The sequence below is a fragment of the Schistocerca cancellata genome, chromosome 6 (assembly GCF_023864275.1).
Source record: "Schistocerca cancellata isolate TAMUIC-IGC-003103 chromosome 6, iqSchCanc2.1, whole genome shotgun sequence".
In the NCBI taxonomy this organism is placed as follows: domain Eukaryota; kingdom Metazoa; phylum Arthropoda; class Insecta; order Orthoptera; family Acrididae; genus Schistocerca; species Schistocerca cancellata.
Genome location: NC_064631.1, coordinates 504,206,901 through 504,495,258, shown reverse-complemented (window position 1 = coordinate 504,495,258; position 288,358 = coordinate 504,206,901). Strand labels below are relative to the sequence as shown.

The following is a 288,358-nucleotide window of genomic DNA, read 5'->3' as shown; positions in this document are numbered from 1 at the left end:
GTATAGTCATGAACATAAATAATGTTAGCAAAAAATTATTTTCACTATGTGACAAGAATTAGGATAGGAAAGGGAAGGATTGCATCATGGTTGTAGCACTTTAGATTGCACACAGCTGTTCTGAAAGTCCATATCTTTCCACAGAAGTACAACACCAAGTGACACAATTTGCAGTACTTTTCCCATCAGAATTCATCAGTGTAGCCAAGACACTGAACTCTCGTAGTGATATTTCATGTTCTCATTTTGGCAGTACATTAGGTACACCAAACAGTGGGACCATAATAACGTCTTCATCGCTCATGGTGGTGGACAGCATGTCGTGTCAACACCACACTTTACAAGGCACACCAACGTAGAAGTAGTGCAAACCCAAAGGTAGTGCTCCATGATCACTAGGATGGATAGGACAAATGGACATTGCAGTAATTCAGGGTAGTTAGCTCATGAGGTGAAGGACATTAAGTCACATAATATTGATAATTACAGTTTGCATTTGGGGCATTCATGGCCCCGTGTTGAACATTTCTGTACCATGAACGTAGTATTACAGAAACTGTTCACAAAATTAAATTATTGGCATCATGGGTAATCGTATTACAATATTTAGTATGACAGAATTGAATATTACAGAACATTACACTCATTCTTGGCACTCAGTGGCCAGCAAGTACTGAATAGTAAAAATATTACACTAATTGTTGGCACTTGGCATAATATATTGAGTTATACAAATTATTGGCACTCATTGGCCAGTGACCAAAACATGAAAAGTCATAATTGAAAACAGAAGCTAATTAATGGCATAATTAATAACCTAATTCATTGATTGACATAAATTATTGGCACTCAGTGGCCATCAAGTATCGAATAGTATAAAACATTGTTAATCATTCAGTATTATTCAGATCATTAAGAAGTAATAACAATTCATTGAATGACATTCAGATCATTACAAAGTCATTATTAAAAATCAGCTAATTATAGTCATAGCATTAATAACCCTGGGCATTATAAGTAGTCTCATTACAATAAACAGTGGCAGTTATTAGCCAGTTACAAGGCATTATTGGGGACTGGTAATATATATTTTGTTTGTTCTTGTGCTAGCAACGCATTGCTTTAGGTAATTACAAGAGAAAGCAAGAAGAGAAAAAAGAGAAAAAAAATGGTACTGGGTTGTTCCTGTGTAACGTCATTCGTCATGAGTCAGCTGTAGCAAGGTTATGTAACAAGGCAGTATATGTGATCACATTTATAAATGATAAACACAAATGGGTTAAAAAAAATGCAAGTACTAGAACAGGTATAATAAGTAACAGGTTTAGTAAGTATCATGAAAAACTTCTCCTGGAAAAAATACAAAATGGATTATTGACCTGAAAGAAGAAACGCACACTATGCTGAAAAGTAGTGAACTTCGAATTAACAAGTAGTGAAATGTGTATAAAATGTGTTCCATAGCTGTCCTTTCCAAAACTTTCCGTCATCCTACTATGCAATATAACACCTGCTGTCAAAACAAACTGCAACAAATACTTAAATAACTACGTAGCATAAATACATAACTTCAACATTATCCTCATCTGTAAAGAAAAAACTTCATTATCCATCACTTCATTATTCATACCTCCATCATTATCATCACCTGTAAAGAAAAACTTCATTATTCATAGTATCACACTCTTCATTATTATTCATCATCACTCATTATCATCTGCAAAAAATATCACTTCATTATTCATTATACAATTATTCCTTATCTCTATCATATTTCATCACTAAAACTAAGACGTGTAGTTCTGTCTGACAGCCTGCATCAATCACCTTGTATTCTGAAAGAAAAAATTAGTTAAGACTGCTATTCTACGATAAGTATAGTATATTCTTGTTAATGCTTGTTAATCCTGATCCATTTACTCTTCCTCATAAGGTTATTGCATCTTCTATCGTTTATTCCGTAGGTGAAATTCCCATTTCTGTTTAATTTATTTTCTTTACACGTTATTTCTTTCTGAAAATGATGAACAAAGATTAATGTCTTGCATTTACATCATATACCCATTAGATAAAAACTGGTTTATGGTAACACAATTAAGCATACAGCATAACATGACAGAAAACGTAACATGTGAAAAACATAGATAGTGTTCAGAGGCAAAAATGTACACAGAATATCATAATGCAGCAGCAAAAAAATGTAAAAGTCACGATGTTGAGATGTCATAAGGCCAAAAAAAAAAAAAAGTCAATGTCGACTGGTGTGTGTTATATCTTAACTATTTCACAGTGCATATAGACAAAACTGGAAAACAATCATACACACAAAAAATGGAAAATGTGCACGGTCTGACGTGTAACGACAAGAAAAGCGACCTGCTAACCTTACCTTGCCGGGCACTTGCCAAGAAAAATACGACACTCATCAGTAGGTAATCATATAATTGCATAAGTGAATGGCATCATAGCATGTTACATCATAAAGTGATTTCATTCAATGAACGGTTTAATGTTTGAGATATGGTGATTGCCTTTCGATTTTCTGGTTCTCAAAGTTTCGACGTGTACAACATTGGGGTGAGGGATGCTGCGAATCCGATATGGACCTGCGTATAGAAGTTCAAATTTACTGCACTTACCTTTTAATTTACTGGATAAGTAGTGTGTACGTACTAATATTTTCTGTCCAACGTGAAAGTCTCGGCGTGTACAAACCTGTTTTTGCTGTCTTCTCCGGCGCTCTGCGGCACGTTTGATGTTGTTCAGTGCAATGTCGATTATTTCGTGGTGTCGTAAGCGACGAGATGTAGGAAAATTTACAAATTCCTTAATTTTGTTTGGTGGTTCAACGTTTTTCAGTATTACAGACGGAGATAGCATAGTGGATTCATTTGGAATTGAATTAATTACATCTTGGAATGAGAGTATGTGTGTGTCCCAATCAATATGTCTTTTGTGGCAGTATATTCTACACAGTTTACCAATTTCTTTCATTAATCGTTCACAAGGGTTCGAAGAAGCATGGTACTTGGATATATAGATCGGAGAAATGTTTCTAGCTCGTAACATGCGTGTCCATACGCTACTACGAAATTGAGATCCATTGTCAGAAATTACTCTCATCACATGCCCTACATGAAATAGAAAATGTTTTACAAATGCTTTCGAAACAGTTTTAGCAGTAGCTTTGCGTAACGGAGTGAAAGTAACAAATTTTGAAGTGAGCTCAACAGCGACAAAGATGTAGCAAAAACCTCTGTTAGTTCTCGGAATCGGACCAAAAATATCTACTGCGGCCATATGTCTTAATTTAACAGGTACAATGGGATATAAAGGAGGAATATGTGAAGTGGTGTCTGATTTAGCTTTCTGGCAAATTTTACAAGACGCTAAAACTCGTCGTATACGTTTCTCCATGTTGTTAAAATAACAGTTCTGTCTCAGTATAAGAAAACATTTTCGTGCTCCGTAATGTGCGTAGCTTAAATGAGTATACCAGATTAGTTTGTTAACCAGTTCGTCGGGAATGCATAATAACCAATTGTTGCTGTCTGGATGAGAACGGCGAAACAGAATGTCATTGCGTACAGTGTAGTGGTTCCTAATCGTAACATTATTCTTATCTTGCCAAAGCTGTTTAATTTCTTTCCACACATTGTCTTTATTTTGTTCTTGTGCTATGTCCTGTAATGACGATGAAATAAAATTTTCAAATGCTACTTGTTGAATGTACATGACACTGAAATTTGTTTTGCAGAAGTTGGTTGCGATGTCTTGCTGATTGTTGCAAAGAGAACGGGATAATGCGTCTGCTACAACATTTTGTGTACCGGGAATGTGAACTATTGTAAAATTAAATTCCTGTAAATATAATTTCCATCTGCTTAATCTGTCGTGCGTGAATTTAGCCGAAAGTAAAAATTGTATAGCTCTATGGTCTGTGTAAACGGTTGTATGTCTGCCATAAAGAAAGTGCCTAAATCTCGTGAAAGCCCATACAACACATAATGTTTCCAGTTCTGTAACGGAATAATTTCGTTCAGCAGGTGACAAAATGCGGCTTGCAAATGCGATGTTTTTAATTATTATTGAACCATCTTCTTCAATTTCCTGGAAAATGTGTACGCCTAAAGCGGTGTTAGAACTGTCGGTGGCAATGGAAAAATTTCTGGTAAGATCTGGGTGCGATAAAAGTGGAGCATTCAACAAGGCTTCTCTCAGGTTCACAAATTCAGAATGTGCTTGCTTATCCCAAGACCAAATAGTGTTTTTACCTGTTAGTTGGCATAGTCTAGGTGTGTCTAAAGCAGAGTGATGAATAAATTTACGAAAAAAGTTAATTAAGCCCAAAAAACTGCGTAGTTGCTTTTTTGTCGTAGGAACAGTAATGTCACGTAGAGCTTGAAGTTTTTCCGGATCAGGTGCAATGCCTTCTGCTGAAATTACGTGTCCAAGAAATTTTATAGAAGTTTTGCCAAAATGCGATTTACTAAGATTAACTGTGAGTCCTTGTGCATGGAAAGTTTGTAACAGTTGTTCAAGAATCATATTGTGTTCCGACCAGTTAGCTTCTGCGATAAGAATGTCGTCTACATATGTCGTAATTCTGTCCTTAAGTTCTGTCGGAAGTATTGTGTTCAAACCGCGAATAAAAGCTGCAGAAGAAATAGTTAAGCCGAATGGTAATTTACAAAATTGATAACAGTCGCCGAAACAAAGAAAAGCTGTATATTTTCTGCAATTTGGATGAAGTTGAATTTGCCAAAATCCCGATTTCAAATCTAATGTGGAATAAATGGCAGTACCGTGAAATTTCTGTAGAAGTTCCTCTAGTGTCTGTGGTCGATCTGTTTCATTAATAATAATGTCATTAATGTGACGTGAATCAAGTACAAGGCGAAGCGAGCCATCTTTTTTCTTAACAATATGTAGCGGGTTTATGTACGGACTAACTGCTGGTTCTATAATTCCTTGGTCAAGCATATCCTGCAATTCTTTCTTAACTTGTTCTCTGTGGATATATGGAATAGGATAATGCTTTGCTTTAAATGTATCGTGCTGTTTGACTTGAAATTCATACATAAATCCGGACATAGTACCAGGAATGTTCTCAAAAACTGGAGCTTGCTGTAAAAGAATTTTGTGTAGTTGCATTCGTTCGTCGTCTGTAGTTGCACTGCTTTGTCTAACTTTATCTGAAATCATTTGCATTACGTCGTAGTCAGCTTCGTCTGGAGTATTATCGTTGTGTACGTACGTATTCGTGAACAATGTGGGATTACAGTCTATGTTACGTGTTGCGGAAATGACCTCTGTGCGGTTAATTGTTTGTTCTTCCGCAGATAAAGAGTGCTGAAATTCTAAAGCAAGTTGTACATTTTCATCCTTTAGCATTAAATAAGAATTTTGAAAATCGATAACTGCGTCGTGTTGTACCAGAAAATTCGTACCTAAAATTACGTCTGTTGTCAATAAAGGAACAATCCAAAAATTAGAGTGGAAAGTATGACCTCCAATACAAAATGATAAATGTGTCTGCAATTTAACGTCTACTCCTTTACTCGATACTGCTCCTTTCACTTTTGTTTTGCCTAAAGGTAATGTCGGATAAGTATTCTCTTTGTTGCACTCGTTAAAAGTCTCCTCATTTATTACTGATATAGGTGATCCGGAATCGATTACTGCTGAGAATTTTGATGAACCAATTTTAATTTCGATCACAGGATGTGAAATAGTTTTCTGAACAAATGGTCTTTCCTGCAAGAGTGTGTCTCTGATATCGTCAAAAGTAATTACATTTTCGTGAACAACATTTTGCGTGTCAAACGTAGTGCTTGTGTTATTGGAAGATGCGTCCTGTACAGTATCTAGTCAGATTCTATCTGACGTGTTATTATTATTAGGAGGATTCTGTGGCATTTCTACTATTTGAACCGTTCTATTACTTCTTCCAGACGTATTACGCTCTGGATGGTACCTACTGTCGGGTTCATTCATGAGAATATGTTCTTGTTGATTACTTTGTTGCTGGTAAGACCGACTGTTATTATATGTACGCTGATAATTGTGTTCATCGTTTTTACGTCTGTCGTGATAGTCATTCCTATACGGTACATTGCGATAGGAATTGAAATATTGTCTTCTTTGTACGTAGTTGTTTCCTTGCTGTCGTACGTTACTATTTGTTGTATCAGGGACTAAACGTGCTCGCGGCGGAACATTAAAGCCTGGTTGACCTTGTGCATTCCATTGTTGGTTTGGTATGCTAACCGGCTGGTTTTGATGTTGTTGTTGTGAAATACCTCTATTGTTACTAAAGTGTGGTTCCTGTTGCTGAAAATTTTGACAATATTGATAATTTGAATTTTGTCTGTTACCAAAGTTCTGGTAGTTGTCGTTCCTAAAGCGTCTGTTACTTTTCCTATTGAAGTTACGTCCCTGATCATAATTACTGTAAGTTTGTTGACCTTGGTTATTATACGAAAAGTTTTTGTTTACAAATGAATAATCAGATTGCTGTACTTCTAAAAGCTGCAACAGATCCCTAAATGCTGAAATGTTTTCTTTTTGCTGACCAGTTAAAAGTGACACTCGTAATGACCGTGGTAATTTAGAAATGCATAATTGAATGAGTGCAGATTCACTATAGGGTTCACTTAAGTACTGGTTTTGTTGCACCATATGCTCGAAAAATTGCGTGACGCTGGGAAAATTTGTGTTCTCATAATTTGGTAAGCTAATTAACTGATCTTTAATTCCGCGCTGTGTCGTCTTCGACCAGTACGCTGACAGAAAAGCATTCTGGAATTCTTCTATCGAGTAACATTGCCTCGCGATCGGTCTCATACGAGTTGCCGGCTCGCCTTCCAAAAAACTACAAATAAATTCAAGTTTGTGCGTTACAGGCCAAGTCGGTGGAAGAGCAAAGCTAAATTGTTGAATCCAATCCAGTGGGTGAATCTGCGTTCTATCATTTTTAAAAACTTTAAACTTTCTCACTGACAGAAAATGTTTGTAATCGAAATTATCATCTCTGTGTGATGCAACAGGTTCAGGATCGTAAGAGTATCTATTGAACTGTGGTTGTTCGGAATCTAAGTCCCGCACTCTCTGTAGATTACTCAAATTATATGCGCTGCGTGAGTCTGGCAAATGTTCATAAAGTGGCGTCTGTTGTGGTATGTTATTAACTGAAATGTTTTTAATCTCTGTTACTTCTTGTTGTAAATTTGACAACTTCCTACGTAACGTGTTGTTAGATGAATCGATCTCATTAATTGTCTGCTGTAAATTCTGAAATTCTGGTGTTTGGTTAAAGGAAACCGGCGCAGTATCGTCTGATTTATTCTCATTAGCACTTTCGATAGCATCAATACGACTGGCCAATTCATCATATTTTTCAGTCAGTATTTTTGCCTGATCATCGGTTTTAGAATCGGACGCATTAATCTGTTTTTGCAACTTACGCGTAGTTTCGCTCAGTTTTCTAACATCAGCTTTGATAACATCGCAATCCTGCGTTAGTTCTAATTGTTCGAATCTGTCTGTCACTGTTTGAATATCTACTGTGTGTGTATCTGTTTTTGATTTAAGATCAGAAATTTCATTCCGTAATTCCGCGTTCAACTGTTCTATGGTATTAATTTTGTCGGACACTGTAGTAATATTATTGTCTACATACGTCTTCGCTTTCGCGAACATTTTACGTTTGTCTTCTTGTCTTTGTGCAGTGATTGTTTCCATGACCTGACGTTTGACTTTATTTTGATCCTGAATAAATTTGCGGAAACGCGTATTACTGTTTTCTATGTGCTGATTAAAGCGCTCGTTAATCTGAGTGTTCTGCTGTTCGAATTTCGCGTCTATCTTTTCATCCATTGTGCGCGAAAGTTCTGCTGTCATTGCTTTAAACTCGTCGCGTAATTGTGTAGCTTTTTCAGAGCATTGTTTAGCGACTCCGCTAATTTCGTCTCTGAGTGTTTCTGTTGCGGCTGTTTGCATTTCCCTTAATTCTTGCGCAACAGACTTAATCTCTTCGCTATTTTTACGTGAACAAGCCTCAATTTCCACGCGCAACTGTTCCTTAGTGTCATGACACTGCGCGGCAACGGCTCTAATTTGTTCACTAAGCTGTCTGGAATTGTCGTCTAATTTTTCATTTAGCTGTTCGTTCTGTTCCCTAAGTTGTTTAAAATCTTCGCTTTGTTTGTCTAATTTTTCATTCTGTTGTTTGAAATTCTCTTTAAATTGTTTGTTATCTTCGCTATTTTTGTCTAATTTTTCATTAAACTGCTTAGTCATTTGTAGCAACAATGCCATAATTGGATTCGACCCAAAGTCAGCATTTCTATTCTCTCCACTGTTTAGTGGTGTACCTGCAATTGTCTCGTTTTGCGTGACCATTTGGTCATTCTGTAATTTACAAAAAGGATTATCATTCGGATGTACACTGTCAGACACTATTTCGGAATTAAATAAATCCGTCGTACTTTCACTACACTGACCATTTTCATTAGACAAATTTGTCTGTACGTTACTTGAATTTTCCAAATCGGGTGCGTTAAGCTGGGCAGCGCTCATTACTATAGACCGCTCCGCGTCATCAATTGTCGTCAAATTCACAGAGGAGACAATTGAGTTGGCTTGTTCATCATTAAGAAAAAAGTCATCATTAATGGTTGGAGTGCACTGATTGTTAGTGAACGCAGGATTGTCATCATTACACTGCGTGTCACAATTACTTTCGGTTAAGTTGTTTGAGTCAGTAATTTCGTTCACAATACCTCGCGATACACTATTCAGTCTTTCGCGGCATTTTTACAATAGTCACAAATATTCACAAAACAAATAAGAACAAATGCAAAAACAACACACAAATACAACAGAGCAACGAATTGCCGTTGACCTGTAGAAAGAAAGTCACAAGATTAGTAAAAGCGTAGCGCCAAATCCTAATTATATCTAAGCAAATAAGAGCAGATATCTGACTGTTTTTCGGAAGACTCCCAACGAAATACGATCCTGGACTGGGTGTCGCCAAGTGTAACCTCCCCACAAAAATTTTTTAAAAGAAAATGACAATATTTAATACAAATTGGAGCCAAGTGTAACCTCCCGTAATGAAATTTACTGACAATGACAATTAAACAAAAATTAGCAATCTGACTCACAAATAAAAAATGAAAAACAATTCAGTGGTAATGAAAATCAGTGGCAGTGAAAATTCAATTAAACCGAAATATCGGTCTTTGGCCCTGTGCATAAATCAGAATTAAACTCTTACCTCATTGTAACTGCTAGTCACATTTCTGCTCTTATTGTTCCGCACTGCTTGGAGGAACTGCATTGCAAATAATAATATTCCTTTTTTTTTTTTTTTGTAATTTAACTGAAATTTGTCTTTAAGGGAAGTGGAATGAATTTTTTTTTTGTAAAATGCTTTGAAATCAAAATTATTATTGGGGCGCTTGTTGGAAATTAATTACAATAAATAAACTTTACATTATCTGATGATTACCTTAATTAGCAATGTACCTCATTCAGCATCTTGACCAGTGTTGCCGACAGACCACATCACACAACCGCACTGGGCTGCTACTACTGACCGACTGCTCTGCATGACGACTACTCCATAACTGCTCTCAACGACAACTAACTGAGTACAGCTCTCAACTAGACAGAGCTACAGACTCGCAACGACTTACTGACAGACTGAGAACCGCTCGCAACACTCGCGCGGTCAAGCGCATACTCTCTGGTCACAGATGCTACAATGCCTCGCCATCGCTGCTATGTTACATACGTGTTTCAATAGATATATCGGCATAATCGATGTATCGGCAGAAAATATATCGACGTGCCGACTTACAAAATGTCGGCTGAACATCGTAAACGTACTGCCGGTTTTAGAGCTGTATATTTAAGTATTGATTTATTATTAGATATTCTGTACGTCAACAAAGTAACGGCCTCCCTATCCTTTTTAGAACAAGAATGGAAAGGAAAAACATGCACGTTTACCCTTGGCGATAACCACTTTGCTAATGACAGTCACTGCATGTAAGTGACACAATGAAAGGTGTCAGGTGGGTCCGTCGTTCGGTTTCGTAACATACCGGATTTGCCCGGAACACTTCTTTTCGACTACACTGTTTCATCATTTTTGCCAGCGCTAGCGACGTAGCAATTAGTGTCAAAATAGGGAGGTGAAGTTGACTTTTCTGTTGGTAGAGCAGAGCGCCGATTGCGTCTGCATTTCTCCTCACACGACTCCGCCTACCGTAAAGAGCCATTTACATTGTCGTTCATCATTTTCAGCAGCTGTTTAAGAATGGCGATGTTAAGAAATAGCACCCTAGTTACGTTAAAAAAAATTTTTTAATGCAGCTTGTGTGCTATTTCTTAACACCAGAAATCTTGTTACTGCATTCACACTGCCATCCCTCAATGCAATTCCACTACTTCTTTGTGCCATCTACACTTGCTTCACACAGTCAAAGATAAAGACTGGACGTCATGAAAGCTCAAAAAGCAATAAGATCTCTGCACACAGTGTAGGTAAAATTGTTCTACAATTTCAAAAGAAAAATATTTACCGAAAATTACGAGAAAATATATAAAAATGTCGCCACTCATAATTGCTTTTCGATATCAGTGTATCGATATGGCGGGGGAAAATGTCTCCTACGTGTATAGACATTTTTTAGCCCTACCTACTTCGTAAAGACCGATATTGACTGTCTACAGCTGAAATGCACGCTGATACTTATTTCTACCCTGCGTCGTCATAAAAGTTGGGCCATTTGGTAACCAAGTCTACTAACACTACCAACAACGAAACTCTTCAGTGCACAGTCCCAACATCATTCCTGTGAAAGTTCGGTTTCCTTCCAGTGACGAGTTTTCCATGTATACTGGCTCAAGTAGCGTAAGTTTAATTATAATCATCCTGCATTTAGTTCACAAGAAGCTCTGTTGCTCCTGCCATAGCACTCCACACATTTAAGTCAGCAACTTTGTTGTTTCTACTAGCTGCTTATAATTGGTTTATAGCATTTTTTTTCTCTGCGCATCTTAGTGGCGAAAACAGCGATCGCTGGCAGCATTTAATGTCTAGATTCACTGCAGAAGTTCAAAGTAAGGAATTTCTGTGAAACTGTTCTATACCTGACTGTGCAAAAAAAAAAATTTTTTTTGGCACGTTTGACATGTTGTGGTAAAGGCGAACGGAAGACTGTGTTTTATTAGCAGAACACTAAGATGATGCCACAGATATACTGAAGAGACTGCCTACACTACGCATGTCCGCCGTCTTCTGGAGTACTGCTGACGTTGAGAGATCTATACCAGATAGGATTAATGGAATACATGGAGAAAGTTCAAAGAAGCGTTTCCCGAAATTTCAATCAACAACTTTCTCCTCCAGATACGAAAATATTTCGTTGGCGCCGTCCTACATAGGATGATATGATCATTATAAAATAAGGGAGATCAGAGCCCGTACGGAAAGATACGTGTGTTCGTTTTTCCGAGCACTTTCCCAGAGTGGACTAGTAGCGAATTATTGTGAAGGTGGTTCATGAACCTTCTGCCATGCAATTAAGTCTGACTTGTAGGTTATCCTTGTAGATACATTAATCTTCACCATTCATCTTAAAGATTTTCACTGCGTAAAAATGTATAACTTGCAAATTTTACTACAGTGCTTTCCAGACTAATTGACGATGTAAGTTAAAAATAAATTGAAAGTACTGACGTTAGCTTTCGAGAAAGCTGCAAGTGTACTCCGCTAAATTAATAAGAGTAATTTATGCTGCACTCGATCTGCTACTTGTAGCCGAGACTGATTTTATATCTTTAAAACCATCCCACTCCAACAGATCGAAGTCCTCCCCGTCTCGAGTGCTGCGACAGTAGCCATACATCGCTTTGCGATACTCACCAAATTTCGTAGCTGTATTTTTCTGATTTTGCTGGAGGGAAATGCACAGATCGTGGCTTCTGGAGTGATATTCTTAAATTTCTTCACCGAGGCAGGGCGGATGTAACGCGAAAAGCTCGGGTGTTCTTGGCGCTTTGAATACGAGATGGTTTACATCCTTCTTGTTAGGCTGTGGCTTTGCAGAACTGCTCTGCCGAAAGCTGGCCTCGTCCCATTGTTCGTGCGTCGGCATTAAAATTGGAGCATAGCGACCATAGGTCCCTTGAGAATTGGAGTGACGAATATGCACAACCTGCAGGCTAATGTAAACTCACGAAACTGCCATTTTGCCGTCTTCGATGTGGGAAAATCTCTGAATCTTAAACTCCGGATGTTGTCGATCAATCAGATGAGTCATCAGATCGGCGCTGTGATAAGAATATCAGGGCCGGTGAGTGGCATCACAGTAAATGGTGCGTAACAACTTTAGGTAATCGACATACGCTTAAGGGATGGAAGAGAAGTTTTAGACAGTTTCCCCCAATGTCTTGGTGGTATTAGGGAAATTGTTGACATTGACAGTACGTATGTTGTGAATGCTCCCCTCAAAGTCGTAGATTTTTGGGACTGGGGATTTTAACTGCTCAGTGTGAATACATTTACCAGTCAGTTGTGCAGCTAAAAAATAACATTGGTAGTTACTGCACAAACAGCTCCATGACCATGGAACAAGAGCTAGACTCAACTTACATTTACAGAGAAAAATTAACATAGATCTCAAAACAGCATTTCCTACAAAGGAATGAAACTGTACAATAAATTACCAAAAGAAATTAAAGAAATTGGAAAAAATATTTAAAAAGGCAGCTAAAAAGTACGTGCTACGCAATACATTTTATACATTGAAGCATTACTTAGACAAAACAGAGTAGGAGTTTGGCAAATAGGTGTTACACAAATAAATAATGATAATGTTTATAAAACATCCGACAACCCACATAATACCTTCACACTGTTTTTACTTTCTTCCTTTTCTAGAAAAACATACCTCCGAGCTATGCATAGCACAATACTAACATCTCATTATAGAAGGATGCTGACTCAGGTTTTGAGGATAGCAAATGGGGTGTCGCGGTACAGAAAATGTGTGTGTGTGTGTGTGGGGGGGGGGGGGGGGGTGAGTAACTGTTATGAAACAGTGTGTGCAGTGACTGATAGTGAGATATGAGTGAACAGTATGGCATTACATTGTTTACTAAGTTAGTTGTAAAAGAAGTATTGCATACCAGGAGTAAATCTAATGATTGTCTCCAACTAGAAGTCCGTAAGTATGTGTTTACGAATTAGCTTATTTTAAATCGGTCGAAACTTGCAAATACTTGACAACAAATACGGCAAGAAAAGCAATAATGAGAATCTCTTCTGGTGCAATAGGCAAAGACAGTATCGGTATAACCATGATTAAGAATGTTGCCGATATTTTAGTACCTGTCTTAACTGACATATTTAATTTTTCCCTCGTGAACGGAGTATACCCCACTGCATGGAAAAGAAGCGTAGTTCGACCCATCCCTAAGATCGAAAACCCGCAACTGCCCAGTGATTACCGACCAATTAGCATACTGCCTGCTGGTTCCAAAGCACTTGAATGTATTGTTCATGACCAAATCACTGAACACTTGCATGAAATCAGCCTATATGACAAATTTCAATCCGGTTTCCGTAAACATCACAGCACAAACACTGCTCTAATTAAAGTAACAGATGATCTGAAATATGCCATCGACAATCGAAAGGCAACAATATTGACGCTACTGGACTTCAGCAAAGCTTTTGACACTGTTAACTTTGACATATTGCTCAGAAAAATGCAACAGATTAATTTCTCTGATAGTGCAATGAGATGGTTTGAAAGCTACTTAAAAGACAGACAGCAATGTGTTGTCTGCGTAAATGAAAAATCTTCCTGGAAACATGTTTCCTTGGGAGTGCCACAAGGATCAGTCTTAGGACCACTTTTGTTTTCTTTATATGTCAACGATATTTCGTCGGTTCTGTCGTGTAAATATCATTTCTATGCCGACGACCTCCAGCTCTGGCCGGCCGGAGTGGCCGTGCGGTTCTAGGCGCTACAGTCTGGAGCCGAGCGACCGCTACGATCGCAGGTTCGAATCCTGCCTCGGGCATGGATGTGTGTGATGTCCTTAGGTTAGTTAGGTTTAATTAGTTCTAAGTTCTAGGCGACTGATGACCACAGAAGTTAAGACGCTTAGTGCTCAGAGCCATTTGAACCATTTGAACCTTCAGCTCTACCTAAGCGTCAGGCCTGAAGATGTAAACACTGCAATCGCTCAGATGAATGATGATCTGTCTTCAGTAGTGACATGGGCGAAAAACCTGGGGCTTAAACTAAATGCAAAAAAGATGCAAGTAATCTTAATAGCCCATCAGAAATTAATAAGTTCAGATTTCCGCGAACGGCTGCCTCCTATTCTGCTCGACAGTACACCAATACCATATCAGAAAACAGTGAAGAACTTGGGTGTAACTTTGGATGAGCATCTCAACTGAGCGGAGAATACAGTCGCAGTGTGCCGAAAGATGTCTGCCTATCCTCTGCTCTCAAAAAGTTTCGGAACATATTTCCACAGGACTTAAAACGCCAGCTCGTGCAAGCACTCGTTCTACCGAACCTCCACTATTGTAATGTGATTCAACAAGGTTATGAGTAGTGAAAACAAAAGACGGCTAGAGCTAACCATGAATGCCTGTGTGCGTTACACCTGCAACATTCGCCGATATGATCATGTTAGTGCTTCATACTCCGAGCTAGGGTAGCTGCGGCCGGACAAATTGCGTGACTACCACACTCTGTCTACTTCACCGACTCCTCGTCGCGCAAGCACCCCAGTACCTTGCTTCAGAGATTAAAAACCTGTCATGCCATCATAATCGAAACACGAGGTCACTCTTATTTGGTATCCTAACTGTGCCCACTCACAAAACAAAAACTTTTGCAAACTCCTTCTCAGTTGCCGCTGTCCGCCTCTGGAACAAACTGCCCCTTACCTTGCGCAAAATTCAATCTCCTGCTGCTTTTAAGAAGTTGAAGCATTTCCTACTATCATCCTCATAAAGTTCTCCACAAAATTAATGTACAAGGCCAATCCTCTCATCTGTCAAATAGCAAAGCTAGCGTCTCCTATCTTGCTCCTGAGATGCCTTCCTCTTCATCTATCTCTATTAGCCACGCAGTCTTCTTTTCCTTTATATTTCCTTAATTATGTTTCATCATGTCTCTCTATTCTTCTCCCCCCTTCACCATGAGTCTCCCTCATACTCCCTGCTGCCAGCACTCGCATCTAAAATCTGTCTCTTCAATAATGTCTAATTATAACAGTACTAATGATCTACGAATATAAACTCTATCTGTATGTATTTTTCCAGGTATAACTTTCTAATTGTTCATTTCACTTTTTGTACTGAATGTAGTTTAACATGCCTACAAAAACATATGAATGTAAAATAAGTAGAATGCCTGGTTAGATGTAAGAGAGGGCCTGATGGCCCTAATCTTGCCAGGTTAAATAAGTAAATAAATGTCCTAAATCATTGTAAAAAGATATCTACGGATGAATATTTCTACTACTGGAGAGGAAGTAGAGAAGACGGTTAGACAGCTTGGCCGTGACGTCGTATCGAGGGAGACGCCCAGTTGCAGCCTGGCTCAGTTTACTGAGGTCTTAAGTGGAGTTTTTAGCCTTTTTGCTGTCTTTGCACTGTGCAGCTCACAATTTGCGAGGTTTATTCCGCGACTTGTGTTGCGTCTTCAGTGACTTCACTTACGTGGATCATCGATCCGTTGTTTAACTTGGGTTTGTGTGCTGTGCGGATTTGGTAAGCTAATCACGGTTCCGTTGCAATCTTCCACATAGTTGGAAGTACTCACTAGATATTAATAGAACATTCTGTAGCAATGAAGCTTCACTCAAGCATTACTTGTATTTTTCTATACAATATTTATTCGTTAGTAGGATCGTATTTGTTACACTAATTTCGGGATACATAATTTTTTTTTACCTTTAAGTAAGCAGTATCTTTGTCATAATCAAGTGAATTGATATTCACATTTTGATTCAAATAAGTAATTGTAAATCATTTGTGAGAGTTAACTTCAGGAAATAGTAATATGTTGAATGCTTAAGACAGTATTGTTTTTGTCCTACACCCCCTGCGGGTTCGGGGTTAAGAATAGGCCCGCGGTATTCCTGCCTGTCGTAAGAGGCGACTAAAAGGAGTCTCAAACGTTCGGCCCCTATGTGATGGTCCCCTCTTGGGTTTGACCACCATATTTCAAAATTATTCTGTAGAGCGAGCCAATTGGCGAATAGCGCCTATTTGGTGCATTGTGTCCATCGTGCAGTGAGACCTTTAAGCAGCTTATTCGTCGTTGCATTGCAGTCCCACTCGCTCTCCATCTCTTGGCGAGGATAGATTCCTGGGTGCGATTTTCGCCATGCACTCTGCAGTGTCGCTTTCTGCGCTGACGACGACCATGGACCACTTGCCACCTAATATCCAGCACGGTAGCCAGTCCGTTGTGGTGGGGCCATCAAGTACCCTGTTGATTGTAGGCCCCTGACAACACAGGGATCGCTCTACTGATGGCTGCGCCGTTAACTCTCCACGTATGCCAAGGATTGGATGGCTATATCCCTGGGGCATCGAGACTCCCAGCAATGGCCATCCTGTCAGGTGGCCTATGTTTTGGCTGGGTGGCATCAGGGTGGATGACACGCAATGAAGCGTGGCACATCTTCTCTTGCTGGTTGCCAGCCACCAGCAGTCTCTAAGCGTTCGAGGGCTCTCTTTAATGCAAACATGTATGACCCCAAATCGTTCCCCTCCCTGGCCACACCATGGGAGGAACGAAAGGCTATGAATGCCATGGGAGGAACGAAAGGCTATGAATGGCAGCGAGACGTCTTTGCCCTGGTATCTAGTCTGTATGAGAACTGATGGGTAATCCTTCGTGTCCATGAAGCCTCAGTTCTTCGTAGAGCATTTAGAGGACAATTTACGGGAGGTGGAGGGCTTGTCAAAAATGCGGTCGAGGTCAGTCTTGATGAAAACAGCATCCTCTGCCCAGTCACAGGCATTACTCGCTTGTAAGAAGCTGGGGATGTTTCTGTTTCTATCACGCCTCATAAAAGCTTAAATATATGTCCAGGGCATTATCTTCCACGGGGACCTTCTTTTACGGTCTGATGACGAGCTGCACGCCAATTTAGAGCGACGAAGTGTCAATTTCGTCCGGCGCGTCCACAGGGGGCCGAGGGATAATCAGGTTGCCACCAGTGCCTTCATCTTGGCCTTCAAGGGTGACACATTACTAGAGAAGGTAAAGGTGATGGTCTATGCCTGTGATGTCAAGCCATATAACCCTCGCCCGATGCAGTGCTTCAAGTGGAATTTCGGCGATGTCTTCCCGCTGTGCCTCCAGCCTCATATGTCGTGATTGTGGTCGTCGATCCCAACCCGATACTCCATATGCCCTGCCTTCCATCTATATCAACTGTGAGAGCACCATCCCCCTTGCTCGCCGGGCTGTAAGATTCTACAGAAGGAACGGAAAATAATGGAATAAAAGACCCTGGAGCGACTGACCTACACTGAGGCTAAATGGAAATTTGAATGGCTTCATCCCATGTGCATGGCATCTTATGCTGCCACTGTCACTCCTGTTACAGCTCCATCCGTTGCACCACATACAGTCAGCTCTCAGAGCCGAAGGAACACACCTGCCCCCTTGATGTTGGGGAGCACGTCCCTCCCTGTTGCTCCTGCACCACCTAGCTTGGGAGCAATCCCCCTCCCCCCGCCCCCCAACCATCGGGGGCACCAGTCCCAACGTCTAAGCCGGAGAAGCGTAAGTCTTCTTTGGCTTCTCTCGCTAGGAAGAGATCCCTTGGGTCACTCCTTTCCCACGTTCCTACCAGTGACAAACCAGACACCTGCCAGGGGCTGAAGAATCACCAGGTAGCTGGTCATAGGGCTTCGTGGTTCTCTTCAGTCCCGGAGACTGAATCAAAGAAGCCCTCCCAGCAAGGGCAACCAAAGAAACAGCGTGAGAAATCGAAATCGAAGACCCCCTAAGACCAAGGAAATTGCGGTGGCACCCACTCCACCACCACTACCTACAAGCTCTGCATCTGAGGAGGCGGTGGAGATTCTGGCGTCCGCTGAGGACCTAGATCTCGCCGGTCCCTCAGACATGATGGATGTCACTCCCGTCGGTACTCAATCGCTGGCAGCAGGTGACCCAGTGGCGTAATCTTGTCCTCAGTCTCTTCACGCCTTTCTCGGCCATGGACAGTGTCGTCCTCCAGTGGAACTGCAGCGGTTTTTCCACCATCTTGCTGAGCTCCAACAACTTCTCAGCCTTCACCCTTTCCTCTGCATTGCGCTTCAGGAAACTTGGGCTTCCGGCGATGCGAATCCCTGCCCTCCATGGCTATTGGGGTTATTATAAGAACTGGGCAGCTTATGAGAGGGTATCTGGTGGCGTCTGCATCTACGTTCTTCACTGTCTTTACAGTGAGTTTGTCTCTCTACAAACACCTTTAGAGGCTGTCGCTGTTTGGGTGTGGATGCCTCAGGCTGTTATTCTCTGTCGTCTCTATCTTCCACCAGATGGTGATGCCCTGCACCATGCCCTGGCTGCGCTGATAGCCCAGTTGCCACCAACTTTTCTGTTACTAGGCTACTTCAACACCCATAACCCTCTAGGGGTGGATCAGTGGCAACAGGCCGTGGCATCATCATTGAGCAAGTATTGGCACAGCTCGACCTTTCTCTTTGAAATACTATTGCCTTCACACATTTCAGTGTGCCGCATTGCACATTCTCAGCCATCAACCTTTCAATCTACAGCCCTAGCCTATTATCATCTGTCCAGTGGAGTGTGCATGACGACTTGTGTGGTAGTGACCACTTTCTGATCTTTCTGTCACTGCCACAGTGTCACTCTTCTGCGTGCCCCTGCAGATGGGCTATGAGTAATGCTGACTGGGACTTGTTCACCTCCATGGCCATTATTGAGCCTCTTTCCAATGATGCCATTGATGCGGTGGTTCTACTTGGTCACCACCGACATCGTTACTGCCGCAGAATCTGCCATTCCCTGTTCTTCTGGGTCCCCTTGGCGGAGGACAGTGCCTTGGTGGTCGCCCGAGATCGCTAAGGGGATTAAAGGTTGCAGGTGGGCACTCCAGTGTCACAAGTGGCATCCCTCATTGGCACACCTCATCGCCATTAAACGGCTCCGTGCGCGAGCCAACGCGCCTAATTCGCCAATGCAAGCAGTAGTGCTGGGAAAGGTATGTCTCCACCATTGCCCTCTGTACCTCTCCATCGTAGGTTTGGACCAAGATTAGGCGACTCTATGGCTGTCGGACCCCCGTCAGCGTACCTGCACTTTCACTGTATGGAGCAGTCTGTAATGACTCAGACACAAATGCAAACCGCTTAGCGGAGCATTTTGCTCTGAGTTCCGCTTCTGCGAATTACCCACTGGCGTTCCGCTCCCTGAAAGAGCGGTTGGAACGTCGAAGCCTTTCATTTCATATGTGCCACTCTGAATCGTACAATGATCCGTTCAATGAGTGGGAATTCCAAAGTGATCTAGCCGCTTGCCCTGATACGGCTCCCAGGCCAGATCGCATCCACTGTCAGATGCTCAAACACCTCTCGGTGGACTGATAGCGGCGCCTCCTAGACCTTTTCCACCTTATCTGGGTTGAGGGCAAGTTCCTGTCGCAATGGCGGGAAAGCATCGTAATCTCCGTGTTGAAACCTGGCAAGAACCCACTGGAGGTGTACAGCTACCGCCCCATTAGCCTCACCAACGTTCTTTGCAAGTTGCTCGAAAACGCATGGTGAGCCGGAGGTTGAGTTGGTTACTTGAGACTCGGGGCCTTCTGGCTCCGTCTCAGGGTGGGTTCCGTAAGGGCCGTTGTGCCGCCGATAATCTGGTGTGCCTGGATTCTGCCATCCATACGGCCTTTGCCCGCCATCGGCATCTGGTCGCTGTCTATTTTTTACATGCGGAAGGCATACGATACGACATGGCGACATCACATCCCCTCTACGCTTCATGGTTGTGGCCTTCGGGGTCCACTCCCGATTTTAATACAAAATTTTCTGTCGCTTCGTTCCTTCCGCATGCAAGTTGCGGCCTCCCATAGTGCCTCCCAAGTTCAGGAGAATGGGGTACCGCAAGGGTGTCTACCTCTCTTTAATTGCAATTAATGGGCTCGCTGTGGCGGTGGGAACGTCTATCTCAGCTTCCTTGTATGCTGACGACTTCTGCCTATACTTTAGCTCCACTGGCATTGCAGCTGATGAACGGCAGCTGCAGGGCACTATCCGCAAGGCGCAGTCTTGGGCTGTAGCGAATGGCTTATATTTTTCGGCTGCCATGATCTGCGTTATGCATTTCTGCTGGCAACGCACTGTTCACCCTGAGCCATGGCCTTATCTTGATGGCGGACCTCTTGCTGTGGTGGAGACGCATCTGTTTTTGGGATTGGTTTTTGATACCCGTTTGACTTGGCACCCTCATATTCGGCAGCTTAAACAGATGTGCTGGCGGCATCTTAACGCTCTTTGTTGCTTGAGTCACACCAGCTGGGGTGCCGATCGGTCTGCCCTTCTACGGCTGTACGAGGCGTTGTTAATTCAGTCCCGTCTAGATTATGGGAGCCTGGCTTACGGTTCAGCATCACCTTCAGCATTTCTGTTGCTTGACCCCATCCTTCACAGCGAGGTCCGACTCGCCACTGGAGCTTTCCGGAGCCTGTCAACAGCATACTTGTGGAGGCAGGTGTTCCTCCATTGCGGTTCCGGCGCCAACGATTACTGGCCGCTTATGCTACACACGTATGTAGCTTGCCCGGGCATCCCATTTATCGTCTCCTGTTCCCTCAGTCGGTCGCCCATATTCCGGAATGTGTAACGCCGGAAATGCATATCCTTCTACTTCCATCTATTGTACTATAATTTTTTTTCCTTGTTTTGTTACCCCAAGATATGACATTTCTATCTCTTTATATATTGTAATTGTTTTACTGTTTGTATATATATATATATATATATATATATATATATATATATATATATATATGCATTTATGTCGATGTATAATTGGTTGTTTTGTAAATATTATTTGTATTTTTATGCTGGGTCTTGCCTAGGGAAAACTATGCTATCGAACGAATACGTCGATAGGTCGTGTGGAGAACGAAAGTGTTTATGATCTTTGGTAGTGTTAACTCTGCCGCGGGGAGCGCGGGCTGAGCAGAGGGAATCTGGCTGGGGGTGGTGCAGTGGAGCAGGTGTGTTGTGTGAAGCTCGCGCGAGTTGCCGCGCTTTCGGGGTTTGGCAGCATGTAATTGCGCTCGACTTGCGATGATAGTTTCTGACATGGCGTCGCGGACGGGAAGCATTAGCTGGCGCACATCAAGAGCCCGTTTCGTCTGGTGACCGTGTCGAGGAGGAGGCGCGCCAACATCCAGCTTCAGCAACAGCGACGGCCGACAATGAGTGACTGTCGCCACCTCCTCGATCGACGGCTTCAAACCTTCAATCAGCCAACAAGGAAGACTGGAAGCACGTAAAGTTTTAGAACTGTATGGCAGACCTCAGCTTTTCAAACTTTTAAAATTGTTGCACCACAAAATTACAGCAACTTAGCATAAACGTTTGTTGCTCATTGTCCCAATTGCATTACCAAGCAGGGTCCCTTCCTTTTCCGGAATGAACCCGAGTGTCGTTGAAATTCAGACGCCAGCATTAAAGTAACATCATTTCACTGCTTTAATTTCAAGGTTCAGTTAAGGTATTCATAGCTGGCTACAGTATTCAGATTACACAAGCACAAATTAAGAGTGTGAGTTTTGTTACCGTATATTAGCCTACCTGTGACTGCAGCTCAGCTTGGTACGTACTAAATTTTACTACTGTTAATTGTTCAGAATCATTTAATTAAAGTTCAAAGTTAAATCCCTTATTTCTAAATTGCGTAGATTCAAGTAGCTTTTGAAATGATTGTTGAGGTAGTCCAAGACTAACCGTATTTTACTGAATTTCGATGTGCTTCAGAAAGAAAGCTCACTATTAACTTCAGTCACTAAATTAACTTTCGATTTTCCTGTTTTACTAATTATTTTGCTAAATTAAGTCAGAGTGTAGCGAAATTTATTACTTCTGACAAACTTTCAGTTTTCACACTGCACGTGTCAACCTTCAGTTACCACGCTTCTAGTGCTAATTATATGTGTAATAACCTTTCTTTTTCAGTTACTATAGTAATTGTCCTTAGGACTGGCGACTGTAATTTCCCCCAGATCTCAAATATCTAATTAGCGCCAGTTAATTGTTAACGTAACGGCTGCACATTTACTTTCTTTATTAACTTTACCCCTTTTCAAAATTAATTTCCACCTGTTTCCTTAGCATTTTTCCTTTCATTTAGATGTAACCCTTTCCTCCCTCTTTACCGACAGATTAACTTCGGTGACGATTGCTTTTCCCAAAGTTCCATTAGGTACACGTGGTTTAATTTTTCACTGTCATTAAGGTCGATAAGTGAGGGGGAGGTTACAAATGGCGGCTCCGATCAGGGTGTAGAATTGCGGTTCGCGTCAGAGATATTCTCTCTGGGCTTGAGGTTTTCCACTCTTCTTCCTCTTTTTCCGGGCCCCTCTGCGTATACCCCCGTGGTGTGTGCCCACCAATGCCTTTGGCTCGATTTGTCACAGGGTCCGAAGGACTCAGTCCCTCCTGAGGCTCTCCACCGCCACTTTCTTTCAATCCTTTCCGCGTTTCAAGGCTCTGACGTTGTCTATACTGACGGTTCGATGGTTGCTGGTCTTGTCGGTCATGCTCTTACTCTAGGGGATCATTATGAACAACATTCATTGCTGGCTGGCTGTTGTGTTTTCACTGCCGAGCTGGTCGACATCTCTCGTCGCGCCCTAGAATATATCTGCTCCTGCTCACGTGAGTCCTTCATTATCTGTAATGACTCCCTGAGCGGTTTACGAGCCAGTGTTTTCCTCGCTCCCATCTGGTGCTGGCTATCCAGGAGTCCCTCCATACTCCTGCCCGTTGCGGCCGCCCTGTGGTCTTTGTGTGGACTCTGGGTCATGTCGGCATCCCGGGAAATGAATGTGTTGACACGCTGGCCAAACAGGCTGTCGGTGCACCAGCCTTGGAGAACGGCCTTTCGGAGAGTGACCTCAGGTCAGTTTTGTGGCAGAAGGTACTTAGCAGTTGGGGTGAAGAACGGCGCACGCTGCCCTCACCCAACAAACTTCAGGCCGTCAAGGAGACTACTGGTGTGTGGCGCTCCTCCTTGCGAACCTTCCGCAAGGAGTCTGGTGTCCTCTGCCGGCTGCGCATTGGCCACAACTGGATAACACACAGCTATTACGCCGCGAGGACCCACCTTTGTCGCTGCGGGTCAGCTTTGACGGTGGTCCAAAATTTGTTGCACTGCTCACTTTTAACTCCGCTCAGGCAGACGTTTGCACTGCCTGATACGCTTCCTGCACTTTTATCAGATAACGTTGCGATGGGAGATTTAGTTTTGAGTTTTATTCGTGCAGGGGGTTTTTATCGCTTGATCTAAGTGTTTGTCCTTTTTTGTGTTGAGTCTGGCCTTTGGCCTACGATTTTAGACTGGTGTTTTTAGCGCGTTTCTTGGTGGTTGGCTTTTACTTTTTTGTTTCTATGATCGGCCAACCACTGTCACACTTGGTGTGATTTTAATTCCTTTTTTTCTGGTCTCTGTGTCTTTCTTGTCCTGTGTTGTCTCTTGTCATCTCCATTGTTTGTTATTTGTTCTTATTCTTTGTGCGTGTTTCAAGTTCGTGGGAAAAGGGACCGATGGCCCTAGTAGTTTGGTCCCTTCGATCCCAAAACCAACCATCCTTTTTGTCCTGAAACAGTCGAAGTCAGGTGACACTAATTAAAAAATAACTGATTTCTTTTGCATAAATGAATAGTGTTCATTCTAGCTGCGTTTAATTGTAGAACAGGCACCCTAACTTCGAATATTTAATGTGCACTGTAGGGAATTCACTTCATTTTCCTCACAATTGATTTATAAGAATTGCTGCCGTTTGTATTGAACACAGTGGTGAAATCATAGTGTAACTAGCAGTTCGTCGGTTTATGGTTGCACAAGCGAACACTAGCTTGTGTAAATGTGGCAGGCACTTTGTCGATCCCCAGCAGGTCACAACCCCTCTCGAACAACAAGCCTAAACAGTTCATTGCACGCAAGATTTTGAAGCACCACGCAACATTTTATAAGGTCTTTCGGAAATTGTGTGTTGTAAAAAGATATAATTTTGCAGGTATATGTACCTCTTGTATGCAAAATATGTTGCAAATAATATCACAAGTAATAAATTAAAACTCCATAACTGATGCTGCAGTTTTACTGCATGTACAGCGAAAATGTGAGCGATAGGCGTGGATATCAGCGAGAAAGAGTTTCGTGAAGATTTGAAATACAGTGTACAGTTTGTGGGAAATAGCTAAGTGCTCTCCTACTCAAATATGGGATGAATAGTGTCTGGATTCTTGTATTCCTTCCACGACTTCAAAAGCTGCGTCAAACCAACCATATACCCCCAGTTTCAAACTGACTTTTTGTGTTAAACATGCGATTTCACTTTGTAATAATTAGGTCACACAGTATTTGAAATTTTTAAGCCCGTGCACCAGCTGTGTGAAATACTGAAAGTCAAATTTTTGTTGGACCCAGAAGCCTGTTGATAGGCACCCTGCAACTGGAACTTTGCTCAAAGTCAGCCGTTGAGTAATGTACGTACCTTACGAGGCCCTTTGTGTACTGCGAATAATTAGGATACACCTAGCTTTGGAAGGACGAAAGAATGCTACGTTCGGACGTTGAGTCGAAATATATTGACATACTGACTGAACATGTCAAGGGGATTTTCAAAATCCCTAACAAAATAATTAATATTATTAGGCACGTCTAAAATTCATAAAGTTTTTTCCATAGCGGCTGACTTTCTCTCACTTTGTCCAACGTGTTTCATTCCTCTCACCTCATTTTTTTAAATTCAGTGCAAAAGCTTTGTTTCTGCTTTAGTGCTCTGAATTTCAAAAACGGTAAAATATCTACTTTGGGTACCGTTTCTATCAAGCTAACACTGGTATCTTGTATCAGAAATACTGTAATAATAGCCTTAGATGGTTGCAGTCTTCTGTAAGTGCTGTCGGTTTTAAGTGGTTTGCCACGCAAGTATGGATGCTTAAAATAAGTGCAGTATAACGTCTACATGTTACTATCTTGTTACTGCGCTATTAGGAAACTTTTTGTTCTCATTGAAATATGCAGTGTATCTATAGTGATAATTTTTTGTGCGGTATTGACATTTTAACAAGTTTGTATTATAATTATTATTAACGTTAACTTCGATAACACCGATTACATGTAATGATGCTCAAAAACAAAATAAAACATTTGTATTTACATTTGTCGTATTGGGAAAAATAAGAACCTCTGCATGCCAGTTTTAGTGGCTCTTAATCTGCAGCAGACATACTAACCCAGGCGGGTGACAGCGTACATACAATTATTACTACGCGGCGATTTAAGTCACAGTTTGGTGGGAAAAAAAGCAGCTTTATGCTTACCATACATTTAGACATCTGTGTGGAAGTTTATTAATGTTACTTTTACGCTGGCATCAAGCTTGGACTTCAGAGTCTTCACATGCATAAACCATGACGGCGGAACGGGAGACGATCAAAATGTAACGCATTACCCGTTAAAGGGGAAAGAAACAGAATACTTCACATCATATTTAACATAGCTGACAGTCGTATCTTCGTGTACAAGCCGTTTACTCGTAATCACGGCTCGTTGGTCTAGGGGTATGATTCTCGCTTCGGGTGCGAGAGGTCCCGGGTTCAAATCCCGGACGAGCCCTGAAAATTTTTATCTTTTAAGATTCCGTTTTTAATTGACATATTTATTACGTATATACACTTCTTTCGTCTTATGATTAGTTTCTAAATTAGTCCACAGGAAACTAACGAAATTATAGTTGTTGATAAAATGTATATCTGATGTGTGCAAGTTTTAACAGTGTGAATAAAATAAGACAGCGTCATAATTTCACCGGATTAATGATTCAAGCTAAATATAGACATATGACCACATAACGCTTCCCGCTACCACATATTTATCTTGTGGAGGGCACATTATTTTTAAAAGAAGATTCAAAAATACATGCCTAAATCGCGGTCGTTTACCTGTTCTTTGTAAACTTCAGCCGGGAACATTGGTGATGTTTTACGACATAGCACTGAAGAGTTGCACCGGCTCGATAGCGACATTGATGTAGTAATATTACTTTAGTGTAAATTCATATGTACGTAGAAGTGCGTGTCCCATAAATAATTCTTATTCAACTAGTTACCTATGGTCGGAGTTAAACATAAAGAAAATAAAGAAGCCACTCATTCATTTGTTAAGAATGGGACGTGGAATAAGGTTTCCAGCTATAATTCCATAGTAAAAGCGGCCTGTAAACCCAGCAGTTGTTTTTTGAAAGTCCGTAATTAAGTTGTTGCATAACTACTAATAATTCATTTTAGAGAAGACAGTTTATTGACATCTATTTTGCAATGATATCCACATGGCGTGCAAATTATCACGAAACACTACAAAATGTGTGGATTGCATTAAGAGCAATAGCAACTATCATAATATTCCAAAATGTTTTTGCTATGTATTCATTGCACATTTCCACTTAATTATTTCGATACTGCCACAGGATGGCTCACTTAATGATAGGGCATTTCCTAGATCGATTTGAAGCATAGTTCGGAATTCAGTCTATTAGATGCGCATATTGAAAAACATGGCATTTCAGTACAATTTTTCTCTTATCTTCTGAGTCTGTGCATATGTAAGTTATTGCAGCATTTAATTTGCTCTGTTTTTTGCACAGCCGTTTGTTTGTTGGAACAGGCCTTTCTTGTATGACACAGTACGTTTTTAATATCCGCGTATGGTCTCTTAAGAAAGTCGTCCAACTACACATTTTTCATTCGGTTCACATAACTTGTTGACTCCTTACGTAATGTTTACTCAATTCTGTACGTAAGGTAATTTCTCAGGTTTCTGCCAAACGACACTGAAAGATTTCACTTTGTATCTTTGACATCGTTCAGTAAGAAAGTGAATTAAGAAACATTAAGAGTAAAAGATCCTCTTTTTTTTTTTCAGTCAGTTTTCCTAATACAGCCACATTTTACTTTTATGACATTAACGCTCTATGCTCGTTTTATCCGCCCATAGTTAGACAGTTGTTCGAACTGGCTACATTTATTCTAAAACACAACATGAGAGAGCTCTTGATCTCTAGAGACTCGCTCTCCCCCGAGACGAGCCTTTACTTCCATGTGGGTAGTGATCGCAAGCGATTCCTCTCCGTGTAACAAAAAAATTGTAATCCATGTACTGGAGCGTTGATTTCATAAAAGAATCAACTATCGGGACTTATAAATTTGATAGATAGCATGAAGTGATTATATAACTTGAGTCAAGGGCTGTTGCGTGCACCACTTCGCAACTATTTATATCTGAATAGAACACCATGCATTTCATTGCGGCGGAGAAAACAAAAATTTCTTAACAAAAGAGTACCTTCACGGTAAAGAAAACAATTACCACGTTCTTGTTGGCAGATCGAGGTGTTCGGTATGCGACAGCTGTTTTGACGTCATTGGACTATTGTAGGCATTATTTTTTAGCGTGGAACATTGCTAATACATAGCAACATGAGCGTCGTTGGTTTTATGAATACTTCTTTGCTTTAGATGCATAGTGTATCCATAAAGGACAAGATTCCGTCACCCGAATTTCATCTTACAGGGCGCATTTTGTTAAAGGTATAGACGGGACCAAGTAGTAGTCTATTGGCTTGTACGACATCTTCGCTGGTTCCCATAAGCTGGGAACTTGTTCCCAATGAAAAATGACGGAAGTCGATCTGAGTGGGAAGGGTCAGGGAGGCTGAATCGTTTCTCCTGAAACGTCTAAACCAAGTGCTTAAGATAGCACAATGTGGAATGTTTACGCAAAATACTAAAACATTCCCTTGTGCCGGATAGACAAGTATAACTTTCGAATACTGCTCGCTGCTTTTGAGGTTTCTCTCGCGATGTCTGATAAAACAGTGCTGCAAAACTTACCATAGAAAATCATACTATTGACCCTAGCATATGTATATAAAATGCATAGATGTTGCAGCTTTCACGCCTTTAATCTGAAGAGTTACTCTATTTAATGGCCTGAAAGATGGGCAACGAATCATTACTTCTTGCACCTCAAATTTACATCCGACTGCCTAATCTCTTGCCATTTTTTGTAATGACACAAGTTGCGCCTCCCTAGGAGAACATAAATTTCAAAGAACATTTCTCTCACCATATAACCAAAGAGAAAAAAAACGTACCTCACACTTGAATGAATTGTAAAATTAACAGTAATCTAATACTTCGAAAATTGTTTCCAGCCAATCAATTAAATACTCCCACCACTTAAAAAGAATTCTTGAAGACTAAAGTTTAAAGTACATTCTGAAACAGTAAACACACTGTGCGCGTCGTAGTATATATCTTTTCATGTAAAACTGTTTAGTTCCATGTCAGTGTTAATTAATCTGACTTGGCGCAATAAGATATTAACATGTGTTTCAAAAGAATAAAGGAAATGAATGATGCATTACAATATAATTCATGTCCTCATTATTCTTGTCGACAGCTTCTGGAAGTTCCCTAGTGGTCAATTGATTATTGCGTTGTCGACATTGCTTACGCCTCCTCTGACCAGGTATTCCATCCGCTGGCGGCTCGCTACATAACAGAAAACACCATCAACAGTTAATAAAATGATTTTCTCCAACTTTCATCTGTAATGCCATCACTTATCAATATTTTTAAGGCATCGTCAGCAACGTCGCAGCTACTATATGCTCGTCCTACAGAACTAACGTCCACCCATCTTTCGATGATTTCTTCTGCAGTCCGACCCACACGCCTTCCCTGTTAAGAACTTAACGGTGTTCCTCTACTGTAAAAGCTACAGTGAAATTAGTGGCATTATACGAATCCAACAGGTGCAACAAATGTTTCTCAGGTTAACAGAGCGATTAATTGAAAAGTAATTTGCTAGTGGAAACATAGCTGTATTGGCACTCGTTTGATACAAAAACAAAGCTAAACCCATGCTAATCTTAAATTCTAGTTGCAGCAGTTACTCACAGTCATAGTTACACGTAATAGCCAACTAGTCAGGGCGCTAATGACCATTGAAGTTGTGCGCCCTAAAACCACAAAAAAAAGTAATAGCCAACATATGGTAACCAACCGAACTCGTTACCAAAAAGATTACCAAACGGTTTCTGTGACAGAATGCTCGCTCAAATATTACACAGTTTCGATCACTATAAATGTTCAGTTTGTGGTCACGGCTTGTATAAGATGCCACGCGGACTTCGGTTACTCAAGTCAGTTCTTTCACTTTCGCATTCACTTTTCTGCACTCCGTGTTTAGATTTTAATCACTATTCTGCAAAATTCACACCTAATCAGAGCTCCTTAACACCTGCATCCGAAGGTGGTGATCGTTGAGCGCCGAACTCACTCTAGTCTTCACAAAGCAATGCTTTAGTCCACAAAATTCGTGCGTACGTACTGCCCTCTGTTTCGCTGATACACATCATGGCTAATCCGATATTAGTATTAAACGGCGCAATGCTACGTCGGTTGCATTTAACCAATCACAACCTAATAGCTTTATGAAGAATTTACTAAATGAAAAAATTTAGAGACTTCACGAATATCAAAACAACCCCCTCTTTATCGTAAAGTTTTAGTTTTCCCAGTCCCATAACTGGCTAGTTAAGTTACAAAATTCCCCCGATATTATTATTCACTTTCTCTGTACAATCAAAATTCTCACGTTAACGTTTAATCATTTAACAGATATTACAATATTCATATGCTATATTACTTTCCATTCACACAGTCATTAACATTAATAAATAAATTAGCAGTAGTTCACGACAGTCGTAATAGTTACAACAACTACTACTACTACTACTATAGTTTAGTATGCAAAATGTGTTCTAACTCTTTGATAATTTCGTAGTCCTTAATCAGCTGACACCTTTCGGCCACAGTTGTAACTACTTGCAGTTAGCCACTTAACACCGGCGCGATACGAAGTGCTACGCCTCAGGGTCTAGGAATACTACTGTAAAGGGGGAAACAAGAAAGAGCATTTATGGTTGGTATAATCGCACTATTACTTGCCCTACATTGCAGAAGCTCTCCGCGTGTACTTGATAGTAGTAGCGTGAAGTCGAAGGCCATGTGTTCGTTACCCTAGAGTAAGGCAGCGGTATAGGGTGAAGTTGCAAACAGCAGATAGTTTAGAATTCTATCCAAATTATATTTGTGTACTAAGATTGCTGAATCTACTATTACATTAATTATTAACACAGTAACGTGTGAATTAAGCTGAAACTTATTTGTATTAGAAACTGATTTAAAACTGTAAAATGAATCGTGCAAGAACCCGCCACTGGTCACCTCATTTTAACACAACTGCATGTTGTGTGTCGTTCTACTCATTACTAGGCCCTGCGCGCAATACATCATCGTCACAATGAAATAATGAACTCTGACTACGCCTGCTTATGTCTGATAAATGAGGATCGCCTAACCATGGAAGAAGTTGTAGCAAAAACGGTTCACAAATGTAAGTAGATTTAATTGTTACCAAACTTTTATTCGGTTTTAAAAAAGCAACGTACCTTCTGAAGCGTCACTCTTAAAAACAAGCAGAAAACTAACATGAAAAAGTGAAACAAATTTTGTTGGACTTTGATTGAAATCCTTACGAAGCAAAGGAAAAATACTCTTCACGTGGTCAGCTTGCATTTTCAAATTAACAAGAGAAATAAAACGCTGAACTCGCCATTCTACATGTACTGATGAACTACATAAATGCGAACTGCTGACAATACGGACTGTTACTGCAAAAGTGATACTTAAAATCTTCAAACTTCGGTCAGCATGGGACAAGTCAGGAAGCGAACGCCTTAAAATTCCCTGTTCGCCGTTCAAAGGTGAACACCTCGCTCAAACTCCCTTCAAGGGGCAACGGCACGCTTGTTGCAAATGTGATGAAACGTGGATCTGTATTTAAGCTTAAAATTGAGGAGAACGCTGATGAAATTTGTCATTGTGTACAAATATACGCCGCGCAAAGTGGCTGCGCTGTTTGAGGCTCCATGTCACGAGGTTAGAGTCCTCCTTCGGGCATGGTTGAATGTGTTGTTCTTAGCATAGGTTAGTTTAAATAGTGGGTAAGTCTAGGGACCGATGACCTCAGCAGTTTGGTCCCTTAGGAATTCACACGCATACAAATACATTAGTGCTATCGAGGGGGCGGGGGTACAGCACCTGAACAGTCTTAAAATCTCAAATTTATGTGTGTACAACTATTAAAACAGCATATTTCCTGTTTCAGAGAAAGAGGACGAAAACCCACTGATGCTGATACTTGAGCAAAACAGGCCTGGGAAATAAAAATTGTTTTGCTCTAGGCGGACCCTCTGCAAAAACAAATCCGAACGGTCTTTTTATATTACTGGGCACAGATCACACTGGCTAGTGGAAGGGGCATGACACTGAATTCGGCGGACATAAATTTTGTGGAGATAGTAAGAATTTTCTCTCGTTGCAAAGAAAAACGAAAAGTGGGTGTTCTTGTTGGCACCCGTGCTGAATCCCCCCTGTGGGTCCGGGGTAAGAATAGGCCCGAGGTATTCCTGCCTGTCGTAAGAGGCGACTAAAAGGAGTTTCAACCGTTTCGGCATTCCATGTGATGGTCCCCCTTGGGGTTTGACCCCCTTTTTTCAAAATTCTACAGAAGTAAGAGCCTTTTGGGGAAGGACGCCTTACGTGGTGTATCACTGGTCCTCAGTGCACTAAGACCTTGGCACTCAGCATTGTAACGGCGTTGTAACCACACCCACTATTCCTCCAATTGGGCCTAAACGCCTGATGGGTTGTACAAGTTACGCCCATAGTGCGTCCACATCTGCACCTACGATCATGATGGACTTTCCATGGCACGCGAAATCCAGCACGGTAGCCAGCCCGTTGTGGTGGGGTCGTCATGCACCCTCTAGGTTGTAGCCCCCTGACAACACAGGGATCGTACTGCCGATACAACACAGGGATCGTACTGCCGATACCTGAGCTGCACCCTCCCCATGTCGGCCAAGGAGTAGATGCCCGTCTCCTTGGGGCATCGGGACTCCCGGCAATGGTCATCCTGCCAGGTGGCCCTTGCTGAGGCTGGGTGGCGCCCGTGGGGAGAGCCCCTGGTCGGAGTGGGTGGTATCGGCGCGGACGTTTCGCAGATGAAACGTCAACACGTATCAGGTCGCTCTGCGGCCGAGTCTTTTAAAAAGAAAGGTACTGTCTCTGGTTCTGGTTCTCCTGCCCTTTCCCCCTTGGCCACTCCCTGGGAGGAAGGACAGGCCCGCCGGCTTGGGGCGAAGTACTTCCCCCGCTATTTAGTCTGTTCTCGGACCGATGGGGGGGGACGTTCGCCACCTCCAAGCACATCGAGGACATCTACGGGGAAATCGAGGCTCTCAGTAAAATGCGTTCGGGGTCCGTTCTTATAAAGACCGCCTCCACCACACAGTCGGCGGCGCTCCTGGCGTGCGGCCGACAAGGGGACGTCCCAGTGTCCATTGTCCCGCATCTGGCACTGAATAGGACACAGGGGGTTATTTTTCATTGGGACCTCCTGCTGCAATCTGATGAGGAGCTCAGGGCCAACCTGGAGTGCCGAGGCGTGCATTTCGTCCGGCGAGTTCAGCGCGGCCCCAAAGACCGTCGCATCGACACCGGAGCCTTTATCCTCGCCTTCGAGAGGGACGTTCTCCCGGAGAAGGTAAAGGTGATGTGCTACCGGTGCGACGTGCGACCTTACGTCCCGCCTCCTATGCGCTGCTTTCGGTGTTTGCGCTTTGGGCACATGTCACGGTGTGAGGCTGAGCCCCTTTGTGGCGATTGCAGATGTCCTCTTCGTGAGGAACATACATGCACCCCACCACCTCGGTGCGTCAGTTGTCCTGGCATCCACTCGCCTAGATCTTTAGACTGCCCCGCGTATCAGAAGGAGAAGAAGATTCAAGAATTAAAAACTTTGGATCGTCTCTGTTATTCTGAGGCCAGGAAGAAGTATGACGGCCTCCATCCCATGACGTTGACAACTTCGTTTGCCTCAGTCGTGTCCACTCCTTCCACAGTATCCTCACCCCTATCCTGTCCCCCCTCCACCTCCTCACCCCATCCGGGGTCTATGCCTCCGCCTCCCAAATCCCTCCCTTCCAAATCCTCCTCCCTCGCGGTCCCTGCCCCCTCTGCCCCAGGGGCCACCCTTCCTCCTCCTCCCCCTCCGCCGCCTGAGAAGCGATCCTATTCTCAGGCGTCCATCGGGGAAACGTTCCGGACCCCAGCTTCCGAGGTCCGGCGTTCTAAAAAGGACCCCGCGCGTGAGGACCTTCTTCGGGTCCAGCCCACCATCCCCGTGCCTCATCGGACTTCCAAGAAGGCCACTAAGAAGAAATCTTTATCCCCCTCTCCACCCCGGCGCGTTTTGTCTGACGTTCCATCCGTGAGTCGCTGCTCCCGGTCGTCCTCAGTTTCGCCGGGACGCTCTGCTGCCAGGCGCTCAGCTGGCCTCTTGTCGGCGAATGATGCTGCCCCTCCTACGCAACCCGGGAAAGTGGCCGCAGTTGGCGACGACTCGATGGAACAGGATCCGCCTCCCGCCGGTTGTAGCGTTGTTCCCTCGAAACCTGACCCTCCGCGGCCATCGAGGTGACCAACTCTTCACCCGTTTCGTTCCCCCTCTTTTCTGACTAGCGATGGCTTTGTTACATTGGAACATAAGAGGTATTCGATCTAATCGGGAGGAATTACAACTGCTCCTTCGCCTGCACTGTCCGCTCGTCCTTGGTCTCCAGGAAACCAAGTTGCGCCCAACTGACCGCATTGCTTTTACCCACTATACCTCGGAGCGCTCTGACCTCTCCCCTGTGGACGGTATTCCATCTCATGGTGGGGTCATGTTGCTCGTTCAGGACGATGTCTATCACCATCCCATCCCATTGACCACCCCACTCCAAGCAATAGCTGTCCATATTACTCTTTCTGCCTTTACTTTTTCTGTTTGTACCGTCTACACTCCATCGTCATCTCCAGTTAGTTGGGCTGACATGATGCACCTGATTGTTCAGCTTCCTCCGCCGATTTTATTGTTTGGCGACTTCAATGCCCATCATCCCCTTTGGGGCTCTCCTGCATCCTGTCAGAGAGGCTCCCTCTTGGCGGATGTCTTCAACCATCACAATCTTGTCTGCCTCAATACTGGCGCCCCGACTTTCCTCTCGGACTCTACTCATACCTACTCCCACTTGGACCTCTCGATCTGTTCTACTACTCTTGCCCGTCGGTTCGAGTGGTATGTCCTTTCTGACACCTATTCGAGCGACCACTTCCCCTGTGTCGGTCGTCTCCTGCACCACACCCCATCCCCACGTCCTTCGAGCTGGAACATACCGAAAGCTGACTGGGGACTTTACTCCTCCCTGGCGGCCTTTCCGGACCACGATTTTCTCAGTTGTGACAGTCAGGTCGAATACCTCACGGCTGTTATCATCAATGCTGCCGAATGTTCCATTCCTCGTACTGCCTCTTCTTCACGTCGCGTTTCCGTCCCCTGGTGGAATGAGGCTTGTCGAGACGCTATCCGCGCACGACGACGTGCTTTACGCACCTTTCGCCGCCATCCTACGCTGGCGAATTGTATTGGATACAAACGACTCCGAGCGCAATGCCGTAGAGTCATCAAAGACAGCAAAAAAGCTTGTTAGACCTCTTTCACCAGCTCCTTTAACAGTTTTACTCCCTCTTCTGTCGTCTGGGGTGGTCTGCGCCGGCTGTCGTGCATTAAGGCCCACTCCTCGGTACCTGGCCTGACTTCAGGTAATGAGGTCCTTGTTGATCGTGTGGATATCTCCAACGCCTTCGGCCGCTTTTTCGCGGAGGTTTCAAGCTCCGCCCATTACCACCCTGCCTTCCTTCCCAGGAAAGAGGCAGAAGAGGCTCGGCGACCTTCCTTCCACTCACTGAACCTGGAAAATTATAATGCCCCCTTTACTATGCGGGAACTCGAACGTGCACTTGCACTGTCCCGGTCCTCTGCTCCGGGGCCAGATGCCATTCACGTTCAGATGCTGGCACACCTTTCTCCGGCAGGCAAAAGCTTCCTTCTTTGTACCTACAATCGCGTCTGGACCGAAGGTCAAGTCCCCATGCGTTGGCGTGACGCCGTCATAGTTCCTTTACCCAAACCCGGGAAGGATAGACACCTTCCTTCTAGTTACCGCCCCATTTCTCTTACAAGCTGTGTCTGTAAGGTGATGGAGCGCATGGTTAACGCTCAGTTAGTTTGGATTCTTGAATCTCGACGGCTACTTACCAATGTTCAATGCGGCTTTCGTCGCCGCCGCTCCGCTGTTGACCACCTTGTGACCTTGTCGACATTCATCATGAACAACATTTTGCGAAAGCGCCAAACGGTCGCCGTGTTCTTCGATTTGGAGAAGGCTTATGATACCTGTTGGAGAGGAGGTATCCTCCGCACTATGCACAGGTGGGGTCTACGCGGTCGCCTGCCCCTTTTTATTGATTCCTTTTTAACAGATCGAAAGTTTAGGGTACGTGTGGGTTCCGTATTGTCCGACGTCTTCCTCCAGGAGAACGGAGTGCCTCAGAGCTCCATCTTGAGCGTAGCCCTTTTTGCCATAGCGATCAATCCAATTATGGATTGCATTCCACCTAATGTCTCAGGCTCTCTTTTTGTCGATGACTTCGTGATCTACTGCAGTGCCCAGCGAACATGCCTCCTGGAGCGCTGCCTTCAGCGTTGTCTAGACAGCCTATACTCAGGAGTGGGGCAAATGGCTTCCGGTTCTCTGAAGAGAAGACGGTTTGCATCAACTTTTGGCGATATAAAGCGTTCCTTCCGCCCTCCTTACATCTCGGTCCCGTTGTTCTGCCTTTCGCGGAAACAACTAAGTTTCTAGGGCTCACACTGGACTTTGTTGGTCTTCGAACATCTCTTATTTGGCTGCCCGTTGTACACATTCCCTTAATGTCCTCGGAGTTCTTAGTGGTTCATCTTGTGGAGCGGATCGCACTGTCCTGCTTCGCTTGTATCGGTCCATAGTCCGATCAAAGCTGGATTATGGGAGCCTCGTCTACTCGTCTGCTCGGCCATCCCTCTTACGCCGTTTCAACTCCATCCACCATAGGGGGTTACGTCTTGCGACCAGAGCTTTCTACACTAGTCCCGTCGAGAGTCTTTATGCTGAAGCTGCCGAATTACCATTGACCTACCGGCGCGACGTACTGCTTTGTCGGTATGCCTGCCGGCTGTTGTCAATGCCCGACCACCCCTCTTATCAGTCCTTCTTCGCCGATTCTCTCGACCGTCAGTATGGGTGGTATGTGTCTGCCCTGCTGCCCCTTGAGTCCACTTTCGTCGCCTGCTTCGACAATTGGATTTTGCCCTCCCTACCACCTTCAGAGAGGGTGAGAGCCCGACACCACCTTGGCTCCAGGCTCCGGTTCATGTTTATCTCGACCTCAGCTCGCTCCCGAAGGAGGGTACTCCGGCTGCAGTGTATTGCTCACGGTTTGTCGAACTTCGTGCGCGACTTGCCAGTCACACCTTTATTTACACTGATGGCTCCAAAACTGACGATGGTGTCGGCTGTGCCTTTGTCGTCGGGGCCGTCACCTTTAAATACCGGCTCCTCGACCAATGTTCCAGCTTTACGGCCGAGCTTTTTGCTCTCCATCAGGCCGTTCAGTTTGCCCGCCGCCACCGCCATTCATCGTATGTACTCTGCTCTGATTCACTCAGTGCTCTTCAGAGCCTTCGAGCTCCATATGCGGTCCATCCCTTGGTGCAACGGATCCAGCAGTCCCTCCATTCCTTTGCTGAGGGTGGCTCTCCTGTCAGCTTTCTGTGGGTTCCCGGCCATGTAGGAGTGCCTGGGAATGAGGCTGCTGATGCTGCAGCCAAGGCTGCAGTCCTCCTGCCTCGGCCAGCCTCCCATTGTGTCCTGTCATCTGACGTTAGTGGGGTTGTTTGTAAGAGGCTTGTGTCCTTGTGGTGGGATACTTGGTCCTCACTTCAAGGAAACAAGCTCTGGGCAGTAAAACCGTTCCCAACTGCTTGGACAACCTCCTCCCGACCATCTCGGCGAGAAGATGTCCTTCTGACCAGGTTGCGGATTGGGCATTGCCAGTTTAGCCACCGCTACCTGCTCTCCGGTGACCCAGCCCCGCAGTGCACTTGTGGTCATGCATTAACAGTGCGCCATGTTTTATTGTCGTGTCCCCGTTTTAGTCAATCTCGTGTTGTCCTGTCTCTGCCATCTACTTTACAGGATATTTTAGCGGATGACGCTCGAGCAGCTGCTCGTGTTCTTCGTTTCATTACTTTGACTGGATTGTCCCAAGACATCTAACTCTTTCACTTATTTTATCTGTATCTTTGTAAGAAATTTCTGGTGTCCCCCCCCTTGAGTTTTACTAGATTCTATGTGCTCTAACAATTGTGACTGGGCGCTAATGACCTCAGTAGTTGAGCGCCCTTAAACCCCAAACAAACTAACAATTGTGACTGGGCGCTAATGATCTCAGTAGTTGAGCGCCCTTAAACACCAAACAAAAAAACCCGTGCTGAATAGGTACTTTCCACAACTCAGGTGGGCACTTGAGGGCTTAGGAACTCCTATAGCCGTGCATATTGATTGTACCAGGTAACCGCCAATTCGAGAGCAGTTTACGACGACTTTCCCTGGGAGCCTCCCAAGTCTTGAGAAAAGCGTACCTGTCTCAACTGTACAGTAAATACGGATTGTGCAGGAAGTCGCTTCCTTGCGTGATAATATTCAATGTCACCCGAAAAGTTTGTACTGCATGCTTTTGTCTGTGGAACTAACATAATTCAGTTTATACAGAATCTCGAAGTAGTATGTATCAGTCATTTACAGAACAAAGGGATCAACTACACCTTCTGCAGGAATGTAAGTAGAGGAAATTGTACTATTTTATTTCCATAAAATGTCGTACTTTGTATGATGGTAGACTAATTTGTTGCTCCTTGCCAATCCAGTTAGAGTAACGAGTTAAGCCGTCATCTACCCAACGGTTAATTTGAACACCACAGTGCATTAGTAGGCATGGTCCCGTTGGGTGTCCAACGCGATCCGTCATGTGACACCTGCCCATACATGGTGCGAGTGCTCCTAGCCGCCTCGGCTACCCCACAAGGAAAACACGCTACCAATTTTAGACCTTCCCCACCCGACCCTGCAACACTCAAATAACATTCCCAATATGCAAAATTCAATAAAATTGCGCAAGTACAACACTAGCAGTTGAAAAAAAAAAGACAAATGGTAAACATACTGTGACGACTTTATTCTATTTCGGTATAACCTTTGCCATCGTGTCCAATGATAAAGGTTTAATTTTTACTGGAACTGGAGCCTGTGGGGGGGGGGGGGGGGGGTCGCAGATGGATCTTAACGCATCGGAACGAAACGCCAAGTTCTGTAAATTGTATTTTCCTCGTGTCTGGACCCAACGTAGTTGTCCTAGCACAGTGAAGGGCGAGGCGTCGGGTCTTGGTTAGGTGCTGTTGGCTGAAATATACGTGACCTGGGGCTAAGGCACACTGTTCAGGGAAGTAGTTGAAATTTAAACATTTACTCTTATTTTATTTACGACTTTAGCAATGGTTAAAATAACAGAGCCACGGTGATAAAATTGTGATCTCACCTAAGTAGGCGATCTACAGTCCACATGCAAAATAATCCACTCAAATGAACAATAGATAAAAGTTCCCTAATATTTAACTGACTGGAAATACAGACTGGTTGCAAGCACTACATCATTTTATCGGATCCCTGCAAGATTTTTACTCTAACTCCCGGCCTCTTGCCAGCACACAGCTTCTCAAGACTGGAACTCTTAACCACAACCGGTGTGGATCACTCTCGTGGTGCATCGTTCGTGGAAATACGACAACACACGAAGATACGGGCTGTTCATAACTTGATTGTTTCAAACGTTTTTGTCAGACCATTAAACCCACTACCCTTCAAAGAATTGAACTCGTGTATAAAATAGCTACGAATATCTGATTACTTTATAAAAAGAGTTTGTGTTAAATACAGTGGAGTCCAGAAAATGTAGATACTCTTTGTTAGTTCATATCTTTGGAACAAAATGACATTTCGTGGCAAATTTGCGCGGTAGCGTATTCCGTTGTTTTATAAACAATCACGGCGCGCGATTTCCAGCAGACGACAGTACACCAAGGAATTAAGCAAGATCGTCGTTTGAGTAACGCAAGGCCATATTGAAGTGTTACTGAAAGTACGAAAACCTGGAGGTACCACGGCAATGGCGTGATGTTTACGGAACTCAGCCACCAACACGTATGATTTACCATATTCGGGATAAATTAGAAGCCAACGGTTCTGTTCAGGATGTGCGTAAGGAAATGTCTGGACGACCAAAAACATCATTTACTCCAGCTTCCAGCACTGCTGTGTTGCAACAGTTCACTGTCACCTCAGAAATCAGTGTAACACGATGCACCTGAAGCTGGGTAAGCCGATCAAGCATACGACGAATTCGGAAGGCTGCGAAGTGGAAAGTGTACATTCAAAGATTGCTGCACGCTGTAAACGATGAAACCCTAATGGAAGAATGGAGGATTGCGAGTAATTTGCTTCGCGAGGATGAACGGTTTTTCGGGGATGGTTATCGATTCTGACGAGGCGCAATTCAAACTGAAGAGTACTTTAAGCCGCGACAGCTGTGTGTTCTGGAATCTTGAAAGTTCCTGCGTTAAAGTGGACAAACATGTTAATCTACTGGGTGTTAATTTGTGGTGAGGTCTGCCATCGCGCGGTTTGATTGGCCCATTCTTTGAAGGTATCGTAACTGGTGAGGTGTATCTTCATATGCTGCAAACACACCTTTGGACCTCCCATCCGAAAGCTATTTGCAAATCAAGGATTTTACCTACGAGAAGGCGCTCCGCCTCACTGCAATAGAGATGGCCCAGGGCCTATTTGGATGAAAGTCTACCTGGACTATGGATAGGTCGAAGAGCAGCTGTTGGGTACCCACCACCGTCTCCAGACGTTACGCCTCGTGACTTCTATCTATGGGGGACGTGAAAAATGAAGTTAAGCAACACTGGACGAGCTAAGAGAAACAATCGAGGCGCCCGTTGCGGCCATTACACGGACACCAGTGACAGCCGTTGTTCGTTCAACATTTCAGCGGCATCGGCGGTGTTTGGCTGCTAATGGAGCTCACTTTGAATGCACAAAATTATCTTCGCCCCGTGCAAGAATTGTAAAGGTATGACATGTTATTCCATTAATTCGGGCTGTCAGTGTGTTTCCATTTTTCTGGACTACTCCTGTTTTTTACTTTAAGAATGTCAGCGAGAAAAAGATTAGAAATTATTATTTAGAGTTTTTTGAAGTCGCTAACAGGGGTAAGGCCCAAGAGACAGACTTTACTAATCCAATTCATTTCAGAAATGTATTTGCCTACGTCGTTATTATTCATTCTTGATTCACTTACCTTACCAACCCTTCTGTTCCTACTAATTTCGATATGGAAAAAACATAAATGGGAAAAAAGTCTACCGAATACATGAGGCAATTGAACATAAGTTCTCTGCGGCCGCCCCCCCCCCCCCCCCAGCCAGATGCTGTGGACGCAACGGTTTCTAGGAAAATATGCGGACATCTTAGATGATGGGCATGGGCATGGACATGGATGCTCAGTTTTCAGTTAGCTATCGAACCTATCAATTTGTAGTCTATAAAGTGTCATGTACTTCAGTTGCTTTTCGCAAAAATGGGTAGGCATTGAGTCAAAATCTTGGAATTAGTCTTCCGTTTTAGGTTCTAAATGAGAGTTGCCAAATATGGGACTAATAGGTTGGCTGCGTGAGGCCTTTCCCTCGTTATGAAACGCTGGATATGTACAGTCTGGGTAATTTCCGCTCAGTTTTAAGCAAAAGCTAGTTTTTTCGCACATATAAACATTTATGACGTCATACCTCCTGAACTCTGTTTCGCGAGGAACACCGTCGGATTTAGGTTCGAGATAAGGTTCCAAAATTGATCCACCGGTATTAGATCTGAGATATTGTTTGGGGTGAATCCACCTGCGTTACGTCTGGGAAGGGGGGGGGGGTCTGGGACCTCCGTGAGAAACTGACACGCAGGTTTGTTTACAAAATGAAAAATTTTGTTGCCTGAACATTACTTTTCGATGTGTTACATGATGATGAGCTTCAGACTACAGGAAACTGTGATACCTGTAGTTTGACTGTATTGTTTCATTAACACATACAGCACAAAACGACGGTCATCGTTGTTAAGAGTCATGGAATGATCTTTTCTGAGTTGACATTTCGAAGGCATATAAGTGATCTTACAGACACTCTAGATTCTCTCCAGTATGGTGGAGGGGCCCAAAATAATTGTTTCATGCTACAGATACATGGCAGTGTAAACAGTAAGAACATAAATATTCTTTAATATATACGCATAAAATATGAGTAAAAGTTTGGGAAAATACGTAAAATATGGAGAAAATATGAAAAACCCGGATATGAAAATAGGAATACACGATAACTGAATTTATACAGAGGGCGTAATCGAAATTTGTGGAAATCAACAACCACCCTACGGACACCAAAAAATACTGTTAATTAGAGGGAGGAATCGGAATTTACCGTAAAACTGTAGAACTTCACCGTGTCCACAAGATGTACGCATGGGATGACACCAACTATATGTGCTTTAATAGTGGAAAATTACCGAACAATCAGTTTAATAAACCACAGCTGCAAAATACTAACACGAATTCTTTACAGACGAATGGAAAAACTAGTAGAAGCCGACCTCGGGGAAGATCAGTTTGGATTCCGTAGAAACACTGGAACACGTGAGGCAATACTGACCTTACGACTTATCTTAGAAGAAAGGTTAAGGAAAGGCAAACCTACGTTTCTAGCATTTGTAGACTTAGAGAAAGCTTTTGACAATGTTGACTGCAATACTCTCTTTCAAAATCTGAAGGTGGCAGGGGTAAAATACAGGGAGCAAAAGGCTATTTACAATTTGTACAGAAAGCAGATGGCAGTTATAAGAGTCGAGGGACATGAAAGGGAAGAAGTGGTTGGGAAGGGAGTGAGACAGGGTTGTAGCCTCTCCCCGATGTTATTCAATCTGTGTATTGAGCAAGCAGTAAAGGAAACGAAAGAAATATTTGGAGTAGGTATTAAAATCCATGGAGAAGAAATAAAAACTTTGAGGTTCGCCGATGACATTGTAATTCTGTCAGAGACAGCATAGGACTTGGAAGAGCAGTTGAATGGAATGGACAGTGTCTTGAAAGAAGGATATAAGATGAACATCAACAAAAGCAAAAGAGGATAATGGAATGTAGTCGAATTAAGTCGGGTGATGCTGAGGGAATTAGATTAGGAAATGAGACACTTAAAGTAGTAAAGGAGTTTTGCTATTTGGGGAGCAAAATAACTGATGATGGTCGAAGTAGAGAGGATATAAAATGTAGACCGGCAATGGCAAGGAAAGCGTTTCTGAAGAAGAGAAATTTGTTAACATCGAGTATAGATTTAAGTGTCAGGAAGTCATTTCTGAAAGTATTTGTATGGAGTGTAGCCATGTATGGAAGTGAAACATGGACGGTAAATAGTTTGGACAAGAAGAGAATAGAAGCTTTCGAAATGTGGTGCTACAGAAGAATGCTGAAGATTAGATGGGTAGATCACATAACTAATGAGGAAGTATTGAATAGGATTGGGGAGAAGAGAAGTTTGTGGCACAACTTGACGAGAAGAAGGGATCGGTTGGTAGGACATGTTCTGAGGCATCAAGGGATCACCAATTTAGTATTGGAGGGCAGCGTGGAGGGTAAAAATCGTAGGGGGAGACCAAGAGATGAATACACTAAGCAGATTCAGAAGGATGTAGGGTGCAGTAGGTACTGGGAGATGAAGAAGCTTGCACAGGATAGATTAGCATGGAGAGCTGCATCAAACCAGTCTCAGGACTGAAGACCACAACAACAACAACCGCATCAGCAATAGGCATATCAGAAAAAATTTGCTGATCTACTGTACATTGTATTACAGACACACATTGACAGATTCTGAAGTCATGTGCTCTCAGTGACTGTCGTATCTCACTGGTAACGGCTGCTGTTCAGTCGTAATGCTTTGCGGTACCGTAGGGCGCCAGTGTTGCATCGTCAGATCCATTCCTATCTGAGGCGATTAACTCCAGCTAGCGCCTGTCGGTGTCCGATACATTTACCATCATAATCATCTTCAAAATAAACATACATTCTCTTATTGCGAAGTGGAATTGCTGGACTTTAAAATGAATTTTCTGATGGAATCTTGTAACACATTCTTGTAGACAATACGTGTGTAATCCGTAAGCGCTATAGTATTTAAAGCTGGTGAAACACATTTTAAGCTTTGTCTACACCACACCATGGTTCATAAAGCAATTACTGCATGTGACTACGTTGCATTTGATTCATATGGATCTAATGCTTTTTCTTTTTGTTAGTTTTTACGAGGGTTTAAGGAACTCATGTACATTCGAGCACCTAACAAGGCTTTCATACAAAAAATAAGCTGAACAGTTAACGATTCTTTCGTGGTCGCCAGGGTGGTGTATCACAGAGATCGAAAATTCAGTAGAAAGAATGAGGAGAATTAATGTTGATACATACGTGCTGACTTTGACTTGTGTAAAGCATTCCAGATATGAGTACCAAGAATAGATAAAAATTATCTGCCTATAGTTTCTAATTGTTTAACGCGGAAATCGATTACACAAACTACCAAACAGCGATACTAACAGCCAAAAACGATCTCTTGGTTGATTTCTGTGTTAAGCATCTGATTTTGTTGCTCTCCTGGAGGACTGGCTATTCGTCGTGAGCAAAAGTGTGGAGTGAATGTAGTGGAAAACGGCTGCTTTTAAAAAAAAAAAAACATTTGTTAATGGTGGGAGGCAATATTACGCGCAGAAATACTAGCTGGATAAACATATTTTTCTCTATCCAGAGCATTCTTCTCCTCCGTAATTTTGTCAAATTTATATCAAAGGTTTGCGTGGAGAACGACTTTAGGTAGTTACCAATTCCTGATTCACGTTATAATGTGGACCCATTGGTGGATAATTATGCCGCAGTGTTTTATATATGAAAGTACAAGATATAGACAGTGAGAGAGTGGTTCCCGTTCGTATGGATAATTTCGGAGCTCATGAAGGAAGGGTTTGTTAGTTGCTAAATTAGCTGTGCCAGACAGCCAGCTATGGATCGCAGCCAGAAGCAAATCGTCTATACCAGGTGTCTCCAAACTACGGCCCGCGTTAGCTGGCCGGACATCCCCGGTATCCGGCCCGCCAAATATTTGAGGTGGTACCTATACTGTCATCAATTGAGTTTCGAGGACTATCGCGACCAATACACCGCGAAATTGTCGGAGCTTTATCTTTACAAAGCGGAAGGTCGTGGTTAAACTTGCGGCTATCCACAATGGACAGACCATTCTCCGTGCGATAGTGAAAAAAAAAAGAACGGTTAACAGAGTAGTTTGGCCGAAACATTTTAAGTAAAAAAATTCTTTGCATTTTATTCTACTCAAGAGGCTGGTGCAAGTCTTTCAAATGGACGCCACTTCGGCGACTAGCCTTAGTAATGAATCGTTATGGAAGATGCTTCTTAAGCGATGTCTCACTTCCTTTTGATGACGTTGTAAAATACACATAGCAAGTAAATCGTATAAAATATTTTGATTTAACGGCAATACAATACCTGGTGTACCTAATGATATTGGCTATTTTAGTTGTAACCGATGTATAAAAATAACTGTAATTAATTTATATCTTGAAAACTCACAGTATTCACGAGAGAAATTTAACATCTTAGTGATAATTAGTGACTTTTATGTACCTGTAACTTTCCTTTCATAATTACCTCCAGTTGTGGATCAAGTTTACTGGTAGATATAATCATCAGCGACTTCAAATGCTCATCACTTAATTTTGATTTGTGAATACTTTTTGCATGTTTCATTTTGGAGAGTTTTTTCACACAAATAAGTTGTGCCAAAAGTGGAAAAAAAGCCACGGGCAAATTTATGTAAATTTGGAAACTGTGTGGATGGAAGACATTTATAGAATTCCAGTAATGTTGACTTTGAATGTTTTTCTTTAAAAAAAGGTCGATACATTGCAAATCAATAATTTGAAACTGAAGTTCTGCGGGTAACGCTTCTATATCGACGTTAAAGGGATTTTGAAATATCTTGATATCGTTTGAATTTGTATCGATATCTGAAAAACGTGATTCAAAATTAATTTTTAAAGCGCCCAAAGCTTCAATTGCGAAAGTTATAGTAAACGGAATCTCAGTTTGCTGACTGAATGTTCGACATGTATTAAAATGCGTGAAGCATACTTGGTTCAACTGAGATCAAAACAAAGCAGTCTTTTGTCGAAAGGACTTAACATGCGTGTATAAATCAGGCAGAAGCTGGTTTTCACCTTGCAATTTTAAATTAAGGTCATTCATATATTTAGTTAAGCCTGTACAAAATGCTAGCTTCCACAACCACTCACCGTTCCGTAACTCAGCCAGAGGGCGATTCCTTTCGTTCATAAAAAATTCAGTTACTGTTCGGAGTTCAATAAAACGGGTCTGAACTCTACCGCAGCTAAGCCAGCGCCCTGCAGTATAATATGGCAAGTTGCTTTCCTCAATATTTTCAAGAAACTCGCGAACTGGTGATGACTGAGTGCATTGGATCTGATATAATTGACAACTGAAATAACTGACTTTAAAACTTCTGACATATCTAAATGTTTTCCACACAAAGACTGTTGGTGAATAATACAATGCACTACTAATGGTTTTTAGCCACCGTCATTTTCTATGGCCTTAGAAAGGAGAGCAACAACACCTTTATTTTTCCCACACATGTTTTTGCCACCATTAGTTGTAAAACATTTTAATTTCTTCCTCTGAAGATTTGTTTTTCTGAACTGCCCTTTCAACTCCTTTAAAAATACCTTCGCCAGTGGTCGTCCCGTGAATACTGTAAACATCAAGGAGCTCTTCATACACTCCATAATTTTTGTCAATCCCTCGAATAAAAAGTAGTACTTGAGCAGTATCTGGTACATCTGTTGACTCATCCATGACCAAAGAGAACCAGTCTGTCTTGGTTTTTGTCACGCAGTTGTGCTGATATATTTTATGCAATGTCATCTATTCTTCGAGCCACAGTATTTGCCGACAGACTTATGTTTTTAAATAAATTAACTTTTTCTGGGCACATTTCTTCTGTTGTTGCAATAATGCAGTTATTAATTAATTCTCCGTCGGTAAATGGCTTACACTGTTTCGCTACTAAATGAGCCACACGAAAAGTAGCACGAGTTGCTGCATGTTGTTCAGCATTTACTTTCTTAAACAGCGACTGCTGGGTTTTTAGCTGGCGTTTCTGAGACTCATACATTTCTAATCGTTCGCATCCTGTAAACTTGGAGTAATTCTGAGATGCTTAGTCTCATAATGACGTTTTATATTGTATTCTTTGAAAACTGAAATTGCTTCATTGCAGATAATACACATTAGTTTGTTGCTTGACTCTACCACGAAATATTGACATCCCCACTGCTCCTTAAAAATTCGGCATTCACTGTCAACCTTTGGTTTTTTTCCATATTTGTACAGAACTTCACAAAAGATTGTAACCTGAAAATAAAGTTGTGCCATTTAATACTAATAAAACTAGGGAGTAGTCTGCTTAAACAAAATGCAATGAATTTTTTTAAGGTACATTAACTACTAAATTACTCACAATTACAATGTAGTTCCATTAAAAAATACAGTGAAAAAATACTCAAGTCGTGCTATACGTATTTCGATTTTTCAGATTTTCCTTGCCTCTTCGAATTCAAACTTTGAATTGTCTGGCACATCATCGTCTCACCTACTAGTACAGCATATAAAACACAAAAAACTCGTGAGACACTCGCAACATAGACACAATCACGCAACAGAACTATCAAATACATGCTCTGGCTCTGCTACTCACTACAAGACTACATAACTAAACTTATTGTTGCGCCGCTTGAAATAACAATGCGTTGATATCTGTACCTCTGTTACGTCTTGCGGTAATAGTGTCGCTAACAATGGTTTTGAGATTTCGTTAACTTTGCAGGACGCTTTCGTGAAGAATGTGCAGTGAAATACTTCTTTGTCGGTGAAATTTGCCAGAATAAAAAACGCCAAAATTTCGGTCAGAAACGTCCACCAATCAAAATTATGTAATTAAATAAAAAATCGTAGTTCGTTTCAGTGCTAGCTATTCCCACAACCTAATATTTTTGGGATTTCATCTTTCCTTTAGCCGTACATCCCACTAGGTTAGGGTGACCAAACGTCCCGGAAAACCGGGATGGTCCCGATTTTCATCCCTGTGTGCCGGTATCCCGAAAATTTGTTTCGGGACGCTCAAAAGTCCCGGAATTCAGTTTTTAAACACATTTCGTGAAACTTTCTCAAATTTTTGGGGTTTCGCCATATTAAAGGAAATACAACACAATAAATTAATATATTTTAGCTTATTTGTCTAAAACCTCCATTGTCCCATACTAGTAATCACAATATCAGTATTGATACACTCAGGCAATAATTTACTTTGAGCGGTACTTTGGCCAACAAGTAGTAAGTTGTATTATTGTAACAGAGCTATGAAACCGTCCGAATGTCGCGCCACTTACTCACACACTCATTTTCACAACATTGTAGTAGTTGATGTTTTGTCAGACAAACTGCAATAGTTTTTTTCTCATATTAGTGGTATTATTGCTGCAGTACTGTGAAACGCAATGCCGAAACGTGTCTGCAAGTTCAGTAACATTCCAAGGAATGGAATTTCAGTAAGAATTGTTTTAATTACGAAGCAGTGTGTTCCGTATGTAACTGTTTTATTAGTATAAGTCAAGGTGGACGTTCCGACACATTAACAGAAAAGTGCTCCGAGCTGCAGTAAAACTCTACAAAATTATTTTGTGAAACATCAGTCAAGTGAAGAGACGAAAGTTCGAGCAGCCGAGCTCACAGTAGCCTACCACACGGTAAAACATTACCAAACGCCGGCCTGTGTGGCCTTGCGGTTCTAGGCGCGTCAGTCTGGAACCGCGTGACCGCTACGGTCGCAGGTTCGAATCCTGCCTCGGGCATGGGTGTGTGTGATGTCCTTAGGTTAGTTAGGTTTAAGTAGTTCTAAGTTCTAGGGGACTGATGACCACAGATGTTGAGTCCCATAGTGCTCAGAGCCATTTGAACCATTACCAAACTTATAGATCTAGTGATTGTACTGATAAGCTTAACAGCATTATGTTTGATGATTCTTCCATTGCAAAAAAGTTTAGTTCAACAATAACTAAAGTGTCAGCCTTAGTGAAAGGAGTTATTGCTCCCCAGAGTGTAAAGGAAAGCCTTGAATATATCAAAAAGTCTTCTTTCTACGGGATATCCACTGATGCCAGCAATCACAAGGGCACTAAAATATTTCCGTTTGTTGTTAAGTTTTTCGATATTAATCACGGAATTCAGACCAAACTTTTGAAGGTGAGTTCCCTACCTAATGAAACATCTGACGAAATTTCAAGATTTTGTATGAATACTATCGAAATGTTTGATCTTGAGAAAAATAAATGTGTGGCATTTCGTGGAGACAACACCAACACAAACTTTGGTGGTTTAAAAAGACAAAGCAAATGCAACGTATTTACCAAATTAAAGGCAACATTGCAAGGAAACATTGAAGGCATAGGGCCCTGCACACGTTTTACACAATAGCGTGCAGACATCTGCTGACAGTTTAAGCTGTGATGTTGAAACTATCGTCATCAAGGTATACTCACACTTTTACATATATACTATTACAACAGAGAGGCTTAAGGAGTTCTGTGATTATGTGGGAACTGAATGTATGAATGTTATGTCACTCGAAAACTCGCTGGTTATCACTGTTTCCAGCAGTTGAAAGAGTAATCCGCCTGGTTGGGTACATGTGGAGTGAGGAGTCCAGTGGCACCCGGGTGAATGTGTCCCGGTTTTCACCGAAAATAATTTGGTCACCCTACACTAGGTAAATCTTCGCCCTTATGACTTCGTGGAGGAGTCAATGTGGCCCGCGGACTAAAAAAAGTTTGGAGACCCCTGGTCTATACAGCTTCAACATATTACTTCCCCTCACAAATGTCTCGGATCGGGAAAATCTGGGAAATTATTGCTAATATGTAGGTTTGCTGACAATCACTTCTTAGGTCCGTTGCCGATTTTCATTTAAACCTATGGAATAATTGTTTAACGAGCATTTGTTTTGTAGAGTGGTAAACTACGTAGAAATAGACTTCAACATTTTTTTTTTCCCAGACAGACGGCTTACTGGGGTCCGGTCCTTAGTAAATTACAAATTGAACCTTAGCTGTGTCTAGCATGTGTGTTTTTTTTTTTTTTTTATTTGCTGCGATGCACTAGCAGCAGCTCCGTCTTCCAGAGGGTTTTGGTACTGGTACGAACAATCATTGACATCCAAAACCGTTTGCTTATGGTCGGCGCTGTGAATAATACATTCCAAGCGTGGGAAAATGAACAGTCTGTAACGCTCTTTAAGAAAGTTTGTTTTTGTTTGTTTGCCAATGAATATGCAATGCGCAATGTTTGCCTTATGCAAATTTACTGTGTGGCGTGCTTAATCAGTTTTACTGTAATCCAGAAAAATTGAACAACTTAATCTGGAAAACCAATACGCAATGAAATGAAATAGATACCTCTAAAATTTACTCAGTCTCGTGAGCACCGAGTTATAAAAATGGTTCAAATGGCTCTGAGCACTGTGGGACCTAACATCTGAGGTCATCAGTCCCCTAGAACTTAGAACTACTTAAACCTAACTAACCTAAGGACATCACACACATCCATGCCCGAAGCAGGATTCGAACCTGCGACCGTAGCGGTCGCTCGGCTCCAGACTGTAGCGCCTAGAACCGCACGGCCACTCCGGCCGGCACCGAGTTGTATGGCCCTTGATAAAATTCCCTTGCAAATAAACAATGAAATATATTTTCCTTAGTTCTAGAGTCGCAACGGATGTAATCTTGGTATTCTTTTCCCTCCACTGGATGCGTAGAAAATATTCAGTCTTTGCACAGCGAAGTGCAATGCCGGCCGTAAAATAGCTTCATTTAAATATCAATACATTGGCTGATAAACGAAAAATTGTTCAGTGAAAATACTGGATATTGGCTCCGTGCTGTGCAATGCTGCCCGCATTGAAACTGTTAAAAACATTAATACTTTTGAGTCCGGAACATTAATATTTTTCTAAGTGATTGAAAAAAGAGAATGGATTTAAATGAACACGACAAGGAAGAGGATGAGGCACTGATAAGGGGATATGTTAAGACAGAATGCTTGTTTGAAAATTGTATTCAAAGTGAAGTTTCTCCTTCACAAAATTAGATTCGAAACATTTTACATTAATTTTGAAATCAGTGAACTTCACTGTTCGACAATTCTCACATACTGTCGTAGTTAAAAACACTTGAATTGTTACATGACAAGAAATCTGACGTCGTTTGACAAAATAGATTCCAGAATTTAACTTCTCTGTATCGGGATTACAAAACATAAGGTGGCGCACGAAAAACCGGCCTCGAGTACAGACTGCTCACCAATTATGCACGATTTGTTGACCGCTACGAGCAGAATAGATAAACACGTAATAATTAGGCAGTGAAGAAATAACAAACTAATGCAAACGACTTCGAAACCATAGATGACGATTGGTAAGCGACAATGAGATGACAAGTACACGGGGCCGATTTTTCGGAGCCACCCTGTACCACTGAAATAATATTGTAGGAGTTGTTATATTCTCTTTACAAAACGTGACGCCATACACTGTTACGAAGCGCGACCTTCATTCGGTTGTTAAGTCGGCCTGCCTTCCATAACAATGAACATGCTCTTTTTACCTTGGATAATAAAAGACGGAAAATGGCCACTCGTGTGGGTCGTGCCGACGTCCTTTGCATGTGTAATAACAAAGAATCTAGCCCTTTTACAAATATTTCTTCAGCTGTTTATCGAAATAGTGAAGTAAGCTGATACGCCGTTCTGTTGTCTGAAAAGATGTATGTATTACATATCACGTAATTTTTGTGTAATTTACGTAATTATAAAATGCATTTTAGTTACCGGTCTTGACGCTGAAGAGAATACGAAAAGAACCAGAAGTTGAGTTCAGAAAAGGTTTGAAACAGATCTAGAATGGCCGTGCGAAGCGAACGAAACGAACAACTCGATACTGAACTATCTATGAGCAGTCGGCAGTGGGACTGCGACGAGTGGCCACGCGAAGGACTACGAGTCCGGCCGAGCGAGACCGATGCTTGAACGAGACCGGCCGACGTGCCATTCGGGAACGAGACCGACCATATCCCGTTCCCGGGAACTAAAAGTAGAAAGCCGCGATGGAAGTGAAATGTGGAAGACCGTTCCTTTGAGTTCGTTCCTCGCTCATTCAGTTTATCTTGATGAACCGTTCCTTCGTACCCGTTACTTCGTGAACGACCCATCTCTAAAGCGGGCCACTCGCAGCGACTATGGTTTTCTGCCGGCTCCGTATTGGCCATACGTGGCTAAAATATGGCTACTTACTCTGTCTGCGAGGACCCACCTCGGTGTCACTGTGGCTCACATATGACTGTCGTCAACATCTTGCTGGACTGCCCACTTTTAGCACGCGGCGGACTTTTAACCTTCCCAGCACCCTACCTTCGGTGTTGGGCGGCAGTGCCTCAACAGCAGATGTAGTTTCACGTTTTATTCGTGAGGGAGGGTTTTTATCGTACCATCTAAGTGTGAGCATTTAGCCTTCTCTCAGAGGCCGCCACCCTCCCTCCATTTCAACTGTCTCACTTTCTTTGCATTTGTTTGTCTTGGTCGTCTTCCTTACATGTGTTCATCTTGTCTTTTTGGGGTGGGCATTTTAATGTGTTGTAGAGTGGCTGGCTCTTCCTCTTTTATTATTGTGATCAGCCATCCCGGACCATCTGCTCTATGCTTTTAATACCTTCTTCTACTTTTCGTTGTGATGTATGTTTTCCCCGTTTGTTGTTCTTTCCATCCGTGTTGTTTTTTACATGTGGTTCCCCATACCTTTTCGCCCTTTTACTTTCTTAAACGTACTTGATTGCGTCAGGGAAACGGACTGATGACGCTGTAGTTTGGTCCCTTATACCCCAGACCAACCAATCAACAGTCCAAAGTTAGTGTTAACGAGCCCAGGCGAGGCATAAAGCACTTCGTCATACAGTCTAGGATACACGAGTGGGCCTTCGGCTCTGAAAGCCCAGAACGATGATTTTTTGTTGAATGGTTCGCACGCTGACATTTGTTGATGTCCCAGCATTGAAATATGCAGCAATTTGCGGAAGGGTTGCACGTACGTCACGTTGAACAACTCTCTTCAGTCGTCGTTGGTCTCGTTCTTCCAGGATCTTTTCGCGGCCGCAGCGATGTCAGAGATTTCATATTTGGCGGATTCCTGATCTTCACGCCACACTCTTGAAATAGTCGTATGGGAAAATCCCCACTCCATCGCTACCTCCGGTATGCTGTGTCCCATCGCTCGTGCGCCGACTGTAACACCACGTACAAACTCATTTAAATCTTGATAACCTGCCATTGTAGCAGCAGTAACCGATGTAACAACTGCGCCAGACACTTGCTTTGCCGATCGCATTGATATTTGCAAGGTTTAAATCTCTCTGTATTTCAATGTACATGCCTATACCAGTTTCTTTGGCGCTTCAGTGTGTCACTTACGTTGAAAAGAGGCTGTCAGAATTTTCCACTTTAAATTTCGTAATGAATTTCAGGTGTGCTGTTTATCAGTGATACGAAATATTAAGTCTTTCAGTAATGCAGTTACAAGAATTCCTTGAAGTACAATTGGCAGTATGACTATCTGGTATAAATAGTTTTTAATTGTAGAATAATGCTGAATTCCTCTTGGACTGGCACAGGACCGCACCAACGGCAACCACCCCACTACACTTGCATGTGCACATTGGAGCCTACAAGAAACTGGATCCTTTCGCCTTAGAGTGGAAGATGGTGGCTGTGCGAGGTGTGGTAGAACACCCCATAGGGAAGAGAAAGTGTTCGAAGCTATTGGTGACAGCCCTTTCTCTAGTAGTCAGTGCGTTCCACGAGCTCTGAACTCGAGCCAGTTAACTGTTTTGAGAGCCTCATATGACCAATTGCACCCGTTATCATCCACAGAAGGTACAATCATTGCAACAGCCGTCTTCCCGAGTTGCTTATGCAACATAATCCTACAGCAGTGTATAAAACATCCGAATTGGTTCTGCTTCCGTGTTTACAGACAAGACCGTGTTAAAAAGTAGGCATGTAAGAGTTGAGATGATGATAAATACCTGCTCAATGATGGAAATGGAAACGCCGTGTGGCTGGGGCCTCCCGTCGGGTAGACCGTTCGCGTGGTGCAAGTCGTTAGAGTTGACGCCACTTCGGCGACTTACGTGTCGATGGGGATGAAATAACAACACCCAGTCCGTGAGCGGAGAAACACGGCAGGGAATCGAACCCAGGCCGTTAGGTATGACATTCCGTCGCGCTGACCACTCGGTTACCAGAGGCGGACGTTCACTGATCCATCGATCCTATCAGCGAACCTATGCTGTGAACGTATGGGCTGGTATTGTCAACGATTTTGTGATCGGACGTTAACTATTTTCGGTAATAATGATCGGAGTCGTCTACAAAAGTCCCCTCAGCGTATCCTCCCACTGTTCATAGATGTGCAGTTGAAAATTCGTCAGTTCATGTGGTTTCAACGTGTCCACGGCCAGCTCGGTCACCAGATATGACACCGATGGAGTTGTACTGAGGGAGGGGGGGGGGGGGAGGGGCGGCGGCACGTGAAGAGCCTAGTTTACGAGACTGATCGATACTCGCACGGACCTGCTTGCTGGGATTATCACAGCCGTGGAAGTAGTACACCAGTGTCCCGGAATTTTCGACCATGTAAGACAGTCGATAGGACGTCTCTGTATACGCTACCTCCATCACCATGGTGGTCGAAATTATGAACAACTGCAAGGGAACAATACTGCATTTATCATCTGCTGCACTATGCCCTGGCAGAACAGATTCAACTCACTGTGATTAAAATAAAAGTGTTTCGTCGAAGGCTTGTTGCGTTACTTCCGTTGTGTTAGTTATTGCATATTATAGGCTTCTTAAAGATATTTACACAGAAGCAGATTGCGGCAACAAACTGAATAAGCCATAATTACATTGTTTCCTCTAGCAAGAGCAGGACACTGTGCCTTGCAAAACAAGTGGACGCTACGAAGAGGATACGTTGAGATTGTTTTTCTCGGCGCTGTGTCGCCTTGCTGCGTTTTTAGGTCGCGCAAGTCAATAGTGACGAAGGTGCTAAGCACCTGGCGTTTCACTGGCCCCGCGTGGCGATAGCTGCGTGTCCTAGTTGGCTGCGTGCTGCGTGCGTTACGCAGCAGTCTGGGTGCGGCCCCTCGGCAGTGACTGCCGACCCTTCGCACACCACCGCCTTGTGACGATATCGACTCTTCAAGTATCGAGCCGCACGCGTTCTGTGAGCCGAGTCTCTCGCACGTGCGGTGTTTGAACAAGTCAAAGAGTACGCGGAGAGATTTCGAGTGAGAAGGCGATACAACCAACACCGGAGAAGTTGGAAAATTCTGATTTTCTCTCTCCTCTCCTTTTGCTATCAGAACTCATTAACATTACCACACGATAATGGACCACGTAGCTTTGGTGCCAATAATGAAACTGCAAAACTGTCCTTTCTGTTGGTTTGTTTGAATACGCTAATCTTCAAAACTAAAAGACGAATTTTCATGAGGTTTTTACGGTTAACTTATGAGTAGCTTCGTGCAACCTATAGGATATATTTCATCAAAATCGGGTCACGGAAAAAAAGATCCCGTAATTTAAAGTTTTAGGACTCTGCTGAGCTTAGTACAGTAGTTCGATGTTCACTATAGTGATAGTACAGTACACCAAAGAACCAATAAATGGCACTATTACTTTATTTACCTCAGTGACACAAGTATTTTGTGGAGAATTAAGTGACGCAGTTTTATCTTCACGAATACAAACACAGAATTTACGTGGCTAGGATATACCGTTTTACTGATTTCACATTGTGTATTAAAAACTTCACGAAATTGCTTTGCTTCTTTCGATGTTTAATGTATATTTGACTTCTTGTTTATGACAAACGAATTTCTCGACAGAGTGATACTAAGAGTTGCGTCTTTGCAGAATGATGTACTTAACCCTAAAAAGCGACGGCACGCGTAGGTCCTCCTTTAATCTTCGCTGCAAAGCACGGGCGCATAGCTATGTAGTACTGAATAAGTCAGTAGAGTAATAGGAAGCGTAATTGCGAATGATTAATATTGAAACTGATTTATATTAACTGATTCAAATCACTGTTGTAAAATTTGCGAGCAGTATTAACCCACCTGGTTTAACATATTTGTATGGTAGGTATCATTACGCTCCTTATTTGGCCACTGCGCACAGTGGAAACAAGCACATTTCAAACATCAGGTCAGAGTACATTTCGTTAAATTTGTTAAATAAGGATCGCGTAAGCTTGGGAGAAATTGTGGGAAATAAGGTCCACAAATGGAAGTCGATTTCACAATTGCCAAACTTCTATTCAATTTAAAAAATCAGCATGGAGTCATGAAATATTACAGCAGTTTCTCAGAAAACAAAGGCGCAGAAAAGCAAGTTATTTGGGAATTTCATTGAAACTGTTACGAAGACTGAAAAGAGGAGGAAAGTGTTCCACAAACGCTTCAAGCCATCTGCGTTTTAGAAAATGCCTAAAAAATTGTGTTCACGCATTCGTAGCGGCACATTTAGCCTAGACTACGTTGGAGGGGCGACAACATGCTTCTTGCCGATGTGGCAAAACGGGAATGTACCTTATCGAGGCTAAAATTTGTTATGGCGTGCGAATACATATATTATTTTGTCAGTTTGATACCGAGTTTGGCCTGTCCTTTCCTGTTGATGGACATAGCCCATACATGTTGACTGTGAGGGACAATACGCTAGGTTGGACGGACAGAAATGTAGAGATGGTAGGAATTCTCTTACGTTGCAAGGGAAACGAAAAGGCGGTGTTATTGTTAGCATCCTTGCTGAATAGGTACTTAATAGCATATCAAGTGGACACTTGAGGCCTTATCCACATCTCTCTCCACGCTTAGGGCTTTCTTCCACTTCAGAATTTAGTCCCACTGATTCCTTGGAAGCTCCAAAGTGTCTTGCAACCATGACTCCAGGCAGTGTGAAACATTTTATGCTGCAAGTGGACAGTAAACGCGGGTTCTGTTGGAATTCACTTGGGTACATGAGAACCTGCAACCTCCTCCCAAAAGTATGTATTGCCCGATTTTATTTATAAAATACAAGGGTTGTGCAAGAATATAGAAACAGCGAGAAATCGATGCTTGAACATAAATGCAGATGCTAGCCAAGCTTGCAGGTAGCGCCGTTGTATTTTACCACGAACGTCGCCTGTGCGATTTCCTCAATTCGTTCCAAGTGACAGCCGTGATCAGAACATTGTTGTGTGTAAAGGCGACTGTGTTATCTCGGAGTTGAATCAATCTGAACAGGTGCCAATTGCTGATGCTCGTACTGTGGGTGCTTCCATGAGCAAAGGTGCCGAAGAGTTTCGTGTTTGAAGAGGTGCCATATCGAAGGTTTATATCGTTTACTTCCATAAATTACGTCCCGCTCCCCAGCTTCCAGCGTATCTAAAACTCCAGGTGGAGGGGCTTACTCTCAGCCACTGCCATACGGCCGAAGAATGTCACGAAATTTTAGGAAAATGGGGGAAAATGCAGCAAGCTTCCCCTCTTTGCATACGCGACACACATTTTTCCGTCACGAGGTTGGCACTTCTGGACTGAAGCACAGTTCTTTTGACTCGTCGGCCCTTCCGACCTGTGCTATGCGGCACGACGCGATCACATTCGGTGAACAAAATTTTTGGACCGAAAACACTCTACCGCACTACCCGACTAGAGGCACGGTATCAGGACACACAAGTGAGCATAGATAAACCAAATTTTCATACTCGAGTTATTTGCAGTGAATGGCAAGGTAGACGCGGAGTCTGCCACCCAAGGTGACAATGGCACCCTGATTTGTTAGTCAGGTGACACCCAATGAGTAATCCACGTTCGAAGTCACTGAGGTCCGTTCACCGACCCAGCTCCTCCACTGACCAAGCAACACTCCTGCCTCCTTTTATACTGGCGTGTATGCCTCTCGTTACATCTAATGGTCGATACCACATTAGACAAGGTTCTGAGGATGATGCTGATAGGATTGTGTACGTATGGACAGCGGGTGAGCAGGTACCTCTAAACGTTACATCAGGAACTGCGGCAGGAGTACGACCTCATGTCAGTTAAGGTAACAGTCTGTAATACCAGTTCACCTTAAGACAGATACATACCTACCACGAGATGGTTGAATTCGTGGTACAGCTGCTTCCAGCCAGTCTACCTACTGGGGAGTTTCCAAGCTCACAATCCTCTTTGGGGCATCAAGTACACGTCTAGCTGGGACCAAGTAACAGAGCAATTAATTTCAGAAATGTACGTATGTCTACTGCTTAACGCTGGAGCAGTAACGTTTCAGGACATGAGAACCTGCAACCTACTCCGAAAAGTTTGTGTTGCCCACTTATATTCATGAAACACAGCGGTTGCACAAAAATATGGAAACACAGATGCTAGCCAAGCCTGCAGGTTCCGCTATGGTATTTGACCAGCAACGGTGTCTGTGCAATGTCGCTAATACGCTATGGAAACAGGGTACGATGATTTGTCGGAGGTTGTTGGCACAAGTAGGTAGGCTAGGAGAGAACGAGCGAACGGGCGTCAAGGTATGTCACTGATGACGTTGCTGGACGTCACCGGCGATTCGACTCCCTACCCTCCCCCATCTGAAAAGAGCTAAGCGCCCTATGTACAAAATGGTGGGGAATTCAATAATCTAAGATGATGCATTATCATGCTGGATGGCCCGAAATATGCACTGGCTCTGTGACCTTAATCCAAGATGGCTGAGCTGGAATGCAAGATGGCGATTGAACATGGCGACCAGGGCATACTGGTACAGGTTGTGCGTCATCAGATTCAAAGTTATTGAGTATTGTCTGTATGACGTCAGAAACAAAGGATGTTTGTGCATTTCCAGGCTTCGCTAATGACCTCATTGACCTATTTTTTTCTAGCTACTACTCACTCAGTGGTGTATGGTTACAGTGTACTGCTTCTTGTAACTCCTAAGTTTGGATCTCTCTGCTCGTGTCTAAGTAAACAAGGGCTGAGATGGGCAGGGCCTTCCAGGCATGCTCCCATGCCGCTGCGCCAACTAAGTTAAAAGTCCAAACTTTGAGCTGTGTAGTAGGAACACTTGCGTCATTATGTAAAAAAATCTTTTTTTCAGAGAGAGCTTCGTCTCTGTGGTCGAGAGATCTGCCACCACTTGTCCATGGTAGCCTCTAAGAGCCAAGTCACAGCACACCACCACTGCTCCCGGGAGGTTGGGCAGGGCTGTCAGCTGGTCGGATTGCCTTTTCACGTAAGACATGACGACTCCAGCTGCCGGTAATCAGCCCAGCTCCATCCACACACACACACACACACACACACACACACACACACACACACACACACACACACACACTCACTCACTCACTTCCATTCAATAACGTAATGTGAAATGGGGTACGGGGACACTGCAACCACTCTCCGCATGGCCTGAGATAAAATGACAGCAAACATGAAAAGTGCAGGAAGTATGAAAATAACCCATAACCCAAATTTTTAAAAATAGAGATGCACATTAGTTCTTTGTATTGCCATAAATGCACTAGATACATGGACGTCACATGGTTCAGTGCGTAGGCAGTTGGTTGCCAGCATTGCTGTTGACAGCTCTCACCCAACAGCCCAGCAGGCTGGAGTAGCATCTCCTATGCTATCTCCTTTACAGTATACAACAGTTCCTCACTTCACATAAGACAGGAAGACACGGTAGCCAACCTAAAACCACCAGAAATACTACTGAAATCAAGGAACTTTTGTATGAAACTGCCTCTCCAGGTGTGCTGCTGTGCTTCTAAAATTAATAGTGTACTGACAGCACTGAATTCTGCCATGTAGGACCAAGTCCTTCTTCACAAAATACAGCATTGGGATTCTGTGCTACAGGCACTGGACTGGCTCTTGACAGGTTGAATGGGATGGAGTACATGTTGTTGTTCTGTCTCCATAAAGGCCATAAGACAGTCTTCCAAACATGAACATCTTACTAGCATTAGCAATATACACTGATTTGCCAGAACATTATGGCCACCAAACTATTATTGACATAAATCCGTCCAGTCAATAGCAGTGTCATCTGGCAAGGATGGACTCCTAGTCAGACGCACGTACAGTGCATGTAGTATCGGTGAGCACGCTGTCCGTGTGTAGAATGGAGAAGGCGCACGATCTGAGTTAGACCGACGTTAGATTGTGGTGATCCAGAGGTTCGGAACATGCATTTCGGGTGTTCGAGGAGTGGTGTGGTGTCTTCAGCATGTGGCGAAACTATTCGGAAGTTGTAGGCTGGGCAGACTGGTAAAACAGGATAGGCAGCGAACGGTGATAGAACTAACATCAGACTATAATGCTGGGTAAAGTACCGAACATTCCGACATCGGCAGCTATAACTGAAATGGGAACATGACCATCGACAGTGGACGTTGCGCAATGGCAGAGCGTTGCATGGTATGAGGAATCCCGACAACTATATCACCGTGCTGATGGGAGGGCGAGAATTCGTCGTCTTCTAGGCGAACAGCTCTTTGACTCCTGTACTGCAGTACGGAGACAAGCTGGAGGCGGCTCATTTATGCTCTGGGCAACATTCACGTCGGCAGTCTTGGGTCCAGTGCAGTTCGTGCAAGGCAGCTTGACGGCCAAGGAGTATCGTATAATGGTTGTGGACCACGTACACCCCTTCATGACGACTATGTTTCCTGACGGCAGTGGCATTCTTCAGCATGACAATACGCCATGCACAAGGCCAGAAGTGTGATGGAGTTGTTCGAGGAACAGTGTGTCGAGGTCTAATTGATGTGCTGCCCCCCCCCCCCCAACTCGACAGATGTGAACCCAGAACCCAATCGAACACATCTGCGATCTCATTAGGATCACGTAGTGTCAGAGCTCATCAGGGATTATGTGGAGACCTGCCAAGGCCTCACTGCTTCCACGCGACGACGCAACACTGCTGTTATCCGTGCCAAAGATGGACATACCGGCTATTAGGTAGGTGGTCATAATGTTCTGGCTGATCAACCTTGGGTTGTGTGAATCAACTTGATGATACGTAGACACTACATTTATAATTCCTAACTTGTAGAATAAGTGCTGTTCTGACATATATACATTGCATTATCACGTTGCGTTGATCAGATTTGTCCCACAAACCCAAAACCACCACAGCATGGAAGCTGGACGTCCCATACACATTTCTGATGGCAGAGTTCAAGTCGCAGAGGTTCACTACATTTTAACACTTAGAGCTACTTAATAGAGGCACAGATTCGTTCTCCCACTGCTTGATATAGAAGTGGAACAGCAAAAGGAGGTGACTAGCAGTAATAAGTTTCTGCTGACATATTGCCTGACGGTAGTGACACTTTCCACAAAACCACACAGCTTGGGTGAGAAGTGTTCACCCCCAAAGTATGCAGATAACCTGCATCACACTTGAAGATTGAAACGATGATCATTACATCAAAACATTTGGGGAATAGCGGCTTACCAATTTCATGTCACATTCACTGTCGAAAACTTACGGTAAACACAGACAGAAGTTTTCTACATAAAGTGCACAAAAATTCGCCGTGCCTTCTCAAGTGGATTAGAAGCTTGACTTACTTGAGTTTATTTCTTTGGCCGATTTGGGGTCATAGAGCTTCAGGTTCAGGAGAACTCGCCATCTATCTTTCGTCAGCCATTTCTTTCAATTTCGATCAGGACTTGCAAATTGTCCTTGCTTCCCCTTCCACCATCCTCTGTGTACCTCTGGGCATGCCTCTCTTCTATCTTTCCCGTGGATTCAATTGCAGTGCCTTCTTTTCGGTTGCCTAGTGTGGCTTTCTCAGTGTGTACCCCGGCCTTCTCTTTCTGTCACATATCTAAACTGCTGTACTTATCTGGTGTGTTTCCCTCAAGAGCTTCTCATTACTTGTTTATTCTTCCATCAGATGCTCACGACGCACCGGAGACACCTATAAGGGGGCGATCAAAAAGTTTCCCTTCGAAGGCTGTGTAATCAAAAATCGGTATGCCAATGATACAAAATCCGCATGAGCATTGAGGCAATCATCCTACCGATGCACCATGTTGGAGAAACTCGGTTGGTAAAACAAATGACGTAGTTCACGAAGAAGACCGTAACTGCCTGCTGTACATCCTTTGACAGGAATCGTCGACCCTTCATGGCGTGTTAAGGTATCAAAGGCTTGATAATCGCATGGGAAAAATCGGAAATGTAGGCGCTCGAATGTCTCTCGCATCTGCTGGCCTCCCAAATCGACAGGCGTCTTGTGTGGAATGGCGACGAGCACGCGATTTGCGCACCGTTCAACAACCGTGGTTTTCGACAGGCAAGCTGCCTCCCATACACATTCTTCATTCTCGGTGGGTGTCTGTTTCTGTCCTTCGGCAGCCAAGAAAAGAACAGCAAGTTGGTCCTGTTTGGACGCATTTGGTGATAAGGTCCACATAGTTGACGTTACTAAATTTACCCACACACGTCCTAAAGACACGAATGCCACAGTAATCCCTTGCCTACGTGTCGGTGCTTGTATACCCGCATCTGCGTCGCGCTACGTTGCTTGTACGTTCACCAGAACCCTCAAAACGGAAAAGTTTTGATCCCCCCCCCCCTTCTTGTATTTATGAAGATCTGTAGCTGGTGTGTACTCGGGTGTCTACTTCACTGGCGTATAGGGCGGCCTTCGCACTCGTATTGAAAATAGGAAGTATGGTTTTGCTGGTGATACTGGTTTCTCTACACTGGATACAGTTGTATGAAGGCTGCCTGTATCTTCTTTTTGCAACTCTTCAGGTGTTGTCCAGTTTCATCGTTTGTCACATTACCCAGCTACAAGTGTGTCCGCCACTGACGAGTGCTCTTAGATGTTCCCGAACTTACTTTCATATCCTTCGTTTATCTTGAGGCTCCTTCTTTGAGGACGTTTAATTTAGGTTTCATATGTCAGCCTCTAAGGTTATACAACAGTCGTCTGCGAAATCCAAATCCTCCAGACGTTAATAGATTCGCCATTGGATTCCTCCTCCTGCCTGTTGCGACTTTCCTCATAACTGAGCCAAGAATGAGTAGGCAAAATTGTTGATGGAAAAACACGTCCTGCTGGACTCAGGTTGTTAACCATATTGGCTCACAAATTTGTAGCTTCGATGTTGTTAAGAATTGTGTGTGTTACGCCATACTTCCGCGACAGAAGTCACAGCACGTAATATTAGAGTCGTACTTCCTTTCAAGACCAATGAATGCCAGGAGTAATGTTGTTTTGAATTCTTTACTTTGGGCTAAGGTCATCCGAAGAATATTGATTAAGACCAAGACAACTGCGTTGTAACAGAAAACCGGTCTGTTCTTCACACAGTCTAGCTTTAAGTGAATCTTTATTCGAATTTAAGACAGTTCTGATGAGAAAATTACCAGGCACCAGCTATTACAGTGAGACTGACTTTGCTTGATGAGTATCAATTTCCTTTTGCCTCGCCTTGTCTATTTTCACGCTTTTGCCCGCCTCTGTATTTATGCGCTTCGATTCCTACGCTTTCGTATTTCAAAGGATTGACTTTTGTTTTGTTCTTTCTTTTGGTTAATTTCATTCGACAAGACATACAAGATAAGTTCTTTCTTTTGATGTGTCTTAAATCCTAAGATATCCCAACATCTAGATAACACTCTAGCTTTTTTCCGAGGTGCTTCAATTCCTAGCTGCAGAGAGGACCTAAAATGTGCTTTGTAGTTTAAGAGGAGATCTTCCTGTAAACTTCTGGTGTTTCATCGTTCCTATATCAATTTTTCTGTTTCTGTGATTGAACTTGGTTCCATTTTGCCACTCTCATTGTTCCTCACACTTAACAAAGATTGGTCTGTTTGATTTATGCTAACATGATGTGGCAAGAGACAAGCAATCTTACGGCAGTTTAAGATTTGGAAACAGTATACCTCCAACGACCAGGTCACGTTCAGCGTACACATCTATCAGCAGTTACCTATTTACGTTTCTGTTCGCATTACCGTGGGCGCCCATAATGTATTCAACGCGTTCATTTCCACTTTGGTCTTCAGTCTCCCATTACAAATTTTTACGTTCCCTAGTGTTCCTAAGGACGCCACTTAGCTTTATGCAAAACCCATCTTTAACTCTCTCTCAGCCACTTCAGTAGGTGCGTAGTACAGCGGGTCAACGTGCACATGCTATTTCTTCACAGTGTCCGTCAATCGACCTGACAGTGTAATTCATTAATAAAAATACATTTCCAACGATATTAGCAGCTCTTATAATATATGATCGGTTCGGTCTTTCAAGGCTCTTAAAAGCATGTAATAGCCTTTCAAAACTGATCTTGAAAGTTAATACTGGCTCCAAATCCGAAAGTCACTTCATCGAAAATCAGTCTCGAAAATAGTCCATTTCCCTTTTCTCAACCACACTCAGTGATTCGACTTACGTTCAATAACATGATGTGGGTAAGATTTAACACTAACATTCTTGGTATAAATTTCAAAAAATGGTTCAAATGGCTCTGAGCACTATGCGACTTAACTTCTGAGGTCATCAGTCGCCTAGAACTTAGAACTAATTAAACCTAACGAACCTAAGGACATCACACACATCCATGCCCGAGGCAGGATTCGAACCTGCGACCGTAGCGGTCGCTCGGCTCCAGACTGTAGCGCCTAGAACCGCACGGCCACTACGGCCGGCAAATAACTTTTCAACAGAGGTTTTAAATTTCTGTTAATAATATCTGTTCAGCTTTTATTCAGGCAACGACAGATAATAATTAAGATCATACAAAGTACATCTTTTTTCCTTTCTCAAATAAAATATATTTTTAAATAATAATCTAAGGCCGTTCTTTCAGCTTGGCATGGCCGTCGGCGTCGCGCCTATGGTGACCAGCATTCAACGGCGCCGTACCTTTTTGCAGCAAGTCCACGTTGCTCCAGCCTCCTCGTAGCCAGGTAACAGAAGGAGACAACGCACAGTAAACACTGTTTCTAAGGTAAAAGTGTATTTATGACAGAAAACACATTTTTTGACAGTATGACCCGGTACAGCGTAACTAAGATTCCTTTTATATTAATGTCACGTACTTTGTCAATCCAGAGTTCGTACAACAAACCATGGATCGATCCGCGTCACTAAAGAAAGGTAGTGCTGGCCAAGGATGTGCTATATTCTCATCAATATCAGCACAATAGGACTGTATTACAGTGATATTCACCTTTCTACGGCTGGTTTCCACACCAGTAATCTCCTTTTGCAGTTCTGGGATAATAGGAGCCCTACATCATTCATCTTCACCTGTCTGCCCTACTTACAGCAGCAGGCCACCATTTTGTATTTAAAGTTCTCTTGGATTAGGGCCATCTTGTTTCACTCAGTCCCGTGTATCCATGCGATAGTTCTATACCTCTTTCTCGACTTTTCGTAATCTTCCCGCCTTTTCACTGTTCTTAGATTTCAAAATCCAGTACTAGTTTTCGTTTTCAGGCCAAAGGTAAGACCCTTAGGATCCATCCAGTTCTCTCTCCTTCTAGTTTCTGAGAGACTAATTTTATGGTTGCGTGCTATCAGCCGACAGCCCCGAGTGCCCTGGTGAACCTGCTACGTCTTTGTCTGGCACTGCCAAGGGCGATACACCTTAAATATCTTATTTCTGCTTGACTACAGAATGCTGTCCAACCCTTCACATTAAGAGCCTATGTGCTTCACCGATGTCCTGGTTGCGAAAGATCTTCCGCTTCCACGTTACGGGACACACTGCTGCCACACAAGCGTAGAGAAAATAGAGAAGAGGATAACAAGACAGGTATCGTGGGACGCTTCGTCTGAATCCCCTGTAGAGTCCTGCAGGGTTTGGGAAACCCTGCCAATTGTTACCCTGTCGTTTGTATAGCACACACCAGTTAATTGGATCCCACGAACCTCTTCTTCCATACAGACTGTTCAGTTAAGGTCGCTTCTCCCGTCGGTCGTGAGGGGGGGGGGGGGGGGGGGGGGGAGGAGAAGAGGAGGAGGAATAAGAATATGTGGCCGGTTCTTTAAACAGGTGCTCGCTGTCCATAACAATATAAGCACTTCATGTCTGTGAATGTTCACAAATACGTGTTGGTATAGCAGTTTTTCAGCAGTATCTCTGAAAGACATACACAGTTTCTTAGGAAATGTGTGCACCACTAACATTTACCAGTGGCTGAAGACACTGAAAACAGATTTTTTAACGAACCGTAACACAGATACCAAATTTCTTCTGACATGCTTGTGGCCACAACTTTTTTCTGGCGAAATGAGGAACTATTTTTTTAATTGATAGACTATTTATAATATTTAAAGCAATTAGACTTTGAACAGAGTAGAATGACGTGATGATAAGTTTTGCAATGAAACTTCCCAAAAGAGGAGGCAGATGAGTTGGATAAGAACCCCAAGCTGACCAGCTAAGTCCTTGCCCATTGATTTCGTGGTAGCGCAAGGGAAACTGCCTGAAGTTGGTCTTGGCCCCTTTGGTCTTGGCCCCTTAGCGGAGCCCTCTCCTCTTTTGCAATCCGTAACAAAAAAAAAGTATGCTCCTCGCGGGCTTTAGATTGTCATTAAAATAGTCGGCTGGAGAAATTATCTTGCAATTGGAAAACTTGTAGTAATATTTCCTTCACGATACGGTGATTCTTCAGTTCAGTGTAACACAGCGCTTTCCAACAGATTGACACTGCAACCAACTTAATAAATTCTGGTGCAGAATGGGTCGCCGAAAGAAGAAATTTCTAATGTAACAAAAGCAATGGACACTTAAAACAAAATTACTCGAAGTATTATTTGTTTGTGTCAAATTGTTTACACCTTACTTTTGTTGAAATTCATTGAGTGCATATTTATATAAAAATTTACACGAAAACTGAAGATGGTTTTGTAAGACCAACTCCCCTCGATTAAGGAAAACGCTTCTCTGAAGATGCGTCGACTGACTGGTATGTGCTGCAGTGTAATGTTCGCAAAAACACTCTTTCGCGAACACAGAATTGTACATTTTAAAACTGTAAGACGAACTGAAAGATATATTACTGCTGCACGCAAGACCTCTGAAGGAAGATAAATTACACTATAGTGGCCTGTCGATGACACGGTTACTAGATATAGACAGGCCACAGAAGACTTAACTGGAGTGGAGTTCAGGCTCAAATGGTAAAGCCTTCCCCGAAGAAAGAGAAAAGGTAACATTTCGCTAACAGTCCCACGGTGACAGTGCGCTATTCCTCAGCATTGGTAAACACTTTTTTACTTCAGACACCCACTTTATAACCCCCCTCCCTACGAAATAGATGTCTCCGCTTACCCATTACTTTGCTGTAGAGTTCGTGACTGTCTACTCAAAACATATTCAGAAATTTACAACCAGCCACTTGTGTAAATTACTCGTTTATTCCATTAAATTGTTTAAAAACTTTTTCCGACTCTTCATATAGTGCACAAGGAAGTTGAATGTTAATTTCCAAAACGTGATGCTGGTGCTTCCTATGTGACATGAAGATAGGTAATGACTTTGTATTGTGTTGCCATGAGCAATGTTTATGTTGCGAGCTGCCCAAAAATAATTACTTACTGCAGTATTACTCAAGACCATATATCAGTCTGTTTACTTGTCACACAGCCAGAACCCACCATCGTTCAGTGCACTTCCATGTGCACCACCTGAATATGAACCTGAAAAAGTTCGAAAACTAGTTAGTGCAATAAACTAATATTTAAAAAAATTGAAGTTGCAGTTTCCTGTATTTATACAAGACTTTTCCGTTTTTTCTGTTCACAAAGGTAGCAAGAAATATAGAATTTTATAATTATCACCTGTGCAATTAACTTGGTTTCGAAAACCCGGGTAAAAACGTAAACAAGAGCTTCAAAATTCCTTTTCCACCAACTATCCGTATAAGGAAAGATCTTTCAAGCCTGCAGTTCGTTTTTAAACCAATTTTTTTATTTTAGGTCGGTACACCGTGGATAAAAAAAGTAGGGCTCGTCCGGGATTTGAACCCGGGACCTCTCGCACCCTAAGCGAGAATCATACCCCTAGACCAACGAGCCGACATGTTACTGCATTGCAAAGTGAAACTGATTGTGTGTGTGTGTGTGTGTGTGTGTGTGTGTGTGTATGTATGCACAACTAGGGATAAAACTATATATAGGTACACTTCCCGGAATACAAGGGAATAATTTTGATCAACTCTAATAGGCGGTAACATAGCAGTGATCATAGTCATGAAAACATTTGGTTCGCAGTGTTTATCAGATTTAAATAGAATTTTGTTAATCAGTTTGATTCATCCATAGAAAATATACACTGCATGGATGTCGTCAAATGTTTGTACAATATTTCTTACAAAATAAACGTGTCTCTTTACAGTATATACATCTCCTATACTTTGACTTTTCCAATCACGTCAAGTTAAATTTGGTACACAGTACAGTGTTAATGAACATTATTCTATAGTTATTTTAAAAATTTATCTGCTGTGTAATAGCTATTATCTAGTAAATATTTTTTAAACCTTTGACTAAAGGTGTGGGATGATTTACATCTTTTATTTCTAGTGGTAATCTGTTGTACAATTTAATACAGTGATATAATACACCGTTTTGAGTTTTGGCTTGTTTCTTCTGTTTAGATGTAAACAGTGACTGGATTTGGTTCCATGGTCGTGAATTGTGCTGTTTGTGGTATACAGATTGTTTTCCCTTATATACACTATGTTCTGATAAGTATATTCACACGGAACTGCCAGAATTTGTAACTTTTTGAACAGCCCTTTACAGTGTGTCCTGGTACTGCTATTTGTTACTATTCGAAAAGCTCTTTTCTGTATCTTGAAAATAGTTTGTATGTTTCCACCACTTACCAACCAAAACATAATCCCATAGCTGAGGACTGAATGCATATACCCGAAGTAGGCTACTTTGAGGGACGAAATATTGCACACTGGTGCAAGGATTCGCAGGGCGGATTTGAATAAATTGATACTTAGTATGCTTTCCAGCGCATACATTATTACGAAGATCATAATTATACAGGTCATACTATGATGTATACGTTATGATACTGGTTATCAAAATTGTAATTTCGTGCTGTGAAGACGCATAAGAAGTTTTCATTGTTCTAATTTGTTAAATTCCTTCTGGAATCCCATAATATTTTTTATTTTATCAGCTTGTTACATTGTTCGAAGAATATCACAGCTGCTGCAAATAAGAGCATTGACGTTCATACAATTTAAATTAAACAAGTGTATAAACAGGCAGACTGTCCTGAGATAGTCACAGACGTTGTTGGTATGATGATAATCCGAATCTAATAGTTGAGTTGCCTAAAATACAATCAAATTGTTTTATTATTCGTATAAGCTAAAACGAGAACCTTGTCGCCTTTACCACGTTTCCCATACTGCTCTATGCTTGGAATGTTGGCAACTGGCATGTCAACAGAAAACCAGTTTCCAAAATCTAAATCTTAATGTACAATCGAGGAGAAATTAATAGCATAAGAATCAAGCTTTAGTTGTACTTTACCATCTGTTTCCGTGGTGTAGTGGTTATCACATCCGCCTAACACGCGGAAGGTCCCCGGTTCGATCCCGGGCGGAAACAGAATTTTTTGTCTTCATTTAGAATTATTGGTAGTGGTGTACAGTCATCGAAGAAAATTGTTAGTCGACTTTGCACGTCTAACTGCGGAAAATTTTCTGTTCCCAAGTAGTAAACTCCACGCTCGGTCGTGGAGACGCTGTTGTCGATAGCATTGTCTCTTGTTAATAATTATAGGTGATTCTAAAAGGGTTTCACAACTTGACCCACACATATTTTATTGTATTCAGGAGACTTATACAGGTAGTACACGTCATCTTGTAGTGAAATACTGCAAGTTTCATTCCATAGATTTTTCACTTTTGCTGAATGTGACTGCCATTGATCATAAAAAATATCGCATATGACATAAGTTTGTCATGCTTTATTCAGCATACCCTGTGAAGTCTGCAGTTTTGATTTTCAACTTTGTATCGTCCCTAGTAGCGGAATTCGGTAGTGAAACTTTGGCTACAAGATGGCACGCTAACAACGTGTCTAAGTTGGCTCAGTAAATTTCTGCGTGTAAGCGACGGAAAGTCTTTTTAGAATCGCCAAACTCAAAATTGTTAAAACCTGAAAGTGACCTTACTACTGAAGAACAAATTGTTTAGCAAAATCTATTTAATGTGACACTTTCAGAACCGTGCTGAGAAACGAAATGCTATTGAGAGAAAAAATCGCGGTATGATTATTTTTCTGATGAATAAGAAAGGCGAAATAGAATATTTTCTGCAGCATTTGCTGCTGTTTCTGGGAACTAAAGATTTTGGCGGTTCCCTATTCATGTATATTTTGCTTTCGTCATTCAACATCTTGCTACAAGCGATAAGGAAAACGCCTATCCGTACTTTCAATAAAATCTTTGAACCAATAAACATTTGTTTGTACATCTCGTACAGAGCGGTTGTCGACTTAATTTACTAGTATCTACTAGGAGATAAGCACTATCTGCTTTACATATGGATCATTCGTAGAGAGATGATGCAATTTAATAGAGTTGCTCCGAGAAGTATTAGTATAATAAACAGGGTGGGGAAAATGGAAACTGGCGTGGAAAATATTTACAAGAAGCCTGAAGGGAAATTGAACCTTCTTAGTTAACATTGCAGATGCTGGAAATGGCCAGCGTTGTCGTTAATCCAACGCTGTGCTCGATTTTTCAAACTGAGACACACGCGTAGCAGCACTGCTTGTGGCATAAGCAGCAGTAGTATTTTCAGTGTTGTGCTGCAGCTCTTCCAATGTGTGAAATTTGAGTTTACCTTGAAGATAAAAATCACAGGCGATTACGGTGGCCATGAGATCACTGCCTCTTCTGTGTGTCCTCTCCTCGCCGAACACCTTTCGCGCTCGTGACAAACTTGGGTGTACTGTTGGTCCACCATGCATGAAAAATCCATGCAGGTTCATCTTCTGTGAGCTGGTCTACATATGGATTAAATACTTTCTGGTCGTACTAGTTAGCATAACAATTTGTTTAAAGCATCGTGTTACTCTTCAAAGTACTGGTGGGGATTTTCTGAAACATAATGACGCATGTTCTGTGATGCCACATACCCTGACAGATGGAACCAGGCCCCATGTGAAGAAATGAAAAGCTGGATCCAGAAGTTGAGTCAACTTCACGCAGAAGCCACCTGCAGTAGTCCACACGAGAAAGTTTATGCGGACGCTTTAGCACAATAGTAAATTTGTAGGGATGTAGGTAATCATTCGACAAGATAAATTACCAGTTGCACAGATAAAAGGCATCGAGATTTCATCGAACTTTCTTCTAGGTTTTCCTTCAGTTGAGCAATGTTTTCTGGTTTTCAAAGTCGCCGCCTCACAACCCAGGAATCGCACTGCTGATGCTTGATCCGCAGTGCAGTGGATAGAAATACCCCTACGTTGGCCGTGCCAACACGACGTCTCAGCAGATAGAAAGCGAGGTTTCAATGCAGAGACTTAAAACCATGCCGTTTCCATCTTCGGTCACGCCATGGAATGAAAGTGGGCGAGAAGAAATGGAGGCAGGCAGGTAGCCCAGTTCCTGGTATGCCCCAGAACCGAAGAATCTTTCGTAACAAAGAAACCACTGTTTTTTAAATTGAAAATACTGAGGATAGTTTTGGAGAAGTTGCTGCAGTTGGTAAAATGAGATGGTTCTGCGGTCATCAAACCTTTGCCTGCTAACCACTTACAGGCACTTCAGACCTCTGACAATCTTAGGGATATACAAATTAAGAGTACCATCACTCCTCATAACAAACTCAAATGCGTTCAAGGTCGTATCTTCCATTTAAACCTAACTCCACGAAAGTATCTTCCATTTAAACCTAACTCTACGAAAAGACGAACTGCGTGCTAACTTCGAGCCATCCGAAGTACATTTTGTTCATTGCATTGAGGGATAATTACGTTGGATACTGGAGGTTTCATCCTAGCCCTAGATGGAAATATTTTATCAAAGAAATTTCAGTTCACGGTTAATACGTGCGATTTCAGACCCTATTTTCCTCCTCTTCTGAGACGTCTTAGGTCTGCACGTGTGTCCTCCCACTGTACTAATAAAGTCACTTCTGGGGGTGAGCGGAAGCGCAACGCGAGGACAGACCTAGTGAACAATCCTTTACATGTGTAAACTGCTCAAAACATCACCATCCTCGTTCACTGAAATGTTCCCTTTTCAAAAGGGAGAAAAATATCGAGAAATAAGATACCTGAATTGCTGTCACATCAGTATGTTACGGGAAAGTTTGAATGACTCCACCCAGTCGACATGTCAGACTTTACAGACATTGCAATGAAATCCACAGCTAGAAGGATGACGACAGGGTCTCGGACACGCACTCCTAGCTTCAGCCATATCACCAAAGCCTGTTTTTCAGTCCCAGGACCCCCCAGAGGGTCCACAACTCTTTTGTGGATACGTGCGTAGCGAGCACGGGACCCCGAGCTAATGTGGCCCTCCTTCCTTTCTGGGCTGCATACCTTCCTTTCCCGCATCCTTCCCCATCCCCAATCTTCCCCCCCCCCCTCACCGACGCCCCTTCCCTTCCCTTTCTCCCCTTCTGGGAGTATGTCTAGTGCCTACGTCCGGAGACGGATGCTCGAAACTGTGAATCGGTCTCTCTTCTATGCTTTCTCTGCTGGCAAGTCTTTGTCCTTCCTTTTTCCTTACGTCTTCTCTTTACCCTTTTCTTCGCTGCGGCGTTTGAGACCTCCTTTCCTTTTCTTTGCTCCTCCCTCTCTCTTTTTTCCTCTCTGTGCGTGGCCAGGCCCAGGGAGGGGTGATTATCAGAGCTGATACCTTCCAAAAGTGCCGATTGGTTCCTTCGTGCGTTTGTCGGGAGGTGTGACCTGAGGTGTGAACAATCACCTAAGGCGGGAGCGCCCTCAGAGAGGGCCCCCACAAGGGAGGAGCGCGCCATCGCCGGTAATCATGGGGGATTCTTCCGCAATGGTTTCCTCATCTTCCACTATCTCTGCTCACAAGCGTAACTTCACTGAGTCTCAGCCACAGACAGTTCTTCCATCGTTGCCACAGTTCCTTGCTGTTTCTCGATCTGACAAAGGTCACGACTTCTCCACGGTCAACCCTTTCATTATTCAGAAAGCTGTCGACGCAATTACAGGTCCTGTAAAGTCTTGTTCCAGATTACGGTATGGCACCTTGTTGTTAGAAACAGTCAGTGCCCTCCAGGCACAAAAACTGCTGTGTACTTCACTGCTACACACATTCCCTGTCTGGGTTGAAGCGCACCGTACTTTAAATTCCTCACGTGGAGTCGTTTATACACGCTCCCTCGACGGATTGTCTGACGAAGAAATTCAGCCCTACCTGTCTGACCAGGGCGTAACGGCTGTTCATAGTTACGAACAGGGTTGACACAAACATCGTTGCAACCCGTACTGTCTTCTTGACATTTGATAGAGTTCAACTCCCATCGAAAACAAAAGCGGGCTATGAGATAATTTCCGTTCGCCCCTACGTTCCAAACCCTACGCGTTGCTATCGGTGCCAGCGGTTCAATCACACCAGCGAGTCCTGTTCCAACCTGGCCAAATGTGTTACGTATGGCAAGGATGCCCATGAGGGTGCTTGTCCACCTCCATCCCTCGTTGCATCAACTGTATGGTTGACCACGCTGCTTCCTCTCGAGATTGACCCATTTTTAAAGACGAAAAGCTCATTCAGAAAATCAGAGTGAAGGAAAAGGTGTCGACCTTTGCTGCTCGAAAATTATTCGCAAGTCGAAAGCCCACTGTGCCTCACGTAGGTAAATACAGCGCTGTCCTTGCCTCTTCTCGGCCAACAAAGGAGGCGGCCACGCAGACTTCTGATCTCACCTTTAGTGCCACGGTCGTCAGATCGGCCAGCGCAAAGATCGCCCATTCAACCTCCCCACTTTCGCCTGCTCAATCTATGGCTCACCCTTCATCGGTTTCTGCTAAATCTCGATCCCAAAAGTCAGACACCCGGACTTCCAAAAAAGAGCATACTCGTGAAGATTTTTTACGTACCCCAACTTCATAACCATCAGTTCCTCCTTCATCTAAACATCATGTTTCCAAGAAAGCTAATAAGAAACCCAGTTCCTCTCCTTCTCCGCCACGGCGTGTCTCGTCTACAGCACCACCTGGCGGTAACCGCCCTCGGCCGTCTTCTGTGTCGCCGAGGCGCACTGCTGGCGGCCGATCAACCGGCCGATCGCTGGTGGCAGGAGCTGCTCCTGAACAACCTATGGATCAGGATCTTCTGCCTTCAGCTGAGCGCCGTTCCACGCTGTCGGTCGCAAGCTCTGAGCAGTCGTTGACGGCAACCTTGGTCACATTCTTCCATTTTCTGTCCACCCTACGCCCATTATCCATTGGAATATCCGCGGCAATCGAGCCAATCGGGATGAATTGACGATCCTCTTACGATCCTACTCGCCGGTCATCTTCTGTCTTCAGGAAACAAAGCTGTGTCCCCACGACCGCTTTGTTTTCCCCCATTTTCAGTCAGTCCGCTTTGATATCCCCTGTGTTGCAGGCACTCCAGCACATGGAACACTCATGATTCTTCTCCATGATACTCTCCATTATCGCCCAATCCCCTTAAACACTTCCTTCCAAGCAGTCGCTGTCCGTCTTTCCCTTTCTGGATACACCTTCTCTCTTTGTACTGTACATAAGCCATCATCCACACCAATGGTAAGAGCTGATCTCCTTCATCTTCTTGGTCAGCTTCTGCCCCCTCTATTTGCTGGTTGGGGACTTCAATGCCCACCACCCGCTTTGGGGATCTCCACATCCATGTCCGTGTGGCTCACTATTGCTAAACGTCTTCCACCAAGCGGATCTTGTTTGCCTCAACACTGGGGACCCTATATTTTTGTTGGCCTCCACGACGAATTTCTCTCAATGGACCTTTCGGTCGGTACTGTTCCGCTAGCTCGGCGCTACGAATGGTTCGCCCTTGCTGATACACACTCGAGTGACCACTTTCCACGTGTCCTTCGATTGCAGCCACAACTGCCATATATGAGCCCGAGACGCTGGAAGTTTGCCCAAGCCGATTGGACACTTTTTTCGTCTCTGGCGACATTCGATGACCGTCACTTTCCTAGCGTCGACGATGAGGTCACGCATATTACAGAAGTTACTCTTACAGCTGCGGAACGCTCCATACCACGCACCTCCGAATTGCCCCGGCGCCCCCCGTTCCTTGGTGGAACGAGGCATGCCGTGACGCAATACGTGAGCGGCGACGTGCTCTTCGCGTTTTCCGCCACCATCCTACTTTGGCCAACTGTATCCGCTATAAGCAGTCCTGTGCGCGATGCCGTCGCGTCATCCGCGATAGCAAGAAGGCAAGCTGGAAATCCTTCACTAGCTAATTTAACACCTTCACTCCCTCCTCGGAAGTTTGGAGTCGGATTCGACGGTTATCTGGCGCGCCTAGTTGCTCCCCGGTCTCTGGGCTCACTGTCGCGCATAATACGTTAGTTTACCCCGTCGCAATTTCTAACTCATTGGGTCAACACTTTGCTGAGATTTCGAGCTCTTCAAATTACCCGCCAGCGTTTCTCCCGAAGAAACGTGCAGCGTAAGTGCGACCTCTTCCTTCTCCTCTCAAAATCGCGAAAGCTGTAATACTGTTTTCTCCATGCGGGAACTCCAACATGCACTCTCTTCTTCTCGCTCCTCCGCCCCAGGACCGGATGGTATCCACATCCAAATGTTGCTGCATTTATCAACCCATAGTCTTCATTACCTACTTCGCCTTTATAATCGAATTTGGACCGACAGTACTTTTCCCAGACGTTGGCGGGAAGCTATCGTCGTTCCTGTTCCGAAACCTGGAAAGAACAAACTTCTCCCCTCTAGCTATCGCCCCATTTCTCTCAAGAGTAGTGTATGTAAGGTTTTGGAGCGTATGGTGAATTGCCATTTAGCTTGGTGGCTGGAGTCCCGCAGTCTTTTAACACCTGCCCAATGCGGTTTGCGAAAGCATCGTTCTGCAGTTGCCCGTCTTGTTGTTCTCTCCACTTGTATCAGAACAATTTTCTCCGGAAACGCCAAATAGTAGCAATATTTTTTGATCTGGAGAGAGCATACGATACCTGTTGGAGGACAGGCATCCTCCCCACACTGTTCTCTAGGGGGCTTTCGAGGTCGGCTGCCCCTTTTTCTTCGTGAATTTATGGCAGAGCGCACATTTAAAGCGCAGGTGAACACTACTTTCTCCCGTACTTTCTCCCAAGAAAACGGGGTACCCCAGGGCTCCGCGCTAAGTGTTGTACTGTTTGCCATTGCCATAAATCCAATTATGGATTTCTCCTTCCTGACGTCTCAGGCTCCCTCTTTGTGGACGATTTTGCGATCTACTACAGCTCTCAACGGACCAGCGTTCTTGAACGACGTCTTCAAGGATGTCTCGATCGCCTCCACTCTTGGAGCATCGAAACCGGCTTCTACTTTTCTCCCAGTAAGACAGTTTGTGTTCATTTTTGACGTCGTACGGAGTTTCTTCCGCCTTCCCTACATCTAGGCCCTGTCAACCTTCCGTTCGCGGGCGTCGCAAAATTCTTGGGTCTTACGTTTGACAGAAAACTGTGCTGGTCCTCCCACGTTTCCTATCTTTCGGCTCGCTGTCTGCGATCCCTCAACACCCTCCGTGTCCTGAATGAATGGCACCTCCTGGGGAGCGGACCGGACCGAGTGGTTCTTCTCCGCTTCTGTTGCGCCTTAGTGCGCTCGAAATTGGACTATGGAAGCATAGTTTACTCCTCTGCTTGGCCGTCTATTCTTCGGCGTCTCGACTCTGTCCACCACCGTGGATTATGTTTAGTGCCTGGAGCTTTTTACACCAGAAACCTTTATGCTGAGACTGCTGAACCTTCACTGTCCAATCGGCGAGCTGTCCTTCTGAGCCGTTATGCTAGCCATCTGTCTTCCACGCCTGCAAATCCGGCCCATGACATTTTTTTCGACGCCTCCTTGGATTTAGGGTATGCAGGCCGCCCTTCCTCTCTACTACCACCGGGAGTCCGCTTCCATCAACTGCTACGTTCACTTTCCTTCCACCTACCTCGAACTTTCTTGACAACTTGGGCCCCGGACCTACCTGCTCCGTGACCTTTGTCAGTTTCCCAAGGATGGTACCCCTTGTCTTGTTTATCGTCGGGCATTTGCTGCTTTATGAGCACAAATGAAGGATGCCACTTTTATTTACACTTATGGCTCAAAAACATCATTTGGAGTTGGGAGTGCCTGTATTGTTGGCGACACCCCAAATCGATTTCGGCTTCCCGACCAGTGTTCGGTTTATACTGCGGAGCTTTACGTTGTTCTCCAGGCTGTCCAATACATCCGCCGCCATCAGCGGATAGAGTATATTATATGCTCAAATTCGCTCAGCTCTCTCCTCAGTCTCCAAGCTATCTACCCTGTCCACCCTCTGGCCCACTGGATTCAGGACTGGCTCCACTTGGGGGGCGTCTCTGTGGCGTTCCTCTGGATCCCAGGACATGTTGGTACCTGTGGAAATGAGGCGGCAGATATAGCGGCCCAGGCTGCAATCTCTCTTCTTCAGCCAGCTATTCGCATGATTCCCTTCGCCGATCTGCAGAGTGTTTTATGTCATCGTGTTGCTCTTTTATGGCATGCAGATTGGTCGACACTTCCCAATAATAAATTGCGGGACGTGAAAGCTCTTTCCTGTGCTTGGACCTCTTCCTCCCGAACTCGTCGTCGGGAGGAGGTAATTTTAACTGGACTCCGGATAGGGCACTGTCTTTTTAGGCATTGACATGTTTTAAGCGGCGATCCTCCCCCACTTTGTCGCCACTGCTCTCAGCTGCGGACAGTGAGACACCTTTTACTTGAGTGCCCCTATTTTATTCCATTACGCGCTCGTTTACAGCTGTCGCCTGATATATCTTCCATTCTAGCAGATGACATGCGCTCAGCTGATCGCGTTCTCGAGTTTATTAGTGTCAGTGAGATGTCAGTCATTTGAAGCTCAGTTTGGGGACAACCAACCTCCCTTCTATAGTGGGATTTAAGCTGTCCTTCTGTTTTTAGTTTCCCCACTTTTTTGAGTTTCGCTCCCATAGCTGCTGCTTTCCAATTTGGTTTTTTTACCTTTTCCTAAATCACTGACAGGGCGCTAATGACTGTAGCAGTTTTGCGACCTAAAACCAAAACAAAAAAGTAGCTCCTCAGTTTGCCTCCCAAGTACTGAGATCACCCAGAGTGCCAACAGCATTCGGCAGCCTGAATGGTCACCCATGCAACTACTAGCCCAGCCCAACAGCGCTTAACTTCGGTGTTCTGATGGGATCCTGTGTTACCACTGCAGCAAGGCTGTTGTTGGCTCTGTGGAACAACACGATAAGGCTTATTGGCCGCAAAGATAGCCTCAAACGCATTGGTATCCCACCTCATTACTTCATGTGGCTCTAAGCCCTTCAGGCAATAGATGTTGCCTGTATCCATTAAAGTAAATTTGTATCAGTGAAATGGATTTTTCGCAAAGTCATAAAGAAATCGGTGCTTGTGGAGTTTGGAAAGGTGTAATATGTTCTTAGATGGACTTAACAAACTCTGTTGCAGTCTTCACTATCTTCACAGCAACGAATATTGTATGGAAGATGGTGATCTGTTTAAAATTTGGTCTGGCAATACGTTTCCTTACACACACACACACACACACACACACACACACACACACACACACACTCCTTACCCCATAATGCCCATCCCATTTTCTTCTTAAGGAATTTCAAGGTGGTATCCCATATTTTTCCCCCTCAGGGGGCTCAGCATTTAGTTTCTGGGACGGGCTTGGCGACCCCGGGGTCCCTGAGCTGGGGACTGGGAAGTGCCACCAGTCCTCAATACCGTAAGCTCTGAGTGTGCTTCAATGTCCACCGTAAGGGGCGATGGCGGAATGTTGTATGGTACAGAGCCCGGGGATCTTGGCTTAACTGCCTGGGTCGCGAGGATGGTATAAACCTCTATAAAAAAAACCTCAATCTCAAGGTGTGCTGCGCACCGAGGAGACGCATGGCTGTTGAGGCAGAACAGTTTCTAGCGGGCGACCTCTGAGGAACCTGCCGCCCCCCACCCCCCAGTTGTATTAGGCTTACCTAGGCAAGTGGGGCTCTGTCTGGGTGGACATTCCTTCCCCTAGCTGCTCATGGGACCACCATGAAACGAAATACGAATAGTGCACAAGCACGAGTCTCTAAGAATGGAAAGGTCAATGCTTCACAGTATGACCCCCCAATCGTTCCCTTCCCTGTCCACCCCAGGGGAGGAACGGCGGTCTAAATTACCTTGTGAGACGTATTCTCCTCGATTTTTGGTTTGCAGCCGAACAGATGGGGACTCATTCCTGACCACAAAGCCTCAGTTTTTTGTGGAAAATTTAGAGGACAAGTTTGGAGAAGTTGAGGGCATGTCTAAAATGAGGTCTGGAGCAGTCCTCATACAGACAGCATCCCCAGCACAGTCACGGGCATTGCTGGCTTGTTACAAGCTTGGTGATATTGCAGTCTCCTTCACCCCTAATAACAGCCTCAGTATGCTTCAGGGACTTATTTTTCTTCGTGACCTGTTGTTGCAGTCCGACGACGAGCTCCATGCCAATCTGGAACGCCGTGGTGTCCAGTTTGTACGACGTGTCTTCAGGAGAACTAAAGATAGTAGGGTCGCCACCGGCGCCTTCATCTTGGCTTTCGAGGGAGACACCCTGCCCGAGAAGGTCAAGGTGGTGATATATCGATGCGATGTTAAGCCTTACGTCCCTGCTCCCATGCGCTGCATTAAGTGCTGGAAGTTAGGGCATATGTCATCGAGATGTGACGCCAACCCTACCTGTCGGGATTGTGGACTTGCCTCCCACCCCAACGTCCCATGTTCGCCGCCCCCCTGTTTGTGTCAACTGTGGACAGAAACATTCACCTTGCTCGTCAGACTGCACGGTTTATCAAAAAGAACGGATGATTACGGAGTATAAGACCTTGGAGAGGCTCACTTACACAGAGGCTAAATGCAAGTACGACCAACTTCACCCTGTGCGCATTTCATCAACGTTTGCTGCAGCAGCTTCGATGTCGCCATCCCTGGCGACGAGCCCCCAAGCTCAGCCGCATTTTGTGGGCTCTCCAGCGCAGCCGTCTATTCGTGCCCCCCCCCCCCCAGGTAGTTGGGGGAATGCCCTCTTCGTTGCTCCTCTGTTACCAACATCGGGACTAACAACCCCTCCTTCTTTGGGGACTTTAGTCCCCACCTCTGAGCCAGAGAAGTGCCCGCCTCCTCCGGCTCCTCGCGCGGAAGGGATCGCTTGGTGCCCTCCCTTCCACGGTTACTGCCCCTCCAGAAGTCAGCCAGTGGCTGTAAAAGCCACCACCTGAGGGCCGTAGGGCTTCCAGGTCTTCCTCGGTCCATGAGACTAGGTCAGAAAAGCTCACCCAGCCTGATAAACCGAAGGACAAACGTGATCCTACCAAGAAGAAGAAAAAGCAAAAGGACATAGAGACAGAAAAGGAGTTTACTACTGCACCTGAAGATGATGTGGAGCATCTAGCGTCACCTCAGGAGCTAGATGTTGCTCGACCTGTAGCTCCTATGGAAGTTGATCAGACTACTTCGCAATCGGTGGCGGCGAGCGCTTCTAAGGCATAACCTATCCCCCCCCCCTCCCCCAGGTTCTTTCATGTCTTCACAGTCGGATACCATTATCCTTCAGTGTAATTGCCGTGGTTTTTTCCACGACCTTGCTGAGTTGAAACAGATTTTGTGCCGCTTGCCTGCCACTTGTCTGGCCCTCCAGGAAACCTGGTATCCTGTTCAGCGGACCCCCTCCCTCTGTGGCTACCGGGGTTACTGTAAGAACCGCATAGAATAAGACAGGGTGTCTGGCAGTGTCTGTGTTCATGGTCTTGCCACTGTTCCTAGTGCCCCAGTGCCACTTCACACAGCTCTCGAGGCTGTGGCTGTTAGAATCCGGGTAGGAATGAAGCTTACCATCTGTTCCCTCTTCCTTCCCCTGGATGATATTGCCCCTCTTGCCGACGTAGCTGCTTTGTTCACCCAGCTCCCCCTGCCATTCCTCCTTTTGGGGGACTTTAATGCCCACCACCCTTTATGAGGTGGGGCCCAGATCTCAGGCCAGGGTAGGAACATTGAGGCTCTCTTGGCACAGCAGGACATTTGCCTCCTTAACACTGGTGCTCCCACATATTTTAGCTTGACTCATAGCACATACTCGGCCATTGACCTCTCTTAGTAGCCCAAGTCTTCTTCCATACCTCAGTTGGAGGGTCCACGATGACCTCTGTGGTAGCAACCACTTTCCTATCCTGGTTTCTCTTCTTCAATCCCAACCCCTGACCAGCTGCCATGATGGTCTCTTCGTGGAGCTGATTGGGCAGCCTACACCTCGGCTACTATGGCCATTGCCCCGCTTCCTGGTGACAATGATTTGGCAGTGGGCTAGGTCACGATGGCCATTGTTTGGCTGCCGAGGCAACTGTCCCCTGCTCTTAAAGTACCCTAAGGCGTAAGTCAGTCCCTTGGTGGACACCAGAGATTGCCGAAGCTATCCGGGACCGCCAGCGAGCCCTGCAACGTCACTGGCGTCATCCTTCCATAGAGAATCTGGTTGCCTTTAAATGGCTGCGGGCCCGGGCTCGGCGGTTAATCCGACAGAGCAAACAGGACTGCTGGGAAGGATACGTTGCCACCATAGTTTCTCACACCTCCTCATCTCAGATGTGGTCGCGGGTTTGGCGCATTTTTGGCTTTCTCCCTCATGCGTCTGTCCCTTGCCTTTCTCTTCAGGGTGCACTTTGTACTCACCCAATCTTCATTGCCGAACATCTGGCAGAGTGCTTCGCTCTTATTTCTGCGACAGCAGGCTACAGCGCAGAATTCCGCGCCATTAAAGAGCAGGCTGAGCGTATGCAGTTGTCGTTTCGCATGCACCGTTGGTAACAATACAATGCCCCGTTTAGAGAATGGGAGTTCCAAAGTGCCCCTACAGATTGCCCCAATACCTCTCCAGGTACAGACCGAATTCACAACCAGTTTCTTCGCCATCTCTCGGCGCACTGTCAGGGTGCATTAACCGCCCTGTTTAACCCCATCTGGATGGAGGCCGTTTTCCCAACTCGTTGGCAGGATAGCTTTCCCATCCCGGAGCTGAAACCTGGTGCAAATCCGCTGGTGGTCGATAGGTATCGCCCTATCAGCCTTACCAACGTTATGTGCAAACTCTGGAATGTATGGTGAGTCGGCGGCTCACGTGGATCCTCGAAGCTAGGGGCCTCCGAGCCCAGCAACAGGGGGGGGCTTCCGTCAGGGCCACTCAGCGATCGACAATTTAGTCTCGCTAGAGTCGGCTATTTATACAACTTTTACTTAGTGAGAACATCTAGTTGCTGCTTTCTTTGATCTTCAGAAGCCGTACGATACCACCTGGCGCCATCATATCCTTGCTACGCTGCACGAATGGGGCTTACGGGGTCCACTTCCGGTTTTTCTACGGAATTTACTCTCCAATCGCTCCTTTCGGGTTAGAGTTGGCACATATTTTAGCTCTGCTCATATTCAGGAGAATGGTGTCCCCCAGGGCTCGGTTCTCAGTGTTCCCCTCTTTTTGGTGGCGATTAATGGTCTTCTGGCTGCGGTGGGCTCATTGGTCTGTTCCTCTCTATATGCCGATGACTTTTGTCTTTATTACAGTTCCCCAAGCATCAGTGTCGGTGAACGACGGCTGCAGGGAGCTATCCGTAAGGCACATTTTTGGGCATCCAACCATGGTTTTCAGTTCTCAGCCTCTAAGAGCCGAGTGATGCATTTCTGTCGTTGTCGAACGGTCCACCTCCATCCAGAGCTCTACCTTGCCAATGAACTCCTTCATATTGAGGAATGCTTCGCTTCCTTGGCATGCTGTTTTGTGCTCAGTTCACTTGAACACCTTATCTTTGCGAGCTTAAACAATGGTGCTGGTGGCACCCCAACATCCTTAGCTGGCTCAGCCACACCGTTTGGGGGGCTGCACGAACAATCCTCTTACAGCTTTATAAGGCTTTAGTCCAGTCCCGTCTCGACTATAGGAGCGTGGTGTAAGACTCAGCAGCACCTTAAACATTGCAGATCCTCAACCCGATTCTCCATTGTGGCGTCAGACTGGCGACAGGTGCCTTATGGACTAGTCCGGTGACTAGCCTTCTTGGAAGCTGGAATCCCTTCCCTCTGATTCCACTGACAACAGTTGCTTTCGTCATACATTGCCTGTGTCCATGCCTCGCCCGACCACCCAAACTGCAGGCTCCTTTTTCCTTCTTCTGCACTCCCCTCCCCCCGACGGTGGCCTACGTCTCCCGGTCCACGTTCGTTCCCTTCTCTCATCACTTGAGTCCTTTCCCCTTCCTCCATCCTTCTGACCCTCTTCTTCTACCCCTCCTTGGTCCCTCCCTCGCTTGTGGCTTTGCTTGGATTTGTCCTGCAACTCCAAGTCCTCCATTCCACCTGCCAACAATTCATGGCTCTTCTTGCCTCGTTTCGCGATGCAGATGTCGTCTACACCGATGGTTCTGTGGTCGATGGACGCATTGGGTTTGCTTTCATCCACAGCGACTAAGTTGAGCAGCATTCTCTGCCTTGTGGGAGCAGTGGTTTCACTGCGGAGCTGGTTGCTCTTCATCGTGCACTCGCTCACCTTTCCTCCTGCCCTGTGGAGTCATTTGTCATATGCAGTGACTCCCTGAGTGGATTGCAAGCACTCGACCAGTGTTTTTCCTGGGACCCTTCGGTGCGTGGTATTAAAGATGCTGTTTTTGCTCTCGCCGAACGTGTCGATCGGTTGGCCAAGCAGGCCACCACTTCGCCACCCCTGGAGCTTGGTCTTGTGGAACGAGACCTCCGGTCAGCCCTACATCGCAAGGTCCGTGATGTCTGGAGCTCTGAATGGTCTGTCTTGAACACGCCGTGTAAGCTCCGCATGGTCAAGTCGTCTACGAACGTATTGAACTCATCCTTGAGGAGCCCACATAGGGACTCAGTAGTTCTCTGCTGTCTCCGAATTGGACATACGCGGTTGACCCACAGTTATCTCCTTCATCGTGAGAACCTGCCCAAGTGTCGCTGTGATGCTGGGCTGACAGTGGTTCATCTTATTATAGACTGCCCCTTTTTAGCCCCCTTGCGGCAGTCCTTTAATTTACGACCTGCACTTCCTTTAATTCTCGGTGATGATGCCTCTATAACTGACTCAGTCTTATGTTTTATCCGTGCAGCTGGGTTTTATCACTTGCTCTAGGGTGGGCGCTCTCGCATGATTTCTCAGGCTGCACCAACTCCTGCGACTTTTAATTGTGATGTGGATGCCAAAATAGTGTCTCTTATGATAACAAGTTGTGTTGGTACCTCTATCAACGTTTTCCAGCTGGAGTTTGTTTGTAGTAGAGTGGTTGACCTTTTACCTGATCCATCAACCACTGTAGTCGGTTTTAAGTCAACTATTTGCTCTGCTTCTTTTAAGTGTCCTCTATTTTGTGTTACTGCGGTGTTCATTTTAGCTCTGTACCCCTTGGTGTTCCTTCCCTCTGGGTGCAGAGGTTACGCTTCTACTGTATAGGCCTTTTACAACTATGTCTGTTTGCAAGTGGGGACTGATGACCTCTGTGTTTAGCCTCCATCAAACCCCAAAACCAAGCAACCAACCAACCAACCAAATTTTTCATTGTCTTGCCGAAAAATTCATTGTTCATTGAGTAAAGAAGTCCTTTTAGAGATCATTCTTTGTGGAAACCCTCATTTCAATAGTTAAATTGTTATTCTCCAACCAATGTGACTGCCTAAAGGGGAGAGTGCAGATAATTGTAACCAGCTCCATCCCTAACTGTTGAAGGTTTCTGTAATGCATGACATACCTCTGCTTTTTCCCAGCATTGTCATCAGTTTGGGGACGGAGCTTTCTCGCAGAATTAGTTGTTCTGTACGTAGCAAATTAATTGGGTTTTTGAGGCCTGCCTGCACAACATACCCACATCAGAATCAGCTGCCACACCATGAATATTTCGACGTAGTCTGGACGCATTCGTCTTCAGCCAGCCGTTGAAACTCGACTTCCGGCAGCGATTGTTGGATGGTGTGTTTGTACTAGTTAAGTCCAAGTACATAACGTATCTTGAATAGACAGATGCAGTGAACCTTTCATCCATCCATGGCTTATTTGCCTTGGTATGCCTGTGATCACATCGGCAAAGTCTGTCATGGATCCCTCGCTCAAAGAAAAAGAAGCATGTGAACATTGGTCAGTAGTTCGATGTTGACTTCAGTTTTCTTGAACATGGAGTCCCAAGACAGCTCGGGTGCTGCGTAATAAAAGGCAGGATCCAGAGGATATGTGGTCATCCATACACTCTGGAATTTCTCAAAAACGTCCACAAGCAAACATGTTTGTGTTTGTGTAAAATTTTGCGTAGTGTCGTATGGTGGAGTTGCTAAACTCCCGCCAAACACTCACAGCATATTTATACTCTGCATCCAATATGGCATCACCTGTGAGGTTACCAGTGAATGCAGTTATGTTTCATCGAGTTTTGTCATACAGTTTAGATGCTCTATGGGAAAACCCTCTTCCTGTCTAAAGTTGAGTGACAGTGGTCACGATTAGGAGTTCCTGCTTTCCAATCTAACTACTACTGCCCATAGATATGCTGGTCGCCCTCCTTTTTGTACATATCATCATTCTCCTTTGACTTGGTTGTGGGAATGTTCGTGCTGTAAAGCTTATCAACCTCCCACGGAAGGTTTTCGAGCTCAGTGAGCAGCGAAATCGCAGGATTATCCCTGGAATGTGATTTGTGGTGGCTAAGACTCGAATCATACGAACGTACAGCTTGGTACGCTGCCGCGTACATGCTTTACTGTGAAGTTGGTATGGTCACTTTCACAGCATGTCGCAGAAGCTAGGAGGCATATACTACAAAGGGGTATGACTGCTGATGGTGGGTAGTACAACACATACCAGCTACCTGGTAGAGCAATCCACAATATGCTTTGCTAATACATCAGTTGTGGAAAATGCATTGAGGCACCTAAGGCAAATATGATTATGCCCTTGTTTACTCAGTTGTGATAAATGGAGTCAGGATATATCTTTGATCCATACATAGAGATGAGTATCAGTTTTATTACTTCCACTGGAGAATAGCTTATGCTAATTGGCAAATTCAGAGAAATAAATGGGTCTGACAACTTTGTTTGTAGCTATACTATATTTATTTGGCTTGTTCTCGTTCAGGCCATAAACATGAACTGATATCTAGGTATTCTGTGCCTCAAATTTAGGAATGTCCTGGATCTTAAAAGGGAAGTCCATACCTTGAAAATTATAACACCCATGAATGTTATTACCCACACCATATCTAGATGGTCGATGGGAGGATCCTTGTAATTGTATCTTTCCTCAAAAGTAAGGATTGACAATGCAAAAAAGGATCGTATTTGCGAGGTGCCGGGGCTAGCAGTGTATTTAACACTAAATTCTTCTCGAATTTTCATATGGAAATGATGCTCTAAGCCCCCCTTTTCTAACTCCTACTTTTGCTGCTGCACATGGATTAAGAAGAAACGCGAACTGACTGTAATAGACCCTGCAAGTGGAGTAGAAAAGAGTTTGGCACCTGCAATAATTTAATTTGATAGACATTAATTAAATAAAGGAACGTTTCAGTAACATAGTGAGAAATGAAAGGGTTGCTCTACCGATTAACAGAATGAAAGTTCTGTCCAAAATAACAATTTGATTTATTATTACTAAACTCGAAATAATAAACAAAACATATGAAACATTTACAATACATCAAATTGGCTCAAATTGGATACTCAAATAAATGCTGTGAAGGTGAAGTTGTCCCTAAACTAGATTGGTACATTTATGACGGAGTGGTATGTGTAGCCAATTCCTTGCAACTCAAATCTTAAGAGAAACACACAGCCAACCCAACATTAAATGCTGCTACAGTAGTGAGAACTCAGACAATGAACATCCAAGACAGAACAAAGTTAGAAAAGACGAACAGGCGCGCTCTGCTGAGCTCTGATTATCGCCTAGCAAAAATGCCTGCTTTGCCGGTGCTGCGGATGTACATTACCAAGCTGTCTTCTTAGCAGCAAGGACACGATCTGGCTTACTGGAAGCGTTGGCTGGTTGCTTCGACGTCCCGTCGTGGTGATGATAATGTCGCGAGTATAGCCCGAAACAAATTGTCCTGGTCTGGTTGTCCCAGACTAAAGACTTCCTATCAATACAAATGCGCCTCCGAGGGAGACGAAGGCGGCTCGCCAGACAGTCACTGATGGTACAGTGATTGATTTTCACAAGCAAAGTCACACAGTAACTCCGATACAGTCAACTTTAGCCAAAACTGCCCAAGACAGACAACATAGGCCACTTGTACGCAGAATGCTCAATTGCCAACTGTACTCAGAATGTTACGTTGAGGTCGAAACTTCAGAAATTTCGTTAAACAGTTACAGTCAAATAAAAGTATATTAGACAGCCAACGGAAGGCAGGCTGTCCAGAGCAGCGAGAGCTCAGTCTTGTAACCTACTCCGACCGAAAGGCGAGAGCCGACTCCCCACAAGAGCACCCGTACAAACCGAACACAGAACATTCCCGCCCCCACGACAGTGGCCGTGGTTAACCGTTTCAATCAGCAACTCGAAAACCGGCGGAATATTCCACTCTATATCCGGAGCACTACCATTCCACCAATGGAGATTCTTGGCGCCAATTTCTGCGCTGATTTTGCTACGTCTCGGAGCTATGCCCTGAGCAAGGCAATCACAGTTACGATTTTGCAGAAAGCGCGGGAATTTGCCCGCCACAACTGCCTGGGTACACAAGTCATTCCCACGCCTCACTGGTAGCCCGCCAGAAAGTGTTTTCGCTAAGTTTCTGCGAAGTAACGGAACCTCTAGCCCAGCCGCTACTTCAGGTCCCTGCGAGCGTGTCTCCGCCGCTATTCTACAATGTCGGCGTCTGGAAAGCATTCACTCTTTTGACCTCCCTCACACCCGTCGGCTTACCCTTTCAAGATCAGCAGAGCCCGCCTGTCACCGGACCACCTGGGTGACGAGAGACGCTGCGTGGGAAGTCCGCGTGTGAAGGGATAGCAACTTTTCACCACATGCAATTAGAGAGGAAAATTGTAAGATAGAAATATGAGAGGGGGCTCATGCCACCTCTCATAGCCCCTACGCCGTTTTAGATTGTAATTGGTGAGCGGTTGGCTCACTTAGGAGCAAGGTAGTGAGTCAATCGCCCAAGAACAATCTTGCAAACTGACTCCACATGCCGCACTCTATAAAGAAAATCACTGCAACTGAAAAATGAAGCTCATAGAGGGAGGATTATTTATGATGTAGCCAACTTCACCTTCTTAATATGGAACTCTAACACTCGCATCACACATCCATACCCAGGGAGCCCCTTCCAAACACCAATTCACACAGACATTCACACTCTAAATATGGCCCGGGCATGTGAGCCAAATATGGAGCAGTTTATTTTTTACAATCAGAGTTGGAGCGCTCTGCAATTAAATGCCCAAGATGTTACAATAATTTGAATCATTAAACTAACCTGAACTCTCACACATGATACTATTTAAGTTAACAATCTCTTTGTGAGCTTTCAGAATCTAATTCAGAGAAATAAATGGGTCTGACAACTTTGTTTGTAGCTATACTATATTTATTTGGCTTGTTCTCGTTCAGGCCATAAACATGAACTGATATCCAGGTATTCTGTGCCTCAAATTTAGGAATGTCCTGGATCTTAAAAGGGAAGTCCATACCTTGAAAATTATAACACCCATGAATGTTATTACCCACACCATATCTAGATGGTCGATGGGAGGATCCTTGTAATTGTATCTTTCCTCAAAAGTCAGGATTGACAATGCAAAAAAGGATCGTATTTTATTATTTTGGACATTAATACTTGCTTGCTTTGGCGCTATATCCTTAGGAAGTTTGATTTTGGTGGACCCCATTTATTGGATCAAAGATGTGTATGGTAGTCAAGGTATAGTACTCAGCTGAGTACTTTACGTGAATCTGTAACTTCCATCTCGGAAAACGTGGCCTGTATAGCAGTGAAGGTGAAATCATGATACCACTTAGCAATTGAGGTGCTCTGTGATACCACGGCAGTTTTCTCCAAATGTAGACGATACTTGTCTCCTCAGTGCTCGAGTTCTGTTTGGGGAGATGTGAATTCACAACATAGCACAGCACTGCACGTAATGTTGGTATAACACGGATCATTAATGATTTTGATTCTTTTTTTCTGGAACAAGAAGCCACACCTTCAGAGAACCGATCGGGTTTTTGTGTCCTGATGGGTTTTCTATAGAAGGAAACGAGATGCGCTCATCAAATGCATCCTCAGTCACTTCATAGTTCAGCTGTGGCATCACATGACTAATATCGTGTCCATCTACAATAGAATGGGAGAGGGAATAGCCACAGAATCACTAAAACTGTCACTGTGACTAGACTGCGTCCAGTCCTTCGGTGACACTGGCTGTGGTGAGGAGGGAGAGTAGCCACCGGCAAGGTGCACCATTCTTAAAGTATCTTGGGTGGTGGCTATGGGATGGCACTGGATTTGGCCAGTGGAAGTTACCTGGCTGCAGGGATGGCTCTGGTGAGGAGTGTTGGCAGCTTCCGGCTCTGACCCAGTAGCCGGAGGAGTGGGGGAGCCCATGGCCGCCATAGAGATAGAGCTGGTGACGCAGCAGAGGCGGCCGGGACGGTGGCGGCTGAGGCGGCGACCCCTGCAGCCACAAGCCTGGTTCTACCGGGTGAGGTGTCTGACGGGACGACATTTTGGCGAAGCCTTCGTTGCTCCTCGCACTTGCGTCACAGCATAGCGCTGTAAAGGAGTGCCGAGAGAGAGAGAGAGAGAGAGAGAGAGAGAGAGATTAAGTGCAACTCGCCTGCTACTGCAAATAAAGAATAATACGGGTTATATCTACTACAAAGATAATAAAGATGGATGTGTAAATTACCAAAATCTCCCTGCCTCCAAGATGATATTCAGAAGCTCAGCATTGGCAACCCTATCCACCCACTCAGGCATAGCTGTCAGGTGACTGCAATCCTTACTCCATCACATCGCAATGTCATAGTTGGTATGGATCCAGTTATCAAGGTCTCACAATTGCCTACCAATACAGAAACAACAATGCAGCCGAGGGAAACATATACAAAAGGGAGAGGGAGGGGGCGAGCGGGGAAGGGAGGGGGAAATAACGCATAAAAATAAGCTGAAGGCTGCAGAAGACGACTACGACGACGCTAAACCAGTAAGTGACTATGACAATGAACATCGGCAGAAATTCTTGTGGCAAAATATACGAAATAATTAAATATTGTCTTGAGATGATGTACATCGTTAATCTATAGTAGGAATAGAAGTGGTTTCCGCTGTAGTGAATTACGGTACACTGATAGGCTAGAAATAGTCGTGCCAAAGAGGTGTGTTGTAAACGGAGAGTTACGGTTATCAGACGACAGTAAAGTCGGCCAATTGGGTACATAGAAGGAGAATGGTGAAACACTGATGTTAGGCGACAAGAAAGTCGGCCAATCATTAATGCAGAGTGAGGGAGGAAAGGCAAAAGGCGACGTGTAAATCGGCAACTAAGCAGCAGTATTTATGGGCCAACTATTTTATGAAGTAAAAGAGAGTAGACACACTGTCGACATAGAACACAACACTGATATGGAAATCTCATAAAAAGACATAAACGTAGTAAATAACGTGTAAATGAAGGCTACGTAGTATGAAGGATAGAGAGAATGACCAACGGTGGTTTCAAATATGAAGAGTGTCTGGAATAACGATGTAAGAATAGAATAATTAGCCCCTACATATAAGAGAGTCACATTATGCTCATATATGTATGTCAGAAAATACACAGTCATTACATGAACTCAGTTCCTCTAGTACTTCTTGTAGTAAGAATTGACATTCAAATGTAGAATGAATGATACCCCATACTGTAGATCGAGGCTACGATTTGTAAATGAATGTTTGTGCGTTACGTTTGAGCAAGATCCTAAAGGTTCTCTAGATGCATCTGTAAATCACAATTGTAAGCCTCCTTCGGTAAGATTTAATGAGCATAGCACGTGACGCCAGATAGCGGCGAGTCATTAGCGAAACGAGTCGGCAGTAACAGATAGCGCGAGCAAGCACAGCGCTCAGTGCGAAGTGCAAGGCCTCAGCTGCATGTAGCTGCAGCTATGATGAAAACAAAAATACAGATGAACCACCGTCGTAGTATGCTGTAAACAGTGGCATTGTTTATAAAAACCAATATCAAAGTAAAACATTACGTATTTATGTATTAATAGTGTACGAAAACGTGTCTATTTAAAACTAGTTTGGAATTCTTAGGAAGCCAGTTTACGCATTTTGTATGGTTTAATGAAATTGTACTGAAGGCGTATGCTGTGGTTGGATATAGGAGAATGTACCGACAGTTGTTGAACTCAACACCACTTTGGAAAGTATGGAGTTTCATAACCCCTGACCTTATCAAGGACAACAGAATCATCAGTATGCGTTGCTGTTGTGGGGTGCTTGCGTATGTTCTGATAAAAGGTGTTTGTGTAATGTTCTTCCGTCTCCACGTATTTGTGAAATGTATAGGTCTTGTGTATGTTATGTTTGTAACCATGTGAAGTGGCCATCTTTATGATGCGTTCAAATATAATTAAGTGCAGAACGTTACCGACATAATAGTGAGGAAAAGTGTAAAGTGTGAAGGAGGTTACATCGAATTGAAAGGACGATGATGCGCCGATGGTGGATAGCAGTTTAAAGAACGGCAGTGTGCCGAAAGTAAACAATGTAAACAATGTAAATTCTTCACGATAAATATTTTGTTGCATTTAATGGACGGCAGTGCGCCGATAACAGCTTAGCTTAAAAGCAGTATAACATTTTATGATTGAAACTTGGCTAGGAGTTAGTGGATAGCTATAGAGTATTGTAGCAAAAATGATAGATGATTTAACAAAAGACTGCCAACATATGAAAATCTGTGCTGTTAAAAAAGAATAATGTAATTAGTATTGAAAATGTAACTAAAGATGAATAATTTTGGGATTTAAGGTTATAAACGAATTTATTGAGGTTTATAGTTTTTTGTAATCACAAAATAATTGTCTGATTGTACAAGTTAATAATCTGAGAATGAAAAACTTCAAAATACTCAATTTTTGAAAAAACAGTAACAAATTGTAAGTATAATGGCATTGCTCTTCAGATGATACCTGAAAAAATTATAAAAAAATTGAATAAAAAATTGCTTATTTCCAAAATTGATTGTCGTGCAAATCACAGGAGGGGCGATCGGAATTTACAGGGGGAGGGGGGGGGGATGTTTAATATTTCTGGCAGCCATCGTATTCAGGTACAAGAAGCTGCTCTTAGAGCAGTTGAGAAGGCAGCAGTGGGAAGATAACGTAATGTGGTTAAGATATAACGGATTCACGACTTTCATGTTTGCGCAGGGGACAACTACTACAAAAGACTGCAGGTTGATGACCGTTAATTTGAACGTATGCATTCCACGAAGTCGGTGGAAGCAAATAGGCACCTTGCGTGTACTGCAGTCCTAGTACAAGTGAGATCAGTGACACATCATATGCGGTAACGCAGAGGTGGTATGAAGGAGAGAAATTTTCGAGGGAAGGGATTTATTATACGCACGTGTATATCCTTCGCTCCCTCAGCTTGCCGTAATAGTAATATAATCTTTTTCCATGTCTACTGCCTGTGACGAAGATGAAAGAGTTAAGGTTTCCATTGTTTTCTCATGATATTTCGCTCGTTTCCAGCACAGATAATGTTTATTACTTGTTTAATTACAGCTATCCTGATTTATCTTACAGCGGTTTTTACTAGAACTGAGCGTTTTTTTATTAAGCTAAATTTTTTTATAAAGAATACTTAGTCTACATTTCACTAGGAATGACTACGTGATTTGAAGACACTATCGCTTAAGTAGTGGACCGAATGACAACAGGCTTATTTGAGTGGCGAGAGAGAGTACAACAGAAATGCTGCAAATCCATAACTGGCAAATTGGAAACACGCGCCCTCTCTCTCTCCCCCCCCCTCCCCCCTCTCTCCCCCCTCTCGCCCCCTCCCCCCCTCTCCCCCCCCCTCTCCCCCCCTTTCATTACTTCACTATTACTGACTCTATTGGGCAGAAAATGTGCAGACGTCATCAACATATAGTACTGAAGGCAATTATAAAATTATTTTGCTGTGCGACACACAGTTTAGGAGATATGGCGAGATAAATATAGAGTAACGTGAAAAAACAACTTTTCCTGAAAGCGTAAATATTTCTCTTTCTGAGTGACAATAAATTTTAATGCAATGTAAATAAAGGTGTCGGAAGGTAGTTCTCGGATCATTTTATCATGTTCAGGTGCCAAATTATAAAAAACACTACTTTCATTTTTTTATTTCTGACGCACCTGCCTTGTACACCCCTCGACGGCAGCGCTGTGGTCACGCGCCTTGCCGTGTTTACAGTACGTCTCTTGTTTCGGTGAATGGAGTATAGTGTCTCCGACGTCCGCCCTCCTAGTACATTCCACCTTCTCTTTCACGTCGTTGTCTGATGCTAGGGTGCATAGCTAGCACGGTAGCCAGCCCGTGCGGTGGGGTCGCTATGTACCCTTTTGGTTGAGCCCCCTGAACACACAGGGATCACACTTCTGATATCTGAACTGTGACGTCCTCATGCATGCCTTGGAGTGGTTGCTCTTCGTCTTGGAGCATCGGAACTACCAGCAATGGCCGCCGTGCCAGACAGCCCTTGCTGTGGCTGGGTGGCGCCCGTGAAGAGAGCCCCTGATCGGAGTGGGTGGTATCAGGGCGGACGCTATGCAAATTAAATGCATACAGGTCCAGAACTCTGACCGTTCTTCTGTGGCCGTCTCTCTGCATGGAACTGATTCTTCAAGTGCTGCTTCTCTTGCCCCTTCGGTCTTCCCTTCCATGGCTACCCCCTGGGAAGAGGGTCAGGCCTGTTGGCTAGTGGCGAAACCTTTCCCCCGTTATCTAGTTTGCACCAGGACTGATGGGGATACTTTCACCAATACCAAACCTTTATTCTTTGTGGAACACATTGAAGACAAGTTTGGCGAAGTGTAGTTACTACTACACATTGATCTTGCCAAAAGCCGAGAAGCGATTCTTCTTGGTGTTTTAGCTCTCTGGGTCACTCTGGGATGCTCTCTGGGGCACTCTGGGATGTTCTCTCTCTTAGTTTCACAATAAGTGAATCTCATATAATGATCTTTTATTTAATTCTTAATAATTTCAAATTTAGTGTTCATTTCATTTCTTAATTTAAACTTGCGAAGGATCCTTATCTATGTCGTGACATTTTTTTTAAAAAAGTATATAAGTACTTCTATTTAAAAATCTTATCGTTTAGATCTATTTATTCATAATAAGATTCTGTGGGTTGCAGGGGTTCCGACCCCTGAGGAGGTGGGTGGGTGTTATAGCATGGCTGTGTGTTTTGACTACGTGTCGCTGTGTAAGTCGCATGTCTGTTTAACAGACCGTTTCTTCATATCTTAGTCATGTTTTAATTTGATGTTCAATTAAGAGCAACTACACATTGATCTTGCCAAAAGCCGAGAAGCGATTCTTCTTGGTGTTTTAGCTCTCTGGGGCACTCTGGGATGCTCTCTGGGGCACTCTGGGATGCTCTCTGGGGCACTCTGGGATGCTCTCTGGGGCACTCTGGGATGCTCTCTGGGGCACTCTGGGATGCTCTCTGGGGCACTCTGGGATGCTCTCTGGGGCACTCTGGGATGCTCTCTGGGGCACTCTGGGATGCTCTCTGGGGCACTCTGGGATGCTCTCTGGGGCACTCTGGGATGCTCTCTGGGGCACTCTGGGATGCTCTCTGGGGCACTCTGGGATGCTCTCTGGGGCACTCTGGGATGCTCTCTGGGGCACTCTGGGATGCTCTCTGGGGCACTCTGGGATGCTCTCTGGGGCACTCTGGGATGCTCTCTGGGGCACTCTGGGATGCTCTCTGGGGCACTCTGGGATGCTCTCTGGGGCACTCTGGGATGCTCTCTGGGGCACTCTGGGATGCTCTCTGGGGCACTCTGGGATGCTCTCTGGGGCACTCTGGGATGCTCTCTGGGGCACTCTGGGATGCTCTCTGGGGCACTCTGGGATGCTCTCTGGGGCACTCTGGGATGCTCTCTGGGGCACTCTGGGATGCTCTCTGGGGCACTCTGGGATGCTCTCTGGGGCACTCTGGGATGCTCTCTGGGGCACTCTGGGATGCTCTCTGGGGCACTCTGGGATGCTCTCTGGGGCACTCTGGGATGCTCTCTGGGGCACTCTGGGATGCTCTCTGGGGCACTCTGGGATGCTCTCTGGGGCACTCTGGGATGCTCTCTGGGGCACTCTGGGATGCTCTCTGGGGCACTCTGGGATGCTCTCTGGGGCACTCTGGGATGCTCTCTGGGGCACTCTGGGATGCTCTCTGGGGCACTCTGGGATGCTCTCTGGGGCACTCTGGGATCTTATCTGGGGTCACAGTGTTCTCTGTGTGAGTTATCTTATCAGTATTATTAAAAAAGCTACTTAAATAATTTAATTAAATAATACTAATGAGTTGTGGGTGGTTTATTTTGTTTAGGAGTGGGGATGGTGGGTGGGTAATGTCCTTATATACTTTTGTATTTCATGATTTAATAGTTACTACTACACATTGATCTTCCCAAAAGCCGAGAAGCGATTCTTCTTGGTGTTTTAGCTCTCTGGGGCACTCTGGGATGCTCTCTGGGTCACTCTGGGATGGGGATGCTCTCTGGGTCACTCTGGGATGCTCTCTGGGGCACTCTGGGATGTTCTCTCTCTTAGTTTCACAATAAGTGAGTCAGAATCTTACAACAAACCTTTTACTGAATGGGAATTTCTTTCTGCTCTATCTTCTTCTCATGATACTGCCCCTGGCCCAGATTCCATTCATAACCAACTGCTTCAACATCTCAGTGCTCCACAACGGCAACATCTTCTTTGGGTGTTTAACCGTATCTGGCTCCAGGGTGACTTCCCTTCTGAGTGGAGGGATAGCATTGTGGTTCCTGTCCTTAAGCCTGGTAAGATCCCCCTATCTGTTGACAGCTATCGGCCAATTAGTTTGACCAATGTTGTTTGTAAGTTACTTGAACGGATGGTAGCACGGCGGCTCAATTGGATCCTCGAATCTCGGGATATATTGTCCCCTTACCAGTGTGGCTTCCGAGAGGGACGGTCTCCAATCGATCATTTACTTCACTTGGAATCCAAAGACCTTCGCAAGGCCTATGACACGGCCTGGCGCCATCACATCTTACTTACCCTTCCTCAGTGGAGTCTTCGGGGCCCACTCCCGATTTTTATCCGCCAGTTCCTGTTCCATCGGTCATTCAGGGTTCGAGTTGGTACTGTTTTTAGTTCTCCACAGACCCAGGAGACGGGCATCCCACAGGGGTCTGTCTTGAGTGTCCTTCTTTTCCTCATTGCTATCGATGGACTTGTGGCCTCTGTCGGTCCTTTGGTCGCTCCTGCCCTATATGTGGATGATTTCTGCATTTGGGTTAGTTCCTTTTCGATGGCATCTGCAGAGCGGCAGCTCCAGGGAGCTATATGGTGTGCCTCTGCATGGACCCTCTCCCACGGGTTTCAAATCTCTCCTCTAAAATCGCGGGTGGTCCACTTCTGTCGCCGTACTACGATCCACCCTGATCCAGAGCTCTATCTAGATGAACAACGATTGCCTGTGGTCCCACAGTTTCGTTTCCTGGGTCTTCTTTTCGATAACAAGCTCACTTGGCTGCCCCATATCAGTCTTCTGAAGTAGGATGTTTCCATAAACTCAATGTCCTTCGCTTCCTTGCCCACTCCTCTTGGGGTGCGGACCGTTCCCTCCTCCTCCGTCTTTATCGTGCTCTAGTTCTGTCTCGCTTGGACTGTGGTTGTCATGTTTATGGTTCAGCTGCTCCTTCCACACTGCACGTGCTGGATCCAGTCCACCATCGTGGTATCCGTTTGGCCACTGGTGCCTTCCCTACTAGCCCTGATGATAGTCTTCTCCTGGTTGAAGCTGGGATCCCCCCCCCCCCCTTTCTGTTGGGCGGTCCCAGCTTCTGGTGTCTTATGCACTCGCTATCCGTTCCTCTTCCACTCATCCTTCCTATTCTATCATGTACTCAGACCATGGACATCGCCCACCCGATTCCCGCCTCGGGCGGATTTACCGGTTGGGCTCCTACTTGCGTCTCTTTGCCGTGATTTTCAGCTTCCTTCTTTGTCTTGTCTTCCTCGCTCCTTCCCCTCCCCCCCCCCCCCCCCTTGGTTAGTTCCTCGGCGTCGAATTCGGATGGATCTCCGCCGAGGTCCGAAAGATTCCATCCCCCCGATGGTGTTCCGTTCCTTTTTCCGCCAAATTTTATGGGAGTTTCGGGATGCTGTTGTTTTCTACACTGATGCTTCTAAATCTGCTGATCATGTGGGGTATGCCTTCACGTCCTCTGTTGGAACGGAAAATCATCTGCTGCCACCTACATATGGGGTGTTTACTGCAGAATTGATGGCTATTTCCCAGGCCCTTACCTTTAGTAAACAGTCCCACCACAACCGCGTTTTGTTATGTACGGACTCAATGAGTGGTCTTCTTGCTATTGACCGGTGTTTTTCGTGCCATCCCTTGATCTATGCCATCCATGACCATCTCGCTGATATTCACCGTGCAGCTTATTCCATTGACTTCCTTTGGGTCCCTGGCCATGTGGGTATCCCGGGTAATGAGCTCGCTGATCGTTTGGCTGGGGGAGCAGTCACTTACCCCCGTTTTCTGTAACCCCTCCTGCAGCGGATTTACGGCTTCACATCAAATCCCACTTCGCACAATCATGGGGCAACTCTTGGGAGGCTACTTCCCTGTCTAATAAACTTTGTGCCATTAAGGTGACACCAGGCCCGTGGCGTTCTTCCTTTCGCCTCTCCCGAAAGGACTCGACCACACTGTGTCGTCTCCGCATTGGCCATACCAGGCTGACCCATGGTTTTCTTTTGCATGATGAGCTACCCCCACTTTGTGGTTGTGGAGCCTTCCAGTCAGTAGCCCACATTTTGGTTGAATGCCCCCTTCTTTTGGCTCTGCGTGCTAAGTACAGACTCCCCCACACTTTACCTTTGATGTTGGCTGACGATTCCCGGATGGTCTCTCTGGTTCTCGGTTTCCTCCAGGAAAGTGGTTTTTATTCTCAGTTTTAAGTTTTTTAATCTCTCTCTCTGGTGTTGGGGCAGGGTGGTGAGTGTTTGGGTATCTCCCATTGTTAGCCGTGTTAGGAGATTCCCGACTCACCTCCCTGACCGAGATCCTCTTTTCTTCCCCTTTTACTCTGTTTTTACCCCTTTTTTAAGGATTGATTAGTCTCCTTTTCCCATACGTACTTTCTACATTCTAGCGGTTGCACCTTTTAAGTCGCAGGTGGTCTTGCCTTTGCTGCTTCAGCATAGCGTTGGCTTCGTTTTCTTGCTGACTTACCTCATTTTGTTTTTACCATTGAAACATGACTGCCCTTTTACGTTTTTAGCCTTTTCCCTTTTATTGTTCTGACTTTCCTGAGATGTCACACTAGCGGGATGGACCACATTTGAAACAAGGGACTGATGACCTTGCTGTTAGGTCCCTTAAACCCCACACAATCAACCAACCAACCATATCTCCCTCTCCCTCTCCCTCTCCCTCTCCCTCTCCCTCTCCCTCTCCCTCTCCCTCTCCCTCTCCCTCTCCCTCTCCCTCTCCCTCTCCCTCTCCCTCTCCCACATCCTTGGAAAACTCCCCAACTCATTCAGCGAAGAAACGACGACTTTTCTCTTTTATGTAAGACAAGAATTTAGGTTACTAAGCAAATACGGTTCATTAGCAGATTATTCTTCTATGCGTTTATTCAAACCTATGTACTTAATTAGATATTACGTGAAAAACAAGTTGTGAACGGCGTTTTCTCGAATTGAGTATGTGTTTGGATAGTTTCAGTGAGGACGTTGCCAAAAGGAGGGGTCATGACCGTCCTTCCTCCCCCCTCCAAACGAGTTTAAATGAAATTACACACGACCCAGCTGTCGCGTAGTGAAATTTGAAGATATTTCAACCACGAAACATACAACGAAAAAAAGGATCACGCTACCGATAGTAAACATTGCTATCGACAGATTTAAACTATTGATATGTCGATAGCACTACTGTACGTTTTTGGCTTTCCTCGCGCTCAGATGTTCTGTTAATCAGTTCAGTTCATACTTGTACGAGTAGTTTAATTTAAGGCAAGTGCTCCCGTTTGTTGTTGCGCTATGTCCTCTTCTGATAGTTTCTAATTAAGGACAAGTTTGTATCAAGAAAGAAGAGGAAAACGGATTTTGATTCGTCCACTAGCGACATGGTAACTTAAAAACTATGTATGCACTGCTATAATGTAATTATCTATTTATAGCAATCTAGTGTTAGCAAGAGAGTAGTTATTTGGAGACTGATAGAAATTTGGGGTGGGATATTTCACTGTCACACAAGGCAGCGGAACGGTAAACATATTACAGATAAGATTAATTTAAATTCAGCGGGTAGAAGTGTGTGTGGAATTGTCTGTGTCGCTCAAAAATACCGGTGATCAACAGAAATATCGCCTAAACGGTGATACGAATCCGTTATAATCCAATCATGGCTTCACAAAACATGATTTGAAAGGTTCATTTCAGTGTTTTATTTTTATTGTTTGACACAACCCATCACGTATGAAAGTAAAGTTTTTAACATGTTGTTCACCTCTCCTTCCTCATACAGTCTCTGTCATCGTCCTCATCAGTCGGCCTACCAGTTTCAGCTGATGTTACATCGATGTTCGCTATCGAAACATGACACTGCAAATTATCAACCTCTTTCCAGTTGTCCCCAAATCGTGTTTTCAACAGTTTATCGACATCCAGTTTGTTAGCGTTAGGTAATTCGGTTTATCAGTGGAATTTCTACTGCGCTTTCCTGCTTAGTCCTTTCCAGTTCATCATACAACTTGAGTCTGCGATCGTCTTCTACTTTGTTCCGTACGCTATAAACATTACTTTTTGCATTCTCCGGGTAGAATACTGGGATGCTTCCACACTTGAATCTGCCTTCTCAGCTGAAAATGAGTGAAATGTGGATCTCGGATGAAGTACCTAAAATAACTTCGTCAGGTCCTAACTATAGATAGTAAAGCGCAGTCAAAGTATAAAAACTTGCATTTATGCAATCTTCCCTGCACGAATAACACATCTGTGCACCGACATTACAAATTTAACAGAAAATCATTCGTAAAATACATAAAGTGCTGTTACTGAGTTTCTTTTCACATTGTCTTTCAGTTTTCGCGGCTCTAATTCTCATTCTCCTTCGTTATGATCAGTCTCCCACGGGTAAATATCTCTACATGTTGCTCCAAAAGTGCACTGTCATGTAATAAACACCACACTGTGAGTTGTGTGATGAAAATAGCAGAAACAGCGTGCAAAGGAGCAGGCTGGGAAACTGGCACTAAACATGATACGTTGTGAACCGTCGACTGCGATTTACATAATACGATTTGATCCGGTTCATGTTTTTGAACACCAAATTACTATGGGAAAGAATACGAAATGACTCGATCTGACAACGGCGTTTAAGGGCATACCACAATTGTGGGGGGAGGGGGGAGGCAGAGATAGATTCATCAAACTGTATTTTGTCATAGGCAACATTTAATACGTTTTGAAACGATGCTCCTCATTTCATTGGAACAGTTGCTCGAAATTTTGTCATTAGTAGCCTAAATGGTTAACTAAAGCCCAGTCTGGTCGTCCAGACAGCACTCAGTTATGAAAACGAGTCAGGACAAGGAGCGATGGGGAGGGGGAAGGGGTATGTGATGACAGTTCGTATCTTCATTTCCAAAAGATCTTTTTCTGCGGGCTGCTTAAATTCGAATTCGGCAGCACTTGCCTTAAATTCAACTGCTCGTACAAGTACGAACTGAACTGATTAACAGAACATCTGAGCGCGAGGAAAGCCAACAACATACAGCAATTCCATGCACAATTAAAGCTTTAAAATACACATGCATTTATGGACTATCAAATGACCAAATATGCACAATTAAAGGAAAACCGTACAGTATCAGAATTCCACATTTTGTTGTGATCAATTTTATTTTATTTTGAAACTGTGTACAACTAGTTTTTTTCAAAATTGGCCTCCGAACGGTGTAACTCTGCCCGCAGAGGCACTGAGCTAGAAAACCCTGTATTTGGATTTTGAGGTGAGGTGGTTCGAATCCATGCGCTTGCAATCCAGAAATAGTTTCCCGTGGTTTCCCATTTTCAGTTTAGGCAAAGACCGAGGTTGGTCCCTACCTAGGCCGCAGCCACTTCCTTCCGAATTTCTTTCTTCCTGAAAGGTACCAATTCCCATAAAGATGTTTAAATGAAGAGCTGCATCAAAGGCGAGCAAACGTCTCTTCCAAAGATGTACTGATATATCGTGTCTTCAAGTTTTATTACAACAACGATAGTCTACAGTGAAATGTCTTACTTGTAATAACCTCAATGTCCTTGAAACAGCGGGTCCAACCATCACAGCTCTAACGTATTTGTAAATAAAGTTACGCAGACAGCAGCGTATGTTGTACAGCATACAGGCCTTTATTAACATCGTATTATTGTAGACAAAGACAAACTGATTTAGGTCGCATACATTAAAAGACTGGTTGAAATCAGTGTTATATCCCATAACTGTAAATCATTCGGTTTTGTTTAATATAAAATGTGGTTACTACAGTTTAAATTTACTGTTGAAATAATAATTTAAAAAAGGCCTTGATAACGTAAGGAAATTGAAGAATGTTGATGAAGTGAAAGATACTTTAGTAAAATTTCAGACTGACTTGAGGAACCTGGGATACTATGATGTGTTGAAGGAATTACGACTTAGTTTCAGATAAACCACACATTTATGAACAAAACTATTTTTCGAGAAATATAGCTATTGTCAAGAGATTTTAGCATGTTTTCCATTGTGTGTTCTTCATTTCAGCGTTAAGATTCCTTTGCTGTGCGATAATCTATCTTACAATAAGAAGACTGAGCATTTTTTTATTATTTTATAGCCAAGAGCAATGCTGTATTTTAGGATGCTAATTCGTTCGGCAATAGAGTGAAGTTGTCATACTGCCAAGTAAAGTAATATTTGACTTTGCATTTGGGTATTTCTCAGCTGCATGTATAGTGTGTGTTACATATCTTTAGGAAAAGCGTTTCTTGCTTAAATTAGTACACCAAATACTATTTGTATGTAGGCTTCTCGAAAGGAAATGTTCCTAAAATTAAAAAGTAATAAATATTTTTAAGGCCCTCTGTAAGAAGTTGGACCCCCAATCCTGCCACTTTTATGGAACACCTAACTTATTTTGAATATAAATAAAATTTGAAAAATGAGGTACTTGCTTTATTCAGTTACCCCCTCACTTTTAAATTGTAACTAAACACAGATATAAAAATAAAATTATAAAAAATAGTTAAAATCGTCAAAATGCCGGACGAAAGACCCGCCTATATTGAGCAGTTATTCACTTCCTGTGGAGCACCGTGTTCCGCGAAACACAGTTTAGGAGATCTGCTGTAACCTAGTTACGCCCCTGCCGCTGATTTCTCTAATGAATAGAAAAGTCTGCAGAAAATGTTTACGTTTACAGCGGAGTAGAGATTTGGCCCATTCCACAATTACGGATTTTCAGATATTCTTCATTAGTGCCCTGTTGCAAACAACGAAAATTAATCACAAAAATTTTAGCGCTCTCTCTCTCTCTCTCTTTGCCACACACGTGCACACGCACTCGCTAACGTGCTTGTATAAATACGCAAGTAGAACATCAGTCAGTCGGTTGTTTCCGTGGTGTAGTGGTTATCACATCCGCCTAACACGCGGAAGGTCCCCGGTTCGATCCCGGGCGGAAACATGTTTTTTTTTTTCTTCTTGTAATCAAAATTGTAATACTGTTTAAGCATTGTTACACAGAATTACTATCTAAATTAGTCCAAATTCCTCAAAACTTTTAACACATAATTACAGCCGATTTTAGGTGTTGATAACTGCTTCGTGACTATACAATTTAATATGGTATAAATGAATTTGAATTCACAAAATCTAATATCAGATGTTGAATTGCACAGCCCCTTCCGCGTAGCAACCATTCGTGATGGAGATAGCCGCAGTTTAGTAGTCCCTCCGTTCACCGACCTCCTGTAGAGGTATGGGACAAATTGCTTTGTAGGCACTGTAAGGCAACGTTCGTCACTGTCGGTAAACCCACTAGAATGTCCTTATATGTCCATCTTTACAGAGATGGTTGCGGGACACAGGTTTTAGATACAGGATGTAAAATTAAACCTTCCAGTTTCCAAACTTATTTGGATACCAGTTTCAACGTTTTCCTACGCTATGTTCAGGCGCTTGACCTACGTGTAGGAAGATTCTATCTCAGTTCTGATCAAAACAGGGGCCAGCAGTACTGCCGACTGATGATGGTTGAAGTGATCGCTATAGCACAAATCTACTAATACCAGTACTGCTGGTTTGTCATCTTGTGGTTATAATTCTGACTTGTGTTATTGCATAGTGGAGACTAAATGACATTTCACCCTCTTCTACCCACTATACATACTCATGTTACAGATTTATTGTAACCAACTGCACCATAAATCTACGTGCTACACGAAATTGTAACAAACTGGGATAGTGATGGTTAGATTATTGGTCAGAAACTCTTCTCTGTTCACTTAAGACTGGTACAACACCTGCCAAAGTCTGGCGAAGAGGGCACAGCATATGCAGGTGTCGAAGTCTTCTAAGCATATCATATAAGAGATGTCCAGTTTTTTTTATTGCTCTTAAACAGGAACAACCAATAAGGAACTCTTGTATCACAGAATGTGTATGTAGCATCAAAGACTGAAAAACAGATGTTAACTGTAACTCCCAGACAGTATCCATAAGGTGTAATAGACAACCTCTGTATTACATTAATTATTTTGAGAAACAATGGATGTGCTAGGAAGAAGACTCCCTCTTCTGGTCACTTGCTTCTGTTTCAGATTTCATTGTGTTAGGAGGTACGTGATGTTTGCTTTGTCGCATTTATCGGATTATAATTTTTTTCCATAATTACTGTTGCCTGCAATTATTGTAGAAACCTTTGTTGCCATATTAATTTAAGTACCTCAAATGTTTCAGATGTATGAGGAAATTGTGTGATGGCAGAATGACAGACTGCTTACCGCATCCTGTCGTTAATGCATTGTATTGTATTGTATTGTATTGTATTGTTGGCTGAAACCAGACGTAAACAGTAATGAAATCCTAAACACAGATTGGAATGTATACCGCAGAGACAGGCAGGACAGTGAAGGGGGAGGCGTGTTTATAGCGGTAAGAAGTGCAATAGTATCGAAGGAAATTGACGGAGATCCGAAATGTGAAATGATTTGGGTGAAGGTCACGGTTAAAGCAGGCTCAGACATGGTAATTGGATGTCTCTATAGGCCCCCTGGCTCAGCAGCTGTTGTGGCTGAGCACCTGAAGGATAATTTGGAAAATATTTCGTGTAGATTTCCCCACCATGTTATAGTTCTGGGTGGAGACTTTAATTTGCCGGATATAGACTGGGAGACTCAAACGTTCATAACGGGTGGCAGGGACAAAGAATCCAGTGAATTTTTTTTAAGTGCTTTATCTGAAAACTACCTTGAGCAGTTAAACAGAGAACCGACTCGTGGCGATAACATATTAGACCTTCTGGTGACAGACAGACCCGAACTATTTGAAAAAGTTAACGCAGAACAGGGAATCAGCGATCATAAAGCGGTTACGGCATCGATGATTTCAGCCGTAAATAGGAATATTAAAAAGGGTAGGAAGATTTTTCTGTTTAGAAAAAGTGACAAAAAGCAGATTTCAGAGTACCTGTTGGCTCAACACAAAAGTTTTGTCTCAAGTACAGATAGTGTTGAGGATCAGTGGACAAAGTTCAAAACCATCGTACATTATGCGTTAGATGAGTATATACCAAGCAAGATCGTAAGAGATGGAAAAGCGCCACCGTGGTACAACAACCGAGTTAGAAAACTGCTGCGGAAGCAAAGAGAACTTCACAGCAAACGTAAACATAGCCAAAGCCTTGCAGACAAACAAAAATTACGCGAAGCGAAATGTAGTGTGAAGAGGGCTATGCGAGAGGCGTTCAATGAAATGTACTGACTTGGCAGAAAATCCTAAGAAATTTTGGTCTTATGTCAAAGCGGTAGGTGGATCAAAACAAAATGTCCAGACACTCTGTGACCAAAATGGTACTGAAACAGAGGATGACAGACTAAAGGCCGAAATACTAAATGTCTTTTTCCAAAGTTGTTTCACAGAGGAAGACTGCACTGTAGTTCCTTCTCTAGATTGTCGCACAGATGACAAAATGGTAGATATCGAAATAGACGACAGAGGGATAGAGAAACAATTAAAATCGCTCAAAAGAGGAAAGGCCTCTGGACCTGATGGGATACCAGTTCGATTTTACACAGAGTACGCGAAGGAACTTGCCCCCCTTCTTGCAGCGGTGTACCGTAGGTCTCTAGAAGAGCGTAGCGTTCCAAAGGATTGGAAAAGGGCACAGGTCATCCCCGTTTTCAAGAAGGGACGTCGAACAGATATGCAGAACTATAGACCTATATCTCTAACGTCGATCAGTTGTAGAATTTTGGAACACGTATTGTGTTCGAGTATAATGACTTTTCTTGAGACTAGAAATCTACTCTGTAGGAATCAGCGTGGGTTTCGAAAAAGACGGTTATGTGAAACCCAGCTCGCGCTATTCGTCCACGAGACTCAGAGGGCCATAGACACGGGTTCACAGGTAGATGCCGTGTTTCTTGACTTCCGCAAGGCGTTCGATACAGTTCCCCACAGTCGTTTAATGAACAAAGTAAGAGCATATGGACTACAGACCAATTGTGTGATTGGATTGAGGAGTTCCTAGATAACAGGACGCTGCATGTCATTCTCAATGGAGAGAAGTCTTCCGAAGTAAGAGTGATTTCAGGTGTGCCGCAGGGGAGTGTCATAGGACCGTTGCTATTCACAATATACATAAATGACCTGGTGGATGACATCGGAAGTTCACTGAGGCTTTTTGCAGATGATGCTGTGGTGTACCGAGAGGTTGTAACAATGGAAAATTGTACTGAAATGCAGGAGGATCTGGAGCGAATTGACGCATGGTGCAGGGAATGGCAATTGAATCTCAATGTAGACAAGTGTAATGTGCTGCGAATACACAGAAAGATACATCCTTTATCATTTAGCTACAAAATAGCAGGTCAGCAGCTGGAAGCAGTTAATACCATAAATTATCTGGGAGTACGCATTAGGAGTGATTTAAAATGGAATGATCATATAATGTTGATCGTCGGTAAAGCAGATGCCAGAATGAGATTCATTTGAAGAATCCTAAGGAAATGCAATCCGAAAACAAAGGAAGTAGGTTACAGTACGCTTGTTCGCCCACTGCTTGAATACTGCTCAGCAGTGTGGGATCCGTATCAGATAGGGTTGATAGAAGATATAGAGAAGATCCAATGGAGAGCAGCGCGCTTCGTTACAGGATCATTTAGTAATCGCGAAAGCGTTACGGAGATGATAGATAAACTCCAGTGGAAGACTCTGCAGGAGAGACGCTCAGTAGCTAGGTACGGGCTTTTGTTAAAGTTTCGAGAACATGCCTTCACCGAAGAGTCAAGCAGTATATTGCTCCCTCCTACGTATATCTCGCGAAGAGACCATGAGGATAAAATCAGAGAGATTAGAGCCCACACAGAGGAAAACCGACAATCCTTCTTTCCACGAACGATACGAGACTGGAATAGAAGGGAGAACCCTCCGCCACACACCGTCAGGTGGCTTGTGGAGTATGGATGTAGATGTAGATGTAGATGTATTCTTCATAAATCTAAAGCGCAGATCTTTTTTTCTGAAGTCCGAATGAATATTCATTACCACTTTTACATGGAAGTCAGTATAGTATTTTCAGTCAACGAGTCGTCAATAGCAGTCATCATCCAGTGACACCGAGGAATTCAGAGGGTAGACAGGGGATTTGATTCAGTCAGCTGGCACTGTAATAATGGAAGAAGTATCCATATTGTTATGGTAGAGACAAGCGCCATGATAAACCTTATGACTCTTAATTTTTTCTGACAAAATCGGGCCGGCCAGTGTGGCCGAGCGGTTCTAGGCGCTTCAGTCTAGAACCGCGCGACCGCTACGGTCGCAGGTTCGAATCCTGCCTCGGGCATGAATGTGTGTGATGCCCTTAGGTTAGTTAGGTTTAAGTAGTTCTAAGTTCTAGGGGACTGATGACCTCAGATGTTAAGTCCCTTAGTGCTCAGAGCAATTTGAGCCATTTGAACCATTTGATAAAATCGGTGAGACGTGATGCACGCCCATCATGCCAGTGCAGAATTGCAAGATATGGGAACTATTGGCCTGAAATAGCGTCGTGTGAAATGGGAAGCACAGATGAATGAATGTAGGTTATGGAGTGATGAAATACACATCCCTAATCGTTAAAGGCTTAACTGCAAACTGCGTAATTGGGGTAGAATTCTTTTGTGGGAGGATTTTGGCAGATGATGGTGAGGAAGTAATTGTGGATCTATTTAGAAATAAAGCACCTAATAGCAGAAACTGCAAGGCTAACAGGATAAAGATCATACAAGGCATTACTAAACGTATCAGTGACACACTGCCTCACTGTTTTGACAAGTCAGTCACGCTGTACTGACTTGGGGATGAAAGCTAATACGAACCGTATTCCGACCAAAATATCACAGTCACCGTGCATCAGTGCTGTACAGAAAGTCTAACTGGCGCATCTACTAATAAAAACATTATTACCGACAAACCTGACGTTATTAGAGGTTACCAATATAATCGCGAGGTCATGCCCCACTAAATCTACTGCTCATCTACTTACCATATCCGTGGACGAAATGTGAAGCTGTGATGGAGAAGATTAGAAAAATGCTAGATTTGAGGGTAATTGAAACATCACTTTCACCTAATAGCAGTCACTTGTTAATAGTTCACAAGCCGAATGGACGATTGTGTTGAGTTATAGACACATGGGAGATAAATAATTGTACCAGGGTAAGATTTGTCTGATTTGATAGAAGAAACAGTAGTCTATTTAGAAGAGATAGGGGCTCCAGTATTAGAATCAGAATTTAAGAGCTTTGGAGGACGTAAGGTCAAATAAGGCAAAGAGATAGATAACATTCCATCAGAATTTCTAAAATCATTGGGGGAAGTGGCAACAAAACGACTATTCACGTTGGTGTGTAGAATATATGGGTCTGGCGATATACCATCTGACTTCCGGAAAAGCATCATCCACACAATTCCGAAGACGGCAAGAGCTGACAAGTGCGAGAATCAGTGTAACAGCTCATGCATCCAAGTTGCTTACAAGCATAATACACAGGAGAGTGGAAAAGAAAATTGAGAATGCTCTAGATGACGATCAGTTTGATTTTAGGAAAGTAAAGGCACGAGAGAGGCAATCCTAACGTTGCTGTTAATAATGGAAGCAAGACAAAAGAAAAATCAAAACGCGTTCATAGGATTTGTTGACCTGGAAAAAGCGTTCGACAATGTAAAATTGTGAAAGCTGTTCGAAATTCTGAAAAAGTAGAGGTAAGCTATAGGGAGAGACGGGTCATACACATTATGTACTACAGCCAAGAGGGAATAATAAGAGTGTGGACGACCAAGAACGAAGTGCTCGTATTAAAAAGGGTGTAAGACAAGGGTATAGCCTTTCGTTCCTACTGTTCAATCTGTACATCGAGCAAGAAATGATGGAAATAAAAGAAAGATTCATGAGTGGAATTGAAATACAAGGTGAAAGGATATCAGTGATACGATTCGCCGATGACATTGCTATCCTGAATGAAAGTGAAGAAGAATTAAATGATCTGCTGAACGGAATGAACAGTCTAATGAGTACACAGTATGGTTTGAGAGTAAATCGGAGAAAGACGAAGGTAATGAGAAGTAGTAGAAATGAGAACAGCGACAAACTTAACATCAGGACTTATGGTCACGGAACAAGGACATCAAAAGCAGACTAGCTATGGCAAAAAAAAGGCATTTCTGGCCAAGAGAAGTCTACTAATATCAAATATCGGCCTTAATTTGAGGAAGAAATTTCTGAGAATGTACGTCTGGAGTACAGCATTGTATGGTAATGAAACATGGGAAAACCGGAACAGAAGAGAATCGAAGCATTTGAGATGTGGTGCTACAGGCGAATATTGAAAATTAGGTGGTCTGATAAGATAAGCAATGAGGTCGTTCTACGAAGAATAGGAGAGTAAAGGAATATGTCGAAAACAGTGATAAGGAGAAGGGACAGCATGATAGGACACACGAGGGAATGACTTCCGTGGTACTAGGGGGAGCTGTAGAGGGTAAAAACTGTAGAGGAAGACAGAGATCGGAATACATCCCACAAATAATTGAAGGCATAAGTTGCCAGTGTTACTCTGAGATGAAGAGGATAGCACAGGAGAGGAATTCGTGGGGGGCCGCATCAAATCAGTCAGTAGACTGACGACAAATGAAGGAAAAAAAAAAAAGTATGAAGAGCAGATCCAAAAATTTCAGAGTTTGATACTTAACCAGTATCGATCTCAGGGCCTCATACTAGCTGATTATACTGTCAGAAAATTCCAGAAAGTATACAGCCTTTCCTTTTTTGGAGTGTCTATATCAAATAAGGGTACTTCCTCTTGGCTTAAATGTTAGTGCTGGAGCTTTTGTTACAATATTGGGACCAGATTTGCTGGATAAGTGACACTCCATGAAAATGTTATACTAATAGCTACACTTACATGGGAGGAGCAGTTGGAGGTAACAGAAATGTACTGCATAATTTTTTGCAGTAAAGAATAACGGTTAGTGTAGAGAAATCAGAGTTTGGAAGAGACCAGCTCAAATTTTAAGGTCATATCATCAGAAGGCATTGTACTGAACCTGAATAAGATTAAAGCAATCAAGAATTTTTCTTCACTAACAACACGGAAACAGCTGAAAGCTGTTCTAGGTCTCACCTCATTCTTTAGGAGATTTGTCACAGCAACTACAGAGCAACGATAATTCACTGAAGTTATTAAGAAAGCATACTCCGTGGTTTGGGAGAGAGGAATGTAAAGCAGCATTCAATAAAATTGATGCCTTAGTCCACTCAAAAATATTTCACCATCCAGACATAGCCTCACGTTTATGTTCAGGTCTTACATCATGTAAAGACAATGGAACTCGTGAAGCACACGTAGTAGCTTTTGCCAGCTGTGTGTTAACAGAATGTGAAAGGTCATATTCATCAACAGCATGGAGTCCACGCTCTACGCTCGTTGGTAGCACACCGCGTCTTGTGCACGTCCACCGCGGCGCTCGGGGTCACAGCACCAAGTCACGACACCTGAAGATGGGCGTGTAAGAGGCCGAAACCGGTCGTGTGTTAAATAAAAGAACTTCACTACTGTAGCGGTATTTTCAACCTCTGGTGTAATGCTCAGTTGCGGGTGTTCCTCCGACAGGATTGTTTGTAGTAAAATGGTCGTTATTACAAGCGCACTATTTCGAAATTACGAAATATTGCACATAAGTGGAAGGATAACATAATAGCCGATGCTCTGACCTGGTTACCTGAAGCTGCTAAGCGTAACTGTACTGTCTAGAAATGTATCATAATATGGGGAGTAACCAGAACACTGACCACAAAATGTGCAAAATAAAACACAAGTGCAAAACGCTTTCGAAATACGGGCACAATACATCATTCACAACACTTTTTATTTCACAGAGCTAATGCTGATAGTGATCTATGATGTGTAAGTACCCCAAGATAATCACAGGAAAATTGATTATGGTATACGTAATATGTCTAAATGCATTGAAGTTTCAAAATGTGCTCACAAGATAAAGCAATACTGCTGCTTTAAGAATTTATGCAGGAGATTACAGCAAATTATATGAACGTGTATAATCTGTCCCCTCAGTAAAAGTAACAAAACAGAATTACACTTTATTCTCACAGAAAAACCACTGGAAAGTGTATCAATCGATGTTGCAGTCTCTCTGCCATAGCCCTAAACTAACCTGAGAAAATCTACTAACCACTTTTCAATAACTGTCTTTAAATGATGAATCTCGGAATATACTACCCCCCCCCCCCCTAAGTATCGTGAGGACAATATTAGAATAATTACAAACGCACATAGGCAATCATTCTTCCAGCGGCCTGTACGTCAGTGGAACAGAAAGAAACTCTTAATAATAGGTACGTACCCTCTGCCATGCATTTCGCAGTGGTTTGCAGAGTATTGATGTAGGTGTTCATAAAAATCGAAACGCGAACATCTGGTAGAAATAACTAACAAAAGCAGAAGGACGTGTGACAAAACGTAATAAAGTTTAGGACCACGATATAAACATTAAAACGGAAAAGTTACATTTTTACTATCTTCCAATATGAAAACTAAAATTAATTTTCGTCCATTTACGCACTGAGAACTTCATCTGTGTTATTTTTCACTTCGTATAAAAGTACTAGTTGTTGACACTTTGTAGTCAACAAATATTTAAACTGGAGTCTGAAGGTTCAGATTGGGGTTTTAATGCCCGTTGTCCTCAATCCTGTGCTCAGATTGGTGTACAAATAAAAATATCCATCCGGACTACAATTTAAATGATACCAGACTAACGAGGCAAGCCGTTAAATTATTAAATATTTTGCACTGAAATCATATTTTTTTATCTTGTAAAAAGGTGCAGACAATTCAAGTGACTGCACCACTTTTCCATTTAGCCAATTTTGACTGAATCCTGAAAGTGGGATGCTGTTAAACCGGCACTTCCAGGATTCACGGGGCAATGGGGCATATCATACAAAACGTTTCCTTTTTTACTATTTTTACGAAGAAACTATCAACCTGTAAGTAACTCTATCACAAAATTTATATGTAATCCCAATGCAGATTTTAATTGTAAGTTAGTATGGATAATGCAAAATAAGCAACCTCTGTATTACATTAACTTTTTCTGTTTTAGAAACAAACGACGTGTTTGGAAACAACTTCCTCGTCTGGCTGCTTACTTATGTTAGGGTCTCGTTGTATAATGAGATATGGCTGATTTATCGGACAATATTCACTTTCTCCATAATTACTGGTGTCTGCACTAATTGTAGAACCTTTTTTAATTATCATATTACTTTTACTTTAATGATCTCAAATGTTCCAGGTAGACGTATTTGGAAATCGTGCACCCACTGCTTGAAGGCAGATCGATAGATTGCTTATCGCATGGCATTGTTTAAGCATTGTATTCTCCACAAATCTAACCGCATATCTTCTTTGTGAAATCTGAATTAATAATCATTGCCACTTTCTACGTGGAAGTCAGTATACTATTTTCATGGTTAATGAACCTTCAAACAATGATGTTGATGATGATGATGATGATGATGATAATGATCAATAGCCACCATGGCCTGATACATCAAGAAAACTTTATGTGCGATGGCATCGGTATTTGAATGTTGGTGGTTGTGTAGCAGAAAATTCGATTGCATCCAGTTGTGCGTCATCCACATCTGGCTATCGCACGTGTCTTTCCCGTGGCAAATCTTTATTCGTGCCGTTGCATATTTTTGTCAAAATTTAAGAATATATCTCACCTTTATTTGCAGAATGGAAAGATACACTAAAGAGCCAAAGAAACTGGTACGCCTGCCTAATATCGTGTAGGGCCCCCGCGAGCACGCAGAAGTGTCTCAACACGACGTGGCATGGACTTGACTAACGTCTGAAGTAGTGCTGGAGGGAATTGACACCATGAATCCTGCAGGGCTGCCCATAAATCCGTAAGGGTACAAGGGGGTGGAGATCTCCTCTGAACAGCACTTTGCAAGGCATCCAAGATATGCTCAATAATGTTCATGTCTGGCGAGTTTGGTGGAAGTGTGTAAACTCACAAGTGTGTTTCTGGAGCCACTGTGTGTCGCATTGTCCCACTGGAATTGCCCAAGTCCATCGGAATGCACAGTGGACATGAATTGATGCTTACGCACGTTTCACCTGGCAGTCGTATCTAGACGTATCAGGAGTCCCACATCACTCCAATTGCACACTCCCCACGCCATAACAGAGCCTCCACCAGTTTGAATAGCCCTCTACTGATATACAGGGTCCATGGGTTATTGAGATTGTCTTCACACTCGTACACGTCCATCCGCTCCATACAATTTGAAACAAGACTCGTCCGACCGGGCAACATATTACCAGTCATCAAGAGTCCAGTGTTGGTGTTGACGGGCCCAGGCGAGGCGTAAAGCTTCGTGTAGTGCAGTCCTCAAGGGTACATGAGTGGGCCTTCGGCTCCGAAAACCTATCACTGAAATGTTCACAGTAACTCACTCTTTGCCTTATCTTGCTATTCATAACGAATGCTACTCCCATTATACTAAAAGTATGTTCTGCTACTGTTGATATTAAGAGGAGGTTGAAGAACCAGCTAACCATTTGCAAATAATTGTTTCACCATGATTTCGATATTTGTAAAAATATATTCTTCAGAAGTAGTGGCCCTGAAAATCTGTACACCAATTACAAATTTATTTTTACAAACATAGTTCATATTACTCTTCAGTAATCCGATCAGAAATCGTCGTTTTCTTTCCATCTAACTTAACTGATTTCCACTATATCTAAATTGAACCTTACCATTTCCCTTTTCAGATTTTGTAGCTTCGCTACCAAGTTCATTCGATCTTTTCTCATGGTCACTTCCCCCATGGTAGTCCCCTCTCGGAGACCCGAACGGGGCAAAAGTCCGGAGTCTTCTGCCAATGGAGAGATCATCATGATACTTTCTCAACTACTATCCACATGTCCTGTGGGTATACATTATGTGTCTTTAATGCAGTGATTGACATTACCTTCTGCATTCTCATGCCGTTGATCATTGCTGATCCTTCCACCTTTAGGGGCAGACAGTGCCCTGAACCTATATTCACATCTTTGACAAGGCCGTTGGCAGAATGAGGGTGACTTCTTATGCTGGAAGTCTTCGGCCGCCTCTGCTGATAGTTTCTATGCTAAACTTAGGCAGCGGCGAGATTCGAGTGACGTTTAATGATAATACCTTGTTAATGGGCCAGTCTGGGTGTGACTTTTAGGCAGTTTCCCACATTCGACTAGCTAAATACCGGACTGGCAACCACGTCCCACCTAAAATACACTCTAGCGAGCGGGTCAAAAACAGACGCTTACACACAGACATACTCTGTACACAGACAGATGGGGTACACAGATTCTGTCCTGGTGGAGTGCTGGTATCAGGAAGCGCATGCGACCACCAATTACCACTAACATTGCCTCGACTCATAACAGTGCCCACTCCATAGCAAAACGGGAAAACTTAAAATACTTAATAAGAGTATCTTTTTATACACCGTGTGGATACATCTGCGAAAAGTCTGACATTGCAACTACACTACTGGCCATTAAAATTGCTACACCAGGAAGAAGATGCTATGATATGCAAATGATTAGCTTTTCAGAGCATTCACACAAGGTTGGTGCCGGTGGCGACACCTACAACGTGCTGACATGAGGAAAGTTTCCAACCGATTTCTCATACACAAACAGCAGTTGACGGGCGTTGCCAGGTGAAACGTTGTTCTGATGCCTCGTGTAAGGAGGAGAAATGCGTGCCTTCACGTTTCCGACTTTGATAAAGGTCGGATTGTAGCCTATCGCGATTGCGGTTTATCGTATCGCGGCACTACTGCTCGCGTTGGTCGAGATCCAATGACTGTTAGCAGAATATGGAATCGGTGGGTTCAGGAGGGTAATACGGAACGCCGTGCTGGATCCCAACGGCCTCGTATCACTAGCAGTCGAGATTCTACATTCTACATTTATACTCCGCAAGCCACCCAACGGTGTGTGGCGGAGGGCACTTTACGTGCCACTGTCATTATCTCCCTTTCCTGTTCCAGTCGCGTATGGTTCGCGGGAAGAACGACTGTCTGAAAGCCTCTGTGCGCGCTCTAATCTCTCTAATTTTACATTCGTGATCTCCTCGGGAGGTATAAGTAGGGGGAAGCAATATATTAGATACCTCATCCAGAAACGCACCCTCTCGAAACCTGGCGAGCAAGCTACACCGCGATGCAGAGCGCCTCTCTTGCAGAGTCTGCCACTTGAGTTTGTTAAACATCTCCGTAACGCTATCACGGTTACCAAATAACCCTGTGACGAAACGCGCCGCTCTTCTTTGGATCTTCTCTATGTCCTCCGTCAACCCGATCTGGTACGGATCCCACACTGATGAGCAATACTCAAGTATAGGTCGAACGAGTGTTTTGTAAGCCACCTCCTTTGTTGATGGACTACATTTTCTAAGGACTCTCCCAATGAATCTCAACCTGGTACCCGCCTTACCAACAATTAATTTTATATGATCATTCCACTTCAAATCGTTCCGCACGCATGACAGGCATCTTATCCGCATGGCTGTAACGGATCGTGCAGCTACGTCTCGATCCCTGAGTCAACAGGTGGGGACGTTTGCAAGACAACAACCACCTGCACGAACAGTTCGACGACGTTTGCAGCAGCATGGACTATCAACTCGGAGACCATAGCTACGGTTACCCTCGACGCTGCATCAGAGACTGGAGCGCTTGCGATGGTGTACTCAACGACGACCCTGGGTGCATCATGACGGTCGAATCCGTGTCTGGCGACATTGCGGTGAACGCACATTGGAAGCGTGTATTCGTCATCGCCATACTGGCGTTTCACCCGGCGTGATGGTATGGGGTGCCATTGATTTCACGTCTCCGTCACCTCTTGTTCGCATTGACGGCACTTGTAACAGTGGACGTTACATTTCAGATGTGTTACGACCCGTGGCTCTATCCTTCATTCGATCCCTGCGAAACCCTACATTTCAGCAGGATAATGCACGACCTCATGTTGCAGGTCCTGTACGGGCCTTTCTGGATACAGAAAATGTTCGACTGCTGCCCTGGCCAGCACATTCTCCATATCTCTCACCAACTGAAAACGTCTGGTCAATGGTGGCCGAGCAACTGGCTCGTCACAATATGCCAGTCACTACTTTTGATGAACTGTGGTATCGTGTTGAAGCTGCATGGGCAGCTATACCTGTACACGCCATCCAAGCTCTGTTTGACTCTGCCCAGGCGTTCAAGGCCATTATTACGGCCAGAGGTGGTTCTTCCGGGTACTGATTTCTCAGGAGCTATGCACCCAAATTTCGCGAAAATGTAATCACATGTCAGTTCTAGTATAATATATTTGTCGAATGAATACCCGTTTATCATCTGCTTATCTTTCTAGTGTAGCAGTTTTAATGGCCAGTAGTGTAATTCTTAACGTTACATTGTTATTGTTTACATGCTCATCACTGGTTCTTTTACAATCCCCCGCGCTGCAGTTGATATTTATTCAGTATCAATAGACCACTTTCCATCCAGGATAATGTGCTGTATCCTAGTAGCCACGAATGCCGACCTGATCTGTTTTGTTCCCTTGAATTATTGATTTTGAATTTAGCTTTACAGTTTTCTCGCCCGTAAGGTCATGAGCAGTCCTTTTATATGAGTATTGTTTGAAGTCCTTGTGAGTTCCTACGAATGTGCTGAAAATAGTACATTTTGCTCCTTCATGGTGGAAGTACAACTGGTCACTATTCCAGTACCACCTCCATGTGACACAAGCCCGGGGCGGTGTACGATACGGGCAATCATTTTACAGAAAAATGCTCAAGCACGTACAGTGCAAGCTGTTACTGATTTGTTTGACTGATGGGGCTGCTAATTGCTGTACCGCCTACTGCGCTCCCATGACTTAAGCCCTCATGAGTTCAACTCGATTTCTAAACTAAAGGAATCACTTCACGGCATTCACTTCAGAGCTGCTACAAATTCGCCGCTCGAATTGTCAACACAACCCCGGCACTGCTGAGAGTATCCTACGACTTCCACATCGCTGGCAACGGGTTATTCACAATGCTGGTGATTGCTTTGAAGGTCAGTAAAACTTCGAAACACGTATCTATTTTGTACGAACTGTAAATAATTGCCACTATTAATGTTCCAACCCTCGTATATATGTGTATATACATAATGTCGCAATTAATATAATGTCCTTGTAGCTCCTAACTTTATAGGAAACATTAGTGTAGCGACTTCTGACGTATAAGGATAAAACCAATGAAAATATGAAATAAATAAAAAACAATCATCGGGTTTCGAACACGTGACGCAAAAGTGGAAGGACACGTCGCTAGTCACTATGCCAACTTTTGCGTTGAGCTGTTCTGCGCTAAAAGTCATCTACGCGCACATGTCATCGAAAACGTTTGAACGTCATTTTCTCAGAAACGGTGGAGTGTGTACGGACAAACAGAGACACAGGTTCACTTATTGAGTTTCTGGAAAATCAGGCTATGGCACTCCTCATTAGTAGGGCATTATTTTTCGGACGGCCTCTACCACTGACCATAGGCAGCCACGGATGGGAGATGAACGGGATGGAAGAAGGGCTGTTTCACAGCACTGAGCCTCACCTCTCCACAAGCAGTCTTCTGTACAGCGTTCCGCCAAGCATCCGTCAGCTGCTACTTGGCATACAGTTGTCAGTAGAGACATCGTCATCTGAAAGTCACTTCATGTTCTGTCTGCTACAAATCCCGGTCACTAAGGTCGCTAACAGGTGAGTAGCTGCAGGTGGTACTGGGAGGCAGTCGGATCCTCTGACAGCTTGTGTACTCCGCTCAAGCCGTAGCTTGTTGGGGGAGCGCTGCTTTCTCCGCTTTCTGTCACCTGCCGGACGCGTCGCAAGCTGCAGGCCTGGCGGAGCTGCTACGTCATACAGCATCACGGCAAAGGCACGTCCTTCCGCTGCAGTCAGCCGGCGTAATCGGAGATGATGGTCGTCTCTGGTGCACGTGGCAGCGCATCCGCATTCTTAATGCATGTTCACTCCTGGTGCCTGAGACAGCTGATCTCATAGTGCCATTTTTGTTGTAACTGCTATTTCTAAAACAGGTCCCTTGTCAGAAATCAGTTCTTGCTATCGTTTGCAGCCACACCTAACTGCTCGACAAAGAAAAAAATGAAACACCCAGATGGCGAGGAAAGAGACACTTCACGGTACCAGAAGGTATGTGCTGTTTCAATGAGTACAAAACTGAGTCAGATTTAAAAAGCACTCGCTGGGAGGAACTCACATGCCAGTATGACGTTGCACTTAATCCCTCTCTATAAGAAGCATGCAGTGATTCGGCTGGGAATGGTTTAATAAAGCCGTGATCTTCTCCTGGGGCAGGCTACCCACAGCTGTTGTACCTGGTCCTTGATGTCCTAGGTAGAGGCAATGGGATAGTGTTGACGTCCGAACTGGTCTCTCACACGTTCTATCGGGGATGATGCTGGGCCACCAGAGTACCGCAACGTAACGCGGAAATTTTATACAAATTGAAGGTGGAGGGGGGGGATGGGGGAAGGGACAATTCATGTCAGCTGCATGTCCGAAAGAACACTCACCACGCGTTCATACAACGCAGACAGTTGATATAGACAGGTGCTATGTGTGGACGAGCACCACGATACTGTCGCATGAGAGGTGACACATGAGAACACAAGATGTCAGTGACCTACCGTTGTGCCGTAGGTCCCTCAGTCACCTTCACCTGTGACATGAATTCACACCCGATGAGTCCCCCACACGTGACACTTGACGCAACAGCACTCTGCCTCTCCGAAACATTGGTAGAATGAGACATCTACAAAGAAAACCATCATAGTCGCAGACTGTCATTTGGGTGGTACAGAATCGCGATTCCCCGCTGAATACAAAAGCGACGTCGTTCATCAATAGTCCGTGCTTCCCGGTCTCGGCATCACTACAGATACACCCATCTGTGTTGTGGTGACAATGACAGTCTGCGCAATGGACCACAGCTCCACAGTTCGGGAGCTGCTAGTGTCGACCAGTGGCACGGGACGACACAAAATTTCGCAGAAAGTCTCTCACTTGGTCTCGGATGGCATGTGCAGATTTGAAGGGGCTACGGAGTGCCTGATGTTCAGTACGGCGATCCTTCCGTCTGGTGCCCGATGAGTCCGACCGGACTGGACTACTTTGGTGGAAGACAGCAAACAGCGAGGTCATCGGTCTCATCGGATTAGGGAAGGGTGGGAAAGGAAGTCGGCCGTGCCCGTCAAAAGGAACCACCCGAGCATTCGTCTGAAGCGATTTAGGGAAATCACGGAAAACCTAAATCAGGATGGCCGCAAGCGGAATTGAACCGTCGTCTCCCCGAATGCGAGTCAGCGTGCTAACCACTGCGCCACCTCGCTCGGTGTCCGACCGGAACTTCGACGACTAGTACGCCTGCTCTCACGGCGGTCCAACATCGGACCACTGTCACATCCGAATGCCCTGGAAATCTAGATATTGCAAATGGAGGTCCACAATGAAGCCGCTTTCAAACTCTTACTGGGCGCTGGTAACGCTGTGTCACACGATTACGCAGCGTCTCCATATCCTTCAGTGTGACGTAGTTGAAGCCCTTTACACATCCTACGAGAGTTGGTAACAACACTAACACACTCTGGTAGCCGATCTGCCTGTCACAGAGAATTCCAACTCTATAATCATTTACATACCTGCCCATGGTGTCTACGTGTACGAAGCTATATTTTAGTTCGACCATGTCATCTGCCCCCCCCCCCCCCCCCGAACCATAGACCTTGCCGTTGGTGGGGAGGCTTGCGTGCCTCAGCGATACAGATAGCCGTACCGTAGGTACAACCACAACGGGCAAGTAGGTTAGAAAATTTAAAAAGGGAAATGGATAGGTTAAAGATAGATATAGTGGGAATTAGTGAAGTTCGGTGGCAGGAGGAACAAGACTTCTGGTCAGGTGACTACAGGGTTATAAACACAAAGTCAAATAGGGGTAATGCAGGAGTAGGCTTAATAATGAATAGGAAAATAAGAATGCGGGTAAGCTACTACAAACAGCATAGTGAACGCATTATTGTGGCCAAGATAGATACGAAGCCCACACCTACTATAGTAGTACAAGTTTATATGCCAACTAGCTCTGCAGATGACGAAGAAATTGAAGAAATGTATGATGAAATAAAAGAAATTATTCAGATAGTGAAGGGAGACGAAAATTTGATAGTCATGGGTGACTGGAATTCGAGTGTAGGAAAAGGGAGAGAAGGAAACGTAGTAGGTGAATATGGATTGGGGCTAAGAAATGAAAGAGGAAGCCGCCTGGTAGAATTTTGCACAGAGCACAACTTAATCATAGCTACACTTGGTTTAAGAATCATGATAGAAGGTTGTATACATGGAAGAACCCTGGAGATACTAAAAGTATCAGATAGATTATATAATGGTAAGACAGAGACATAGGAACCAGGTTTTAAATTGTAAGACATTTCCAGGGGCAGATGTGGACTCTGACCACAATCTATTGGTTATGACCTGTAGATTAAAACTGAAGAAACTGCAAAAAGGTGGGAATTTAAGGAGATGGGACCTGGATAAACTGAAAGAACCAGAGGTTGTACAGAATTTCAGGGAGAGCATAAGGGAACAATTAACAGGAATGGGGGAAAGAAATACAGTAGAAGAAGAATGGGTAGCTTTGAGGGATGAAGTAGTGAAGGCAGCAGAGGATCAAGTAGGTAAAAAGACGAGGGCTAGTAGAAATCCTTGGGTAACAGAAGAAATATTGAATTTAATTGATGAAAGGAGAAAATATAAAAATGCAGTAAATGAAGCAGGCAAAAAGGAATACAAACGTCTCAAAAATGAGATTGACAGGAAGTGCAAAATGGCTAAGCAGGGATGGCTAGAGGACAAATGTAAGGATGTAGAGGCTTATCTCACTAGGGGTAAGATAGATACTGCCTACAGGAAAATTAAAGAAACCTTTGGAGATAAGAGAACCACTTGTATGAATATCAAGAGCTCAGATGGAAAGCCAGTTCTAAGCAAAGAAGGGAAAGCAGAAAGGTGGAAGGAGTATATAGAGGGTCTATACAAGGGCGATGTACTTGAGCACAATATTATGGAAATGGAAGAGGATGTAGATGAAGCTGAAAAGGGAGATACGATACTGCGTGAAGAGTTTGACAGAGCACTGAAAGACCTGAGCCGAAACAAGGCCCCCGGAGTAGACAACATTCCATTGGAACTACTGACGGCCTTGGGAGAGCCAGTCCTGACAAAACTCTACTATCTGGTGAGCAAGATGTATGAAACAGGTGAAATACCCTCAGACTTCAAGAAGAATATAATAATTCCAATCCCAAAGAAAGCAGATGTTGACAGATGTGAAAATTACCGAACAATCAGTTTAATAAGCCACAGCTGCAAAATACTATCATGTATTCTTTACAGACGAATGGAAAAACTAGTAGAAGCAGACCTCGGGGAAGATCAGTTTGGATTCCGTAGAAATACTGGAACACGTGAGGCAATACTGACCTTACGACTTATCTTGTTGTTGTTGTGGTCTTCAGTCCTGAGACTGGTTTGATGCAGCTCTCCATGCTACTCTATCCTGTGCAAGCTTCTTCATCTCCCAGTATCTACTGCAACCTACATCCTTCTGAATCTGCTTAGTGTATTCATCTCTTGGTCTCCCTCTACGATTTTTACCCTCCACACTGCCCTCCAATGCTAAATTTGTGATCCCTTGATGCCTCAAAACATGACCTACCAACCGATCCCTCCTTCTAGTCAAGTTGTGCCACAAACTTCTCTTCTCCCCAATCCTATTCAATACCTCCTCATTAGTTACGTGATCTACCCACTTTATCTTCAGCATTCTTCTGTAGCACCACATTTCGAAAGCTTCTATTCTCTTCTTGTCCAAACTTGTTATCGTCCATGTTTCACTTCCATACATGGCTACACTCCATACAAATACTTTCAGAAATGACTTCCTGACACTTAAATCTATACTCGATGTTAACAAATTCCTCTTCTTGAGAAACGCTTTCCTTGCCATTGCCAGTCTACATTTTATATCCTCTCTACTTCGACCATCATCGGTTATTTTACTCCCTAAATAGCAAAACTCCTTTACTACTTTAAGTGTCTCATTTCCTAATCTAATTCCCTCAGCATCACCTGACTTAATTTCACTACATTCCATTATCCTCGTTTTGCTTTTGTTGATGTTCATCTTATATCCTCCTTTCAAGACACTGTCCATTCCGTTCAACTGCTCTTCCAAGTCCTTTGCTGTCTCTGACAGAATTACAATGTCATCGGCGAATCTCAAAGTTTTTACTTCTTCTCCATGAATTTTAATACCTACTCCGAATTTTTCTTTTGTTTCCTTTACTGCTTGCTCAATATACAGATTGAATAACATCGGGGAGAGGCTACAACCCTGTCTTACTCCTTTCCCAACCACTGCTTCCCTTTCATGCCCCTCGACTCTTATAACTGCCATCTGGTTTCTGTACAAACTGTAAATAGCCTTTCGCTCCCTGTATTTTACCCCTGCCACCTTCAGAATTTGAAAGAGAGTATTCCAGTTAACATTGTCAAAAGCTTTCTCTAAGTCTACAAATGCTAGAAACGTAGGTTTCCCTTTTCTTAATCTTTCTTCTAAGATAAGTCGTAAGGTCAGTATTGACTCACGTGTTCCAACATTTCTACGGAATCCAAACTGATCTTCCCCGAGGTCGGCGTGTACCATTTTTTCCATTTGTCTGTAAAGGATTTGCATTAGTATTTTGCAGCTGTGACTTATTAAACTGATAGTTCGGTAATTTTCACATCTGTCAACACCTGCTTTCTTTGGGATTGGAATTATTATATTCTTCTTGAAGTCTGAGGGTATTTCTCCTGTCTCATACATCGTGCTCACCAGATGGTAGAGTTTTGTCATGACTGGCTCTCCCGAGGCCATCAGTAGTTCAAATGGAATGTTGTCTACTCCCGGGGCCTTGTTTCGACTCAGGTCTTTCAGTGCTCAGGTCTTTCAGTGCTCTGTCAAACTCTTCACGCAGTATCTTATCTCCCATTTCGTCTTCATCTACATCCTCTTCTATTTCCATAATATTGTCCTCAAGTACATCGCCCTTGTATAAACCCTCTATATACTCCTTCCACCTTTCTGCCTTCCCTTCTTTGCTTAGAACTGGGTTGCCATCTGAGCTCTTGATATTCCTTCAAGTGGTTCTCTTCTCTCCAAAGGTCTCTTTAATTTTCCTGTAGGCAGTATCTATCTTACCCCTAGTGAGACAAGCCTCTACATCCTTACATTTGTCCTCTAGCCATCCCTGCTTAGCCATTTTGCACTTCCTGTCGATATCATTTTTGAGACGTTTGTATTCCTTTTTGCCTGCTTCATTTACTGCATTTTTGTATTTTCTCCTTTCATCAATTAAATTCAATATTTCTTCTGTTACCCAAGGATTTCTATTAGCCCTCGTCTTTTTACCTACTTGATCCTCTGCTGCCTTCACTACTTCATCCCTCAAAGCTACCCATTCTTCTTCTACTGTATTTCTTTCCCCCATTCCTGTCAATTGTTCCCTTATGCTCTTCCTGAAACTCTCTACAACCTCTGGTTCTTTCAGTTTATCCAGGTCCCATCTCCTTAAATTCCCACCTTTTTGCAGTTTCTTCAGTTTCAATCTGCAGTTCATAACCAATAGATTGTGGTCAGAATCCACATCTGTCCCAGGAAATGTCTTACAATTTAAAACCTGGTTCCTAAATCTCTGTCTTACCATTATATAATCTATCTGATACCTACTAGTATCTCCAGGATTCTTCCAGGTATACAACCTTCTTTTATGATTCTTGAACCAAGTGTTGGCTATGATTAAGTTATGCTCTGTGCAAAATTCTACAAGGCGGCTTCCTCTTTCATTCCTTCCCCCCAATCCATATTCACCTACTATGTTTCCTTCCCTCCCTTTTCCTACTGACGAATTCCAGTCACCCATGACTATTAAATTTTCGTCTCCCTTCACTACCTGAATAATTTCTTTTATCTCGTCATACATTTCATCTATTTCTTCATCATCTGCAGAGGTAGTTGGCATATAAACTTGTACTACTGTAGTAGGCATGGGCTTTGTGTCTATCTTGGCCACAATAATGCGTTCACTATGCTGTTTGTAGTAGTTAACCCGCACTCCTATTTTTTTATTCATTATTAAACCTACTCCTGCATTACCCCTATTTGATTTTGTATTTATAACCCTGTAATCACCTGACCAAAAGTCTTGTTCTTCCTGCCACCGAACTTCACTAATTCCCACTATATCTAACTTTAACCTATCCATTTCCCTTTTTAAATTTTCTAACCTACCTGCCCGATTAAGGGATCTGACATTCCACGCTCCGATCCGTAGAACGCCAGTTTTCTTTCTCCTGATAACGACGTCCTCCTGAGTAGTCCCCGCCCGGAGATCCGAATGGGGGACTATTTTACCTCCGGAATATTTTACCCAAGAGGACGCCATCATCATTTAATCATACAGTAGAGCTGCATGTCCTCGGGAAAAATTACGGCTGTAGTTTCCCCTTGCCTTCAGCCGTTCGCAGTACCAGCACAGCAAGGCCGTTTTGGTTAATGTTACAAGGCCAGATCAGTCAATCATCCAGACTGTTGCCCCTGCAACTACTGAAAAGGCTGCTGCCCCTCTTCAGGAACCACATGTTTGTCTGGCCTCTCAACAGATACCCCTCCGTTGTGGTTGCACCTACGGTACGGCCATCTGTATCGCTGAGGCACGCAAGCCTCCCCACCAACGGCAAGGTCCATGGTTCATGGGGGGACGACTTATAGAAGAACGATTAAGGAAAGGCAAACCTGCGTTTCTGGCATTTGTAGACTTAGAGAAAGCTTTTGACAATGTTGACTGGAATACTCTCTTTCAAATTCTAAAGGTGGCAGGGGTAAAATACAGGGAGCGAAAGGCTATTTACAATTTGTACAGAAACCAGATGGCAGTTATAAGAGTCGAGGGACATGAAAGAGAAGCAGTTGTTGGGAAGGGAGTAAGACAGTGTTGTAGCCTCTCCCCGATGTTATTCAATCTGTATAGTGAGCAAGCAGTCAAAGAAAAATTCGGAGTAGGTATTAAAATCCATGGAGAAGAAATAAAAACTTTGAGATTCGCCGATGACATTGTAATTCTGTCAGAGACTGCAAAGGACTTGGAAGAGCAGTTGAATGGAATGGATAGTGTCTTGAAAGGAGGATATAAGATGAACATCAACAAAAGCAAAACGAGGATAATGGAATGTAGTCGAATTAAGTCGGGTGATGCTGAGGGAATTAGATTAGGAAATGAGACACTTAAAGTAGTAAAGGAGTTTTGTTATTTGGGGAGCAAAATAACTGATGATGGTCGAAGTAGAGAGGATATAAAATGTAGACTGGCAATGGCAAGGAAAGCGTTTCTGAAGAAGAGAAATTTGTTAACATTGAGTATAGATTTAAGTGTCAGGAAGTCATTTCTGAAAGTATTTGTATGGAGTGTAGGCATGTATGGAAGTGAAACATGGACGGTAAACAGTTTGGACAAGAAGAGAATAGAAGCTTTCGAAATGTGGTGCTACAGAAGAATGCTTAAGATTAGATGGGTAGATCACATAACTAATGAGGAAGTATTGAATAGGATTGGGGAGAAGAGAAGTTTGTGGCACAACTTGACCAGAAGAAGGGATCGGCTGGTAGGACATGTTCTGAGGCATCAAGGGATCACCAATTTAGTATTGGAGGGCAGCGTGGAGGGTAAAAATCGTAGGGGGAGACCAAGAGATGAATACACTAAGCAGATTCAGAAGGATGTAGGTTGCAGTAGGTACTGGGAGATGAAGAAGCTTGCACAGGATAGAGTAGCATGGAGAGCTGCATCAAACGAGTCTCAGGACTGAAGACCACAACAACAACAAGTCATCTGAGAGCTTCACTTTTTTGGCATACATTATATAATCTACGAATCACCTTCAACTCTTGTACCACTAATAGCCCCCCCCCCCCTTTTCCTGTTACACCGCTAATGATGCGGGAAATAACCCACTGTGTGCACTCGAATATATCTGACTTATCCCCGTATTTATAGGAGGAAGTTGTATTTTACTTGACAGTTTTGGGGCCGCAGGAGTAACCATCTCCGATAACCATAATGTCTCTTTTGCAGCATTTGCCATTGCAGCTGGATGAGTTGTCAACTTCACAAGCTCTCGTTTACTAATCGAACTTGCCATAAGCTGTTCTTGTTTTCCTTAGATTTTCTCTATTTCCTCCAATTCTGGCGGCGCGATGTTATTTTGTCTACACAAAAACTCCCATGCACTTTGCAGTGATCTTTTCTTCTGCAGCCACACCTCTCCTCTTTGAAATCGAGTAATATTTCTCCACTGGACGAGCTGCAGTAGAAGCACTCGCACTGACCGTATCTAAAGAGTGCACCAAAAAGGTTTTTTTCCAGGTTCCAGGCTTTTAACCACCTACTGTATTAAATGTAAGAAAGATTTCGTATCATGATTAATATATATTTTACTACTCAGTGATCAACGGGTCTGTCCTAATCTGAATTTAATGTTTCTTCATTCGCACGCAGTCGCAGTCACTCGAAATAGCCAGTTTATGGTGTTTGACTGAAACAGTTACCAGAAAGTTTACGAACGGATCTTCTGTGTTTTCGAATGTTCGCTCTATATCCCGCTAATCGGCCACTTCGAATGTTCAGTTCTCAGAAAACCCATAATCATCGAAATAATCCTTTCTTTACTTAACTGAATTATTTGAGGATGTTTCTTGTCTCACCAGTACCAAAACTGCCGAATTATCCATTACAGTTTTCCCCTTAATATATGATTCACTCACCCACTCACTCTGGAAAGAGACCGTTTTCCACGCTATTTCCTCAGTTAATAAACATACCAATAATCATTAATCATATCACTTCGCATTCACACATTCATTCAAACTAATTACCAAGCACACTAAATCTGTAATAATTAATAAAAGATATCATATTAGTAAAAGATAAAATTTGGTTTCCAAAATACATTGTTTTTGGCTTCTTTGCACTTCGTCTATACGATGGCAATATCGTCCGGCCACAGCCGTAACTACTTGGAACTAACAGTTCTGTAAGAAACAATACACCTGTCACGACTGACCCATGACTCATGGCTGCATGAAGCTGCTTGTTTGTTACCTTAGTACCGCTGCAGGCACCATGTAAACCACTACACCTCACAATAAAAACTGTCTTTTAATGGTACTCATGATAATTATTTAACATCAGAACTAGTCGAAAATAAAAATTTTTTAAATGTAAGTTCTTTTGGCTAATTTAAAATATACTTTCTGTGGCCGTTATCAGTCAAGTCTTCCAAACTATCTGTTCTCAAAACCCAGCTGAACGAGATGTTTATGAGCTACCTTCTTCGTGCATCCCTTTAGGATTCTTCCAATGAATCTATCTGCTATGTCTATGCTACAACTAGTTTCATATGGACGTTCAAATTCAAATCGCTCCGGACGCACATTCCGTGATACCTTACTATTATTATTGTTTCCAGTGGTTGACTGCGTCACCTCGCTCGGTGTCCGACCGGAACTTCGACGACTACTACGCCTGCTCTCACGTGCCCATGGTTGTTACGCTAGGTCGATGGTCGTCTCCACAAACGCCGTCATTGAGGTGAACGGCATGGCACGGACGCAAGCTGATGGGAGCAGTGTTATGATACGGGAGACATTCTCTTGCAGTTGCATGAGACCTGTGGTAGTAATCGAAGACACGCTGACAGATGCGAACCACCGGCATCCGTTCATGCTTGATCTATTCCCTGACGGCGGCGTCGTATTTCAGGAATGTAGTTGTCCGTGTCTCGGAGCCAGAACCGTGCTACAGTGGTAAGAGTAGCATTATAGTGAACTCACGTTGATCTCTCGGCGACCAAATTCGCATGATGTAAATCCTATGGAACCGGTCTGGGTCACTATCGGGCGCCATCACCGCGTACGCAAATCAGCGGTCCGAATTACATGACCTGTCCGTAGACGTCTAATGCCACATACCTCCACAAACAACAAACTGTCGGGTCCCTGATACGCAGAAACAAGCTATTAAGCAGGTGGTCATAATGTATTGGCCGTTCTGGCAGTGTATTTTCATAAAAAACATTGCCCTACATTCTGTTGCACATTTTGTAACCATGTTCTTGCCTGTCTTTCGGAAAGGCGAGTTCTCCTCCTGCAAAGAAGTGGTGCTTTGTAGTCAAATGTTCACATTCTAGGCCAAAATACTTCTCCATAAGAAGTTAACTTACTGATTCGCAGAAGAAAACACATTCAATGCAGTTACGATGGTTTTTAATGACGATTAAAAAAATTGCATGCATAGTTACTTCGGCTCTTCTTACGTGCTCCAGCTGCGTAAATCTCTCTCTCTCTCACTCAGACACACACACACACACACACACACACACACACACACACACACACACACACTCTATATATATATATATATATAAAACAGGGTGTTACAAAAAGGTACGGCCAAACTTTCAGTAAACATTCCTCACACACAGAGAAAGAAAGTATGTTATGTGGACATGTGTCCGGAAACGCTTACTTTCCATGTTAGAGCTCATTTTATTACTTCTCTTCAAATCACATTAATCATGGAATGCAAACACACAGCAACAGAACGTACAAGCGTGACTTCAAACACTTTGTAACAGGAAATGTTCAAAATGTCCTCTGTTAGCGAGGATACATGCATCCACCCTCCGTCGCGTGGAATCCCTGACGCGCTGATGCAGCCCTGGAGAATGGCGTATTGTATCACAGCCGTCCACAATACGAGCACGAAGAGTCTCTACATTTGGTACCGGGATTGCGTAGACAAGACCTTTCAAATGCCCCCATAAATGAAAGTCAAGAGGGTTGATGTCAGGAGCGCGTGGAGGCCACGGAATTGGTCCGCCTCTACCAATCCATCGATCACCGAATCTGTTGTTGAGAAGCGTACGAACACATCGACTGAAATGTGCAGGAGCTCCATCGTGCACGAACCAAATGTTGTGTCGTATTTGTACAGGCACATGTTCTAGCAGCACAGGTAGAGTATCCCGTACGAAATCATGGCAGTGAATCGAGGAAGTACAGTACATACTGACGAAAATAAAATGAGCTCTAACATGGAAATTAAGAGTTTCCGGACACATGTCCACATAACATCTTTTCTTTATTTGTGTGTGATGAATGTTTTCTGAAAGTTTGGCCGTACCTTTTTGTAACACCCTATATATTCAAAAATAGTTATTTTTGAAACTGGAGTTTCAGGTGGTAAGTGCTGTAGAGTCCTCCAGGACAGAATTATGGACTCCCCTGGCAGTTTGAAAGTGACGTATGTGGCACACGCCGGCGTATTGCAGCTCATTAATGACGGAGGGGTCGCGGAGCAGGCCGCAGAGGATAAAAGGAAAGGATTTGTGAGCCGCCTGTCGTGGCGTGGCACCGCTAAGACCTCGCCACCATTAATCAGCTGTCACGCTGGCTTGCATCAGATCACTTGGCGACTTTAATAACTGCCTGGAGTTGTCCCACTAGACGGACAGCCGATGCCTCCCCAAAGCGGCGATTATCTCCCTGTTGCCTGACTCGGTTTTTGCGGAGGTCAACATATAACTTTCCCCTAACTTGTTCTCAAAACACACATTGTTTAGTTAAATAAAACAAGCAAGAGTATCGTGTACCATTAAGTACATTTAAGATAAGCAGAAGATCTTTTCCGATCAGTTTCTAGTTATTAATAAATGTACGATGCGACAGTATTCAGCCACTGTTTATTTTTTTATCCGTGTTTTGTCAAATAGCATCCATGCAGGAGAGCTTGGGACGATGTATGAGGGTCACTCGAAAAGAAATGCTCACTGTTTTTGTAAAAATAGTTTACATTCTGCACGTGTGAAAGTTTTACAGTGTGTAGATACATCCTTCCCGCTTGTTTTCAAACTTAGTTCAACTTGTTCCCGTGAGTGGCGCCGTCACAGCATGTCTTCAAGATGGCTGTTACATTGGACGTTCGTCAAAAGCAACGTGCCGTCATAGAATTCATGTGCTGTGAAAACGAGACAGTGGGAAACATCCACAAGAGGTTGAAAAATGTGTATGGAGATGCTGCTGTCGATCTCAGTACTGTTAGTCGGTGGGCAAGCAGGTTACGTGATGAAAGCGGGCACGGCAATATTGAGGATTCTCCTCGCAGTGGCAGGCCTCGTACTGCACACACTCCAAACAATGTGCAGAGAGTTAACGAATTGGTGACTGCTGACAGACGCATCACAGTGAACAGAAATCCCTACGTTGGGACAGGGGAAGGAAGTGTTCGCAGAATACTGGAAGTGTTGGCGTTAAAAAAAAGGTTTGTGCCAGGTGGGTTCCCAGGATGTTGGCAGTGGCTCACAAAAAAAAAGGTATGCAGCGAACTTTGGGAACAGTGCGAGAATGGTGGAGATGATTTTCTTGGAAGAATTGTGACAGGTGATGAAACATGGCTCCATCATTTTTCACCAGAGGCGAAGAGGCAATCAATGGAGTGGCATTACCCAAGAAAAGAAATTCAAAACCGCACCTTCTGCTGGCTACGGTGTGTTTAGATTCCAAAGGACTCTTGCTTGTGGACATCATGCCAAGTGGAACCACCATAAATTCTGATGCATGTGTGACGACACTGAATAAACTGCAAGCTCGACTGAGTCGTGTTCGACCACATCGGTAAAAGCAGGATGTTTTGCTGTTGCACGAGAATGCACGTCCACATGTCAGTCAAAAAATCATGGAAGCGATCACAAAACTCGGATGGACAACACTGAAACACCCGCCTTACAGTCTTGACCTGGCTCCATGTGACTATCATCTCTTTGGGAAACTGAAAGACTCTCTTCGTGGAACAAGGTGTGAAGATGATGACTCCCTTGTGCACGCTCCCAAACAGTGGCTCAAACAGGTTGGTCCAGAATTTTACCGTGCGGGTATACAGGTGCTGGTTCCAAGATTGCGTAAGGCAGTTGAGAGGGATGGAAATTATGTGGAGAAATGAAAATATTGTTCCTAAAGGATGTATCTTCACACTGTAAAACTTTCAAACATGTAGAATAAAAGATGGATTAAAAAATAGTGTGCAGTTCTTCTGGAGTGACCCTCTTAATTGCAGAATGTTGTCCAGAGCAAGCGACAGTAGAATGTTGTTGCCTGCCATTTAAGCAATATGCCCAAACCTGAGAGACACTAAAACATCTCCCATTTTTTAGACTTACATAGAATCAACCATGGAAGACTGTAGGCAGACTTCGTAGGAGGCTTACATTCCTGGCAGTTGAGCTTTTCAGATTGGTTGATTTTTATGATAATCAGCAATGTTTACACAATTCAGGTCGTCATTATAGTATCGTAAATACACACTTTACTATCTCCCTAATACTGTACAAGTCTCATGAAAATTTCGTAATTGTACCATGGCTTAAGAGAATTTAGTATTTTTTGCGAGATGTTTGGTGTCGACTATTGCGTTAATCACCATTTTCCTCCCGGAAACAGCCAACGTGGTCACGATGCATCATTATTGCAATGTTTTGCGACATCACTAACAGCAGTCGGTTCAAAAAAAAAAAAATTAAAAAAATGCAGTGCAGCCCTAAAATCGGCTGTTTGAACGAGTATCCATCTCTGTCACTGCTTGTTTAGTTAACGATGGACCTGTTGATTACAAGTTTATGACTAACACTGCAATAAATTGTATACTCGTAAATCAAATGAGAGAGAGAGAGAGAGAGACAGAGAGACAGACAGACACACGCTTTTCCTCAACACCTCGTGATGTGTTCTCATCCGATCACTTCTTTTAGTCAAGTTGTGCCATAAATTTCCTCCTAGCCCTCGCCCCCCAACAATTCGATCCCCTCTGTACCTCCTCATTATGTATCCGAACGACTCATCAGCACTTTCTTGTATCGTCGCATTCCAGAATCTTACATTTTCTTCTTATCTGAACGGTTTATCGTCCACGTTTCAATTCCGTATTATGTTAAGCCTCCAGAAAAGACTTTCTAACATTTAAATGTTGTAGCACATAATTTCTGGTAAAAGGTTCCAGGGACTGAGACTTTCTCCGAGACCGGTATACAGGGTGTTACAAAAAGGTACGGCCAAACTTTCAGGAAACATTCCTCACACACAAATAAAGAAAAGATGTTATGTGGACATGTGTCCGGAAACGCTTAATTTCCATGTTAGAGCTCATTTTAGTTTCGTCAGTATGTACTGTACTTCCTCGATTCACCGCCAGTTGGCCCAATTGAAGGAAGGTAATGTTGAACATGTGCCTTCACAAGTACGACACAACATGTGGTTCATGCACGATGGAGCTCCAGCACATTTCAGTCGAAGTGTTCGTACGCTTCTCAACAACAGATTCGGTGACCGATGGATTGGTAGAGGCGGACCAATTCCATGGCCTCCACGCTCTCCTGACCTCAACCCTCTTGACTTTCATTTATGGGGGCATTTGAAAGCTCTTGTCTACGCAACCCCGGTACCAAATGTAGAGACTCTTCGTGCTCGTATTGTGGACGGCTATGATACAATACGCCATTCTCCAGGGCTGCATCAGCGCATCAGGGATTCCATGCGACGGAGGGTGGATGCATGTATCCTCGCTAACGGAGGACATTTTGAACATTTCCTGTAACAAAGTGGTTGAAGTCACACTGGAATATTCTGTTCCTGTGTGTTTCCATTCCATGATTAATGTGATTTGAAGTAATAAAATGAGCTCTAACATGGAAAGTAAGCGTTTCCGGACACATGTCCACATAACATATTTTCTTTCTTTGTGTGTGAGGAGTGTTTCCTGAAAGTTTGCCCGTACCTTTTTGTAACACCCTGTATGTACAGCTGCAAACGTGAAGCATGGTGTCTTGCCGAATAAATGACAAATTACGGGTTCAAAAGATTCACGTCTCTAATTTTTCTGGTGCTTAACGTCATTTTCGCATCTTGTAATACTTCAGTATCAGAAAATTGCCTAACTGCCTCGTGTCTCGTAATCCACATTTAACTGTAGTGGCCTTCTAAATAGGCGCTTCTCAGGATGCAAGAATGCATCATGACCTAGCCTAACTAAGCAACCAACCTTCCGGTTGCTGACTACTTTATTCAGCTAGCGATGTCTCCCTTGATTTACATTGCCCGACATTTTAGTTGCAATTGTCACGCAGAACGCTGCAGTACGCTGAACACGTTCCTTCACTAACTCTGGTTTCTCCGACCTAATGGACACCCTGCATCCGCGAGCAGTGCGCAGAAGTAGACCGCTCTAGCGTAGCGCATACGGCTGCAAGATTTCCATCTAATCGTTCCGTCGTATTAACGGTGCTGCGTTTTGTTGTAACATTTATGGCAAGTTAGTCAATCCAGGCGTGACATGACGCAATATTTAGCAGTCCCAACTACTGGGGAGACTTCTAATGAGGACGTCGTTGTGGCGGGTTACGTCGTCGCAACGCACTTAAAGACAGTATTCCTATTAGCTGAGAGATGCAGAATCGGATTTGGTAGCAAGGAGTCTCCTGACCTCTGATTGGTACAGAAGTTTGAGGCAGAACCTCCGGAGTCATTGATGGAGGTATTCGATTGGTGGCGGCCAAAGTGAGTAGTCGTACACATAAGGTCATTGTAAAGAAGTTTGCAATGAATTAATTATCTGATTTTTCATCAGAAAGACGTAGGCGCGGGATGGAATTGAGTACTGTCGCGCAAGAGAGTCAAATATTACACTACCGGCCATTAAAATTGATACACCACGAAGATGACGTGCTAAAGACGCGAAATTTAACCGACAGGAAGAAGATACTGTGATATGCAAATGATTAGCTTTTCAGAGCACTCACACAAAGTTGGCGCCGGTGGCGACACCTACAACGTGCTGACGTGAGGAAAGTTTCCAACCGATTTCTCATACACAAAACAGCAGTTGACCGGCGTTGCCTGGTGAAACGTTGTTGTGATGCTTCGTGTAAGGAGGAGAAATGCGTACCATCACGTTTCCCACTTTGATAAAGGTCGGATTGTAGCTTATCGCGATTGCGGTTTATCGAATCGCGACATTGCTGCTCGCGTTGATCGAGATCCAATGACTATTAGCAGAATATGGAATCAGTGGGTTCAGGAGGGTAATACGGAATGCCGTGCTGAATCCCAACGGCCTCTTATCACTAGCAGTCGAGATGACAGGCATCTTATCTTCATGGCTGAAACGGATCGTGCAGCCACGTCTCGATCCCTGAGTCTACAGATGGGGACGTTTTCAAGACAACAACCATATGCACGAACAGTTCGACGGCGTTTGCAGCAGCATGGACTATCAGCTCGGAGACCATGGCTGCAGTTACCCTTGACGCTGCAGCACAGATAGGAGCGCCTGCGATGGTGTACTAAACGACAAACCTGGGTGAACGAATGGCAAAACGTCATTTTTCGGATGAATCCAGGTTTTGTTTACAGCATCATGATGGTCGCATCCGTGTTTGGCGACATCGCGTTGAACGCACATTGGAAGCGTGTATTCGTCATAGTCATACTGGCGTATCACCCGGAGTGATGGTATAGGGTGCCATTGGTTACACGTCTAGGTCACGTCTTGTTCGCATTGAGGGAACTTTGAACTGTTGACGTTACATTTCAGATGTGTTACGACTCGTGGCTCTACCCTTCATTCGATCGCTGCGAAACCCTACATTTCAGCAGGATAATGCACGACCGCATGTTGATGGTCCTGTACGGGCCTTTCTGGAATACAGAAAATGTTAGACTGCTGCTCTGGCCAGCACATTCTCCAGATATCTTTCCAATTGAAAACTGGTCAATGGTGGCCGAGCAACTGTCTCGTCACAATACGCCAGTCACTACTCTTGATGAACTGTGGTATCGTGTTGAAGCTGCATAGGCAGCTGTACCTGTACACTCCATCCAAGCTCTGCTTGACTCAATGCCCAGGCGTATCAAGGTCGTTATTACGGCCAGAGGTGGTTGTTCTGGGTACTGATTTATCAGGATCTATGCACCCAAATTGCGTGAAAATGTAATCATATGTCTGTTCTAGTATAATATAATTGTCCAATGAATACCCGTTTATAATCTGCATTTCTCCTTGGTGTAGCAATTTTAATGGCCAGTAGTATATTATTATTTCTTACTTTCTGAGACGTTATGTCTGGTTAAAAATGGAAAGTGATGCGGACCTTGATCAAGCGTGACTTCCTTCTAACTGTACGGTATGTGTTATATTGCATTTAGGAACTTTCGGGCAATTGAACATGTGTCAATAATTACAGATTTCTGTAGTTGTTTATATACATTTGGATGTAGCTGTACTGCGTTGATGTACTGGTGGATATTGTGTGGTATGACTCCTGTAGTTGATAGTATAATTGGTATAATGTCGACTTTGTCCTGATGCCACATACCTTGACTTCCTCAGCCAGTTGGATGTATTTTTCAATTTTTTCTCCTGTTTTCTTTTGTATATTTGTTGTATTGGGTATGCATATTGCGATTAGTTGTGTTAATTTCTTTGTATTGGTGAGTATGATGTCAGGTTTGTTATGTGGTGTTGTTTTATCTGTTATAATGGTTCTGTTCCAGTATAATTTGTATTCATCATTCTCCAGTACATTTTGTGGTGCATACTTGTATGTGGGAACGTATTGTTTTAAAAGTTTATGTTGTAAGGCAAGCTGTTGATTTATTATTTTTGCTACATTGTCATGTCTTCTGGGGTATTCTGTATTTGCTAGTATTGTACATCCGCTTGTGATGTGATCTACTGTTTCTATTTGTTGTTTGCAAAGGCTGCATTTATCTGTTGTGTTATTGGTATCTTTAATAATATGCTTGCTGTAATATCTGGTGTTTATTGTTTGATCCTGTATTGCAATCATGAATACTTCTGTCTCACTGTATATATTGCCTTTTCTTAGCCATGTGTTGGATGCGGCTTGATCGATGTGTGGCTGTGTTAGATGATACGGGTGCTTGCCATGTAGTGTTTTTTCCAATTTACTTTCTTCGTATCTGTTGATGTTACGTGATCTAAAGGGTTGTAGAAGTGGTTATGAAATTGCAGTGGTGTAGCCGATTTATTTATATGAGTGATTGCTTTGTGTATTTTGCTAGTTTCTGCTCGCTCTAGAAAGAAATTTCTGAAATTGTCTACCTGTCCATAATGTAGGTTTTTTATGTCGATAAATCCCCTTCCTCCTTCCTTTCTGCTTAATGTGAATCTATCTGTTGCTGAATGTATGTGATGTATTCTATATTTGTGGTATTGTGATCGTGTAAGTGTATTGAGTGCTTCTAGGTCTGTGTTACTACATTTCACTACTCCAAATGAGTAGGTCAATATTGGTATAGCATAAGTATTTATAGCTTTTGTCTTGTTTCTTGCTGTCAATTCTGTTTCCAGTATTTTTGTTAGTCTTTGTCTACATTTTTCTTTTAGTTCTTCTTTAATATTTGTATTATCTATTCCTATTTTTTGTCTGTATCCTAGATATTTATAGGCATCTGATTTTTCCATCGCTTCTATGAAGTCGCTGTGGTTATCCAATACGTAATCTTCTTGTTTAGTGTGTTTTCCCTTGACTATGCTATTTTTCTTACATTTGTCTGTTCCAAAAGCCATATTTATATCACTGCTGAATACTTCTGTTATCTTTAGTAATTGGTTAAGTTGTTGATTTGTTTCTGCCAGTAGTTTTAGATCATCCATGTATAGCAAATGTGTGATTTTGTGTTGGTATGTTCCAGTAATATTTTATCCATAATTTGTATTATTTAGCATGTTGGATAGTGGGTTCAGAGCAAGGGAGAACCAGAAAGGACTTAATGAGTCTCCTTGGTATATTCCACGCTTAATCTGTATTGGCTGTGATGTGATATTATTTGAGTTTGTTTGTATATTAAGTGTGGTTTTCCAATTTTTCATTACTATGTTTAGGAACTGTATCAATTTAGGATCTACTTTGTATATTTCCAATATTTGTAGTAACCATGAGTGGGGTACACTATCAAAAGCTTTTTGGTAATCAATGTATGCGTAGTGTAGCGACCTTTGTTTAGTTTTAGCTTGATATGTCACCTCTGTATCTATTATCAGTTGCTCTTTACATCCTCGTGCTCCTTTGCAACAGCCTTTTTGTTCTTCATTTATAATTTTGTTCTGTGTTGTATGTGTCACTAATATCTGTGTAATGACTGAAGTTAATATTTTGTATATTGTTGGTAGGCATGTTATGGGGCGATATTTAGCTGGGTTTGGTGTGTCTGCTTGATCTTTAGGTTTCAGATAAGTTATTCCATGTGTAAGTGTATCAGGGAGTGTGTATGGGTCTGCAATGTAACTGTTAAATAATTTAGTTAGATGTGAATGTGTTGAGGTGAACTTCTTTAGCCAGAAATTTGGTATTTTATCTTTTGCAGGGGCTTTCCAATTGTGAGTAGAATTAATTGCTTGGGTGACTTCATGTTGCAAAATTATCTCTTCAGGCATCCGTGGTATCATCTTGTATGTGTCTGTTTGTGCTTGTATCCACCGTGCATGCCTGTTATGTTGTCCTGGGTTTGTCCATATGTTGCTCCAGAAGAGTTCCATGTCTGTTATGCTTGGTGGATTGTCTATTTTAATGTGTGTGTTATCTATTGTCTGGTAAAATTTCTTTTAGTTTGTGTTGAATGTTTGGTTTTGTTTCCTTCTATTTTTACTTTTTTTGTATCTTCTAAGTCGTTTGGCCAATGCTTGTAATTTCTGCTTCTATTCATCTAATTACTCTATCGCTTGTTGTTGTGAGATTTTACCTAACCTTTTTCGTTTTTTTTTCTGACATTTCATTTCTTATAAATTGTTAGCTGTCCGACGTCTTCTGTCAGTTTTTCTATTCTGATCTGTAGCCGGTGTTTGCCATGCTGGTTTTGTGGGTTTCTTCTGTGTGTTGGTTTGTTCTGATCTCTGCCTAGTGTGTATATTTAGTGTAGTGAGTGCTCCTATATAAACCAGTAGTTGTAACTCTTCCATAGTTGTGTTTTCATTTATTTTGTTGTGTATGATTGTGTTGCTAGTTTTTATTGTTGTTTCGACTTGCGGGTTATTTGGCGGTCTATGCAAGAATGGTCTAATGTCTGTATTTGTGTCGTTGTATTCTATATATGTCAGCTGAAATTTCTCTTCTATATCTAACATGTGTGTCACTTCGTGTTCTATTTGTGCTTGTTCTGGTGGCTGTCTTAAGATTTCGTTTTCCTCAGATTGTTTACTTGATGCGTGTTGGTCTTTGTTTGCTATGGGATGTTTGAGTCAATTACTGTATTTTCTTCTTCTTCTGATTGCACATTATTTTGTTCCAGTATTCGTTGTACTTGTTGTTTGATGTTTTCTAATTCTGACTGGGGTATCCTGTTATTTTTGATTATTACACGAATCTGATCAGCTAGTCGTTGTTCTGTTAAAAAATTTTAATTCTGGGTATCTGGTAATAAATGTTGTGTATACTTGTGACCTGTATCCAGTTGTGTTGGTTCCTAGGTTTGTTGCTTGGTAATAACAGAACATGAGGTGTCGATTAACTTCATCTGACCATCTCATCCCCTGTCTTTGTTTTCCTTCTAGGGTGGTTGCAGGAAGCATATCCTGGAAAACACCTCTATTTGGATTTAAATCCTTTTCCAGTTGGGTAGCAGTGTCGTTACCATTGTGGGCGGGCATAGGGTTCAAGCGTTGTCCCCGACCATGACGGCGCTTGTCCGAGGCTTCTTTAGTTCTGTCCTGAACCAAGTAATCACACTAAAATGGGGGTTAGCCCTGTTAGTGGTTTGTTCTTTTCGTCGCCTTTTACGATTGGCAGAACGTACCGGAGGCCTAGTCTTTTCCCGGGCCTCCACGGGGATTATTATTATTATTATTATTATTATTATTATTATTATTATTATTATTATTTCACGGGTGTCACATACTGCATATTGTGTAAAGTTAACAGTGCTGTGTTGAGAAGTACAGCACTAAATAAATGGCATCCTTTCTTGAAGGAAGTTTAAGTGCTCTTTACTGAAAGGCAGTACCAGATTTTCACTGTTACAGCACCAAACCATCAACAAAATGACGACCGAGTGTCATTTTCTGGAGCGAGAGAGGCACATCTTTAGAAGGCGCCAGGTAGGAGAACTGTGAAAAAAGTTCGAGATATACCGGATGCACTAAATCTTCAACAACTCTAGCGTGTATGGCAATATGTTACAACCAGATACTGGGGCACGTCACTCTAACGAGACCAAGGTGTTGTACTGTGTTGATTATCGTGTTCACGCGCGCGCACGTAAACTCCCCAGAGCTTAACCTCAAACGCCTCCATTTACTTCAGTACTGAAATATATATGGGAGTTTTTTTTGGACTACCGGTATCACGCAGTTCCTTACCTAAAATTCACTCACTGACGATGCATATGGAGCAGAACTGGTCGATCATTTCTGTATGTTAATTATTCTTTAATTATCTAAACTAACACTGTTTTAGGCTTGTTTCACAGTTTAGTATTGATGTTATTGCACAATCTAGGTTCCGGGTTATAAGCTCATTTTCAATTTCATTAGTGATTCCCAAAGATGATAATCGACAGATATATATGAGACGGCCAGGCAAAGATAATCATCTCATCGTCCTAAGGTATCGAGCCATAGCTTAATGTACAATTAAGTCCATGACCATTTTAGCAAATTATATACATTATTACACATTTACCAATTACCCTACAGTGACCGGATTAAAGTTGTGCATCAGCCAAGAGCTTTGTGACTACGATGGACTGGGGCCCAAAGTTATGCTTGTATCCTGTGTTTGTGATCTCATCTAAAAGAGGTGAATAATTGAATTGGGTTTGCTCATTTAATAATAGGTGTGGGGATGTACGTATCTGTTTTTTTAATTTCTAAAATTTCTAAGTGGTTGAGTTTGGCCCCATTTTCCTCCGTGTATAGAACTTCTACATCTATTGTGTATTTGTGGTTACTGTTCTGGCAATCTTCTGCAAAGGCTGAATCGGGCTTCTTCAATCTCCGGCTTCTGTGGTGTTCTTTAAGCCTGGTACAGATTGACCTACCCTGTCTGTCCAATGTAAGAAGACTGACACTCACGGCATGTGATTTTATGAACCCCACTTTTTGTGATAGCTGGTTGTTTGTCTTTTGCATTGAACAAGAAACTACCTATTGTCTGAGGGACATAGTAAAATACAGAGAAACCCTTTGCCTTCAAGATGTTACCTATGCTATTTTCCCTATAAAAGGTAATCTGCACCATTTCTTTTCCATGGGGCAGTTCACAACCGCTCTGGTGGAGGAATTGAAAACCCTTACCAACCTTGTGCCGAGCATGAGAGCTCATTGTAGCGCATGCTCTGCCATCCATGGTGATCATATCCCTATTGGGAACCATGACGAGCCATCATGAATAACGGTGACTCTAGTATAATTACTGTCTTTGAATAAATTCTTCACTGTTTCTCGTCTGATTGCATATCACTTTGTTACCTTCTGTACTATAGTGTAGCAGTTCTTTGTATGTAGAGTCAGTTTCATCGAGATATGTTACTTGACAGTGACACCTCATGCGAAAGCTACTTTCGCCCTCAATTTTTGCGCAGGGTGGTTGTTCTGAAGCGCCCTAAGCCTTAGCGGTTGTGTGCACCATGTCACGAGAGCAGTAACTGTAGGCGCTGTTATTTATCTTACTGTATAGAGCCATGGCTATTGACGATATCCAAAATATGACTTGTCTCCTACATACTGCAAATAACTACGAAGTGTATACCAGAGTGTAATTAGAGTTCTAGCTACGTTAGGGGTTCTTCTCGTTTCAATCGTGTGGAGCGCGGGCAGAATGACCGCTTAAATGCCTCTGTACATGATGTAGTGAGTCTAATTTTATCTTAGCGATCCTTAGGGGAGCTATAAGTAGCGGATGACTAATTTATCTTGACAGTAACGTAATTTTGGTTCTAGAAACTTTATGAACCCTTACGTGGCATAATTGCGTCTATGTTGAAGCGTACGCCAATTCAAGTCTTTCGGCGTCTTCGTGACATTCTCTCGTGGGTCAAACCATTTCTATGCACCAGGAATTGAATGGCGACGACTTTGAACGTCGTGTACAGTTCTGCCACTGGCCACAAGAGAAATTACGGGACAATGACAGATTTTTTCAAAGCGTTCCATTTAGCGACGAAGTGTCGTTCACAAACAGCGGTAACGTAAACCGGCATCATATGCACTATTGGGCAACGGTATATCCACGATGCCTACGAGTGGAACATCAGCGACCTTGGCGGATTAATGTATGGTGCGGCATTATGGAAGAAAGGATAATTGGCCCCCATTTTATCGATGGCTATCTAAATTGTGCTCCAACATGATGGATGTCCGGCACATAGCTCGCGTGCGGTTGAAGCGGTATTGAATAGCATATTTCATGACAGGTGGATTGGTCGTCGAAGCACCATACCATGGCCCGCACGTTCACCGGATCTGACGTCCCCGGATTGCTTTCTGTGGGGAAAATTGAAGTATATTTGCTATCGTGATCCACCGACAACGCCTGACAACTTGCGTGAGCGCATTGTCAATGCATGTGCGAACATTACGGAAGGCGAACTACTCACTGTTGAGAGGAATGTCGTTACATATATTGCGGTTGACGGATATCATTTCGAGCATTAATATAGTATTTACAGGTAATCACGCTGTAACAGCATGCGTTCTCAGAAATGATAAGTTCACAAAGGTACAGTATCACATTGGAACAACCGAAATAAAATGTTCAAACGTACCTACGTTCTGTATTTTACTTTAAAAAACCTACCTCTTACCAAGTGTTCGTCTAAAATTGTGAGCCATATGTTTGTGACTATTACAGCGCCACATATCACAAAGCGAAAAAAGTGGTCCAACTAAATCATTCAATTTCTTTACGTCCTACACGAATATATAATAAAAAATGGGGGTTCCTATTTGAAAAACGTTGACATCCGCTTGACCTATGGCAGCGCCATCTAGCGGGCCAACCATAGCGCCATCTGGTTTCCCGCCTCAAGCTAGACAAGTTTCGTTCTTTGTAGTTTTTCCGTTCGATGCTTATTTCGTGAGATATTTGGCCCGGTCACTATATATGGACCACCATGTATATCTTCGACGCGGTGTCTCTAGAAACACCAAACACTTCGGCCATTTTGGCTACGGAAGTACCCATCATACGAGCACGAACAGTTTGCCCACTTTCGAATTCACTTAGCTCCGACACAATACAATCTACAGACTATCGTGCTGGTTAGGCGTGACACTTGCAACGTAATGAGGACATTGCACCGTGACGTTCGTGGTCAGACACAACAGCGCAACCTGCAGACTTGGTTACCATTTGCAGTTCTGTTCAAGCAGATATTTCTCATGGTGTTTCCATCTTTTTGTCCAGCTCCTGTATTTCCAATTCTGACTCATTGATGTTCTATTTACAGAATACATCTTTCCCGCGTTTTGTGAAGTTTCACGTTCCCGAACATTTGAAACGAGTTGCCATTTTTTGCATCAGTTCAAGATCGGACTGGATGTCTGTACAGATCTTTTTCAATAGTACTCCTTTGTAGATAACTGTCGGCAGGTCATTAACAACCATCACCAACAGCTAGAATCCCAGCACGCCTCCCTGGGGCACGCCAAAGGTTATTTCATCTTTGTCGCTAACTCTCCATCCAAGATGACATGACGTGTCCTCCCTAACGAGAAACCCTCAGTGGTCACAACTGTATTTTAATACTCCACATAATCGTACTTTGTTAATAATCTTTGGTGTGGCAACGAGTCAAATGCTTTTCGGAAGTGTAGAGGTACTGCATCCAGATGATTTCGTAGATCTATGGCTTTCAGGACGTGTTGTGAAAAAAGCGCAAGTTGGATTTCAGTTGATAGATATTTTCAGAATCCTTGCTGGTTGGAGTGGAGCAGCTCATTATACTCATTATATACGAGATGCCTCATTATGTTTGAACTGCCTTTTTTCAATCATTGAGCACAGTTTTTCATTTATAGGACCTGCTGTATGTTACGATTGACTGTGTTGGTAATGTACCCTACTGAAAATTTCATATAGAAACTCAGATGGCTTCGATAGGCTCCTCGGTCCTTGTTAATTTTTTTAATGCCACTGACACTAACAGCTGCATCTCCCATCTTTTCAGTGGTGCGAGAATCAGTCTGGGGCTGTACTTTTCTATCTCCCATAGTAAACCAACGTTTGAAAGCAGAATCCATCATTTCTACTTTTGATTTGCTATCCTCAGCCGTGAGTGTCTGTACGCTGACTTTGCTACCACAAACAGACTTTTAGTATGAGCAGAATTCCTTTGTGTTTTTGTGACTGATCTTTCGATAAGTCTGCGACAGTAGTCGTAGAAGGCTTCCCCCATCGCCCTCTTAACAGCGAAACATCGATTTTTCCGTTAAGTGTCGTGTGCTTAGGCGCTTCAATATCACAATGAAACGGCCCCGTAAGGCGAAATCAATAGTGGAATAAATTATCGTGCCTCAGACAGTCGCCAGGCGCAAAATGTTGTCTTTATATAAATGCGATGCAACTGTTGCGCCGGCCAAAATGAAAATATTTTTATTTGTAATAACTTCAGCACGTAGCAGAAATTAAATTTAGATCCTGAAATGTATTGGATACATAACTCATAAGTGTCTCCAAATGATTACTTTGACAACGCTGCTTTGCAGTTGCTTGCACAGCGCATATATTACAACCGCTGGAACACAGCATAATGTTTGGATACGACCAGTTGTCTTATTCTCTTGTTATCTTTCCTAAGAGGGGAAGAGTCGCCGTTACAGTGATGTTGTATCAGCAGTCTGCCGGGTATCATGGCACAGGAATTGACACGCTCCAGAATGAAGGGAGAAGACGTGGACTGCTATGCACGATCGCGGCATTGGGGATAGAACCGAACGTGACGGACTCTGGCACCACCTGGTCTGTTGTCCAGTTGCCAGTACTGAGACTACTGCCGATTCCGGTTAGGCGACCAGTCTGATCGCGTTTTGTCGCACGAATCGAGTCTAAATGTGTCGATGTACGCATGGTGCGATTTCGTTGTGTAAAACACCAAGGGGTACACGTTTTACAATAAAAAAGTAAGGTCGTGTCCTATTGTTGGTTGCCTTCCCTCCTCCCCTCCATTTCCTCAGAGCGTTTTTCCAGCCGATTAATTGGAAAGATTTTCCTAGCGTGACATGATGAACCCTAGAAACTGGCGCGACGCGACGATTGGTGATGAGAATATGTCCGCCACCACTTCTCTTCCCCCTTGACGGTTACATTTTAGCGATGCTTTCTCCCAACAACGGGATGTGATACAACTGCCTCTAAGTTGAGAGCCGCTGCACAACCGTGCGTTAGCGGCATCGGCTACGGAAGCTGACATTTACATTTATAATAGGATGGATTAGATACTATTACCAGGTCCATCTGTTACGCATTGATTCACAGCAAGTGGATACCATCATACTAAAATACGTAGTGTACTCGCACGTACGTGATACGGTCGATGAATATTTAACTAACAGACCCCAGAAAGTTATACTGGACGTCTCATGTTCAAGAAGAAACTAAATTAATATCGGGTGTGCGCAAAAGAATTCTTATAGGGCCTCCGATGCTCTCATGGTATATAAACGATTTATCAGATACGATCAGTAGCACACTATCTGATTGTTCGCTGAAATGCTGTGGTCTGCGGAGAGTGTCTTCGTTGAACAATCGTAAGCAAATGAAACAGATTGGACAAAATTTCCACCTGATGTGACGAATGACATCTCTCTTCAAATATGCATAAATGCTAGATAATGCCTCTGACATGGAGACAGAACCCGATAGGATCAAGTCTCAGATTGGTGCTGAGCATCACGAGCGCACTGGCGGTTCTGTAGCGGCTATCGATGTGGGGCACTGAAAGGCGTAATTTGTTTACTTGACTCGTTATTATCGAAGGGGTTGGCATGCACCGTCGCATTAAAGCCAATGCATTTAATACAGAATTAATCGTTAACCTTTTTAAGTAAACAGGCGAATTAGCGAATAATATGTATATAAGTGAGTAAGAAAGCCTGGATAAATCCTTTAGTATTAATTACGTTGACGAACTGAAAGCCTGATATTTTAAACTAAATATTTACTGAATTAATATTCACAAATATGGCAACGGTAGCCTCACATGAGTTGAAGGATCAAATGAAAAAACAATTATACAGTAATTAGGTGCAAGCAAAGTTCATTTACCCGCAGTTTATTTCGTAAAAATTTACTGCTAACATTCAGAGTAAGCAAGTGCAATAACCATTACGATACCAAAGTAAACGAAAGTTCTTTATCCTGACCAACCACTGCAAGGAACATGCAACACGTATGTCGCACACAAATATAAGTATTAACTACAGCAAACAATTACATTTCACATCCGCCTCAAATCCCGTACACAAAGTTTAAATTCGTATAGTCATACTAAATCTATCACCTAAAACACAGTGAAATATCAAAGTCCAGTGTGAAGTTGAAGTATGTAACTCACGCTTACAAAATTATTCAAAGTCCAATGAAACGTTAGACCATGTAACTTATCCAGCTTCCCGCCTGTACAGCCAGTCTACAAAACCACTCTCACCAATAGTAACCAAAGAGACAGACCGTGTGCGCCGTACCACTTGGCTTTACACTTTCTGTAAAGCCAAACAGTATTGAACCCAAGTTAGACACTTAAATAATGCCCATTATTCAGATTTAAAGCTAATTGTGCATACACAAGCTACTAAAAAACAAAGAAAATCATTGCTATCATTTGGCAATCTTTTTTTGAGACAGCAACATTGTATTGAACGAGTTATGAAAAAACTTACAAAGCATGCGTACTTACGGTTTTACACTGCGACAAAAAATACGTAGAATTATAACTATATATGAAACATTAAATTATTGGTATTAAACCACTAGGAATATTAGGTGTTAGTATTTGCAGATTAGGATATAGACTTGTGATGAACTTGTCTCTAGTTCTCTGTAAACATTCATGAGTTGAAAGTTCCTTGTTGTGGCGTCTACTGAGATAGTCAGCCTCCATTCTATATTTCATATGTTATTACTCCAATGGTTTGGTTTATATTAATTTTTATAATCTGTAATAATGAAACAGTATGTAATTTCTTAATATTTTTCCTAGAATCGTGCTTGAAGTTGCAAGTGAGCTCAAGTGATAGCTGCGTTTTTCCTGGTGTATTTTGGTTTTTGATGTCATGTTCGTAGGGTCTGTAACACTGAAAATAATAGCTTGGTGCATAAGCTCGGATAGTTTCCCCCCTAAGTTTAATAAACACGTCAGATACGCATAACAGAGACTTGAATCATCAATAGGATATTCTTCTTCTCTATTTACAGGTCTGCCAACGCTGGGGTAACTTTCCGACTCCGAAATTGTAGAAATGATGTAGTTTGGAGGCGAAGAAATCGCCGAGCCATATTTGAAGCGCATTTTCATCCGGAAAGGGAGTTGCTTGAAGAGTGTTCGACAGCGGGAAAGGTGAAAATCTGAGGGCGCAAGATCAGGCGAATAAGATGGGTGCGGAATGACTTCACAACGCAACTCCTGTATAGTGTTCTTCGTCAGGCTAGCAGAATTCGGTCGGGCGTTATCGTGGAGTAGCATCACGTCATCCAATCTTCCTGGTCGCTGGTTTGGATTACGTGTGCAAAACATCTTTATTGTTGACAATAAATGTCAGCAGTGATGGTTACACCTCAGACAAGCAATACGTAGCACACCACATCGTCGCTTTTCCACCATATGCGTAGCATTATTGTTTTGTGGATTCGCGCAGGTTTTTTTTATACGGAGTTGCTGCTTTATTTTGGGCTCAATCATTCCTTGCTTTTCCTTGTGTCAGCATAAAGATACCGTTTCTTGTCACCAGTAACGATGCAGGATAGCAATGGTCGGTGGTGTTGATGAGAAAATAGATAATTTTGGTTTAGAGCTTACGGTACCCATACACCCGATTTTGGAACCTTCCCCATCGCATGCAGATCCCCACTATGGTGGAATGATCACCGTTCATCTCATCTGCCAGTTCGCGAGTACAATGATCTGGATCACTGTGCAGTAATCCGTGTAAGCGATCTTCATCAAACCGCGAAGTTCCTCCTGAACGTGGATAGTCACTAATGTCATAACGATCCTTCTCAAAATGAGAAAACCATTTTCTTGTCGTACTTTGTCCAATGGCTTTATACCCATACATGACGCAAATGCTTCTGGTTGCCTGCGCTGCTGCCACTCCTCTATGAAGTCAGACAGAAGAATCTGTCGGAAATGCTCTGATTCCTCCATTTGGCACTCCATTTTCTGGTATCCCCAACTCCAATCTCTGTCTCCACATGACAAAATAATATGTAAACTGAAATAACAACAGTGAACTAAGACTAAAACATGATAATCAATAAATACAGCTATAGCAACCGGAATACCAACATGCAAAATGAGAACGCTGCAAACTTATGCCTCAATCTAATATATTACTTCCTTTCATTTCATCCACCTTAGCTGCCCTTGTGCCGTCTCCGTCATTCACTTGGGTGCTCATGTTGTGGCCTTGGGGAAAACATTGTGATGGTAGTTACAACACTTGACTGGGAATATGGTGCACGTTGTGTTTGGTGTCATGTCATGTACTATCAGACACTTGTGTTTTACACATTGGTTTTGAGGGGTCTTGATGTAACACCAGACAACTTCTACCCCGTCGCTATGGAATATGAGATAAACTATTTAGGTCATCACTTTCGGATAGCTGGTGGAACCGCTCTACAGTACCGCAAACTCTTCCAGTTTCCATATGTTGCGATGTCTTCCACATTTTTGTCAATGAGAAACATCGCCTCTGTGTTGTATTTCTACTACCTGTGTGTTGTGGGAGCTGCATACGAGTAGCTTACTGTATGGTTGTGTATACTGATTGTATGTGTTAAAGCCGAAAAAAACGATTATTTAACTGCTTATGAAGGAATCCTCTCGTATGATTAATAGTCTGCTGGATATGGTCTGCCTCTATTACAGACAAAAAAATTTTGTGCAGATGTGCGCAAAGGACTTCGAGCAATGACGTCCAGCTTCAGTGGAGCGGTACTGTATATGTAATTAGCTCAGTGACAACACGCAGACGGTAATTTTTTTCGATATATCGGGAGAGAGACGCGGTAAAGTCTTACAAGGAGTGGCTATTACAAGGAGTGGCTATTACAAGGAGTGGCTATTACAAGGAGTGGCTATTACAAGGAGTGGCTATTACAAGGAGTGGCTATTACAAGGAGTGGCTATTACAAGGAGTGGCTATTACAAGGAGTGGCTATTACAAGGAGTGGCTATTACAAGGAGTGGCTATTACAAGGAGTGGCTATTACAAGGAGTGGCTATTACAAGGAGTGGCTATTACAAGGAGTGGCTATTACAAGGAGTGGCTATTACAAGGAGTGGCTATTACAAGGAGTGGCTATTACAAGGAGTGGCTATTACAAGGAGTGGCTATTACAAGGAGTGGCTATTACAAGGAGTGGCTATTACAAGGAGTGGCTATTACAAGGAGTGGCTATTACAAGGAGTGGCTATTACAAGGAGTGGCTATTACAAGGAGTGGCTATTACTGCATATAGTTTGGAAGCAGATAGTTCCCTCAAAACTACACCGATTTTGCTTATAAAACTAATAGGAATCGGCTATCTCAATTCTCGTGGACTCACGACTGTTTTTATTATTATTATTATTATTATTTCTTTTCTTTCTCAGACGTTATGTCTGGTTAAAAATGGAAAGTGACGCGGACCTTCATCAAGCGTGACTTCCTTTTAACTGAATGGTATATGTTACATTGTATTTAGAAACTTTCGGATTATTGAACACGTATCAATAATTACGGATTTCTGTAGTTTTATATATACGTTTGGATGTAGCTGTATCGCATTGATGTACTGGTGGATATTGTGTGGTATGACTCCTGTAGTTGATAGTTTTTTGTTGTTGTTGTTGTGGTCTTCAGTCCCGAGACTGGTTTGATGCAGCTCTCCATGCTACTCTATCCTGTGCAAGCTTCTTCATCTCCCAGTACCTACTGCAACCTACATCCTTCTGAATCTGCTTAGTGTATTCATCTCTTGGTCTCCCCCTACGATTTTTACCCTCCACGCTGCCCTCCAATACTAAATTGGTGATCCCTTGATGCCTCAGAACATGTCCTACCAGCCGATCCCTTCTTCTGGTCAAGTTGTGCCACAAACTTCTCTTCTCCCCAATCCTATTCAATACTTCCTCATTAGTTACGTGATCTACCCATCTAATCTTCAGCATTCTTCTGTAGCACTACATTTCGAAAGCTTCTATTCTCTTCTTGTCCAAACTATTTACCGTCCATGTTTCACTTCCATACATGCCTACACGCTACACTCCATACAAATACTTTCAGAAATGACTTCCTGACACTTAAATCTATACTCGATGTTAACAAATTTCTCTTCTTCAGAAACGCTTTCCTTGCCATTGCCAGTCTACATTTTATATCCTCTCTACTTCGACCATCATCAGTTATTTTGCTCCCCAAATAGCAAAACTCCTTTACTACTTTAAGTGTCTCATTTCCTAATCTAATTCCCTCAGCATGACCCGACTTAATTCGACTACATTCCATTATCCTCGTTTTGCTTTTGTTGACGTTCATCTTATATCCTCCCTTCAAGATACCATCCATTCCGTTCAACTGCTCTTCCAAGTCCTTTGCTGTCTCTGACAGAATTACAATGTCATCGGCGAACCTCAAAGTTTTTATTTCTTCTCCATGGATTTTAATACCTACCCCGAATTTTCCTTTTGTTTCCTTTACTGCTTGCTCAATATACAGATTGAATAACATCGGGGAGAGGCTACAACCCTGTCTTACTCCCTTCCCCACCGCTGCTTCCCTTTCATGTCCCTTGACTCTTATAACTGCCATCTGGTTTCTGTACAAATTGTAAATAGCCTTTCGCTCCCTGTATTTTACCCCTGCCACCTTTAGAATTTGAAAGAGAGTATTCCAGTCAACATTGTCAAAAGCTTTCTCTAAGTCTACAAATGCTAGAAACGTAGGTTTGCCTTTCCTTAATCTTTCTTCTAAGATAAGTCGTAAGGTCAGTATTGCCTCACGTGTTCCATTATTTCTACGGAATCCAAACTGATCTTCCCCGAGGTCGGCTTCTACTAGTTTTTCCATTCGTCTGTAAAGAATTCGTGTTAGTATTTTGCAGCTGTGGCTTATTAAACTGATTGTTCGGTAATTTTCACATCTGTCAACACCTGCTTTCTTTGGGTTTGGAATTATTTTATTCTTCTTGAAGACTGAGGGTATTTCGCCTGTTTCATACATCTTGCTCACCAGATGGTAGAGTTTTGTCAGGACTGGCTCTCCCAAGGCCGTCAGTAGTTCCAGTGGAATGTTGTCTACTCCGGAGGCCTTGTTTCGACTCAGGTCTTTCAGTGCTCTGTCAAACTCTTCACGCAGTATCGTATCTCCCATTTCATCTTCATCTACATCCTCTTCCATTTCCATAATATTGTCCTCAAGTACATCGCCCTTGTATAGACCCTCTATATACTCCTTCCACCTTTCTGCCTTCCCTTCTTTGCTTAGAACTGGGTTTCCATCTGAGCTCTTGATGTTCATACAAGTGGTTCTCTTATCTCCAAAGGTCTCTTTAATTTTCCTGTAGGCAGTATCTATCTTACCCCTAGTGAGATAAGCCTCTACATCCTTACATTTGTCCTCTAGCCATCCCTGCTTAGCCATTTGGCACTTCCTGTCGATCTCATTTTTGAGACGTTTGTATTCCTTTTTGCCTGCTTCATTTACTGCATTTTTATATTTTCTCCTTTCATCAATTAAATTCAATATTTCTTCTGTTACCCAAGGATTTCTACTAGCCCTCGTCTTTTTACCTACTTGATCCTCTGCTGCCTTCACTACTTCATCCCTCAAAGCTACCCATTCCTCTTCTACTGTATTTCTTTCCCCCATTCCTGTCAATTGTTCCCTTATGCTCTCCCTGAAACTCTGTACAACCTCTGGTTCTTTCAGTTTATCCAGGTCCCATCTCCTTAAATTCCCACCTTTTCGCAGTTTCTTCAGTTTTAATCTACAGCTCATAACCAATAGATTGTGGTCAGAGTCCACATCTGCCCCTGGAAATGTCTTACAATTTAAAACCTGGTTCCTGAATCTCTGTCTTACCATTATATAATCTATCTGATACCTTTTAGTATCTCCAGGGTTCTTCCATGTATACAACCTTCTATCATGATTCTTAAACCAAGTGTTAGCTATGATTAAGTTGTGCTCTGTGTTAGATGATACGGGTGCTTGCCATGTAGTGTTTTCTTTTTCCAATTTACTTTCTTCGTATCTGTTGATGTTATGTGATCTAAAGGGTTGTAGAAGTGGTTATGAAATTGCAGTGGTGTAGCCGATGTATTTATATGAGTGATTGCTTTGTGTATTTTGCTAGTTTCTGCTCGTTCTAGAAAGAATTTTCTTAAATTGTCTACCTGTCCATAATGTAGGTTTTTTATGTCGATGAATCCCCTTCCTCCTTCCTTTCTGCTTAATGTGAATCTTTCAGTTGCTGAATGTATGTGATGTATTCTATATTTGTGACATTGTGATCGTGTAAGTGTATTGAGTGCTTCTAGGTCTGTGTTACTCCATTTCACTACTCCAAATGAGTAGGTCAATATTGGTATAGCGTAAGTATTTATAGCTTTTGTCTTGTTTCTTGCTGTCAATTCTGTTTTCAGTATTTTTGTTAGTCTTTGTCTATATTTTTCTTTTAGTTCTTCTTTAATATTTGTTTTATCTATTCCTATTTTTTGTCTCTATCCTAGATATTTATAGGCATCTGTTTTTTCCATCGCTTCTATGCAGTTGCTGTGGTTATCCAATATGTAATCTTCTTGTTTAGTGTGTTTTCCCTTGACTATGCTGTTTTTCTTACATTTGTCTGTCCAAAAGCCATATTTATATCATTGCTGAATACTTCTGTTATCTTTAGTAATTGGTTTATTATTATTATTATTATTATTATCTTTTTGACTTTTTTTTCTCAGACTTAAGTCTGGTTAAAAATGGAACGTGACGCGGATTATTATTATTATTATTATTATTATTATTATTATTATTATTATTATTATTATTATCACGATTGCGTGTTTAAAAAATAGTTTCATTTCGTACTTCATAACCTCTAATTATAAAATACACACCACTTGAATTATAGCTCATTGTGAAATCCAGAAATGATAGTGGTTTCTGTCCGACATGTGGGTAGATTACGTGAAACAGGTTGTGATGATCAAATTGCTTACAAAAATAGAACGCATGAGTTTACTTGGTGTATGACAGAAATTTTACAGATATGTCTGAAGAGGTGGATTATGGATCAAAAATGTCAAATGTAGGCATGCAGATGGTAACTGGTTTCTATGTAACGGAAGAGACGTACGATAGAAGCTTATAGGAGGTTCTATTACAAGAACAGACACTCACGATTTGTTTTGTAAACGCCTGTGTGATATAGCATCGCAATGGTAAAACGATACCTGTCATAGTGTACAAAACAACTACGTCCTATTGTGTAATACTGTTAGCTTCTTGTTGTCGAACGTTCAAAAATGGCTCTGAGCACTTTGGGACTTAACAGCTATGGTCATCAGCCCCTAGAACTTAGAACTACTTAAACCTAACTAACCTAAGGACAACACACAACACCCAGTCATCACGAGGCAGAGAAAATCCCTGACCCCGCCGGGAAGTTGTCGAACGTAAAATGATTTTACTTTTTTCCCGACATGTGAGCTAATGGCGTTAAAGATTGTGTTACCTGATGTTGTTTCATGTGTCTGAAATGTCTGTAATACACACGTGATTATCGGTGACCTACGGCGGTGCACTTCGCTGGATGTTGCAAAATAATGAGATGCGAATTGTATCCTGCACTTTAACGTAAAAGCTATGCATATTTTGCTCATAAAACTAAAAGAAAATGGACTATGACTATTTTCCTGCCGGCCGTTGTGGCCGAGCGGTTCGAGGCGCTATAGTCTGGAACTGCGCGACCGCTACTGTCGCAGGTTCGAATCCTGCCTCGGGCATGGATGTGTGTGATGTCCTTACGTTAGTTAGGTTTAAGTAGTTCTAAGTTCTAGGGTACTGATGACCTCAGAAGTTAAGTCCCATAGTGCTCAGAGCGATTTGACCCAACCTTTTTTTCCCCGCAAGCTTGTAGGTGAAGGGTAAAGTTTGAGTGTGTCTGCCACTAGTTTCGATGGTATTACGAAATTTTTTCCCAGTAGGATAACATCAGTTGTATGGTAACGTCAGTTGTATGGTAACGTCAGTTTTTGAGCGCGATTTTATACCATCCTTGTGTAGCGCTGTGCATATAGTTGTGTAATTAGGCCCAGTTTTAATGTTTAATTAGGTAATTAGGATCGATCTTTGCGTCAGTTCCCTGACCAAAATAAATAAAGTACACTAACCTAACCTTCCTCTACCGCATTTGAACAGTTTCCATGTGTTGGGGCATGCACTTGGCCTTTTCATCCAGTAGAATAAGGATTCGAGTCTCAGAAAGGGCACCGCCATTTTTAATTTGCCATCAATTCCAAGCGCCTCTGGTAGTATAATTTTGTTAGGGGCGTGCATTTGAGGTTCCCATCAAGTAGAACTAGGTTTCGAAGCCCAGAAAGGGCACCACCATTTTTAATTTCCCCTAATTCCTGAGGTGGGGGTGTGCGACAAAGAAATTCTCGCCGAAATTCGAAATTCCCGCCAATAGGGTAAGTTGGGGGGGGGGGGGATGGGGCCAACGTGCAGGCTGAGAGAGACACGTGATGTCATCTGGGGGTGGGGGCGGGTGTGGTCGGAGGTGGGGGGGGTTTATTAATTGATCAATTTAATTAATTTTCATATCAATTTGATATCAAAACTGAGGTGGTGACCCCATCTCCCAGCTACTCGTGCTTCCATGAGAGAGTTTTTACTATTCATTTTAATATGTTGATGTGTGATTGCTGTCTATGTTGTTATTGCCTGACAGTCTTCCAAGTGTCTAATGTGTGTCCATGACCGAAAACTTTGCTCGTCTCACGAACCTTCTAGATCATATTCTGCAAGGGCGATGTAGCCGTGCTGCACTCTGAAACCGATATCATCCGTCAGTGACGCTGTTGTCGACAGAAAATTAAACACAAGCTTTCTTTGGCGTATGTAGAACTAGGACGCCTGTGAACTGGCTGCTAGGCGGTGCAGAACGCGAGCAACCTATAAATTAACGGTAGACGGGTGCGCGTTCTGCCGTGCGGCGCGGAAGGCAGACAGGCGGCCTAGGCTGCACACGTGCTGCCCACCGCAGCTTCCGGCGCCGGCGCCTGTCTGGGCTACCTGCAGCGGTTCCGACCCAGTTAGCGGCCAGCTGCCGTCTTCTCTCTCTCTCTCTCTCTCTCTCTCTCTCTCTCTCTCTCTCTCCTCTTTCTTGCGGATCCTCGCGAGCGCTCTCGCTGTCCGCAGTATTCAGGCTGCGGACGTCACGCCCTGCTCTCGCCGGAAGCCACAGTGTCTGCCGGACGTCCCGGCCCGTCAGTCTCAACACGTCAGGTGGTGGCTGTACGCTCGCACGAGGACTCTACACGCTCCTAGATTAAAGCATCCAAGACTAACAGAGCCGTACATCACTCAAGATCGTACAAACTTTCACAGATTGTCGGGGGAACTGTGAGTCTAAGAAACAGTCTAGTTGAAAGTATAAGCGGAGATGAAAAAAACTTCCAGTTTACTTTTGATCTGCTGGTGATGATGCAAAACCAAACAGACAGATGTATGTAGTACCTTTGTCTACACGACTTCCACAAGGCGATACATTCGCGACGGTTCAGAGCGCCTCCCCCGCTTCCGTGCAGGCATGACATTATGGCACTAAACACTATCCTACCCATTCGAATCACACAGATGGAGGTCGAACAACTACTCAGACATCGATAATTCTTACCTAGAAATCCTCTGCAGTCCCAAGAGACGTTGAGATATTTTCTGCAGTAGAGAAACGAGAAAACAGTGGAAAATATGTTCCTGAAAGGCACACTGAAACTGACTAAATATTTATTGTGTGGATCACAACGTTCACCACAGTAAGAGTGTAACAAGAAAAAAATCGAAAAAAGTGAAATCTGTAAGAATATGTAACGTCGAAACTTATAGGACACGTTCGATTTCCTTCGGCATCCTTTCCTAGTCCAGGCTAATCCTCCGTCTTTACTCTTCTCGTCTTCATCGCAAGGTTAAACCGTGCCTTCCTTCTTACTTTTTAAGAATTCGATTATGTAGTTGGTTACGTTTGTTTTGACGTGCCCTCCTTCTGTAGATGTAAATTTCCGGTTATTCATAGTTATACAGTGTGAGCCCGGCCAATTTTGGACGTTGTTCGGGGACATTTTCTAAGTAATTTGGTATAAGGAAATCTCCAGCTGCCCGTTAAACGTAACAATGTGATTACGATTTATTATGCAACTTGCCTTTGTTTCTGTTAAAAGAGCTGTACAACAGAGAAAAAGCCTCAATTATGTAATCACTAAACGAACAACAAAAAATATAGTCAAGCGATAATCGTCAAACAGACGCAGAAGTACTGCGATGTGATTGCCCTAACTGCGTGAACAGGTCAGTGTAGGGTCGTGGTGCATATCGGCCAATTTATCAGTACACGTATGTTGTAATGGCCTGTGTTGCATAACGGTTATGTACAAACAGCACAGCCCGAAAAAACAGCCAAAATAGCACCGAACAGTACTCAGTGTAACCTTGAAGACGCAGAATAAGATGGGCTATACTGCTGTCAACAGCAACTACCGTGGTTAATGAAACAAGTTTGTTTCCAGATGAGACAGCAAGTGCATACTGTCAACAACATCACTGCTGTGCTGATGTTTTCAGTGCAGTACCGGTACGAACGTAAATAGAAATAAGAAACCAAACTAAATGGAGTTACATTGAGGTGAGAAAAGTCATGAGACACCTAATATTGAGTCAGATCACTTTTCTCCCGGCGTAGTGCAGCAACTCCAAGTGACATGGACTCAAGTCGTTGTAGACCCCTGCAGAAATATTAAGTTATGCTGCCTCTACTGTTGCCCAAACTCCCATAAATGTGCGACTGAATTCATGACGGGCAACCTTGGTGACCAAATCATTAGTCCGAATTGTCCAGACGTTCAAACCAGTCGCGAACAATTGTGGCCTGGTGATGTGACATCGTTGTTCGGCAGCATGAACCCCATGATTGGCAGCAAGTGTCCGAACATATCGATTTCCATTCAGTGATCGGTTTAGATAGGCCAGAGGACGCAGTCCGTTCCATGTAAATACAGCTCACACCATTATAGGGCCACCACCAGGTTGCACAGTACCTTGACAACTTGGGTCCATGGCTTCGTGGGACCTGCTCCACACTCGAAGCCTACCAGCAGCTGGCTCTGGCTCTGAGCACTATGGGACTTAACATCTCCTACCAGCAGCTCTTAGCAACTGAAATCGGGACTCGTCTGATCAGGCCACGGCTTTTCAGTCGTCTGTGGTCCAACTGATATGGTGACGAGCCCAGGAGAGGCGCTGCAGACGATGTGTTGTTAGCAAAGTCGCTCACGTCGTTCGTCTGCTGCCATAGCTCATGAACGCCAAATTTCGACGCACTGTCTTAGCGGGTACGTTCGTCCTGCGTCCCACATCGATTTCTGCGGTTATTTCACGCGATGTTGCTTGTCTGTTAGCATTAACAACTCTACACAATCGCCGCTGCTCTCGGTCGTTAAGGGAACGCCGTCGATCACTGCGTTATCCGTTGTGAGCGGTAATACAGCTGAAATTTGATATTCTCGCCACACTCTTAACACTGTGAATCTCGGAATATTGAATTCCATAACGATTTCCGAAATGCAATGCCCCATGAGTCTAGCTCCGACTTCCATTCGCGATCAAAGTATTAATTCCCGTCATGCGACATAATCACGTCGGACACCTTTTCACATGAATCACCTGACTACAAATGACAGCCTGCCAATGCACAGCCCTTTTATACCTTGTGTACGCGATACTACGCCTACATGTACAGGGCGAGGCATAATATCGACCGATTTTGAAAAGCGCGCGAATCAAGCTGCATCGGAGAGGAGTGGAGGGGATAGCGACAGTTAGGTTTGGCGCGAAATAGCATTTAGTCATAATGGAGCGCTGAACCTCAGTTCATACGAGCTAGCGTATCGTGCATTCCGCAACCACTTCAACATTAATCGGAATCGGCCGGTTCCATCTGCCTGTGCGATTAAAAAGTGGATTGAGAACTTTGAGAAGAAGGCGTCAGTGATGAAGAAGAAAACTGGGAGACCAAAAACGGTGCGCACGTCTGAAAACATCGGACGTGTAGTAGTTGCCATGAGAGAAGGCCTCGTCGCTCAGCTCGCCGGCACAGCGCTACACTTGGGATTTGAAACAGAACGGTAAGAAGAATTTTACACTAAGATTTGCACTTTCAGCCCTACAAAATTCAAATAGTTCAGGGCCTTAAGGGAACAGATTATGTGAACCGAAGCCGGTTCTACTTAGAATTTAATCAAGAGGAGGACATTGTAAACCTTTTGTGCGTGAGTGATGAACCTCACTTCCATCTCTCCGGTTTTGTGAACAAGCGAACTTTCGATTTTGGAGTGACGTTGATCCTAAAGAACTGCACCAGCAACCATTGCACTCCGCAAAAGTTACTATGTGGTGCGCCATGTCTTCATTAGGGATCATAGGGCCATACGTTTTTGAAGATGAGCTTGGAAATGCTATAACAGTGACTTCGCAGAGATACGCAGACATGTTGGAAAACTGTTTTACTCCACAACTTGTACACTATGAAGTGTACAATCGTTTGTTTCCAAATCATGTGATCTCCCAAAATGGGGATATTGCATGGCCCTCTCGTTCACCGGATCTCACAACATGCGACTTTTTCTTATGGGGTTAACTGAAAAGCAAAGTTTAAAAAAAATTCTTCATTCTTCATCTTTATAGTATAAAGCAAATATTACCAAGATAACTCTCCTCGTGCAACTGAAGCCCTGAAAGAGACTATTCGACAGAAAGTTGTTCAAATCCAACTGGCAATCCTGCGCGGTGTGATTTAATAACCGATGTTTTACTAGTGCAGAAAACTCTCATGTATTTTTAGATAATGAAATAAAAAAATTTACGAAGTTGTTTTACTTAACAGCGTTTGCGGCGGGACGGGGGTCTGTCGTTACTCGATCGTACACACTATTTATTGTCACCTACCTCAGTACGGCACCGAGCGAGGTGGCGCAGTGGTTAGCACACTGGACTCGCGTTCCGGAGGACGACCGTTCAATTGCACGTCCAGCAATCTTGATATATGTTTTCCGTGGTTTCCCTAAATCGCTCCAGGCAAATGCCGGGATAGTTCCTTTGAAAGGGAACGGCCGATTTCCTTCCCAGTCCTTCCCTAATCCGATGAGACCGATGACCTCGCTGTTTGGTTTCTTCCCCCAAAACAACCCACCCCAACTCAGTACGGCTTTCTCACGACGTCCCTTCACTCTGCAGTTGTAGATACTCACTACGCCGTGTAAAGCAGCGTTGATGAAACCACGACCTAATACCTACCACACAGAGGCCGTGTAACTCAAGTTGCGAATCAGTTCCTGTAAGTTCATTTTAAGAAACTTCGGCTGCTGGGTAAACGCAGTTTATCTGCAATAAGTCTTCGGAAATTTTAGTAAACTGGTTTTTATTCTCAAGGAAGCACATAAATTTGCTATCAAGTCTGAATTTACTATTTTAACTTATCTACTATTCCCAACTCACAGTCTGTACAAAATGTTCTCACATGAAAAAAAGCAGCCAGAATATCTATCCGAGCCGATTAATGTTCGATCTGACAGTTACTGACCCACTACTGTAGCGAGTTGTACATTCGGTCGAATCAGTGATCTTCAATGTCTGAAGTGCTCGCTCAAGTATTTCATAAAGATTACGGAATATGCAACGCGTAATTTCACTAGGACCGAAATGTCACACGAACACATCAATTAATCAATCAAATTGTCCTCAAAATGTCCATAACTTAAACTACCTAAGTCACGACACTTCCTAACAGCAATGATCTCAACAGTTCTTCATTTTACACGTTATTTTCTGGGCGACATTTAGCATGATGTTACGCGTACGAAGATTGGCGAGCGACTCTCCCGAGGCCAGCCCACTCTATGCCTATCTAGCTTTCTGCACGCGGGAACAGCTTAATTCTGATTGGCTATTGGTTTGAATGACCAATCATAATGATCCTTCTAGATCATTCTCGCGCCAAAACTTGCCTGAGCCAATCACTAATCAGAAAATCATTTACGTCATTCCAATGCTAATTTGTAATATAATATTTAATAAAATAGACCGAAATGCAAAATAATCTTTAAATTTATTTAGAAACTTATTCCATTTCCGACTTCTATTCTGGCTGCTCTCTTACAAATGCAAGCACACATCGACATACGTTATCAGCTTCGTGGTTGCACCATAATTTTCCCACGATTCAATTTCATAAGTTTTTACATAAAAATTGCATTAAGTTTTTACTTATGCCCCACAGACAATTGTTTACGTTGTGTTGCTAGCGTGGGTAACAGTCCTAAAATTATATCTTAGTTATCAATTGCAGTTAAGTGCTTTAAAGTTCCTTCTTAGGATACTTGTGTGAGAAATCGTTGTAAGGGGATTATAGGATTCGAAAATTGTAATAAAGAAGTTGTTAGTGGGGCTTTAAAACTATTTCAAAGAAATGCGTTTGTTGGCTGTTGAAATCTAATAAAGGCAATGTGTTAGCCCGTCCACTCACTAGAACTATTACAGCTTTCAGTGTCACGGACTCACGATCCGTATTTTGCTTATGCAAGGCTACTGCAAGTTATTCTAGTGTGATAAAGGAATATGTTTCTATGTTCCTGGAACCCAGCGTGAAATTTTGTGGCCAGAGCATCATTTCAGTTAACTGAAAAAACTTACCATGATTAGCTTTTGGATCTGCGATACAGCGCCAACGCCTTTAAACGGTTTAAAGACTAAATAGCTTTCATTGTATGCGTAGCCACTGCATCTCTTCCGTTTTGCAGAAATTTACTCGCGGGGCCCCACCCAAAACAGTTCAGAGTTCTTTGTAGTTTTATAGGCCGCAAGCTCGAAGTTGTAACAACTTCTTTTTCTTAGCTGCACTTGGGAAACCGGCCTTAAATTCCTCGTCCAGCTTTCCAGGTTTAGCCTTCTCGCAGTTTTGCTGTATTGCTGAAAGTTAATGTCCGGATGGTTCCCAGGATAAGGATATTGCCGATTTCCTTCCGTTCTCTTGTCCGTTATGAGGCTGTGGTCCGTCTCTGATGACCTAGACGTCGAAGAGACGTTAAGCCCCAACGTTCTTTACTTTATTTCATTGCTTCGGTTAACCGTTTTCATTACCTGATCGACATGCGTGATCCTCAATTTTAGACATGCTTAGGCAAGAAAAAAAACCTTGTTTTAATGAATGGAAAACCGCTTCAGTTGCTGTTCTTAAATAACCTTGAAGCTTTACATTAGGTCATTTTCAAGTGCTTCTGAAAAATGATGCTATAGAGAAATAACTTTCAAATGATAAAGTATAAGCCAGATGCATTTAAAATAGTACGTGCCGAATGATATCGTGAGAAACGTGGGTGTGTCATGATTATAAATATATGCATATGTTGATAACCTCGACACATCCAATTGCCTCACAATATGGTTGGGCGCATAACATTTTAAATCCATTTACCTTGTGCTTTTTATCATTCGAACGTCGTTTCTGTATAGCATCATTTTTCATAGGTACTTGGAAATGGCCTAAAATAGAAGCCGAGACCGGTAGTAGACGCAGTAAAGTTACCAACAGTGACTGGAGCGTTGTTTCATTGATTCAGGAAACAGTCGTGGAATGAGCACATGGGGAAACTAACAAGACATATTGTACGAAATCGGGGAGACCGTATTAGCCGACCAATATCACTGAGAGATGGTAAAATTTCTGTTCAAAAGTTGGAGTGATCGACTAAAGATTGTGCCTGCAGCTCCAAAGTGCTGAAACCACCAGTCTTGTTAGAGACCATCATTTGTCTTGGGTCACAGACATGTCTGTTGATTTTCTCGATTTTCACAGTTCTGGCCCCCGGTCAAGGTAATTGTGAACCGTGCAATCCACCCATCACTTGCGACCGGTTGAAAAACTTGTTTAGGATGTCCGGGATATTCTTTACCAACACAGGGACAAAGAAAAGTATACCTGACCGTGTGGGAATCGAGGGGACGAAGCAGTTTATAAAATCTGCTTACGAGGGTTTGACCAATGGCATAGATTTCTCTTCCGCAGTGCAGTTAGAGCATTCTTAATCCGAAAATGTTGCGTGCCAGTGGTAACACAGAAGGCAGTTTCTGAGGGCCTGTAAGCTTCAACGTTATTAATAATAGAGTAGAGATCGAACACGCGGTCAACCTCCGTCACGTACTTAAAACGGTCGGTTACAAAAATTTTAACGAGCTGTTCGTCTAAACCATGCATGGGCAACCTCTGGTGACCCGCAGGCCTATGTCACATACTTCCTTAAGGCTGCAGGCCGCCACGTCACGCCACAGCGGCGCTGTTGGCGCATGATGTCAGGACTATAGCGTCCATGACCTTACCGTTTACAATGTAACGCGTCGATATGAATGGCGCTCGCCCCTTTCTATACACGCCACGCCAAGCCAAGCCAACAAATTACTCTTCATAACATTCATTCTCGAGAGTACATTCATTTTTACATCGCGAGTGTAGTGAAAATAATAAATGCAGATGTTTACATAGTTGGTTTTTGTCATTTATAAACACTCCAGCCCCTCAGTCACACACGCAGTTTAGTTTCTCATTCTTACAAAATCTGCCAGAAGACTGACAACCATGAGAACAAAACATTAAAATGCTGATATTTGTGCTGTTAATCACGCAACACGCGTAATGAACGTACCACTTAGTAACACGTCCAAATATCCTCTCTACTACTTAAAGTAGCTTCAAAAAAGCTGAAAATACACGTTTCAATTGTCCTTTTGTGGCCCGCGGATACGATCAGGCCTGCGACTTCTTTCAATGCGGTCTGCGGAACAAATTCGTGTACGTGTGCGTGCGTGCGTGCGTGCGTGCGTGTGAGAGAGAGAGAGAGAGAGAGAGAGAGAGAGAGAGAGAGAGCGCAAAGTGCTGTAGAATTTTTCAACGGAAGTTTTTAATACAGTTATTGTAAAATGTAAGTACAAAAACAATGTTCATGAAGCGTAAACAAATGTAAACACGGTCCTTAGGCTTACGCACTACATCTAGGAGGGGTGAACCGCTACATTGCACAACAGTTTATTTACACTTTTTTCCTAACCTACAGATATTTACTGGAGGATGTATTCCTTAAGAACAAAAAATTGGTAGTGAACGGCAGAACACCTACCTGTTGCAGAAAGGCGTCGTATATCTACTCAAAAACGTGAAGTTTTCTTCGCTACACTTCCAGTCAAATTTCGTGAATGTGGAAAAAAGGAAACGTGTATGAAATGCAGCACCTACATGATTTTACGTAGCATATAAGCTACCACAACTGTAGCTGAAGGAAAAACCGCATAGGCGGGATAATAAAAGAAAAAAAGCGTAAAACTGTTTCCCAGCACCGAGGAAACCAGTTCCATAATTGCTGCGTCTGAGCAATAAACGGCAAGAATCCTCAACACATTCGCTTATGAAGCGAAAGTAATTACATTTACAAAAATATTTATGTATTAGAAAGTCGATTGAAGTGTAATACTGTGGGAAACATTAGGTTCCCTACAAAGTTGTTACGTTTCAAGGACAGTGCCTGTGACAATAAGAATAGACAAAAAAAATGTTCTCATGCATGAAATAAGTGTCTATATTCTCTTGTTTTCAGCGGACGAAGCTGGATTTATACACACATTCGAAAATATTTCTTCATCATAAAGTTCCGACTTATGACGCTGTCTCAGGGAGATCCTTCTGTTTTTACATGTATTTCATCGTCATTGACGTCTCTTGATCATTAATAACTATTTCACTAATTAAGAGAAAAGTAATTAAAAACAAAGTTCAGTTTTACTTACGGCTGCTTTCTTGCCGCTTGGTGCTCTAGCGTCGAACCAGCTGTCAGGTGGTAACAATTTTAACTCCAGCGAGTTTCGCGACTGTCTACGTTAGACTGTGCGAAGATGATAAATATCAAAAAAGTCAAAGAGTAAATAGCTTTTTCAAATAGTAAAAATTTTTCACTAATTCGCGTATAATCCATCACATCAACAGAAATCTTGTACTACACTCTTTCTACAGTAGCTTGTATTCTTCTTCAGGTTTAAGGCTACCTCCATACCAAATTTTCTAGAAATCACTTCGGTGGGTTAATCGTGAAAAAGTAACAGAGCTACTTTCGTATTTATAATATTAGTTTGGATTCAACTTTAGATTAAGACATCAGTTTCTTTCCGTGGACCGATTCTGATGACATAAATCCTAAAGTCTATGGTACCCTTACTGTGCTCAGGTCACCTACGCGAAAACCCCATCGAAATTCGTCTAGTAGTTTTGGAGAAACGTGTTCAGACACGACAGTGTTACAGATTTACCAGTAAAGACAAAAGTCAGTCCCGCGTCAGTCCTGTTGTAAATATACTGCCTGGCCAAAACGAAAAAAAAATGAAGCCCTCCAAAGACATGGTCGTTCGTGAATACAACCTCGTACACGTATGCATTATTAGTTGATTTTCATAATTTTTAACATTTTTATGCAGGACAACTGATATTGTTTATATAAGAATATACAGCCTGCAATTGCAGGTTAACTTTATCGTTTACCTAGGTTTCAACGTTATTACTAACGTCTTCTTCAGAACCTGCAAAAAGTTAATATTATAATGTGCTAGTAAATTATATTAGATATGGTCATCCTACAGGATGCAATGTGTAGTATTTACGTAAGATATTTAAATGTTTGCCTAAAACAAGCCATGTCCTAAGTCAACTTTATAAAACTTGAAGCATAACCATAAGGTTTTGTCAGAAGCTGTAGCAAATTCACTTTAAGCCCGTCGTATGGGCCTCGTCGTGTGGCTAGACTACGGACCGCGAGGGCTTCGCGGTCTGCCTCACAGAGGGCGGCGCTCTTGCGCGAGACGTATAGAATCAAACTCTTATTACGCACTCGTCAGATAACATTTTTGCTATGAATTAATTTTATACTTTACTATTGTAAGTTAAAACGTAAAACGTAGTCATGCTGGATACTGTAATTAATAATTTAAAAGGAATCCATTAAACTTCAGTTACATTATAAATCAATGAAATCTAAAGGCCGTAAATTCAACTATACCTAGGAATTACAATTACGAATAACTTAAATTGGAGGGAACACATAGTAGATGTTGTGGGGAAGGCGAACCAAAGACTGTGTCTTATTGGCAGAACGGTAGATGCAACAGATCGGCTAAAGAGACTGCGTACACTACGCTCCCCCGTCCTGTTTCTGGAGTGCTGCTGCGCAGTCTGGGAACCTCACCAGATAGGATTAACGGAGTACATCGAGAAAGTTCAAAGAAGAGCAGCGCGTTTTGTACTGTCGCGAAATAGGGAAGAATGTTCAAATGTGTGTGAATTCCTAAGGGACCAAACCGCAGAGGTCATCGATCCCTAGACTTACACACTACTTAAACTAACTTATGCTAAGAACAATACACACATCCATGGCCGATGGAGGACTCGAACCTCCGGCGGGTGGGGCCGCTCAACCCGTGACACGGCGCCTCAAACCGCGTTGCCACACTGCGCGCCAATAGGGAAGAGTTTGAAAATGGCATTTGTTCTTTCGGACTTGTCCGACAGAACAGATGCCATTGGTGACAGTGCAGCTCTCTAGAATGAAATTAGAATTAAATCAATACCATTAGCTGCTCACAGGCGTTGATATACACCAACAGGGACGGTTGAAAATTTGTGCCCCGACCGGGACTCGAACCCGGGATCTCCTGCTTACATGGCAGACGCTCTGTCCATCTAAGCCACCGAGGACACAGGGATTTATCTCTGGCACGCTCCCCGTGAGACCCACATTCTCAACTTACAGTCCACACACTACATTCTCAGTGCCCGTGCCATTATACCCATTACTCGCGGCAGAGAATATACTGAGTCCCGTAAGAGTTCAGCAATTCGTGTGCATTCGCACTGAAAGAGGTCATCAGCCGGTTAGCCTTAATGATATGAAGATGGCATGGTACTGATTTAATTGTAATAGGGAAGACAGTGCTGGTGACATGATATGGGATTTGGGGTGGAATCTTCTCCCGAAATTTCAATCACCAACTTTCTCCGAGAATGCGAAAATATTGTTGCCGCTGACCTGCATAGGAAGAAACATTGATCATAATAAAATAAGGGGAATGAGAGTTCGCACGTAAAGATATAGGTGTTCGTTTTTTCCGCCAGCGAGTGGAATAATAGAGAAATATTGTGAAGGTGGTTCGATGAACCCTTTGCCAGGCACGTAAGTGTAATTTGAAGAGTATCCATTTAGATACAGAAGAGGTCACAACGACTTTATGAGACCGTTCCCTACGGCATCAATGCCTGCATTCAGGCGAAAGGGGATGCAACGTCAAACTGATACAATTCTTTCTAAATATGTATCGGCTTTTTAATCGCTGAAATAAGACCACACACAGCCTCTCAAGTCATGACGCTTCATCTCGTTCCTCTTCCCCATTTGGGCGATTCACTTTTTTGTGAGACAGTGTAGCCTATAGTCCTGGCAAATTTTATTTTGCACTCCCTTTAGGACACAAGTGACGTTACACAATGAATAATACTCACTTGCGACAGAATGACTATGGTTCAAACTACAGACCGAGCATCCGCATTTGGGTTCCATGTCGCAGCCCTAAGTCGTTCAGGACGTACGCCAGGATGGCTTCCTCGAAAATGGTGCTACCTGTTTCCTTCTGCCTTTGTCCTCGAAAGGACTTTAAACCCGCATCTTCTTTTCATTAAAAAGATGTCCCATCCAGATGAGTGCCTAATGAAGACTGTTCACAGTAGCGCAGCCGCAAACTGATTACCAAGTCAAGAACTTGTTGCCGTTGTATTTCGAAGTACTTCATGAATTCCAGGAAGGAAATAAAGCTGCAGGTCGCGTTATCTTTCATTGCGTTTTACGGTCGTACAGTTGTAAGAGTAACATGACACTGCTTCCGTACGGAGCCATTGACCAGGTGCAGACGACGAATCCCCGTTAACAGACAAATGGGTTGTCTGAAGCTGCGACCGCTTCGTGCACAGCCTCATCTCCTTTTACGGCTGCTTAGGCGGCGTCTGGACCGCGTACAGGAGGCATCCGCGTGCCGCAGGTGAAAGCGCGGCGTCCGTTCCACGGAGAACCTCGCCATATTGTACGGTAGGCAGCTGCTCGTTACGTCACTGCGTTCGCTGCCCGTACTGCCGACTTGGTGAAGACTCGTCCTGTTACGCGCTGTCCCTGTAAAGCCGCAAAAGTAATCCGAGCACAGTATAGACAATAAGTTCTACTGAGCCAAACTACTACAGAATTTGAAACACGAACAGCTGCTAGCATGAGTTTCTTAGAAGTAGATACCTTAGGGGTTGCGAAGCAACTCAAATCGCTTGATACGGGCAAGTCTTCAGGTCCAGATTGTATACCGATTAGGTTCCTTTCACATTACGCCGATACAATAGCTCCCTACTTAGCAATCATATACAACCGCTCGCTCACCGATAGATCTGTACCCACAGATTGGAAAATTGCGCAGATCGCACCAGTGTTTAAGAAGGGTAGTAGGAGTAATCCATCGAACTACAGACCTTTATCATTGTCGTCGGTTTGCTGTAGGGTTTTGGAGCATATACTGTATTCAAACATTATGAATCACCTCGAAGGGAACGATCTGTTGATACGTAATCAGCATGGTTTCAGAAAACATCGGTCTTGTGCAACGCAGCTAGCTCTTTATTCGCACTAAGTAATGGCCGCTATCGACAGGGGATCTCGTGTTGATCCCGTATTTCTAGATTTCCGGAAGGCTTTTGACACCGTTCCTCACAAGCGACTTCTAATCAAGCTGCGGGGCTATGGGGTATCGTCTCAGTTGTGCGACTGGATTCGTGATTTCCTGTCATGAAAGTCGCAGTTTGTAGTAGTAGACGGCAAATCATCGAGTAAAACTGAAGTGATATCAGGTGTTCCCCAGGGAAGCGTCCTGGGAACTCTGCTGTTCCTGATCTATATAAACGACCTGGGTGACAATCTGAGCAGTTCTCTTAGGTTGTTCGCAGATGATGCTGTAATTTACCGTCTAGTAAGGTCATCCGAAGACCAGTATCAGTTGCAAAGCGATTTAGAAAAGATTGCTGTATGGTGTGGCAGGTGGCAATTGACGCTAAATAACGAAAAGTGTGAGGTGATCCACATGAGTTCCAAAAGAAATTCGTTGGAATTCGATTACTCGATAAATAGTACAATTCTCAAGGCTGTCAATTCAACTAAGTACCTGGGTGTTAAAATTACGAACAACTTCAGTTGGAAAGACCACATAGATAATATTGTGGGGAAGGCAAGCCAAAGGTTGCGTTTCATTGGCAGGACACTTAGAAGATGCAACAAGTCCACTAAAGAGACAACTTACACTACACTCGTTCGTCCTCTGTTAGAATATTGCTCCGCGGTGTGGGATCCTTACCAGGTGGGATTGACCGGAGGACATCGAAAGGGTGCAAAAAAGGGCAGCTCGTTTTGTATCATCACGTAATAGGGGAGAGAGTGTGGCAGATATGGTACGCGAGTTGGGATGGAAGTCATTAAAGCAAAGACGTTTTTCGTCGCGGCGAGATCTATTTACGAAATTTCAGTCTCCAACTTTCTCTTCCGAATGCGAAAATATTTTGTTGAGCCCAACTTACATAGGTAGGAATGATCATCAAAATAAAATAAGAGAAATCAGAGCTCGAACAGAAAGGTTTAGGTGTTCGTTTTTCCCGCGCGCTGTTCGGGAGTGGAATGGTGAAGAGATACTATGATTGTGGTTCTATGAACCCTCTGCCAAGCACATACATGTGAATTGCAGAGTAATCATGTAGATGTAGATTGAACGATACAACAGGACGCATAGTATGAAGACCCAGCTGCCCGGAGAAAAACAGCGTCAACACTTTTTTAACGAACCAGATGTACTAAGAGATCTTGTGAATAGTATGCTGTTATTCACTGGTCTGTCACACTCTACTCTCTTCGGATAGCACTGTTTTACTATTACTTCTGGAGGGGAGACAAGGACCCACCATTGAATGATCAAGAGAGCTCCAATTTCTTTTCGGTAGGAATAACTTCCACGGCTATATCGGGGTACTCCCTTCTTCGTTTACGGAATTCCTGCAACCGATGATGGATGACTAGTAGCGCATGTGATGGGTGCCGTCGTTCGTACGGGATCCTCGTTATTGAGCGATTTGTTGTAAGTACGGGATGTCATCAGCGGCTCTCAGACAGGCGGAGAGAGGTTTTTGTATCCACATAGAAATACAACCATTCCCCCCTCCACCCAGTTTCTCTCAAATAAGTGCAGAACAACTCCTCTTCGTCAGTGTTCGACTGAGTGAGATGATGCTGTGGTTAAATAAATAGATTGCTGTGGGTCAGAAGTCTCTGTCAGGCCATCCTGATTAACCTTTTTTTTAAATCTATGACAGGGGATAAGTTCTGGGTACCGGGTCTCAGTTATTATCGTTTCTGTATCCACCTATGTTCAAGTCCTTCAACCCCATGTAAATTAGATCCCAATTGCCTTCATTAAACTTTTGACAGCGTATGTCGTTGAAGTCTATGACGCAGGGCTCACGTCATCAACAACCGAAATGTTACACACGCATCTTACACAAACATTCATGGCTGGCTGAAATCGTCTGAAATTTTCGCTATTAGTGTTCTGTTAAACTACTACTTCGTATAATAACTGCTCGCCAAAACTAAAGATTGGAGGAGTTTGTTTTACTTTTGGTGGAAACCTTTTTCTAAATTTTTGGATTGCATGTTGGCAAGATACATATTTCCTGCATGCATTTACAATTAGTTCTTCCCACTTTAAAAGCTCATCCAAAAGTATGCTGAGACATTTCTCGGTTTTTTGTATCTGGCTTTTGGTTCGAATGCAGGTTGGTTTCTTATACGGACCGTGTCTGCTTTCTTCCGCATCCATGTTCATGTCCGCCCGCATCCGCGTCACCTGTAAAAAAACCTCGACGTAGATGAAACATTGGACAGTAAGTTTTTCGCTACATTTTTACCAGCATGCCTTTACAGTTAGCTTTCCCCATTTTAAATGCTCATCCAAAAATAATCCGAGATCTTTTACAATTTTTTGAATTAGATTTTTGGTTCGAATTCGAGTTGGTTCCCTAAATCGACCGTGTGTGCACTGTTCTGCATCCGTAGCTAATCGTGCAAGTGTGATCTCTAATAAACATGATGTAGACAAGACATTGAACAATAACTTTTTCCTTTAGTTTTGATAGCTAAAATATATTTACTGTAAATTCTTAGTACTCAATTAGCTTCATATTGAAAGTGCGTAAATGAGAGCGCCCATATATACATCTTAACACTATAATTTCCAACTCTACAACATGTGCCTAACTATTGTCTTCTTGTTATCTTCATCATTATCATTATAGTCAACTTCTTCATCATCATCACCACATAATCGCCGCCGTCGTCGTCACCACCACCACCACCACCACCACCACCACCACCACCGCAAATTCCAAATTGGCCTAATACACTTTTTTCTGACGACCAGAATAAACTGGGAAAAGAATTTCTCACCACTACGCATATCGAACCTTTTTGAAAAAGCAGACCAAAGGCCTATGGAACTGCTGAAACCGCGTACTTCGCAGATATAACTGTTCAAAGTATCATCACGGCTTTTCTCTTGATGGGTTACTAAAGGCACTGACGTGTTAAACCAGAGAAAGAAGTACAGTATGTCTTTATCGCGAAGAAAGAATCCTTCTTTGCGGACGGAACGTTGATTTATGATTTAAACTTAATAATATGGAAACAATTCGGTCTACCGTCGTTAGGTAAGTTAAGAGTTTGTGTTGTGAGAATGATGATGGCAGTGTTCTGAAAGTATCAGCACCTTTGCCTCGTTACCTTAATGGTAAGGCTGATTGGAACGGTGTACAAGGACATCGTAAGCCATCACCTGTTACATCCATATATGGTCCTGTCAGATTATTATCTTCATTTAGAATCAGCGAAAATACTTTGTGGGTTACCGTTACGCCTTGTCCACTCTTAAACAGAAAATGGACCTTGAAATAAAAGATTAAAGTGGTGACGTGGTGAGGTTAACACTTTTTTTGTGCCACATCAATTTTACTTGGCATAAATGAGTAAAATAAAAACGGCGCCACAATTGATCTAAGTGCCCATGGAAGCAACTCAGACCAGGGCCGGCCAGGTGAAGTTACTCGTACGTCGGAGTGACCAGCTGAAAAAACAGGTTCTGTCTCCACAGTGTTGGCCGGTTACCACTCGCTCCGACCCAGCAGAGGAACCACAGTCATAACATCATCGGCGCAGCAGGAAGGCAGAGCCACTCCGGTGTTGATAATCTGATTGCTTCACATCCAAGCTAGGGCCCAGCTGTGGCTTATATGATGGAAACTGGTACCTCGGCAGTTCATTTCTGGACAGAAGTGTGCAGTCTGACAACCATTAGATCCGAGGGGATCTACGCCGGTTACAGGTCTTCATGGATAAAGCAGCGGTGATCTCTGAATTCTACCACTGCTATCTGTGGCCCTCCTGTTCGCGCTCTGTCGGATCCTGCTCACTTAGCGCCCTCCAAATGGTGGGCCACCTGCGGGCCCACTTCAGCTGTTGCCGGCCTTCTAATCTGGTGGTCAACAGTTCGAGCTCGGGTTCATGCAGCCGCTCATCCACCATCACCTGCGCGGGCAATCTCATTGAGGAGGGAGGCACGATAGAGTAGTCCGTGCAGGTGTGCAAATCCGCTGTGCCAGGGTGGGATAGTGGTTGATGCATCGACCTAGTGGGCAGGGGGCCCAGGTTCGGATCTCGGTCTTGGCACAAATTTTTTAGTCGTCGTTTCAGTCTGCATCTATACATAATAGTTGTCTGAAACTTGAAAATGTCTCTGGAACCACATAGTTTTATTAGATCTTCACGACTGTTGTAGTTTTCTGGCAATAAATGTAATTTTTAACAATGCTGTTTTCAAAACTGGACGTGGGACGACAACCAGACCTGCACTCGCTGCTCCACGAGTACCCCGCCCAGAGTGCTGAACTAGTGGCTTCCTGATTTCTGACAACCCAGTTCCACCGGCCACCATAAAGGCCAACCATCCCGACCCCTTCAGTTTCGTGGTAGGAGACGGTGGAGGGACAAGAAAGTAAGAGACGATCCTATATGAACATACCTAATATATGCTCAGTCAGTCAGTCAGTCGTCAGTCAGTCAGTCAGTCAGTCAGTCAGTCAGTCAGTCCGTCCCACACCCAGCGAAGGAGCGTTCGCCCGCAGAGGCGGGATGCGGGATCCATCGCGCTGCCCTCGGTGGTGGTTTTTTGGTTGCCCTTCTCTCACCTTCGAGGAGCATTCAATAAGTAATTCGACACTTTTTTCGGAAAGCAGGTTTTTTTAACCAGGATTACAGTACACTACAGCTTTCCACACACTTTTGGCTACAAAACCCTATTATCCAGTGTAATTTTCGTTCAGTGCAACGGCCTTACCGTACTGGGAGCGCCTGTATGCACGCATAGTAGCACTCTACTGGTCGACGTAGGAGCCAACATCTTGCCGCATGAATAAACCTCCCCATGATGCACGTATTGCTTCCCACAGAGTGGCTCCTTTATTGGGCCACACAGATGGAAGTCGGAAGATGCGAGATCTGGGCTGTAAGGGGGATGAGGAGTAACAGTTCAGTGAAGTTTTGTGAGCTGCTATAGTGTACGCAGACTTGTGTGAGGCTTTGCGTTGTCACGGAGAAGGACAAGTTTTTTGTGGCGACGAACACGCTGAAGTCATTTCTTCATTTTTTTTGAGGGTAGCGCAATACACTTCAGAGTTGTCGTTGCATCATGAGGGAGAATATCAGAGCCCCTGGAGACCGTCGCCATGACTGTACCAGCTGAGGTTGCGGCTTTGAACTTCTCTTTCCAAAGAGAGATGGTGTGGCGCTACTCCATAGATTACCATTTTGTTTCCGGTTCGAAGTGATGAATCCACGTTTCATCGCCTTTGACGATATTCGACAACAATTGTCACGTTCAGTCTCGTAAAATGCAAGCAATTCCGCACAGATGGTCTTTCGTTGTCTTTATGGTCTTCTCTTAGGCGGCGAGGAAACCAGGGACTGCACACCTTTGAGTACCGCGACTGGTGAACGGGTGCGTCAGTACTACCAACAGAGATCCAGTTGAGCAGCGAGGTGCTGTACTGTGAACCATTGATCACCTCGAATGAGTGTGTCTGTACGTTCAATATTGCGGGAGTAACACCTGTGTGAAGCCGGCCGGCAGGCGGGAGTTCGGACTGGCTTCGCGACAATTCGCGCAACGACTGACCGTGATTTTGCTCGCTGCCAGGTCACCGTAGTGTGCAGTGGGTAACACATTAGTTGAACACCAAAAAAGCGGACGTTACAGAAGGATATCAAATTTTAATAGGGAAATATATCAGTTGGACTACATCCTGATACAAAAAAGGTTTAGGAACTGTTTGAAGAATGCCAAAGCATATCCAGGAGAGGATATAAATTCAGACCACAACATAGTAGTGGGACCCCCCTGCGGGTCCGGGGATTAGAATAGGCCCGAGGTATTCCTGCCTGTCGTAAGAGGCGACTAAAAGGAGTCCATCCCCCTCACGGGGGTAGTTAGCGCCTGCGTCCGGAGACGGACGATCTTCACGACCTATAATCGTGGTCTTTTTGGTTTTAAACTTCTCGTTTCTTCCTTCCTTTTGTTGGTCCCTTTCTTTGCTCTTCTCCACCTCACTGTCTTCCTTACTCTTTCCCTTGACTTCTCCTTGCCTTCTCATTGCCTTTTTCTCCTTGCCTTCTCATTGCCTTTTTCTCCTTGCCTTCTCATTGCCTTTTTCTCCTTGCCTTCTCATTGCCTTTTTCTCCTTGCCTTCTCATTGCCTTTTTCTCCTTGCCTTCTCATTGCCTTTTTCTCCTTGCCTTCTCCTTGCCTTCTCATTGCCTTTTTCTCCTTGCCTTCTCATTGCCTTCTTCTCCTTGCTTTCTCTGGTCTCCGCCTCGGCGTTTGAGACGGTCTGTCCTCTTTCTCCCTTTCTCTCTTCTTTTTCCTCTTCTTCCTTCCTCCCTGTGCGTGTCTGAAGGCCGACCCACGCGTTCGCACGCGTAGCCGGTGACGGGGTAACGCGTAAGTCCCCGCCCTGGGTAGACATGTAAGGCACGCGCGTACCCCCTGGTAAAGGCCAGGCCCGGGGAGGGGTGATTGCCTGAGCTGATACCTTCTGACCATGCCGATTGGTCCCTCCGTCTGTTTCTCGGGAGGTGTGACCTGAGGTGTAAACATTCACCTAAGGCGGGAGTGCCCTCTGAGAGGGTCCCCACAAGGAAGGAGCGCGCCATCGGAGACGCTGGCAATCATGGGGGATTCCTCCGCAATGGATTCTACTCCATCGCTTTCGACTTCGACCCAAAAACGGAAACGTGACCAGCCAACAGTGACAAAAGTACTACCGCCTGCCCCACAGTTCCTCGTAGTTTCTCGCACTGAGGACGGAAAGGATTTTTCCTCTGTCAACCCTTTTGTTATTCAGAAGGGCGTTGATGCCATAGCCGGATCTGTCAAATCTTGTACCAGGTTGCGTAACGGCACCTTATTACTAGAAACTGAGAATGCCTTTCAGGCACAAAAACTGCTTCGGGCCACCCTCCTGTACACGTTCCCTGTCCGGGTGGAGGCCCACCGAACTTTGAATTCGTCTCGTGGTGTAGTGTATACTAGCTCCCTCGACGGATTGACTGACGAGGAGCTTCAATCTTTCCTCGCTGAGCAGGGCGTGACGGCTGTCCATCGGGTCATGAAAAAGGTCAACAACGACCTTGTACCGACCCGGACACTCTTCTTGACCTTCGATAGTGTTAAGCTGCCATCGCGCATCAAGGCGGGCTACGAGGTTATTTCTGTTCGCCCCTATGTCCCGACACCTACGCGCTGCTACCAGTGTCAGCGTTTCAATCACACTCGACAGTCTTGTTCCAATGCGGCTAAATGTGTCACTTGTGGCAGGGATGCCCATGAGGGTGACTGTCCACCTCCGTCTCCTCATTGTGTGAACTGTCAGGGTGACCATGCCGCATCCTCCCGCGACTGTCCTGTCTATAAGGACGAACGTTGCATCCAAGAAATTCGTGTCAAAGAGAAAGTGTCAACCTCGGCTGCTCGCAAGCTATTGGCTAGTAGGAAGCCCACGCTGCTCCCAGCGGGGAAATATAGTACTGTCCTCGCCTCTCCTCGGACTACCCGGGAGGTCGCAACCCAGACATGCGATCTGACCTTCAGCACCACGGTCGTCCGTTCGGCCAGTGCTAAGATCGCGCGGTCGACGTCTCCTCTTCCTCCCATCACACCACAGACACCAGCCACTTCCTCAGCTTCTGCTAAGTCGAAGACACCGAAGTCAGATGCACGGTCCTTCAAGAAGGAACCATCCCGTGCGGACTTCCTCCGTCCCTCGACCTCCCAGCCTTCGACCGATACTTCCACCAAACGTCCTTCCAAAAAGGCGCATAGGAAGCACAGTTCTCCTTCCCCGCCACGGCGCATCTCTTCTCCTGCGCCACCCAGCGGTTGCCGCCCCAGGCCGTCATCCGTTTCGCCTGGCCGCACCGCCGGTAGCCGTACATCTGGCCGTTCACCGGCGGAGGAAGCTCCCCCTCCCGGCCATCCTCCCGAGATGGCCGATGATCCTATAGACCCCATGGACGATGACTGTCCGCCTACTGATAGCGGCGGCAGTGCTCGCTCGAAGCCAGGCCCTAAGCGGCCTTCGAGGTGACCCCTTCTCTCATCTTCCTTTTCTTACGATGGCACTTATTCACTGGAATATTCGCAGCATTCGCTCCAACCGAGAGGACTTGAAGTTGCTGCTCCGCTTGCATCGTCCGCTCGTCGTAGCCCTCCAGGAAACGAAGCTACGCCCATGCGATCACATTGCCTTGGCACACTACACCTCTGTGCGTTTTGACCTACCCCCTATGGTAGGTATCCCAGCTCATGGAGGGGTTATGTTGCTGGTCCGGGATGATATTTACTACGATCCCATCACGTTGCACACCGGCCTGCAGGCAGTTGCCATCCGCATTACTCTCCCCACTTTTACGTTTTCCTTTTGTACCGTTTACACTCCATCGTCATCTGCCGTTACCAGGGCAGACATGATGCAACTTATTGCTCAGCTACCTGCACCGTTTTTGTTAACTGGAGACTTCAATGCCCACCATCCCCTTTGGGGTTCTCCAGCCTCCTGCCCGAGGGGCTCCTTGTTAGCAGACCTTTTCAACCAGCTCAATCTTGTCTGCCTTAATACTGGCGCCCCTACTTTTCTTTCGGACACATCTCATACCTATTCCCATTTAGACCTCTCTATATGTACTCCCCAACTTGCACGCCGGTTTGAGTGGTATGCACTTGCTGATACATATTCGAGCGACCACTTCCCGTGTGTTATCCATCTCCTGCAGCATACTCCCTCTCCGTGCTCCTCTAGTTGGACCATCTCCAAGGCAGACTGGGGGCTCTTTTCTTCCAGGGCGACCTTTCAGGATCAAACCTTCACAAGCTGCGATCGTCAGGTCGCACACCTCACGGAAGTCATTCTCGCTGCTGCTGAATATTCCATCCCTCACCCTACTTCTTCTCCACGTCGTGTACCGGTCCCCTGGTGGACTGCAGCATGTAGAGACGCTTTACGTGCTCGTCGACGTGCTTTACGCACCTTTAAACGCCACCCTACAGTGGCGAATTGTATTAATTATAAACGATTACGTGCTCAGTGTCGTCGTATTATTAACGAAAGCAAGAAAGCCAGCTGGGCTGCTTTCACAAGCACCTTCAACAGTTTTACTCCTTCTTCTGTTGTCTGGGGTAGCCTGCGCCGGCTATCTGGCACTAAGGTCCACTCCCCAGTTTCTGGCTTGAAGGTCGCGAATGAAGTCCTTGTCGCCCCTGAGGCTGTCTCCAATGCCTTCGGCCGCTTTTTCGCCGAGGTTTCGAGCTCTGCTCATTACCACCCTGCCTTCCTCCCCCGCAAACAGGCAGAGGAGGCTAGGCCACCTGACTTTAGCTCCTCGAATTGTGAAAGTTATAATGCCCCATTCACCATGCGGGAACTCGAAAACGCACTTGGCCGATCACGGTCCTCCGCTCCAGGGCCTGATTCTATTCATATTCAGATGCTGAAGAACCTTTCTCCTGCGGGTAAAGGTTTTCTTCTTCGTACATACAATCGCATCTGGATTGAGGGACATGTTCCCGCATGCTGGCGCGAGTCTATTGTTGTCCCGATTCCTAAGCCGGGGAAGGACAAGCACTTGCCTTCCAGTTATCGACCTATCTCACTTACCAGCTGTGTCTGTAAAGTGATGGAGCGAATGGTTAACTCTCGATTGGTTTGGCTGCTTGAGTCTCGACGCCTACTTACAAATGTACAATGTGGATTTCGTAGGCGCCGCTCTGCTGTTGACCATCTGGTTACCTTGTCGACCTTCATTATGAATAACTTCTTGCGGAAGCGCCCGACCGCGGCTGTGTTCTTTGATTTGGAGAAGGCTTACGACACCTGTTGGAGGGCGGGCATTCTCCGCACCATGCATACATGGGGCCTTCGCGGTCGCCTCCCTCTTTTTATTCGTTCCTTTTTAATGGATCGACAGTTCAGGGTACGTGTGGGTTCTGTCCTGTCCGACACCTTTCGCCAGGAGAATGGGGTGCCACAGGGCTCAGTTTTGAGCGTCGCTCTGTTCGCCATCGCGATCAATCCAATAATGGATTGCCTCCCAGCTGATGTATCAGGCTCCCTTTTTGTGGACGATTTTACCATCTATTGCAGCGCGCAGCGTACACGTGTCCTGGAGCGCTGTCTTCAGCGTTCTCTTGACCGTCTTTACTCCTGGAGTGTCGCCAATGGCTTCCGTTTTTCTGCCGAGAAGACGGTCTGTATTAACTTCTGGCGCTACAAAGAGTTTCTCCCACCGTCCTTACGACTTGGTCCCGTTGCTCTCCCAATCGTGGAGACAACCAAATTTTTAGGCCTTACCTTTGACAGGAAACTTAGCTGGTCTCCACATGTGTCATATTTGGCCGCCCGTTGTACCCGTTCTTTAAATGTCCTCCGTGTTCTCAGTGGTATGTCGTGGGGAGCGGATCGAACCGTCCTACTTCGTCTATATCGGTCGATCGTCCGCTCCAAGCTGGATTATGGGAGCTTTGTATACTCCTCTGCACGGCCATCCATCTTACGCCGCCTCAACTCCATACAACATCGGGGTTTACGACTTGCGATCGGAGCATTTTATACCAGTCCCGTAGAGAGTCTTCATGCTGACGCTGGCGAATTGCCGCTCACTTACCGGCGCGATATACTGCTTTGTCGGTATGCCTGTCGGCTACTGTCAATGCCCGACCATCCGTCTTATCGTTCCTTTTTTGACGACTCTCTCGACCGTCAATACGGGTTGTATGTCTCTGCCCTGCTACCCCCTGGAGTTCGCTTTCGTCGCCTCCTTCAACACCTTAATTTTTCACTCCCTGCAACCTTTCGAGTGGGCGAGAGCCACACGCCACCTTGGCTCCAGGCTCAGGTCCGCGTTCACCTTGACCTCAGCTCGCTCCCAAAAGAGGTCACCCCCAGTTCGGTCTACCACTCCCGTTTTTTGGAACTTCGTTCGAAGTTCATCACCATGACTTTCATTTATACAGATGGCTCTAAGACCAATGACGGGGTCGGGTGTTCCTTTATAGTCGGGGCACAAAGTTTCCAATACCGGCTCCATGACCATTGTTCGGTCTTCACAGCTGAGCTCTTTGCCCTCTACCAGGCTGTTCTTTACATCTGCCGCCACCGACATTCTGCTTATGTCATCTGCTCAGATTCCCTGAGCGCCATCCAGAGCCTCAGTGATCCGTACCCGGTTCACCCTTTCGTACACCGGATCCAACGCTCTCTTCAGCGGCTGGTGGACGTCGGTCCGCCGGTTAGCTTTATGTGGGTTCCCGGCCATGTCGGTATCCCTGGGAACGAAGCTGCAGATGCCGCGGCCAAGGCTGCGGTCCTCCAGCCTCGGACAGCTTCTTGTTGTGTCCCTTCGTCCGATCTTAGCAGGGTCATTTGTCGGCGCGTTGTGTCGCTGTGGCATGCCGATTGGGCTGCACTTACCGACAACAAGCTTCGGGCCTTAAAACCTCTTCCCGTGGCTTGGACGTCCTCCTCACGCCCTTCTCGGCGGGAGGAGGTCGTTTTAGCAAGGTTAAGGATTGGACACTGCCGGTTCAGCCATCGCCATCTGCTGACGGCTGCGCCGGCGCCGTTCTGCCCATGTGGGCACTTGCTGACGGTTAGACACATTTTAATGTCCTGTCCCGATCTTAACCAACTGCGCCTCGATCTTAACCTGCCTATTACTTTCGATGCCGTTTTAGCGGATGACCCACGAGCAGCTGCTCGTGTTCTTTGTTTTATCAATTTGACACACCTTGCTAAGGACATTTGATGAAGGTTTTTAATCCTATGCCTGTCAGTCTGTCTTTTATTGTGTTTTTCCTTTTAGTTGTTGTTGTCAACTTGTGGCTCGCGGTGCATTTTTAGAGTAGTCAGGGCGCTAATGACCATTGAAGTTGTGCGCCCTAAAACCACAAAAAAAAAAAAAAAAAAAAAAAATAGTAGTGGGAGAAATACAGATGAAGTTGAAAAAAGTCTGGAGAGGTTAAGCAAAAGAAAGACTAAACATAGCAAGACTCAAAGAGGTAGGAAGGGCATCAGGTTTGGAAAACAGATTTCTGGAAAAATGGGAAAGGGGACGTGTTGATGAAAGTGTTAATAACAAATGGATAAAAATGAGGGACGGACTCATCGACTTTGCCAGTGATGAAAGTGTTAATAACAAATGGATAAAAATGAGGGACGGACTCATCGACTTTGCCTGTGATGGAAGTGTTAATAACAAATGGATAAAAATGAGGGAAGGACTCGTCGACTTTTCCAAAGACGTACTAGGAAGTAGTACAACCGCTCACTTGGCGAAAGCTCTGTTCCTGAAGACTGGAAAGTAGCACAGGTCACACCAATATTCAAGAAAGAAAATAGGAGTAACCCATATCGCTGACCTCAATTTGCAGTGGGATTTTGGAGCATATACCGTCCTCCAACATTATGAATCACCTTGAAGAAAATGACTTACTGATACATAACCAACACGAATACAGGAAATATCGTTCTTTTGCAACATAGCTAGCAGCTCTTTATTCCCATGAAGTAATGAGTGCTGTCGACAAGGGATCTCAGACCGATTACATATTCCTAGATTTCCCGAAGGCTTTTGATACAGTTCCTCACAGGCGACTATTAATCAAATTGCGTGCATGTGGAGTATCGTCTCACTTGTGTGACTGGATTTGTGGTTTCCTCTCAGAGAGGTCACAGTTCGTAGTGATAGGCGGTAAATCATCGAGTAGAACACAAGTGATACCTGGCGTTCCGCGAGGTAGTTTCACAGGCCCTCTGCTGTTCCTGATTTGCATAAATGATCTAGGTGATAGTCTGAGCAGCCCCCTTAGATTGTTTGCAGATGACGCTGTAATTTACTGTCTAGTAAAATCATCAGACGGTCAATTCCAATTACAAAATCATGTAGAGAGAATTTGTGTATGGTTCGAAAATTGGCAATTGGCACTAAACAAAGAAAAGCGCGAGGTCATCCACATGGGTACTAAAAGAAATCCGATGAATTTTGGGTATACGATAAATCGCACAAATCTAAGGGCTGTCAGTTCGACTAAATACCTAGTAATTACAATTACGAGCAACTTAAATTGGAAAGACCACATAGATAATATTGTGGGGAAGGCGAAACAAAGACTGCGCTTTGTTGGCAGAACACTTAAAAAATGCGACAAACGCACTAAAGAGACAGCCTACATTACACTTCTCCGTCCTCTGCTGGAATATTGCTGCGCTGTATGGGATCCTTACCAGGTAGGATTGACGGAGGACATCGAAAAAGTGCAAAGAAGGGCAGCCCGTTTCTTGTTACCGCGCAATAGGGGTGAGAGTGTCATTGATTGATACGCGAGTTGGGGTGGCAGTCACTGAAACAAAGGCGGTTTTCTTTGCGGCGAGATCTAATTACGAAATTTCATTCACCAACTTTCTCTTCCGAATGCAAAAATATTTTGTTGACACCCACCTACGTAGGGAGAAATGATCATCGTAATAAGAGAAATCAGAGCTCGAACGGAAAGATTTAGGTGTTTCTTTTTCCCACGCGCCATTCTAGAGTGGAATGGTAGAGTAGTAGTATGAAAATGGCTCGATGAACCCTCTGCCAGGAACTTAGGTGTGAATTGCAGAGTAACCATGTAGATGTAGAGTATCCCAAAGTACGAGGAAAGCATGGATAACAGAGAACATGTTGAAAAAATGGAAGAGCGGAGAAAGTGGAAAAATGCAGAAACTGAAAAAAGCAAAAAGAGGTACACGAAACTGAATAATGAATTAGGAAGAGAAACTGATGAAGCAAGGGAAAAATGGATGAAACAGAAATGCGACAAAATAGAGAAAGAGGGAAAGTATGAAATGATGTGTAGACTGGCTAGCGAGATAGTTTTAGAACGTGAAAGAAAGAGGAGTAACATGGAAATAGAAAGTGCGAATGGTACTCTAGCAGAAGAACCACAGGAGGTTTTGAACAGATGGCAAGAAGATATTGAATATCTGTATAATGGGGATGAAATACAAAGCGAAATTAAGATTGAAGAGGAGCAATATGTGCCGGAAGATGGAAAGGTATTCACCATCTTGGAAGCAGAAGTAGAAAAGGCGCTGCAGGAGATGAAGAATAGGTTCAAATAGTTCAGATGACTAAGCACTATTGGACTTAACATCTGAAGTCATCAGTCCCCTAGACTTAGAACTACTTAAACTTAACTAACCTAAGAACATCACACACATCCATGCCCGAGGCAGGATTCGAACCTGCGACCGTAGAAGCAGCGCATTTCCGGACTGAAACGCCTAGAACCACTCGGCCACAGCGGCCGGCTGAAGAATAGGAAGGCATGTGAAATTGATTATTTGCCAGCAAAAATGTTGAAGTGTCTGGGAAACGAGGCAAGAAAAGAAATAGTGTACCTCTGTAATGATATATATGACAAAGGGGAATGGCCTGAGGACTTCCTTGCAACAGTTATGACACAAATAGAGAAAAGACAAACATTAAAAAATGTGAAGAGCGTAGGACCATCAGTCTAATTTCTCATGGAACTAAAGTGTTGCTGAGAGTGTTGAACAGAAGACTATCTGGCAACCTGGATAGAGGGATTGCAGAGGAGCAGTTCGGATTTGGAAAAGGAACAAGAGATGCTATTGGCCTGTTCAGAGCTATGGAAAAGGTAGATAAATCTTTGCTGTTTTTATAGATTTAGAGAAGGTTTTTGGCAGTAGTGGAACAAGCTGATGGATATTTTGAAGAGGAAAGGAGTAGATTGGAAAGAAAGTCGACTGATACAGAATTTATATTTACACCAGAAATTAAGGATAAGGATTGGAAATGTAATGTCAGAAGGAAGCAGCATTGGACAAGGTGTCAGACAAGGTTGGTGCCTTTGCCCACTGTTGTTTAACGCGTACCCTGAAGAGATAATTGCGAAAGGCTTAGATGGGAAAAGAGGAATATGTATTGGTGGAAAGACAATAGAATGATAAGATTTGCTGATGACATGGTATTAGTGGTAGAAAGTGAGCGAACAGTGAATAACATGCTGAAGGATCTAAATGAAGCTTGTGTGGAATATGGGATGCAAATAAACACAGCAAAAACAAATAGTATGGTCATGAGTAGAAGACGCAGGCTGTTAACTATTAAAATAGGACAATCTACCATTAGTCAAGTAAGTGCATTTAAATATCTTGGAAGCTCAATAACTGAAGATTTGAGATGTCATCAGGAGGTGAAAACTCGAATTGCCATAATGAAGGAGGCATTCAACAGCAAGAGGAGACTTATGTGGCAAATTAGATAAAGGTCTAAGGAAAAGGCTTCGCAAATCTTTTGTCTGGAGTGTGGCACTATATGGGGCAGAAACAAGGTCGCTGAGACGATAGGATGGAAAAACGTTAGAAGAATTTGAGATGTGAATTTGGACGAGAATGGAGAGAATAAGCTGGATGGTAAGAGTGAGTAATGAAAGAGTATTGGAAAGCGGTGATGAGAGAAGATGTCTGCTGAAGGCTGTAAGAGAAAGGAAAAAGAACTGGTTGGGACAATCCTTGAGAAGGGAGTTCTTGCTTGCTAACAGACGCTTTGGAAGGACTTGTTTGTGGGAGAAGACTGAGAGGAAGGAGGAGATACAAGATTATAGACAACATAAAGGGAAGAGGAAATTATGCGGACCTGAAGAGGATGGCAGAAGACCGGACAGCCTGGAGAACTACCATGTGTGAGCCTGCCTTTTGGCAGAACTCTCCGTTGACTTTCTGCAAGCGCGTATGAATATTTGCGTTGCTCTCGTTTCCCGCCAGAAGATACTCAATGACAGCTATCTGCTTCTAACGATCTCTGTTATAGACTCCATTTATAGCGCCGCATCCTATTGGTACTTAATGAAACCACAGGCGCTGAAGAGGGAATATTCCACGATGCGCCACAACCTATTCCGCCTTTTTTCAACTGAAATTGGGTGGGGGAAAAAGTTGCATTACTTATTGAACGCCCCTCTTACTACGGGGTGTGGGCAAGGTACCAGTATCGTGTGGATGACCGTGAAGGATATTAGTACACTGTAGTGGCTTTTAGTATGGTCGTTAAACGGACGCAACGCGATGAAAACCAGTGCCGACACATAGCAGATTCCTGTCGCAATTCTCGAAGAGGAACAAGCGAGCTCATCGTTCCCATGCGACGGGCGATCATCACCAATGGTGTCGCATGACTTTACTCCAAGAGGTATTCTGCGAGGTTTGGACCTTAATCCAGGACACTAGCGCTAAGTCTGGAAGTCATAAACTTGACCCTACCACTTTTCCTCTCTATGTAGGCCTGATACTTGTGGTGAGAGTTCTCCGACTACCAAAATTCGAAACTGTTACATCCGAGGCGGTGGCCACCGCCGTAGCATGAGCTTGCGGAGGCGAATATATACCTTCTCGGGGAACTTCAGCATTCTAAACATGGCTGCGTTTCAACAAATGTGTATGCAAGAGTTTCAGTGGATTAGAAATAACTGCCAACCAGACCAGTTGCAAAATACAAGTTTATTCAACCTTGACCATGGTTTCGACAGTTTAGAACTTTCTTCAGAAGGTATTGTGTGTAGCGTCACATACACTATGTGATCAAAAGTATCCGGACACCTGGCTGAAAATGACTTACAAATTCGTGGCGCCCTCCATCGGTAATACTGGAATTCAATATAGTGTTGGCCCACCCTTAGCCTTGATGAGATTCCACTCTCGCAGGCATACGTTCAATCAGGTGTTGGAAGGTTTCGTGTGGAATGGAAACCCATTCTACACGGAGTGCTGCACTGAGGAGAGGTACGATGTCGGTCGGTGAGGCCTGGCACAAGTCGGCGTTCCAAAACATCCCAAAGGTGTTCTACAGGATTCAGGTCAGGATTCTGTGCAGGCCAGTCCATTACAGGGATGTTATTCTCGTGTAACCACTCCGCCACAGGTCGTGCATTATGAACAGGTGCTCGATCGTGTTGAAAGATGAAATCGCCATCCACGAATTGCTCTTCAACAGTGGGAAGCAAGAAGGTGCCTAAAACATCAATGTAGGCCTGAGCTGTGACAGTGCCGCGCAAAACAAGGAGTGCAAACCCCCCTCCACGAAAAACACGACCACACCATAACACCACCGTCTCCGAATTTTACTGTTGGCAGATGACATTCACTGGGCATTCCCCATACCCATACCCTGCCATCGGATCTCCACATTGTGTACCGTGATTCGTCACTCCACACAACGTTTTTCCACTGTTCAATCGTCCAATGTTTACGCTCCTTACAACAAGCGAGGCGTCGTTTGGCATTTACTGGCGTGATGTGTGGCTTATGAGCAGCCGCTCGACCATTAAATCCAAGTTTTCTCACCTCCGTCCTAACTGTCATAGTACTTGCGTTGTCTTCTGATGATGTTTGGAATTGCTGTGTGATGGTCTGGATAGATGTCTGCCTATTACACATTACGACACCCCTTCAACCGTCGGGCAGGCTCTGTCAGTCAACAGACGAGGTTGGCCTATACGCCTTTGTGCTGTACGTGTCCCTTCACGTTTCCACTTCACTATCACATCTGAGGGATGTTTAGGATTGTGGAAATCTCGCGTACAGACGTATGACCCAAGTGACAACCAATCAGCTGACCACGTTCGATGTCCGTGAATTCCGTGGAGCGCCCCATTCTGCTCTCTCGCGGTGTCTAATGACTACTGAGGTCGCTGATATGGAGTACCTGGCAGTAGGTGGCAGCACATTGCACCTAATATGGAAAAAATATGTTTTTGGGGAGGTATCCTGATACTTTTGCTCATATAGTGTATTATTTATGACCGAACTGGGAGTCGTTGAGATTTGATAAACTTCTATTTTGCAACTGGTTGGCTGTTACTTCCAATCCATCTACGTTATACAAGAATATTTTCGAGGTAACATAATATTGTTCTCGTGAAGCCCTGTCTATTTATAAAGCTTGTGGTTCAGGTAGACTGCTGCTTCCATCGCGTATCTCACTCGAACATCAAGAGAAGAGCAAAGAATGGACGCTTATGAATGCACGCAGTCACATTTCCCAATTACGTGAATAGAAGAGTGCTGTGGGTGTTTGCTCTATCCATTTCGAATGCAGTGCATAGTAGTTCGCAAAGTATTTATGTTGATGCGTATATGGAATACTTACCTACATCATGCACGAGGATGTGGCTCCGATGACAGCTGTTTTTTTTCCCCACTCGCGTTGCGTAACTAGTTGAACGGGTAAACATTAAAACAAAATCGCAGTAAATCCGGATTTTACGTTCGTGAAAAGCCTCTTCCAGACTTCGAGATCCGTAATGAAACGCTACCGGCCTTGACGTCCACTCTCAACCAGACGAGCATCAACCGGTTGTGTGTTTCTTGCTGCAGAAACGGAGGGCAGGGAGTTGGTGTGTCAGGCTTTACGATCCGCGGAGTGTTGATGGAATACGATTAGTGCACTCGCCAGGCTGTAAGTTGTGGTCCGAGCGTCCCGCTCAGACCCGACTGTTGTAAGTTAGTGTTTATTGCGAATGACCAGTAGTATAAAAACATGTTCTTGGTCAAATGTGAGATTGTACGCACATCACACTGAAAATATTGCAAGGTTGGATCGAGGCAAATCGTACGCGGAACTGTGCACATTTACAAGAGCAAGTTATGGGAGTTATTTCCCGCTGTTGCGGCGTACGGCTTTCCTTTCAGGAGCGACCTCGCCAGCAGCCTTCCGTGGTCCTGACGTTCCCAGTTTCGTGCTGCCCTTGTAGTCTCGCCTGCAGCAGTCATACGTTGACGCCTTTTCCCGCGAATCGCCATTGGCGCGTTCCGTCGCTAGGAGACTGCTTTCTGTATTCTGTCACCACTTCGTAGTTCTCATAGAAAATAATTATTTAATATGTAAGAGGGGTGGGAGGCAGTTTTTTGACTGTAATAGAGCAGCTAGCGTTGAAATGGGAACGGTGAGGCGCTGGGAAGTAAAATTTTGATATTTGCAACCGGAAAAACATTTATTTGGGAACATAAGTTAAAATTAATTACCATAAAATTTCAGATAATCAACTACGCTTTTTATTACAAAACACTTGCTGACAGCAGCAGGATGAATGACTCTTACAAAGTATTTTTTTTATTGATCGTTTGACAATGAGAGTGAGTAATAATTATTTAGCAAAGGGACTTCTCTATTAAAACAGTATTTAAGCAGATGAGCAACAATTTAAAAATAGTGAGATATCAATAACACAATTACAGAAGGTATGTAAAGGAGAAATTTAATCAGTTGGCGTCTTCGCTGCCCCTGGTTCAACCTATATCAGATAAGCAATACTAACACACAGGAAGAAAAGACTTTACATTATACGTATTAGAAACAGCATTCAAGAAGGTCTAAGAATCGGCTCAGATCAGCCAGTGAGCCGTCATAACTAGTGACTATGAGAAGAAGTGGGCGCATAACAAATTAAAAGTGCACTTAACAAAATGGTGCCCAAGCCATTGCACGAACATGTGTGCTCAAAAGACTGATCTTGAAACAAAGACCACACTAAACCTTCAAGAATATCTTTTCAATAATCGTAAACTTTAAGCGATGGCCACATTATACAAAACGAATTTAAGATGGCAGTTATTGGGCAAATACAATTTACATTTAATTTTTCAATTTAATTAATAATTAAACATCTAAATCTACATGGTTACTCTGCAATTCACACTTAAGTGCCTGGCAGAGGGTTCATCGAACCATTTTCATACTACTTCTATACCATTCCACTCTAGAATGGCGCGTGGGGAAAAGGAACACCTAAATCTTTCCTTTCGAGATCTGATTTCTCTTATTTTATTATGATGATCATTTCTCCCTACATAGGTGCGTGTCAACAAAATATTTTCTCACTCTGAAAGTTCGTGATTGAAGTTTCGTAAATAGATCTTGCCGCAAAGAAAACCGCCTTCGTGTCAGTGACTGCGACCCCAACGCGCGTATCGTATCAGTGACACTCTCACCCCTGTTGCGCGATAACACGAAACGGGCTGCCCTTCTTTGCACTTTTTCTATGTCCTCCATCAATCCTACCTGGTAAGGATCCCACACCGCGCAGCAATATTCCAACAGAGGACGGACAAGTGTAGGCTGTCTCTTTAGTGCGTTTGTCGCATCTTCTAAGTGTTCTGCCAACAAAGCGCAGTCTTTGTTTCGCCTTCCCCACAATATTATCTATGTGATATTTCCAATTTAAGTTGCTCGTAATTGTAATTACTAGGTATTTAGTCGAACTGACAGCCCTTAGATTTGTGCGATTTATCGTATACCCAAAATTCATCGGATTTCTTTTAGTACCCATGTGGATGACCTCGCGGTTTTCTTTGTTTAGTGCTAATTGCCACTTTTCGAACCAGACACAAATTCTCTCTACATCATTTTGTAATTGGAATTGATCGTCTGACGATTTTACTAGATGGTAAATTACAGCGTCATCTGCAAACAATCTAAGGGGGCTGCTCAGACTATCACCTAGATCATTTATGCAAATCAGGAACAGCAGAGGGCCTGTGAAACTACCTTGCGGAACGCCAGGTATCACTTGTGTTCTACTCGATGATTTACCGCCTATCACTACGAACTGTGACCTCTCTGAGAGGAAATCACGAATCCAGTCACACAACTGAGACGATACTCCATATGCACGCAATTTGATTAATAGTCGCTTGTGAGGAACGGTATCAAAAGCCTTCTGGAAATTTAGAAATATGGAATTCTTCTGTAGTACCACATTCCAAAAGCGAGCTATTACATTAGATTACTCAAATATTGACTTATTATTTATCATTTCGTTCATTTAATATTTGTAGTAACAACAAATTTCTTTGTTTTCTTTTTTCCTTTCTATTCTTCTTTCCACTTTTTCTAACGTTTTATTGCTGTTACTTATCTATCATTATTGCTGTGATTAAGTATGTACTAAGTACTTTAAGAAATAACAAAGAAATGTGTATCTTTTTCTACAATTCATTTCCAAAGTTTAATGTAAAGCTTTGCGATGGACCATCAGTATAGATAAATAAATGTAAAAGATACTGCATTTAATGTGCTGGGTATAGGGAAACACGTCCAAATTATATAACACGTGAATAAGCCACTGAATATTACTCGTTGTTAGAACTTAGGATACGTTTCAAACCTACATAGTAGATGTGAGTTTACAACAATACTAGCACCGCTGTTACAGATTGTTGATGCTTCGAGCAACAATACGGCACTTATAGCGATTTGTCAGGTCTGCGAGACAGACAGTCAACCCAGACTCCTTGTAAAGTTCGTTCAGCGGGCCAAGTATTTTAAGAGGAAGACTGCGAGAAGCAGTGTCGCAAGAGCGTAGCTGCGGGGTTTCGTTCCAGTGATCGAGGTCGGCTTTCCATGCGCTAAGTTGTTTACTGTTCCGGATTTTCATCCACAAGGCGAGCTCTGCATGATCATTGGAGTGACCGTGCAGGGCGCAGTCATCACTGTTGCACTGAAGCGGCAAACGAGGAAACGTGGCTGCGGAGAACGCTGTCCGCCTCGTGTTCCGTTATATCCAGGCGTGAGTCTTCCTTGACCTCCACACTAGAGATGGGCAAACTCGTTCATCCTTGGGAACTAGTTCACTGCTGATCGTTCTTTTTTGGGAACCGTTCATTGTTACTCGCTCACCGTTCATTTGTGCTTGGTATATAGTTCTTATGAAAAACTGAAAACTAGTAATGTAGGTGACTGAGGGATGGAGGGTACCAAGAGGGGGCACTTGTCCCCCCCTGGAATATAGAGCTTTTATTCATTACAGAATACTTACACACTTTTAGAAGTAATTTCTGTGATTCCGATGAACCTCTCGTTAGCCAACCGTAGCCTTGTAGGGAAATAATATAGGGTGGCGCACGGAAAACGGCCCCGAGTACAGACTGCTCGCCAATTACGGACGATGTGTTGCCCGTTAAGAGCAGATGCAACAAACAGACAAACATATAATAATTAGGCAGTGAAGAAATAACAAACTCATGCAAGCAACAATTGCGAAACAATCTATGACGATGTGTAAAGAGCTGGAGAAGAGAACATGAAAAATCTCACGCGACGCGTATGGGCTATAGCTCATGTAGTCTTGTAAACCTGTTGGTGGCTGCTTCCCATCTTACAAGACTACAAGTGTCTTGTATAAAATTTTTCGTTTCGACTTCCACAACATAGCTATGCTACGTTGTAAACAATAATCGTTTACACCCTATATATACTTCACGTTGTCTCTGAGTTCGTAGGCGAAGTAGAGACTTTATGGGAGCGTAAAATAAAATGTGGTTTCCTCATACTTGCGTCACACGCTTAGTAAAAATTAGGTTTTTATGTTGCATTATTAAAGTTAATGCCGCAATAATAATAATAATAATAATAATAATAATAATAATAATGTTCGCAGTAATAAAGTTTTTGGTTTAAAGCTCCTTCTGAACAAATGTTTTTGAGATAAGTAAATACGATTTTATGGCAATCTATGTATTTTCAAATGGAGAGGCACCGCTTTTCCTTCTGAGCCAAAATGATCCACAACCCACTTTTTTTTTCAAAGAAACCAAACTAGCAGGTGATGCAGATTGGAAACAAACTTAAAAATAATTAGAGCCTTCCAAAATGTAATGTTTTGTATATGAAAGATACACGAAAATCGTTGTATATGAACTTTCTTACACTAAAAAGTAAGCAAATTGTTGAAAGTTAGCTTCTAAATCAAGTCGATGAAACCAAAAAATATATGAGTAACAAAAAAAAACTTGCCTTGTTGTAAGTATGTCTTCTGCTGTTCATCGATATAATGAAGTTAGCTGAATGGCCTTTTGTTACCTGAAAAGACATATCTATTACATACAACGTAATTTTTATGTAATTTACGTAACTATAAAATACTTTTTGATTACCGGTCGTGGACTCTGAATAGCCAGAACCAAGTGCAAGAACAATTTGGAACACATGTGAAACAGGCGAGCGCAGTGAACGAAACGAACATCTGGATACTGAACTAACGAGGTGCAGTCGGCGGTGGAACTGAGACAGGTCGTCATGCGAAGAACGACGAGTGCGGCCGAGGGAGATAGACGAGCACGCGACCGAGGCTGGAACGAGAACTGCCGAAGTAACCGCCGCGACCGAAGTGAACTAGTGAATTATGAACCGATCGTTCCTTGGAACTGTACGTAGACCGCCGCGACCGAAGTGAACTATGAACCGATCGTTCCTTGGAATTCGTTCCTCGGTCCTTTCGTTCATCTTGGTGAACCGTTCCTTTGCACCCGTTCGTTCGCGAACTACCCATCTCTATTCCACACAGTACGCCACAATGGGCGGGCCACAACCCGCCACGGCCGCGGCCATTTTCTTTCCCGCTTACCAGGAGGCAACGCACAGCAGTCGGGAGTCAAACGGCCACCAAGGCGGTAACGACGCGCAAGGGCTACTGCGATGAGCCGGCAGCGCGACCTCGCCCTCGTGATACTGCCCTGAGCCGACAAGTACCGTCAGTCCGCACACGCACTCCTCAAACGTCTCTACAGTACATGGCGGAGGGCACTTTGTACTACTACAGGTCAGTCCCTTTCCTGTTCCACTCGCTAAAAGAGTTATGCAAAAAATGGCTGTCTATAGGCCTCCTTAGCGCACTAGTGGCTTTTAACATGTCTTCACGGTCATTGCTCGAACGACTTTTCATTCAGACACAAACGCCGGTTCAATAAACTTTCTCAACAGTGTTTCGCGAAAAGAACGTCGCCTTCCCTTTAGGGATTCCCATATGATTTCAGGGAAACATTTCCATTATACTTGCGCGTTGATAGAACTTACCGGTAATAAATATACTAGCACGCCTCTGAATTGCTGCTACGTCTTCCTTTAATCCGACCCTGTGCAGATCCTGAACACTAGCAGTACTCAAGAATGGGTCTCACTAGTGTTTTATACGCGGTGAACTTCGTAGCTGAGCTAATCTTTCCTAGAATTTCCCCAATAAACCCAACACCCACACTTTTATTCCTAAATTTTGGCTTGAAAAATCATGGTGCAAACTACAATCAAGATTTTCCACCCTCAGGTGGTAAATCAGCAACTTCAAAATGACATTTACACATATCTTACATGTTGAAAAACGTAATACAGCAGCTTTTCTTAAGAAAAAAAAGCAATTTTATTTCACATAACTGTGTCAACTTGTTTGTACAACTTGTTCATTTTCTAAAGAGCCACAGTTTAGCTATGTACCGACTTGACAGAAAATCCTAGGAAGTTCTGGTCTTATGTTAAATCAGTAAATGGATCGAAACAGCATATCCAGACACTCTGGGATGATAATGGCATTGAAACAGAGGATAACACGCATAAAGCTGAAATAGTAAACACCTTTTTCCAAAGCTGTTTCACAGAGGAAGACCGCACTGCAGTTCCTTCTCTAAATCCTCGCACAAACGAAAAAATGGCCGACACCGAAATAAGTGTCCAAGGAATAGAAAAGCAACTGAAATCACTCAGAGGAAAGTTCACTGGACCTGACGGGATACCAATTCGACTCTACACAGAGTACGCGAAAGAACTTGCCCCCCCTTCTAACAGCCGTGTACCGCAAGTCTCTAAGGGAACGGAAGGTTTCAAATGATTGGAAAAGAGCACAGGTAGTTCCAGTTTTCAAGAAGGGTCGTCGAGCAGATGTGCAAAACTATAGGCCTATATCTCTGGCATCGATCTGTTGTAGAATTTTAGATCATGTTTTTTGCTCGCGTGTCATGTCATTCCTGGAAACCCAGAATCTACTCTGTAGGAATAAACATGGATTCCGGGAACAGCGATCGTGTGAGACCCAACTCGCTTTATTTGTTCATGAGACCCAGAAAATATTAGATACAGGCTCCCAGGTAGATGCCATTTTCCTTGACTTCCGGAAGGCGTTCGATACAGTTATGCACTGTCGCCTGACAAACAAAGTTAGAGCCTACGGAATATCAGACCAGCTGTGAGGCTGGATTGAAGAGTTTTTAGCAAACAGAACACAGCATGTTGTTCTCAATGGAGAGACGTCTACAGCCGTTAAAGTAACCTATGGCTTGCCACAGGGGAGTGTTATGGGACCATTGCTTTTCACAATATATATAAATGACCTAGTAGATAGCGTCGGAAGTTCCATGCGGCTTTTCACGGATGATGCTGTAGTATACAGAGAAGTTGCAGCATTAGAAAACAGTAGCGAAATGCAGGAAGATCTGCAGCGGATAGGCACTTGGTGCAGGGAGTGGCAACTGACCCTTAACATAGACAAATGTAATGTATTGCGAATACATAGAAAGAAGGATGCATTATTGTATGATTATATGATAGCGGAACGAACACTGGTAGCAGTTACTTCTGTAAAATATCTGGGAGTATGCGTACGGAACGATTTGAAGTGCAATGATCATATAAAATTAATTGTTGGTGAGGCGGGTGCCAGGTTAGATTCATTGGGAGAGTCCTTAGAAAATGTAGTCCATCAACAAAGGCGGTGGCTTACAAAACACTAATTCGACCTATACCTGAGTGTTGCTCATCAGTGTGGGATCCGTACCAGGTCGGGTTGACAGAGGAGATAGAGAAGATCCAAAGAAGGGCGGCGCGTTTCGTCACAGGGTTATTTGGTAACCGTGATAGCGTTACGGAGATGTTTAGCAAACTCAAGTGGCAGACTCTGCAAGAGAGGCGCTCTGCATCGCGGTGTAGCTTGCTGTCCAGCTTTGGAGAGGGTGCGTTTCTGGATGAGGTATGGAATATATTGCTTCCCCCTACTTATACCTCCCGAGGAGATCACGAATGTAAATTAGAGAGATTCGAGCGCGCAAGGAGGCTTTCCGGCAGTCGGCCTTCCCGAAAACCATACGCAACTGGAACAGGAAAGGGAGGTAATGACTGGCACGTAAAGTGCCCTCCGCCATACACCGTTCGGTGGCTTGCGGAGTATAAATGAAGATGTATATGTAGAACACGACCATTCGCCTTTCCTACTGCCGACCCCAAGTCCCTTGCCTGTTCCCGTCGCGAAAGAAGTGCAAGAATACTGATTGCCTGCATATTTGTTTACGAGCCGAATTCTTTCTTTTGTTCTTACGCGAGATGAACTTTCTAGCGCTTTTTGGTTAGATCTCCCCTGTTGCTTCTTTCACTTTGTTCTTCTCTCGGAATTTCTGCTGTCTCCATTCCTACCTTGATATTCTGCCTGTGTTCACTGCTGCCGAGCTAAAATTTCCTTCGTCCAATATTTTGTTCAAATTACTGTTAGTTTTGCTGCGACGAAAAATCACAAGTGTGTCCTCTTGTCACCCCCCCCCCCCCCCACACACACACACACTTAAACAGCGCAACGACCGAGTTATCGACTACTTCTCCCTGGTCTGCTGAGATTATTTTTTGCGATAATCGAACACCCACAGTCATGTAAGCACTTAACGCAATTTAAAATTTTGCTGTTCTACACGCTGCCATAAATTTTAAACAGTTCCCACCCAAAAACACGTACTGTGACCACAACACTCACTCGTTTTGGTGCTTCGAGAGCAGCGTAAACTACGAGATGTCTTGTTGTGGTTAAAGTCTTCGGAAACTGCTTTCTAGATGGCTGTTCATAGTTAATCCAAGTACTTCTGATTATTGTTCCAGTTCCTGTTATTGATCGAATCAGTTTCTATCGGTCACTGTCTCGGTCTTCACTGCAGATTTAGGCCATGGCGCTGTAGTTTACTCTTGAGGCCTCTCTACAGAAGAGCTGTTACACTTTATCAAATTTACATATCGGACGATTCAAGAGGATCACACCCATAAATCGTATTTGTGACCAAAGTCCCATGTGCCCTGAAGAAATAAAAAAAATGGTGCAAATGGCTCTGAGCACTATGGGACTTAACATCTGAGGTCATCAGTCCCCTAGAACTTAGAACTACTTAAACCTAACTAACCTAATGACATCACACACATCCATGCCCGAGGCAGGATTCGAACCTGCGACCGCAGCGGTCGCTCGGTTCCAGACTGTAGGGCCGGCCACTCCGGCCGGCCCTGAAGAAATATGATTACTGTTGAAATACTGGAACAAAATTCCACATTAAACCGCCATGACATTTAAAATGAGGAATATTTGAAGGTTCAATTTCATAATGTTGAGTTTATTGTGCTCAGTCAGTTTACCGGTAAGAGCTTGAAACAAGTGATTAATCGTAACATATTTTGACGCAGCCTCAGGTCACGAATTGTACATAGGCCATTGAAAATGGTTCACTCGAAAACGTTTTAGCCATTCAAATATTGTATGTGAGTGTCTAATTACAAGGAACTTAACTGTTGAAATACAGGTACATAGCTTTCACTTCTTCCAGAAGCATACCATCTCATGAAAGCAGCATCTATTAATCGCGCGATATTGCCTGAGCTTAAAGTAAATCAGCGTAGCTAAATATGAAGGCATGAATTTTGTGTGTACGGAGTGCAGTACTTGACGAAAACTCGGCAGTAACAGGGTAAACCCTGTATGAAGTTACATAAATCGTGTCATGAACTAGGTTACTTTCCTTTCATGCTTGACAGGTATGTGAAGTATCTCCGTACTCTTTCGTGACTTGTAGCAATAATAGTAACCAAAGCAGCGTCCAGAAGTCAGTTTTCGTAACTAATCTGACAGCAGTATTAAAAAGATCGTGTAGCTCAAAATATAAAACGTAACACACAAATTGGAATCTGTCAAGTGATAAATTATTGTATTAATATCACACAACGAGTTAAGGGGCTTTACTCTTCAGCTTTTTTCCCCAGAAGTGCTGCGAGAGTGGGAGTCTGAATACAGGTTATTGTGTCTCTGAATGAATGTATCTTCCAGTCGTGGTAGAGCTACCTGCCGTAATACGCAAAACCACCTGCTAAATGGAACCAGCCCAATGATTGTAGAAGAAAAGTGCAAGAGTAGCGATAAAACATAAATATATGCAGTATCACATTATTAAAACCGTTTGGGACTTGACACTGGTTTCAGTTTCTTCTTGTGCTCTTGTTTTAGACAGTTCCAGTTTTCGAACCTGAAAAGCATTGCGTTCAAAGTGAAACTACAAAACTATAATAATAAAGTCGCGTAATATTATTGGCTGCAAGATTCCTCGGGGTAGGTTAAACCAACTTATTATAACAATTTGCTTTCTTCGCTCGCGTTGGAACTTTCCTTAGCGAAGTTATCGTAAGTGTAGGTACTGTTTAGAATTTTAATGTCGTGTTTATGTTATTATTGACGAAAGAGAGAGAAAGGGAAAGAGCTTGAAACTCAACATCGACGTATAGCCTCCACTGCTGTAACACCAATGGGACCACTGAATTTACGTCGTTCCAACGTACTAATCGCTACCGAGTGTCACATGCCGTCACTCGATGAGGTGCTCGTGAGAGGTTTGAAATTTAACCAGGGCTTTGGCGTTGGGTGTGGTGATTAGAAACTGTACTTCTAGGCAATCCTCCTGGACGGTCACGTTGGGGCGTAGAAGAAATTTTTTCACCAACACGATTCAAACTGCCCACTTCAGAGTCGAGTTTTAACACACACGTGTTCATTAGCGACGTTGGCTACGAAGGTAGGTATTCAGAAACTACAAATAAATTGTTGTGTTACGTATTTAGAATTCGTGAGTTATTAAATGGTAGGTGTTGCTGATCATTAGTGATCGTGCCTCGAAGAAATATGTACAAGCCCAAAGTAATGAACATGGATCAGTGCCACTTGACTATTGCCGAGCGAAGTAGTTCTGTAGTTAAAAAAACTGATCTTGTGTGCTGGTGGAGAAAACTTCAAACCTCTTAAGCTCATTCAGAATCTCTACAGGTCGAGACGATCGTGTTCATGTCTGCTGACATTGTGATACCCTCTAAATGTCTAAACAGGATACGTCCTATTGTTGTGTTGTCGCAAACAGATCACCTTTTTGTTTGCTGTTTGAACTGTATTTTATTTTCTTCAAAGCCTTAAGTAATTTGAGTGACATGTAGTTAACTTTTTACATCTGGTAAAACGTTTACGAACCTTACTCCCGCTGTGTATCTGACTATGAATATGTTCAGTTTCTGACTTGTTTTTAACGGCCGCGTGACAACACACTACTGCCAAGTTAACTGCCTTGATGTCTTGGAACAGAAGCATAAAACTCTGCGTCAAACTAGTTAAATATGATATTTGTGAATCGACTCCCACGGCTAGCGTCGTAGTGTATAAATTCCTTTTCGATATAGTCATTCTGAGAGAACAGCTGTAAAGATGATCGAAACCTCGATATTTTACTTTTGTTTTTAATGGTAAGAATGTCGCGGCCAAGTATGCAAAACGATTTTATTCAAATCATTGAACATTTCTTATCGGAACACTAAAAAGCTACACACCCTTCCGAGAGACAGCAAGAAAAACTGTTGTTCTTTCACGATGTCTACCAGCGGACGCTTAGAAAGCGCCATAATATTGAGCCCCATATCGGGGTCATTGAAACTAGCCGACCCCGCTGTGGAAGTAGGACGCGGCTGTTAGAGACACCCTGCTGGTCACGCTACCGGCAAGCACGACGTAAAGAAGGGTTGCGTGCACGCAAGGGGCACATGGCGCATAATAGCTATTAGAGGTATTTAAAATAAAAATTTTCACGTTAGGACATTTTGTGCTGCATTTGGCATGGAGTTACATTATTTCCTCAAAATGTTCTGTCGCATGGGACAACTCACAGGAAGGGATAATACAGAACTTTAACCGAAGCGGCAAATCGGAAGGTAGCTATATTGACCGTGGACATGTACTAACCAAAACGTTAAGACCACTGTCCACCGCGATTCTGAATGCCGCCGCTTGACGTTGTGGGCACGAGACGACGTAAGGAAAGTATATAAGCTGGTTAGAGACGAATGGTGAATCATTCTAGCGAAGATAAGGGACCGCAAATGGGGAAATCCACTGACGTAAGGGGCCTTGACAAAGATCTGATTGTTATGGCCCAACGCGTGGGAACACGTATCTCGGAAACGACGACGCTATTCGTGTGCTTTTGCTGAAGCTTCTGTGGAAAGTGATCGAGGAACGGTGAAACCATTAGTGGGCCACAATGGGTTAGACGTCCACGCCTCATCACAGAGCACAGACGTCGAAGGCTCGTTCGCTGTGTAAATCGGTGTAGGCGCCGACCTACGCCACACCTGACCAGTGCTGGTGCAGGCACAATTGTTCAGCAGGACACTGTTCAGCGCACATTGTTAAACAGAGGGCTAGCTGCAGACGACGCTCGCAAGTTCCCAAGTTGAACCAATGACAACGGGCGTTAAAAGGACGGACCCCCAAAATTACAGGCCACTATCCCTAACTTCGACTTCCTGCAGAATCCTTGAATATATTCACCGTTCGAATATATTACCTGTTCTTGAGACTGATAAACTTATGTCCACGAATCAGCATGGTTTCAGAAAGCACCACTCGTGCGAAATTCGGCTTGCCTTTTTCTCACATGATATACTGCGAAGTGTGGATGAAGGGCAACAAGCTGCTTCCATATTTCTAGATTTCCTGAAAGCATTTGACACGGTGCCCCATTGCAGGCTGTTAACGAAAGTATGAGCATATGGAGTAAGTTCACAGATGTGTGAGTGCCTCGAAGACTTCATAAATAATAGAACCCAGTGTGTTGTCCTAGACGGCGAGTGTTCATCAGAGACAATGGTAGCACCGAGCGAGGTGGCGCAGTGGCTAGCACACTGGACTCGCACTCGGGAGGACGACGGTTCAATCCCGCGTCCGGCCATTCTGATTTAGGTTTTCCGTGATTTCCCTAAATCACTTCAGGCAAATGCCGGGATGGTTCATTTGAAGGGGCACGGCCGACTTCCTTCCCCGTCCTTTCCTAATCCGATGAGACCGATGACCTCGCTGTCTGGTCTCCTTCCCCAAACAATCCAGTCCAGTCCAAGACAATGGTATCATTCCCCAGGGAAGTGCGTAGGATCGTGCTGTTGTTTACTACATAGACAAATGATCTGGCCGACTGGTTGGGCAGCAATCTGCGGTTGTTTGCTGATGATGCTGTGGTGTACGGTAAGGTGTAGTTGGTGTGATGAATGGCAGCTAATTCTAAATGTAGAAAAATCTAAGTTAATGTGGATGAGTAGGAAAAAGAAACCTGTAATTATGGATGCAGCATTAGTAGTGTCCTGCTTGACACAGCCAGGTCTTTTAAATATCTGGACATAACGTTGCAAAGCGATGTGAAATGTAACGAGCATGTGAGAACTGTGGTAGGGAAGGCGAATGGTCGACTTCGGTTTTATTGGGAGAGGTTTAGGAAAGAGTGACTAACCTGCAAAAGAGACCGTTCTTAGGACGCTGGTACGACCCATTCTTGAGTACGGCTCGAGTGTTTGACATCCGTATCAGGTCGGACTGAAGGAAGACACCGAAGCATTTCAGAGGCCAGCTGCTAGATTTATTACCGGAAGATTCGAACAACATGTAAGTATTACGGAGATGCTTTGCGAACTCAAATTGGAATCCTTGGAGGGAAGGCGATGTTATTTTCGAGAAACTCTGTTGAGAAAATTTAGAGAACGGGCGTTTGAAGCTGAATGCCGGACAATTCTACTGCCGTCAGCATACAATGCGCTTAAGGACCACGAAGATAGGGAGGCATATAGATAGTCATTTTTCCCTCGCTCTGTTTGCGAGTGGAACAGGAAAGGAAATGTCTAGTTGTGGTACTTGGTACTCTTCTCCACGCACTGTACGGTGAATTGCGGAGTATCTGTGTAGATGTAGATGCAGATCATCTAGAGAAAAGGGCGGGTTTGTGGAAACGAGTCACCTGTTCGCAGGAAGCGCGTTCGTTGTTACACCAGGTCGATGATCGTGTCTGGATACGTCTTCATCCAATAGAACGGGTGCTGGAGATAATGTACCGCGCCACGGACGATGTTTACCTGGGCTTCCATGTGGATCGGTGACAACATGACGGCGGTGAAGTAGGATCATTATTGAGCACCACCTGCATCCCTTCATGTTTAATGTTTTCCCTGCCGGAGATGACATTTTCCAGCAGCATAATTTTCCGTGTCGCAAGGCCAGAATCGTGATACAGTGGTTTGATAAGCCTGATATTGTCCTCACGTTGATGTTTTGACCACCAAATTCCCCGAATGTGAACGCGATGGAATGTATGTGCTACCTGCCGCCAGCTCCGCGACCAGAAACCACCTGTGCCTAATTTATAGGTAATTCGTGATGTTTGCGGAGACTTCTAGAGTCACACACCTCCGGATATCTACCAAGGACTTTTCAAATCCTTGCAACGCAGAATCGTTGCTGTATTGCGTTCCAGAGTTGGACGGACACGCTATTAAGCAGGAAGTCATAATGTTCTAGGTCAGAAGTTTCTATATTACCTCAACATAACACTTTTCGCACCTTAGTTCTATGCCAGTTTTCTTTATTCATTACTTTATTCATTGTGGTGTTGTTGTTCGTGGTGGTGGTGCACCCTTCAGTCCGACGACTTGTGTGTTGTGTCTGCGCGTTGTAGTCTCTTCACGCAAGTCTCTTCATCGTTGCAAAACTACTGCAACCTACATCCACTTCAAGCTATTAACTGCAGTCAAGATTTGGTCTCCCTCTGCAGTTATTACTCCTTCCTCCACCCTTAAGCCCACAGTAATACTAACTATTTTTCATATTGCCAGTGTGCATTTTAGATCTTCTCTACTTCGACCATTGTCGGTTATTTTACTGCCCAAAATAATTTAACTTCATAAAATAATAAGTGTGTGTCCAGGTAGTTCGATTTATCTACTCCTATTTGTCCTATCCTGGTCAAATTAGGCCTGTAAGTATACACGGTGAGGCAGCTAAGACAGACCACGCCGAATATTCCGCGAATGAGTAACTATATTCTGTTGCTGTCTTCGTCAACTTATAGTGGACAATAATGCGAATTTCCTGACAATCGGAAGTAACTTTTATCGTTTATAGTCGCCGAATTACACACCGACTTTGTTTTGTTTCAGTTGAACTTTTTACAAGGGGCGTTCATTAAGTAATGAAACATTTTTTTCTCGGCCGATTTCAGTTGAAAAACGCGGTGTTCGTTGTGGTATACCTTGGAATATTCCCGCTTCGTCCTCTATAGTTTCATGAAGATCCGATAGGTGGTGGCGCTTTACTCATCCTTCAAAATGGCGGCTCTAATGGAGAGGCACTCCAAACAGAGAGCTGTCATTGAATCTCTTTTGGCAGAAAACAACGGCATCGCAGATATTCATAGGCGCTTGCACTATGTCTGCGGAGACCAGGCATTGAACAAAAGCACGGCGAGTCGTTGGGCGAAACGTCAGTCATCATCACAACGACGTCACGCAAAGCTAGCCAGTCTTCAACGTATCGGCCGAACATAGACAGCCGTGACTCCTGGGATGTTGGAACGTGCGGACGCTGTCATTCGAGTTTCTCGACAAATCAGAATCAAACACCTCACTGCACAACTGAACATCTCTGCTACTGCTAACCCACTTGTCAACCAGCTGGGGTACTCAAAAGTGTGTGCTCGCTGGGTTTGTCGCCGCCTAACAGAAGACAAAGAGCAACGAAGACCATTTGTGCGGAACCAGGACGTGGATGATGGGAAGGTTACTGATGCAGCAAGACCTTGTCTCCGTCGTCCACCAATAGAGTGGTACCATTTGTGCATACAGACCCTCCCAGTAAGGTGGCGGAAGGCCGTCGCATTGAACGGAAATTATATTGAAAAAATAGGGTTTTGTAGCCAAAATGTGTTGCTTTGCTTATTGAAAGCCCCTCGTAAAAATCGGAAAGAAGCTTCTAAGATAACTTCAACTACATAACGTGTATGGGACTTGATCAAATAGTATCAAAATAATAGCGCACAGATCATTGTCTCGTGGTCTGAACAAGAGGTTTCACAAATGTCTGCCCTGTTATACCAAATTTAAGCAAGCACGTAGCCCCAGGTACGGTTCGAGTGTTTATAATCACAGCTGTCGTACCAAGTGATCAAAATGTTGACGTCGAGCATTGTTGAGCGCTATAAGGTCATTCTGGACAAACGATGCTGCACGTTGAATTTCGTCTTGAGTTAACGGCAGCACTGGCCCTTGTTGTAAGGCATGAAATGCCTTCGGGAGTTGCCGGTGTTTCCTAATAGAAATTGTTTTAATTTTCGCCGCAGGTAACAGTACAGTACAGTACAGTACAGTACAGTACAGTACAGTACAGTAGTGTTCGGTGGTTGAGCAGACCATTTTGAGTTTCCTGAACGACCGTTCCAGTGCTCTCCAAATGATCTATTAAGAGGGTCTGTCTTAACATGTTGCAGCAGCAGGAGCAGCAGCATAGCAGATAAATGATTCCTATCAATAAAACAGGAACTAATGACGTGGTTCTTGAAGAACACGCACTAAACGATATAGACCAAGAGCGTTCGTTTTATCTAATTCCGTGAGTTAGCGTGGATTTTCGACTGACGAGTCCGCCTCCGTAGCGCAGCGGTAGCGTTACCGCCTCCCACGCAAGGGGGCCCGGGTTCGATTCCCGGCAGGGGACTGGGTGTTGTGTCATCATTGACACACAAGTCGCCGAAGTGGCGTCAATTAAAAAGACTTGTATGGCGGCCGAACCACGAAGGGCATATCCCGGCCAATAAATGCCGTACGATCATTTCATTTTGACTGACGACTAGTGCACATAGCGAAGATTTACTTTCCCACGATTTGTAAACGATGCTTCCTCCTTAAACAAAATTTTGCATAGTTATGCTGCATCGCATTGCACTTTTCGCAGAGAACATTTAGGGAGCTATAATCAATTTTGGAAGTCATTGCCAAGCAGATGCACATGCAGCGATAAGTGAAGAGTATGAACCAAATGCGATAGAATGTAATGATAATTAAATTAGTACCCTAGCTGCAAACAGGCGTTGATATACATCATTCGGAACATATTGAAAATGTGCGCTCCGATGAGGACTCAAACCCGGGATCTCCTGCTTATATGCAGACGCTCTATCCATCTGAGCCACCGAGCGGCTTTAGGCGCTTCAGTCCGGAACCACGCTGCTGCTACGGTCGCAGGTTCGAATCCTGCCTCGGGCATCGATGTGTCTGATGTCCTTAGGTTACTTAGGTTTAAGTAGCTCTAAGTTCTAGGGGACTGATGACCTCAGATGTTGAGTCCCATAGTGCTCAGAGCCATTTGAACCATGTTTTTGTGTGTCAATAGACAGTTTTCTTCGAGGTAATTCAGAATGTTCGAACAGTATATATGTTCCAAAATCCTGCTGCATATCGATGTTAATGATATGGGCCTGTAATTTAGTGGATTACTCCTATTGCCTTTCTTGAATGTTGGTGTGACCTGTGCAACTTTCCAGTCTTTGGGTGCAGAGCGAACGGTTGTATGTGGTAGTTAAGTAAGGAGCTATTGCATCAATACATTCTGGAAGGAACCTCGTCTAGGGGACTGATGACATCAGACGTTAAGTCCCATGGTGCTTAGAGCCATTTGAACATAATGGCGGTGGTTTGCAGCATTGGTATGTCGATATTATGTGATAAAATCCCGCATATGTTATGTCGTTGAATTTATCGGAGAAGCTTCTTTCATATTTTTAAAAGTGCCACAGAAGAAAGGTTTAGAGGGTGAACATTAATAAAACCGACAAACTGCAGGGACGGTTTTCTAACTGGAAATGGAGGAATAAAGGTCCTGTGAACATGTGTCCGGAAATGCATCGTTCCACAGTACATGGCGCTGACGAATGACATCAAACCGAGGGTTCTTTGTGTGTTGCAAGCTGTGTGATTGACACAGCGTAGAGTAAGCAGCAGAATGGTCCGGTATTCATGTCGGTAAGAACCCGATATGGTGTCTGCTTACGGCCAAGCAGATGGAAACGGTCGATAGGGAGAACCTAGTCCTGTTAACCTGGTGAAGGCACTGTCCACCGCCTCCCCGCACGTTCGTCTGTGTGAAAGGACCCTTGATGTGTTTGGTGTCTGGCCGGCCGTTGTGGCAGAGCGGTTCTAGGCACTTCAGTCCGGAACCGAGAAAACCGCTACGGTCGCAGGTTCGAATCCTGCTTCGGGCATGGATGTGTGTGATGTCCTTAGGTTAGTTAGGTTTTAGTAGATGTAAGTGTAGGGGACTGATGACCTCAGATATTAAGTCCCTGGTGTCTGTGAGGGTATTTGTTTTGGTATAGCCTGGATGCCTCTAGTCTGTTTCCATATGCTTGGCCGTACACAGACACGATCTGGGGTTGTTCCCGACATGAATACCAGACCATTCTGCTGCTTACGGTACGCTACGTCAAACACACAGTCCGCAATACACGAGGAACAGACGGCGTGTGGTGAGAGGAACTTTTATTCGTCAGCGCCATCTGCCGTGGCAACGACGCATTTCCGGACACGTGTTCTTGGGATATTTTTTCCTCCATATCCAGTCAGGAGCCCGTCCCTGCAGTTTGTCGGTTTTATTAAGGTTCACCGTGTATAATTCAGCTGGGGAAAAAACCAAAGTCGGTGTCGTAATTCGGCGATCATAAACGATAAAAATTACTAGCAGACGTCGGGAAATCTCCCATATTCTCCGCTATAATTTGGCGAAAACCTCATCTCGATAGATACTCATACTGGATTTATTTGGGATGGTCTGTCTTGGCTGCCTCATCCCGTATAAGAGGTCAGTTCAAAAAATTCCGGAACTTTGCCCATAGAATTTTTCTACGCTTACCTTTTACTTATTGTGCATGGTCTCCTTCGAACTACTCTCATCCACAATTGGTACACCGCTCCAACAACGTTTCCACCTCCGGAAGCAGTCTTGGTACGCCTCTTGCTGGATCACGCAAATCGCCGTCAGCGGATTTTCTTTTATCTCGTCTATCGTTGCAAATCTTCGTCCTATCAACGGGGTTTTCAACTTTGGAAATAAAAAGTGTCCTCAGGGGCCAGATCTGGAGAGCAAGGAGGGTTAGGCAGTAGAGTGATTTTATTTTTTGTGTAATAGTCAGGCACCAACAGGGATGAATGTGCGGGTGCGTTATCGTAATGCAACTGCCATAAATTGTCTCGCCACATATCAGGCCGTTTCCTTCTCACATGTTTTCGCAGGTGTCGCAACACGCCCCGACAGCACCGTCGATTAACAGTTTGTCCCTGTGGCACGAATTCGTGATGAACTAAACATTCAAAGTCAAAGAAAATTTTCAGCAAGTCTGTGACATTTGACCTGACGTGACGAGCTTTTTCTTGGTCTTGCAAAACCTTTCGCGACTCATGGTGAAGATTGAACCATGGACTAAAATGGCTCTGAGCACTATGAGACTTAAGTTCTGAGGTCATCAGTCCCCTAGAACTTAGAACTACGTAAACCTAACTAACCTAAGGACATCACACACATCTATGCCCGAGGCAGGATTCGAACCTGCGACCGTAGAGGTCGCGCGGTTCCAGACTGTAGCGCCTAGAACCGCTCGGCCACTCCGGCCGGCGAACCATGGTCTCAACGTCATAGTCGTTGACCCACGTCTCATTACCAGTTTCTCTTAGGGAACATCTCATTCTCATTTGCGCGATCCGAAAGCGCTTCGCCGGCCGTTGTGGCCGTGCGGTTCTAGGCGCGTCAGTCTGGAACCGCGAGACCGCTACGGTCGCAGGTTCGAATCCTGCCTCGGGCATGGATGTGTGTGATGTCCTTAGGTTAGTTCGGTTTAAGTAGTTCTAAGTTCTAGGGGACTGATGACCTCAGCTGTTAAGTCCCATAGTGCTCAGAGCCATTTGAATGCGCTTCACAGATCGCAAGGCGAAGGTCTTGAGTCATGAGCCGTGGGACGAAATTGGCGGCAACACGATGAATTCGAAGATGCTAGGTCTGGATTTCATGCCATGATTCAACTGAGATGTTACATTCTTGTGCAATCTCTCGGACAGTCAGTCTTTGATTGGTATGTACAATTTCGTTGACGTTCCTGACATAGGCGTCGTCGGTAGACGTCGAAGGGCTTCCTGAACGAGGGTTATCTTCAACCTCCGTCAGGCCAATTTCAAACTGTGGAACCATTCGTAACACAGGGTACGGCTTCAGCACTCATTACCGTAGGCTTTATGTATCATTTCGTGTTTCTCTGTAAAGGATTTCTCGAGTTTCACTCAAAATTCAATGCAGACGTGTTGCCCCTCTACCTCTGTCCTATCGAAATTCGCATACTGTGCGACACAGGCGTCTACTCCATGCAACACTGAACAATAACTAACACACGCACAACAATGAAACTTCCGGTAGTTAACAAATTAAACACAGACGTGTACAGGGAGGCTAACCGCATTTCGCACCAACACACCATTGGCGCGAAATTACGAATGTTCCGGAATTTTTTGAACAGACCTCGTAAATGTGTGTGTATTCCAATTAGCTTGTTTTGTTCTGAAACTGTAGTACCATGGAAGGTGGAGTTTCCTTTTAAAAGTGATGCACAAATGAATTTCCGTGTTTTCGGCGGGCTAAATTTAATAAACACGGCATCGCTCCTGAATATCAGTAATTTTATAGTAATACAGGCGGTCTCACGCAACAACACCAGTCTGAAAGAAACGTGGACTCCCGGTGTAGGCAGCTGCAGTGGGAAATGCTACACGTTGGTTCCGCAACTGTCAGTGTCGCTGCGGCCCCTGACGTTAGCATTCAAACGGTCGCTGCCCTGGAAGGCAATCGAGCCGGCGGGGCCGCGCGGCTTTCACAGCTGAGCAGTGTGATTGCTTCCTGAGCCGCGAGACGCACGTCGATCGCTTTAACCGACGGTAATGTTATGCCTGACATGCCTTTACGTTGCTTTCGAAACAGGCTTAATATTCCTCTTCCATCGTACCGTTCTCGCTTACTTTCCACGTAGCGAAAGCTGGTGTTGCGGGACTGCAATTGAATGGTTACTTACGAAGGTAATTATAGCGTAATGCTTGACGGAAAACAAAAATAGCATTTTTTAACTACCAGAACTGTCGCCGTACTATTTTGAGACTCATAATTTTTAGTCGGCTATAATTACATGGTTACACACATCAGGGGCCACAGTGATAGAAAATTACGTAGACCGTAATGACGATACTATCGAAAATGTTCGGTCTGTAAACATATACTTACATATAAACAGAAACTCTGTCTCTTATTTCTTGCTTAAACTGCCCGATCTCCAGGAATCACATTCTCCTCTAGCTGTCGGTAAACAAATCTGTCCATGCAGAGTGATTTGATCTGGTTCATATTCACAAGCACTACCGTAAGAAATTCTACTAAACACACGTTAACAATGGATTATAAAATTTTTGAAAAAAAGCGTTTCTTCACATGTTTTTCTTGGAAAAAGAAAACTTTTCTGCAGCGGAGTGTGCGCTGATATAAACTTCCTGGCAGATTGAAATTTCGTACCGTAACGAGACTCGAACTCGTGGTCTTTGCCCTGCCCAGGCAAGTGCTCTGCCACCTGAGCTACCCAAACTCATTGGACAAGTGGTTCGTGCTTGGGTAGCTCAGTTGGTAGAGCACTTACTGGGAAGGGCAAAGCCCCGACTTCGAGTATCGGTCCGACTAACAATTTTAATCTGTCAGGAAGTTTCATAAAGGTCTTTACTACACTTCTTTCCACTGCTGCACCGAAGATCGGCATCATCTTTTATCCTAAATTTTACCATTCACTGAGTGACGCACTCGACAATATCCTGTACATACCACAAGAAATAGCAGACAGTCGACCAAAATAAGTTTCTTGACGTCTCCGTCAATAAGCTGATGCGTTTGTGATGTGGCAGTCGTCCATACTAGTCGTTTCAGACGTCATCTGCAGCGTATCCTGTCCGTTCAGGGGACATCGCAGATTCCTTCCCACATCAGTGTGTGAGAAGTAGTAGTCCATTTTATTGACCCTGGACGTCGATATATCGCTGAAACACAACTTTCCTTACTGCTGGGTCGCAGTAGAGGCTACTATCACAAATACTACGCCCAGAACTGTTATTAACGTCTAGTTGACACAGGTACTTCGAGGTCGCAGACTGAGTAGGCACGATTGTCGCTGGGGGACAACCTCATTGTTGCTCTACTATGTAGAATACAAGCTCGGCAGAGCTAACGGTTTCGACGTTTTCGGCAGCTCTGTGATCTCACACGCTTAATAAAAGCTTTGAGGGCAATAGGACTTTGTGTTGGCTAGGTTTTTTTTCATATCTGTATGTAATTTCAAAATTACAGGGACTATATTTAGTGAACATTTGTTACAAATTAAAATTGTGTGATGGATTGGAAATGTAACCCACATCTCTGCCTCTCGTGGCAGCGAGCTACCGATTTCACTATCTCGTGCTATATGCAGGGTGTATCGCAATTCACTTAGTAGATGAAGTTTTACATAGAACCAACGTCTGCAAACCTCATCCAACGACGCGAGAGAGCGTCAAAGTTTTAGGTGTCGCCGCCTGTAAATGTGTGTATTTATACATGGTGATCCCGTGGTGACCTTACGAACTTTCTAGAACGGTGGAGAAGGGTAAATGGATAAATGTATCAATTTGATGTAAGGGCCCGTATACCGAAAACGGACAAGTGGAATGTTATAAGAGAAAACATTTCTGATGCCTCTTACAGTGGAATAAATGTGTTGGTACGGTTGTTGCGAAGATTTAGAGTAGGTAACTTTCAGATCAAAACAAGAAAAAATGTCCAGTAAACGAGGCTCTAAACTGCATATCTGATGAGGTATGAGCAGTTGTTCACCTTCGCCACTGTGAAATACATCTCTGTACTCAAAACGTGCTCACAGCTCTTAAGGTATGTATTTTGGAGCTCACGTTTGCTTGACTTTGTTCTTGTTTTGGTATTCATACAACCACATCTGAAAACTGCCTATCCTAAAACCTTAGCAACATCAGTACCAACACATGTGTTCCACTCTCTAGAGGTACCAGAACTGTTTCCGCTTATAACTTTCGACTCGTTCGTTTCCGGTACAGGAACCCTTACCTCAAATTGATACATTTATCCTTCTCCATGATCCTAGAAAGTTTATAAGATCATCACGGAATCACCTTATCTCCCCTCTCCCCCTCCCAAAAGGTGGGTAAGGCCGTCGCAATGAACTGAGATTATGTTGAAAAATAGGGTTTTGTAGTCTGAAAGTGGGGAAGTATTGAAATTATGAATAAAACCAATCTTCTTTCAGATAAAAAAATGTGTTGCATCACTTGTTGATCGCCCCTCGTACATTGAGGCAGCGTAATTAATTATCCTCCAGCAGATCCCTTCCCCCATTGTTGTAATTCCCACATACCCGTGGAGACGTTCTGGCTGTAGCGTTGAAAATTAATAGCAGGCAACATCAGTCACAATGAGGGTCTGAATCAGGCCTGGAGGCGTGCTCAAGTAGCCGAAGGGTGAAGGAAATTGTTCGAGATTGTCTCCACTTGTAGTATAAAATTTAATATCTCATAATTGTTCGTGACAAGAGTGATCTTGTCGTAACAGCTAAAGGCAGCCGCGTCTCCTATACAACCCTCTCTCTCGCTATATTGCCTGCCTCAGACCAGTGGCTGCGAAAGTGCTGCATCTTCTGCATAATTCAGGAACGTTAAAGCTTAATATACTCTTCGTGGGACATCACAACGCTTGCTAAAATGTTTCATGACGAATAAATCCGCTCCAGTTGCACTTGCAAATCCTTTATTTCGATAAAATCGTACACACAACCCTGGTCTGGGGATGTAAATCCCATCTTCAAGCCCTAAAACAAAAAAAAGGGAAAACCAAGAGGGATTCTTCATGAACTTAACATTGATAGGACTCATACATATGTGAACGTCACGTTATACCTTCATTGCGCACGAGAATGTTGTACCAGCCATGTACAAAAATCCAGCAAATTAATCAAGTAGCATGCGAGATCCCGTGCGGTTGTGGCATGAAAAGATTCTCTGCGTCAACCGTTACCACATCGGGTAAAGTGGGCCTAACGGGAGAAAAGATTAGTGTTGTAGCAAATATGCAAACACTGCCAGCCTAATGTAAAAATGGATCCACTGCGAACGATTGGACATGTAGCATGGCCTGGGCACCTATACGGGAGATACTTTTGAGAGTTACAAACTGCAATTCTACTGCTTTTATGCCTTCATTTTCATCCCTTAAGCCCATGCCATATGTCTAGCCCTACATTAGGCTGGCAATGAGTGCTTACTTGCTATTAGAAGTACCGTCATCATTTTTCAGTTAGCCTCCGTTTAGCCAGTGTGTTACTGTGACTCAGAGAACCTTGTCGTGACTCACCCGCACAGGATCTCGCGTACTACTTGATAAATTTGCTGTATTTTTTACATGACTGGTACGACTTTCTCGTATGTAGTCAAGAGACAATCTCAGCTTCACATTTGTATGAGCTCTGTTAATGTTAATTAATTGCAAATAGAATCCCTTTTGGTTTCCTCGTTTTTAGCGCCTGAAGACGGGATTTATATCCTGAAACCTGGGTCGTTTGTGCAACTTAATCCGAACAAAGGATTTGTCAGGTACAACTGGAGCTGATTTATTCCTTATGAAAAAAATATTAAAACTTGATTAGCTGCAACACAGTAAAAATCACTGAAATAATCGCGAAATGTATACAGCATCAACTGTTGAGATTTTCACTCTGCCTGACCGAGACTCGAACTCGGGACCTTTGCCTTTCGCGGGCAAGTGCTCTACCAACTGAGATGAGGTACTGGTAGAAGTAAAGCTGTGAGGACGGGGCGTGAGTCGTGCTTGGGTAGCTCAGTTGGTAGAGCAGTTGCCCGCAAAAGGCAAAGGTCCCGAGTTCGAATCTCGGTCGGGCACACAGTTTTACTCTGCCAGGAAGTTTCAGCATCAACTGTTGCTTGCAGGAAGGGACATTTCTACTTCTGTTGGATAAATCGTATCGTCGACGTTGAAGCCGCTACACAGAATTCTGTCTCGTGACACACTGACATATATATATTACACATAATAACTCGCATAATGTGACAGAACTGTTGTTTCAAATGTACTGTGGCGTCAGCCGAACTGAACAAGTGGACAAGGGAATAAAGCCTACCAGTTTCCTCGCCCATCGGCCGCACACCACTAGCCGAAATCATTAATCTTTCATAGCAAGCTGAATGAACGTTAATATTTGAACAGTTTATTTTCCATTAGTCCCAGTATTACATACTAGTGTTATGAAACATGTAATTTGGATCTGCACCAGTGAAAATGCACTACCAGAAAAAAAATTAGTAGACCTGGAAAGACTGTCGATTTTGATCAGATGAAGGCATATGCCACCTGGAGGATAGTGGATGTACTGACAATGGTTTCAGCATCGTCCGTCATCACACAGTGTAGTGGCATAGCTACCAAAACGCCGCCTGTGCCTACCGTTAAATAGGGAATGCTCACAGCCAGAAGGTTCAGTGTGGTCCAATTGTGTGAAAAAAGCAGGCAACTATGCCACGGAGATGCAGTCGTGCTTCCTACAGGCAACTGAGCTGGTTTGAATGGGGTAAATTTTGGCCTTCAGAGTGGCGGGATTGTCCTTTCGGAGAATTGCCACACAAGCTGGACGTAGTGTGTCAGTTGTACAAGGATGCTGGTATTGGTGGTCACGTGAACATTCGAGGTTCTCGACGTCCACGCATAATAGATGCCTGCCAAGATTGTCGTATTATAAGGGCAGCAGTGGCAGATCGTACAACTATCACAGCATAGATGATAGGGCTTGAGAGCCCAGACGTGTTAACACGAGCGGTTGCCAACCAGTTATTAGCAGTGCGCCTACGGTCACGCACACCTCTAGCCCGTCTTCCACTCACGCCACAGCACCGTGTGCACGGCTCGACTGGTGCCATCAGAGGATTACTGGGAGGATGAAATGGTGCACCGTGGTTTACAGCGATGAAAGCAGATTCTGTCTGCACGCAAGTGACGGTCGTTTCCGCCTACGATGTAGACTGATTAGCGCTGTCTCGTAGAGTGCATTCGTCTAAGACTCACTGGCCCCACCCTAGGCCTTACGATCTGGGCTACGATAGGCTACACCTGTCGTTCGACTTGTGCGTTTCTGAACGGGACGCTAACTAGCTCCCGGTAAGTGCAGAATGTTGTTAGGCCCATTGTTTTCCCGTTCTTGCAACAGGAAAGTGACGGGGGTTGTTCCAATAGGATAATGTTCGCCCACACACTGCTCATGAAACTCAACGTGCTCCACAAGACGTGCAGCAACTTCGGCTTGGCCAGAAAGATCTCCGGACTTGTCTCCAATCGAGCACCTGCAGGATACGGTGGGACGAGAAGCGACTCGTGCGACTCGTCAACCAACAACTATTACAGAACTACGTGCACAGGTCGAGCAAGGCGTGGCGTATCGTAGCACAGGACAGTGTTCGCCACCTGTAAGATCGATTGGATGCCAGTCAGCGCCTGCATTGCCGCCCGTGGATGCTACACAGCGTGCTGATATCTGTGTTTCAGCATGGGTCGATATGTGGTACCTCTGAACCGCTTATGGTTCTGATCTGTAAGTGTAATCATTTCATATGCTGCATATGCACTGTTGCAACAGTGAATCGTGTCAGTTGGAAACATCTCGAAGGCTCTGAGCACTATGGGACTTAACATCTGAGGTCATCAGTCCCCTAGAACGTAGAACTAATTAATCCTAACTAACCTAAGGACATCACACACATCCATGCCCGAGGCAGGATTCGAACCTGCGACCGTAGCGGTGGCGCGGTTCCAGACTGAAGCCCCTACATTTGCTCGGCCACACCGACCGGCCCATGTCGAAGGGTGTACTCTTATTTTATGGCAGTGTATTTTAGGCTCTGTATTCATCAAATCTTTCTCGATCTACATCTCGACGAATCTGTTTTAACTTCACAAAGTCCTACTCAAACTCGCTGCCCAGCTAAATGAATTACTCGCTACTAAACACTGATCTCACCGAAAGACAGCTTGTAGAGAAGAACCTGAGCTACTCGCAGACCAAAGTGGAGGTCAGTGCAGTCGGTCTCTTGTCTAATTCTAAAAATCAAATAAAAAGTCTCGATCGCTTTCACATTTTTATTCGTTAGCAATCGGTTTCGGCCCATTCCTCAGACCATCTTCAGGCTTTTTCCCTGCCATTATTGCCGCTGGTGGCGACATATGCCGCCACTAGCACCCGTAATGGCGGGGAAAAGCCGGAAGATGGTCTGAGGAATAGGCCGAAACCGGTTGCTAACGAATAAAAATGTGAAAACACGATCGAGATTGTTTTGATTCGATTTTTAGCTTTTTGTACCGATCGCTGCTTTGCTCCAATTACAGAATGCTTTCTAAAATTTTAAATTTAGTTGTCTAATTAATATAAAGCTTTATAAACAAGTTATTATCTTAAATAAAAGATTTCCTGCAAATGTAACTTGTGCTGTGTTTGTAGACCGTTAAGGTACTTATTCCAGTATGCAGTTCATGGAAACATACGGTTTTCAGTTACCGGCAGATTTTCAGCCTCCTGTTTCTAGCAATGGAGCGGTGACCATATTAACTGCTACAGAAATACCTTCTAGCCTAGTAAAAATTATTGTCATGTAAAGCGCGTATGAGTTGCAGTATTTTGCGCTGGAGCTTATAACAATCGCTTGCTGTGACATAAGCTAATGTTACCCTCTGGGAGGATTTTTAATATTGACCGCGTGTGTGACTAATGGATGAAGGTATCGGACTGTAATTTTGAATATATTGCAATTTAACAGAAAACTAAACAGGCTTGAGGTTTCATTAAAGTAGAAAAGTTCATAAGGATGAAACAATAACCGGTCGCCAGCCCAATTAGGCACATTAATTTGAAACATTATGTTCAAGAAAATTGAATATTAGTAGTTGTAGATTTTCATCAAGACTCCCTTTTAATAGCTCTCTGGGTACACATGAATACAGGGCAATTTAAGTTATGGCTAGCAGTAGTAACCATTAATGCACAAACCAGTAATCATAGAAAGCAAAATTGTACACCACCTGTAATAAGTTATAACCACTATCATTACGTGACCTAGTATTGAGATGTTACTTCAGGAAACACCGAACTCTTGTTGGTCATGGAAGGGCTTCAGACTTAACTAACATATAAATACCACAAATAAAATTAAACAATATCACAATTACACTGTTTATACTCCCATTTATATAAATGTATCAGATTTTTTTAGTTGCAATAATATTCCAATTATCTTTCTAATATGAGAAAAATATGGTGGGAACCCATAAACTGATACTCTGTCAGTAGTCAAACTCTATGATTATTTCAGTAGTAAGATTCAGTTCAACTAAATTTAATTCTTAGCCTCATTTGGAATAGTTTGTTTTCATCCTCCAAAGCAAATTACCCAACACTGAGCTCGATTGCCCTCAAAAAATCGTTCATGATAGCAATCAAGGCTAAATTATGTTTCAAATAAGATTAAACTTATGTGCCTTTCATCACCTGTGAAGCAGTTATTTTAGACAGCAACATTTACCCAGTCTGGCACTGAATTTTAGCACGTTTAACACACGCAAACAAATCACTAGTTTGTTAGAATCAGGATACTCTGTTTCCTGAACTTTTAGGAGGGGATCCTGCATCGGTTCATGATGGAATAAAAGTTATGGTTCTAAACACAGGTTTATAGCATTTGGATTATTATTGAAAACACACAAATTAACTGGTCTGTGCTCTTAATACATATCTGTGTGAAGTTGGTGGAGCAGTGGCGAAATAGTGGTGGCAAGCGACGTGCGGCTAACTGCACCCACGGCTCTTGATGCTTGAATGCTCTTTACAGTTTCTCCTTGGCGACGGATTTGTGACATGTTAGAGCCATTCCTTATTGCCGAGAGTACCATGCAGCAGCCAAATCCACATCCGAGGCAAAATTCCTTGCAAAACGGCTTCCAAATATCTCCCTCGGGACCCTCGATGTGTACCGTACAACGGCTAGCCACTGACTGCGTCCCGTTACCACCAAAGGAATCGCCCAGTTCGACCGCCAAAACCACCTTTACATCGCGCCAAGCTACTTCCGTTGCGGAGGGATTTCCCTGCATCTTTTACAATTTACAGAGACAAATGCACTAAGCACGAACCATCTTCCAATATACAACGTTTTCTTTATAAACATACATATATTATAAAATTTCATTATTTTAAACATTATTTAGTTTTTTCCATACGAACATTACAGCCTTTAAACATCCTGTCACAAATCAATGATCTTAAGTAACAAAGAACAAACTTCATAATCACAGATACACAGTTACATAGTACAAACCTACTTCTAAGCGATATAGGTGTTACAAGCTGTACTGTCTTAGTTTTCAGTAAAATTTTCCCGTAAAAAGTTTACAAATGAAGTAGTAAACAAATTTGTAACTGAAAAAATTTAAAAGACACATGTCAAATTTTTATCAAAAATAAAACCAAGGAAGTGTCACATCTTGAGCTACCCATATTAATGAAAATCTTTTATGTTAGGAGCTCTACAGCTTTTATGTATTTCATAAAGGACATCTTGGTGTACATCATAAGCTGCCCTTGAAAAGTGCACTGTTGTGCAAAGCTTGTGGAAGAGAGTACTTTTCACATGAGTTTCACTGCCAAGTAACACAGCTCGATAAAATTTGGACCAAACGTAGAAACAAGTGCTACACAATTGTACAGAAGGCAACTGAAAGAAATACGTAACTAGACGAACAGAAGTGGCACTTTTATTGAAAGACAATAACTACACTGACGTCTTGCAGTTGATGAAGGTCACCTGGTCATTACTAACGATGGTCTATAGTTCTGAATAGGGATATGATCACCATGGACAACAGAGTGTGCTCTGCAACGAGATCCCAGTCTGGCCACGAGGTTGGTAAGCAATTCTTTTGGTAGGGAGTTCCATTCCGTCACCAGTGCGGTTGACTGCTGATGTATGGTCGTTGGCGTTTGAGAATGTGCTGCATGCAGTACATCTCCCCAACGCATCTCACCCACACGTCCACGATGGCGTTTAAGTCGGGGGAACAGGCAGGCCAGTGCATTCGCCAAATATCCTCTCTTTCCAATTGCTCTTCCACTTGCGCTGTTCGATGCGCTCGCGCATTATCATCCATGAAACTGAAGTCAAGGCCGAATACACCCCTGAACAGACTCAAATGAAGAAGGGGTACAGTGTAACAACAACATTGACTGGTGAGAGAACTACACTACTGGCCATTAAAATGTCTACACCAAGAAGAAATGCAGAAGATAAACGGGTATACATTGGAGAAATATATTATACTAGACTGACATGTGATTACATTCTCACGCAATTTGGGTGCATAGATCCTGAGAAATCAGTACCCAGAACAACCACCTCTGGTCGTAATAACGGCATTGATACGCCTGGGCATTGAATCAAACAGAGCTTGGATGGCGTGTACAGGTACAGCTGCCCATGCAGCTTCAACACTATACCACAGTTCATCAAGAGTAGTGACTGGCGTATTGTGACGAGCCAGTTCCTCGGCCACCATTTACCAGACTTTTTCAGTTGGTGAGAGATCTGGAGAATGTGCTGGCCAGGGCAGCAGTCGAACATTTTCTGTATCCAGAAATGCCGGTACATGACCTGCAATATGCGGTGGCGCATTATCCTTCTGAAATGTAGGGTTTCGCAGGGATCGAATGAAGGGTAGAGCCACGGGTCGTAACACATCTGAAATGTAACGTCCACTGTTCAAAGTGCCGTCAATGCGAACAAGAGGTGACCGAGACGTGTAACCAATTGCACCCCATACCATCACGCCGGGTGATACGTCAATATGGCGATGACGAATACACGCTTCCAATGTGCGTTCACTGCGATGTCGCGAAACACGGATGCGACCATCATGATGCTGTAAACAGAACCTGGATTCATCTGAAAAAATGACGTTTTGCCATTCGTGCACCCAGGTTCGTCGCTGATTACACCAGCGCAGGCGCTCCTCTCTGTGATGCAGCGTAAAGGGTAACCGCAGCCATGGTCTCCGAGCTGATAGTCCATGCTGCTGCAAACGTCGTCGAACTGTTCGTGCAGATGGTTGTTGTCTTGCAAACGTCCCCGCCTGTTGACTCAGGGATCGAGACGTGGCTGCACGATCCGTTATAACCATGTGGTTAAGATGCCTGTCATCTCGGCTGCTAGTGAGACGAGGCGGTCGGGATCCAACACGGCGTTCCGTATTACCCTCCTGAACCCACCGATTCCATATTCTGCTAACAGTCATTGGATCTTGACCAACGCGAGGAGCAATGTCGCGATACGATAAACCGCAATCACGATAGGGTACAATCCCACCTTTTTTGATAAAGATGATGGTACGCATTTCTCCTCCTTACATGAGGGATCACAACGACCTTTCACCATGCGACGCCGGTCAGCTGCTGTTTTTGTATGGGAAATCGGTTGGAAACTTTCCTCATGTCAGCACGTTGTAGGTGTCTCCACCGGCGCCTACCTTGTGTGAATGCTCTGAAAAGCTTATCATTTGCATATCCAGCATCTTATTCCTGTCGGTTAAATTTCGCGTCTGTAGCAGGCCATCTTCTTGGTGTAGCAATTTTCGTGGCCAGTAGTGTATGTTCAAAGATTGGCAGGTCAATACACTCAGAGCATTGCACCCCCCTACACCAGACACTTGGACTACCAAAAAGATCAAGTTCAACAGTGTTCTTTGATACATTACGAACTCCCACCTCTCGCCATATGCGACTATGTAGTGCTCCCAGGAACATTGCTGAATGTGGTCGTTTTGGTGGTCCAGGTGTTGCGGTGTGAGGAGGCACTGTGCTGCACGCGTGTATCGACTTTCAAATCGTTGAACACGTCACACTCGACGATCAACATTATTGTGACGCTGTACTGCTTCTCCATTTGCTCCTTTTCGAGGGTGCATTCGGCTCTGACTTAATTTTTGTGATGACAGTGCGCGGTCGCATCGAGCAGTGCAGATACAGGAGCTACTGCAACGGGAGGATATTCGGCGAATGCGCTGGCCTGGCAATTCCCTCGACTTACATTCAGTCAATAACGTGTGGGATTCTTTGGAGAGACGTATTACAGGACTTCCACGTGCACCAACGACCATTCAGCAGTTGACCGCGCTGGTGGAGGAATGGGACGCCCTACCACAACTCCTTACCAACCTTGTGGCCAACATGGTGGCACATAGGTGATCACACTCCCTATTAAGAACCGTGTACCACCGTTTCTAATATCCAGGACACCATCACGAACTTGTGTCACTTCGTTCTAATTATTGTCTTTGAATCAAAGTGCCATTTCTGTTCGTGGTCCAAGTTTCATCGAGCTGTGTTACTTGGCAGCGAAAGTCCTGTGAAAGTTGCTTTAGTCCTTTAGTTTTGCACACCTGTGTATTTATTTGCCATGCCAATATTTGAACATATAGCCCATCATCAGTTTCATCTGATACAGCGGATAAACAAACAAATGTATGCATATCGATGTGGATAACACAGAACGTTTGTATACTCTGAATTAGAAATATAAGATTACTTACGAGTACATACTGTGATCGTCTACATGAACCGACTTGTCCGTCAAGTATAAAATCGTTAGGATGGTTAAAATTATGAGAATCTAGAAAACAAGAACCTACTGAATATTTGAAATCTAGTTATAACTCCGTACATATCCTCGATACATGACCATGGACACCATTCGGTGCCCATTATCTACCTTACGTCTGCAGTACACAGATCGTCCTTTGTACATGTTGTTACAGTAAAACGCTAAACGGCCACATTTCTCGGCCGTATAGGCCGCTACTGTCACAGTAATAAAACATGGTACTGGTTGCTATGGCGAAGAGTTTGATAGTACGGGGCTCCTGTTAACTCTGAGATAGGAATCTAGGCAGATCTGTGTCATGCACTCACAATGTAGACTAAATAGCCCGTCTGGACAACTATTGTACGAAAGTATAATAAACAAAGAGTTAAAATTGATGCTGACTTATGAACGACGCACTGAGCAAGACGGACGAGGACCGATGGCCTTTGTAGTCTGGTCCCTTCAACCCCCACAAACCACCCAACCAAGACAGAAGCAAAATCGTCGCCCCAGCCGTGGATCTAAGGACTACTAATATATCTTGTCAACGTTTACTGGAAATTTCATCCAGGAAAACGAAGAAAACTCCAACTTATCTGGTTAAAGTATTGTTAAAGTGCTGTATATGTATCTTGTAGCATAATCTGTCAGTTCATTAAGGACGTTGTCCAGGTGTTTCGCCATGTGAGTGTATATATCTGTTTCTCCTAGGATATTCACTAATCTTTGAAGAACGATGATGATCTTAGTGATGTTGTTATCAGAATGCTTGTACTGTCGTAAATGAGAATGAAGTGCAGAATGTGATTGTTCTCTATACTTTGAAGATCCTCCCCGCCGAAACAAACCAGTAGGGCACACCTACAAACCTCTCTCTCTTTCTTTGATTGATTCCTTTCTAGTGTCATCTGATCTCTATTCCTAGTGTCTCCCTTCTGTTTCCTGGTGCACAACATAACTAATGCAGGGGCAAAGCCGTCATTAGATGGCGTTACTCAGTACTAATATTCACCTCACTTAAAGCGTATTTGATTACCGTGTCAGTCGCTGAGCGAAAATACGCTTATTTATGGGAACGGCGATGGTTAGAGCCGCTGCGATTTATGCAATCAGATGTAGCGGGTTTCGGAACATGTTAAACATGTAGATATCTCTTTCCCTTTTGTCCTTCATGTAAAAGAAATGACACTCCCGTTGCCCTAGAGGGGTGGGAGACTGAATCATACATACCGCCAAAGTTAGCAAGTCAGTCCACTGTTGGTATAGACAGAAACCAAAGCTCGTAATGCTGGTAACTTTACAGTCTCTTAGTGTATTAATGACCATCTTATGGCGCTTGCCGTAACCGACGTTGGGAACCCACTTATTACGTTGGAAGCAACACAGTTTGAAGAACATAGCTAAACCGAGTAGCTTGCTGAAGATTGGCTGCTAGCGCTGATGCAACGAACTTACTATGCCTCGACGGTGGATTTGTGTTCGGAACAACAACTTTCAAATCTCCGTCCGGCCACCTAGTCTTCGATTTCCCGTGACTCCAGGAAAGTATTAAGCTGTAGTAATTTTCGTATTTGGTGATCACGGAAGCAGCCCTATCCATTACCTTCCCTATGGTGGGGAGACACGTCACGTGCTGTAGTCTGTTATCAAGACAAGCGTTGTAAACAATGAACGTGGAGTCCCCGGGACTCCGCGACGCATTTAGCATAATATTTACAGTTTGGTGAATGTGCCCGCGAATCCAAAAAAAGAGTTAACGATACATATCCTAACTTTGAGGACTGTGTACTAAGAGGGATTGAGGAATGCGGTGTTCACTATTCAGATAAAGATGGCGATCCCCAGAGCAACATTACTATCGAAAATGCTATTGAGAGTGATGACGAAACAGCAAGTGAACTTTCTGACGATGAATCTGATGACGAAAGTGAGATACACGTTACTCAAAGTGAAGACAAAAATGGTATGTTCAATTAATTGCAAATCTACAGGTCTCCTAAATAAACATCTCTTTTTATATGCGTATTTGGACCATTGTGAGTAATTTACAGTTTTACTACAGAAACAAATGTATACCCTTTTCTTATAGTTTAGACCTTACGAAATGTTTATTCGATAAAAAATTATTTATCTGTTTTTTCATATATATATATTCGTTTTACTTTGTTCCAGTTTGGTTGTAATAAAAAAGTTTGTTTCCTTATACGTTTTTGGTTACGTATATGTCCCAAAACAACAACAAAAATATTAATGCCGGACACAATATATTTTTCTTTCTTTTTTGCTTTTGAGTGCCCAGGACTCCACAAAGCATTTAGTGTTAAAATTTCCGACCACGCCGGTTAAGGGTGAACGACCTTTCAGTGCGGAACTTAATTAACCCAAACACCGTTTGTATTTTATTTGGCGAGTTATTTCTTGTAAACTGTGTATTAATAAACCAAATTTGATGAGGTAGCAGTCCGAGCAACTCCAGGCAATTTTGCTAAAATATTTTCCTAAGACAAATGAACAAAGAATTGTGAACTGCTAGGACAAAATTTTCTGTTTAGTCAATTTTTACGTAAAACAAATGTACATATAAATGGGAACTGCTTGACACAAAATTTCCTTTTCAGTCACTTTTTACATTTTCACATATTCCCACAGCCGGTATGGCTCCATGGAAGAGGTGATGCCTGTTTTACCATTCGTCAGAAACTGAGCTGTTAATCCGGCTCTGACGGCCTCATCGTCGCAAAATTTAAACTATAACCTGCCTTCTCTTCTTCGCTATACCGCCCAGAACACTCAGCTGCATTCCTTCCGAGATGCACAAATCACCTTTGGGTTTGTAAAGCGTACAATTCACACGGAATGTGCGAAGTTTTGCTCTGTTCGTCTGATGGAATGAGGTCTAAATTGTGGAAATCCTTGTGAGAAATGCCTCGCAAGCAACATGTGAAGTCCTGAAATAGTTTCCACGCGTGCAAACGATGGCTGCAACAGTAGCCGTAACATCTTGCTCCACACACATGACGTGCACGTAGAAAGCTTGCGCGGTGCCGTGTAATTGGCGCCCTGTGGCTGCTGCTATCACAGCCGCAGATCGCTCACTGTGGAAAGTCACGAGGTTTACGAGCAAAATGAGAGTCCGCGGGTACTATCTTCGGGCGTCTCGTGTTTCATCCTTTCACGAGTTGTCGTTGCCACTTTCCCCTTGTTTCAGTTCTCTTCCTCGTCTGTTCGCCATTTTCTGTTTCTTAATGCTTGTTGCTACTCCATATTTAGGACCAAGTATCGGAAAATCATCACCATACCCACTTGAAGGAAATACACTCCTGGAAATGGAAAAAAGAACACATTGACACCGGTGTGTCAGACCCACCATACTTGCTCCGGACACTGCGAGAGGGCTGTACAAGCAATGATCACACGCACGGCACAGCGGACACACCAGGAACCGCGGTGTTGGCCGTCGAATGGCGCTAGCTGCGCAGCATTTGTGCACCGCCGCCGTCAGTGTCAGCCAGTTTGCCGTGGCATACGGAGCTCCATCGCAGTCTTTAACACTGGTAGCATGCCGCGACAGCGTGGACGTGAACCGTATGTGCAGTTGACGGACTTTGAGCGAGGGCGTATAGTGGGCATGCGGGAGGCCGGGTGGACGTACCGCTGAATTGCTCAACACGTGGGGCGTGAGGTCTCCACAGTACATCGATGTTGTCGCCAGTGGTCGGCGGAAGGTGCACGTGCCCGTCGATCTGGGACCGGACCGCAGCGACGCACGGATGCACGCCAAGACCGTAGGATCCTACGCAGTGCCGTAGGGGACCGCAACGCCACTTCCCAGCAAATTAGGGACACTGTTGCTCCTGGGGTATCGGCGAGGACCATTCGCAACCGTCTCCATGAAGCTGGGCTACGGTCCCGCACACCGTTAGGCCGTCTTCCGCTCACGCCCCAACATCGTGCAGCCCGCCTCCAGTGGTGTCGCGACAGGCGTGAATGGAGGGACGAATGGAGACGTGTCGTCTTCAGCGATGAGAGTCGCTTCTGCCTTGGTGCCAATGATGGTCGTATGCGTGTTTGGCGCCGTGCAGGTGAGCGCCACAATCAGGACTGCATACGACCGAGACACACAGGGCCAACAGCCGGCATCATGGTGTGGGGAGCGATCTCCTACACTGGCCGTACACCACTGGTGATCGTCGAGGGGACACTGAATAGTGCACGGTACATCCAAACCGTCATCGAACCCATCGTTCTACCATTCCTAGACCGGCAAGGGAACTTGCTGTTCCAACAGGACAATGCACGTCCGCATGTATCCCGTGCCACCCAACGTGCTCTAGAAGGTGTAAGTCAACTACCCTGGCCAGCAAGATCTCCGGATCTGTTCCCCATTGAGCATGTTTGGGACTGGATGAAGCGTCGTCTCACGCGGTCTGCACGTCCAGCACGAACGCTGGTCCAACTGAGGCGCCAGGTGGAAATGGCATGGCAAGCCGTTCCACAGGACTACATCCAGCATCTGTACGATCGTCTCCATGGGAGAATAGCAGCCTGCATTGCTGCGAAAGGTGGATATACACTGTACTAGTGCCGACATTGTGCATGCTCTGTTGCCTGTGTCTATGTGCCTGTGGTTCTGTCAGTGTGATCATGTGATGTATCTGACCCCAGGAATGTGTCAATAAAGTTTCCCCTTCCTGGGACAATGAATTCACGGTGTTCTTATTTCAATTTCCAGGAGTGTATAATATCCGAAGGCACAGCGTTATCACTTGATAGCGGCTGAAATTACATTGAGGTGACAAAAAAAAACCATGAGAGACCACTTAATACGGTCCGCTGCTCGTGGTCTCGCGATAGCGTTCTCGCTTCCCGAGCACGGGATCCCGGGTTCGATTCCCGGCCGTGTCAAGGATTTTTCCTGCCTCGTGATGACTGGATGTTATTGTGTCGTCTATATCATCATCATCATTCATCCCCATTACGGTCAGAGAAAGGCAATGTCAAACCACCTCCACTAGGACCTTGCCTAGTACGACGGTGCGGGTCTCCCGCATCGTTCCCCTACGCTCTGTCACGAGTATGGGACGTCATCACCACCACCACCACCACCACCACCACCACCACCACCACCACCACCACCACCACTTAGTACCGTGTCGGACCTCCTTTTGCCCGGCCTAGTGCAGAATCTGTGGTATGTACTCAACAAGTCGTGCCTCGCACAAATATTGAGCCATGCAGCCTCTATAGCCGTTCATAATTGTGAGAGTGTTGCCGATGCAGGATTTTGTGCTCGAACTAATCGCTCGATAATGTCCCATAAATTTTTGACAGGATTCATGTCGGGCGATCTGGGCGGCCAAACCATTCACTGAAGCGTTCTTCAAACCAGTCGCAAACAGTTCTGTCCCGGTGACATGGCTCATTGCCGTTTGGGAACATGAAGTCCACGAATGGCTGCAGATGGTCTCCAAGTAGCCGAGCATAACAATTTCCAGTCAATGATCGGTTCGGTTGGAGTAGAGGGCCCATCCCATTCCATGTGAACACAGTCCACACACCATTATGGAGCGACCGCCAACTTTCACAGTGCGTTGTTGAAAACCTGCGTCTATGGCTTCATGCAGTTTGCCCCACACTCGAACCGTACCATAAGCTCTTACCAAGCAAAATCGGGACCCATCTGAGTGCACTACGGTTTTCCAGTTGTCTAGCGTCCAACCAAAATGATCACGAGCACAGGAGAGGCGCTGCAGGTGATGTCGTGCACTCGCTTCTGTTGTCTGCTGCCATAGCCCGTTAACCTTAGATTTCACCGCATTGTCCTAACGCATATGTGGGTCGTACGTCCCACATTGATTTCTGTAGTAATTTCACGCAGTGTTGCTTGCCTGTTAGAACTGACAACTCTACGCGAACGCCGCTCTCTCGGTCGTTAAGGGAAGGGCATTGCCCAATGCGTTGTCCGTGGTGAGAGATAATGCGTGAAATGTATTCTTGGCACACTTTTGACACTGTCGATATGGAAATATTGAAATCCCTAACAATTTCCTATATGGAATGTCCCATCTGTCTACTTCCAACTACCATTCCGCGTTCAAAGTCTTAATTCCCGTTGTGCGGCCATAATCACGTCGGAAACCTTTTGACGTGAATCACCTGAGTACGAATGACAGCACGTCCTATACACTGCTCTTTCATACCTTGTGTACGCGATACTGCCGCCATCTGTATATGAACATAATGCTGTGCCATGACTTTCACATGAGCGTATTGTCATAGTAAGGCAAATTTAGTTAGTAAACCGATAACACGTTCCATATTGTTGTCTGTGTCATCTACAACGCAAGCAATCAAAAGAAATTCAGTGTAGCTATTACTTGCGATGTCCATACCCGCAGAATCGAATTAGATATCTGAGTTAACAAATCCTTAGTAAAGAGTATTACACCAAAACGGCTGCTATAAACATGACTGTTCCAAGTATATAATGATGACATAATTCGTAATTCCAATTATTGTGAGTTCCCGGATTGTAAATATGCCATTTTGTACACGCAGCGCGTAATTACACGGGGCGAATGACCTAAAACGGCCGGACGGTGTGGCCGAGCGGTTCTAGGCGCTTCAGTCTGGAACCGGACGACCGCTACGGTCGTAGGTTCGAATCGTGCCTCGGGCATGGATGTGTGTGATGTCCTTAGGTTAGTTAGGTTTAAGTAGTTCTAAGTTCTAGGGGACTGATGACCTCAGATGTTAAGTCCCATAGTGCTCAGAGCCATTTTTTTTTGACCTAAAACGTCGCCCTTTTCATTTCGTGAACCTTTGAAGACATCCAAACGAGGTTTTCGGCTTGTTGTGACTTATAGGAATCACCATGGTATTGGAGAGAGCTTTAGAGGGAAAAACCTGTAGAGGAAGACAGATTATAATATATCCAGCAAGTAATCGAGGACGTAAGTTACAAGTGCTACTCTGAGATGAAGAGGTTGGCACAGGAGAGGAATTCGTGGCGGGCCGAATCAAACTAGTCAGAAGACTGATGAAACTCGCGTGGAAGTTCATAAATGAAGGGGAGATGCAACTGTGTTAATAGATCAACTAAAATGATATTGAGAGACATGGTGGAATCCGCTTTGTGGTATGTTAATGAAAGTGAGAATGCACCTGCTACTCGAACCTTTACTTCCTCCCTCTGTCTTCAATAAGGTAATTTGCTTACCTGGAAATACCTTTTTGTCTCCCTCACCGTCGCAGCATTATGGTTAAGGATGTAAAGCAGATGTTTCTACAGAAAGTGTTTGAAGAATCAGGGAGACGGGAAAAGTTACAGGCAAGTAACCGATAGGCACCAGTCGAAACACATTCACGGGTAAAAATCGAAGCACGAAAAAATAATGTAGTGTAACGAAATTTGAGGGATACATTTGTGTAGGTAACACATCTAGGTGATTAACACTGCAAGATCACACGTTCATGTATGCGCGAAATAAGCCATTGCAGATGTGAAATGCTGGTACATTAGTAACCGATGTAACTATCAGAATGTTGAATACAAGCATGCAGATGGGCGTGCATTCTGTCGTCAGGTGCGGGATGTCAGTTTTTGGGATGGATTTACATGTTTGTTGCACTTGGTCAGTTAGTACAGGGACTACTACTGCTGTTTGTGGATCACGCTGGAGTTTCGTACGACGATGTCCCACACGTGTTCCATTGGATACAGATTTGGTGACGGAGCAGGCCAAGCAACGTGTCGACACTGCAGAACATGTTTGGTTACAACATTTGTATCTGGGCGTCCGTTATCCTGTCGGAAAAGTGAACGCTGTTCATGGACGGCAGTACAACAGAATGAATCATCAGACTGACGTGCAGACTTGGAGTCAGGATGCATGGGATAACCACGACAGTGCTCCTGCTGCCATTCGAAATCGCACCCAAGAACATCAGCTGTAGGTCCAATGTGCCCAGCAGTCGGACAGGTTGGTTGCAGGCCCTTCTAACTGGCTTCCTCCTAACCAACACACGGCCAACACAGGCACCGAGAAAAAAAAACCAGCCTTCCTTAGAAAACACAACAGACCTCCACCCTGCCCTGTAATGAGCTCTCGCTCGACACCACTGACGTCGCAAATGACGGTGGTTTGCGGTCAGTGGAACGCACGCAACAGGGCGTCTGGCTCGGAGCTGTCCTTGATGTAACCGATTTGTAACGGTTTGATGTGTGACTGTGGTGGCAACGGCTGCAGATGCGGTGCACACGACCTCGTTCAAACTCCGTGAGATGTTGATAATGGTGTCTCTGCCATCTTAAAGGCGTTTCTGACTAACATTAACTCACCACGTCTAATCGCGAATGTAACCTACGCTCACGACCGTTACAGCTCTCGCGTCCGTCGGCCGTCGTAATTTAATTTATTATTTACTACAGAAATTGATTGGTAACTGTGATTGTTGCTAACTTTCGTGGTGGGCCTTAATCAAAATGATATTTTATTCAATTTTGATTTACAATTGAATGCTTTTGTGAAGTTGTCTCTTTTTAACAATGGTAATTATTTGTCACGTTAATGATGTAAGACTCGCTGAATCTTAAAACATGAGCATATAAGTTGAAGAATGGAATAAACCTTTCATATTAATTTCCTCGGCTAGTCGCCGGCCGGTGTGGCCGTGCGGTTCTAGGCGCTTCAGTCTGGAACCGCGTGACCGCTACGGTCGCAGGTTCGAATCCTGCCTCGGGCATAGATGTGTGTGATGTCCTTAGGTTAGTTAGGTTTAAGTAGTTCTAATTTCTAGGGCACTGATGACCACATATGTTAAGTCCCATAGTGCTCAGAGCCATTTGAACCATTTTTTGAAGGGGACTACACAACAGTATGCGTAAGAGTAGGCTGTAGAGCGTGTGTCTGCTATTTTTTTTTTTTTTTTTATTAATTTGAGTGTGTCCATCGTTCAGACATAGTCTGCACCGCGAACTTTACAGGGGAGACTGCGCTGACGTCTTCCCCTGTTCCTTTGCGGTGGCAGTGGGGTGTCTTTCAGACTGTTAGGTTGGCTATTCTGGTGTCGCGCCAATTGCAGTGCGCCGAAAAAAAAATTCTTCCGTGACAGTGGGGTCACGAAGCAAATTTGAACCGAATGGCTTCTCTTTTAACAGTCTATGCCATCTTGGAATTTTTAATAACGTGTTTTCTGGGTATCACAAACATATTCTGACGTTATTATCCGTTGGTTCTCTATTTTCACAACACATCAGTGGGTCTAGAACAGTGGTTTCCATCCTGGGAGTAATTACTTCGTGAGGGATAAAATTAAATATCATGAGGAGTAAAAACAAAACAATTCGATTCTGTTTCAGTTACGAAACTAAATTATTTTCAAAAGATCATCATTATTATTATCATCACAGTTTTGCAAGACTCTAATATTGATTATATAAGGTAACAATTTTTTTTCAATTAGCAGCATTAATGTGGGTGAGGTTACAGGTCCCTCACGTAGTCCACCCACTACAAACATACGTTCTACTTTGTCCCGTACATCACTGATGATAAAAGCGAGACATATACGTAACAAATGACAAATATCTCAAGAAAATGTCTTCATCAAGTTGTAGATACTACGTGCAGTAGTCCAGATATTGCTTCATTAATCACTTCGAAACAGATATTTGACTTGAAGTGCACGACACAGCAGTAACTACATAGGGGCTACTATAGTGCCGTACGCATTATTACTATTATTATTATTATTGACTTTTTTTCCTCAGACTTAAGTCTGGTTAAAAATGGAACGTGACGCGGACCTCGGTCAAGCGTGACTTCCTTGTAACTGTATGGTATATGTTATATTGCATTTAGGAACTTTCGGGTAATTGAACAAGTATCAATAATTACAGATATTTGTAATTGTATATATATGTTTGGATGTAGCTGTATTGCATTGATGTACTGGTGAATATTGTGAGGTATGACTCCTGTAGTTGATAGTATAATTGGGATAATGTCGACTTTATCCTGATGCCACATGTCCTTGACTTCCTCAGCCAGTTGGATGTATTTTTCAATTTTTTCCCCTGTTTTCTTCTGTATATTTGTTGTGTTGGGTATGGATATTTCAATTAGTTGTGTTAATTTCTTCTTTTTATTGGTGAGTATGATGTCAGGTTTGTTATGTGGTGTTGTTTTATCTGTTATAATCGTTCTGTTCCAGTATAATTTGTATTCATCATTCTCCAGTACATTTTGTGGTGTGTACTTGTATGTGGGAACGTGTTGTTTTATTAGTTTATGTTTTATGGCAAGTTGTTGATGTATTATTTTTGCTACATTGTCATGTCTTCTGGGGTATTCTGTATTTGCTAGTATTGTACATCCGCTTGTGATGTGATCTACTGTTTCTATTTGTTGTTTGCAAAGTCTGCATTTATCTGTTGTGGTGTTGGGATCTTTAATAATATGCTTGCTGTAATATCTGGTGTTTATTGTTTGATCCTGTATTGCGATCATGAATCCTTCCGTCTCACTGTATATATTGCCTTTCCTTAGCCATGTGTTGGATGCGTCTTGATCGATGTGTGGCTGTGTCAGATGATACGGGTGCTTGCCATGTAGTGTTTTCTTTTTCCAATTTACTTTCTTTGTATCTGTTGATATTATGTGATCTAAAGGGTTGTAGAAGTGGTTATGAAATTGCAATGGTGTAGCTGATGTATTTATATGAGTGATTGCTTTGTGTATTTTGCTAGTTTCTGCTCGTTCTAGAAAGAATTTTCTTAAATTGTCTACCTGTCCATAATGTAGGTTTTTTATATCTATAAATCCCCTTCCACCTTCCTTTCTGCTTAATGTGAATCTTTCTGTTGCTGAATGTATGTGATGTATTCTATATTTGTGGCATTGTGATCGTGTAAGTGTATTGAGTGCTTCTAGGTCTGTGTCACTCCATTTCACTACTCCAAATGAGTAGGTCAATACTGGTATAGCATAAGTATTTATAGCTTTTGTCTTGTTTCTTGCTGTCAATTCTGTTTTCAGTATTTTTGTTAGTCTTTGTCTATATTTTTCTTTTAGTTCTTCTTTAATATTTGTATTATCTATTCCTATTTTTTGTCTGTATCCTAGGTATTTATAGGCATCTGTTTTTTCCATCGCTTCTATGCAGTCGCTGTGGTTATCCAATATGTAATCTTCTTGTTTAGTGTGTTTGCCCTTGACTATGCTATTTTTCTTACATTTGTCTGTTCCAAAAGCCATATTTATATCATTGCTGAATACTTCTGTTATCTTTAGTAATTGGTTGAGTTGTTGATTTGTTGCTGATTATTATTATTGTTATTATTATTATTGTTATTGTCATTATTATTACTAATACTATTTTTACTACTACTATTACTGTTGCTATTAGTGGTCGTGGTCAAACACAAAGCATTAACAGCCTGAAGTCTTCCAATTTCAGTCAGTTCAGAAATCAAGAAATTTACAAACAGTAAGTATAGTGCACACATTTTAAGTGGGGTTGCAGTGTGCAGACAAGCAAATGCCGCAATGCAGGGGAAGTATTTTTGTAACAAGTGTCAGCCCTCACGGTGGATAGGTAGCTTCCTTATCTGAGAAGGAGTTGTTCGTAGCACTTGTGATGCACCACGAATTCCTTCGTCATTCATTCTAACAAACACACACACACACACACACACACACACACACATATATATATATAAAATATCATTCATCTTTCATTATTTTAAAAATTAAAGTTTTCAAAGAAAAGTCATTCATTCTTTAGGTGCTAAAGTTAGTGATAATGTGGGGGGGAAGGGAAGGGCAACAGACGAAAGGTGGGGTGGGGGGACGGTGCTAGCTAATGTCTGATTGCACTCAGGGGTAACGGTCTAAGAAACAGAGAACCACCGGTGTAGAATTTCGAGCAAATTAGATTTAACAGTGGAAATTCTTATTAAGGTTTTTAACTCAGTAAATATGGTCACAGTCAACTAGTTATTGCAGTCATTGGACATGAAATTTCTCCTTCTATCCAAATCTGCGATTGTATTTTAAATTAATTAATTAAATCTGCAGTCTGTGTGTGTGGGCTGGACATAGCGGCTACTACGTCTACTTCTACATGTCGACTCTTCAGTTCTTCTACCGTTTCACTCTCGAACAGCGCGAGGGAAAAGCGAACACTTAAATCGTTTCGTGCGAGCTCTAATCATTGCGATGATCATTTCTCCCTATTTAGATGGGCGTCAACAAAATGTTTTCGCAGTAGAAGGAGAAGGTTGGTGAATGAAATTACGTGAAAAATTCTTCTCGTAACGAAAAACAACTATATTTAAGTCATTGACATCCGAATTCGAGTACGACATCCATGACTCACTCTCCGCTGTTTCGCGATAACACAAATCGAGCTGCTATTCTTAGGAGTTTTTCGATGTCCTCCGTCAATATTCACTGTGAGGGGCCCTCTACCGCACAGCAGTTCTCTAGTAGAGACTGGCCAAGCATATTGCAGGCAGGCTATTTAGTAGATTTGTTGCATCTTCTAAGTGTGTTTCCAATAAAACGCAGTCTTTGGTTCGCATTCCCCACAACGTTATCTGTGTGATCGGCCCAGTTCAAGTTGTTCGTAATTGTTACCTCTAGTCATCAGTTGGACTGACAATCTTTAGTTTTATATGGTCTATCGTGTAGCCAAAATTGAACGCATTACGTTTAGTACTCATGTAGTTGACCTCACATTTTTCATTATTTAGTGTCAATTGCCACTTTTCGCACCATACAGATATTTTGCTTAAGTCATTTTGCAATGTGTTCTGATTGCATTATTTGACGGTAAATGACAGCATCATCTGCAAACAATCTATGAGGGCTGCACGGATCGTCTCATAAATAATTTAAAAAAACTTGCAACAACTGAGGGCCTATAACACTTCCTTGTGGAACGCCGGATAGTACTTGTGGCCTTGTGGAACGCCAGATAGAACTTGTGTTTTACTAGATGACTTTCCGCCAGTACTACAAACTGTGACTTTTCTGAGAGAAAATCACGAATCCAGTCGACAACTGAAACAATACCCCATGAGCATGGAATTTGTTTAAAAGCCGCTTTTGAGGAATGAGATCAAAAGCCTTCTGCAAATCTAGAAATATGAAATCAGTTTGGGATCCCCTGTCGACAGCATTAATAACTTCGTGAGAATAAAGAGCTATTTGTGGTGCACAGTCGTTTTCTTCCATGTAATTCATAATGTTCAAAGACAGTATATGTTCCAAAATCCTGCTGCAAATCGACGTCAGAGATATCGGTCTATAATTCAGCAGAGTACTCTTATTTCCTTTCTTGTGTGCTGATGTGACCTGTGCAACTTCCCAGTCTTTAGGCAAGGATTTTGGTTCAAACGTGCGGTTGTGTATTATTGCTAAGCATGGGGCTGTTTTATCAGCTCACTCTGAAAGGAATCTAGTTGGTAAACCAACTGGACGGGAAGACTAACCTTCGTTAAGTGATTTGAGTTGCTTCGCTACACTGAAGATATCTCCACGTACGTGGGAGGCGCCCCGGAGAAACAGATTTATTGTATAATCGTACGCAAAAGCACGCGTAACTTTGCTGTATGGGTAACACTCTTGTATAAACCGAGATATTGAACAAAGTATCTTTTTCAAAAATGGAACTATACTTTTCTACTGATTGTAAAGATGAATACAATCGTATAACTCGTTATTGTTGGCATTAAAACTCCAAAATTTCCGAGAAATGTGTGAAATTGAAAGGCAATGCCGCCGGAAATTTGCGGTGTAAACACTGCTAAGTGGGACATTCACGCCAGCCTCTGTCGTCATAAGAGACAAGCAGACAGGCCTACTCTACTGAGATAATGCCGTGTTTCCTCTTTTCCCTACTTTTTACGACAAAGATAACAATATCAGTTACTACTGCTGTAACTACACTGCTCAAAACAATGAGGGGAACGTGACTTTGGGCGTCTGCCACACTCCATCGAGAAATAATTGAGGACTGGGTATGTTACTAAGTTATACCTGCATCTTTCAGAAATTAAGTACAAAACAAAACACTGTTACATCCTTGTTCATTTAGATAACAAGAAATGAAATGTCTGAGAGGTATCGAAAACAAAGTGGAAACAATGATATAGAGTAGTGAGTGCTTTTCATTGAGCTTCAGTGACGCGTATGCCCTCCGTGAGTGTTTACCACCACCTGACAGTACCATCGCCTGGCAGCTACGTGGCATGCTCCGTACAAGTCTACAGAGGTCACCCTGTGGTATCCGTCCCCGTCGTGGAATGAGAACCCGTGAGAGTTCACGGAGAGTTTGTGGTGGAACAGGACGGCCACGAACACGTCTGCGAAGCATGTTCCACACACGCTCGATGGGGTTTAAGTCGGGACTCACGGCCAGCCATTCCATTACTTCAATGCCCAGGCTTCGCGAGACACCCCTGGCGAGGCCAGCCATCTGACTCCTGGCATTATACTGCATGAGAAGGCGTTCACAACCACCACCGTATGCAGCAGCCACCAAATGGTCCAACAGGATCCGTCCGACGTACTGCCTGTTGTAAGGCGACAAGGGTCAACAACAGGATCCGTACAGATGTCAACACTGACGCCTCTGCACACCATCACAGAACCTTGGCCGAATCTGTCGATTTCCAGGACAACATTTGGCAGGTACTCCACACACGAACACGGCCATCTTCCATGTGAGCAAACCTGGACTCGTCTGTGAATATCACGTTTCGCCACTAACCAAGTTGCCAGTTGACATGGGAACTGCACAGCTGAAGGGGAGCTGCTAAATGTAATTGTGTCAAGCGAGTACTCGAACAGGACGTCTGGGTGGTCGTTTAACGTCATTTCTTGTAACCTCTTCCTTACAGTCTGATCGAACACAGCAGTTCCAGTGGCCGTCGTACGATTCTGCAACGCTGAGACGACCAGATATCGGTCTTCCTATGGGATTCTAATGCGTTGGGAACCTTGTCCAAATCATCTTGTGTACTGACCTGCCTCCCCTAGAGTTACCGCAACCCATAGGTGACAGATGGGGAGATATTGGTATCTGCGGCTACATGATGGGAAGTCCATCCTTCTTGGATCAAACAGACTGTCCTTGCAACTTGCACTGCATTAAGATAACACTTCCCATTTGATTGGTTGTATACAATGTCCACAGATGACAGCTGACAACTGTAACGCACTAGAGAACGCAGGGACACTGGTACTCACTTCCTTCTGCAATGTCCCTGATATTGCTAGGGGCATTCGATAAGTAATACAACACCTTTTCATTCGATAAGTAATACAACACGTTTTCTGAAAGCAGGTTGGTTTTTTCAGGCTTCCAATACACCATATTATTCCCCAAACTTTTGGCAACGAAACCCTATTTTTCAATGAAACGACCCTACCTTACTGGGAGAGCCAATATGTTCTCATGGTACCACTCTTTTGGTCGATATCGGGGCCAACTTTCTGCTGCGTCAATAATGTCCCCATCATCCACGTTCTGTTTCCCAAGGAGTGTATCCTTCGTTGGGCCAAACGGGAAGTTGGATGGTGTGAGATCCGGGCTGTAAGGTGGATGAGGAAGACCAGTTAGTGAAGTTTTGTGAGCACCTCACGGCTGCAAACTCTTATGTGAGGCCTTGCGTTGTCATGGAGGAGTAGAAGTTCTTTTTCATTTTTGTGACGACGAACACGCTGGAGTTGTTTTTTTCAGTTTCCTGAGGGTTGGATCACGACGGAGGACGTCGAACTGAATAACCCCTGCTGAGTCCCAGAAGACCGTCGCCGTTACTTTACCTGCTGGCGGTTCAGATTTGAACTGTTTATTCGGAGGACAGGTGGTATGGCGCCAATAAGGTTTGCTGTGTTGTTTTCTGTTAGAAGTGATGAACCCGTGTTTCATCGCCTGTGACGACGTTCGACGAAAAATTGTCACGATTAGAATCGTACCGGAGAAGCTATTCTGCACTGATGGCCATTTGTGGCTTTTTGTGGTCTTCTGTTCGGCGGTGAGGATACCCCAACTGGTGGACGAGTGTATCAGCAGTACACGTCCAGGTGAGCAGCGAAGTGTTTCATTGTGATCAGTCGACCACTTCGAATTAGATAAAGTTAACATACCGGACCTTGATACACGTGCTCCCGTAATTCTTTTCGCATTGTATTTCACATGCATGCACGAACTCAGGTTTAAGTGAACATCTTTTGTGAAAATATGTAAAGAGTTGAAAAGCTTGTAAAAACGGCGGAAATTTTTGTGTTTATTTATAGACGCAATCACATGTTTATGACAGTCATAACCGGTTTCGGCCATACAATGACGCATATTCAGATTCTAAAACAATACAAAAGAAAATTTATATTAAAACCTGAAAATATTTAACCAGGATTATTATCTAACTGAATTTATGCGAAATACATATACTTCGTCAGGTCTAGGATTCATAACAAAAATGGTAGACATTCGTTCCAAATATTTAGGAAACCAACATGTACGGACGTGATTATCAATGCCCAATCCAATCACCCCACTACGTCAGAAACATGCATATTTTTATTCAGTGTTACACAGAATAGTAAAACTTCCATTATGTCAAATTTAAGTGAAAAAAGAACTTGACACATTAAGAAAGGTCGCCCCTGCAAATGATTATGACCCAGCTATAGTTAACTCCTTACACAGCAAAATTGAAAAGAAGATAAAATGGAGCGAGAAACGGCAGGTAAAACCGACATCCGAAAAGGATAAGTACGCCACTATGATATATATAGCAAAACATCAGATAAAATCGAACATATATTCCGAAGAAACGGGGTTAAAATTGCATTTAGGACTTCCGTGATTTAAAAAGACTAGTGCATCATAACTTGTCACGGAAACGTAATAAATATAGTAAATCGGGGTCTACAAAATAGCATGTCATGAATGCGAAAAAAGCTATATCGGACAGGCTGGCAGGACCTTTGATGTAAGGTTTAAAGAACACACGTATCCCAGTAATAAGACAGCGGTAGGCTTACATATGCAATAGGAGGGTCATAATATTGGTAACATCGACGAACAGCTTCAAATTCTACATGAAGTTACAAAAGGTAAACGATCAGACATTTCAGAACAACTGGAGATTTATGTTACGAGACGCAGAGAACCTGACAAACTCCTCAGTGAACAGAATGAATTTGCAACAGACGCATACTTCAACATTTACGACGATCTGTTCACCTGAGCGAATCGTTTTTACTACATACGTGCTTCAGCTGAGGATGGAGGCTTCCGACGTCGAGTATTGCACTGCCTAGTGCGGGCCGCAGCAGGTGTCAACAGCCTCTAAGGCGGAGGAGCGTGCCATCCACCTGCAGCAGAGCAGAGCACTGCACTCGTCGTCCTGCCCGTGTCGTCCCTGCCGTACCAACGGACAACGGCATAAACAGGCAACAGCCGGAAATACAGCGCCATCGGGCGTCAGAAATACACTCTACAAATGCTACTACTATGTCATCTATAGCAATGTTTTCTCCTTGTCCTCAATTGTTATTTTACTGATGTAACGATTTGTTCTGTAATCTTAAATTTTATGTACATTTGACCTAAATATTAATAGAAAATTTGTATATTTTAGGCTTTTGAAAAATTAAGACTATCTTCTAGAGTACGCGCGCATCTAGCGCAAAGAGGGTGAACAAAATCTAACAAATTTTTATATCTATATAAGACCGGTGTTTTACATTTTATAGCTAGTTTGACAACGCATGAACCTGTGTTTAGTGTATGCCGCCTTTAGGTATGAACTATATGTAATTCACATAAATGCAGTTAGATTACTAATAAGCCTGGCTAAATATTGCACTTATTTTTAGGTTTTAATATAAATTTTCTTTTGTAGTGTTTTAGAAACTGAAGATGGTCATTGTATGGCCGAAATCAGTAATGACTGTGTCATAAACATGTGACTGCGTCTATAAATAAACAAAAACATTTTTACGAAATAATCAATCACGCACTCCATAGCCTGTAACGAGAGTCCCCTTTAGCCCAATGTACACAGCAATAGACAGATTTCGGCCACGCTGCCTTTCAACTTTCGTACGCTTCTCAGATGTTTTTGCGAAAAGTTTCAACGTCAGCATTACTCTAACGTTGCGTTACTGTACTCGTCTTTTAAAGAGTGTCGAATGACATGAAAAAGTATATCGTACCATTTAAAAAACCATACTTTACCAGATTTCTCGTTTGGTTATGAGTTAAGTGTCCCTCTGTTCACAATCATCTGCCATAACTTCATTTCTCTATCTTTCAGTCTTCCGAAATTGTCTCTCCGCGAAAGATCGTAACACATCTCTCCTTTCAGTCATCGTCCGAACGTCGAAATGCCAGATATTGGGGTAACCGATGGCGGAATAGAAAAGCAACTGTAATCGCTTAGTAGTGGAAACGCATTAGGACTAGATGAGATACCTATAAGGTTCTACCAGGTGTATGTGAAAAACTTGTTCCATTTCTAGCAGCAGTTTATCGTAGATCGTTGGAGCAACGAAGGGTACCTACCGACTGGATAAAAGGGCATTTCATTCCCATTTTCAAAAAGGCAGACAATGGCGCTCAGGTTAACGCCGTTCCCTTGAGTTCAGTAAGGCATTTGACACTGCCTCGCACCGCCGTTTAGTGAAAAAAGTTTCCCTTGCATACCCTCTCTGTGTACTCCTTCCACCTTCCAGATTTTCCTTCTTTGCTTAGAACTGGTTTTCCATCTGAGCTCTTGATATTCTTACAGCTGTTTCTCTTTTATGCAAAGTCCTCTTTAATTTCCCTAGTCGGTATCTACGAGCTTATCGAGTATCGAACAAAATTTGCGAGTGGATTCAAGATTTCCTTGCAGATAGAACTCAACACGTCGCTCCTATCGGAAGAAAATCGACAGATATACGGGCAATTTCCGGTGTACCCCAAGCAAGTGTGATAAGACCGTTATTGTTTACAATGTACACAAAGGCTCAAGCAGAAAGTGTCTGATGCTCTTTAAGACTGTTCGGAGATGATGTGAAGTAGCAAAGTCAGAAGACAGTATCGAATTACGGAATGACCTGCAGCGGATTGTTGAATAGTGCAGGCTCGGGCGGTTGATCGGAACGTAAATAAATGTAACATTTTTCACGAATATAGGAAAAAAAGCCACTGCTGACAACTACCCCATTGATGAGAAACTTCTGGAAACAGTAGCTACCATAAAATATCCAGGAGTAACTATCCAGAGCGACCTTAAGTGGAACGACCATATAAAACAAATAGTAGGAAAAGCAGCTGCAACATTGAGGTTCATAGGAACAACTTAAGGAAATGTAACTAATCCACTGGGATCCCTACCAGGTAGAACTGATAGAACAGAGAGAGAGAGAGAGAGAGAGAGAGAGACAAGATCCAACGAAGAGTGGCGCATTTCGTTACGGGATGATTTAGTCGACGCGAGAGCGTTACAAATGGTTCAGAGCACTATGGGACTTAACATCTGAGGTCATCAGTCCCCTGGAACTTAGAACTACTTAAACCTAACTAACCTAAGGACATCACACACACATCCATGCCCGAGGCAGGATTCGAACCTTCGACCGTAGCAGCACCGCGGTTCCGGACTGAAGCGCCTAGAACCGCTCGGCCACAGCGGCCGACGAAAGCGTTACCGTAATACTCAATGAACTCACTGACATCGTTACAACAGAGGCATTGTGCAACACGGAGAGGTTTACTATTGAAATTTCGAGGGATTACTTTCCAGGAAGAGCTGGAAAACATGTTGCTTCCCCCCACATACATCTCACGTAATGAGCGAGAAGTGAAAATTCGAGAAATTAGAGCCAGCAGTACGGAGGCTTACTGACAATCATTCATCATTCTCCCCACGCTCCATTCACGAATGGAAAGGGGGCGGGGGGAATCTGTTAGTGGTACCACAAGTACCCTGCGCCACACATCATTAGGTGGCTCGGAGTATGATGTAGATGTAACGGTTCATAAAATAAAAATGGTGCAAGATTCAGGTGATACACCCAGTTTGCGCAAGCGAACTACGTCGAAAGACCATTTTTATTTCAGTAAAGGCTTAGGCTCTTCCCGACCAAAACTACTATTTACGCTTTGTGAACAGACGAGACAAATGCAAGAATGCGTGGCTTTAGAGTTATCGCTGTTTGTTTGAGGTAAACAAGGCGAATACTGAGATTTCCCGCATGATCGATGACACATATCAGCAAAATCTCTGTCCCTAACAATTAAGGTGTCTTAGGTAACTCAAGTAGTAGTTGAAACTGTCGGCTGGCGGTGTTAAAGTACTGCTTGTGATACGCCTTTCCTTTCCTTAGTTGCTGTGTGAGGAGCAATACCGCCGTAAAATTCAAAAGCCTACAGCTCTTTCTCTGCAAGTCTGATGACTTCTGAGCTGGAAGGCTGAAAGATATTTAACGCATAGTGATCTGGCGATTCGCAGTAATCGCGCAAGCTACATAAAAATCTGTAAGAACTTTCTTTACGAAGGTATATTCGTGTTTCACGCATTCGTTTAATTTCTTCCCCGGAGAACTTGTCTTATCTGCAGCCGTGCGGAAGAGTCTGCAGCAATTAAGCGAAAGCGAGTGCTTTCAAGTTTTTCTGGATGACTAAGGAAAATTTATTTAACGGAAGATTACTCTTTGGTTCTATGAAAACCATAGTCAAGAACGGTGTTTGTGTTTTTCTGACATGACATGACAGTTCAGCTGAGAACTAGGAAACCCGCTCTGCCAGAACCATTGCTATCTTTAACATACGATGCTAAGTCGCAGGATTCGTAACATCTAATACAACCCATTGTCGTGAAACGCAACAGTTAACCACGTCGTTAAAGCATTTCTGGTCACTTGTGCTGTGGTTTTGCGCCGTAGGAGAAGGGTACACCAAAACAGTTCTATGGTAAGTCAACGGTTTTTTGTAATTCCTAGACAGGGCGTTATCAGGGATTGCTTAGTTTGATTAGAGGAAGAAGAATTAGAGCTTTCCGCTCCTTTGGACATGTCAGCTGTACGTGTGACAGGTAAGTGATTGTCGATGTGGTGCACAAGCATTCACTGCTATACGAGTAAGGACTGTACAGTGTACCGGTGAGTAGTATGACCTGCCACAGGAAGCGTAAAAGGTTGGCTTACTTTCGAAAAGTATGGAATGAGCAGGGTGGTTCAGAGGTTAAGATGCTGGACTTACTTTCAGGAGAAACAGGATTCAATTCGCCGACCATCCGACAAGGTTTAGCTTTTCCGGTTTCCCTATACCGCATAAGGCCAATATCGAAATGTTTCCAAGGTATTCGAAGATCAGGTCAAGTTCGTCCGCGAACAGCTACAGCCACCAGAGTCGAATCCGGGATTTTGTGGTCAGGAGTCGGTTGAGGGGCGGACTGTGCTCATAAAAATTTTTTATTGTCTCCAAATTCTTTAGAGTAAACGAAGGTATTTTCTTAAACTGTCATAACACCAAAATTACAATAGTGAGAATATTTTCGACACTGTTACGTTTGAAAGCTGTATTACGAATAATTTCTTATATTGAGACGAAACAGGTGGAGTTGGTATAATCGGCAGCGAAAAAAGCGCATCCCCCCCCCCCCCCGGACACACACACACACATTGAGAAAGAGAGAAGGTGGATTGTGATTAACATCACACTAAGCACTCCGTCTTCAGGCCACGAGTGGCCTAGCGGGACCATCCGACCGCCGTGTCATCCTCATAAGGATGTGGATAGGAGGGGCGTGGGGTCAGCACACCGCTCTCCCAGTCCTAAGATGGTATTCTTGACCGAAGCCACTACTATTCGGTCGAGTAGCTCCTCAATTGGCATCACGAGGCTGAGTGCACCCCGAAAAAGGGCAACAGCGCAAGGCGGCCTGGATGGTCACCCATCCAAGTGCCGACCACGCCCGACAGCGCTTAACTTCGGTGATCTCACGGGAACTGGTGTATCCACTGCGGCAAGGCCGTTGTCTTAACATCACACTAGAACAACAAAAATTATTTTCTCATTAATTATATGATTCTGCAAAAATTGTTATATTGTTCTCTCTAGGTCGAGTTGACAGAGGAGATATAGAAGATCCAAAGAAGAGCGGCGCGTTTCGTCACAGGGTTATTGGGTAAGCGTGATAGCGTTATGGAGATGTTTAGCAAACTCAAGTGGCAGACTCTGCATCGCGGTGTAGCTTGCTGTCCAGGTTTCGAGAGGGTGCGTTTCTGGATGAGGTATCGAATATATTGCTTCCCCCTACCTATACCTCGCGAGGAGATCACGAATGTAAACTTAGAGAGATTCGAGTGCGCACGGAGGCTTTCCGGCAGTCGTTCTTCCCGCGAACAATACGCGACTGGAACAGGAAAGGGCGGTAATGACAGTAGCACGTAAAGTGCCCTCCTCCACACACCATTGGGTGGCTTGCGGAGTGTAGATGTAGATGTAGATGTAGATGCAGATGCAAGGCCAACATCGCGCGCGAATCCCCTCCGTATTCAACCGCGGTAGTGTCCTACGCGTAGCTACTTAGCTATCGACTGTAGGGGAAACAGTGCACTCCAGATAAGACGACTTACCCACCGACAGTCATGACGAAACGAAGAAAGCACTTGCAGCAGCAGAACTCGTGCGAACCCGTACTGCGCCATTCCAGTTTACATTTCGTGCACTTTTCCGATATCATTACATGAATGCTGCGGGCAACTATTTGACGTGGATGTTGCTCCCTGCGTAATGAGAGCTTATTGCGCATGCTAATGACATACAGTTGATGGACTGTTGATGAGCAAGAGTGGTAATGGTTCCGCACCGAAGTGGTGAATTGGAGAGTGACGGTTGTTTGATTTAACTCTAGAGAGTGTGGTGTTTGGTTTTATTCCACTGTCAAATACGATGTTACTGTGTAAGTCAAGCGCCGGCACGCAAGTAGGAAACGGCAGAGCAGAGAGGGCTGGGACAAGACTTCAGCCAATCGCACGGTGACCGACCCCTCTCTAGGAAGACAACGCGAAAGCAGCAGCCTCTATCCGAAGAGGACTTAAGCGCCGCTCCCCACTGGCCGAGGCCCACTTCTACAGCAGCATCAAGATCACGCACTTCAGGACCAGCTAATTAGGAGCTGTATACAGGGTGGTAGATCGGTAGTGACCGGGCCAAATATCTCACGAAATAAGCATCAAACGAAAAAACTACAAACAACGAAACTCGTCCAGCTTGAAGGAGGAAACCAGATGGCGCTATGCTTGGCCCGCTAGATAGCGCTACCATAGGTCAAACGGATACCAACTGCGTTTTTTAAAATAGGAACCCCCATTTTTAATTACATATTCGTGTAGCACGTAAAGAAATATGAATGTTTTAGTTGGACCACTTTTTTCACTTTGTGATAGATGGCGCTGTTAATCGTCACAAACGTATAAGTATGTGGTATCACGTAACATTCCGCCAGTGCGGACGGTATTTGCTTCGTGATACATTACCCGTGCTAAAATGGACCGTTTACCAATTGCGGAAAAGGTCGATATCGTGCTGTCGCGGCTAATCCGCACATCGGTAGCAGAAAAATTACGCGAGAATCGGGAATCTCAAAAACGTCTGTGTTGAGAATGCTACATCAACATCGATTGCACACGTACCCAATTTCTAGGTACCAGGAATTGCATGGCGACGACATTGAACGTCGTGTACAGATCTGCCACTGGGCACAAGAGAAATTACAGGACGATGACAGAGTTTTTGCACGCGTTCTATTTAGCGACGAAGCGTCATTCACCAACAGTGGTAACGTAAACGGGCATAATATGCACTAGTGGGCAACGGAAAATCCACGATGGCTGCGACAAGTGGAACATCAGCAACCTTGCCGGGCTAATGTGTGGTGCGGCATTATGAGAGGAAGGATAATTGGCCCCCATTTTATCGATGGTAATCTAAATGGTGCAATGTATGCTGATTTTCCACGTAATGTTCTACCGATGTTACTACAAGATGTTTCACTGCATGACAGAATGGCGATGTACTTCCAACATGATGGATGTCCGGCACATAGCTCGTGTGCAGTTGAAGTGGTATTGAATAGCATGTTTCGTGACAAGTGGATGGTCGTCGAAGCATCACACCATGGCCCGCACGTTCACCGGATCTGACGTCCCCGGATTTCTTTCTGTGGGGAAAGTTGAAGGATATTTGCTATCGTGATCCACCGACAACGCCTGACAACATGTGTCAGCGCATTGTCAATGTATGTGCCAACATTATGGAAGGCGAACTACTCGCTGTTGAGAGGAATGTCGTTACACGAATTTCCAAATGCATTGAGGTTGACGGACATCATTTTGAGCATTTATTGCATTAATGTGGTATTTACAGGTATTCACGCTGTAACAGCATGCGTTCTCAGAAATAAGTTCTCAAAGGTACATGTATCACATTGGAACAACCCGAATAAAATGTTCAAACGTACCTACGTTCTGTATTTTAATTTAAAAAACCTACTAGTTACCAACCGTTCGTCTAAAATTGCGGGCCATATGTTTGTGACTATTACAGCGCCATGTATCACAAAGCGAAAAAATTGGTCCAACTAAAACATTCATATTTCTTTACGTACTACACGAATATGTAATAAAAATGAGGGTTCCTATTTAAAAAAAACGTAGTTGTTATCCGTTTGACCTATGGCAGCGCCATCTAGCGGGCCAATCATAGCGCCATCTGGTTTCCCCCTTCAAGCTAGACAAGTTTCGTTCTTTGTAGTTCTTTCGTTTGACGCTTTTTTCGTGAGATATTTGGCCTCAGTGACGATCAATGGACCACACTGTATACTGAAGAGATTTCTTATTTGCATGTCGCCCTTTGCTTGCGGCATTTCTGTGTTATTGTCAGAGTTACAGTATTGTCGTTGTTCATTTCGTAATAAAACTCATTAATAGGTTTGTTTGAGTGTTATCTATCGATCCGAGAAAGCGGGCTTCCTAGACCCCCATATTCAACGATTATGCGGGATTCAGAATTCAAGTGTAAAACACTGCCATTCGTAGTCTCTGCATAGTTCAAGACTCCATGATTTCAGCTGTTCTTGTAATTTTTTATTTTGCTTTCTTCGCGGAAAACTTCGAGCGTAAACACTATTGGCGACCAAATTATGAAAATAATCTTAACCTACACTGGCATAGTTTTCTAGAGAAGTGTATGGAAAGTCTGTGGTTACCTTAGAAACGGAGAGCAGAGAAGATGCCTACTGACTGACAAGGTAACCAACTTTAGTCCATTAGATCAATAATTTCATCCTGACTATATTATTCATATCATCCGTAAAGTATGCTGTTTCTAATGTCCAGTCCCATCGTCAAGGTCCACATCTCATATTTTGGCGTAATCACACTATAACGAATGTTAACTAGTCCTTCAGTCCCTGCTTCACAACAATTACGGAGGAATCCAACGCCACACAATATGCGGACGACGATAGCAGACGACTTTAAAATTACCACTGTACTCCTAATACTGTATGATACAAAGTAGAGCACTGTGAGAGCTTCATACGATGAAATCAAAGAAGAATACGACACTAGCGTGTGAGTACATTTGAGAGATGAGCGCAGTACACATGAAGTAACCGTTGCAACAGTGGATCCTTTTAGTAACACAAGTCTCTCTCAGAAATATTTTCTGAGCGACTTAGGGTAATTAAACCACAAAACTTATAGACAGTAGAGTTGAATGTAGAGGCACAAGTGGGCGATGAGCAGCTGAAGATAGACTACTTACAGTGCCCGAAGAGTCCAGGATAATTACCCTAGTTGAGAGAAAATGGTTGATGGAAATTATTAAGTCATCCGACGCGGCGATAGAAATAGCTAGTTTTCAGAAAAGTCTTAAGGATTTTTTTTATTAATCCGTGTAGATATTGGTAATGATGAAGAATGGTGGAAGAACACAGCAAACTATGTCAGCGACACATAACATGTTGGATGCAATGTAGTACAAATAGGATTAGCAGAAGTAGAAAGGACATCTTGTTTAGTGTGGTCGACAAGCCCACTCTAAAGTGGAGAGTAAACTGTAGGCGGACAGGTTGATGTGTTGGAGCTGACAGCTGGGGGTGAGACGAAGCAGCAGCAGCTTCGCAGGCGCCAGGTATACTAGCCAACTCAAGTAAAGCCATGGAAACCACTGCCACGCGGTACAGGGCTTGGCTTGTCGTAGCCTGCAGTCATAACGGTAAAGTTTTCGTCGACGTAGACATTGCCTCGAATAGGACTGCCTGCAGTAACTGTACAGGTCTCCGTCCATTGAAGAAAAGTCCATAAAAGGCTAACTGAGACAGTACTTTATGCTAAAATGCATATAAATTATAGTAATTACCAGGACCTGGTACGTGAATTGATAATGATCTTACCATAGGATACTTCCGGTCTCAGGTTACACCTGAAGCAATTGTGCGAGTTACATTCAAGGTCACCCAGAGCAACCCTCGCCCCATCGGCACACCTGAGGCAATTGTATGTCCTACATTCAAGCTCATGACGTAATCCAATACCAGTCACACGGTCTCAGGGCACTTGTGCGATATAAAATCGGCGGGAATATGAGGTGTGTCCCCCTCTCCCTCGCCCAATAAGAGTCAAGCATCCTTTCCCCCTCCCCGTCCTCATCCTTCATAACTAGAACAATTGTGTAGGCCTCTTCGTTTGAGGTCTGTACACCAGAGAGAGAGGATCAGATGTGTTATAAAACTAGAACCCTCCGTCTGAACAGGCCTCGGCAGGACCAACAGTACCGACCGCCATGTCATTATCAGCTGATTGGCTTGGCTGGGTGCAGATATGTGGCCAGCATACTGCTTCCCCTGCCGTTGTCAGTTTTCGTGACCAGAGCCGCTACTTCTCTGTCAAGTAGCTTCTCAGTTGGCACCCCAGTTGCCAACAGTGCTCGACAGACTCGCACGGTCAACCGTCCAATTGCTAGCGAGGACGGACAGTGCTTAGGTTCTGTGATCTGACGGGAACCAGTTTTACCATAGCAGCAATGCCGTAGGCACATTTGTTATAAGCAAATTATTGTTAAAAAAAATTTTATATGGTTCAGTTCTATGCTGCAGTTAGAGGATCAGGAAATAATTGCAATTATTTATTTGTGGTTTTTTAATAAAAAAAATTTGCAATAAATTTTTTTACAATTTTTTTGTTTGTTAACAAAAATTGTCAGTCTTTTTTTGGAATTAATTACAGATGTAATGTACAATAAATATTTTTTCATATAACTTATGAACGTTACTAATACTGTTAGGTACATTTATACTCTAAAAATTAGTAGAGAGAAGAACATATATACCACTTTTCCCATTGAATTTATATTCTCTCATTTCTTTTCTTTCTGTAAACAGTTTATACTTTTTAATCATTTCTTTCTGGTCTTTGCTACATGCAGCGTCTGGGAGACAGGGACTAGCAGCAGCAAGGAAAAAAAACAGACATACATACATACATACACACACACACACACACATAAATATATGCAATATAGAGGGTGGTCCATTGATAGTGACCGAGCCAAATATCTCACGAACTAAGCATCAAACGAAAAAACTACAAAGAACGAAACTCATCTAGCTTGAAGGGAGAAACCAGATGGCGCTATGGTTGACCCGCTAGATGGCGCTGCCATAGGTCGAACGGATATCAACTGCGTTTTTTTTTTAAATAGGAACCCCCATTTTTTATTACATATTCGTGTAGTGGTTTCCCCCTTCAAACTAGACAAGTTTCGTTCTTTGTAGTTTTTTCGTTTGACGCTTATTTCGTGAGATATTTGGCCCGGTCACGATCAATGGACCACCCTGTATACATGCGCACACAGTATGCAGTTGTGTACACAGTACACAATATATACACACATATAATGTGTGGTCATTCATCTGTACACCTATGACAAACGGTTCATCCAACTGTTCTGCATACACTCACACACACAACCACTATTTACTAATAAATAATCATCCACACACTCATTCACTCTCAAGTGGGGGTATAGGAGGTTTCTGTCGCTACAGATGAACCATGATACGACAACCCAACATTTAGTAGCAGTGCAGTACCTCATGACCTTGTGATAGAAAGACTACTTGGCGCACCATATGCAGAGCGCTGCCAACGCCCTCGAACAGGTATGTCTTGTAATCGTCTATCGTGACAGCTTTTGAGGCCGCACAATGCGCACGCTTAGACCTCCTCTGGGTGTCACCTGCATCTATGCGGTAGGCATACCTTTTTGATCTGATCCCCACACACTCCACAATCTGCGAACTATTCGCCTCGTCTTTCACCAGGCTGATAACCTTCTTGTTTTGAGGTGTTACTCGATAAAGATTATCGGATGCTTATACAAACGAGTCGAATGCTTCGGGATCGTATCTACTCGTACTTCATATGGATCGCTGTCTATCGTCCATTAGATGAAACTGCCTGTATCCATATCAAGGAATTTGGGATCAGTGAAGTTTGGCTTCAAAACCTCATAGTGGAATTGGTACTCGTAGAGTTTGAAATCGTTCAGAGCACGCATGTCGACTTAGATAGGCTTCTTGAACTGCACCGAAACCTTAGCCATCTCATCAGCAACCAGTCTGTGATTGAAGATGGTGGCCTGCATAACATGGCAGTGTAATCTCTTCCGCCAAAACATACCTTCCAAGGGTAAAATAAATTAATTCTCTTGTATTTTCCATGTCTTTTTCCGAAATTGAATTATTAATTAATTTATAAAAATCGTGAGTGCCCCTGTTCAGTGTTTACATCAATATACTACTTCAACCAAGGACTGCTTGAAGGAGATGCTGCAAGTAGTTCTACCAAATATCATCCCCAAACTGAGACATTCCTGGAGTTTTCTGTAGTGCAGTTTATATCTCTGCTTATTCCCCAGCGTTTTTATCGGTATGGGGACGGAACCATTACGTAGGACTGGGTGCACCCAATGCTGTGGCAAGCCCTGTGCACTTCATACAGATTGGTGGGATATGTTACTTCTACCTCCAAGACATATCCCTCACCCTAATTAGCAGCAACATCGTGGATCTCTTCCTTCAGTCTGGTAATTTCCTCTTCGAACATCCTTCGGAACTCCCCAAACGTCTGATAGCGTTGAAGGGCGTGCCCGTAGAGGTTGTTTGCATCCAAGTAAAGTGAAGTGTGGCATTACAGTATTTAATAAGTTATTTGTAAAAAGAGTATTGTACAACAGGAGTAAATTTAATGATTGTCTCTAACTAGAAGTCTGTATACGATTTAGCTTATTTTAAATTGGTCTAAACTTGTAAATACTTTGACATGTCCTACATCCTTTAACATCGGGGATAGGCTACAACACAGTCTCACTCCCTTCTCTACCACTGCTTCTCTTTCATACCCCTCAACGCTCATAACTACCGTCCAGTTTCTATACAAGCCATAAATAGCCTTTCGCTCCCTGTATCTTCCCCTTGCTACCTTCAGAATTTCAAAGAGAATATTCCAGTCAACGGTGTCAAAAGGTTTCTGTAAGTGTACAGATGCTATAAACATAGATTTACGTTTCCTTAATCTAGCTTCTAAGAGAAGTATTGCCTCGTGTGTTCGTACATTTCTCCAGAATCCAAACAGTTCTTCGCCAAGGCTGGCTTCTACCTGTATTTCCATTCTTCTGTAATGAATTCGTGTTAATATGACTTGTTGTTGTTGTTATGGTCTTCAGTCCTGAGACTGGTTTGATGCAGCTCTCCATGCTACTCTCTCCTGTGCAAGCTTCTTCATCTCCCAGTACCTACTGCAACCTACATCCTTCTGAATCTGCTTAGTGTATTCATCTCTTGGTCTCCCCCTACGATTTTTACCCTCCACGCTGCCCTCCAATACTAAATTGGTGATCCCTTGATGCCTCAGAACATGTCCTACCAACCGATCCCTTCTTCTGGTCAAGTTATGCCACAAACTTCCCTTCTCCCCAATCCTATTCAATACTTCCTCATTGGTTATGTGATCTACCCACCTAATCTTCAGCATTCTTCATTTCAAAAGCTTCTATTCTCTTCTTGTCCAAACTATTTACCGTCCATGTTTCACTTCCATACATGGCTACACTCCATACAAATACTTTCAGAAATGACTTGCTGACACTTAAATCTATACTCGATGTTAACAAATTCCTCTTCTTCAAAAACGCTTTCCTTGCCATTGCCAGTCTACATTTTATATCCTCTCTACTTCGACCATCATCAGTTATTTTGCTCCCCAAATAGCAAAACTCCTTTACTACTTTAAGTGTCTCATTTCCGAATCTAATACCCTCAACATCATCCGACTTAATTCGACTACATTCCATTATCCTCGTTTTGCTTTTGTTGATGTTCATCTTGTATCCTCCCTTCAAGACACCATCCATTCCGTTCAACTGCTCTTCCAAGTCCTTTGCTGTCTCCGACAGAATTACAATGTCATCGGCGAACCTCAACGTTTTTATTTCTTCTCCATGGATTTTAATACCTACTCCGAATTTTTCTTTTGTTTCCTTTACTGCTTGCTCAATATACAGATTGAATAACATCGGGGAGAGGCTACAACCCTGTCTTACTCCCTTCTTAACCACTGCTTCCCTTTCATGTCCCTCGACTCTTATAACTGCCATCTGGTTTCTGTACAAATTGTAAATAGCCTTTCGCTCCCTGTATTTTACCCCTGCCACCTTTAGAATTTGAAAGAGAGTATTGCAGTCAACATTGTCAAAAGCTTTCTCTAAGTCTACAAATGCTAGAAACGTAGGTTTGTCTTTCCTTAATCTTTCCTCTAAGATAAGTCGTAAGGTCAGTATTGCCTCACGTGTTCCAACATTTCTACGGAATCCAAACTGATCTTCCCCGAGGTCGGCTTCTACCAGGTTTTCCATTCGTCTGTAAAGAATTCGTGTTAGTATTTTGCAGCTGTGGCTTATTAAACTGATTGTTCGGTAATTTTCACATCTGTCAACACCTGCTTTCTTTGGGATTGGAATTATTATATTCTTCTTGAAGTCTGAGGGTATTTCGCCTGTTTCATACATCTTGCTCACCAGATGGTAGAGTTTTGTCAGGACTGGCTCTCCCAAGGCCGTCAGTAGTTCCAATGGAATGTTGTCTACTCCGGGGGCCTTGTTTCGACTCAGGTCTTTCAGTGCTCTGTCAAACTCTTCACGCAGTATCGTATCTCCCATTTCATCCTCATCTACATCCTCTTCCATTTCCATAATATTGTCCTCAAGTTCATCGCCCTTGTATAGACCCTCTATATACTCCTTCCACCTTTCTGCTTTCCCTTCTTTGCTTAGGACTGGGTTTCCATCTGAGCTCTTGATATTCATTCAAGTAGTTCACTTTTCTCTAAAGGTCTCTTTAATTTTCCTGTAGGCAGTATCTATCTTACCCCTAGTGAGATAAGCCTCTACATCCTTACATTTGTCCTCTAGCCATCCCTGCTTAGCCATTTTGCACTTCCTGTCGATCTCATTTTTGAGACGTTTGTATTCCTTTTTGCCTGCTTCATTTACTGCATTTTTATATTTTCTCCTTTCATCAATTAAATTCAATATTTCTTCTGTTACCCAAGGATTTCTATTAGCCCTCGTCTTTTTACCTACTTGATCCTCTGCTGCCTTCACTACTTCATCCCTCAAAGCTACCCATTCTTCTTCTACTGTATGACTTTCCCCCATTCCTGTCAATTGTTCCCTTATGCTCTCCCTGAAACTCTGTACAACCTCTGGTTCTTTCAGTTTATCCAGGTCCCATCTCCTTAAATTCCCACCTTTTTGCAGTTTCTTCAGTTTTAATCTACAGGTCATAACCAATAGATTGTGGTCAGAGTCCACATCTGCCCCTGGAAATGTGTTACAATTTAAAACCTGGTTCCTAAATCTGTCTTACCATTATATAATCTATCTGATACCTTTTAGTGTCTCCAGGGTTCTTCCATGTACACAACCTTCTATCATGATTCTTAAACCAAGTGTTAGCTATGATTAAGTTGTGCTCTGTGCAAAATTCTACCAGGCGGCTCCCTCTTTCATTTCTTAGCCCCAATCCATATTCACCTACTACGTTTCCTTCTCTCCCTGTTCCTACACTCGAATTCCAGTCACCCATGACTATTAAATTTTCGTCTCCCTTCACTATCTGAATAATTTCTTTTATTTCATCATACATTTCATCAATTTCTTCGTCATCTGCAGAGCTAGTTGCCATATAAACTTGTACTACTGTAGTAGGTGTGGGCTTCGTATCTATCTTGGCCACAATAATGCGTTCACTATGCTGTTTGTAGTAGCTTACGCGCACTCCTATTTTCCTATTCATTATTAAACCTACTCCTGCATTACCCCTATTTGACTTTGTGTTTATAACCCTGTAGTCACCTGACCAGAAGTCTTGTTCCTCCTGCCACCGAACTTCACTAATTCCCACTATATCTAACTTTAACCTATCCATTTCCCTTTTTAAATTTTCTAACCTACCTGCCCGATTAAGGGATCTGACATTCCACGCTCCGATCCGTAGAACGCCAGTTTTCTTTCTCCTGATAACGACATCCTCTTGAGTAGTCCCCGCCCGGAGATCCGAATGGGGGACTATTTTACCTCCGGAATATTTTACCCAAGAGGACGCCATCATCATTTAATCATACAGTAAAGCTGCATGCCCTCGGGAAAAATTACGGCCGTAGTTTCCCCTTGCTTTCAGCCGTTATTATGACTTATTAAACTCATAGTTCGGTAATTTTCAAATCTGTTAGCAACTGCTGTTTTGGAATGGGCATTATTATATTCTTCTTTAAGTCTGGGTATTTCGCCTGTATTGTACATCTTACTCACCAGGAGGAAGATTTTTCTCGTGGCTGGCTCTCCCAAGGCTGTCAGTTGTTCTGTCGGAATGTCGTCAATTCCAGGGCCTTGTTTCGACTTCAATCTTACAGTGTTCTGTCAAATTCTTCTCGCAGCATCATATGTCCCACTCACCTTTTCAGCAATATTATCTAAAAATAAAATTTTCTTCCACACTTTTTCAAGGTAGTGAAACCTTGGAAAGTACTGTAGCTATGAAACTTCGTGTTAGATTAAAACTGTGTGCCAGACCGAGACTCGAAATCACAACTCTTGCCTTTCGTGGGTAAGTGCTCTACCGACTGAGCTATCCAAGCACGACTCAGGAGGGGCGCTTGCTAAGCACACTGGCCTCCCGGCTGTGGTCAGTTTTCGTGGCCTGAAGCCGCCACTAATAGGTCGAGTACCTCCTCACTTGGCATCACAAGGCTGAATGCACCTCATTCCAGTCTCTCCACCGAGGAAAACTCCCCGGCAGTACTGAGGATCGAACATGGATCTTCTGCTTCCACTTTATTCCACATATGAAATTTCTGCAAAATATGTTGCCGGAATACTTGTAGCATGTTCCTCTCCAGCGACATGGACTTACTTGCTGCTGGACAGAGCTGCTGCGTATTCTTCACGACCAGAGATACCGCACTTAAACGAATCATCTTCGCAGTCGGCTCGATCTGAGTCATGTTGTGAAAGGGTCTCCACTGTCCCCAGATTTTCGTCTGCCGCGTTATTGTTAATGGTATTCGTGAAGGATCGAAATCTACAGGCAAAAGAAAAAGCTAGGGAGAAGTTGCTTGGTCGTGTTTTATACACTTGTGTTCTCGCTAAAGAAGAGTGCAAACACCAGCACAGTTTCGCAACACCACAGCTGTCTAAATTAGTGGTAACCGTCCTCGCCTCGCCCCCTCCCCATACGCTACAATCGCATAAATCTTTCTAGTTTAGCGTCACCATGTTTTATACATAACTTTAAATTCGCATTTTTATTGTGTACAAAATATTTTTTAATTATTTCAATAATATTTTTCAACGTAAATCATACATTTCACAATACCGAACATATTTTAAAAGCCATTAAACAGCCAAGGTCGCACAAAATATTTTTTTATTGGAGACAACTGGTTTCAACAGTTCATCTTCAGGTCGTAAACTTTATTGTAATAAAACATGTTCATTTTATGCTGAACCTCATGGACAAGATGTCAAGTGGATAAAACTCAGCACATTCTAAACGTTTGTCATCGCTAAAATATTTAAAAGCACACAGCGTCTTGTCCAAAAGGCCTTGTCCATATAAATATTGCTCGCAGATGCTTGTTACGTGGTGGAAATATGAACACAATATCACATCTGTTTACATTTTAGTATGTGTCCAGCGTATGTAAATAGATCTGCTGTTGTGTATATCGACATGGTCTTTTGGACAAAGGCCCCGTGTGCTTTTAAATATTTTAGCGATGACGAACGTTTATAATGTGCTTAATTTTATCCACTTGACGTCTTGTGCACGAGATTCAGCATAAAATGAAAATGTTTTATTACAAAAAAAAAGTTTAAAACCCGAAGATGACAGCTAAGACTGTTGAAACCGACTGTCTTAAATAAAAAATGTTTTGTGCGATCTTGGCTTTTGAATGGTTTTTAACAATAAAAACAGATCGCCCTTTAGTACTCTCATAAAGAGAAAATTCGATCATATTTTAATAAAACTATATTTTGCTCATCAAATACCATTTCATTGATTCTTCTTAACACTGTGTCATTACTTGATGGGACTGATTTCATCCTGGCACTTGCGTCAGACAGCAGGACGGTACTGGCGGTTTCTTTAATTCAAGTGTTTCATGTGTGGTATATGATTTCACACATGTCGGAGTTTAGAATGTGATTTTATAGAAAGCAAGGAAAGTTTCGTCAGGAATGAGAGTTGACTGCTTGCCCCCACTACTGCATCTCTCAAACTTTGGTTCTGAAGCTTAAAAGAAAGTAATCTTATCCCGTTTGTCGACATAAGTTTGCCCTCAGTGATCATTTAGTTTGGAAGGATTGATAGCTTTATTTGGAAATAATTTGCCACAAATGAGGCCAACAGTAGTCGTACACTTATAGGAGAGGAGATGAATCCATATTTTGAGTACGCATATTTGACAGCACGTCTTTTCTTCAGCCATTTTGTCAGAATGTGCTACCAAAATCCACTGGTTATTTAATTGCCTGGGAGCTACAGATTCTCGCCATTTTCTATGCAGAGCATACGTACAGTGTAGTACAACGTACATGCAGTGTCGACACGGTCCATGGACTTCCACTGTCAAAGCTTTGCCTGAGTCTGAGCTCATCCACTTCACTCACGCATGCTGACTGAGAGACAAAACACTTGTTGAGTTCACAGTGGGTTGCAGAAGTTAAAGTATCAATTCTTAGATAAATGTATTTAATCGTGTTTTCGTGTTTGTACGTATTTCTTAAGCTATTCCGGCAACATTTTAAAACTGTCAATGGAAATATAATGTTAATCAATGGTATGTGTTTCACGTGTCACGTGTTAACGTACAAATACTGAAGAAATTATAAGCACTTACAATTTTTTGTTAGTAGCTAAGAGAGATGGCTACCATACGGAGGGCCTGGATTCGTTTCTCGATACTGCCAACGATTTTTCCTTGGTCACAGGACTGGTACAGGGTTACACTCAGTCTCGTAATGCCAACTGAGGGCTACTCGGCCGGCTAGTAGCGTCTCCAACGTCTGGTGAGTCAACAGTACGATCTGGAGACCAGTATGACGACCACATGCCCATCCCTACTGCATCCTCACGACGCTTAATGGCAGAGGATGACATGGCGGCCTGTCGGCATCCAGGGCCTGGTCGAGGAGCGTTAAAAAGAAGCTAGAACAACAACGAACATAGCAAATACAGAACGTTCGCTCCCGCCGCCCCTCTTTTATGTACTCTGCCCCCCTACTACACTTTTCGTCCCACTGCCCCCTCGAGAAGCGATGAGCCTCGCCCACCTCGGGAAGTGATAACATCCATTTCGAGAACCACTGGTCTAAACCAATCTAGGCGGTGTGAACTTGATATGTAAAGAAAAATCGACAGTAAAACAACAAATAACATCTACTTCTACGTAGATACTCTGCAAATCACATTTAAGTGGCTGGCAGAGGATTCATTGAACCACCTTCACAATTCTCTATTATTCCAAACTCGTATACTGCGCGGAAAGAAAGAACACCTATATCTTTCCCTGTGAGTTCTAATGTCCCTTATTTTATTATAGAGATCGTTTCGCCCTATGTAAGTCGGCGTCAACAAATTATTTTAGCATTCTGAGGAGAAAGTTGATGACTGAAATTTCGTAAGAAGATTCCACCGCAACGAAAAAAGCCTTTGTTTTAATGATGTCCACCTCAAATACTGTATCATTTCAGTGAAAATCTCTCTCCTATTTGGCGATAATACAAGACGTGCTGCCCTTCTTTGAACTTTTTTGATGTACTCCGTCAGTCCTATCTTCTGAGGATCCCACACCGCGCAGCAATATTCTAAAAGAGGACGGACAAGAGTACTGTACGCAGTCTCTTTAGTAGATCTGGAACATTTTCTAACTGTCCTGTCAATAAAACGCAGTCTTCGGTTAGCCTTCCCCACAACATTTTGTATGTGTTCCTTCACATTTACTTTGTTCGTAATTGTAATTCCTAGGTATTTAGTTGAATTTACGGCCTTTAGATTTGATTCATTTATCGTGTAACCGAAGTTTAACGAGTTCCTTTTAGCACTCATGTGGATGACCTCACACTTTTCGTTATCTAGGATCAACTGCTAATTTTCACACCATTCTGATATCTTTCGAAGTCATTTTGCAATTTGTTTTGATCTTCTGATGACTTTATTAGTCGATAAACGACAGCGTCATGTGCAAACAACTTAAAACGCCTACTGAGACTGTCTCCCAAATCGTTTGGATAGATAAGGAACAGCAAAGGGCCTATAACACTACCTTGGGGAACTCCAGAAATCACTCGTGTTTTTCTCGATGACTTTCCGTCAATTACTACGAACTGTGGCCCCTCTCTGAAAGGAAATAAAGAATCCAGTCACATAACTGAGACGATATTCCGCAGGCATGCAATTTCATTGCAGGCCGCTTGTGTGGTACAGTGTCAAAAGCCTTCCGGAAATGCAGAAATACGGAATCAACTTTAAATCCCTCGTCAATAGTACTCAGCACCACATGCGAGTGAAGAGCTAGTTGTGTTTCACAAGAACGATGTTTTCTAAATCCATGTTGACTGTGTGTCAATAGACCGTTTTCTTCGAGGTAATTCATAATGTTCGAACACAATATATGTTCCAAAATCCTGCTGCATATCGACGTTAATGATATGGGCCTGTAATTTAGTGGATTAGTCCTACTGCCTTTCTTGAATATTGGTGTGACCTGTGGAACATTCCAGTCTTTGGGTGCGGATCTTTCGTCAGCGAACGGTTGTATGTGGTAGTTCAGTATGGAGCTATTGGATCAACACATTCTGAAAGGAACCTGGTTGGTATACAGTCCGGATCAGAAGACTTGCTTTTGTTAAGTGATTTAAGTTGCTTCGCTGCTCCGAGGATATCTACTTCTATGTTAGTGATGTAGGCAGCTGTTCTTGATTCGAATTCTGGAATATTTACTTCGTCTTCTTTGGTGAAGGCATTTCGGAAGGCAGTGTTTCGTAACTCTGCTTTGGTAGCACTGTCTTCGATAGTATCTCCATTGCTGAAGTCATTGATTGTGCCTTGCCGCTAGCATACCTCACACATGACCAGAATCTCTTCGGATTTTCTGCCACGTTTCGAGACAAAGTTTTGTTGTGGAAATTATTATAAGCATGTCGCATTGAAGTCCGCGCTAAATTTAGAGCTCCTGTAAAAGATCGCTAATCTTGGAGATTTTGCGTCTGTTTAAATATGGCATGTTTTTTTTCGTTGTTTCTGCAACAGTTCTGCCCGTTCTGTATACCATGGGAATCAGCTCCGTCGTTTGTTAATTTGTTTGATATAAATGTCTCAATTGCTGCCGATACTATGTCTCTCAAGAAGGCGTTAAGTGAATTTTTATCTGCTTTTTGGAATAGGTATATTTTTCTTTTATTTTTGGGAAGGTTTGGGGTTACAAAATTCAGAGTCGCTACGACAACCCTGTGTTCACTAATCCCTGTGCCCGTTTTGATACTCGTTATTAATTCAGGATTATTTGTTGCTGAGAGATCGAGTGTTTCAAATAACAATACTTTTGAAACTATTAAAAATATAGAGTATATTTAGCAGACCTTTTCCATGAAAGACGCCAGTCGTACCACGTCTTTGTGCAACTTGATTTCCTTGAAGCACACCTGTTGTTGTGTTCATTCTTGAACAATGCACTTTTCGAAACGAGCTACGCAAGCAAGCCTGTCCCGGTGTTACTGTACACGAATGCGTTAGTATTTTCCTTTCATCTCGTCGTGGTCAGCTTAATAAACAAGTACTAAGTAATAAATGTTCGGGTTTCAGCTAACGCAAGAGGAATGGCACAGGAAGTGCCGTATTGTCTCATTAGCATGAGGAACAAACATTCCCTCCACGGCTGGCTGCTGCGTATCAGACTAACAAGGAATGTCGTCCCCGGCGTTGCGTTGCTCTGCCGTATGCGTGCGGAGGCGTACGAGCCTGGCCCCGCTGGTTACTAGCGGCTCAGCCTGTGCGTTCCACCTACACAGACAGTGGCGACGCACGAGGACGTTGTCCTTGGCCAGACGACGCTATTGCACCAGCCGCTCCTGCTTGCAGTATGTAGGCAGCAAGCTTCAAATATCCCTTGGAAATTCAGACATTTGGTAACGCCTACATGTATTCGGTTTTAGATTAAATTAGACATAGGCCATAGCATTGCGGGCTTTCAAAACAATAATGAATGAAATGAGTGGCCCTCAACCACGTACCCTCCGACCCAGTGTTGCAATATTAAAAGTTTTGGCTCGTTTCGTTGTCTAGGGACTGGTATGCGTATTTGCCGCATTACAGGCCAAATACTGCTGAGTCTACAGTATACGATAAGAATATACACATGAATCGAATGGTCGAAGGTTTCTATAACACGACAATTGCGAATTATGAAAGCAACATATAAATTTATAAATGAAGGATTGCAATTAAATAAAATATGCAGGTACAATCTAAACGACTTTAAATGATGGGCACGGTCGTAGAAGTACTTTTGAGAATGCGGTATATTTCTGCAAAACACTTATTGGTGTCGATGGTCCAGCAATTAAATAAAATATAAGTTGAATAACAGGGAAACAATAGATTCCTACTGCACGTAATTTGTTATGAACAACAACATAGCTCGCGAGATATTCACTTCTAAACGCACACTACGTCTTCACTGCAGAAGCCATGGAAATCTCACAAGTGCACAAGTCGGCAATACGAAATATTTCTATCCTCCGCGATCACGCGCAAACTGCTACACTGTCCAAGTCTTCCCGCCGACTGTGCGTCCGTCGCGCTGTACTGTCCGCGTCCAGCACTCACTCCCGTATCCAGTGCCGTTATGTCCAGCACTGCCAAAACTCCTCGTGTCCTCCTCTCTCGAACTCTCTTCCATCCAGTCTCCCCATTCACGAGCGCTGTGATTGGCTAGAGCGCTCGCGCCATGTCGTCAGTCCGACGTCCACTCACAAACATATTTAAACACATACGAAATACTGGAGTTACATTTAGATATCTTGAAATTAAATAAATATTCCTACGGCTGGACCATAAACACGCTCCAACACACATTATTAAATACATAAACAATGAAATAAACCTATATCAAAAGAAAAGAAGCAAAAGGTAGGCCAGGAGCCTAATGCCTCTGTGCTTTCTAATACACAGTAAATAATTGACCAATTTCTTCATGAAAAGCATATATCAGATATTAACAAAGTCATAGATGAATTATATTTATTATTTATTATTAATTATATTTATAAACATGCTGCTACCGTTTTATCGTGTAACTGTGGGGTACTTATGGCCTGACGCGATCGATAGTAAGCGGCCACTTTGACCTCCAATAACTCATGTGCTATTTAAGTTACATGCCTGTAATTCATACCAATTTAGGTTTACACTAATGGCTTTCTAAACACAAGGCGATCGACAAAATCGGATGAAGCGTTTATATTTTGGAAATTCGTTGCTGGGTGTTACTTGTATAATTTACTGTCAGATACTAAACTTTAAAGTAATAAAGATATTGAAAATCTGATTACACCATCAGAATCGTCGTGCAAATAATGGTAATGTACATGTTTCTCTTTGAGGTATTATGATTCATCTGGCTAGTATTAATTTCTATAGGAACTGTGAATGTCTGCGATTCTGGTTTCACGAAGTCCGCCATCTTTGGCACTCCCGGCATAGACATCTCCTTCATAGACACAAAGAACCGTCCTTGTCACAGCGGAATTCCCAGCCACGCGGCTGGACCATGCGCTGGGCCTATCCCTCTCGACCGGTTAACGTTTGCCACCACGGCCCTGCCGCGCGGCTCGAGCGGTGGCCGCCCCAATTCCGAACATATAGTATTTCCAGGTCGCCACAACTCGCCAGTTATCTCACAGTATGGAGACCCTCAAGGAGTGGGACATCTCATGAACCAACATACACTGACAGAAAACAACAGCAAAAAATAATTAATGTAGAGTAATGAAATTTCGGAAATACATTTTCAGTAACATATTTTAAGTAAACGCGCATGTATTGTGTTGTACAGGTGTCGGATGTCAGCTTTTGGGATGGAGTTCCATGCCTGTTCCATTTGATCAGTCAGTACAGGGACGTTTAATGATGACTATGGATGACAATGCAGTTGTTGTCCAGTGGTGTCACGTGTGTGCTCAGTTTGAGGCGGACCTGGTTATGGAGACGTCCAAGGCGATGTGTTGTTATAACAGTGGTATGTGGGCGAGCGTTATTCTGTTGGAAACACCCTTAAACTGCTGTTCATGAATGGCAGTGCAACATGTCGAATCACCGGTTGACGTATAAATTTGCAGTCAGGGTGGGTCGACAACCACGAGAGTGCTTTTGCTGTCATGCGAAATCGCATCCCAGACCACGACTGGAGGTTGACGTCGTGAGTCTAGCACACAGATAGGTTGGTTCCAGGCCCTCATCTGGCCGCCTCCTAACCAACAGCCATCACTGGCACCAAGGCAGAAAACACAACAGAGCTCCACCGTGCCCTCCAATGAGCTCTCGCCTGACACCACTGAAGTCGCAAATGGTGGCGGTTTGGCGTCAGTGGAAAGCACGCTACAGGGCGTCTGGCTCGGAGCTATCTTTGAAGTAACTGATTTGTAACAGTTTGCTGTGTCACTGTGGCGCCAACTGCTGCTCAAATTGCGGCTGCAGATACAGTAAAATCCGCCAGAGCCATGCGCCGAACACGGCGGTCTTCCCTCTCGGTAGTGCCACGTGGCCGTCTCGAGCCGTCTTCCTGCGGCCATACATTTTCGTCACCACCGCTGCCATTAATCATGTACAGTGGCTACATTCCTACCAAGTCTTTCTGCAGTTTCTTTGAAGGAATATACGGCTTCTTGTAGCCCTATTACATGGCCCCGTAAAAAAAAGGTTCAAATGGCTCTGAGCACTATGGGACTTAACTTCTGAGGTCATCAGTCCCCTAGAACTTAGAACGACTTCAACCTAACTGACCTAAGGACATCACACACATCCATGCCCGAGGCAGGATTCGAACTTGCGACCGTAGCAGTCGCGCGGTTCCAGACTGTAGCGCCTAGAACCACTCGGCCACTCCGGCCGGCCTGGCCTCGTTCAATCTCAGTGGATACTGATAATAGAGCCCTTGTCGCCTCAAAGGCATTTTTGACTAAAATCAACTTACCACGTCCAGTCTCAAACATAACTAAAGCTAATGACCATTACAGCGTGTGTTTAAAGCAAACCTCATCAGCATGCTCATAGTGGCGCTACTAACGTTCAGATGAACTTTCGTTTATGTCGAACAACTCCTTCTTGGCGTTGCAATTTTTTTCCGTCAGTATATTTACTGCAAAACGAGATACTTATATTCGTTCTACGGATCGTAAGTCAAATGGTCCTCATGAATGCGAAACAAGTAAATAATTTTAAATATATTTTCATTTAATAGCTATTAACAAAGTTGTTACTAAACTGAACTTCGTCCGATCATGCTATGAAAGCCCAACGGTACCGACGGCTGCCGTGTCACCTTCGACCCATAGGCTTCATTGGATGCAGATATGGGGGGGCAGATATGGGGGGCCGCTCTCGCGGCCACATGTCAATTTACGAGACCAAACAAAGTTGTTACAAAACATGTAACTATGTAATACACTGAGGTACATATGATAATGCATAGGCTATTGCAACTGCACATCACCAGTCAGCAAATCAGTTAACCACACTCATTTGAATTGATCACACTACAGCACTGACTATATGCGAAAGTCGAATTTTAAACACTCACGTTATTCGATATTATTAATAATAAACTGATCAGTCGATTGTATTAAGAAAAGTCATTGTTGTCGGAGAAGTTGGGTGCTGATACATCGTTTAGGCTCCTCTTAAACTGAACTTTGTTACGGGCTAAACTTCTTATGCGTGCTGGCAAGTTATTGAAAATGTGTGTCCCTGGATAATGGTCACCCCTCTATATCAAAGTATGTGACTTTAAATTCTTATGACGTTGTGCTTATTTCTAATTTGGTTTGTGCGAATGGAGCTGTTGGTTTAAAAAAAAAGAGATATTATTTATGCCAAATTTAATTAAGGAATAAATTAGTTGGGAAGTGGTTGTGAGTGATCCTTGTTCTTTGTACAAGTTTCTTCGCTCGAGATCACAAATAAGGTGAGATATTCAGGGTATCATGTTACACATGAGGCAATTGCGTGAGGTATATTCAAGATCATCCCCCACATCACCACCCCCTGTCCTCTGCCCATCCGCCTGAGGAAATTTTGTGTGGTACATTCAAGATCAGGATGTAATGCAGCACCAGTCACATGTTTGCCCATGCCTTTAGGGCACTTGTGGGTGTTATGTCAAGGTGAGGGTGTGATCTGATACCCCACCCATGCATCTTGGGGACTTGTGCGAGTAAAAATTGGTGGAAAAATTAAGGTCGTCTTCCTTGCTTCCCTTTATCTCTAAGCCAATGGGAACACAATAAAATGGTAGGGAATGCCGCCCCCCCCCCCCCCCGCCGCCACCTCCTTTTCTCTCTAGTTCTTTTGCATGAGCCTCATCATTCAAGGTCTGTTCACCATAGTGAGAGCTGCAAGTTTGTTATGAACAGTAATAAATTAATTTCTGAATTACTGGCAATAATTTTCAACCTTTTTCGCTATAGTTCAGCTGCATGAACTTACTCATTTTGTACTCTGTACCAAAAGAATCAGGTTGTTTTGTAATAATAAAACAGATACAACAAAACAACTTATGGTTTATTGACAATATTTGTTTCATTTATTAATAAACTTTATATGTTTATTAACAATCATTTCTTTAAAGTTTTTATCTTAATTTGTGTTACTTTCGAAATATTATTGGGGTTATTTTACAATAAATTATTTTTCTACTTTAAATTATTAAATCTACATACTCAGTTGACAAAAGTCTGGGATACCTCTTGATAGTGTGTCGAACCACCTCCTGCCCAGTGTAGTGCAGCAACGCCATGTAACATGGACTCGACAAGTCTTTGGAAATTCCCTGCGGAAATATTCAGCCATAAGGCCGTCCATAATTGCGAAAGTGTTGCCAGTCTAAGAGTTTGGGCACAAACTGACCTCTCAAATATGTCCCATAAATGTGCAGTGGGATTCATGTAGGTGATCTGGATGGCCAAATCAATGCTCGACTGTCCGGAATATTCTTCAAACCAACCGCGAATAATTGTGGCCCGATGACATGAAACATCGTCATCTGTAAAATTGCATTATTGTTTCGGAACATGAAGTACGTGAATGGCTGCATATGGTCTCCAAATAGCCAACATAACCATTTTCAGTCAGTGACCTGATCAACTGGACCAGAGGACCCAGCCCATTCCATGTAAACACACCCCATATCATTATGGAGCCACGATCAGATTACACAGTGCATTGTTAACAACTTGGGTCCATGGCTTAGTCTGGTCTGCGCCACTAACAAACTCTAACATTGGCTTTGATCAAGTGAAATCAGGACTCAAGAGACCAGGCCACAGTTTCCAGTTGTCAAGAGGCCAACCGACATGGTCATGAGCCCAGAAAAGGCGCTGCAGACGATGTTGTGCAGAGGCACTTGCATCATTCGTCTGGTGCCACAGCCTACATCTACATCTACATGATTACTCTGCAATTCACATTTAAGTGCTTGGCAGAGGGTTCATCGAACCACAATCATACTATCTCTCTACCATTCCACTCCCGAACAGCGCGCGGGAAAAACGAACACCTAAACCTTTCTGTTCGAGCTCTGATTTCTCTTATTTTATTTTGATGATCATTCATACCTATTTAGGTTGGGCTCAACAAAATATTTTCGCATTCGGAAGAGAAAGTTGGTGACTGAAATTTCGTAAATAGATCTCGCCGCGACGAAAAAGTCTTTGCTTTAATGACTTCCATCCCAACTCGCGTATCATATCTGCCACACTTTGTCCCCTATTACGTGATAATACAAAACGAGCTGCCCTTTTTTTTTTTTGCACCCTTTCGATGTCCTCCGTCAATCCCACCTGGTAAGGATCCCACACCGCGCAGCAATATTCTAACAGAGGACGAACGAGTGTAGTGTAAGCTGTCTCTTTAGTGGACTTGTTGCATCTTCTAAGTGTCCTGTCAATGAAACGCAACCTTTGGCTTGCCTTCCCCACAATATTATCTATGTGGTCTTTCCAACTGAAGTTGTTCGTAATTTTAACACCCAGGTACTTAGTTGAATCGACAGCCTTGAGAACTGTACTACTTATCGAGTAATCGAATTCCAACGGATTTCTTTTGGAACTCATGTGGATCACCTCACACTTTTTGTTATTTAGCGTCAACTGCCACCTGCCACACCATACAGCAGACTTTTCTAAATCGCTTTGCATCTGATACTGGTCTTCGGATGAACTTACTAGACGGTAAATACAGCATCATCTGCGAACAACCTAAGAGAACTGCTCAGATTGTCACCCAGGTCATTTATATAGATCAGGAACAGCAAAGATCCCAGGACGCTTCCCTGGGTAACACCTCATATCACTTCAGTTTTACTCGATGATTTGCCGTCTATTACTACGAACTGCGACCTTCCTGACAGGAAATCACGAATCCAATCGCACAACTGAGACGATACCCAATAGGCCAGCAGCTTGATTAGAAGTCGCTTGTGAGGAACTGTGCCAAAAGCCTTCCGGAAATCTAGAAATACGGGATCAACACGAGATCCCCTGTCGATAGCGGCCATTACTTAGTGCGAATAAAGAGCTAGCTGCGTTGCACAAGACCGATGTTTTCTGAAACCATGCTGATTACGTATCAACAGATCGTTCTCTTCGAGGTGATTCATAATGTTTGAATACAGTATATGCTCCAAAACCCTACAGCAAACAGACGTCAATGATATAGGTCTGTAGTTCGATGGATTACTCCTACTACCCTTCTTAAACACTGGTGCGACCTGCGCAATTTTCCAATCTGTAGGTACAGATCTATCGCTGAGCGAGCGGTTGTATATGATTGCTAATTAGGGAGCTATTGTATCAGCGTAATGTGAAAGGAACCTACTCGGTATACAATCTGGACCTGAAGACTTGCCCGTATCAAGCGATTTGAATTGCTTCGCAACCCCTAAGGTATCTACTTCTAAGAAATTCATGCTAGCAGCTGTTCGTGTTTCAAATTCTGGAATATTCCATTCGTCTTCCCTGGTGAAGGAATTTCGGAAAACTGCGTTCAATAACTCCGCTTTAACGGCACAGTCGTCGGTAACAGTACCATTGACACTGCGCAGCGAAGGTATTGACTGCGTCTTGCCGCTTGTGTACTTTACGCACGACCAGAATTTCTTTGGATTTTCTACCAAATTTCGAGACAATGTTTCGTTGTGGAACCTATTAAAGACATCTCGCATTGAAGTCAGTGCCAAATTTCGCGCGTCTGTAAATTTTAGCCAATCTTAGAGATTTCACGTTCTTCTGAACTTCGCATGCTTTTTCCGTTGCCTCTGCAACAGCGTTCGGACCTGTTTTGTGTACCATGGGGGATCAGTTCCATCTCTTACCAATTTATGAGGTATGAATCTCTCAATGGCTGTTGCTACTATATCTTTGAATTTGAGCCCCATCTCGTCTACATTTGCATAGTGAGTTCGGAAGGAATGGAGATTGTCTCTTAGGAAGACTTCTAGTGGCACTTTATCCGCTTTTTTAAATAAAATTATTTTGCGTTTGTTTCTGGTGGATTTGGAAGAAACGGTATTGAGCCTAGCTACAACGACCTTGTGATCACTAATCCCTGTATCAGCCATGATGATCTCTATTAGCTCTGGATTGTTTGTGGCTAAGAGGTCAAGTGTGTTTCCGCAACCATTTACAATTCCCATGGGTTCGTGGACTAACTGCTCGAAATAATTTTCGGAGAAAGCATTTAGGACAATCTCGGAAGATGTTTTCTGCCTACCACCGGTTTTGAACAAGTATTTTTGCCAACATATCGAGGGAGGGTTGAAGTCCCCACCAACTATAACCGTATGAGTGGGGTATTTATTTGTTACGAGACTCAAATTTTCTCTGAATTGTTCAGCAACTATATCATCGGAGTCTGGGGGTCGGTAAAAGGAGCCAGTTATTAACTTAGTTCGCCTGTTAAGTATAACCTCCACCCATACCAATTCGCACGGAGTATCTACTTCGACTTCACTACAAGATAAACCACTACTGACAGACACAAACACTCCACCACCACTTCTGCCTAATCTATCTTTCCTGAACACCGTCTGAGACTTCGTAAAAATTTCTGCAGAACTTATTTCAGGATTTAGCCAGCTTTCTGTACCTATAACGATTTCAGCTTCTGTGCTTTATATTAGCGCTTGAAACTCGGGGACTTTCCCAGCACAACTACAACAATTTACAACTACAATTCCGTTCTGTTCCTTGATCCAAGCACGTCCTGTATTTGCCATGCACCCTTTGAGATTGCAGCCCATCCCGTACTTTCCCTAGGCCTTCTAACCTAAACAACCGTCCAGTCCACGCCACACAGCCTCCGCTACCCGTGTAGCCGCCAGCTGAGTGTAGTGAACTCCTGACCTATTCAGCGGAACCCAAAACCTCACCACCCTATGGCGCAAGTCAAGGAATCTGCAGCCTACACGGTCGCAAAACCGTCTCAGCCTCTGATTCAGACCCTCCACCCGGCTCTGCACCAAAGGTCCGCAGTCGATTCTGTCAACGATGCTGCAGATGGTGAGCTCTGCCTTCATCACGTAAGCAAGACCGGTAGCCTTCACCAAATCAGATAGCCGCTGGAATCCAGAGAGAATTTCCTCAGATCCAAAGCGACACACATCATTAGTGCCGACATGTGCCACCACCTGCGGCTGGCTGCACCCTGTGCTCTTCATGGCATCCGGAAGGACCCTTTCCACATCAGGAATGACTCCACCCGGAATGCACAAGGAGTGCACACTGGATTTCTTCCCCTCCTTAGCCGCCATATCTCTAAGGGGCTCCATTACGCGCCTAACATTGGAGCTCCCAACTACCAATAAGCCCACCCTCTGTGATTGCCCAGACCTTGAAGGCTGAGAATCATCCTCTAAAACAGGGCAGGCAGCTGCATCTGGCTCAGACAGAGACAGTACCTGAAACCTGTTTGTCAGACGCACCGGGGAGGCTTCCTGATCAGCCTCCGGGGACGTCTTTCACTGCCTGCCATGCCTTGGAACGACCTCCCAATCAACCGTAGGCGAGGGCTCAGCCCCACTGCGGGCAGCAATCGGGGCAACCACAGCGGCAGACCGATCTGGTGACAGACGGGACGAGGTTGACATCCCCGTGATACCCAAGTCCGGCTGCCCACAGTGGTGCCCATTGGCAACAGTCTCAAGCTGTGCGACCGAAGTCAGCGCCGCCTGCAGCTGTGAGCGAAGGGATGCCAACTCAGCCCTCATCGGAACATTCTAATCGATGTTGAACAACAGTTACTGAAACACGAGTCCGTGGCTAGATAACGCAAGGGACACACGCAAAGAATATATGAACTAAACCTGTACAAATGCCTAACGACTGCGCTACAATTTGCCTGAATTTACGATTACAGTAACTAAAACTCGAAATTACACCTCCTATACGAAACTCACACGCAATTTAAGTAAGAATCTACGAAATAAACACAGAGAAGAAGCTATATACGTATTTTTCTGCGCTGTCGATGTGCACCAACTGGGACCTCAGGCCACACTGGTCTCTGAGAGCCTTATAGACAGACAAGTGCCACTGACGTACCGAAACAAAACAAATGCCTAACGACTGCGCTACAATCTGCCTGAATTTACGATTACAGCAACTAAAACTCGAAATTACACCTCCTATACGAAACTCTCACGAATTTAAGTAAGAATCTACGAAGTAAACACAGAGAAGAAGCTATATACGTATCAACGCCAAATTTCGCCACACTGTCCTAACAGATACATATGTTGTTTTTCCCCACACCGATTTCATGGATTATTTCATGCAGTGTTGCTTCTCTGTTAACATTGACAACTCTACAAAAACGCTGCTGCTCTCAGTCGTTAAGCGAAGGCCGTCAGCCAATGTGTTGTCTGTGGTGAAGGATAATGCCTGAAATTTGGTATTCTCTGCACACTCCTGACACTGTAGATATCAGAATATTGAATTCCCTGATGATTTCCGAAATATGATCTCCAATGCGTGTAGCTCCAACTACCTTTCCACATTCATAGTCTGTTAAGTCCTGTTGTGTGGCCACAATCATGTCGGAAACATTTTCACATGAATCACCTGAGGACAACTGACAGATCTGCCAATGCACTGCCCTTTTGTACATTGTGTACACGGTACTAGCGTCATTTGTGTGTGTGTGCATATCACTGTGAATGACTTTTGTCACCTCAGAGTGTGTGTGATATATATTACTCCACCTCTCTGTCCAGTTGCTCCTCCCCATCCCCAGTTCCTCTGTCCATTTGCTTCTGCACCCTCTGTCCATCTCCTCCACCCTCTCTCTCTCTCTCTCTCTCTCTCTCTCTCTCTCTCTCTCTCTTCCTGGACCTCTATCTCCCCTCACTCCCTTTGTCTCCTCCTTCCTCTCTCTCTGTCCATCTCATCATCCCCCTCTCTCTGCCTTTTTCGTCCTACCCCTCTCTGTCCATCCCCATCCCTGTCCCAGTACATCTCCTCTTCCTTTCCTCTGTTTATTTACTTCTACTCATCTCTCTGCCCATCTCCCCCCCCCCCCCGCTCTCTCCTTCCATCTGCTCCTCTTTTCTTCCTGTGTCGATCTCAAGCCATTTCTCTCTGTCTACCTCCTCCTTTTCCCTTTCTTTCCGATTCTAGGCGTTACAGTCTGGAACCGCGCGACCGCTACGGTCCTGCCTCGGGAATGAATGTGTGTGATGTCCTTAAGTTAGTTAGGTTTAAGTAGTTCTAAGTTCTAGGGGACTGATGACCTCAGAAGTTAAGTCCCATAGCGCTCAGAGCCATTTGAACCATCCCTTTGTTTCCATTACCACACTCTGTCACTGTATAAAACTCTTCGTGGCTCATACCCATGTCCTTCTTCCTATTCTACATATGTCCATCTCTTCCTCTCCGTTTTCTCCCCACATTATAACCCCCACCCCAACAGGAGATTGCTGGTTTTAACCACCACAGTATTTTTCTGCAGCAGTGTACCATGTTTCATTGAAATCGAACCAGGGGTTTAGGAGTAGTCTTTTTCCTGTGACCTTGTCAAAGTATGCACATACAACACAATTATATTTCACATCTTTTACACATATTTGTACATATATTTAACACGTATCTGTAGAGAATTTCGTCCTGCATTTCCGATTTCACACAGCACAAGCTCTAAAACATTGTATTTCCTGAACAATGTGTCATACAACGATGTAAATCTGCATGTACATTCAGTGGTATATTTTTATGCTGTCTGCGAAATGTGTTGCGAAAAGAGTTAGTTGTAACTATGTGATAAATTAAAACGTTGTGCATTGACAATGACATCATATCCTCTGAACTATGTGTCATACAATGATGTAGTTTTACAGGTACATTCACTGGTATATGTGAATACTGTCTGCAAAATGTGTCATGAATGTAATTGGTAGTAAAGAAGTAATAAATTAAAACCTTATGCCTGATATGACAGTCTTACTGTATGAGTTGCGAAAATGTAGTAAATGACTAACTTTTTTCCTTTCACCATTCTGTGGGGGTTTTTAGCGAGAAAAAGTTTCGTCAATGTGTGGACTTATGTGTAAAGTTTGTTTCAAGTCAGTAAGTGTTCTCAGTGTCAATTCATTCATCATGAGCTACACTACATTTTCACCCCAACCGCTGCTCCTTTGATAGGTAGGTGGTTCTCTCCAGACAGTAAGTGACATGCGTACCAAGATTCATTGAAATCGAACCATTGGTTTAGGAAGAGACGTGGTACATACAGGTCTCATTCTATTATACACTCCTGGAAATTGAAATAAGAACACCGTGAATTCATTGTCCCAGGAAGGGGAAACTTTATTGACACATTCCTGGGGTCAGATACATCACATGATCACACTGACAGAACCACAGGCACATAGACACAGGCAACAGAGCATGCACAATGTCGCCACTAGTACAGTGTATATCCACCTTTCGCAGCAATGCAGGCTGCTATTCTCCCATGGAGACGATCGTAGAGATGCTGGATGTAGTCCTGTGGAACGGCTTGCCATGCCATTTCCACCTGGCGCCTCAGTTGGACCAGCGTTCGTGCTGGACGTGCAGACCGCGTGAGACGACGCTTCATCCAGTCCCAAACATGCTCAATGGGGGACAGATCCGGAGATCTTACTGGCCAGGGTGGTTGACTTACACCTTCTAGAGCACGTAGGGTGGCACGGGATACATGCGGACGTGCATTGTCCTGTTGGAACAGCAAGTTCCCTTGCCGGTCTAGGAATGGTAGAACGATGGGTTCGATGACGGTTTGGATGTACCGTGCACTATTCAGTGTCCCCTCGACGATCACCAGTGGTGTACGGCCAGTGTAGGACATCGCTCCCCACACCATGATGCCGGGTGTTGGCCTTGTGTGCCTCGGTCGTATGCAGTCCTGATTGTGGCGCTCACCTGCACGGCGCCAAACACGCATACGACCATCATTGGCACCAAGGCAGAAGCGACTCTCATCGCTGAAGACGACACGTCTCCATTCGTCCCTCCATTCACGCCTGTCGCGACACCACTGGAGGCGGGCTGCGCGATGTTGGGGCGTGAGCGGAAGACGGCCTAACGGTGTGCGGGACCGTAGCCCAGCTTCATGGAGACGGTTGCGAATGGTCCTCGCCGATACCCCAGGAGCAACAGTGTCCCTAATTTGCTGGGAAGTGGCGGTGCGGTCCCCTACGGCACTGCGTACGATCCTACGGTCTTGGCGTGCATCCGTGCGTCGCTGCGGTCCGGTCCCAGGTCGACGGGCACGTGCACCTTCCGCCGACCACTGGCGACAACATCGATGTACTGTGGAGGCCTCACGCCCCACGTGTTGAGCAATTCGGCGGTACGTCCACCCGGCCTCCCGCATGCCCACTATACGCCCTCGCTCAAAGTCCGTCAACTGCACATACGGTTCACGTCCACGCTGTCGCGGCATGCTACCAGTGTTAAAGACTGCGATGGAGCTCCGTATGCCACGGCAAACTGGCTGACACTGACGGCGGCGGTGCACAAATGCTGCGCAGCTAGCGCCATTCGACGGCCAACACCGCGGTTCCTGGTGTGTCCGCTGTGCCGTGCGTGTGATCATTGCTTGTACAGCCCTCTCGCAGTGTCCGGAGCAAGTATGGTTGGTCTGACACACCGGTGTCAATGTGTTCTTTTTTCCATTTCCAGGAGTGTATAATATTTACCATGCATGGAAAATGGGACTAACAGCAGCAAATAAAGAAACACACACACACACACACACACACACACACACACACACACACAGTACATACATACACATATGATGTGCATTCAAGTTGAACAGGCACGTAGTACACATAATAATACACAATTTGCACACACACAGTGTGCAATCAATGAACTCAATCATGCATATGGATAGACACACCTAAGTCAAATGTTTCTTCCAACTATTCGACATACACTCGCTCACACAAATCCTCTAATTACAAATAAATACCCAACAGCATGCACCCAGTCACTCATGTGACCGGTGGGAGAATGTGAGAGTCCCAGTCCTGACCTCACAGATGAACTGTTTGTCATCATGTTGCATCATGGCTGACTTTCAGTTCTGTTACAGTATGTACCTCATGGACTTGCAATCGACAAACTACACGGCACGTCACATGCAGAGGCTTGTACAGAGCACTGGTAGCACCTGTGAACAGACGTCTCTTGTAAGCTTCGATCATGAGAGACTTTGTGGCTGCACGATGCACACCCTTGGCCCATCTTTGGGTGGCATCTGTATCTGCATGGTATGCATACATTTTAGATCTGAGCCCCACGAACTCCACAATCTCTGACCCATTTGCCTCATCTTACATCAGGTCGATAACCTTGTTCTGAGGTGTTGTCCCATAACAATTATCAGTCACATAACCACACATGTCGAATGCATTGGGATGGTACCTAATTATTTCACATGGATCATAATCTTTCACTCACTAGATGAGACTGTTTGTATCCATTTAAATAACTGGAGATCAGCGAAGTTTGCCTTCGGAGACTCATAGTGAAGTTGGTTCATGTGGAGTTTGGAAAACAGAGGAAGATTAGGATTTAACGTTCTGTTGACATTAAGGTCATTGGAGATGGAGCCTAAGCTCAGACCGTTTCTAGGATTGGGGAGGAATTCAGCCTTGCTCTTTCAAAGGAATCATCCTGGCATCTGCCTGGTGCAGTTTAGGGAAGTCATGGGAAACCTAAATCTGGATGGCTGGATGTGGATTTGCACCGTCACCCTCCTGAATGCGAGTCCAGTGTGCTAACTTCTGAATGGAGTTTGAAGGGGCTTGGTATAAACATACAGATACAGAGAGTTGTTGCGAAGTGCACAAAAAACTGAACAGACTCCGCAACAACTACCTCTCTACTGAAGATAGTGGCCTGCTTAAAATTTAGCCTGGCAATGAAATCTCTTACACTATAATGCCCCTCCCCATGCAAACCAAACGAATTTTGCAGTAGTTTCTATATTTTTCACGGTTTTACCGAAAATGAATTGTTCATTAATGTAAAAAAGTTCTTTCCAAAATCACACATCATGGGAGAGAGTGCCATTCCTCTCTGTTGTCTGCCTTCCTCTTCATTTCCACATATGTGTTACATCCAACATCATTCATGATCCTTGGTCGCCCCCGCCGATTCCTTCCCTCAATAGCTCCTTCTGCTATTGTTCCAATGATATTGTTGTGTCTTAGGATGTGCCCTACAGGTTTGTCTCTTCTTGTTTGGATGTGCCTCCACAAAGGCCTCGTTTCTTGTGATCTTCTAAGCACCTCTTCATTCGTTACTTTGTCTCTCCAGCTGATCTTCAACATGCTTCTATAGCACCACAACTCCAGGGCCTCTAGCTGTCTTCTCTCTTCTCTTCCCATTATCCACGTTTCACAACCGTATAGGACCACATTCCAAACTAAAACTTTCATGATACGTTTCCTTATTTTCAGACTGATGTTCTTGCTGGTGGAAAAGTTCCTCCTCAGATTAAATGCAGTTTTGGTCTGTTGTATTCTGCTCACAACTTCTCTCCGGTTTCTACCATCCCTTGTGATTTTGCTTCCCAGGTAGGTAAATTCCTCTATCACTTCCAGCTCCTCTCTTCCAATATTCATTCTCAGAGGTTCATATTCTGCTTGTGTACTGCATACCATCATTTTAGTCTTTTTTTCTTGTTAATTCTCATTCCATACTGATTGCACAGAATGCTTTCCATTCTTCTGAGGACTTCCCCTGGATCTTCTTTTCTCTCTGTGACTATAGCAATGTTGTTGTGGTCTTCAGTCCTGAGACTGGTTTGATGCAGCTCTCCATGCTACTCTATCCTGTGCAAGCTTCTTCATCTCCCAGTACCTACTGCAACCTACATCCTTCTGAATCTGCTTAGTGTATTCATCTCTTGGTCTCCCTCAACGATTTTTACCCTCCACGCTGCCCTCCAATGCTAAATTTGTGATCCCTTGATGCCTCAAAACATGTCCTACCAACCGATACCTTCTTCTAGTCAAGTTGTGCCACAAACTTCTCTTCTCCCCAATCCTATTCAATACCTCCTCATTAGTTACGTGATCTATCCACCTTATCTTCAGCATTCTTCTGTAGCACCACATTTCGAAAGCTTCTATTCTCTTCTTGTCCAAACTGGTTATCGTCCATTTTTCACTTCCATACATGGCTACAGTCCATACAAATACTTTCAGAAACGACTTCCTGACACTTAAATCTGTACTCGATGTTAACAAATTTCTCTTCTTCAGAAACAATTTCCTTGCCATTGCCAGTCTACATTTTATATCCTCTCTACTTCGACCATCATCAGTTATTTTACTCCCTAAATAGCAAAACTCCTTTACTATTTTAAGTGTCTCATTTCCTAATCTAATCCCCTCAGCATCACCCGATTTACTTTGACTACATTCCATTATCCTCGTTTTGCTTTTGTTGATGTTCATCTTATATCCTCCTTTCAAGACACTGTCCATTCCGTTCAACTGCTCTTCCAAGTCTAATCATACAGTAACGCTGCATTTCCTCGGGAAAATTTACGGCTGTAGTTTCCCCTTGCTTTCAGCCGTTCGCAGTACCAGCACAGCAAGACCGTTTTGGTTAATGTTACAAGGCCAGATCAGTCAATCATCCAGACTGTTGCCCCTGCAACTACTGAAAAGGCTGCTGCCCCTCTTCAGGAACCACATGTTTGTCTGGCCTCTCAACAGATACCCCTCCGTTGTGGTTGCACCTACGGTACGGCCATCTGTATCGCTGAGGCACGCAAGCCTCCCCACCAACGGCAAGGTCCATGGTTCATGGGGGGACTATAGCAATATCATCTGCATAACGTAGCATGTCTATCTTCTGCCCATTAATTTTGATCCCCACCCCAGTAGTTTCTCGAAACGATCTGTAGCTTTCTGGATGTAAGTGTTGAGGAGAGGGGGTTCATTCTTGTCTCTCCTCTTTTCTAATATTTGCTTCTTGTTCCTGGTGACTGTTCCTAATCACTGCCACCTCATTCTTCTAGAAACTGAATTTATCATACGGATGTCTTTGTACTTTATTCCACTTTTCCTCAGCACTCTGAACATCTCCTGCCATATTACTTTAGCAAATGCCTTTTCCAGGTCTACAAAGGCAATATAAGTTGTTTTATTTTTCTGAAATTGCTTTTCGATAAGGAGTCTCAGTGCCAGAATCACCTCTCTTGTTCCCAATCCCCTTCTGAAACAAAACTGTTCTTCGCCCAGCATATCCTCCACCTTCTCTCCAATTCTCTTCAGAATTATTTTTATGATAATTTTTGATGCTTGTTATATTACGCTTAAAGTTCGGTACTGTTCACATTTTGTAACTGCTGCCTTCTTTGGTGTAGGAACAATGATACATTTCTGGAAGTCTGTCGGTGTCTCTCCTGTGTTATAGATAGACCTAAGTTTAAGCAGCATCATTTTCATGCCGTCACCAGCATTCGTTATTAGTTCTGTAGGTATGTCATTAATACCCATTGCTATGTTGTTCCGTAGTTCTTTTACTCTAAAAGAACTTTGTCAAATTGTTCTTGCAGAATGTCATCTCCCTTGTCATCTTCGTCTGCTTGCTCTTCTTTTACTATTACTTCCTCCAAAAGAGGTGTTCCGGCGTACAACTCCTCAATGTGTTGTTTCCAGCTCTTCACCATACAGCATTTTTCCCTCTTTATTTTCTATTGTGCCTGAGAGTGTTGTTTTACGTTTGTTAAAAAATTTATTTGCTGTTCTGCAGGCTAAATCGCTTCTTCCGTTTTGCATATTTTCTTCCACTTCCCTGCACATTTGCTTAAGAAAATTTTCTTATCCTTTCCTAGCTTCTCTATTAACTAGATTCCTGAGTCATTCTGTATTCAGCTTTTCCTTGTTTACCTGCTGCGTTTTTGTGTAATCTCCCGTTTTCTATAAGCTCCATAACATCTGCGCTAATCCATTTCCTCTTGTTCTTAGGATTAGTTTTCCCAACTACAATACTGGTCATTAAAATTGCTACACCACGAAGATGACGTGCTACAGACGCGAAATTTAACCTACAGAAAGAAGATGCTGTGATATGCAAATGATTAGCTTTTCAGAGCAGTCACACAAGGTTGGCGCCGGTGGCGACACCTACAACGTGCTGACATGAGGAAAGTTTCCAACAGATTTCTCATACGCAAACAGCAGTTGACCGGCGTTGCCTGGTGAAACGTTGTTGTGGTGCCTCGTGTAAGGAGGATAAATGCGTACCATCACGTTTCCGACTTTGATAAAGGTCGGATTGTAGCCTATCGCGATTGCGGTTTATCGTTTCGCGACATTGCTGCTCGCATTGGTCGAGATCCAATGAATGTTAGCAGAATATGGAATCGGTGGGTTCAGGAGGCTAATACGGAACACCGTGCTGGATCCCAACGGCCTCGTATCACTAGCAGTCGAGATGACAGGCATCTTATCCGCATGGCTGTAACAGATCGTGCAGCCACGTCTCGATCCCTGAGTCAACAGATAGGGACGTTTGCAAGACAACGACCATCTGCACGAATAGTTCGACGACGTTTGCAGCAGCATGGACTGTCAGGTCGGAGACCATGGCTGCGGTTACCCTTTACGCTGCATCACAGACAGGAGCGCCGGCGATGGTGTACTCGACGACGAACCTGGGTGCACGAATGGCAAAACGTCATTTTTTCAGATTAATCCAGGTTCTGTTTACAGCATCATGATGTTCGCATCCGTGTTTGGTGACATCGCGGTGAACGCACGTTGGAAGCGTGTATTCGTCTTCGCCATACTGGCGTATCACCCGGCGTGATGGTATGGGGTGCCATTGGTTACACGTCTCGGTCACCTCTTGTTCTCATTGATTGCATTTTGAACAGTGGGCGTTACATGTCAGATGTGTTACGACCGGTGTCTCTACCCTTCATTCGATCCCTGCGAAGCCCTACATTTCAGCAGGATAATGCACGACCGCATGTTGCAGGTCCTGTACGGGCCTTTCTGGATACAGAAAATGTTCGACTGCTGCCCTGGCCAGCACATTCTCCAGATATCTCAACAACTGGAAACGTCTGGTCAATGGTGGCGGAGCAACTGGCTCGTCGCAATACGCCAGTCACTACTCTTGATGAACTGTGGTATCTTGTTGAAGCTGCAGGGGCAACTGTACCTATACACGCCACCCAAGCTCTGTTTGACTCAATGCCCAGGCGTGGTTGTTCTGGGTACTGATTTCTCAGGATCTATGCAACCAAATTGCCTGAAATTGTAATCAATGTTAGTTCTGGTATAATATATTTGTCCAATGAATACCCGTTTATCATCTGCATTTCTTCTTGGTGTAGCAATTTTAATGGCCATTAGCGTATCTTTTCCGCTGCTCGTACACCAGATTTAATTTGTTTTCATTTACTCCACCATGTTGAAAATTTTTAGCTAGGTTGTCTGTTTCGTGAGTATAGCGCTTTGCCAGTTCCTCGGTTTTCAGTTTTTCTAGTTTCCATTTAAGTTTTACTGTCTTCTTCTTCAGACATTTGAATCTGAGTGAACTTTTCATCATGGCCAGGTTACGGTCACTCCTATGTGTGCAGTCTTTTACCTGGTTCCTAAAACGTGTTTTCACTAGAATGTAATCAATCTGCTGTCTCCTCAGGTCTCCAGGAGCCTTCTGTGTGTATCTTCTTCGTTTGCGATGTGGGAAAAGTGTGTTTGCAACAACTAACTGGTGCCTCAAACAGAATTCGATTAGTGAATCTCCTATTTCATATCTTCTTCCACGTCCATATTTTCCAACAATTCCTACCTTCGGTTCTTCACCAACAATCGCATTCCAGTCCCCCATGACAATAAAGTTTTCATCTCCCTTAACATTTCTCATTGCATTACTTATTTCTTCGTATATTTCGTCAACGACTGCATCTTCTTCTTTGGATGTTGGCATGTGTATTTGTATTAGCACAGTGTCCTTTGGTTTAGTTTCAAGTTTTTCCTCAAAATTATTCCAATTCATCTCATTCCTGGCCTATCTTTGTCAGTTCTGGTGTGAATGTCTGTATTCTTCAGACCAGAAATTACCTAGTTGGCATATGCCAAGGATGTGGATTTCCAGTCGTTTCATTTCAGTTGTTAGGTTTTCTAGTTTGCTACACTGAAGGAGTATTCTCAAGTTCCAAGTTGCTGTGTTAAAGTTGGGATTCTTTTCCTTCACCTTGTGTGTATCTTTTGCAGCCCCCACCCAGATATCCGATTGGGGGATTATTTTGTATCCGTAAAATTTTACGGAAGATACTGGCATGGTTTACTTCTGGTGCTTGGGATAAACGTAGTTCTTTAATGTGGTGGTTTCCCATTGCCTTCCACATCCTATGCCGTTGACCATCAGCTGGTTCTTCTGCCTTTGAAAATGATTTCTCATTTCCAGCAAATGATGGGGTGATGACTTATACCGGTCACCCCTTGGTCCTTGTCTACTTTAGCCGTCACATTGCCCACTCTTTACTGCATGGAGGTGTAGATCAGGGTTTCCCTTCATTGGGTCTAGTACCTTAACGTCATATCCTAGCCCCTACAGGACTCTTTCGGTATTTACATCAATATACTCCTTCAACCAGCGTGGTTGCCTGAAAGAGATGATGTGGGTGACTGTAACAAGTTTCATCCCCAAACTGAGATTACTGAAGGTTTCTGTAGACCATTGCGCACGGTTAAGGGCTCCAGACACGGTAGCAAGTCACAATGTGCATCATCCAAAGCAGTAAGAAATTCCAGCTCTGCTTCTAAGACTTATCCTTCACCAGAATGCACATCCACATATCCAAACTTATTCACTCTGACGATTTCCTCTTTGGACAGGAATCGGAACCCTTATAGTTTGTTTACATCGAAGTAAAGGGTGGAACTCAAATCGTCAGATGGCCAGTATTCCTCCTCACTCATTCACTGGTTATTTGTCTAGACGTACCTAAGCACACAGCGTTCGAAAACGAGCAACATTTCAACATTGACTAATTCCACGCAAATCCCACGTTCGAAAACGAGCAACATTTCAACATTGGTCAATAGTTCGGTGTTGGCCCTTTTTTTCCGCTGCATCCGCGAAAGCCATGGCATGGTGTAACAGAGGGCAGGATCCAGAGTGTGTGCGTTCAGGCATACACTCCAGAATTTCTGACAAATATCTGTGAGCAGGCATATATCAGTATTCATGTATCATCTACCGTATTCCCCTAAATTATGGATGCTGAATTCCTGCCGAATATTCACCAAATGCCCATACTCGGCATCCGCTGTAGCAATCCCTGTGAGTTTACTGATGAATGCGGTTATATCAGGCAATGTGGCTCCGTTGAGTCTTTCCTTCAAATCTAGGAATTCATAAGGAAAGACCCCCTTCTTCATGCAAGCCGAAATTTAACATCATCACGATATGCATTTCCGTGGTATGCATGTCCTCCTGACCCACTGTCTCAAGTTTCTGAAGAGATGCATGCGTGAAATGTAGCGAATCTAGGAAGCAGAGGGTTATTCTTCACGTGATTCGCTTCAAAAATGAAATGCATTTTTCAACATTGTCAGCTATGACACTGACATTGTCATTTTTCAAGCCGAAATCGTGTATCTTCTCAACAAGAAAGTGAACATCGAGACGGATATGTGCCACGGTAGTTGGTATTTCTAGTTGCTTGCATTGTGTGCTGTGCCACGGAACTTACTTGTTAGATGACAATGGTCTCTACATGGAGTTTCCGCTTTTCTACCCAGTAGCAGCCCACAAATGTGACAGAAAGTTGCCTGCCCATATAGAGCACCATTTTCCTGCGAGTTGGTCATGGAAATCTTTTTGCTATAAATAGGATCAACCCACAGCACAAGATTTACAAACTCGGAGAACAACCTTCTTGTATGATTACCGCAATGTATGATTTGGATTGATTGAGGTTAGAGTCATATGAGAATACAACTTGATAACCACGACATACGGTAGTCGCCCTTCTGTGAAGGCAGTGTGAGAGAAAGTGACATCACCGTCACAACATGCTACAGGAGGTAGGGGGCTCTCGAAATGTGTGTATATAATGAAGCGGTTGCACTCTTGGTGGTGGGCATTCTTAAACTTTAGGGACTTATTTGCCTCAGTAGGCATTTTTGCATGCATCGGTTCCTGGCTTGAATAGTCAATCAGGTGCATTTGTAGATCCTCACTCACAGTAAGAGTCAAGGCATCTATGACAAAATGGTGTTTATATTGATGTTGAATCAATTGGAAGGAAAGTAGGTGGGACATGTCTTTGATCCAGACATAGTTTTGCTGCAAACACTCGGAGAATAGCAACAGTTCTACGTTTGTGGGGCACTCACTGGCTGCTTTGGATAAGTAGATAGGTCTGACTGCTTTACGCTTGCCCGCATCTCGTGGTCGTGCGGTAGCGTTCTCGCTTCCCACGCCCGGGTTCCCGGGTTCGATTCCCGGCGGGGTCAGGGATTTTCTGTGCCTCGTGATGGCTGGGTGTTGTGTGCTGTCCTTAGGTTAGTTAGGTTTAAGTAGTTCTAAGTTCTAGGGGACTTATGACCACAGCAGTTGAGTCCCATAGTGCTCAGAGCCATTTTTTTGCTTTACGCTTTATATCTTTCTCGCTCTTGTTCTGAGCAATACGCTGTTTTTAGTCTTCTGGCTTGTTTTCATCCGCTGTGAGGCCATAAAAATGAACTGAATAATCTGGATTCCGCCTCTCGAATCTTGGTAGGTTCTGGAGTATTATTGGGAATTCCATGCCACTGAAGTCATTATACTTACAGACATAAGATGTATGATATGTTCTCGTATGATATGTTCTCGTATGCTATAGAACAGTATTTTTCAACCTGTGGGTTGTAATCCGCGGAGGTGTCCCTTGCTCGAGGGGAGAGGGGGGAGGGGTCGGTTACGATCTTCTGCTATGGCAGATGTGACAAACGGAAGTGACAAGGTTCCGCGAAATCACGCTGTAAAGTGACTCACATTCAGGTGAGGTACTTATTTGTAGTACTGGATTTAATTTAAACCCGTTGAACGCTTCAGATACACACTGGCAGCGGTGAAAACTGACACTATTTCTGATAGTCTCTGACATATGTGGAATGGGATTAGGAAGGCGAGGGTCACTGAGCTCAGTGCAGACTGAATTCACGAGAGCGATGTTTTGTGTGGTACTGACAACTATCTGCTGTGGTAAAAATATCACAAGGAACTAGAACAGTTCGTGAAAGCGCATTTAAAAGATGCTCACGTTGAAATGTGATACAACATGGCTGCAACAGAACACACACACACACACACACACACACACACACACACACACACACACACATTCATTTCACGAGCAAGACTTCGCACCACAAGTGCTAGAATGCTCTTCTGTAGCCGTGCTTCGAACCAAACGATAGATCGCTAGAATTGTCAGTAGTGAGAGAAGGCACGAAGTACAGAAATTTCTGCTGAGCGGTTATAGGATGTCTGAGCTCACCCTAGAGTGTAACTGACACGCTGTGTATTGGCGTTATTTCTGTTTTTGTACCTCTGTGGCATGGTTGCAATTCTCACAAAATCATAGTTACTTGTCGCCTGGTTCATTTCTCATTTCTTTTGTGTTGTTAATTGTGATTGCCTTGAAGTGAGTCATTGTTTTTCTGATAGTACAGTGCTTTTTAAAAGAACTGAAAATATCTGCTAAAACACTAGTACAATAATTTTAATAAAATTACGAAATACTCTCGCAATTAGTTAGAAAGAAATGTTGTCTTTTTTTTTAAACTAGGTGAAAGTAAAGGAAACAACCAGCCCAGTCTGTATGTATAGTAAGGTCTCCGTAATACAAAAACATAGGCCTATAAAAGTGGAATTTATTTGTTATTAGAATTACGTAATTCCTGTTAACATTAATTCTGGGTTCTACAGAACATAGATTGTTTTATAATAAATTAAGCCGTGTTAATGATGACTAAACGCAAAACCTGAAAATAAAAAAATTCAGGAACCAATCAGTAACTGACTGAACAAGATCCAATATGTAACTTTGAAAAATTCGAAAAATGATCTACTTCTTTACAAACTGACTATATGGTAAGACTCGCTTAATGAGCATAATTCGCTTGTGAGTCTTACCTGCAATGCGAAACTCTCGTTACAACAAACATATTTTTCAAACATCTCTCTAAGTCATCTCTTCAAGTATTGTTTTAAGGACAGCTTTATTGAATTCTGATTGGTTAACAATGACAAATCTAAAATAGAATTCATAAAGAGGTATCTCAAGGCTGCGAATTAACGTGAGTCTTCGAAGTTAGAAGATCTTGCAAGATCATCACAGAGAATTTGCAACATCATTGAGGAAGCCGGAGTGAAAGTATCAGCAACTAAAATTGCAATGCAAGGAGTGTCACTAACAGTACAGCTGAATACTGCATTGTCAGCAGCATTTTAATTTACCAAACTTCTTCTGTAAAAGCTGGAGGGTCACAGAACAGTGAGTGACTTACAGCAGCTGCAGAGGTCTATCTATGTCAGACGGTTGTTTTTTAAAAAGTTGCCAAAGACAAAAAAGGTACTGAGCAGACTCGTCAAGTGAAACAGTGCTTTCAAGGGACTCAACCTTTTACAAAGTGCATTATGTATTTCTCGTTATGCAAATCACTCTTTGTAGAAGGTGTTCATTAAGTCAGGTTTGACTGTTGTATGTTCATTGTGTTAATAATACTGATGTAAACACTACGCTGTTTAGTCTTGCGCATTTTCTGTTATCTCGTTGTCACTTCTTTCCCATGGAGCATTCATAAGCCATACAATCAAGAGTAAAGTCTGTATAACTCCATACTTAGTGATAGTGAATGATAGATGGCACAACAATACAGAGTACACAACACATTTTATTTTGTGGCAACTTGATACATACCAGAATACACGACATAACTCGAGTCACAGAACAAACTACATTGAATTGTCAACTGTCAACAGACAAGACTGCTGCGAGTCGTTTTTGCTCGCCAGTGATGCTAACGTTCCCACAGTGGCTCCACCTCCCCACCAGTACTGCGGAGCGCGGTGTAGAGGGGTGATGGTCATGGAAATGGGTGAGTGCATGGATGGTCCGGCCTGTGTGGGTGAGCATGGGAGGGGGAGGTGGGGAAGATGAATCCCCCAGTATGTGTGCATAGGGTGGGCCCATGAGGAGCTCACTGTTCGGAAGGGGAAGGCGAGTCTCCAAGGAATGATGTACTGGGGACTCAGGTGAGAACATGCCGTTATCTGGGGCCGCTGTGACTACCAGCTTCTGGTCTGTAACCGTGATCCTCTGGGCAGAAGCAACAGATGTCGAGTAGTGTCTCGGCAAGAGAGGACACAGTCACTGGAGGAGGAGGGTTGGGAGTAGGGAGGGAAGTACGTGGCAGCCATGCCGCGAGCATTTTTAGTGTGAGTCATGAGTGGACCATTTCTTGTGGAGATTGTAAGTTATTAGTCGTCAGGTTGGGAAGTCGTAACCGTGACGAGCTGCAGGTGGCAGGCCCTGCATTGTGGTTGGCATGTGTTGTGAGAGAGGATTGTTTGTAAAAATCGAATTATATACATGACATCATCACACAGCTGCTGGAGTCGTTCAGGCAGGAACAGATGTTGTGCAGATGGCTTCTTGTTTGTAACAAGTTGCCCACTAGATGTCGGTGGAACTGTGGTATGCTTGTGGTACATCTTGTTCAGTGCAGTAACGTTATTCTCCAGCAAATGCTGTTGTATGATGTCGTTGAGGGTGTTGTCGTATCTGGTAGCTGGTCGCCTTCGGTAGCATTTGCGATTTAGCGTGCACAGTGCGGGACGTGTACAATGCGGGACGCGCAACACGGTGGCGAAGTGTGCACGGCCATCGGCACTTGCGTATGGAAGATCCTAACGAGCAAGGATGTGTGGCACATGGCGGGAGACTGGCGTCCGCCACGCGACAAGTCGTTCTGTTGTCTGGCAGCCGCTGTAGGGAAGTGTCGCCTCACGAGGCAGTGAGTGATAGAGGCGAATCACGTCGCCTCGGGGTCATTCGGACGGAGGCGTTATGTAACGGCCTACTACCAATGCTGGGAGGGGACGCCAGCTTCTTCAGCGATGGTTAGATGAAGTCGTGCTACCACGGTCAGCTGAGATGGCATGGTAATGAGGGTGTCGTGCTCGGTGATAGTCGATTGAATTCGTGAGAGTTTGGATTCCTGCCATCACGAAGTGAGTGGAGGTTGTGGTGGGGCAAGACGGTTGTCATTACTGTCAGCGTCGGTTACACATTGTCGATTGTGCAAAATAGTAAGGCGAAAAATAACGTCCGAGCACTGCTCAGCTGGTTTAAAGTCACAATCGTGAAAATGCTTACTGTCCAGGCGCGGAAACATTAGCGTCGATAACAGCACGCTGTCTAACTAGACCGATAGTGTGTTTCTCTCCTGCACTGTAATGACACTTCATATCTGAATTTACGTCCTTTGGAGACTGTTTGATGCGACGTTGCGGAGCACCAAACATGTCGATTATATATTCCATGTCCAAACGAGCCATTTCTTGCACGCTGATGAAAGGTGGGACACAGTAGGTGCACTGGGCAGTCGGTGCTCTACGCAGTTGTCGATATTTCAGTTTCGAACACAGTTTGATGCATTGCGCACGAATGTTCTATGTGTAGCGTGGTGTGTAAAACAAGGAAGCACGAGAATTAATATCAATTGGCATGAAATACGTGTGGCGGAGTGTGATAATACCTGAACTGTCGCTGCGTGGTAACTGTCTCAGTAGTAAAGCTAGAAAAGATGACGTGATGCAGTAGTCGGGTGTCACCAATGTAGAACTCCAGTTCGTAGTGATTACAAATGATAGACGACACAGCGGTACGGAGTACGTAACACACTTTATTTTATGGAAACTCGCTACATACAAGAATACATGACATAACGCACTCAAGTCACAAAGTGAACTGCACTGCACCGTCAACCGTCTGAGATAAGATTGTGAGTGATTTTCTCTGGCCAGCGATGCTAACTTCCCCACTAAGTCCATAACAATAATGTTACGATTCAGTGATTACACGCAAATGCAGAGCGTTTTATTGGCACAATTGCAATTTGGTGATTAATGACTAATGTGTCTCATTTGTATTATTTAAAATCACTCATTTATCAGAATTTTATTCGTAGTGACACTAGCGATATCTGTGACTGGTGCCACTTAGCCAGATGAGTTAGCAAGGATTGTGGGATCTACATTACAATCAAAATACAATTTCAATGAGAAGGCTGTGTCTGTTTATTTATTAATAATTTGTCAAATCGTGGTTCATTTTAGAGAATCAAATAACCAAATCATTTTCTAATCTAAGCCTATTTCTCTTCTTAGTTTTTATGTACACCATTGGAGAGAACGCGAATTCACATGGGTAGGAACAGGTGAATGACTTGCTAGCTGTGCATATTCTTCTTTTCTCTTCATCCCGAAGACGTCAATCTTTTGTGAATTAAGTTCCATTGTAAGCATGCTGTCAGCAGTAAAATCTGTTTCATCCTCGTGCTCAGGTCAGTCAGTTGTACTGACATATCCAGTATATGTCCGCTGTCAACATCAGAATTCAGTTCTAGAAATTAATGTAATAATTTCTTTTCCACATTGTACAAGCTCTGTATCATGCAAGGAATGTGAGAACGTACTACCACACTCTGTTCTATTGCGATGTCTTCGACATTCTGCTGAAAGCAAGAGAAACACTATTCTTTTGTAAAGATGTTAACCACAAACGAAGTTTGTCGAGAAATCCTTTGATTTTATCCTTAGCTGTTATAATGTTTTCTTGTCTCTCGGAGGCTCTTGTTTAAAATATTTCAGTGGTTAAAAAGATCAGTGAGAACAGCTAATTTTAGTATTCAAACAAAGCCACAAAAATAATTCGCATATACAGATTTACAATCTTCTTAGAACATTAGCAATTCAGCTTATCGTTCTAGAACTCATGTCAATATGTTTCCTTTGGAAGGCCATCTACCTCTGAGTGATGGAGGTGCTTTTGATGGATCAAACCAATATCTTCACAAATTATTCTAAACAGTAGACTTAGCGATGTTTTACCTTTAGTAGAGTTCACAACTTTAATCACCAATTTAAGGATATCACTTGAACCAAAAGAAAAACCGTGACTACCAGAGCTTTTCGATAAGGAAAGCAATGTGCCCATGAAACATTTGCCATTATTAATTTTGCAACGAGCCAACTTTTATTGCCAGTCATAGCTTTTGCGCCATCACTACATATGATGATGCATTTTGTCCAATCAGTCTCGTAGTTGCGAGTGCTTTCCAAAAACATGTCGTACCAACACTGGCCAGCAGTGTTTCACGAAGTATGTGCAAAATAAAATGACTTCCATAATACGTTCATCTGCTTCAAAGTGCACAAATATCATAATTTGCACACAATCTGAATCGTCTTCAATTTTTCGACTAATTGTTCTTGAACGTTATCAAGCATATTGTTTATTCTGCGTAGTATTATCAGGAAGTGAAATGTTTTTCAGCTTGTTTGCCTCCTGCCTTCCTAACATAATTTCAACCATATCCAGTACTGCTCGCAAAATAAGATTCTCAGCATCTGCATGAGGCTTCTGTCCTTTAGTGACCCAGTATGACTTGTCGCTAGCTAATAACGCTTTCTCATGGGCTCTGGATACCCAATATTGGATAAAAATATTGTTAAAACATAAAAACAAATAAATAATCAATAGCATGTTATTTTTAAAAAGAAAGTAACAATACTATGTTATTATCTGATTCATAGTAGTTTGTTGCTGGTAAAGGGTTTTTAGTTTCCTTTCAAAGAAATCCAATGGTTTGTCAGCGTCCTGGGAATGTTTACTGGAGAAGTAACACATATGCTTTGAGAGTTTCATACTCTCACATAACAATACTTCGTCGCAAATTACATATTGAGGTTTATTTCTCATGACAGTATAACCATACAAAGTAATTGTAGTCATAAAGTCTATTTTTTGCGACTTTGATTCGCTTTTGCTTGTACCAGAGTTGGAGGGCAGTGCATATCTTTTGGTAAACCTCTCCCTTTTATGGGCCCTTGGAGCAAAGTGCAAAGATAGAATAATCATATCTGTACTCACTGGCATTCTTGGAAGTAGTAGGGTCATTTTTGTTCTGGCACATTTTGTTTGTGCAGGTTACTTACAATAGGGGCAAGTATGCATTCATGGGCAAACCTATTGTTATGCTAGTTGATTAGTCCGTCCCTTTCGCCATACAGGCATACTTCTCATATCAAATTAATTGACTAAATAATTACACTCCTCTCCAGGAAATCCCCCATCGCTCCTCAGCCCTTCTCCCTCCCTTATCCCAACTGGAAACTGGTGGGAGAAAGAGTCACTCTGTGTCGGAGAGGAAGGATCTCATGACACAAAATTGAAATCAATATCTATTACAAAGTACATAGTAGAGAATGTACTGTTTATTTATAAAATTCAATTTTCAGGGATTGGGTCTCTTTATTTGACAGGATAAGCTCACGTCCAGTAGCTACATATCCTAATTACGTAAATACGCTGCTGCAGATTGGAGGCATTATCTTGCTGGAAAATTTTCGTGTGTATGTTCACCTTGACCTGTAGGGATCGACTGAGCTAGTGCACAATGTCACCACCAGGGGACATCCCACCCCTCCCCCTCTTCCTCTCTCAACCTTCTGGGAAATTTCCAACCCCTACCCCCCTTCCCTCACTGATATGAGCATAGTCCACGCTGAGCTGGTGGACTGGATGGATTTAATGACAGAACATTCAGATACATTACAGAGGGTAAAATAATATATTGTTTATTTATACAATTCAATTTGGATACAAATTCACAGGGGTTGGATCTCTTTTTTTGGCAGGAAAAGCTCATCATTCTCTGCTGTTTAATTTTGGAACATCCATGTCTTGTAAAATACATCAAAAATAATTTATTAAATATGTAACTAGATCTGTTTTTTTTCAACTATTATGAAATCGATGTCAACATAGAATAGTCACTGCATGTAATTACATTGTTGCATATGACACTAAAGATACCTGGCAAAAAACCTGCCAGTTGTGTCTTGGTGTGTTGAAATGGAATGTGCCGGCTCCCAATACAGACTTTCCATACCAGATGAGTGGAAGCAGCTGTTGTATGTGCTCGCCTTGGTGTGCAGATACTGACCGAGCTAGCTCACAATAACAGCAACAGAGGATGCCAGGAGAAGCAACCTCTCCACCCCTCTTCCCTCCAATCCCCTCCTTCCACACCTCTCTTACCCTTCCAGTTACTTCTTGTCAGACAGAACATCAGGTGCCTTTGATATTGACACCTGGGAAATTCCTGTCGAAACACATGCTCTCTCTCTCTCTCCCTCCCTCCCCCCCCCCCTCTCTCACTCTCTCTCTCTCTCTCTCTTGAGAGAGAGGTTACTTCCTTACCAGCGAGTGTCTGTTGCGTGCCACCTGCCACCAGTATCCACACCACCCCTCTCTTGTCCTTCTGTAGTGGATACCTGGTAAATCCCATCCTCCTGAAAATTCTGGGCTGTGGATGTCTTCGAAATAGTCAATCTGCGCTACACTCTCTCAATCCGATTGATTGACTAATTAATTAAATCGATAATCTCTGTGTGAGACAGTGTTTCCTTGCTTCCTGTTGGTGGATACGAGGACTGGCATATTTGACAGGAAATTCAGGGGCTATCTGTTATTCGATTTCGCAACTGGTCGCATTCCAGACCCTGCTCTTCCCCCTTCTGAATTTTCCTTGTCTGCAATTGGTGGATACTAGCTCAGTTAGGTCTTTGGCGGATATCCATTACGTTGGAGGTAGATGAAAATGGTAGTGAGAATTTTAAATTTCATTTCAGTTGCCCTATGTCCTCCTTAAACAATTTGCAGGAGATGGGGCAGGAGTTTGACTGGAGTGGGCTCACAATACTACTATTGGAAACAATAAACTGCTCAATCGGGAATTTTACGTCGCGATCGGGTGCTGTGCTATACAAAATGATGGTTGTAATTTCAAATTTCGACGGGAGTTTATACCGCCACGGTTGTTAAATTCCCGACCACCTACAGATCTGCTAAGCTCTGTAGAATGCACAAGTTGGTTCTCTCTGCTACACCAGAACAAATACCACTCTACCTTTCCTCTATAAGGCAGAGTCCTCTGGGATATATTGAGAAGCACTCAATGGACATACACAGCAGCAGTCAGCACAGGCATAGGGCACCTTGTAAACACATACACTTGAACTCAGTTCATTCTGTATTAGCTGTCCCAGCTACATGTTGAAGACTGCAGAAACTTCTGTAGGCCGCTGTGCACCACCACCAGACTTTGGCCGCATCAGCAGCTGCACACTCATCTTCCACATGCTCAGAGGTCAGA

At 43.6% G+C, this 288,358-nt stretch overlaps 1 protein-coding gene, 6 non-coding genes and 1 pseudogene across 7 annotated transcripts; 4 read left to right on the top strand and 4 right to left on the bottom strand.

The window, feature by feature from the left end:
* The first annotated feature begins 25,877 nt into the window (after positions 1 to 25,877).
* Positions 25,878 to 25,949, top strand: Trnap-cgg (transfer RNA proline (anticodon CGG)). Its single transcript has one exon. It is a non-coding gene; the product is annotated as a tRNA-Pro (tRNA).
* Positions 25,950 to 67,811: 41,862 nt separating this feature from the next.
* Positions 67,812 to 67,883, bottom strand: Trnap-agg (transfer RNA proline (anticodon AGG)). Its single transcript has one exon. It is a non-coding gene; the product is annotated as a tRNA-Pro (tRNA).
* A 1,484-nt stretch (positions 67,884 to 69,367) lies between these two features.
* Trnav-aac (transfer RNA valine (anticodon AAC)) lies at positions 69,368 to 69,440 on the top strand. The gene has a single exon. It is a non-coding gene; the product is annotated as a tRNA-Val (tRNA).
* A 25,235-nt stretch (positions 69,441 to 94,675) lies between these two features.
* On the bottom strand, positions 94,676 to 184,128 carry LOC126088402 (uncharacterized). Its single transcript, XM_049906542.1, has 2 exons — positions 184,099 to 184,128; positions 94,676 to 95,563 (listed from the first exon to the last, which is right to left on the bottom strand). The coding sequence occupies exons 1-2, from the start codon at positions 184,126 to 184,128 to the stop codon at positions 94,676 to 94,678; spliced, it is 918 nt and encodes a 305-aa protein (XP_049762499.1).
* Positions 102,975 to 103,047, top strand: Trnav-aac (transfer RNA valine (anticodon AAC)). Its single transcript has one exon. It is a non-coding gene; the product is annotated as a tRNA-Val (tRNA).
* On the bottom strand, positions 165,603 to 165,676 carry Trnat-ugu (transfer RNA threonine (anticodon UGU)). Its single transcript has one exon. It is a non-coding gene; the product is annotated as a tRNA-Thr (tRNA).
* Positions 184,129 to 210,577: 26,449 nt separating the features above from the next.
* Trnal-caa (transfer RNA leucine (anticodon CAA)) lies at positions 210,578 to 210,650 on the top strand. Its single transcript has one exon. It is a non-coding gene; the product is annotated as a tRNA-Leu (tRNA).
* Positions 210,651 to 240,364: 29,714 nt separating this feature from the next.
* Positions 240,365 to 240,482, bottom strand: LOC126089754 (5S ribosomal RNA; annotated as a pseudogene).
* Between the last annotated feature and the right edge of the window lie 47,876 nt (positions 240,483 to 288,358).

What these genes read in the sequence shown, in the direction of transcription:
- LOC126088402 (XM_049906542.1), bottom strand. Translation starts at nt 184,128, where the DNA reads ATGTTTAGAATGCTGAAGTTCCCCGAGAAG. An exon ending in TGCTGAAGTTCCCCGAGAAG is followed by an intron (nt 95,564 to 184,098) that starts GTATATATTCGC and finishes CTGTGACCCCAG; the next exon opens with ATAAGATCCCAGAGTGCCCC.